Source organism: Lactuca serriola, chromosome 3, assembly GCF_051521515.1.
Source record: "Lactuca serriola cultivar US96UC23 chromosome 3, Lser_US96UC23_V15, whole genome shotgun sequence".
Taxonomy (NCBI): Eukaryota; Viridiplantae; Streptophyta; class Magnoliopsida; order Asterales; family Asteraceae; genus Lactuca; species Lactuca serriola.
This window is the reverse complement of record NC_136410.1, coordinates 218,495,654-218,784,011: the sequence shown is the minus strand read 5'-3', so window position 1 is coordinate 218,784,011 and position 288,358 is coordinate 218,495,654.

Genomic DNA, 288,358 nt, shown 5'->3' with positions numbered 1-288,358 from the left:
TGCCTTCAGTCTCCACTGGCTTATCGCCCTTCTTGTTGTTGTGGTCGTACAGTTTCTTGGCCAATCTCTTGGCACTGTCGAAGGTTTCGGGATTTGCAGCTATCACATTTCCTTGGATTGGGGAGGTTAGTCCCCAGATGACTCATTCGATTTTCTTTCCCTCGGAAGTAATCATGCCAGGGCACAACAGAGACAGTTCGCTAAACCTCGATATGTAGGCATCAATGTTGGAATTTCGGATGGTGAGATTCCACAACTCTTGTTCCATCTTCTGGATTTCGCCTCGCGGGCAGTACTCGACCATCAACATTTCTTTCATCTCTGCCCATGGCATAGAGTTGGCTACGGGAAGAGTCATGGCTTCTACGTGTCCGTTCCACCAAGTGAGAGCTTGATCAACGAAAGTACATGCGACAAACTTCACCTTCATCTCCTCAGGGCATTCACATATTTCGAACACCGATTCCACCTTCTCAATCCATCTTTTCAGGGTTAACATTCCCCCAGTGCCATTAAAGGTTCGTGGCTTGGCATTGGTGAAATCTTTGTAGGAGCATGCCTTGGTAGGTCCTTGATTCATCTCATTGTTTGAAATTCCAGCCCCTTGTCCATTGACTCCTCTATTGTTTCCTTGGTGAATTTGCGCTATGGCTGCAGTGACTGCAACATATATAGCTGCTTGGAATGCAGCTGAGTTGACTTCGGGTGGGGTTGGCCCAGGGTTTCCACGGGTTGGTCGTTGAGGCATCTTTCTGTCATGGAACGGAAAGATGTTGAGTGCCTATGGTTTTTATGAGATTGTGATCCTATAAACTAGGTATGTGGCATGAACTTAAGTAATTTCATAAATTAGCATACAATCATGGATATATAACACATAGCAGATTATAACATCACAGTAGAACACATAAAGTTTTCCATTAATATTATCCGCACTTTGATACATGAAAATTTGCTCAAAAGAGCATACCTAAATGGTGCAAATTCGGCAGTGTAACGACCCTATGAGTAGTGTAATCACTTAAACATAGAGTCAATGGTACATAGCATAGATCATAGTAACATACTACTAAAGACAGATACAACTAGTCCTAGTCATGGTGGGATGCGCCAGGGGGTGGTGCTGAGGAAGTGGACGCTCCGTGAAGGCGAGCCACCTGTCGTTCCACATAGCGGAGTCAAGCCTCCCACCTCGCTTGCCTCATGTGGAACTATCGGATAACCTCTCGCGTTTCCTGCTCTGCACGCTCGACCCTAGTCTGCATCTGGTGCATCTGATCGGCAGTGCTCTGAGCTAAGTCGCCAGTGTTCCTCAATCGTCTCCCCATGACCAGGAGTGCGCGATCAGCCGATCCTCCTTCCCTTAAGTCATAGAACTCGCATGACATGCCGAACAGGGGTCGCTGTCCCTACTGCCTGCTCCACCTCCAAAGGTCGATACCCCAGGGAGGTGTAGGACCAGTGGGGCCCACCTGATAAGCAGGCACCCTAACCGGATAGAGGGGGGTTTATGACTTCGGACTCTGCGTTTGAATCACCATCTTCATCATCGTTGGGTTCCTCCTCGAGACCTCCTTCGTCTTCCTCTTCTTCCCGGTCCACCACTGGCTCGGCAGGTCCACCCTCGGCTTCCGCCTCAGGTTCCCCTTCGGATTCCTCCTCGGGGTTTTCCTCGGGTTCCTCTTCAGAATCCTCCTCGGGGTCCTCTTCAGGTTCCTCTTCCAACCATCTGTTATTCCCCTGATTAGGGAAATAAGGATCTCTGGGGTGATGGAAACCGGCCATGCTGTCTACGAGAGTGTATAAATATGCTAATATTATTCCTAAGACGGTTTAATTATTGTATAAATTGAGTTGACGTTCTCTTCTTGGTGATAAAGTGGTATGTTTTTAGGTTTACCTACCATCGCCTTTTCCTCGGGGCGTGTGATAGTTGTACCTCAGAGGAAATGTAGTTGATTAGGCTACATTCACTCCATAGTACGACTACGAATAGTCCCGGCTTAACCGAGATGCTAGCATTATCTTATTTGATTTGGTACTATGTTATTTTTCCTATGTCTTACGAGTAGGGGTGTTTTATCGTTGTGTTTTATTTGTTTTGATTTGTCCAGTGTTGTTTTGTCCCTTTTTGGTTTATAGTTGCATATCAATGTGTGGTTAGATATACTAGTTCACTATAAACAGAGCTCTGATACCAACCTGTCACACCCCCGAACCAGACGGCGGAAACGTCCGAGGGCTCATGTGACTTAAATTGAATACCATCACAATGAATATACATGAATCATAACATAAACATCACCATGCATCAATATGTTACAACTGACATTGTTCACATCAAGTACATTGTTTTAACGTTACAAATCCATACATAAATTGTTTGATAGTTTTCAAAATCAAAACACACTAACATACTTGGTACCTATTCCTCAGCTTACCTGTTACCTGAGAATAGAAGTTATTTTGAAAACGGGTCAACATATGGAATGTTGGTGAGTTCATAAGCATGTTTGGTATGAAAATGTTTTGTGTAGTTTGAATGAAAACAACCCAGAAAATCCGATATTTTCTGAAAAGGCCATTGTTTATAAAAAGGTGTGAAGATCCATAAATATATATGCATGATGATTTCAAAACATGTATAACTGAAAAAAAAAACTTTGTAATAACGTACAAGTGAAAATGTTGAACTTTCCTGGAAAACCCGATGTTTTCCAAAATAAAACATATCATATAACGGTTTGAATGGTTACTCATCACGTGGATGACTTTCAATTACATTGTTTACTTGGATTACATTGGATTATTTATGTGAGTCGTTATAACCATGCATGATAATGACTAGTTTGTCTATCTTGGCACTCTGGTGAATGCCGGAATTGATCTTAAGATTTTGTCACCCTAGACTGACCGAGTCTAACTGTAGCGAACAACTGAGGTGTGGGGGAGTCACCTTCGTATAGATCAATACACAAACTCTCGCTCTCCCTCCATGAGACTTTGATTTTAACTACAGACTATGATCGGGACACGTTGGTGCCACCCGTTATTACTCACTAAATCTCAATTGACTTTGATTACTATTGATTATCGACCTGTATTTGTTTACTTTGATTACGCATAGGCCAAACAAACGAGGAGAAGAGGAATACAAAGCCCTGCTACTTTTGTGAGTTATTTTAGGCTGTTGGGTATACGAAGGACACGTTGGTCCATTTCGTATTTGATTACTTGGACCTTACTAGCAATGCTAATGGGCCACTAAGGCTCAATGGCACTTAAAAGCTATTGAGTGTCCCTTAAATATGAAATTGGGTCATAGACGGCCCAATAACGTTCATAATTATCCCTTGGGCCCAAAAATCATGTTAGTGGGTCACAAAGGCCCAATAAGCATGTTTGGAAACTTTCAAGCCCAATGAGTTTAATGTTTACTTGTTTTTGGTATAGTATATTTTTCGGAATGCTTAATTGATCAATTGTTAAATTTGTATCGTTACGAGACCGGTTGGTCATTTATAACGATATTAGGAAATTTATGTGTATTTGTCTTGTCATTTGTCATAAATTGTAATTTTTTATTTTTGACCCAAATATCTTAATAATAAAATAATTGACTCAAAATATTGGTTTGACCATTTCAGCCCTTCTTTAATAAAAATGACAATTTTAGCCCCTTATATATAAAAAGACATTTTAGGACCTAAAAACCATTTTCTGGTCATTTTTGACCCATAGACTTTGTTTAAGTGATGGTTTTAGCTCTAAATTTACTTTTATCAGTTTCAGCCCTTCCAAAAAAGTATTTTTCGGCTGAAGTCCAAACATTCTGCAACTTTTACAATTTTGACCCAAAATCCAAAAACTTTACATTTTTTTTAATCCTTTTTGGTAAAGAAAAGCATTTTAACCCCTGAAATGATTTTTTTTACCCTTTTTATCCCCTGTTTTGAGAAAATTTTCAGTTTAGCCCTTTGAAATCAGATTTTTCGCAACCTTGGGCTTATTGGGCCGAAAAGCCCAAAAATTGGCCCATTGAGCTATCATTTACATTTCAAGTCCTTTGAAAAGCATTATTGTCACAAAAACATTTATTTTAACTGTTTTGACTCTTTTGACCCTCAAGAAAATCGTGAATAGCAACTTTTCACCCAACTTTTGTTTATTTGACAACTTAAGCCCAAAAATGAGTTTTATGTTGCAATGTTTTTATAATAATCTTAGAAATTATTATTTTGACTTGTTTAGTGTAATATAACTTGGATTATGTTTGATTTCCTTCTTATAGCATAGATCTCGAGATTTCTCCCCATTTTGGTTACATATTTTCCACAAAAACACATAAAATCACACATACATGCATAAAATCATACATAACATACACATACACATAGATCTACACATTTTACTTGTATTCCCCCCCATAAAACTTGTAAAAACAGAAAAAGAGGGGTATGAACTCACCTTAGGTTTGTGAATCCGGTTTAGAAGTAAAATGGAAGAAGTTTGACGCAAATCTCGGCCTAGTAAGCTTCTTGGAGGATCTTTGGCTTAGAAGTGTTCTAAGATGCAAGATCACGAGTTTGAATAGATTAGGAGGAGGTTTTTGATGAAATGAAGTAGTTAGATCATTGATTTAAGCATTAACTTACCTTTGATGATAATTTTTGGGGAATAATCTCATTGTTGTTGTTACAAGGTGTAAAAATTCCTAGCTGTGACAATAATTCTCATTAAAAGTATAATGCTATTAAAAAATACTAGCAATTTTTTTTATTAAAATCCCAAATCTAGTTACTTTAGGAAAAATTTGAATTAGTATGCTAACCCATGAAATTTCACATTACACTTTACAAGTCGTTAGTGGAGCGTGTGTAGTTAACCAGCACACTAAAAAGGACTAATAAGGAGTTGTAATGGGTATCTCATAAATTATCATTGTTGATGGAGCGTGTGTGGCTTACCAGCACATCAATTAGGATGATAAATGACTAGGAGGTTACCAAGCACATTTGTGTGGTTATTCACATCTTGTTTGTGATCATCGATATCCCAGTCAAAAATAAAAGAGCATAGTCTGAGATTAATCATGTCATTGAATAGTTTCAATGAATCTCAAAAGACTTAGGAATTTCACTCAATTTCATTTCTTTTTTGGTGAATTTGGTAAATCGTTATTTGCCTACCTTTATAAAATTTACAATTAGATTACGGATTCCGTTTTCTATGTTTTGAATTATATAGTTGGGTCCTAGCCTTAATATTTTATTTTGTGTTACTATATTAATTATTGTTCTTATTTAACTAAAACCACCTTCATTTTATAGATGTCTACTCCAACTGATGCTTCTGTTTCCTTCTCCTCCAACCATCACAACTTCTCCTTGCTATCTATCTACTCCAAAGTCATATTTGAAGGGTTTTGAGCATTCTAACACTCCTATGGTGTACATGCAACCCTATAAACCTTGGATCTACGTTTTCTCTATTATACATGGAAATATTCAATATTCCAAAGTTTCATCCTAACTAGCATAATATGAAGCAACTATACTACAAGAAACTAGTTAGATCACATACCTTTTGATGTGGCTTGAAGTCTTGAACATTAAGAGCTTAGCCCTAATAGTGTGGAAGCCTCAAATAGAATCACAAATCACCAAAACACCTTGGAAATCTTGAGAGAATAGAAGGCACACTAGAAACCGGCCCACTCTTGTGTCCTCACACACTAGTGTCATTTCATGTCCCAAAGACCTCTTTATATAGTATGGAGGATTAGGGTTTCATCCATGTAAACCCTAATACCCATGACCTTTCATTTCCATAGGATCCATGGGTTAAAACTCCATGGACTATCCATGCAAGCTTAGCCCAACTTAAATGAACTTGGCCCATGCTATATATATATATATATATATATATATATATATATATATATATATATAAAAGAGTCTATATTTAATTAGTTCCTTTTGTTCACTAAATTAATTCTTGATCAATACTAATTAAACAATATGATTCCATGTTAGTATATTAGAACTTATAATATATTAATATAAATCATAAACATACTATTCTCAACAGACTATCCATATAAATTATTCCGGTGAAGTGCAACCCAAATCAACCATGCTACTCTCAGGTCGAATACATACCAATAATAGTTATGGGCTTAGACATCCAATCCAACAGTCTCCCACTTGGATAAGTCTAAAACTATTATTGCGTATGACTCCAAAACCCAACTAACAATCGTAGCTCTTAAAGCCGCTATCGAACTCTAATCTAGTCAATCACTTGTCAATTAGATAAGGGATCATATATTCCTCCATTCTAGATATCATATGGACTGAGACATGGATTATAATCATTCTCTCTATCCATTTGTTGTTTCCCGATTTCCGATTTATGACGATCGACTAATTGAACAAATCACATTCGTCCAGGCTTGGCCAAGCACTTCGGGGTGTCATCACTAAATCATTGAGGGGCCCACATATATCTCTTTTATCCTTTCAAGGGTAAAATGAATGGATAAACTTCGACTCATATGCTTGTTCTACTACTTTTTGAATCATACACAAAGGCATGTTTTATAACATCGAGTTACCGATGCGTTTTCGTGCAATCAACGTATGACCAACTCATAGTCAACAACTCATATCTCTAGGTTTAAAGAATATAATATATTATCGTCTCATGATCACTCGTGATAAAATGCATGAAGTGAGTCAAATAAGAGTGGGTTTAATCTAATACTCAGAACTTATGAGCAATAATGAATGTTGTAGCAACTCTTGCTATGTCCAATACCTTAAACATCTACAAACCGACTTCATGACAGTCTTGCCTTAATACCTACTTCCAACATATTATCGACTATGGATGGTTTGAATAACTTAGTCATTCAGGAAGAATGACCTAGTTATTCTGGAAGTCAAAACATGAAAAGTGAAACAAAAGAATAATCGAATCCAATATGGTCTCAAAACTTATGAATATAAATAGAACACCTTTTATTTATCACCATATTGATTACACATCATTCATTGCATACTGTTTCAAATTAGCAACTTTATACTTGAATTAAAACAATAGTTATCCCATGCTCCAAGCATGTACACAATGTTTTCTAAACACTAGTCATGCCATACACCAAGTACGCACACTATGTTTTTCCAAACATTAGTTATGCCATACACCAAGTATGCACACTAAGTTTGTCTATGATCTTTACTTTGTGAAATAGATCGATTGAACATAATTCCAATGATTCTCATTTCACAATCCCAAATCCTTACCGCAAATTCAAGAATTCCAAGTTCCTACCATTTACTGAAATCTGTTAGATTTTAAACTTATATGCACTGATCCTTTATAGTGATTATGCACAAAGTCACAAAGACTTGTCAACAGACATTACATAGTATTTCAATGGAGATCAACTCCATGGAAACGAAGTCTCATATTCAAAGTACGTTGCTTTGAACATCCTTCTTGCATTAAGTTTCCTAATCATACACAAATTTAATGAATAACTTCCACCTATGAGAACATTTCCATATTCCCATTTTGACTATCACTCCTGAACAAGAGTTGCGTATTTTCAGAATATGTCAATATGGTCCTTCCAAAATTAACACTATACCTCCAACTGTCCCTGAGCAACCAATCTTTGGTAAACGTTACATTGTTCCTTGACAATTGCTTAATCATTTTAGTCATATCCAATTCTAGACCTTTTCCCCTCTTAATGCCCCCAAGCATTTGGAAAATTTAGAAAGGATAAATATTATAGCACATGCGATCGATCCTATACCCGAAGCATACGGGACACGATTCATGATGTCTCACATAAAGACATGATTCTAGACCAGTTTTTTGACACAATATTTAGTTTGCCATGTTTTCATAATTCGACTAAGAAGAGGGATGCTATAATCATAATCGAATTTTGAGAACGCAATATATATAGAATTTCCTTAAGTTGAGCCATTCCAACATAAAATTCATATATATATATATATATATATATATATATATATATATATATATCCTTGACTAAAGACGATTAAAATCTCAATCTAAGCTTTTAGAATTGAAATGAAGTACAATTTCCTCTCCCTTAATTATAGCAAAACAACTTTTCCGAATTGAAACTTTTTGTTTTCTATTATAATTAACATTGCTAACTTGCAACACTTATCATAATTATCATGCTCCCACTAACATGATGATTATTAACATAACACTTATGCTCCCACTAGGTTTGACATGTACTCAGAAATCAATTGGACTTCTAGAAATCAATACTTTATTGACTTTCTTACCAAAGTTCAGACTTTTGATATGAAATGCTTTGATAAAACTTTATCAAAATCATACACCTTTCCTTAGATAGCACACATGTATGTCTAAAATGTTTTAGAACTATGAAAATGGATGTTGTAATCATAGTCTCAATTGTTTAGACCTTTGCCATTCGTCACAAGTCCATGGTAGTGTGTCGGTTAACCACACACGCTCCACTAATGACTTTGAGAATGCAAATATCACAATTGGTATCTACTTAAAATCACTTAGTGAAAGTGCTTCCTCACCATCATTTTCATGAATCGGAGAGAAACCTTATGACACTTAGATTTTATAGTGTATGTGTTCCTATCCATGTGAATTTGTCAGAACCATAATCTCAAGACAAGGTTAGTGACAAATCCAAACGGATATGGATTGAACTTGTGCAGTCTTTGATGGGTTTTAGCCATAAGAACTTTCCTATGTGCGCATACAAAACCCTAATGCTTGGATCTAGGCTTTCTAATTAAACATGCTTTGAATCCAAGACTTCTAATAACTAATTAGGTATAAGAACAATACAAAATCAGATCTAGAAGTTTACCTTTGAATCTCTTGTTTGATCTTGTTGTCTTGGAGCTCTAGAGTCACAATTGTCACTCCTCTAATGGCTTACAAACACCAAGTAGCAAGGAGGATGATTTGAGAGAGAGGTTAGGAGGAAATCGGCCAGGGGTTCTCTACTTTTTATGAGATGCCGATTTCCCTTGCTCATGGGGTCTATTTATACTTGTAGACTCCTTAAGGTTTCACCTTAAACCCTAGTTGGATAATATTTCCTTAAAACAATCCAAATCCTTACCATGGATAACCCTTGGACGATTTGAGGCTATCCTAAGCCCTAGAATCCGTCCATTCCTTATCCCTTAAGGATTTACAGTCTAAAGTGTAACTATCAAACAATTGACAGTTTATACCCTCTTATTTAATTAATCTCTTTAAGTCACCAAATTAATTCTAATTAATTCTATAACTTATATTAATCAAATAACAATATTATTATTCCTTATATTATTCTCATAATATATTAATAATATTTATTCTCTCATAATAAATCATCCTATCAAGTTGCTATGGTGAAGGCAACCCAAAAGGACCATGCACAATCGGGTCAAATACTTGCCTAATATAGTTGCAGCCTTAGACAGTATTCCAACAGTCTTAACTTCTTGACACCTAGCAGCACAAGGGCCTACCATTGCTTCCAAGTTGTTATGCAACCAATTGAGAACTCTCAGAACTCATATGCAAAGCCAACTTTAACTGGAATGGGCACAGAAATAGGAATATTTCAAAAACCTCACGTCATGTGCTAGTGATAAACTACATGTTTTTATTCTTGATTAGATCTTCAAGCTTTTTCAAGATCTTTAAGACTTCCACTGTCCTCTTGACATATAAGACTCTCTAGCCAAATATTCAAGAGATAGTGCAGATTCTTTATCAAGACCAAAACATCACACAATTGGCCTTAGTTGGTCTTTGTTATATCTAAAACATCACAACTTACCAATTTCATAAAACATGATACTAAAGTACTCTCCCATCTTTTCAGATTTGAGAAACTTTTATCTTTATGCCAAATTTGATTCTTCTCATTCGTTCTACCATACATCGAAACTTTTCCAATGCTTTAGAATTATACTTAAACTTGTAAGTATAACCATATTTACAAAACTTTAGTAATTTATGACGAATAGTCTTATCGATCTTTTGTGGTGAACCTGACCAGCGCACAACCAAGTGTACCCGATCCCTTTGTCCTTCACTTGACTCACATATACATGTGAGCAAGGAATTAGTCTTAATTTTACAAAGATGAAAATTCTCATTGATCATACGACTTGCACGATTCCAAGTTTCTGTCCAATTGAAACTTGGGTGATGAGAATCTTCCCTTATTTGGTAAATTTAGACACTACCACAAATGAAAAAATCAAATTCATATTTCCATTATTGCTAGAAACATACAAGCATCAATTTTTCACAAATGCCATTGCAAGGAGATATAATAAAATAAAACAAACTTTTATTTATTTATAAAATGCCAAATTTTTTTTCCCTTACAATGCAACTTTAAATGAAAACTATGCTACTACATATTTTTCTAGCAATATATCATAACTCTTAAGTAGTAGCTCAAGAATCTGATCTTTGAACCATGCGATTTAAATCCATCTTCGCGATCGGATTCAACATGCTCTTCCTTTAAGTTTCCTTCCCTTTGCTTGATACTGCCAAACATCAAAATGGAATCCCATCACATTTTGTATTAAGAATCATCAATTAGGAACTTAACAAAGTTAGATAGTGGACTTACCTGAAGCAGAGTCAAACTTTTTGATTCTTCCTTCTTTAAGATCCTTTAGGTAGATAGGGGAGCTTCGCTATCAATGCCCCTTCTCTCGACAATAAAGACATATAGACTTATCCTTTTTCTTTACCTTCTACTCAACTGGGTTGACGAAGGCCGATCCCTTCCCATTGGGAAGAGAAAGCTTTTCTTGACTTCCAATGTTACCATTGTCAATGTCCATGGAAGTTTGAGAAATAGACCTTCCACCAATATTTGCTTGACCATTGCGCCAAATCATTGTTGATTCAGCATCAACAAGCAAATAAGAAAGTTCTATTAGGGTCATGTCGTGATCTGTCACATAGTAGTCTTTAACAAACTCACTAAATGACTCAGGAAGTGACTAAAGAACCCAGTCAATAGCCAACTTCCTTGGAACAACGACACCCAACATTCTCAACCTGTCAATGTGTGTCTTCATTCCTAAGACATGAGTGCGCACAGTTCTTCCATCTATATGTTTCATTTCAAGCAGGGCTTGAGTGATCTTGAACTTTTCAAGTCTTTGATCTTGTGGGTCAGGGAAAATAATTGGACGAGGCGGAGGAAGATAAATATGATTTCCATGAGATTTGGGAAAATCATAGTTGTCTAAACCAAACGTCTACAATGGGAGAAATTCAAGTTAGTTGATTTAAGTCCTTAATATAACACCCAATATGAAATATTAAGACTAGGACCCAACACAATATTTTATAACTTGGAAGAGGGATGACGTAATCCAAGCTATAGAATATTTGAAGGTAGGCGAATGACGATTCACCAATTTCCACCATGAAAAATGAAAAAATTTATTAGGTTTTAATTGGATTTGAAACTGCTAGATCTTTTGAGATTCATTGAACTTTTCAATGGCATGTTTCAATCTCGATTGTACCTTATCAATTTTTGTGATTGGGATACCGAGGATAACAAAACAAGGTGTGAATAACCATGCAAATATACTTGGTACCCGTAATATCTATCACTTAATCGATGTGCCAGTTAACCACACGTGCTCCACCGATCCTATGATAAACACTAAGTTACCCTTTGCCTACCTTGTTAAATCCAAGTTAGTGTGCCGGTTAACCACACACGCTCCATTAACGACTTAAGTAAAGTGCAAAGTGTAATTTCATGGGTTAGGACCAAATTCATGTTTTCCAAAAGTAACTAAGATTGGGAATTTATAAAAGGTTTAGTTACTTTATATTTATGATCATACTTATAATGAGAATTATATTCCTTGTCCCACCCATTCGTCTAACGACCCTTCACCAGTCAAGAAAGCGGTAGGTGAGAGTAGACACCCATTAAGCTGCCATTTTATAGGCAACAACCTTATACCCCCTATAGACCGACTTTGTGAATGAGGCCTACTAACGGTAAGACTGACTTTGTTCTTATATATATATATATATGTATGTATGTATGTATGTATATATATTAATAACTTATAATACTATAAAGTATAAGGGCTGAATTTTAACTTTTATAACTCTAGGGTTTAGAATTATAGTGTATGTGAGACTTTACAAATTCCAAAACTTGAGGGCAAGTTTTCAACCATTCAAAAGCTTTTGGATTTTCATAACTTATGATTTTAATTAAGGTTTTAGAAACTTTAATGAAGAGACACTTGAACATCCATAACTTGAGGACAAGTTATGGAGTTCATAAATCAAAAAGACTCTTCAATTGTGTAACCTATGAATTTTAATGGATCTTTAAAAGAAATGACTTTTGGTAATCCATAACTTGATGCAATATTATGGACTCCATTAAAATACATTTAGATCAAGAATTAACTAACAAAAATTTTGCAAATAATTCCTATGATCTACCAAAACTCATAAGTGTATAAACAATCATATCAACAATTTCAAGAATTACATAAACACATATAAAACATGAAGTTTTGATAATAACCATGAAATTGGTTTACCATAATCATTACCACATCAAAAACAAGTTTTATAAGTCCAAAACAGTTTAAGGTAATGATTCTAGACCAATTCCAGCCTTCAAGCACGATAATCTGCCAACTAGAAGACAAACTCGCTAAGTTCTATAAGGAACTCGTCGATTTCATGCCTTAACTCATGAACTCGTCGAGTTTTTGGCCAGAACTCGTTGAGTTTTCAGTCTGGACAGTTTCTTGGTTTTAAAAAATAAGTTGCATCAAGTAGATTTGAAAACAAGTCTAGGCTCTAATACCACTGATGGGTTTTGAGCATTCCAACACTCCTATGGTGTACATGCTATCCTATAAACCTTGGATCTATGTTTTCTCTATTATACATTCAAATATTCAATATTCCAAGGTTTCATCCTAACTAGCATAATATGAAGCAACTATACTACAAGAAACTAGTTAGATACCATACCTTTTGATGTGGCTTGAAGTCTTGAACTTTAAGAGCTTAGCCCCAATAGTGTGGAAGCCTCAAGTGGAATCACAAATCACTAAAACACCTTGGAAATCATAAAAGAATAGAAGGCACACTAGAAATCAGCCCACTATTGTATACTCACACACTAGTGTCATTTCATGTGCCAAAGACCTCTTTATATAGTATGGAGGATTAGGGTTTTTGTTGGATTAGATATCTAAGCCAATAACTATTATTGCTATGTACTTGACCCGAGAGTAGCATGGTCTATTTGGGTTGCATATCATCAGGGCAATTTGTTAGTATGGAATTTTGAGAGAAGATGTTTTATATGATTTATTAATATATTATAAGTTATAATATATTAATATGAAATCATATGTTTTAATTAGTATTGATCAAGAATTAATTTGGAATTAATTTAGTACTAATTAAATCTATGGGGACTAATTATGTTAATTAGTTATATTTATATGTGTTGGCCTTATGATCCATGTTGGACCAAGTTTATGTATGGATACATAAAGAGTTGGGCCACATGAACCATGGATCATTAAACCCATGGGTATGGATTTGGGTTATGGGTTATACCCATGACTCTTGGATTCCTCACACATATAAATAGATGCTTCTAGCAAAAAAATCATGACTTACTCTAGTCTTAGAGTTCATGGAGTTTTTGGTGCATGGAGATTCTCTCTCAAGTTCATTCTTTGTCCATGATGTGTTATGATTCCACTTGAGGCTTCCACATTATTGGGGCTAAGCTCTTTAGGCTAGATACATCAAGACTTCAAGCTCCACAATAAGGTATCTTATCCTAACTTGATTCTTGTGTTGTATATGATAATTGTATGCTAGTTATAGGTAATACCTTGGAAAGTTCATATTTCCATGTATAATAGAGAAAACATAGATCCAAGGTATTTAGGGTTGCATGAACACCTTAGGAGTGTTAGAATGCTCAAAACCCAACAGTTTCATCCATGTAAACCCTAATACGCATGACCTTTCATTTCCATAAGATCAATGGGTTAAAACCGATGGGTTTTGAGCATTCTAATACTTCCTAAGTGTACATGAAACCCTAATAACCTTGGATCTATGTTTGTCTAAATACATGCAAAATTTGGTTTCCAAGGTTCATAATCCTATCTAGCATACATGGGGAACTTTAATCCTAAAAGGATGGCTATAATTAGATACCTTGTATGTGATTTTGATTCCTTGAAACCTTGTAAGCCTAGCACCCCTAGTGTGATGCCTCAAATGCTTCACACAACACCAAATGCAAAGAATAAACTTGAAAGAATACTCTAACACATGCAAAATCGGCTAAGCCCTCTTGTTTCTTAGTGTAACCGATTTTGGGGAGAGTTGCATTGCTTATATAGTGTGTTGCATTAGGTAAACCCTAATGCTCCATGACTCTTCATTTCTTGATCCATGGGTTAACTCCATGGAGCATCCATGGAGCATCCTATGGGTTTAACCCAACTTGATAATCCATATAGCTTCTTAGCCCACTATACAAGTTATGGATGATTTACATAATCAACCCATGTATTTAATTAGTTATCTTTTGATCACTTAATTAATTCCAAATTAATTCTTGATCAAACTAATTAAATAATATTATTAATATATTAGAACTTATAATATATTAATAAACCACAAGTGTTATTTCTCTCATTTAGTCTATCCAAATGCATGATGCCATGCAACCCAAATGAACCATGCCGGGTCGGGTCAAGTACATACCTAAACTCCTTAGTGTACAAGTCCAAACTAGTTTCATGGCTTAAGGAAGGACTAGGCACCATTTGGCCCTTATAAAAGAGTTTACTCTCCAAGTGTTCTTGGGCGGTAAACTCTTAAATCTTGGGGTTTTGATCTGATTTTGATGTTATTAGGCACAATCTAAGCTATATAATACAACTAGATAGAAGTACTCATGATTTGGGATGAAAACCCGAAGATCCATGAGAGAGAATTTGGCTTTTCTCTAGTTGGAAATGTAACTAATGAATGAATATTGTTCAGATTTCTATATATAGTCCTGGGATTTTTGGCAAAAAATATTTTATTCCTGAAATGAACTCTAATATCATAGAGTTTTGGAATAACAGTGTTGCACAAAACCCTAGTGCATCAACTCTCCTGATATCTCCTTAAGTGTAATTCCTGAAATATTCAAACTTATACCCAAAATTCTGGAATTTCACTGTAACTGTTCTAACTTCTATTGACTTGATATGGTTTGTTCAGAATGAAATTTTCGGATTGTCACACGTGAAGCTTAAGAAAAGAAACAAACAAGATTAGAAATAGAAAAGAAAAAATATTTTTGAAGTTTTGGAATTTTCTGAAAAGAATAAACAGAAAATAAACTATTTTTGGAGTTTATGAATAATAAGAAAATAAATAAGAAAAGAATAAAATAAATAAAGTGTACAAAGGGTACAACCAAAAAGTCACCATTATATATGAGGCGAAAAGGACCGAGCGTTTAGTTCATTTCAGTTCCCAAAAAATTAGGACCCGAAATAGACCGAGCGTTCGCTCTATTTCGCTTCCAACTTCTAATGAGGTGAAAGTGATTTCGGTAGAGATTTAACTTGCATCATTCTTAAGCTTTGTAAGATTTTATTAAAACTTGCTTCAGGCAAGGCTTTTGTAAAGATGTCAGCTAATTGATCAGTGGTTGTTACAAAATGTATTTCGACATTACCGTCTTCCACGTGATCCTTAATAAAATGATACCTCAGTGCTATGTGTTTCGTTTTGGAGTGTTGCACTGGGTTGTGAAATATCCTTATTGCAATTTCAGAGTCACAATATAATTGAATTTTCTTCATGTTCAGGCCATAGTCTTGAAGTTGACTTTGTATCCAAATGACCTGTGATGTACATGATGCTGCAACTATATACTCTGCTTCGGCTGTAGAAAGAGACACATATGTTTGTTTCTTCGATTGCCAGCTGACAAGTTTGCCGTCAAGGAACTGGCATCCTCCAGTAGTGCTCTTTTGGTCCAGTCCACATCCTCCTAGATCAGTATCAGAGAATGCCTAAACAAAGAAACATGATTTTGCTGGGTACCATAGACTGAAAGAAGAGGTTCGCTTTAAATAACAAAGGATATTCTTCACGGCTAACAGGTGAGGTTCTCGAGGATTAGCTTGAAACCTGGAACAATAACAAACATAAAACATTATGTATGGTCGACTTGTTGTTAGATACATCAAGGGCCCTATCATTTGACGACAGAGGGTCATGTCAGTAGCCGGTTTGTCCAGAGAAGGTGTTAACTTCGTGCCAAACGCCATAGGAACCTTCACTTTTGAGTCTCCCATCATTCCAAACATAACAAGCAAGGTCTTTGTGTAAGCCTCTTAATTAATAAAAATGCCTTCGGGTCCCTGTCTAATATTTAAGCCAAGTAAGAAGTCAATTGGACCCATTGAGCTCATTTCAAATTTAGTCTCCATCAACTTTCTGAATTTTGCTGTTAAGCCAGGATTCGTGGAACAGAAGATGATATCATCGACATAAATTAGAACAATCATAAGGTGGTCACCCTCTTTCTTATGAAAGAAGGTTGGGTCAACCGAGCCTTGTTTAAACTTTGACATTTTTAGACATCGAGTTAGTGTTTCATACCATGCTCTTGGTGCTTGCTTTAGACCATAAACCGCCATGTCCAGAATGTAGCAATGATTTGGATATTTCTCGTTCACAAAACCTGGAGGTTGCTCTACATACACCGTTTCTTCTAATTCTACATTTAGAAATGCACACTTGATGTCCATTTGATATACTTCGTAGTGATTCTCACTGATTGTAACCTGGCTACTGGAGCGAAGGTCTCTTCGTAGTCTATTCTTTCTTCTTGATAGTATCCCTTCACAACCATCCTTGCTTTGTTACGAATTACATTCCCTTTTTTGTCCATTTTGTTTCGAAATACCCATTTCATACCAACTATAGATGCATCCTTTGGTGTAGGAATCTATCTCCATACCTTGTCTCGCTCAAACTTGTTCAGTCCTTCTTGCATTGCCTGTACCCAATCAGAATGATCGAGTGCAGTGTTGACAATCTGCGGTTCAATTTTGGACACAAACAAATTAAACATGAAAAATTCAATTTGAGAGAATAATGCAGTTTGCTTCGCTTTTAGTTGAGGTAGAGTAAGAACTCTTTCTGATGAATCACCAATGATTTGGGTTTTTGGATGATCTTTTGTCCATTTGGTGAGAGGAGGGTAATTTGGATCATAGGAGGGATCCAACTCATCATTTACTTCTTCTTTGAAATTTGAATGATTATCATCATCATTTGTATTTGCATTCTCCCCCTCAAATGATGAGACAGTTTTTGCTTCAGGCTTTGAATTCTCCACCTAAATTGGACGTTCGGTTGATATGTTGGTTGATGGGTTCTCCGCCTAGAATGGTAAGGGTCATCTAATGAAGATGAACCCTTCCCCTAAAATGTAGAAATTTCTTTTGGAGATTCGCTTTGACTAGGTTTTTCGGTAGACCCCGGTTGTTCTTTTTCCATATCCTTTGTTGCGTGATCAATGATTCGCTTCAAGGTATCAATCTTATTGTCAGCTACCTTTGCTTCAGAGTGAATGGTCTTCTCTGGTTCATCAAATAATGACATGTATTGCTCAAATAGATTTGAAATGGAAAGAGTGACTTGACTAGATGTTGGAAAGATTTCCTCCATTGAACCTTCGGTTGTTTGAAGCTTCTTGACGTAGTTGTCATCGAAGGTTACATAATAGGTTTCTTCAACTTTCTTGGAACACTTGTTCAGAACCCTATATGCCTTGGAGTTTAATGAGTAGCCAAGAAAAATTTCGTCATCAGCTTCGACATCAAACTTGTTTCGGTGCTCCTTTAAATTGAAAATAAAGCATCTAGAACCGAACACATGGAAGAACTTGACATTTGGTTTACGATGGTTTGGGCTGCTTCACACAACGAGCAGTTTCACCTTTCAAAGACACCATTTTATTGTGGAGTGTAGGGAGCATAAAATTTGTGTGATAGTCCTTTTTCAGCAAGAAAGTCTTCAAATTCATTATTCTTAAACTCTAGCCCATTGTCACTTCGAATATTTCGAACCAGCTTACACAGTTGAAGCTCTATTTGCTTGACAAAAACCTTAAGCTTTGGTGTAGCCTCTAATTTCTGTTTAAGAAAGAACACCTAGGTGAAACGAGAAAAATCATCTATAACTCCTAGTATATATTTGTTACCACCAATGCTTTCAATAGCCGAAGGTCCACATAAAGCTTTCCCATTTCACATGCAGCACACATATGTTCTTTATCAAACTTGAGTATTGGAAATCCTAGTACATGATCACCAATAACTAGCTTGTTGATGTCTTTGAAGTTGAGGTGCAAGAGCCTTCGGTGCCATAACCAATTTTTGTCAGAGTGTGCTTTTGTTAGCAGACACACATCTGGCTTTCCTCGTATTGGATTCAGGTTTAGTGGGTACATTTCGATTTTTCTTTTGGATTTTAACATAACTGTTCAGGATTTCTTCTCTACTATTTCAGATCCTTCATCATCGAACAAAAGCTTCAGCCATGTTCCCACTACCAGTTGTGAAACACTGATGAGATTGTATTGTAAGCCCTCTATGTATACTACTTTTCTGATCGAGAATTCACCATTTGTGATAATTCCATAGCCTTTTATTATGACAAATGAGTTATTTCCGTACTTAACACATCCACCATCCTTAAGATCTCGAAACTCCCGAAGCTCTTCCTTTCTCCCTGTCATGTGATGGGATTTGAGCATTCTAACACTCCTATGGTGTACATGCAACCCTAGAAACCTTGGATCTATGTTTGACTAAGATACATGCAAATAATTATTTTCCAAGGTTCTTATCCTATCTAGCATGGCGTGGGGAACTTGAATCAAATAAAGCTAGTAGAATTACTTACCTTTTAGTTGTAGTTGATTGCTTGGAGTTTTAGAGCCTAGCACCAATAGTGTGGATGCCTCAAATGGAAATCATAAATCGCCAAAAACTTTGGAACCTTGAGAGAATAGTCACAACTATCTTGAAATCGGCCCTCTTACTTTACTCACCACAACTAGTGTCATTTCAAGAACCAAGGCCTCCTTTCTATAGTGTGGTGGATTAGGGTTACATCTATGTAAACCCTAATACCCATCTCTCTTCATTTCCATGAGATCCATGGGTTAAAGCTCCATGGAGTATCCATGGACTTTCCATGCAAGCGTAGCCCATTCCAAATAAGCATTAGCCCACACTATATAAATATAAGAGCCCATATTTAATAGGTAATACTTTTGATCTCTAAATTAATCCTAGATTAATTATAGATCAATACTAATTAAATAATATGATCTTATATTAATATATTAGAACTTATAATGTATTAATAAATCATAACTTATACTATTCTCAAAAGATTATCCATAAATTGTTCGGGTGAAGTGCAACCCAAATGGACCATGCCGGGTCGGGTCAAGTACATACCAAATATAGTTATGGACTTAGACACTATATCCAACAGTCTCCCACTTGGATAAGTCTAATAACTATAGTTGCAAGTATGACTTTAGGAACCGATCAGCAATCGTAGCTCTTTAAACTTTGTTGAACCAGAACGCGCCATTTTATATAAGTGATCATATAATCCTTAGTTCTAGATATCAGCCAGACAAACACATGGAACATGGTCTTACTTATTGTCCAACATTTGTTTCCCGATTTCCGATTTGTTTGACATAGAACTTAATTGAACACATCAATTTAGTTCTGATCGGGCCCGGTACATAGGTCAAAACAAAATCATCGAGGGACCCAGATATCGCCTCCAATCCTAGAAGGAACAGATAAACTTCGACTCATATGTTTTCTCTACTACTTGTTGAATTACACACAAAGGTACGTATTATAACATCGAGTTACCAATGCATTTTCGTACAATCAATGCATAACCAACTCATAGGTAACAAATCATATCTCTAGGTTTGAAGACTTATATGATATTACCGTCTCACGATCACTCGAGATAAATTCCACGAAGTGATTCCAGTGAGCGTGGGTTGAGTCCAATGCTCAGAACTTCTGAGCACTCATGATTGTTGTACCCATGTCCAACATCTTAGACCTCTACAACCAATCATGACAGTCTTGATTCATACCTACTTCCAACATATGACCGACTGTGGAGGTTCGAATAATATGATATACCAAATATAATTATTCTGGAAGTCAAAACATGCAAAAGATACATAGTAAACGATTGACAAGTGATAGAAATACTTTACTCGTAAATAGCAACTTTTATTTATCATCAAATGTCTATTATATTTTACAAATTTCAAGATTATCTAACTACTAAAACTAATATCATCCTTCAGCCCTATGCTCCGGGCATGTTGGAGATGCTTAGCCCGAGTCAGTCCCTTCGTGAGGGGATCTGCTGGGTTCTCATCCGATGATACCCTCTTTGCCACGATGATTCCTTCTTCTATTCGATGTCAGATGAAGTGATATTTTATGTCAATATGTCTGGATCTCCCTTGATCTCTTGGTTCCTTGGCTAAGGCAACCGCACTATTGCTTGATGGGTTTTAGGCATAAAAAACATTCCTATGTGCTCATGCAAACCCTAATGCTTGGATCTAGGTTTTACTATTGAACATGCTTTGATTCCAAGACTTACAAACCCTAAACTAGCATATAAACAACTAAATTAACATATAGAATCAGATCTAGATGTTTACCTCTTCAATTGTTGCCTTAGATATTCTCTTTCTTCCTTTCTTGAGCTTAGAGTCACAAATGCAACTCCTCTAATGGTTCACAAACCCCACAAGCAAGAAGGAAATATAAGAGAGGGAGAGAGAGAGGCTAGAAGTCGGCCTAGGGATCTCTTAGAAGCAAGTGGTAGCCGAATTGAATGCCCTAGGGGTCATATTTATAGTTACAGGTTACTAGGGTTTCAGTCTAAACCCTAATGGACAGCTTAGCCACCAAGCAGCCCATGGAACCTTCTGGAATAAGGCCTTGGACGAAAATATGATGGTTACCCATCATAATTTCGTTCCCCCTTAAGCCCAGTAGGTTTCCTTAACCTAAAACTCAACTATCATACATTTGACAATTTATACCTCTTTATTCAATTAATCTCTTTTGATCACCAAATTAATTCCTAATTAATTTATGACCAACACTAATTAAATAAATATGATTTCTCCTTTAATATATTATTCTTATAATATATTAATAAATCATAATACTCTCTCTTTCTCCTTAAATTACCTTGTCAAGTTGCTTTGGAGAAGGTAACCCAAAAGGACCATGCACAACCGGGTCAAGTACATACCAAATATAGTTACGGGCTTAGACACTATTCCAACAGTCTCCCACTTGGATAAGTCTAGTAACTATATCTCACATATGACTTTAGAATCCGATTAGCAATCGTAGCTCTTATACTTCACTGTCAACTCTGATCAACTTGTCCTTTGAATAAGGGATCGTATAATCCTCTGTTCTGGATATCATGCTGACAATGCTTATTGTCCAGCAGTAGTTCCTTGATTTCCGATTTGTTCGACATAGAATTTAGTTGAACACATCAACCTCATTCTAACCGGGCCCGGCACATAAGTCAAACCAAATCATCAAGTGGCCAATATATCACTTTTATTCTCATAGAATAAAAGGAACAGATCAACTTCGACTCATATGCATCTATTATTTACTAATGGATTATACACAATAATGTGTTTTATAACATCAAGTTACTGATGCATTTACACATTATCAATGTATAACCAACCAGAAAACAACAACCATATCTCTAAGTTTTAAGACTATATGATGTTATCGCTTTGCGATCACTCAAGATAAAACACCACTAAGTGATACATCAAACTCGGGTTTAATACAATGCTCAACTCATATTCATAAGCACTCATGAACTTTGCAGCAAACCTTTGCTATATCTAAAACCTTTTAGACAATCTAGAAACAATTCATGACAGTCTTCATTCATATCTACTTCCAAAATATGACCGACTGTGGACCTTTTGAATAATCATATCATTCAGGAAGTCAAAACATGCAAAATGGAAACAATAGATAAATAACCAACACAAGATAGTAGCTTTACTCATAAATAACACATTTTATTTATTCATCGAATGTCAAGTGCAAACTATCTATTACACATTTCCTATCTAATCCAAACTTATATCATCCTTCAGCCCAATGCTCCTAGCGTGCTGCAAGTGTTTGACCCTACTCAGTCCCTTTGTAAGGGGATCAGCTGGGTTTTCTTCTGATGATACCCTCTTCACAACAAGGAGTCCCTCTTCTACCCAATGTTTGATGAAATGGTATTTTCTGTCAATATGTCGAGATCTGCCATGATCTCTCGGTTCCTTGGTCAAGGCAACCGTTCCTTCATTATCACAGAAAATTTCCATCGGCTCTTTTATGGATCGCACAACTCCAAGGTCTCCAATGAAGTTCTTCAACCATATAGCCTCCTTTGACGCTTCGCTCGCCGCAATATACTCTGATTCGCACGTTGAATCAGCTACGGTCTCTTGCTTGGAACTTTTCCAAGTCACTGCTCCTCCATTTAGGGTAAAGACCCAGCCCGACTGCGATCGGAAGTTATCCCGATCCGTCTGAAAACTAGCGTCATTGTACCCTCGTACCCTTAAGTCATCACTCCCACCGAGGACTAGAAACCATTCCTTGGTCCTCCGAAGGTACTTAAGAATATTCTTAACTGCAATCCAATGAGTTCTACCAGGATTCCCTTGATATCTGCTGACCATGCTCAAAGCGAAGGCCACATCAGGGCGAGTACAAGTCATAGCGTACATGATAGAGCCTACTGCGGAAGCGTAAGGTACTCGACCCATATCAGCTATCTCTGCCTCTATACTCGGGCTCTGAGTCTTACTCAACTTGGTATTGCTTTGGATTGGCAACTCCCCTTTCTTGGAATTTTCCATACTAAAACGCTTTAGTACCTTTTCCAAGTATGTATCCTGACAGAGTCCTATCAGTCTCTTTTCCCTGTTTCTTACTATTCTTATTCCCAGAATATAAGCAGCCTCTCCGAGGTCCTTCATAGCGAAACAATTCCCAAGCCAGGAATTGACCTCCTACAAGGTTGGGACATCGTTTCCTATGAGTAGTATGTCGTCGACATACAATACGAGGAAGCTTACTATACTCCCACTGGGTTTGACATACACACAAGATTCATCTTTGCTACGCAGAAAGCCAAACTCTTTAACCTTCTCGTCAAAACAAAGATTCCATCTGCGAGACGCTTGTTTCAATCCATAAATGGATTTCTCAAGCTTGCATATTCTATTTGGATACTTCGCATCGACAAAACCCTCTGGCTGATTCATATAGACATCCTCAACCAACTTTCCATTAAGGAAGGCGGTTTTCATGTCCATCTGCCATATTTCATAATCATGAAATGCAGCTATGGCAAGCATCACCCTAATAGACTTTATCTTCGCAACCGTTGAGAAGGTCTCATCATAGTCAACTCCGGGAGTTTGAGTAAAGCCCTTCGCAACCAATCACGCTTTATAAGTATGCACTTTCCCATCCATGTTCGTCTTCTTCTTGAAGATCCACTTGCACCCGACTGTCTTACGACCCGGTACATTATCAACCAAATTCCAAACTTGGTTGTCGTACATGGACTGAATCTCGCTGTCCATCGCTTCTTTCCATTTTGCAGACTCTGGGCCTGCCATGGCTTCCTTAAAGCTGCTAGGTTCATCCAAATTTACTAGTGTACTATCACTAATAAATGTATCCCCTTCAGTAGTAATATGAAAACCATAAAACTGGGGTGGAACACTAGCCCTAGTGGAACGTCGAAGAGGTAAGGACTTGTCAACAGTTTCAGCAGGAGTTTCCTCCTCAAGTTGAGTGCCAGTGTCAGAGGTTCCTTCATCGCTTTGATCTTGAATTTCTTCAAGTTCAATTTGCCTCCCACTGTCTTCTTGGCCTATCAATTCCCTTTCTCGGAAAACTCCTCTTCTAGCAACAAAGACAACATTGTCACTCGGTCTATAGAAAAGGTAGCCAAAAGACTTCTGCGGATAGCCGATGAAATAACACTTCTCACTATGAGGTTCTAGTTTGTCGTGAGTCTCTCTTCTTACGGAAGCCTCGCAACCCCAAACCTTGATATGTGCCAACGAGGGAGCCTTCCCTGTCCACATCTCGTGAGGAGTCTTGGAAACCTTCCTGGTGGGAACTAAGTTAAGTATGTGGGCGGCAGTCTCTAAGGCATACCCCCAGAAATCTATTGGTAATGAAGTCCAACTCATCATAGAACGAACCATGTCCAACAAGGTCCGATTACATCTCTCAGCCACACCATTCAATTGTGGTGTCCTCGGAGGCGTCAATTGCGAAACGATTCCACATTCTTTTAGATAATCGTGAAACTCAAGACTTAGGTACTCTCCTCCTCGGTCAGACCGAAGCATCTTGATTTTCCTGCCCAACTGATTCTCCACTTCATTCTTAAACTCTTTGAACTTTTCAAAGGTTTCCGACTTTTTCTTGATTAAGTAGATATATCCATATCTGCTATAATCATCTGTAAAAGTTACGTAGAAGCGGAAAGCATCCCTTGTGGTGGATCTAAAGGGCCCGCATACATCGGTGTGTATGAGATCCAATAAACCCTCACCCCTTTCACAAGTGCCAGTAAAGGGTGGCTTGGTCATCTTCCCAAGTAAACAAGATTCATACGTGTCATCGTCCCTAAGGTCAAACGACTCCAACACTCCATCCTTTTGGAGTTGGGCTATGCGTTTCTTGTTGACATGGCCAAGGCGACAATGCCACAAGCATGCTTTGTCTAGACTAGTAGACAAATCAATATTCAAAACATTATTTCCTAAATTATCAACAATCATCACAGATTCATAAATCCCATTACAAGGTAATGCATTGAAATAAAAGACACCATTCAAATAAACGTTAATAGAACCATTACTATTATCAAAAGAATATCTGAAACCTTGTCTAAACAACCCGTGAAAAGAAATAATGTTTCTTGCCATATCTGGCGCATAACAGCAATTCTCTAAATCTATCCCTAACCCATTATTTAACATTAAAGAATAAACACCGACTCTGGTCACAGGCGACGATCTTCTGTTTCCCATAATCAGGTTCATCTTCCCATGTTCCATCTCCCTACTTCTTTTTAGGCCCTGCATATCAGAACAAATGTGGTAACCACACCCTGTATCAAGAACCCATGAAGTAGCAAATGATGAGTTATTAGATTTAATAGAATACATACCTGCAAAAGTGGGCTTGATCTTTCCATATCTTATGTCCTGCAGATATTGTGGACAGCTTCGCTTCCAATGGCCCTTTTGGTGGCAATAGAAGCACTCTGCTTCTTTGGGATCGGAAGAGGGTTTAACGGGGCCTGCTTTGGTCCCACTTGAGGATGAACCATCACGGGGTTTCGCCTTATGGTGGCTCTTACATGGAGCCTTCCTCTTTTTGCCCTTTCCTTGACCTATTTCCATCACAGGAGCGGCCACAGCAGGGGATGGTGCAACGGATTTGTCTTTGAGGTTGTTCTCAACAGTCCTCAAGAGTCCTTGGAGCTTGCTCAAGGAGACCTCCTCTTTGTTCATATGGTAGGTCATCCTAAACTGATTGTAGCAGGAGGGCAAGGAGTGGAGGATTATGTCGATAGCCAAATCCTCATCAAACATAACGTTAAGTTTGAGAAGACGATCAACATACCTCTGCATTTTCTGCAAATGAGAGGTTAAGGATTCTCCAATCCCCATATTAGCGGTGATCATGTTAGTAATGATCTCATAGCGCTCTTGCCTCGCGCTCTGGTGATACCTGTCCAGCAAATCGTGATGCATTTCATATGGGTACATGTCCTCATAGGACTTTTGGAGTTCGAGGTTCATGGTGGCCAGCATGATGCAGTGAACTTTCGTGGCATCACGCTCATGGGCCTCAAAGGCGGCCAATTCTTCAGGAGTAGCAACATCTGGGATGATCTTCTCAAGCTTTTCATCGAGGACATATTCTTTGTCCTCGTAGCGTGTGATCATGCGGATATACCTCATCCACTCGTTGAAGTTTGAACCATCAAATGTCACTTTCTGACACAAGTTCATCAACGAGAATGACCCAGAAGCGTTGTTGTTGTTGTTGTTGTTTGCAGACATCTGAAAAAGAAGGGAACAAAGTTTGATTAGAAATGAATCCCTAATTAAACACCCAAATGAGAAATTAGGGCTAGGATCCAACAACATTATTTACAACTTAGAAAGGGATGCCGTACTCTAAAAGTAAATAATTTGAAGGTAAGTGAATGACGATTCACTAATTCTCACCATGAAAAACGAAAAAAACAATTTAGGTTTTAAATGTATTGAAAACTCCTAGATCTTTGAGATTCATTGAACTTTTCAATGGCATGTTTAAATCTCGATATGCATTTCAAATTTGCGACTAGGATGCCGAGGATCGCAAACAAATTTGTGAATAACCATGCGAATCAACGTAGTGCACTCAATGTCTTTATCACCTAATCAATGTGCCGGTAAACCACACACGCTCCATTGATCTATGACAAACATCGAGTCACCCTTCGCTACTAATGTCATCCCCAAATTGATGTGCCGGTTAACCACACGCGCTCCATCAACGTTTGACAAGGGTACGAAGTGTAATTCCATGGATTAGCATCATTTTCACATTTTACCCTAAAGTAACAAGGAATGGGAATTTGTAAAACATGTAGTTACTTTATAATCAACGTTATACTTTTAATGAGGAGAGGGTTTCCCTATCCTACCCATTCGGCTAACGACCCTCCACTAGTCAAGCAAGCGGTAGGTGTGAGTGTACACCCATTAAGCGCCATTTTATAGGCAACAACCATATACCCACCTTATAGACCGGCTTCGTGAATGAGGCCTACTAACGGTAAGACTAACATTTTAAGTTATACATACATACATATATATATATATATATATATATATATATATATAATAGTATAGGGTTGAATTTTAAACTTGTAAAATTCTAAGGGTTTGAAATTAAGATTACTCAAAATTAAACTTTTAATCATGAATTCAAATTTCAAAACTTGAGGGCAAGAATTGAATTTTTCAAAACACAAGGGATCAAATAACAAATAATTCAAATTACCCAATTAATTTCATAATTATCTATATTTGACCTAATCTTAATTTTAGTCATTAGATAATTACCAAATAATTTTAAATAATCCATATTGTGACAACCCGAAATTTCCATTGTACGAACATCATCTATTCAATAGAAGCTAGTTCAGTTTCTGTGATTTTCAAGCTTTTCCGAACAAGTTTGTGTACATTAGGGTTTATGTTTTAGATGATATCAGGAGAGTGGATACCCCTGGCATTGTGAAACTTGGGCATTTCAAGTTTCATAATATTTCAGTCCAACATCAGGAATAAAAACATGTTCTGTCAAAATATTCCAGGACTATAAATAGTTTTCTGAATTAAAATAATTCATTATTCACAATTCCAAATAGAGAAAAGCCATATTCTCTCTGACGGATCTTCGGGTTTTCATCCCAGATTGTGAGTCTACTTTTCTATATGTGATTCAATACTTGTTAAGTGTTTATTAACATCAATTGCATGCTTAGATTACAAGATCCGGGAGTTTACCTGTAACAGCCCGAAATTCCAAATATTGATATAATTATGATTTTGGGGGTGTTTTAAGAGGGGACTCGGCGAGTTGGAGCCTAGACTCGCCGAGTAGGATCGCAGACCGGGTCGCGGGTTCGCAACTGGACTCGACGAGTCCAGATATGGACTCGGCGAGTCTGCGCTATTTGGTGAAAACCCTAAACGTTCAGGTTTGGGACTTATAAGAGGCACTCATTGGCCGTCATTGTTCAGTTTAGCCTTCCGAGAAGAACCCTAAATCGAGTGGGTGCATCTGGAGCAAAGTCTAAGGGCCATTGTTGATCTTGGAAGAGTTGTTGTGCAAGGAAGAGAAGGGATTGGCTAAAGGAGCAGCAAGGGGGTCACGTTCTGAGGATTTGGGGACACAGAGGGCACATTATTCAGGTAAGAATTCGAATTATGCTCTGCTATGTTGATGTGTCATGGAATTAGGGTTTATGGAACCCCTTTGTGATTAGATTAAGTGTTACCCTAGTCCCCCAAACGAATATAACCCTGTATTAGGACCTTAGAGGTCCAGAAGGTCCCATGCTTGTGTATTTCGGGACAATACTTATCTCAGGAAGCAGTTTGATCGACTGCATGGCATGGACTCGACGAGTCTGATGAACAGACTTGGCGAGTAGCTTGAAGAATAACTAGGACTCGTCGAGTTGTTCTTCAGACTCGGCGAGTTGAGTCGGGGTGGCCCCGCGATTCTTCCAGGAGGAGCTCGTCGAGTAAAGAGGGGATACTCGACGTGTAGAAAAGGGAATCTTAAGGAATCGGTGAGTCAAGGGCGAGTGGACTCAGAGTCGTTGAACTCGGCGAGTCTTGGGGTGACTCGGCGAGTTAGGTCGCGGGTTAAGTGAAGTTCTGAGTATGGGGACTCGGCGAGTCATAGGGTTGACTCGGCGAGTAGGGTCAGTCATGGGTTGACTTTGACCTTGTCTTTGACCAAGGATTGACCAGTGGTTCCAGGGGTATTTTGGTAATTGTTGTTTATCGTTTGAGTTCAGTGCATTGGTGGCTATCCAGAGGTGGAGATCGTATCAGTGATCGGAGCAGCTTGAGCTATCTGTTCAGTCGGCAGTTTCGAGGTGAGTTATCCTCACTATATCGCTAGGGTTTATGGCACCAATGCCAACCCTTTTATCGGATGGAAATCCAGGTAGTTGTCAGTTGTTATATGTTATGGGCCGGAAGGCAATACATGTCATGGGCCGGAAGGCATTACTATGTGGACCGGAAGGTCATGGCCTGGAAAGGCGTATGTATGCATTTAGTATGTTGACTGATTTATAGGGTAATGTTATGCTAGTGACCGGCCAGACCGGTACCTTGTTTAGAGTTATGTTAGGATATGTGATCTGTTGATTGATTGTTGTCTATGAACTGCTATATGATTATTCGTTATGTTATATATGCATCTTATGCTTATGGGCCGGAAGGCGATATGTTATGGACCGGAAGGCGATTATGTTGTGTGATGGACCGGGAGGTCAGGGCCTGGAAAGGCGTATATGTGTTTGGTATTCTGGGGGTATCTCACTAAGCTTTTGGGCTTACAGTTGTGGTTTTATATTTCAGGTTCTCAAGAGTCTGTGGCAAGGCAAAGGCGTGATCGTACCGTTCCTCGCGTTGGTGTTTTATGATATGAACCTGGGAAATTACTCTGTTTAATAATGTATTGAAAACCTTTTTGCAACAATATTAATAAAATGGGTGATTTTGAAAAGTTTTAATTGTTTTGAAATTTTGGATGTTACAAGTTGGTATCAGAGCCTTGGTTTGAGTGAATTGGGGAAACATTCGTGTGACTCTAGTCTCAAATCGAGGAGGATTTTAAAAAGAGAAATTAAAATGGTTTTCAAATTTTGTAAAAGGAGGACGCGGAGGTACGATCAGCCGGAGCCAGTAAGTAACCCCAAGATACCATACGTGATATTTGTTTTATTGAGCTTGATAGAACAGCATGCTAGAGTTAGGCTAGGGATCTTCAGGAATTCATGATAATGTTGCCTGATATGTGATGCCTGTAGCCTAGGGTCCCTTATGGGATGTTCTTAGTGTTCCTCTAGTGGTAAGGGTTGATAGTTGTTATGCATGTTCCCTAGGGTATTGTGGTAGTACTTCATACAAATATGGGTAGGTGTGGAAGGTAGTATGGGCCCGTACTACTGAAAGCACAGGACCCATACGCGTATCAGGGAAACCATGGTCTCTAGGGTAGGGTTGCGAGAATTGGATCCCAGGATTTTGGGAAGTATCTGAGATTGGTAGGGTGTCTTCATTATGGAGATCTCGAGGCATGATGATAGCGGATCCGGATCAGGATCGGGAGCTGGAGAGCGAGTTCCGGGTGGATCGGTGTCGTCGGAGGTTATCGATCGGACGAGCACGAGCGAGCGGGATGCGAGGATTCGAGAGATCCTGCGTGATGAGGTTGCTGCATTGTTGCGGGCTGAGTCGCCAGAATTGTTTGGGTCGATCAGGACCACTATGATTGAGTAGTTTGATGAGCGATATGCGGCTCTCGCAGAGACGGCTGCCGCGGCGGTTACAGCGGCTGTAGCAACGGTAAAGAGAGGACCTAGTCGGGGTTTTCAGTATCGGGACTTCTATTATGCGAAGCCTCCCACATTCGATGGAGTTCAGGACCCGATTGCTGCTATGAGATGGTTATCAGACGTGGAGGGGTGTTTCTCCATGAGTTTATGCCCTGCTGATCAGAGGGCGAGGTGTGCTCTGGACCTATTAGTGGAGATTGACCATGGGGTCATATTCCGACGCGCAGAGGGCTGCGGTTTCAGGGAGATCAGTTAGAGAGATGTTCAGTACTCGCTATGTTCCGCGAGATGAGAGGGAGAGATTTGCTCGGGAGTTCCTTGAGCTGAAACAGGATTCGGAGTCAGTGACTGAGATCACCAGGATGTTTATTGAGAGGGCGATGTTTTGCCCTGCGTTCGCTCCGGAGCGGGCTCTGATCTGAGTATGCTCAAGAGGGATATCAGACAGTTCGTGTCTGCGCAGAAGTGTGAGACCTTGTTGGAGTTACAGGAGGCCGCCATGTGGCGTGAGTTAGAGGTTGAGTTGCAGTTGCGTGAGCTGAGGCAGGCCCCGATGCAGTCGCAGTCGGCGCCGAAACGGTCCAGGATCGTAGACGTTAGAATGGGGGGATCGGAGCGGTCACACTTGTGGGAAGTGTGGGAGGGATGGCACCGGAGCTTGTTGGTCCGGTGGTGCACACCGTAAGTACGGAAAGGAGGGGGCACGGTGCACGGGATTGTCGGTAGTCAGTGCCAATTCGGGATTTGGGGATTTGTTATCAGTGTCGGCAGGTTGAACATTTGAGGGTCAACTGTCCACAGCTTTCTGCAGGACCGGTGCAGGCTCTAGCACCGGCCACCTCGAGGAGTTCAGGAGGAGGACAGGACGGAGCGGAGCCCTAAGGGCTCAGGGTCGTACTTATCGGCTTGCGGCAGAGGGAGACGGAGCAGTGCCGGAGGCAGCTGCGGGTATGAGGCTTTCTTGATGTCTTGATTGCCTTGCGTTGATTGTGGTGTATTGTTCGTGCTGGTATCTTGTGTGGATTTCGATGTGGTATTCGTTGTTTCGTGGGTTGGGCATGGTTATGGATTGGTGCTTCAGGTTTTCCCTTTGGCATTCGTTGTTCCCTGATGGTTTGGTGTGGTTATAGTTTGGTGTTTTGGTACCGGTAGCCTTGTGCGGTTTTCGATGCGGTATTCATCCTTTGGCAGGTTGTGGGTTTGGTTACGGGTTATTGTTTGGGAATTCCGTTGGTTATCGTTCGTGAGAGTTGATAGTGGTAATGCGGCACTGGGTTGAATGTCGGGTAGCATCTGCAGTCGTGGAGTGGATAATTGAAAGACCAGATCCTTTTGAGCGGATTGATCAGGGAGGAGATGTGCTTTGTTGAGGGTTGCTTATGCTTGTGGGAAGCAGTCAGTGGCTAAATGTTCTCTTGTGCAGGATTGTTCGGAAAGGTCGTTAATGACGATCGGTGGCAGTTAGTCAGTGCTTTAGTGGGGGAGAATTGGAGAATTCTCCGGGAGATCGAAGAGTATGTGAGGGTGCTTAGCTGTTGGGATTCAGCGGTGTTTGTCAGCTAAGAGTATAGGCCGACGAGAGCGAGTGTCGGGTATGCGGGGCGGGATACAGACCTAGGGCATTTGATTGTGGAGGCCTGAGAGAAGGCTGGAATCAAGCTTGAGTAAGTAACCGGGGTTATGCGATCAGGGTATTTGTATTCTTGATGTACGTGATGGGTTGTACTGCATTAATCCCACGGGATTTATGTTGTGCATGTTTCTAGAGTTGGAACCGGAAGGTTCCCAGAGTTAGAACCTGAGGGTTCGCAGAGTTTGGGTGTACGGACCCACAGAGAAATAGCCTCGAGTGGCTAGTATGTGTTATGAGAGTCGGTCTAGTCATGCTGGAGACTCTGTTGGTATTGCTGGATCAGTTTGAGATTGCGGATCGTGTATGTTGCAGTATGATTGCATTGGAAGGTCTGGTCCGGGGTTAGTGATCTTGTGTAGCTGAGGCAGTGATTTGATGAGTGGAGAGAGTACATGGAATTGAGAGCCCCTGCAATGAGAACCAGAGTATGTGAATAGCGGTTACGCAAAAAGGGTGGTGTCGCTTGGGGCAAGCACCGTGGCACCGATTGGAGTGGCATTATGGCCAAGAGGGTCCCTCGGAAGGAAAAGAGAAAGGTGTGTAACTCCGAAGGGGAGTGCAAGTTCGCGAGAATGAAAGCTGCAGAGCAGAGTTATGATTAGAGTATTTCGAGTATGGCTTCGAGAATCGTGTTCGCGGCAGCGAAGTAGGAACCCATCCGGTTTGGGGATGTCTGTTGAGGCTCAGAAGGGATGCAGGGGGAGAGAGAATTTTAAATTCTCAGTGTGATTCTGATCAGAGTGTAGGATAGATGTAGTGGTTCATCTTGGGAGATGTTCGAGGATATCATCAGTGTATCGGGTCTTCCAACCTGCGGGTGTTGGGGCTAGTTCAGCATGTGTATGTGATGGCAAGAGGAGAACTTGTGAGAGTTGCTCTGAGAGTGAGAATGGATCTCTCAGTCGGTCCGGAATGGACAAAGTGGGCTTTGGATCGGGGATCCGGTGGTTCATGGTTCCTAACCCTTGTGGGTCGAGTGATCGTTGAGATTTAGAGCAGAGTTGCATCTTGGGTAATTTTCGGTTACAGAGAGCGATGGACAGTACAGAGATCGGGCTTCAGTCGACAGAGCAGATTCAGCAGATGAGACAGAGGTTATTGACCGCCCAGAGTCGACAGGAAAAGTTATGCAGACAGACGCTGGTCCGAGCTTGAGTTTCAGGTCGGTGACTTCGTACTCCTGAAGGCCTCTCCTTGGAGAGGAGTGATTCGATTCAAGAAGAGGGGCAAGTTGGGGCCCCGGTATATTGGGCCTTTTCATGTGATTGCGGGGGTAGGCCTGGGGTTCTACCGGTTGGAGTTGCCCACGGATTTGAGACAAATCCACGATATTTTCACGTGTCGCAATTGAGGGAGTATATAGCCGATGAGTCGGCAGTGGTTCCATTAGAAGACGTTCAGGTGGATGCAAGCCTGAATTATGCCGAGAAGCCAGTGGTCATCAGAGGACGGAAGATCGAGGTTCTGAGGAATAAGGAGATACCTCTGGTGTTAGTTCAGTGGCAGCACCGGAGGGGATCAGAAATGAACTGTGACCTGGAACGTGATATGTGGGAGCAGCATCCGGGGCTATTTTCAGAGTGAGACTTTGAGGGCGAAGTCTAGTTCTAGTGGGGGAGAGTTGTAACAGCCCGGAATTCCAAATATTGATATAATTATGATTTTGGGGGTGTTTTAAGAGGGGACTCGGCGAGTTGGAGCCTAGACTCGCTGAGTAGGATCGCAGACCGGGTCGCGGGTTCGCAACTGGACTCGACGAGTCCAGATATGGACTCGGCGAGTCTGCGCTGTTTGGCGAAAACCCTAAACGTTCAGGTTTGGGACGTATAAGAGGCACTCATTGGCCGTCATTGTTTAGTTTAGCCTTCCGAGAAGAACCCTAAATCGAGTGGGTGCATCTGGAGCAAAGTCTAAGGGCCATTGTTGATCTTGGAAGAGTTGTTGTGCAAGGAAGAGAAGGGATTGGCTAAAGGAGCAGCAAGGGGGTCACGTTCTGAGGATTTGGGGACACAGAGGGCACATTATTCAGGTAAGAATTCGAATTATGCTCTGCTATGTTGATGTGTCATGGAATTAGGGTTTATGGGACCCCTTTGTGATTAGATTAAGTGTTACCCTAGTCCCCCAAACGAATATAACCCTGTATTAGGACCTTAGAGGTCCAGAAGGTCCCATGCTTGTGTATTTCGGGACAATACTTATCTCAGGAAGCAGTTTGATCGACTGCATGGCATGGACTCGACGAGTCTGATGAACAGACTCGGCGAGTAGCTTGAAGAATAACTGGGACTCGTCGAGTTGTTCTTCAGACTCGGCGAGTTGAGTCGGGGTGGCGCCGCGATTCTTCCAGGAGGAACTCGTCGAGTAAAGAGGGGATACTCGACGTGTAGAAAAGGGAATCTTAAGGAATCGGTGAGTCACGGGCGAGTGGACTCAGAGTCGTTGAACTCGGCGAGTCTTGGGGTGACTCGGCGAGTTAGGTCGCGGGTTTAGTGAAGTTCTGAGTATGGGGACTCGGCGAGTCATAGGGTTGACTCGGCGAGTAGGGTCAGTCAGGGGTTGACTTTGACCTTGTCTTTGACCAAGGATTGACCAGTGGTTCCAGGGGTATTTTGGTAATTGTTGTTTATTGTTTGAGTTCAGTGCATTGGTGGCTATCCAGAGGTGGAGATCGTATCAGTGATCGGAGCAGCTTGAGCTATCTGTTCAGTCGGCAGTTTCGAGGTGAGTTATCCTCACTATATCGCTAGGGTTTATGGCACCAATGCCAACCCTTTTATCGGATGGAAATCCGGGTAGTTGTCAGTTGTTATATGTTATGGGCCGGAAAGCAATACATGTCATGGGCCGGAAGGCATTACTATGTGGACCGGAAGGTCATGGCCTGGAAAGGCGTATGTATGCATTTAGTATGTTGACTGATTTATAGGGTAATGTTATGCTAGTGACCGGCCAGACCGGTACCTTGTTTAGAGTTATGTTAGGATATGTGATCTGTTGATTGATTGTTGTCTATGAACTGTGATGGGATTAAAACAACTTTTAATCTAAGAAGATCGATTAGATCTTGAACAAGTATATGAATATAAAACAATTAACAACGCAATAATAAGAACAAACAGCTTGAATCAAACGTGTTGAATGATTAAATAAAATCCTTAGAAGAGCTCGATTAAGAACATCAACTGTAAAGGATTAGAAGATTACAAGAACGATAACAGAAAAATATAATACTCTTGATCAATCGCTGTATCGATAATCTCTAGAATCTTAACCTAATATGCATGCAAGCATTTAACTTATATACAATACATAAAAGGCTCTCGGTTGGACAGGCCCAAACCGGAGAATAAAAGGCTAATCTAACGAGCCCAAAAGACGCAACATCAAAGCTCTTTTCAGCCCAACAATCTCCCCCTTTGCGTCAATTTGGAGCGAGACTTTCACTTCCTACTTGGGCCGGCAGCTGAAGCTGGTACCTTCTTCTTCACGATACTAAACAGACACTTGGTTATGGAAAGGATGGTCTGTCTAAACCGGATGTACCAATTGATCATATCATTGAAGTATTTGATATCATCAGTCGAATTGTCTTTACACTTCTTGATGATGAATAAGATGTGCTCCAAGCAAGTTGTAGTGTAAAGATGTTTGTCAGCTAAAGCGAAGAGACATTTCTGTCCTTCGGCTCTAGTGAACATCACAGAGTTTTGCCTCGAATCTATCTTGCCCATTAGCATTTGATTCAGATCACTGGCCGATCCCACAGGCTTGACTTTCGGTTTCTTCTTAAAAACTGTGGCAACCTCCTGATCCATTAGGGCCACCTCCATGATGTAGCATGCCAGCATCCTTTTGACATGGTCTAAGATGGGACCATATTCGGCTTCGTTTGTCAGCAGGATGTTGTACAAGACTATCCAATCATGAGGGTTCAGATTGGGCAGATCCGCCAGAGAGATCATGTGAGCAGTTCTTGCAGATCCTCGGATAAGCTTGAACTTGACGTTTGTGAATCTCCCCACGACAAAAGGCTTCATCACCCGAACATTGACAATCTTCTGGGCGCTCCATGTAAGGAATTGAGGGCGAGCGGCCTCCAGGTAGAAGTCAATGAGCTCCCTGTCAAGCTCATCGTTCGGATGCGGGACTTCAGAAATGTTAGAGAAGGCGTGGAAGATGAACGCCTTTCGAGTCAGTGGCATATCGAACTGCGAATCAATGGTGTTGTTGCAGTCGAACGATATCACCGGCTCGAGCCATAGTATGCTTGGAGTCTCTATGGCCTCTTTTATCAACCGATCCCTGGTCCAGGCAGGGAAGAGCAACTTTCGGCTCTCAAGGAGATCGTTGGCTTCTTTTTGTTTACGTTCGGCTTCTTCAGCTTCACGTGCCACACGACTGACATCGTCATCAGTATTGCGACTGTTCTTTCTCTTTAACATGTCAGCAATAGTCTCCTTGTCTTCATCTTCATCTTCATCTTCATCCTCTGCTATGTGTTTGCCCTTGTTCTTCACACCCGAACCCGAGGCATGACCAGTTTGGGGTGGTTCGGTTGTGTGAGTAGCGTTGGAGGACGGAGGTGGTTTCGATCCTTTCTTCTCTTCTCCCCCTTGTTTCGGAATGGACACGAAACTCGGAAGGCCTTCAATTTTGCTTAAGAGGGCCATGGCCGGGGAGAGCTTTTCAGCGAGGGTGCGCCTCACCGAATGATTAAGGATGGGGTCGTGTGCTTCCAGGATGTTGGATAGAGCCGCGTGGACATCCGAAACACACGTCTTGATGACTTCCCTCTCGGATCGAAGAGCTTCCAATTGTTGTTCAGAGTTGGAAAGCTGCGTGCTCTTGACCTTTAGGGCAGTTGTTTTACTTGCCAGAACGTCCATCAGAGAGTTCTCTGCCGCAAGATCCTCTTGGAGTTTTGCCAGACGGGCATCGATGGAGGCACGGAGTGCCGAGTTGTCGTCGCTGAGGTTTTGGCGGAGGGTAGCAAACGAAGTCAACTCCGTCGAGACGAACTTGGCCAATTGTTGAACAATTGGTTCAAGAGTCGTCTTTGTGGCATTGGCGCTTTCCTGCAGAGACTTTAGCAGTTCCGAAGCGTCGGAGAATAGTTTATCGACTTTTTCGGTCGCAGCCTCACAGGCTCAGGTGGAGGCGTCTATCGCAGCAGTTGCTGAGGCTACTGAGTCATGTTGAGCCCTGGAGAAGGCATCAACGATCCTCTGAAGGGCAGCTTCAGATAAGGTGGACTGCTGGTTTGAAGAGGAGGCGAGAAGTTGATCAACCTTCTCGTTAAGATCGCGGAGATGCTTCTTTGTCACTGGAGCATCATCCTCCTCATCACTCTGAACTTGAAACGGACTATAGTAGACCGAATCAAAGTTCATGTGATCACCACCAAGCAATTGATCATCGCCATCGGAGGCGTCTTCTGGAGATTGAGGTGGTGGTGAAGCTGGGGGTGTTATGGGTTTAGTTGGTTCAGGTTGAGTAGGTGGGGGGTTAGTTTCGGGTGGTGGTTGTGTATGGGTTTCGGTTTGTGGAGGTTCGGTTATGGGAGGGGTTTCGGTTACAGGTGGTGTTTCGGTTGAGGTGGTGAATATGGGTGGAGGTATAGGGAATGAGGTTGGTGGTATAGTAGGGGTTATGGTGGGAATGGAAATAGGGATTGTGGGTGGAGGGGAAAGAACTGGGGATTGGTGAAGTTCCATCTCCGGGGTTGGGGACCGAGGGGGTGTGTTGCCTCGTAGAGGAGAGACATCGCCTTGGGATCCCTCAGCGTCCGAACTCTCAACTTCGGATTCACTTGATGAGGAGGAAAGGATTAGCTTTCGCTTTTGTTGGGTCTTCCTCCTTTTCGGTTGTGGTGACGAAGCAGCCTTCGGTTGTTTGCGCTTCTTGGGAGTAGGTTTTGGGGCTTTGGATGGTTTCTTCCCCTTGTCTGCCTTCTTACCCCTGGCCACCGGTTTGTCGGCATCATGGATCGATCTCAACATGTCCGGTGTCAGTTCCCTCGGACCAGATGGCCCTAACTCCTTGATCGCCTTGATCATACTGCTGTCTGATGGCACACTACCATACATCGACTCCGGGATAGAGCCAATGAAGGAGAATTTCGATGCAGCGGATACGATGATCTTCGTGGTGTGGAACGTACCAATCGAAGACATCGGTGCACCGTCAGCAGTTTGGACATCGAACTTGTCCATAGCCCATCTTGTGATCAAGATCCAGAACCGGGCTAGTGACACCTCGGAGTGTCGGGAAGTGGAAGAAAGGCTCTGAATCAGTTGTTGCCAAAGGACAAACCCATAATCGAGGTTGATCCCGTTGTACACCCCGTACATGATTGACAGGAAAAGACGACTGGCTCCGTCCGATCCTGAGCTCCTCTCAGACAGTCCCTTGAAGAGAACTGTAAATAGCCCATTCCATTGGGGCGGTAGGCATGACTTCTTGAATCTGGCGACGGAGGTGAGAACTTCCGTGTAGCCCATGTTGTAGAACATGCTGTAGAGCATACCAACCGGAATTGTCTCCGGGTGAACACGCGATGGGTCAGCAGCAAACCCAAGCATAGAGCAGAAGCGGGAACGAGAAATCGACGTCTTGTGTTCCGCCACTTCGAAAAAGACTCTGTCAACGGCCTTGTCGTAATAAGTCGTTGCGTAGACCTGAGATAGGACCACCATTGGCACCGTTTCAATCCGTGACAGTGCCGGAGCAAGCTGGGAGTATTTGAGACACTCGATGACCGGCGACATGTAGGGATCATAGGCCAGTGGGTTCAGATCAATCACGAGGCATTGCTGAGGACGGATTGGAAGAATTTGAGAAGTAGCATGGACGGAACAGGATTCAGCCATTGTTGCAGGTTGGAGAAGATGATAACTGGGAGAGAGTTTGGAAGTATGTTTGCTCTTGAAATTATGGGGCAGTAAAGAGGTAAAAGGTGGTCTGGATGGGTTTTTATAGTAGGTGATAGGAGAGAGAAAGATCGATTCAAATCTCTTATGGAAATATGGAAGGGTTTTTGAGTGACTGATTGGTGACAGTTGGGACGTGCGATGATCACGTAGGAGAGAGAGTGTCAGATTCCTAGGATCACGCCGCCCAATAAGCGCCGGTTCAGAGAGAGGAACCGTTTCCATTTCCACACGCGCCATTAATTCCAGATGGATGACGCTTCAATACTGCACACGCGTCCAAATGTGTCAGAAAAAGCGCGGCCGTTTCAAATTCACGCGCCCTCCTTTTTACCGTCGTTTGAATATCTATCCTTTGAACTTCCGCCGCGTCAGCAACTTTTTGTCTTTTTCCCCTTTTTAATCAGCTGTATTCAATTGAGGACCCACGTGGCTAATTTTTGGCCACAACTTCATTAGTAATCCCTCAGTAATAAACCAGCCTGTAAAATAATTAGTAACGGAATTTTGAAAATCTAGGATTTTCGTGCAAAGAGTGTAAAAGATAAGGAAATAAAGCAACTCTTTTTGGGATTATCTGTGATGTCAATTATGACACGAAACTAATGATCCCGGGCACGAATCTCTTCCTTCAAGATCAAGAGAGACCTCAAAGTGTTAGTGTGGAATCCCGTTGAATTACGATCAAACATTTATTAATAAATGTTGAAAGACTTCTTTTAATAAGGCTAATTAAGGGTGGTTTCGCTTTGATTCAACAATTCAATTCTTGATATAAGAACGAAAGTGAACAAAGTACTTGTGAGACCGGTGTAGTCTGTTGAACAAGTAGGTTGGAGTTGATTTTTAAGTGACTTGGATAAGTATAAAATCTCAGATAAAAATTATAACTGGATCCCATGGGAAGAAATGTTATGGTGTGTAACAATTTCATTGGAATCGAGAAAAAAAAAATTGAGATTTCATGAAGGTACATTCGTCAATTCATTGGTGAAAACTTGATCAAATTAATTTGTCACCGTCAATTTGTTGGTGTTGAATTTTGGGTTTCCCTCAGCTCGTAGTGGCACGAAACTAAGATCATAAACACAGATGTTGTGTAACCATAAACCTCAGTGGTAGTTTCTGAGAGTCTCAAGGGTTACAGTGATGAAACGAATGTTATGGAGAAGAGTAATGGGGATGGTGAAAGAAGACATAGTACCTCTGCTGCGAAAGAAAGGACCAAGCAGGAGACTCTTAACTCATGTGAGAAGAGTGTGAGGTAGCTCACGATTAGAATAAATAAGTTAGCCTGATTGGGAAGACAAGGTTTGTGTATACCAAGTCGTGAAGGCAATTATTCAAAATCTTATGAGGCTTGGGACACATACAGCAGCATGCTTCTAGGGACACTTAAGTAATTCAGCAAATATATCCCCATAAGTAAACGAACATAAAAAAAAAAATAAAAACATATTTTTGGAGTGTTTGAAATTTATATAAAAAAAATAAAAATAAAAAATAGAAAAGATAAAAAAAATAAGACAAAGAAAAAAAACTTTTGATTCAAAAAGAATGGAAAACCGAACCCGAACGTTCGGTTGGTTTCGGTTGGAAAAAGTTGAAAAACCGAACCCGAACCTTCGGTTGGTTTCGGTTCAGGAAAATTTTGAAAAACCGAACCCGAACCTTCGGTTGGTTTCGGTTCTTGAAAATTTTGAAAAACCGAACCCGAACCTTCGGTTGGTTTCGGTTCTTGAAAATTTTGAAAAACCGAACCCGAACCTTCGGTTGGTTTCGGTTCTTGAAAATTTTTAAGAAACCAAGAAGTTTAGAGATAAAAAAAACTTGTTACGTAAAGAAAAATAAATTTTGCACAAGAAATATACAACACAGAAAAACTACCTTTGAAGTAATGAGCGAGTCAGATGGTTGAACCGAACCCGAACGTTCGGTTGGTTTCGCTTCTTACGGTTGAGATTGAGTGGTAGTGTGAGGAACTGATTCTGATTCCATCATACCGAGCCCTTGCAATATTTTATTGAATGATGCTTCAGGAAGAGCTTTGGTAAAGACATCAGCCAGTTGATCAGTGGTTCTTACGAAGTGAACTTCGACATTTCCATCTTCCACATGATCTTTGATGAAGTGATACCTCAGTGCTATGTGTTTGGTTTTAGAGTGTTGCACTGGGTTATGACAGATCCTAATTGCACTTTCAGAGTCACAATATAGTGGGATCTTCTTCATATTGAGTCCATAGTCTCGAAGTTGACTCTGGATCCAAATCACTTGTGATGTGCAGGATGCAGCGGCAATGTATTCCGCTTCAGCAGTAGACAGCGACACACATGTTTGTTTCTTGGATTGCCAGCTAACCAACTTCCCATCAAGAAATTGACAGCCACCAGTTGTGCTTTTGCGGTCGAGTCCACATCCTCCAAGGTCAGCATCAGAATAGGCTTGAACGAAAAAGCCTGAATTGGATGGATACCAAAGACCTAAGGAGGCGGTTCGCTTGAGATAGCGTAGGATGTTCTTCACTGCCATCATGTGAGGTTCGCGTGGGTTAGCCTGAAAACGAGCACAGTAACACACAGAAAACATGATATCAGGCCTGCTAGCAGTTAGATACATCAATGAGCCTATCATTTGACGATAGAGCGTGATGTCAATAGCTGGTTTATCTAGTGAAGGGGTCAGCTTGGTGCCGAATGCCATTGGGACTTTGACTTTTGAGTCTCCCATCATTCCAAACTTCGCTAGGAGAGTCTTAGTGTAAGCTTCCTGATTGATAAAGATGCCTTCGGGTCCCTGTCTTATGTTTAAACCAAGGAAAAAGTTAATAGGACCCATTGAGCTCATTTCAAACTTAGTCTCCATCAACTTTCTGAATTCAGCTGTTAAGCTGGGATTCGTGGAGCCAAAGATGATGTCATCGACATAAATTTGAACTATCATAAGGTGGTTACCTTCCTTTTTACGAAAGAAGGTTGGGTCAACCGAACCTTGTTTGAATTTGGACATCTTCAAAAATTTTGTAAGCGTTTCATACCAGGCTCTCGGAGCTTGTTTGAGGCCGTACACAGCTTTATCCAGAATGTAGCAATGATTTGGATACTTTTCGTTCACAAACCCAGGAGGTTGCTCCACATACACAGTTTCTTCAAGTTCTCCATTGAGAAATGCACACTTGACGTCCATTTGGAAAACCTCAAAGTTTTTGTGAGCAGCATAGGCCAGAAATATTCTAACCGATTCTAGCCTAGCTACTGGAGCGAACGTTTCTTCGTAATCTATCCCTTCCTCCTGACAGTATCCCTTGACAACCAGACGAGCCTTGTTCCTTATGACATTACCTTCCTTGTCCATTTTGTTTCTAAAAACCCATTTAAGACCAACAACCGAAGCATCTGGAGGAGTTGGAATGAGGCGCCAGACCTTGTTCCTTTCAAACTCATTCAGTTCGTCTTGCATCGCTTGAACCCAATCAGAGTGATCGAGGGCAGTGTTCACTATCTTCGGTTCAACTTTTGATACGAATGAGTTAAACATACAAAACTCAACCTTTGAGAATAAGGATGTCTGTTTTGCCTTCAGTTGAGATCGGGTCAGAACCTTTTCGGATACATCGCCAACTACTTGGGAGATAGGATGATCTCTGGTCCATTTTGTGAGAGGAGGGTAATTCGGATCGAAGGTTGGATCTAGTTCAGCATTGATCATCTCTTCGGGCTCAGATTGGCTATCGTCATCATTCGTCATATCATCATGCTCCCCCTCAATTGATGAGTCTTGAGAAACATGAGTTTCAGGGGTTTCTTGTGGTGCTGGAGTTTCAGGCATTGAAGCACCTTCGTTTGGAGGGGCACCTTCGGTTGGAGAAGTACCTTCGGGTGAGGTTGTAGAGCTTTGCTCCCCCTCGATATGAGAACTTGGCTCCCCCTCGACTGAAGCATTGTTGGTTGGAGAGTCATCAGTGGGCGATTCTCCTTCATGCATTCTTCTTGCAGCATCTTCGACAATCTTCTTCATATGATCTATCTTGTTGTCAGCTGCACCTGCTTCGGAGAGAGAAGCTTTTTCCGGTTCGTCAAAGAGATCCAGAAAGTTCTCGTACATATTGGCGATTGAGACTGTGACTTGACCAGTTTGAGGAAAGATTTCCCTGGCAGTGTCATCTATGGCCTGTAGCTTCTTGACATAGCTATCGTCGAAGGTCACATAGTATGTCTCTTCAATCCTTCTTGATCGTTTGTTTAGGACCCTGTACGCCTTTGAAGTGAGTGAGTAACCCAGAAAGATTCCCTCGTCAGCCTTGACATCAAACTTGTTGCGGTGTTCTTTAGAGTTAAAGATGAAACACCTTGAGCCAAACACGTGGAAAAATTTCACGTTGGGTTTTCTGTTATTTATTATCTCATATGGTGTGAGCGTGAATCGCTTGTTGAGATAGGACCTGTTTTGTGTATAACAAGCAGCAGAAATAGCGTCGGCCCAAAAATAAAGAGGTAAGGAAGCGAAACTTAGCATAGTTCGGGCAGCTTCACACAACGATCGGTTTCGTCTTTCGACGATTCCGTTCTGCTGTGGTGTGTAGGGAGCTGAGAAATTATGACTGATTCCCTTTTCTGCAAGAAACTCTTCAAACTCTTTGTTCTTGAATTCGAGACCATTGTCGCTCCTTATGTTGCGAACGACCTTCTTGAGCTGGACTTCAATTTGTTTGATAAACGCTTTCAGCTTTTGAGTCGCTTCAGATTTGAGCTTTAGAAAGAACACCCATGTAAATCGAGAGAAGTCATCAACAATAACAAGAATGTACTTGCTACCACCGATGCTTTCAATAGATGAAGGACCACACAAATCGATATGAAGCAATTCGAGTGGTTCAACAACTTTTGTGTTAATTATGGATGGGTGACTTTGACGACTCTGCTTTCCCATTTCGCATGCAGCACACAAATGCTCTCTGTCAAACTTGAGCAATGGAAGACCCCTAACATGACCTCCAGTGACAAGTCGGTTGATATCCTTGAAATTGAGATGAGAGAGTCTTCGGTGCCACAACCAGCTTTCGTCGGATTGAGCCTTTGATAGCAGACATATGGCTGGGTTTCCTTTGATGGGTTTCATGTTCAGAGGAAACATTTCACCCTTTCGCTCTGACTTCAGAATCACTTTCTTTGTCTTTTTCTCTATGATTTCCGAACCTTCATCATCGAATGAAACTTTGAGACCAGTACCTCCAACAAGCTAAGATACACTGATGAGGTTGTGTTGAAGTCCTTCCACATAGGCCACCTTTCTTATGGTAAAATCACCATTCGTTATCATCCCATATCCCTTTATGGTCCCGAAAGAGTTATTTCCAAACTTAACGTTGCCACCATTTGCAAGGGATCTGTATTCCCTAAGCTCCTCTTTCCTCCCTGTCATGTGACGCGAGCAGCCACTGTCGATGTACCATTCTTCGTCAAACTGCTCGTCACTTATAACCTGCAAAAAATTAAGCAGATTTAGGAACCCAAAGTTTCTTGGGTCCATGTGAGCTTTTCATGGGAACAGGAATAGTGAGAGAGATGTCAACTAGATATGTTCGTTTTATTAGAGTTGTTTCATCTTTCTTTTTAATGGTAAAGACTTTTATTTTATGAACATTAGGGATGTTCGTTTTGGACTCAGTTTTGGATTCATCGACCTTTTGCTTTCCCTTCTGTTCAGCTGAAGAATGAGGTTTTCGAGGGCAAGCGGGATTAGTTTTGGAACTAGATGGAGATGAATGAGTGGAAGTAAAAGAACGAGAAGAATTAGGAAGAGAGGATTTGGATTTGGATGGAGATGTCTTCCTTGCTGATGACTCCAGGTGACCCTTTTGCTTTTGATCGTTGGTGGGGTTAACCTTTGTGTCTTGTTCCTTTTTCATTTTGGAGCCGAACCTCTGCGTTCGGTTGGTGTTGTTCTTGGAACCGAACCTTTGGTTTCGGTCGAAGTCCTTTTCAGAACCGAACCTTGGCTTTCGGTTTGTATCTTCTTGCGAACCGAACCTTGGCTTTCGGTTGGTATCTTCTTGCGAACCGAACCTTGGCTTTCGGTTAGTGGAACTTTCAGGCTTTCGTACAGGATTGTTTTCATACTTCAGATTCTTGTCCTTGTGTGTATAGTATGCGTTCTGGGAGTGCCAGAATTGTTTCCTTTCAGAAAGATTTTTCCTGTATCTTTGGTTCCTCTCTATCTTCTTATCCCTCATCTGCTTAGGTTGATGATGAACGTTCGCTTTTGTTTTTGCTGTAACTTTGACTGATTCCTTTTGAACTTCAGGAGTTTTTCTTTGTGCAGAATGAACAGATGGAATATCTGAAGAAGATTCAGTTTGCACTGAGGAAGCGGAAGGAGTATCTGATGAAGTTTCGCTTCGAGCTGTAGGTGTTGAAGGAATGTCTTCTTTTGCTAAACAATCATCCTCTTGAGGAATTTCTTTGGTACCACTTGTACTTGGTTCACTGAAATTATCAGGCTTGTTCAAGGGTTCAGGTATGTACCTCCCTTTCTTCATCCAGGAGGTTCTTTCAGAAAGACCAACGGTTTCGTTTCCATTATCAATAGGAGCTTCCCAGAAATACTCATCACAACCATCAGCATTGTCTTCGTTAACAATAGCTGTGAGTTCAGCTGTTTGATGTTCGGTTACTCCAGTCACCTTGTATACTTGATTTGGAGTGGTCCTGACCTTTTGATACACGACAGCTTTTTCTACTAATTTCGGGGACTTTTGTTGGGACAATCTAGCGAATTCCACAGAATTTTCAGAAATAAGGTTTTTGTGGTTTTCAGTTTCGCTTTTAACAAATTCTGAGCAGTCAACCGTATCCTCCACAAAAATTTCACTCATGTTTTCGTCCTCGTTAAGCTCAGATGAATTTTCAACATCGATTTTGTTTTCTGAGCTTACGTTGGCATTAAGAGAGTTAAATTTTTGCATGGTTTCGGTTCTCAGTTTAAGTCGGTCATTTTCGTCCAAAAGGTTTTTGAGCATGTCCTTGTGGTCTTTGGACTTAATGAAGGACTCAATTTTGTCCAGTCCATACATATAGGTTGGATTGACATCATCAGACGATATCACACTTTCACAATTGTAGGCTTCGGCATCGATTTCATCCTCCTTAAATTCTAGAAAGGGCAAAATCATGCGATGGATCTTTTGACCTATCTCACAGTCCAAGTGAAGTTGAGTAATATTGGAATACAAACGTTTAGCTATTAAACAAAAAACATTTCGTTGTTTTAACAATTTCAAATTGTCTCTCTGCAAATAAATGTTTTCGTCTTTAACTTTAATTAATTCCGACTCTTTTAACTCAATCCACATTCGCCGCTCCTCACTCTTCGACGCCGCCCTGCTTAATTGATCAGTCAGGTTAGAATTGGTGACTCGAGTTTGAGTTAGGCTACTATCTAAATGAGAAATTCTTGTATTGATATTTTTTAGTTCTTTCTCGTAAGAAGATGGTGGTACTTTAAATGAAATAAAAGCAGATTGTACCTTCTTTATCAGTTCATCGAGTTCATTGAACTGCTGGCTGAGTGGTTTAGCCGTAAAGCACATATCCTCCTGCACCTTCGGTCCATTGCTTCCTCCATCGGTGTTGTATCCCCTCATTTGAGACACCTCAGTCACCATGAAGCATTTTCCACCACTGCTTTCCTCCTTAGCCACATATGCCTTTCCATGAGTAGGCTTTCTCACTTCTTCGTCTTCTGAGTCAGTAGACCAAACTTCAGTGCTACCGAACTCATCGTCATTGACCGAACCCTGCACAATAAGAGCATTAATAGAAGGGTTAACAGTAGACTTCTTCTTTCTTAACTCATCCAATCTCTTCTGCAGCACAGCTTCCTCATCATTTCCATTGTCCTTTTCAGCCATCTTCTTAAGAACACAGTCCTTAGCGTAGTGGTTCTTGCCACCACAATAGAAACAGCTTACTCCGGAATCGCCATCTGCTTTCGGTTCCTTTTTGGGCTCCTCAGCTTTCGGTTCATTGTTTGCTTTTTCTGAGCTGTAACTCCCCTGCCAGTTTCGGTTTTTGTTGCTGGGGAATCTCTTCTTTATGAACCTCTTAGGATTGGATACCATCATGGCATAATCCTCAGTTGAGAGGTCATATTCATCCAAGTTGAGCTCTTCATCCTCCACCACAACTTTACTTTTAGATAGGAGGGCCAACAAACCAAGACTAGAGACAACATTCTTCTCTTGAACCACATTCTTCTCTTGGGACTTTAGAATACCCACCAGTTTTGCCAAAGAATATGATTTAAACTGTTCATGGGCTTTGACTGTGGAAACAACTGCTCTCCATTCAGATCGCAGTCCATTCAAAAAAGTAACCTTTTGTTCGATAAGCTTCCTTTCAATGTCGTGTTTGATCATCTTGCTGAGAAGATGATTGAAGCGATCAAACGTCTGGGTCACAGTTTCTTCGGCCCCTTGCCTGAATTCACCAAATTCAGATAGAAGTAAGGTCTGGATGGAATGTTCAAGATCTTCGTCTGTGGAATACAGTTCGCGAAGTCTATCCCACACTTCCTTTGCCGTAGTGCATGAGCTGACCAGCCTGAATGTGTCGGACTGAAGGGCGAATCTGATCAACCTAAGTGCCTTAATATTGCACTGGAGTTTGTCTTTTTCATCTTGCGCGATATTCGTCACGTCCTTGAGCAGATCATTGTACTCTTTTTGCGTCTTAATGATTCTGGACGACGTAGAATGAGAAAACGGTCCACTGATGATGGCTTCCCATATGAGATAACCATTGTCCTCCGATCCAATCACATAATCTTCGAAATGATGCGCCCACACTTCATAGTCATGGGTGTACAAGATTGGAATCTTTGTCGTCGAACCGATGCTGTTGGAAATATTAATAGGGTTTGATTGTGTTGCGTCCATAATGATCGTAAACACCTGTTCAAAGATCAGACTTGTAATAAAGCAGATTAGGGCAAAACAATAAATACTAAGATACGTCAATTAAGATGACGGCTCAATAAATATCGATGATTGCGGAAAACCCTGATGGAAATCTTTTTCACAGAAAAGATGTGTATCGATTACACAGCCTCCGGCTCTGATACCAATTGATGGGATTAAAACAACTTTTAATCTAAGAAGATCGATTAGATCTTGAACAAGTATATGAATATAAAACAGTTAACAACGCAATAATAAGAACAAACAGCTTGAATCAAACGTGTTGAATGATTAAATAAAATCCTTAGAAGAGCTCGATTAAGAACATCAACTGTAAAGGATTAGAAGATTACAAGAACGATAACAGAAAAATATAATACTCTTGATCAATCACTGTATCGATAATCTCTAGAATCTTAACCTAATATGCATGCGAGCATTTAACTTATATACAATACATAAAAGGCTCTCGGTTGGACAGGCCCAAACCGGAGAATAAAAGGCTAATCTAACGAGCCCAAAAGACGCAACATCAAAGCTCTTTTCAGCCCAACAAACTGCTATATGATTATTCGTTATGTTATATATGCATCTTATGCTTATGGGCTGGAAGGCGATATGTTATGGACCGGAAGGCGATTATGTTGTGTGATGGACCGGGAGGTCAGGGCCTGGAAAGGCGTATATGTGTTTGGTATTCTGGGGGTATCTCACTAAGCTTTCGGGCTTACAGTTGTGGTTTTATGTTTCAGGTTCTCAAGAGTCTGTGGCAAGGCAAAGGCGTGATCGTACCGTTCCTCGCGTTGGTGTTTTATGATATGAACCTGGGAAATTACTCTGTTTAATAATGTATTGAAAACCTTTTTGCAACAATATTAATAAAATGGGTGATTTTGAAAAGTTTTAATTGTTTTGAAATTTTGGATGTTACATTACCGCCCAAGAACGTTCTTGGGGAGTAAACTCCAAAATGGAACTTTAATGCTTTCTAGACCCATCCACATGTTAGAGGACTTATCAAGGACATTGTGTATGATCTTTATAGCCTAGAAATCATCCAAGAAACACAAGTTCTAGGAGTTTACGGCCAAGGAACTCCCTTGGGCCGTAAACCCCTTTTTAAGGGCAATTAGTGCCCTAAACTCCCCTCTAATGCTTAAAGACCTTTACCCTAAATTGCTTGTGCTTATTTTAGGCATCAAAAGACATCAAATACATAAGTTTCTAGGAGTTTACGGCCAAGGAACTCCCTTGGGCCGTAAACCCCTTTTCAAGGGCTTAAATGCCCTAAAACTTTCCCCAAATGCTTAAGGACTTTAACTACTAGTACTTGTGCTTGATTAGAACACCAAAAGCTCCTCAAAATCACAAGTTAGTAGGAGTTTACGGCCAAGAACTCCTCTTGGGCCGTAAACCCCTTTTTGTGGGACAAAAATCATTCCAAGCTACCCTTAAGCCTTTAGACAAATTACCTTGCACCTTTGGGACTAGAATGGAGAGTAGAACACATAGAAATCACTCCTTGAAAGGAGTTTACGGCCAAGGAACATGACTTGGGCCGTAAACTCCAAGTGAAGGCACCAAAGTGTGCCTCTTGTCCCCATTAGCCTTAGATAAATTCATGGATGCCATTCTTGATGTTTAAGTGCCTCAAATCAATTAAATTCCTAGAGTTTACGGCCGTAAACTCTAAGGTGAAGGACCTTAGGCCGTAAACTCCCATATGGAGTGTTCTAAAGCCTTAAACTACTTCATGTATTATTCCAACAAAGCTAGGAGTGTTCTAGATGCAAGATAACACCACAAAACACCCAAAAACACCATTTGAGGAGTTCACGGCCATAAACCTATGAGTTTACGGCCGTAAACTCCAAGGTGTGGGGTTTGTTGGATGGTGAACTCCTATACAAGGCCCTTTGATGTTTCAAACCCTTTTGCCTTGTCCCGTAGCAACTTAGATGCAACCATTTGAACCTTAAACACTCATAAAAGTGTTTAAATGTTTTCTAAGTGTCTTAACTTATTTATTTAAGTTATTATATGTCTAATTAGTTATATATATATGTTTATTATATGATAACTAGGCTCGTGCGTGTAAACCAGTCTCCGTTTGTCACCTAGCACGGTAGCCGACACTGCAATTCAAACGACTCACCACAAGTGAGTTCATACCCCCTTGAATCAACCTTTGAAATGATTTTAAGTGTTTTAAATACTTTATGGGGGGGGGAATACAAGTCAAATACATATAGTTATTGATTCAATCACATATGATTGCATTTAATCACATGTGATTAATAACTAGGAAAACAACAATTTTTACCACTGTTCAAACTGTTTTTCAAACTGCTTTACTATTGAAATGTTTTACAAACTGTTTTACTATCCGAACTTATTTATAGACTGTGATTCAACAAATGCTTCTTATACTTAAACTGTTTTATCAACTTATGCCTTCAAAATGTATTATAGATCGACATCAAGTCGATCCTCTCTTGAAATTATATTACTGCTTCAAATGTTTTATGAAAACTTATTTATGCTTTTATATATCCAATTGCATGCCCATATATGTATAGATATATAAATAATGTTTAAAGGGCTTAGGAAGGCCATCCGCCCTATTTCCTTTTCCTCGATTTGGATGTGGTCTGGTGGGATTTCGGGTGACCATCCGAAGGTCGTTTCCATATTACTTATATATCATATATACATGTATAGACATAAAGGTACTTCCATATTCATATTCATCAGTACATCATTAGTTGGTTACCATCGGGGTAACGCAGGATCAATACATATACAGAAATACTAGAAACAATACATATACAGAAATACTAGAAACAATACATATACAGATATACTAGAAACAATACATATACAGAAATACTAGAAACAATACATATATAGAAATACGAGAAACAATACATATACAGATATACGAGAAACAATACATATACACGAATACTTAACAATTGTGATCCACTGTATCGGGCATGCCTTAAATGTCATGGCCCGAGTTGTAGCCAAAATTCTCTTGGAGGGAGAGCGTGAGTTTGCGTATAGATCTATACTGGATTGACTATCCTACACCTTGCTGCTAGCTACAGCCGGACCTGCAGGTCTGCGGGTGCCAAACGTCATTTCTTATTACGACCGTTCATTATGTCGTTGATTATCAGTCGATAGCATGGTGCAATTCATCACAATAAGCCTTAATATAAATCCGGTTTAAGGTATTAGTATTTAGTACAGCAGTAGTCTTATTATACAAAGCTACAGTACTACAATGATTTACCCATTACATATTTTAGTGATAATCTCACTTAAGCATTAATGTACAAACTATATTTTTAACAAATGATAGTTATATTTGGGTAATCACACACTTTACAACAGAAAAGTTTACAAAACAGCCTAGCCTTGGTAGAAGGTTACTTTTATAGAAAATATAGGATTTTCTGAGTGATTCAAACTTTTACAAACACTTTCAAACATTTACTTACATTTTTACAACTTATACATTGAGACAGGTACAAAAGTTTTTACAAGAAACATTGACACTAAAATACTTATGAACTCACCAGCTTAATGCTGATAAACTCTTTCAAAATAACTTGTATTCTCAGGTCATCAGTAGACAGGTACCAAGGCCAACTTTTGAGAAGATGGAGTGCATTCAAGACTCATCTCATATTATTTTGTGTTTCATTATTTTTGGTGTCTATAACTGTACAAAACACACTTGTATTAAAATTATATATTTAATGCAATGGATGATGTTGTTTGCTTATTTACATTTACTATGTTGTGATACTGTACATGACGTCCTCCGCCCCGGAACGTTTCCGCCGTTCTTGGTTTTGGGGTGTGACACATATTTATCACATAAACAACTAATATTTAAAAGATTTGAAATTTTCTATTCTTTTGGCAAGGATAAACACTTAATTAAGATAAAATTCGGATTTTAACTTCATAAAATAAATTAAGCATCAAGTCGAAGTCAAAACAGCAGCCAATACCCGAAAATCCCTCTACCTGACGAACTGACTCGCCGAGTCAGACCTGGACTCGCTGAGTAGGAGTCAACTCGCCGAGTCCAGATACTGACTTGCCGAGTTGAGTCGGGCAGGGGCCAAAAACTCGATTTTCAGCAAATAAGGCAGTTAAGCATCACATACATCTGAAACCAATCATGGCTCTGATACCACTGATGGGTTTTAGGCATAAGAAACATTCCTATGTGCTCATGCAAACCCTAATGCTTGGATCTAGGTTTTACTATTGAACATGCTTTGATTCCAAGACTTACAAACCCTAAACTAGAATATAAACAACTAAATTAACATATAGAATCAGATCTAGATGTTTACCTCTTCAATTGTTGCCTTAGATCTTCTCTTTCTTCCTTTCTTGAGCTTAGAGTCACAAATACAACTCCTCTAATGGTTCACAAACCCCACAAGCAAGAAGGCAATATAAGAGAGGGAGAGAGAGGCTAGAAGTCGGCCTAGGGATCTCTTAGAATCAAGTGGTAGCCGAATTCAATGCCCTAGGGGTCATATTTATAGTTACAGGTTACTAGGGTTTCAGTCTAAACCCTAATGGACAGCTTAGCCACCAAGCAGCCCATGGAACCTTCTGGAATAAGGCCTTGGACGAAAATATGATGGTTACCCATCATAATTTCGTTCCCCCTTAAGCCCATTAGGTTTCCTTAACCTAAAACTCAACTATCATACATTTGACAGTTTATACCCCTTTATTCAATTAATCTCTTTTGATCACCAAATTAATTCCTAATTAATTTATAACCAACACTAATTAAATAAATATGATTTCTCTTTTAATATATTATTCTTATAATATATTAATAAATCATAATACTCTCTCTTTCTCCTTAAATTACCTTGTCAAGTTGCTTTGGAGAAGGCAACCCAAAAGGACCATGCACAACCGGGTCAAGTACATATCAAATATAGTTACGGGCTTAGACACTATTCCAACATTGCTGTCACATAAAATCTCCATTGGCTCCTTTATAGCTGGTACAACTCCAAGGTCTCCGATGAAGTTCTTTACCTATATAGCCTCCTTTGCTGCGTCGCTTGTTGCTATATACTCTGATTCACAAGTGGAATCAACCACTGTCTCATGCTTGCAACTTTTCCAAGTAATTGCCCCTCCGTTTAGGGTAAAGACCCAGCCCGACTGAGAGCGGAAATTATCCCTGTCAATCTGAAAGCTAGCATCACTGTACCCTACAACTCTCAAGTCATCACTCCCACCAAGGGTAAGGAACCGGTCCTTAGTCCTTCGCAAGTACTTGAGGATATTCTTTACCGCAGTCCAATGTGCCATGCCAGGGTTTCCCCGGTACCTGCTAACCATGCTCAAAGAAAAAGCTACATCAGGTCGAGAACACGTCATAGCATACATGATCGATCCTACAGCTGAAGCATAAGGTATTCGACACATTTATGCTGTCTCAGCCTCTGTACTACAGTTTTGTGTCTTACTCAATCTGGCGTTACTCTGGATGGGTAACTCACCTTTCTTGGAGTTATGCATGTTGAATCTTTTCAACACTTTGTCCACATAGGTGCTTTGACTAAGTCCAATTAGTCTTTTACTCATGTTTCTCAAAATCCTTATCCCTAGGATATAGGCAGCTTCACCAAGGTCCTTCATAGCGAAACACTTCCCAAGCAAGGACTTTACTTCCTGCAGGGTTGGGATGTCATTTCCTATGAGTAGTATGTCATCCACATACAGTACCAAAAAGTTGACTATGCTCCCACTAGCCTTGATATAGACACAAGATTCATCTTCACTCCTTGATAAGCCAAATTCTTTGACTTTCTCATCAAGGCAAAGATTCCATCTGCGAGTGCCTGTTTCAATCCATAAATGGATTTCTCAAGTTTACACACTCTATTGGGGTACTCTGTACTGGCAAAACCCTCTAGCTAAACCATGTAAACATCTTCAGCCAACTTTCCATTAAGGAAAGCGGTTTTGACATCCATTTGCCATATTTCATAGTCATGAAATGTTGCAACGACTAACAGAACCCGAATAGACTTAATCTTGGCCACTGGGGAAAAGTTCTCATCATAATCAACTCTCGGAGTATGAGAATAACCCTTTGCAACCAGTCGTGCTTTATAAGTGTGTACATTACCATCCATGTCAGTTTTCTTCTTAAAGATCCATTTGCACCCAACTATCTTACGATCAGGTACATTGTCAACCAAGTTCCAAACTAGTTTGTCATACATGGACTGTATCTCGCTATCCAAAGCCTCTTTCCATTCAGTAGCCTCAGGGCATGCCATGGCTTCCGTGTAACTGTTAGGCTCATCCAGATTTACCAGTGTGTTATAACTGATAAGTGTCTCACTTTCTGTAGTAATATGGAAACCATAATAATGCTCAGGTGTATTCCTAACTCTGATGGAATGCCTCAGAGGTATAGACTCTTTAGTCGGCTCAACAGGAGTTTCCTCCTCAGGTTGAGGGCTAGGGTTTGAGGTTCCTTCATCACTTGACTCTTGAATTTCCTCAAGGTCAATTTGCCTCCCACTGTCTCCTTGACTCACGAATTTTCTCTCTCTCTCGAAAGAATCCTCTTCTTGCTACAAATACCACATTATCACTGGGTCTGTAGAAGATGTAGCCAAAGGATTTCTGTGGACAGTCTATGAAAATTGTGACATCCCCATTTTCACAGCGAGAAAAGACTAATTTTGTTTATGCTTTATAAAAATCAGAGTACTTTTAATAAAAATGTTGTGAAATTTGTTCCCAAAAAAACACGATAAATACGTTATTAAAACATTTTCGAAGAAACGTATTTTATTCATTTGAAAACATTTGGGATGTCATTGTGAATACAGAAATATAAGCATAAACAGAACTTACATTTATTTACACTAGTGATCTACATCTCTTTAATCTCTCAGTGTAACGTGACTTCATATCAACACCTGTGATATAAATAAACTGAGTAGGTCAGGTTGGGAAACCTGGTGAGTATATAGGCTTTTCAACCCACAATAATATAATTATTATGTTTAAACAATCAAGAAATTAAACCCAATCACCCATCCCCATTATCTTCTTTACTCTTAATGATCTACCCTAAGAATCAGCTATTTCTCGTTCATTCATTCCTAAGGATTATCCTAAGGAATCGGCACGAAGTCCATCGTTACCAAAGCTTATAGATAACAACTGGTGAACACGTAGTCCAAAACATCTGGTAAACACTTAGTTCAAAAGTAACTAGTGAACACAGTTATTTCAAAATACCTAGTGAACAACTCAGCTCAAAGATACGTAGTGAACACACTCAGTTCAAGGATACCTAGTGAACACACTCAGTTCAAAGATACGTAGTGAACAAACTCAGTTCAAAGATACGTATTGAACACACTCAGTTCAAAGATACGTAGTGAACACACTCAGTTCAAAGATACCTAGTGAACACAATCAGTTCAAAAATACCTAATGAGCACCTAGTTCAAAAACACCTATTGGTTACGAGCCTGCTAGCGTTCCACCAGACTGTCTAGTATCGTCCATGGTCATCATCTATTCTCCACTAGATGACTGGATCACTGACAACATTGATGTCTTCCATCGTGTTATCACAAAACAACTATTTCATCTACCCATGTTTTACCCAACACATTTTGTAGATATAAAATACATATACAGTTTAAATCATTTAAAACATGTATAAAACGTTCATCCAACATAGACAACAAGTATTCAGATAATATGCACACATAGCAAGTAGTTTATATAAAATACTTCATATCTATGTGTAAGATGAAAGTAACTATGCACTCACTTGATAAGGTGGTGACTCGTCACTCGGACAGCACTTCGATACTCTCAAAACAATTATCCCTTGACGAAACCTAGTATCAATACCACTAGGGTTTAGTCTAACGATATCCGCGACAAGTTAATAGTCTAGCTATTATTATTATTATATAAGCATTAAATAACACTCAATATAACTCATAATAATAGCCCAAATACTCATTATTAGTTCTTAATAACGTTACTATATTAAAACATAAGCTATACTAAAGATAAAGTAGGCATAGCTCACTTACAGCGGGTTTTCTCGAAAACCGGGCTTCGCTGGAGCAGCGTTCCCGAGCTGAAAGGCTCTTTTCTCGAGGCTCCAGGAGCCTCGGGGCTTCCTTCGGGTGCTAGGGGGTTTACCCTAGGCTTTAGGGGTTAGGGAGGCTTAGAGAGAGAGTTTAGAGAGAGAAAGAAGAGGGTTGAGGGGTGAGGAAATGAGGGAACCCGACACCTCTATTTATAGGGGTGCTGACTGACCTACTCGCCAAGTAGGAGGACCTAATTGCCGAGTTGGTGCATGTGGTAGCTTTCTGGTGGTGCCACGTGTACGATTCTGGTGGTGCCACATCACCCCCTATCGCGTATCAGTCTTCAAACATAGAAAAATCATAACTCTCGCATACGAGCTCTGGTTTTCACGTTCTTTTTTTCAACGTGTAGGTAAAATTCAGATCTACAACTTTCATTTAGACTCCGTTGGCTAATTCTCGACCGATCTCAAATTTAACAGTAGGAGGCGTTTAGACTGCTAAATGACCGCGAAGAATTCGTAACTCCTTCATACGGAATCCGTTTTCGTCCATATTTTTATCGTTGAGTTCCTATTAATGAGATCTTCAACTCTCATTTAGGCCGCATAAGCTAAAAACCGCTCGAACTAAAATTCGAGTTTCGGGTCGTGCACTGCTAAGCCGAATCTTAGAAAAATCATAACTTCCTCATACGAAGTCAGATTTGGGCGTTCTTTTTATCGACGCTCTTAGTTTAACATATTCTACGAGTTTCCTTTAGATTGATAAGGCTAAATCTCTCTCTATCATAAATTCATTATTTACGCTTCCCGATGTCGTGCCGGGTTTGCCGTAAAACTTCGATGGGCCATAACTTCTTCGTTATAACTCGGATTTCGGCGTTCTTTATATGTACGAAAACCTTGAGACCTATTCTACAACTTGGTTAAGACTATTTATTATAAATAATATTTTGCCAAAAAGTCATTTTCGACACTTATTGTCTCTAAATTGACTAGCCCGGATCTGCGGGCGTTACAATTATCTCCCCCTTAAGATGATTACATCCTGGAATCATCAACAAAACAGGATAGTATAATGACTCCATACATTATCTATTCATCCTAGGTAGTAATCGTAACTTCCTCATTTCTTCGTATGAGTATTTATCTCTTGGACTCCTTAACTGCAGGCGGTGCTCGATCTTGCACTTGCTCGTTAGACTTTCAATCATGACCTTCGTGTCACAACCTCATTCTTTATCAGAGACTCCTTCTTCTTATTAGCAAACTTAGGATAACTTAATTTGATTTCTACAATTGACCGATGTGTCATATTCTAATGACCTATCACCGTATATAGCAACGCTTAGACTCAGGTCTCTTAGAGTCAAATTCCGGAATAGAATATGCCTTCCTTCATGGTCTAATGTGATGTAATCACATGTAGCATTTCTAGCTACCAACTTCTTTAACAACGAGCGCGATACTTCTATTGATCGCTTTGATTTCAATCGTTTGGGTTAAGTCGGACGCTACATCAAACTTGGTTCTCTGAACCACGTAACCTACTCATCGTAGTCGGACTCAATGTGATATGACCACTAGGGTCAGGATAACAACAATCTTCTTAGTCATTACCAAAACTGTAACACCTTACCAAAACTGTAACACCCCAAAGTTCGGAAAGCCAAGAAAAGAAAGAAAACCTCAAGTTTAGGGGAGACTCGGCGAGTCCATGGAGGGACTCGGCGAGTCCGAGCGGGATCCGGGTTGTGGTGAAAGCGACCGACTCGGCGAGTCGGCCAAGGAGACTCGACGAGTTGGGTCTGATCGAGGAAAACCCTAAATCCGGGACTTGGAGCCTATTTAAGCGTCTCATTCTCTTTCCTAGGGTTCCTTTATTGCCTTTCTACCTCAGAACACCAAACCCTAGCCGCCATATCCGTTTTTGAGCTAGATCTTGCCTTGAAGAGTGCACTAAAGCTTGGAGGAGGAAGAAAGACCTTGGAGGTGCAAGAAGGGACTGTAGATCTGGGATTGAGGAGTCATTTCAGACCAATTGGAGGTAATAAGCTGTTGCTTGGACTCCCTTTGCATCTAGATCTATTCTTATGTGTGAGTTTTGGTCATTATTGGTATGATATGTAACCAATTCGAGTTGGAGGTTCAGATCTAAGGTTGCTACCTTAGATCCATGTTGGTTTTGGTCTTGAACCCCCTAAAGTATCAACCCTTGGTATGTTGAAGAGGCATGTTTGCCATAAACCCTAGTTTAGTGTGTTTTGAGCATAGATCTCTCAATCTACACATAAAGTTTGCCACTTTACGTGGGGAATGGGCCCTAGAAGTATAGATCTATGAGTTGGAAGCTCTGTTTGGCTCGAAAAGCCACTGCATGGATTGAGGACTGGATAGACTCGGCGAGTCCTTCGAGTGGACTCGGCGAGTAGCTTGAAGATGAGGAGGAACTCGACGAGTAGGATGAACAGCTCGTCGAGTCGGATGAAGTTAGGCATGGACTCGGCGAGTTGGATGAACAACTCGACGAGTTGGTTGAAGATTGTCTAGGACTCGGCGAGTCTGTTCTTGGACTCGGCGAGTCAGATCGCGAAACCCTAAACCCTTTGAGTTGAGACTCGAATCAGTGAGTCGGGTGGTGACTCAGCGAGTTGGACAGGTCAGGACTTGGAACTAGTTGGACTCGGCGAGTCATGGACTGAGTCGGGGAGTCAGGTCGCGAATAAGAAAGACCCTGAGCTTATGAACTCGGCGAGTCTTTAGGAAGACTCGGCGAGTAAGGTTGACCTGGAAGGTTGACTTTAACCAGAGTTGACTTAGTTGACTGTCAGATTAAGTGTTATATGTATATTGATAGCTCGGAGAGCTAGAGGAGCAGCGGTTCAGGGGATTGTCGAGTAGCAGCCAGAGGTTTATCAGCAGGGCTCAGCAGTTCAGGTGAGTCTCCTTCCAGTAGGAATGGGTCTAAGGCCACAATGCCGGCCCGTTTAGCTAGCAGTAGTTTTCGGATGTTGATCTGATATAGTAGTTAGTATGTTTGATGCCTTCGTGGCTCAGACAGGATTTATGTGTTATGTGTTCCGGGCTACGGCCCGAAGTAGTATGCAGTATACGTGTGTTCATGCTAGTTGATATGTTTATGTTATGTTCTGTTCAGTTAGCCCGGACTTCGGTCCGATGCAGGGGACAAGGTCCCAGTTAGTCCGGACTTCGGTCCGATGCAGGGGGCAAGGCCCCAGTTAGCCCGGACTTCGGCCCGATGCAGGGGACAAGGTCCCAGTTAGTCCGGACTTCGGTCCGATGCAGGGGACAAGGTCCCAGTCAGTTTCCGGACTTCGGTCCGATGCAGGGGGCAAGGCCCCAGTTAGTACGGAGTTCGGTCTGATGCAGTGGGCAAGGCCCAATATGTGCTTTATATGTTTTTGTGTGGTATGTCGTAGATTGGGGGAGCTCACTAAGCTTCGTGCTTACGGTTTTCAGTTTTGGTTTCAGGTACTCGGTTTTCAAAAGAGGAGCTCGGGAAGATTGCAGAGCACACACCATAGTCAGTTAGCCTGGGAATGTTTGACTCTGATAATGATATTATGTTTTGAATTTAATACTCAAAAGTTATGTTTGACTTATGATACGTTGTTATAAATCTATTGTTAGTAATGTTTAAAAGAAATTTTTAGTCATGATTTTTGGGTCGTTACAAGTTGGTATCAGAGCCCAGGTTTGAGGGATTCGGGCGCACTCCTGAGTGTGTTTGAACTCAAACTAAGGAAGTGGTATATAGTTTTCAAAAGAAAAATCGTAGTTACAAAAGAATTTTGAGAAAAGAAAACAATTTTTAGAAAAAGCAAAAAGAGTTTTGAAAAGAGAAAAGGGTGTGGTGCATGCAATCAGCCGAGCTCAAGTAAGTACTCCCAATTTACCCATACAAGTTATATTATGATTATCAGTATCGGTTTCAGTTTCAGTTTGAGTTCCAGCTTCAGTAGAACAGCATGCTAGAATAGGACTAAGGATCTAGGATGATGCCTTATGTGCCTGCTTTATGTGTTCAGCTTTATGAGACTTGCATGCTAGTATTGAGTAAACAGCAGTACGATAGCCTGTTTAGGTTATGCCTGGTAGCACGAGCTTAGCATTGTATGCTAGTGTAGTTTCTCGTTATGAGAATAGTTTTGCCTGAGTATGTCTCCTTTATCCGAATGCTGCTTGCTTTGTGCTTTGTGGGACTCCGAGTGGTGGGATTTAGCCATTAGGTGAATACGTCACATCACATGTGAGCAGGGTTGAATAATCTCAGAGTGCTGGATTTGGCCCTACTGCGCAGCTCTCGTTTGAGTCCAACCGTTGTAGGGACGAGACTTTTACTCGAAGGATTATCCGAGCCTCATTACATGTGATGGTATTCAGGTGGTGGCTAATTGGCATAAGAAGGAGGCCTTCAGCAGCTGAGGACTGGTTTGAGTAGAGTCGGAGATTCCCTAGGGCAAGCCTAGGATGAGAGTAGCAGAGATCAGTTGAAGAGTAAAGGGGACTTGGTGGAGTTGAGGTAACTCTTGAGGAAAGTACGGATAGATGTGGAAGGTAGTAGGGGCCCATACTACTGAAAGCAGAGGATCCGTATTCGATTCAAGAGGGGCCGAGGCAAAATCAAGGAACTAGTAGAGTATGTGAGAAATTCCTCAGCAGTAGTATGTAAATTGATCAGGATTTTGTTATATTTTCAGCATGGTGACGTTGCGCGAGATACCAGTTAGCAGTTCAGGTGTCGAGGAGGGGTCTGGCTCGGGCTTCAGAGCCGGGCAGCTTGATGATCAGATGAGGGATTTCATTTCCGCAGAGATTGAGCGCAACATCATTGATCAGACTCCAGTGATTTTCGGTTCGGTTAGAGAGGCCATTGTGGAGCTCATGGACAGTCATCTTGAGGCCTTTAAGGCCGGGTTAGTTTCAGGACAGATTGGGGCTCGTCTAGGTCCCGAATCTTATGGAGTTCAGGGATCCATCAGGGAGGGAGATCCCATTTCTAGTTCCTGCCATCAGGGGGCAGGGGTGAGTGGGGAATTCTGTCTCCAAGAGAGACCATTGCATGATTGGATAGTTGAGGAAGTTTCGCGAGCCATTCGCGAGGATCTGCCCGACATGGTCGTGAGGATCACTGATAGATTGATAGCGAGGCTTCAGGATCAGACATCTGTTGTTCAGTTAGCAGGCGTTGCCGTTGGGGTAACGCAGGAGCGAGAGTCGGGCAGGGAGTCAGAAGGGAAAAGGAAAATTGATGAGACTCAGGTAGCCACAGGTTCGGGTAAGAGGCCCAAGGGTCTAGATTTGAGGACGAGGAACTATCAGAGCCGCAGTCGATGCGGGAAGTGCGGAAGGACGCACATGGGTGTGTGTAGGCGTAGAAGTGGTGGCGATGCTGGGTGTTTCAAGTGCGGCCAGATTGGTCATTTTAGCAGAGACTGTGTTGTTATTATCGCCCAGGGGCTTGATCCGTTATGTTTCCATTGCAGTCAGAGGGGCCACAAGAAGGCCCACTGTCCGAGTTTGTATCCAGCAGGGCAGGTGCCAGCTCCTGCCCTTGGGACTTCGAGTACCGCCAGCAGTTGTCGAGGCCGGGCAAGGGTGCCTACGGCTCAGAGCCGAGTTTTCCGGTAGATTTCAGCAGGGATTCGAGCAGCACTGAGTAATGAAGGTACGTAACTTTTGTTTTTCTGTCAGCTTATGTCATAATTATATTGTTATGGTTCTGCATCAAATTGTGGTATAAGTGTTGTGTTATAGTGTGGCTTGCTTGTGATTATGTTATATGCCATTTGCATACCTCGGATAATTGGTTGGTAGTTAGGGGATGTGCTCTTATGGAGAAGGTTTCGGAGGATGCAGTAACTGTAGCATGGTTGAGAGAGATTTGGTTCGTTTCACTAGTTCGGAGTGGTTAGTGATTGGGATGGATTGGTTAAATTCCTACCTGGCAGGCTTGGGTTCCCTAGTAGATGTTCCGGAATGGAAGTGAAGATCAGGATCTCTTTTGAGTGTGAAGCAGCAAGGGGTAAGCAGGATCGAAGTGGGGGAGAACCCTCCGAGTATTCATGGATAAGAGACACGTAGACCCAGAATGAGTGCGCAGCCTCCGAGAAGAAATGGTAGTAGCACAGTGATGGATGGATTGAGAAGTTCAGAATTGGGATTTCGAGAACTTTTCCCAGCAGCTAGTTCATGTAATCGAGATGGTTAGAAGCTGGTTGGGAATCCAGGAATGGAGGACCACCTGTCGGACGCATGAGAGTCGGAATGAGGATCCTGAGAACGGGTATCAAGAGATGTTTTCGTATTAGTAGCCAGTGTCTGAGGCGGCATGCAGGTTGCGTAGATTCGGGAGTTGGGAGGTTGGAAACTTCCCAACAATAACTTCTTGTATCTGTACTAATAGACGGTTGGTTTGGGAACCAAGCCGAAGAATTCCTCGACGAAGCGCTAAGTATATCAAGGATATAAGATGTCGAGGATGATGCAGAATTCAAAGACTGAGGGCTGGTTTGAGAAATCGGGATGAGGAATCACTAGCGGAACTAGGGATAGTCAGGATGTCCTCGGGATAGAGTAGTAGTAGTGGTGTTGTAAGTCTGCGGGGGTAGCCGTAGCATTCACTAGTAGCCATATAGTACTAGAGAGTTGTAAGTTCGCGAGCGTAGTCGCAGCCTTTATCAGATTGGTAGGTGGGATGAGCGCGTGTTGGACGCAGAAAAGTAGTAGTACCCACCAGTTCTAGTGCAGCAGTGAGGATATGGGAATCCACGGGTTAGATTTCGGATTTCCCAAATGGTTCAGTGATGGCTAAGTCAGCAATTTTGGCTATAGAACGTTGCATCAGTTATGAGATCAGAGTAGTAGTGGACCGTTGGGGTTCGGGTATGTTAAGGGCTACCGTCAGTCTGGGAGCCATCATGATGTTAGTCGTGGAATTGATGATGTCAGGATGTGACGTATGGACCCGATCGGTTGGATCGGAAGATTGTTAGAGCCGCAGTGACAGGATAACTAGTGAAAACTAGCTCCAGAGAAAGATTTTGTTCAGAAGTCGTAGAAGCGACTAAGTGAGGAGTCCCTTGACTCCACAGTTGGGTTGGAGTTCAATGTTTCAGGCAGCTCAGTGTTTCAGCCAGTTCAGTGTTTCAGGCAGCTCAGCGTTTCAAGCAGTTTAGTGTTTCAGGCATGTTCATTATTGCAGGCAATTCAGTGCTTGGAAGGTTCAGGGTTTTGGGTCAGTAGTGTATTTGTGTTGGAATGCAAGTGCTGACGGTATAGTTGGTTGATTTGGAAATGGCAAGTACCTCTCAGCAGGATCAGTTGAGCCTTTTGCCGAGTATAAGTGATCTGTAAGGATAGCTAGGCAGGTAGCTTTTCATTCAGGAGGGAAGGCTCGAGTTAGTAGGAGATGAGTAATCAGGTGGGATAAAAGCAAGTTGGTTCCAGCAGCATCGTTTCTGTATGAGCGGCAGAATGGATAGAACAATTATAGATAGTCGAAGTATCTTCAGGAGTCGCTGGAAGAGACTAGGAGTTTGCGATGGAGTGTAGTGACCGGTGGGAGTCCGGTAACTCAGATATCGGGAGATTGGTTAGACCAGAATAGTCTCAGTGCATCCGGTAGGCGGATGGGAGGCAGCAGGATTTTCAGTCGGAGGATGTAACGTTGAGGAAATTATGGAAAAGAGAAGGATCCAGTATGTTCCATCGGTAATGATCGGCATGGTGAGTGGCTGGAGTGTCGGACAAAAGGGTGTTAGATTTTCCAGACAGAGAGTTGAAGGCAGTTCGCAGGCAGTTGATCATAGGAAACTTCGAGGACGAAGTTTAGTTTAAGTGGGGGAGAGTTGTAACACCCCAAAGTTTGGAAAGCCCAGAAAAGAAAGAAAACCTCAAGTTTAGGGGAGACTCGGCGAGTCCATGGAGGGACTCGGCGAGTCCGAGCGGGATCCGGGTTGTGGTGAAAGCGACCGACTCGGCGAGTCGGCCAAGGAGACTCGACGAGTTGGGTCTGATCGAGGAAAACCCTAAATCCGGGACTTGGAGCCTATTTAAGCGTCTCATTCTCTTTCCTAGGGTTCCTTTACTGCCTTTCTACCTCAGAACACCAAACCCTAGCCGCCATATCCGTTTTTGAGCTAGATCTTGCCTTGAATAGTGCACTAAAGCTTGGAGGAGGAAGAAAGACCTTGGAGGTGCAAGAAGGGACTGTAGATCTGGGATTGAGGAGTCATTTCAGACCAATTGGAGGTAATAAGCTGTTGCTTGGACTCCCTTTGCATCTAGATCTATTCTTATGTGTGAGTTTTGGTCATTATTGGTATGATATGTAACCAATTCGAGTTGGAGGTTCAGATCTGAGGTTGCTACCTCAGATCCATGTTGGTTTTGGTCTTGAACCCCCTAAAGTATCAGCCCTTGGTATGTTGAAGAGGCATGTTTGCCATAAACCCTAGTTTAGTGTGTTTTGAGCATAGATCTCTCAATCTACACGTAAAGTTTGCCACTTTACGTGGGGAATGGGCCCTAGAAGTATAGATCTATGAGTTGGAAGCTCTGTTTGGCTCGAAAAGCCACTGCATGGATTGAGGACTGGATAGACTCGGCGAGTCCTTCGAGTGGACTCGGCGAGTAGCTTGAAGATGAGGAGGAACTCGACGAGTAGGATGAACAGCTCGTCGAGTCGGATGAAGTTAGGCATGGACTCGGCGAGTTGGATGAACAACTCGACGAGTTGGTTGAAGATTGTCTAGGACTCGGCGAGTCTGTTCTTGGACTCGGCGAGTCAGATCGCGAAACCCTAAACCCTTTGAGTTGACACTCGAATCAGTGAGTCGGGTGGTGACTCAGCGAGTTGGACAGGTCAGGACTTGGAACTAGTTGGACTCGGCGAGTCATGGACTGAGTCGGCGAGTCAGGTCGCGAATAAGAAAGACCCTGAGCTTATGAACTCGGCGAGTCTTTAGGAAGACTCGGCGAGTAAGGTTGACCTGGAAGGTTGACTTTAACCAGAGTTGACTTAGTTGACTGTCAGATTAAGTGTTATATGTATATTGATAGCTCGGAGAGCTAGAGGAGCAGCGGTTCAGGGGATTGTCGAGTAGCAGCCAGAGGTTTATCAGCAGGGCTCACCAGTTCAGGTGAGTCTCCTTCCAGTAGGAATGGGTCTAAGGCCACAATGCCGGCCCGTTTAGCTAGCAGTAGTTTTCGAATGTTGATCTGATATAGTAGTTAGTATGTTTGATGCCTTCGTGGCTCAGACAGGATTTATGCGTTATGTGTTCCGGGCTACGGCCCGAAGTAGTATGCAGTATACGTGTGTTCAGCTCAAAGATACGTAGTGAACACACTCAGTTCAAGGATACCTAGTGAACACACTCAGTTCAAAGATACATAGTGAACACACTCAGTTCAAAGATACCTAGTGAACAAACTCAGTTCAAAGATACATAGTGAACACACTCAGTTCAAAGATAACTAGTGAACACACTCTGTTCAAAAATACCTAATAAGCACCTAGTTCAAAAACACCTACTGGTTACGAGCCTGCTAGCGTTCTACCGGACTGTCTAGTATCGTCCATGTTCATGATCTATACTCCACTAGATGACTGGATCACTGAAAACATTGATGTCTTCGATCGTGTTATCACAAAAAAAACTATTTCATCTACCCATGTTTTACCCAACACATTTTGTAGATATAAAATACATATACAGTTTAAATTATTTAAAACATGTATAAAACGTTCATCCAGCATAGACAACAAGTATTAAGATAATATGCACACATAGCAAGTAGTTTATATAAAATACTTCATATCTATGTGTAAGATGAAAGTAACTATGCACTCACTTGATAAGGTGGTGACTTGTCACTCGGACAACACTTCGATACTCACAAAACAATTATCCCTTGATGAAACCTAGTATCAATACCACTAGGGTTTAGTCTAACGATAACCATGACAAATTAATAGTCTAGCTATTATTATTATTATATAAGCATTAAATAACACTCAATATAACTCATAATAATAGCCCAAATACTCATTATAAGTTCTTAATAACGTTACTATATTAAAACATATGCTATACTAAAGATAGGGTAGGCATAGCTCACTTACAGCGAGTTTTCTAGAAAACCGGGCATCGCTAGAGTAGCATTCCCGAGCCAAAAGGCTCTTTTCTCAAGGCTTTGGGAGCCTCGGGGCTTCCTTCGGGTGCTAGGGGGTTTACCCTAGGCTTTAGGGGGTTAGGGAGGCTTAGAGAGATAGTTTAGAGAGAGAAAGAAGAGGGTTGAGGGGTGAGGAAATGAGGGAACCCGACACCTCTATTTATAGGGGTGCTGACTGACCTACTCGCCGAGTAGGAGGACCTACTTGCTGAGTTGGTGCATGTGGCAGCCTTCTGGTGGTGCCACATGTCCAATTCTGGTGGTGCAACGTCACCCCTATCGTGTATCAGTCTTCAAACTTAGAAAAATCATAACTCTCGCATACGAGCTCCGGTTTTCACGTTCTTTTTTTCAACGTGTAGGTAAAATTCAGATCTACAACTTTCATTTAGACTCCGTTGGCTAATTCTCGACCAATCTCAAATTTAACAGTAGGAGGCGTTCAGACTGCTAAATGACCGCGAAGAATTCGTAACTCCTTCATACGGAATCCGTTTTCGTCCATATTTTTATCGTTGAGTTCCTATTAATGAGATCTTCAACTCTCATTTAGGCCGCGTAAGCTAAAAACCGCTCGAACTAAAATTCGAGTTTCGGGTCGTGCACTGCTAAGCCGAATCTTAGAAAAATCATAACTTCCTCATACGAAGTCAGATTTGGGCGTTCTTTTTATCGACACTCTTAGTTTAACATATTCTACGAATTTCGTTTAGATTGCTAAGGCTAAATCTCACTCTATCTTAAATTCACTATTTACGCTTCCCGGTGTCGTGCCGGTTTTGCCGTAAAACTTCGACGGGACATAACTTATTCGTTATAACTCGGATTTCGGCGTTCTTTATATGTACAGAAACCTTGAGACCTATTATACAACTTGGTTAAGACTATTTATTATAAATAATCTTTTGCCAAAAAGTCATTTTCGACACTTATTGTCTCTAAATTGACTAGCCCAGATCTGTTGGCGTTACAAAAATACACCTTTCGCTTCGGGGTTCGAGCTTATCATGAGTCTCACGTCTCACGAAATCCTCACAACCCCAAATCTTGATGTGGTCTAGATTGGGAACTTTTCCAGTCCACATCTCATGAGTTGTTTTGGCAACCTTTTTTGTAGGGACTAGATTAAGGATATGGGCGGCAGTCTCTAAGGCATACCCCCAAAATGAGATTGGTAGCGAAGCTCGAGTCATCATGGAATGAACCATGTCTAACAAGATCCGATTGTGCCTCTCAGCTACACCATTCAACTGTGGTGTCCTAGGAGGTGTCAATTGTGAGATAATTGCACATTCCTTAAGATAGTCTAGGAACTCAGTACTAAGATACTCACTACCACGATCGGATCAAAGCATCTTAATGTTCCTGCCCAACTGATTCTCCACTTCTTGCTTAAACTCTTTGAATTTCTCAAAGGTTTCTGACTTATGCTTGATTAAGTAGACATATCCATATCTACTAAAATCATCAGTGAAAGTCACATAGAACCGATTAGCATCTCTTGTGGTGGTTCTGAAGGGTCCACACACATCCGTGTGTATGAGGTCCAACAAACCTTCACCGCTAGCACAAGTGCCAGCAAAAGGTGACTTTATCATTTTACCAAGCAAACAAGATTCACAACTATCATATGACTTTAGGTCAAATGACTCCAAGACTCCATCCTTTTGGAGTTGGCCTATGCGTTTCTTGCTTACATGTCAAAGACGACAATGCCATAAAGATGCTTTATCGAAGCTAGTGGAAGAGTCAATATACAATACATTATTTCCTAGATTATCTACAACAGATACAGTTTCATACACGCCATCACAAGGTAATGCTTTAAAATAAAGAACACTATTAAAGAAAGCATCAATACTACCATTATTATTATAAAAATATAAGGTAAAACCTTGTTTATACAATGCATGAAAGGAAATAACATTTCTTGCCATTTCTGGCGAATAATAACACTTATTCAAATCTAATGTAAACCCACTATTTACCATTAAGGAATAAACTCCTATCTTGGTGACAGGTGAAGCCTTCCTGTTTCCCATGATCAAGTTTATCTTTCCCTGCTGCACATTCTCACTTCTTCTTAGTCCCTGTAAATCACAACATATGTGAATACCACAACCTGTGTCAAGGACCCAAGACTTAAAATGAGGTGAGTTATTAGAAAATATAGTGTATATACCTGCATGGTTTGGTTTTACTTTCCCATCCTTCACATCTTGCTGGTACTTTGGGCAGTTTCGCTTCCGGTGCGACTTTTCATGACAATAAAAGCATTCAGCCTCGTTAGGGTTAGCAGAAGGAGTGACAAAATCTTTCTTGGTTTTGCTTGAAGAGGATCCTTCAAGGGTCTTACCATTGGTACCCTTAGAAGGGTTCTTTCTCTTCTTCCCTTGGCCATGCCCGATTGCCAAGACATTGGCCGCAGTTGGAGTAGGAGTAGGAGTAGTAACAACCAACTTACCCTTTAGATCACTTTCGGTGGTCTTCAAGAGTCCTTGAAGTTTGCTGAGGGTGACTTCTTCCTTCTTCATGTGATATGTCATGCATAATTGATCATAACACGATGGTAAGGAGTGCAAAATGATGTTTATTGCTAACTCCTCGGGGAAGTTCACATTCAGCTTCAGTAAACGGTCCACATACCATTGCATTTTCTGCATGTGGCTTGTGATGGGTTCACCATCCTTCATTTGGGTTGTTATCATGGAGGAGATTATTTCATATCGCTCTTGACCAGCACTTTTATGGTAACGGTCCATCAAGTTCTGGTGCATCTCAAAAGGATAATAGTCCTCATAGTACTTTTGGAGCTCGACTCTCATGGTGGCCATCATGATGCATGCTACTTTTGTAGCATCTCTTTCATGCACCTCAAATTCAACAAGCTCTTCAGGAGTAGCAGTTGGCTCAGGTACCTTTAGCTCCTTGTCGAGAACATATTCTTTGTTCTCATACCGAGTGACCATCCTGATGTTTCTGATCCAATCAGTAAAGTTGGATCCATCGAAGATGACTCTCCCACAAAGATTCATGAGAGAGAAAGAGCTAGTAGGGTTAGAGCCAGAAGAATTGTTATTGGAAGACATTTGAAAAGATAAGGTGTCACACACCAAAACCGGAACGGCGGAAACGTTCTGGGGTGGATGACGTCATGTCAAGTATCACAACACATGCATTAATAGTAATAGTTTTACATAGTTTACATAACAGTACAACAACGTAATACAGGTAATAATATAAGTACAGTTTGGTACTAAGCTATCTTCAACAACAGCTCCGGGAATGTACCTGTCTAATGCTGACCTGAGAATACAAGTTATTTGAAAAGCAAGTATCAGCATTTTTACAAATGCTGGTGAGTTCATAAGCATTTAGTGACATTTTAATCAAATAACTTTATATATGTCATAGTTTTCAAGTATACAGTGAAATAAGGTCCTTTCCAGAAAATCCTATATTTTCTAATTAAAAAGCAGTCTTCTACCAAGACTGGTCAGAGTTATGTGGTAAAAAGTAGTTTTCCCTTAAACACTTTCATTTTCAAAATACGGGATTTAATTTTTAAGAAAGTAGGAGAATATCAGGGAAAATAACATATGCCTCGGCAGTGAGGATTGCTGACTAAGGTGGAAGGAATCATAGACTCCAGGAGCGTATCGAATGAACGACATGCCTGGCTCAGTCTAACAGAAAGAGACATAGACCCCAGACGGTACCAAATGAAAGGTACAGCTAGTAAGGTCTAAAACAATGAACATAGACCTCAGACAGTATCAACTGAATGATACGTCTAGCAAGGTCTAAAACAGTGAATACAGTGAAAACAGTGAATACAGACCCCAGACAGAATCAAATGACTGATATGTCTAGCAAGGTCTAAAACAGTGTGACTCCGAGAGTGGGTTCCAGCATACAGTGTAAATTGCTGGTGAAAAACCATTACCTTAAGGACATGAATTATAAGGTAACCTGGGATACTCGTAACCATACTAATCGACACTAGAGTACCTGCCGCCCTACAAGCGTCTAGAGAATATCACATTTGTCACCCCTTGGCTTGGTAGGCCGTGGACTGTAGCTAGCAGTCAGGGTGTGGGGGTGTCAATCTCGTATAGATCTATACACACAATGTCCGCTCTCCCTACAGGAGACTCTGGTTACCAACTAGACGACGGAGAAGGCTGTGTCCCGAAGATGCATCCCAAATAGTGGGTAGAGGGTTTCCAATGTAAGTGCTGAACTGGTGGTAGAGACTCTTAACTGAACTGACTAATGTAAACCTATATGTCTATGCTTGTGTACATAATATATAACTAATGAATCAAACGACCTTCGGATGGACATCCGATCCCACCAGACCACATCTCAACGAAGAAAAGGAAATAGGGCGGACAAGCCATCCTAAGTCCTTCAATCATTATTTATATGCATCTATACAAGCACAGACATACATCTAACTACGCTTGAGTTTGTAACAAGTGGAATCATATCGTGAAGTATAACCGAATCGTGATGTATAACCGAATCGTGTGGAATAACCGAATCGTGAAGTATAAGCGTATAGTTTGGAATAACCGAATCGTGATGTATAAACGTACAATGTGGAATAACCAAGTAGAAGTGACGACAGGTGAAGTAAGAGCGTCTAACAGGCATAAGCGACTATAAGTATAAACGCAATAGAGGCGATAACAGGTATAAACGCATCACGAAGTGAAAGCGTTAACAAGTAGGAGTTTAAACTAAGAGGGAGTATCAAAACGTGGAAGAAAAACCTTTATTCTTGAGAAAATCACTTCAGGGTATACTTTTGTAAAATAAGTTTGAAAACCTTTAGAAATCCTTTGGAAACTTTTCATAAACCAGTTTAAAATGAACTTTGATAAAACAGTATAAGTAAGAGTTTTGAATAAGCGAAAATCTTTTGGAAAACCTTTTATAGTATCCTACTTGGTAAAACAATATACAGTGTGGTAAATCCTTGTGCATGCGCGTTATCAATCACATGTGATTGATATGATAACTGGCATGTTTAACTTGTATCCCCCCTATAAAACATGTAAAAGTATTTAAAAGGTTCATTCAGGGGTATGAACTCACCTGGTGTAAGTGGATCCGACGCAGGTGCCGGTTGGGTGCTCGGTGTCAAGTAAAGACTTGGACACACTTAGTGACCTATTTAACATATGATAACATATGTTCACATACAATTAGTACATTAATACTAATTAAACATGTATACGCACTCTAAGGAGCGGAAAACACTTTGGTTAAGTGTTTGGGGTGTCCCGGGTAACATTTAAGGGCTTGAATGACTTTGGAATGGAGTTTACTCTCCAAGAGTAAACTCTATACATTTAGTTTACGGCCCTAGGACAACTCCCATGAGTTTACGGCCGTAAACTCATGGTGAGAGTGTTCTAGGATGTGTATTGGCTTAACATCGATCGTGGAATTTTGCTAGGTCCAAATCTAACTTGTATGAATGGATTTAAGGCTTCACATGGACCATTGAGGAGTTTACGGCCCTAAGCAAGGGAGCTTACAGCCGTAAGCTCCTATAGACTCATTCTTTTGGTGTTTTCAAGTCTTAAATGGTAGAGGGTAAATTCCTAAGCATTTTTCCAAGTCAAATGGGGAGTTTAGGGCACCATTTGGGCATAAATTGGGAGTTTACGGCCCATGAACCACCCCTATGGGAGTTCACGGCCATGAACTCCTACTCCCCTAATTTTATTGAAGTTTAAGGCTTCTACAATGTTGGTATTGCTTCAAGGTATTTTTCCAAGGCCATAGGGAGGTGTTTGGGGCATTTCTTAGCACAAAATCTTGAGTTTACTCCGCATGAAGAGGTGTTTACGGCCCAAGCATGTTCTTGGGCAGTAAACTCATGTTTACTCTTCAAAAAATCGTTTCAAGGTGTTCTAAGTCCGAATATGTAAGCCTAAAAGTTATATCTAAGCCTTAGGGGCAATTTGGAGGGGTTTTGGGGCTTAAAAACCCCATTAAATGGTGTTCACGGCCCAAGAGTGTTCTTGGGACGTAAACTCATGATTTTGTCCCTATTTTATGTTTTAAACTCGAATTTGCAGGCTAGATAAGCTATATAACAAGTAGGATAGTTTACCTACTCGTTTGGGGCTCGAAACGGACGATTTTTGGCTCAGGAAAAAGTTGTAGAGAGAGAGTTTAGAGAGAGAGAGAGTAAAAAGGGTGAAATGAAGTTTACTCTCCCTTATATAGGGGTTAGAGTTAAAGCTCAGTGGGAATCTACCCGATACTGCCGTTAAACGGGGCTTTTGGTCGCACCCGATTTAGTGGTCGTAATAATAAAAACTAACATTTTCCAAATTACTATGGAAATGTAATTTAAGTGTTTTTATTTACTTTATTACGACTATAACAACATAAAACATAAATAAATAGAACATTTATTTATTTGACGACCTCTTATTAACGGAACTTTTATACAGTGGAATATTCCGTTAACGGTAACGGGGTAATGTAACGGAATAACTTTGGGTTGTCACATCATCGCCCCGTTAGAGGGAATTTCGTCCCGAAATTCAGGTCTAGGCAAGGAAGTAGGTATGAATGGTCGAGTAGAGGCAGGAGGGTACTTCCTATTATGATTGTCCTCGTATTCCCAAGTGAACTCTGGTCTGTGTTTGTCATTCCAACAAACCTTCACCTACGGGATGCGGATTCCGTCTCGTGTAGTTAGTGGGTTCCGACTGGTTTATCTACTAGGTTAGGGTTCTCAATGGTTTCTATCAACATGAGTGGGATACGAAAAGTGACATCAGGCAACCCTGATCAAGTCTAAGGAGTGGATCGGTCTAGGATGAAGCTTGTGGAATATCCGAAAGTAGTAGTGGTCTGGCGAGGGTTAGACTAATCTCCGTAAAGGATCTCGGGTGGTCCTAAGCTCACAGAAGGGTAGAGTTTTTCAGTACTTAGAACATAGTGTACTTCTACGGCAAGATCAACACTGGCATGATCGCCATTCCGAAGTTCCTAACGTTCTCTCCCATACTGGTAGTGTAGTCCTTCAGGTTGGTTCTTAGGAAGCTCAAGTTGTCCTTGGTTTCGCGTTTTCCTGTCAATTGGCTTTTAGAGGCTTTCTAGGTCATCGAATGGGTTGTGTGACTACGGTTTTCTGTTTTCTGTAGAGTTTCTATCTCAAGCTAGTGCAAAATGAACCTGCATTTCTGATGCTCGAGATATTTCTAACGGAACCTTCAGGGTCAGGGAGACAGGGTTTCACCAGACGAGTATTGGACTACCTCGAGAGGTGGTTCTACTATTTCTATGCGAGATAGTATTCGTGGAACACCCAATAGTCTAATGAATCTCTAAGTCTTTGGTTTATTCTAGTGCGGAATGCGCATGCTCCTGCATAACCCCTCGACTAACACCAAGGCTGGTGTCAAGTCTATAATCTCTTCGGGATCTGGGTCATGAGGCTTAACGCAACTACTTTCGCACTTTGATCAAGTATTCCTGGCTACGGAGGTTATCCTGTGGTTCTCGGTATTCTAGTGTTTACTTCGGGGAATGAAGTCTATCATCTATGGGGCGAAGATGATTTCCTCCATATGAGGGGGTGGAGGGTTATAGGCACTACTTGTCTGTAACAGGGTGGACGAAGTGCCTGAGTAGTGCATGCATCTACTGCAACTACTCTTCCGAAGGTTCTGAGTTTTCTCGGTCTAGGTCAACTCTAGTGAGTATAGGTTCCATTACTCGAAACTGCAATCCCTTTACTAACTGCGGGTGTTAGCTACTATGTGGGCTTAACCGGTATGACCACAAATTTCGGATTTGTGGTCATTATAGTAGCTCAACCCGCAGTGGTTCTCTTGACTCCAGCTCCTATTCTATGGAACAGGATGAAAGGCTTTACTATGAGGTTCGTGGTAGAGCTCATACTTGGCTTAACCACTAATACTTGGTGTATGCAGACCGTATATAATTGGAGTCGGCAGTATGTTCAGTTGTGCGGCTCCACCCCAGACCCACAACCCAACGAGGAACAGGGAGTAGGGAGGAAGCACACATCTTAAATATTTTTGATCTCAACTATATGCCACCTTTATGCATATACCTGGTTATAGTGGTTAGTACCATGAGTTCTATCCTCTGGGTTCACGAACCTGATGTGCGAGGTGCGAAGGGCCTTTCTGGGGAATCTACGAAGTATGCTTCGGATGGTCATTGTCTTCTGGAGTATCTTGCAGTGTCTTTCGCTTCGGTTTCTGTATGACTACGAGAGGTCGGTCAACAGCGCGCGGTACCCTTCTCTTGGGTACTTCGGAAGGTTTGAGATAAGAGGGAAGACTGACAGATCGTATTAGGTTTGATTCTTTGCATTATGTTTAGGTTCGGAAAAAACCTTTATTTGCCGACATGGCTATGGAGAAAGTTCTTTTTACACAGCACTAAGGATGTACACATGGTTGCACTGCGTCAAACCATGATCGATAGAGTCGTCGAACTTGGCATACCTCGACATAATATAAAATGAGGATCGATAGAGTCATGCACCGAACAAGCACATAAGTTCTAGGCGTCTCGGGTTTCGTCCTATGTACCACTGCCATGGATACTTGGACCGATAGAGTCGACGCGGAACTATAAAGTGTTCTAAGTGTTTTCGAGTAGAGTACTTTTCTCATGAATGGATTCTCACGAGGCATTTCTATAATTGCCTAACATATACTAGTCATGTATAGTTAAGGTGGGGAGGACTGTTGACTGAGCGACTCCACCCTAAATCCACAACCAAACGAGGAACAGGAAATGAGGCGGCATTCACTCACTCTAGGTCTATCGATCTTAACTATACATGACCGTAACGTATATGTTTAGCCATTACAGTTTTACCTAGTGAATTTTTTTTAAATTTATTACAGTGCTGTGACTTTCGCCTTATTGGGGAAGTATTTACATCTTGAATTAGTCTTTTAAATGTTTTCAATTTAGTTATCTGAGATTGAAAGACGTACCAAAAATCTACCGAGTTTCTTGATGCTTCTCCCTAAGCAGTAGAGTCAGACTCCTCCTGTGTCCTTGTCTTTTCCTTCGTTTGGGCAGTCCCTTTTAAGGTGTCCCTTTTCACCACATAGGTGACAAACTATATTGGTCGCCGCATTAGTGGTTGATGTAATAAACTCAACCGGGGTTCTGCAGACGCGAGCAGTATGCCCCAACATGTGGCACCTAGCACAATAGAGCTCCCGGCAGACACCATGATGATGGTAGCTGCACTTGCTACAATGGGGAAGGTTTCCTAAGTATGGTCTCCTAGGTGTAGGGATGGGAGGGTTGGCAGGGATACTGACTGTCTCAGCTCGTTGCCCTTTGGAAGGTCCTTGAGCCGAGGTACTTCCCTCCTCGATCTTGATCTTTCTCTTCAGTGGGTTTGAGTGAGGTTCTTGGGCGGCTGGGTATGCAGAGGTTGGTTGCTGCTGTCCACTACTAGGATCGGAATTTCCGATAGGGCTCTTACTAACATTGGCGTTGTTAGCATTCAGTTGAGCCATGACAGCTGCTATGGCTGCTGAGACTGCAGCTTGGAACGTAGCTTCATCGAATAAGAGAGTAGGTTTCTTGCTTGTGGACAGGTTACGCTTCTTCGGTGGCATGGTTTTTCCTACACGGAAAGGAATACAAGATAATGAGAGACGATGGCTAACGCTGGACATATATGTCCCGAATGTATTAGGCATAAATTTTTCCCGTGCCTCGGGTACTGGTTGTCTGAGTGTCGACCTACATCCCTATGATGTAGTCGTGGTAAGCAAGATAGGTGTATGAGTATCGGAAAAAGGCCATAAGATGCGAGTCGTTCCTACTACGTTACCTTTATACTGGGAAGGTTTCACTCTCCGGCCTGAAAAGATTTGAGAACAGTTCGGAACGAACACCGCGGGAAGAGAGGCTTATAATGACTTATGGCTAAATACCCTCAATAGAGGTGTGGGGATCCGTTCTAATCGTGTAACTGGCAACGGGAAACGACGATTTACCTAACACATAGCATGAGTAGTGTAATCACTAACTCACTAAATGGTATTATTTTAAGGGTGTATTAGTGTGACGAACACGAGGAAAAGACAATTCTTGGGTTCCATGTACTGGCTCCCTCTGTCTACCTTGTAGCTTTGACTGGAATCGGCGTTGGTTTCCTTCGGATAGTTACCTAGGGTTCTCTCCTCGTATGGACATATTGAATTTCTACTCCGCCTTCCTTCTGATTCCGACTCCGGGTGTCATCACTTCATGATGGATGGCTGGGAATCTCGGAAGCTTAGGCGAATTTCTCACCGATGTCCCTAAAAAAGATATAGGCACTTGGTGAATTCAATAGTCTCGACCCAGTTCATTTATTTCCGAACAGGAAATCTTCTCAATGAACCTCCTCTGGGTCTGAATCAACTCTGCTGTTAAGCACTGAAGTGGATAGGGTTTTCTATGGGGTTCGTGCGAGAATGGAAATGTCTAAAGAATCCTAAGAGATTATTAACATTTCACTAGATGATCCATATCGAGTCCTGCTACGATTACACAGGGTATACAAATCATATATAGCTTAGATCCGATAGGCCTTCGAATATGTGATACTACTCTATATCCACATCCCAACGAGGAAAAGGAAGTAGAGCGAAACCACACATTCTTAGCCTATGGGATCCGTATTATATATAACCTTGGGAGTATACCCTCTGTAGTTGTAGGTATATCAATAAGGATCTTTTTAGTTCTTCACACAAGGTTAGTTATGGATCCTAAAATACCCCTATGGTATTTTAATTCTTGTTTGTTTCTTATCTTCTGATTATGATTCTGGGATTAATGTGAGATTTTAGTATTCCAAAATACTCCTATAGTAATTTAAACTTTATGTTTGGCTCTAGCATTCCTAGTTGGTAAGCTTTAGACCTGTTGCAACCCCACTATCACTCCCAAGCACACGTTCATCGCATCTCGAATAAATGTAGTTGATCAGGTTACATTTATTCCAACTTACGTTTACATAACTGCCTAGTTTTGACGGTAATGCTCAACATCCGAAGACTTTAATTATTGTTCTTCTTGTGATACTTGTGTTCGAGTGTATATGTTCTGGATGTTCTTATACTTTGGTAAAATATGGTTATATTTTAAAGTATAATTCTAGGTCAGAGTGTTTTATCCCTTTGTATTTATAGGCTGTATATCTTTTATGAATTGATATACTTAGCTCACTATAAACAATGCTCTGATACCAATCTGTCACACCCCAAAACCGGAATGGCAGAAACGTTCTGGGGTGGATGACGTCATGTCAAGTATCACAACACATGCATTAATAGTAATAGTTTTACATAGTTTACATAACAATACAACAAAGTAATACAGGTAATAATATAAGTACAGTTTGGTACTAAGTTATCTTCAGCAACAGCTCCGGGAATGTACCTGTCTAATGCTGACCTGAGAATACAAGTTATTTGAAAAGCGAGTATCAACATTTTTACGAATGCCGGTGAGTTCATAAGCATTTAGTGACATTTTAATCAAATAAATTTATATATGTGGTAGTTTTCAAGTATACAATGAAATAGAGTCCTTTCCAGAAAATCCTATATTTTCTAATTAAAAAGCAGTCTTCTACCAAGACTGGTCAGAGTTATGTGGTAAAAAGTAGTTTTCCCTTAAACACTTTCATTTTCAAAATACGAGACTTGCTTTTTAAGAAAGTCGGAGAATATCAGGGAAAATAACATATGCCTCAGCAGTGAGGATTGCTGACTAAGGCGAAAGGAATCATAGACTCTAGGAGTGTATCGAATGAACGACACGCCTGGCTCAGTCTAACAGAAAGAGACACAGACCCCAGACGGTACCAAATGAAAGGTACAACTAGTAAGGTCTAAAACAGTGAACACAGACCTCAGACAGTATCAACTGAATGATACGTCTATCAAGGTCTAAAACAGTGAATACAGTAAATACAGTGAAAACAGTGAATACAGTGAAAAAAGTGAATACAGTGAATACAGTGAAAACAGTGAATACAGACCCCAGACAGAATCAACTGACTGATATGTCTAGCAAGGTCTAAAACAGTGTGACTCCGAGAGTGGGTTCCAGCATACAGTGTAAATTGCTGGTGAAAAACCATTACCTTAAGGACATGAATTATAAGGTAACCTGGGATACTCGTAACCATACTAATCGACACTAGAGTACCTGCCGCCCTACAAGCGTCTAGAGAATATGACATTTGTCACCCCTTGGCTTGGTAGGCCGTGGACTATAGCTAGCAGTCAGGGTGTGGGGGTGTCAATCTCGTATAGATCTATACACACAATGTCCGCTCTCCCTACAGGAGACTCTGGTTACCAACTAGACGACGGAGAAGGCTGTGTCCCGAAGATGCATCCCAAATAGTGGGTAGAGGGTTTCCAATGTAAGTGCTGAACTGGTGGTAGAGACTCTTAACTGAACTGACTAATGTAAACCTATATGTCTATGCTTGTGTACATAATATATAACTAATGAATCAAACGACCTTCAGATGGACATCCGATCCCACCAGACCACATCTCAACGAAGAAAAGGAAATAGGGCGGACAAGCCTTCCTAAGTCCTTCAATCATTATTTATATGCATCTATACAAGCACAGGCATACATCTAACTACGCTTGAGTTTGTAACAAGTGGAATCATATCGTGAAGTATAACCGAATCGTGATGTATAACCGAATCGTGTGGAATAACTGAATCGTGAAGTACAAGCGTATAGTTTGGAATAACCGAATCGTGTTGTATAAACGTACAGTGTGGAATAACCAAGTAGAAGTGACGACAGGTGAAGTAAGAGCGTCTAACAGGCATAAGCGACTACAAGTATAAACGCAATAGAGGCGATAACAGGTATAAACGCATCACGAAGTGAAAGCGTTAACAAGTTGGAGTTTAAACTAAGAGGGAGTATCAAAACATGGAAGAAAAACCTTTATTCTTGAGAAAATCACTTCAGGGTATACTTTTGTAAAATAAGTTTGAAAACCTTTAGAAATCCTTTGGAAACTTTTCATAAACCAGTTTAAAATGAACTTTGATAAAACAGTATAAGTAAGAGTTTTGAATAAGTGAAACTCTTTTGGAAAACCTTTTATAGTATCCTACTTGGTAAAACAATATACAGTGTGGTAAATCCTTGTGCATGCGCGTTATCAATCACATGTGATTGATATGATAACTGGCATGTTTAACTTGTATTCCCCCCTATAAAACATGTAAAAGTATTTAAAAGGTTCATTCAGGGGTATGAACTCACCTGGTGTAAGTGGATCCGACGCAGGTGCCGGTTGGGTGCTCGGTGTCAAGTAAAGACTTGGACACACTTAGTGACCTATTTAACATATGATTACATATGTTCACATACAATTAGTACATTAATACTAATTAAACATGTATACGCACTCTAAGGAGCGGAAAACACTTTGGTTAAGTGTTTGGGGTGTCCCGGGTAACATTTAAGGGCTTGAATGACTTTGGAATGGAGTTTACTCTCCAAGAGTAAACTCTATACATTTAGTTTACGGCCCTAGGACAACTCCCATGAGTTTACGGCCGTAAACTCATGGTGAGAGTGTTCTAGGATGTGTATTGGCTTAACATCGATCGTGGAATTTTGCTAGGTCCAAATCTAACTTGTATGAATGGATTTAAGGCTTCACATGGACCATTGAGGAGTTTACGGTCCTAAGCAAGGGAGCTTACGGCCGTAAGCTCCTATAGACTCATTCTTTTGGTGTTTTCAAGTCTTAAATGGTAGAGGGTAAATTCCTAAGCATTTTTCCAAGTCAAATGGGGAGTTTAGGGCACCGTATGGGCATAAATTGGGAGTTTACGGCCCATGAACCACCCCTATGGGAGTTCACGGCTGTGAACTCCTACTCCCCTAATTTTATTGAAGTTTAAGGCTTCTACAATGTTGGTATTGCTTCAAGGTATTTTTTTCGAAGGCCATAGGGGGGTGTTTGGGGCATTTCTTAGCACAAAATCTTGAGTTTACTCCCGATGAAGAGGAGTTTACGGCCCAAGCATGTTCTTGGGCAGTAAACTCATGTTTACTCTTCAAAAACTCATTTCAAGGTGTTCGAAGTCCGAATATGTAAGCAGGGGCGGCTCAACCGGTTTTGGGGCTCTAAGCAAACCAAAAATTTGGGGCCCTTTGACATTTACTATACTTAATGTTATAAACACTCAACTTTTATCTGACTACTGCCTTGAGATTTGAGAATAGAACTAGAAGATAAATGGAAAGCTCAAATCTGAAAAACTAAAAACTCAAATGTTGAAATTCGTTTAAACCTGATTCACTCAGCGATTATATATTTTGTAAATGTAATATGTTGTAATCAATCATAAATGTCGGTTGAATCAAAAATCAGATAACTAAAAAAATAAAAATTGAAAAGTTATAAGCATTAACCCTAATCAAGTAATCAAATGACTTTAGATAATGGAAAAATAAAAACTGAAAAAATTTCACATATCAATTCAGTGAAACCCTTGAATCATCAGAATTTAGAAAATTTTGAACAATCGATTTATAAAAACTTGTGGAGAAGCAAAGAATGCAGAAGTAAGAGTGTGTCAGTGGTTCAGATGTTCAAGAATTGAAAAGAAGAAGAGCAGAACTGCTACTCAAGTTCCGATTATTTTGAGCAGCCGCTGAGAAGAAGAGAATTGTAAGGCGTGTGCAGCGAGTAACGATTCAACAAATAGATTGGACTGCATTGGATATTTGGGTTAAGTAGGGCCCTCTGGGAGTGGGGGCCCTAATCCCTACCTTTGTTTATAAACACATAAAGCCGACCCTGTATGTAAGCCTAAAAGTCATATCTAAGCCTTAGGGGCAATTTGGAGGGGTTTTGGGGCTTAAAAACCCCATTAAATGGTGTTCACGGCCCAAGAGTATTCTTGGGCCGTAAACTCATGATTTTGTCCCTATTTTATGTTTTAAACTCGAATTTGCAGGCTAGATAAGCTATATAACAAGTTAGGATAGTTTACCTACTCGTTTGGGGCTCAAAACGGACGATTTTTGGCTCGGGAAAAAGTTGTAGAGAGAGAGTTTAGAGAGAGAGTAAAAAGGGTGAAATGAAGTTTGCTCTCCCTTATATAGGGGTTAGAGTTAAAGCTCAGTGGGAATCTACCCGATACTGCCGTCAAACGGGGCTTTTGGTCGCACCCGATTTAGTGGTCGTAATAATAAAAACTAACATTTTCCAAATTACTATGGAAATGTAATTTAAGTGTTTTTATTTACTTTATTACGACTATAACGACATAAAACATAAATAAATAGAACATTTATTTATTTGACGACCTCTTATTAACGGAACTTTTATACAGTGGAATATCCGTTAACGGTAACGGGGTAATGTAACGGAATAACTTTGGGTTGTCACATAAGGGAATATATTAGATTAGATTTAGGGATAGTCCTTAATAAAACACCCAAATGTAGTATTAAGGGTAGGATCCAACACAATATTTTATAACTTAGAAGAGGGATGCCGTAATCTAAGCTATACGATATTTGAAGGTAGGTCAATGACGATTCACCAATTTCCACCAGAAAAACAAAATTTTTAATTAGGTTTTAATTGGTTTAGAAACTCCTAGATTCTTTGAGATTCATTGAACTTTCTTCAACGGCATGTTTCAATCTCGAGTGTGCCCTTCAAGTTTTGTGACTGGGATGCCGAGGATCACAAAACAAGGTGTGAAGTAACCACGCAAATTACTTGGTACCCTTAATGTATTACCCCTCAATCGATGTGCCGGTTAACCACACACGCTCCATTGATACTATGATAAACATTAAGTCACCCTTTACCTACCTTGTTAAATTCATGTTAGTGTGTCGGTTAGCCACACACGTTCCACTAATGACTTAAACAAAGTGTAAAGTGTAATTTCATGGATTAGCATCTTATTCACATTTTCCTAAAATAACTAAGATTGGGAATTCAATAAAGTTTAGTTACTTTAGGATTATCATTATACTTTTAATGAGAATTTATAAGTCCTTGTCCTACCCATTCGGCTAACGATCCTCCACCGATCAAGGAAGCGGTGGGTGAGATTGGACACCCATTAAGTTGCCATTTTATAGGCAACAACCTTATACCCCCCTTATAGACCGGCTTCGTGAATGAGGCGTACTAGCGGTAAGACGACTTTGATCTTATACATATATATATTATTATTAACTTATAATATTATAAGTATAAGGGTTGAATTTTAACTTTTAAAATTCTAAGGGTTGGAACTATAGTCTTAATATGACTTTACTTGTTCCAAAACTTGAGGACAAGTTTTGTAAACTTTCAAAACTTTTCATTTCTTGTAACTTATGAGTTAAATAGAGTATTAAAAATGAAGACTCTTCATTTTTCTAACTCTTGTGTTCTTTTAATGGTTTTAATTCAAGTGTGACTCTTGGTTTTCCATAACTTGAGGACAAGTTATGGACTCCATTAAAACACATTATGATCAAGAATTAAAGTACCAAGTAGATTACAAACAATTCCTATGATCATCTAATCTTCATAAGTTCAAGAACATGAATATGAACATTTCAAGAATCATAAATTACTCATAAAACTTGTAATTTTTTATTATAGCCATTGTAAATGGATTAGCATAAACATTACACCATCTAAAACAAGTTTTATAACACCAAAACAGTTTAGGGTAATGTTTCTAGTCCATTTCTAGTAGCAAAAGTCGAAAATCTTCATTCTGATGCTCCTACTCGTCGAGTGCACGAACTTACTCGGCGAGTAGGATGAAGATACACATGAACTCGGCGAGTCCCTCCATAGACTCGGTGAGTTTAGCAGGTAGACAACAAGATTTCGACTTTTTTCCAATATTTTGTGTTAATTCTAGTGGATTTCATCATGGGCTCGGTCCATTGACTAGTTTAAACACCGGTATTGGGCCTGTCCAGCCGTGCATTATTTTGTATTAGGGTTTAGTATATAAGCTGCATGCATGCAGACTTAGAAGATATCGCTTTTATTGTTTTCGTTTTCATTGCTTGTAAACCCTAGCTCGCCTCTACAGCGGAAGTTCTTCATCGAGCTCTGCTGAGGCGTGACTCAGTGTTGAATCATAAGCTCACATTTGATTCTGTTTTGTGTTCTTTCTTATTTTGTTCTTAAACTGTTAGATTTCATTTGTCGTACTTGTGAAAGAGCTAAATGATCTAAGAGTTTTGAACTCATCAATTGGTATCAGAGCAGGAGACTGTGTAATCTATACACACCTCTTATGTCGAAGAAGTTTATATGGTTTTTATTCCGCATTGATTGATATTTATTGAGCCATCATTCTTTATTGGCGTATCTCATTAATTGTTAATCTAACCGTAATCGAAAAATTACAAGTCTGATCTTTTACATGTTTTCGATCAAAAGTATTCACAATGTCTATGGACGATTCTCAAACCAATCCGATAAATATCTCCAACAGCATAGGGTCTACAACAATAATACGGATCTTGTATACGCAAGATTATGAAGTCTGGACGCATCACTTTGAAGATTACGTGATTGGATCGGAGGACAATGGGTATCTAATCTGGGAAGCAATCACTTCAGGCCCATTCGCTCATTCTAGCACATAAAAGATTGTTAAAAAGCAAAAAGAATACAATCAGCTTGTCAATGACGTCAAAGACATTCCTCAGGATGAAAAAGAGACGTTTCAGTGCAGCATCAAAGCTCTAAGGATGATAAGGTTTGCACTGCAATCGGATACGTTTCGTTTGGTAAGTTCCTGTGCTACAGCTAAGGAGATCTGGGATAGATTGAAGGAATTATATTCCACAGATGAAGATCTGGAACACTCTATTCAAACCCTCATGTTATCAGAGTTTGGTGATTTTAAAAAAAAGCCTGAAGAAAAACTTATCCAAACCTTCGATCGTTTCAATCATCTTTTGAGTAAGATGATAAAGCATGGGATTGAAAGAAAGGTGATTGAACAAAAGGTCACTTTCATGAATGGTCTCTGACCTGAATGGATGGCCGTTGTGTCAACTGTCAAAGCTCATGAACAGTTCAAGTCATACTCTCTAGCAAAACTTGTGGGTATTTTAAAATCCCATGAGAATGCCTTATCGAAGGAAACAAATGTAGTTTCGGGTATGGGTTCCTTAGCTCTTGTCTCCAAAGGAAAGAGTTCGGTTGAAGAAGAAGAGGAATTAGATCTTGCAGATTTTGATCTAACCGGGGAAGAATATGCAATGATGGTGTCAAACCCCAGAAAATTCATCAAGAAGAAATTCCCAGCCAACAAGAACCGAAACTGGCAGGGAAGTTATAGCGTCGAACGGATCAAGGAGGAACCGAAGATGGGATCAAAATCCGAAGAGTCAAAGAAGGAAGCTAAAATTGGAGGCGACTCAGGATTTGACTGTTATTACTGTGGAGGCAAAAATCATTTTGCTAAAGACTGCATGCTGAGAAAGAAAGAAGAGAAGACAAGTGAAGATGATGAGGAAGCGAGCCTCCTGATAAGATTGGAGGAGATAAAGAAAAGACTGCATGTTTAATAACTCTACTATGAATGCTTTAATTGTGCAGGGTTCAAACAACAGTGACGAGTTTGTAGGTGTGGAGGTCTGGTCCACAGATTCGGAGGATGATGAAGTTAGGAAGCCTACTCACGGAAAAGCTATGATGGCAAAAGCAGAGCAGTCAATGGGAAGATGCTTTGTAGTGACCGAGGGTGTGTCCCAAATGAGAGGATACACAACTGATGGGGGAGTTGAAAAAGAAAGAGAGCGAGAGGACAGATGTTTTGCTGCCAAGCCTCTCAATGCTCAGATCAACGAATGTGATGAGTTGATTAGAAAGGTACAAGATATTCTTGCTTCTCTAAAATTACCTGCTAATAATTATGAAAAGGAATTAAATAATTTAAAGTCAAAATTCTCTAGCATAAGTAGCAACCTCACCCAAACCCGTGTCACGAATTCTAACCTAACTGATCAAATCAGCAGGATTTCATCAAAGAGTGAGGAACGAAGAATGTGGATTGAGCAAAAAGAAAAGGAATTAATTAGATCTAAATATGATTCTATTTATTTGCAAAGAGACAATCTTAAACTTCTCAAGCAGAGAAATGTTATTTGTTTAATTGCTAAGAGACATTATTTTAACATCATTCAGTTGCATCTCAATTGTGAAATAGGGAAGAAAATTCATCGTATGATTTTACCTTTCCTTGAATTAAAGGAGGATGAAATTGATGCAGAAGCATACAACTGTGAAAGCATTGTATCTTCTGATGAAGTGTCTCCAGCATATAAGATATGTCTGGACAAAATTGAATCTTACATAAAGTCCAAGGACCACAAGGACATGCTCAAAAATCTACTATATGAAAATGATAGATTGAAATTGAGAGCCGAAACTATACAAAAATTTGACTCATTGAATGCCAACTTATGTTCAGAAAACAAAATTGATGTTGAAAATACATCTGAAATTAATGAGGATGATGATATGAGTCAAATTTCTGTAGAAGATTTGGTAGACTGTTCTGAATTAGCCAAAAATGAACCAAAGTCCAATAAGAACCTTATTTCTGAAAACTCTGTTGAGTTTGCTCGCTCCTCTACCGACAAGTCCAAAAATCTCAAAGCTAAAGCTGTTGTGTACCAAAAGGTTCAAACTACCCCAAATCAAGTTTACACTGTGTCGGGAGTCACTCCACAACAAACTGCAGAGTTAACCGCGATGGTAGAAGAAGACAATGTTGGTGGATGTGATGAATTCTTTTGGTAAGCCCCAATCGACAACGCAGACGAGACGAAGGGTCTTTATCAGAAAACCTCATGGAGAGTGAAAGGTAGATACATACCTGAACCACTAAATGAGCCTACAAAGTACGATGTGCCAAGCACAAGTGGAACTAAACCATATGTGGATGAACCGATGCAAACTACGATTGATACTTCTTCAACAAAGAGTGAATGTTGTGCTCATGCTTCTAGAAGAAAGGCCAACATTCATAGAAATCCAAAATAGGTTGCTGATCGAAAGCATCAACGAAACGTAAGATACAAGAAGAATCTCTCTGAAAGAAAATGATTTTGGAACTCTCAGAATCTTGATTTTGTAAGGATTGAAAGGAAGTCTAAATTGGAGGAAAACTCAAGGAACCAGAAGCAAAGTTATGATAGGAACCGAAAAGAAGGTTTCGGTCCTTCAACAGATTGGAACCGAAAGGGTAGTTTCGGTCCCTCAAATGAATACAACCGAAAGAGCGGTTTCGGTCCATCACCCATCAACAACCGAAAGGGTGGTTTCTCCGAAAGGAGAGTTTCAGTCCCTCATCCTTGAACAACTGAAAGGGCAGTTTCGGTCCCTCATCCTTGAACAACCGAAAGGGCAGTTTCGGTCCCTCATCCAACTCCAACCAAAAGAGCAGTTTCGGTCCTTCATCCTACAACAACCAGAAAAAGAGTTTCGGTCCCTCATTCCATGACAAACAAAATAACAATTTCGGTCCTCAAACCTACAAGTCTGATCACAAAAACCAAGAACCTAATGTCTCTCCTAATTCTAAATCTCTAAATTCCAGTCCTTCTGTGAAAAACCCTAGTCCTCCTAAGTCAACAAAAATTAAAGTTTTCACCATTAAAAGAAAAGATGAAACAACTTTAATTAAACGCACATATATGGTTGATATTTCTCTTACTATACCATGTCTTGTAAAAGGCTCACAAGGACCCAAGAAACTTTGGGTTCCTAAATCTGCTTAATCTTTTGCAGGTTATACGTGACAAGCAGTTTGATGAAGAATGGTATATTGATAGTGGCTGCTCGCGTCACATGACAGGAAGGAAGGAAGAACTAAGGGAGTTTCGCTATCTCAAAGATGGTGGTATTGTAAATTTTGGCAACAACTCTTTTGGAACTATTAAAGGCTACGGAATGATCACTAATGGCGAATTCTCTATACGGAAGGTTGCATACGTTGAAGGGATCCAACACAATCTCATTCGTGTATCACAGCTGGTGGTTTGTACCGGGTTGAAAGTATCATTCGATGATGAAGGCTCAGAAATTGTCGAGAAGAAGTCAAGCAAAGTTCTATTAAAATCCAAGCGAAAAGGAGAAATGTATACACTGAACCTCAATTCGATAAGAGGTAAACCAACAATCTGTTTACTCACAAAGGCTCACTCCGATGAAAGCTCGTTGTGGCACATAAGACTCTCTCACCTGAACTTCAAGGAAATCAACAAATTAGTTTTAGGTGATCATGTTCGAGGGCTGCCAGTTCTGAAATTCGATAAAGAACATCTCTGTGCAGCGTGTGAAATGGGAAAGCAGAGTCGGCATAGCCATCCTTCAATAATCAACACTAAGGTAATAGAACCATTGGAGTTATTGCATATTGATCTATGTGGTCCATCGTCCATCGAAAGCATTGGAGGAAACAAATATATTCTGGTTATAGTAGACGATTTCTCAAGGTTCACATGGACCTTCTTTCTCAAGCAAAAGTCTGAAGTTGCACCAAAGCTCAAGCTGTTCATTAAACAAATAGAAAGGCAACTCAGAAAGGTTGTTCGTAATATAAGGAGCAATAATGGCCTGGAATTCAAAAAACAAAGAGTTTGAATGTTTTCTTGCTAAAAAGGGGACGACTCACAATTTCTTAGCCCCCTATACTCCACAACAAAATGGCATTAGTGAAAGGAGAAATCGATCCCTGTGTGAAGCTGCTCGCACCATGTTATGCTTCGTATCCTTGCCTTTATACTTCTGAGCTGATGCAATTGCGGTTGCATGTTATACTCAGAATCGATCTTACTTGAATAAAAGGTTCTCCATTACTCCTTACGAGATCCTGAATAGTCAAACACCAAACGTGACATTCTTTCACGTGTTCGGTTCTAGATGCTTCATTTTCAACTCCAAAGAGAATCGAAACAAGTTCGATGCTAAGGCAGACGAAGGAATTTTCTTAGGCTACTCCCTGAACTCCAAGGCATATAGAGTTCTCAATAAACGCTCGAAGAAAATTGAAGAAACATACTATGTCACTTTTGACGATAGTTATGTTAAGAAGTTAAGAGCAACCGAAGATACATCACAAGACATATGTCCAAAGAATGGTCAGGTTACTATCTCCATCTCGAATCTTTTCGACCAATTCATGCTCTTGTTTGATGAGCCTCAGAAAGCAATTGACTCAGAATCCACTGCAAAAGACAACAAAGTTGACAATATGAAACAAGTTATAGATGATGCTGCTAGAAAAATTGTTGATGATCAATCCAAAGGACCCGAAAGTGCAGACGGAAGCGAACCTTTTGGTGACCATCCTACTGTCGAGGGGGAGGGTTCTTCTCCTCAACATGATCAAGGTTCTTCTTTCAAGGGGAGAACTCATCGCCAAATACAACAGCCTCCACTGAAATTCCAACCAATGAAGGAGGTACAAATGCTGGTCCTGAATAGGACTCATTCTTCGAGGGGGAGAAAACAATTAGTGAAGATGACAATTTGTCTGAACTTGAAGAAGAAATCAATGCTGAATTGGATCCCATCTATGATCCAAAGTTTCCTCCACTTGTGAAACGGACCAAAGATCATCTCCATACTCAAATCATTGGGGAATCCTCTAAAAAGGTGTTGACTCGCTCTCAAATCAAAGTGAAACAGGCTGCTCTATTTTCAAAAGTCGAGTTTTGTATGTTCAATTCATTCGTGTCCAAAATTGAGCCAAAGACTGTTAATTCAGCTCTTGATCATTCAGACTGGGTTCAAGCCATGCAGGATGAGCTAAATGAGTTTGAACGAAACAAGGTATGGCGTCTTATTCCAACACCAAAGGATGCTTCGGTTGTTGGTCTCAAATGGGTGTTCAGAAACAAGATGGACAAAGAAGGAAATGTCATTCATAATAAAGCAAGGCTGGTGGTCGAAGGGTATTGTTAGGAATAGGGAATTGATTATGAAGAAACCTTCGCTCTAGTGGCTAGATTGGAATCTGTTCGTATCTTTCTAGCGTACGCTGCTCACAAGAACTTTGAAGTCTATCAGATGGACGTCAAATGTGCCTTCCTCAACGGTGAACTCGAAGAAACCGTATATGTTGAGCAACCGCCAGGATTTGTGAACGAGAAGTATCTTGATCATTGCTATATCCTCGACAAAGTTGTCTATGGCCTGAAACAAGCTCCCAGAGCATGGTATGAAACTCTCACTCATTTCTTAAAAATGTCTAAATTCAAACGAGGTTCGGTTGACCCAACCTTCTTTCGTAAGCGAGAAGGTAACCACCTTATGATAGTCCAAATTTACGTTGATGACATCATCTTTGGCTCCACGAATCCTAGCTTAACAACTGAATTCCGAAAGTTGATGGAAACTAAGTTTGAGATGAGCTCAATGGGTCCAATTAATTTCTTTCTTGGATTGAACATTAGACAGGGACCCGAAGGCATTTTTATTAATCAGGAAGCATATACCAAGACTTTGCTCACCAAGTTTGGAATGACGGGAGACTCCAAAGTAAAAGTGCCGATGACTTTTGGAACGAAACTCACACCATCATTGGAGAAACCAGTTGCAGATACAGCGCTTTATCAACAGATGATCGGGTCTCTGATGTACCTTACAGCTAGTAGACCTGATATCATGTTCTCTGTCTGTTATTGTGCTCGATTTCAAGCCAACCCATGAGAACCTGATCTTCAAGCAGTGAAGAACATCTTTTGCTATCTGAAGCGAACTTCCTCTCTCAGGCTATGGTATCAAGCTAACTCCGGATTCTTCGTGCAAGCATTTTCAGATGCCGATCTAGGTGGCTGTGGATTGGATCGTAAAAGCACGAAAGGAGGATGTCAATTTCTGGATGGAAAATTAGTCTATTGGCAATCAAAGAAACAAACTTATGTTTTGTTATCCACTGCAGAAGCCGAATACATTGTTGCAGCATCCTGTACATCTCAAGTCGTGTGGATACAGAGTCAACTCTGGGATTATGGCTTAAACATGAAGAAAATCCCATTATACTGTGACTCTGAAAGCGCAATCAGAATTTGTCACAACCCAATGCAACACTCAAAGACTAAGCATATCGCACTGAGGTACCATTTCATCAAGGATTACGTCGAAGATGGCAACGTCAAAATTCACTTCGTCAGAACGACTGATCAACTGGCAGACATATTCACAAATGCCTTACGTGAAGCAAGCTTCAATAAGATTTTACAAGGCCTAGGAATGATGCAAGCCGAGTCAGTACCGAAATCGCCTTCGCTCCCATAAAGGTGACAAGCGAAATAGAGCGAACCTATATGAACCGAAATGAACCGAATGTTCGGTCTATTTTGGGTGAAGTTGGTCCATGAACCGAAATGAACCGAGCGTTCGGTCTATTTTGGGTTCGGTCCTTCTGAACTTGCTTATGTTTTTTAAGGCATTTCAAATGTATTCTTTTGTATATTTTTTTAATTCTTTTCAACTAATAAAATTCCAAAAATATTTTTTTTTCGTTCAATTGGTCAATTCTCGCAAACATCCATATATATATATATATATATATATATATATATATATATATATATATATATATATATATATATATATATATTAAATATTTCCATATTTCTAACGTTTTTATGTTTGTCTAAGTGTGATTCTCGATGGCTCATAACTATTTCTGGAATGTACTTGACCTGATTAGCATGGTCCATTTGGGTTGCATGGCATTGCAACACTTGGATAGACTAAATGAGAGAAAGGACACTTAAGGATTATTAGTATATTATAAGTTCTAATATATTAATAATATTATTTAATTAGTATTCATCAAATAATTAATTTGGAATTAATTAAGTGATAAAAAAGAAACTAATTAAATATATGAGGTTGATTGTGAAAATCATCTAGTCTTGTATTGTGGGCTAATGATCCATGGTTTTATAGATCGAGACAAAACCCATAAGGTGCTCCATGGATATTCCATGGAGGTTACAAACCCATGGATCATGGAATATGGAAAGCCAGGGCAATTAGGGTTTACATGGTGTAACCCTACTTGTGCCAAAAGTATACAAAGACCCTTATGAAAGCAAAATCGGCAATACTTGTACAAGAAAAAGAGGGATTTGAGTTGTTAGTGAACTTCTCTCAAGGTTATTCCAAGTGTTCTAGTGTTGTGTGAGACATTTGAGGCATCACACTTAAGGTGCCAGACTCACAAGGTTCTCAAGGAATCCAAACAACAAAAGGTATGTTCTTCTTCTAGCATTTATGTTTAAAAGTTCCCCATGCTATGCTAGATAGGTTAAGAACCTTGGAAAAATAAATTTGCATGTATCTTAGTAAAACATAGATCCAAGGTTTCTAGGGTTGCATGTACACCATAGGAGTGATAGAATGCTCAAAACCCTTCAGTGGTATTAGAGCCTAGGCTTGTTTATTTGAAACTTGATGTAAACTTGTTGAAAAAACTCAGTTTTCTGCATTCTGCAGCATGAAATCGCCGGGTCCAAGGGGGTCTCGACGAGTCAATGAGGTAATTCATCCTACTCGTCGAGTAGGTTCGTGTACTTGACGAGTAGGAGCCCCAGAATGCATATTTTCGAGTTTTGCTGCTGGAAATGGACTAGAAACATATTGTTTTGGTCTTATAGAACTTGTTTTAGATGGTGTAATGGTTATGTTAATCCGTTTTCAATGGATATTATCAAAATTTCAAGTTTTATATGGTTTATTTATGATTCTTGAAATTGTTGATATGCATGTTCATGAACTTATAAGTTTAGAAGATCAAAGGAATTATTTGTAACTTGCTTGTTAGTTTAATTCTTGATCATTATGTGTTTTAATGGAATCCATAATTTGTCCTCAAGTTATGGATTACCAAAAGTCATTCTTTTAAAGTTCTTTAAAGAAACACATAGGTTACATAAAATGAAAAGTCTTTCGTTTTAATAAACCATTAACTTATAAGTTATGAAAGATGAAAAGTTTTGAAAGTTACAAAAGTGTACCTCAAGTTTTGGAACATGTAAAGTCACTTTAAAAACTTTAGTTCCAACCCCTAGAATTTTAAAAGTTAAAATGCAACCCTTATACTTTATAATATTATAAGTTTAATAATAATAATTATATATAAGAACAAGTCGTTTTACCGTTAGTAGGCCTCATTCACGAAGCCGATCTATAAGGGGGGTATAAGGTTGTTGCCTATAAAATGGCAGCTTAATGGGTTCCCACTCTCACCCACTGCTTCCTTGATCGGTGGAGGGTTGTTAGCCAAATGGTTAAGACAAGGACTTTAAATCTTCATTAAAAGTATGATGAATATAAAGTAACTAAATGTTTTTATAAATTCCCAATCTTAGTTACTTTAGGAAAATGTGAATAAGGTGCTAACCCATGAAATTACACTTTGCACTTTGATTAAGTCGTTAGTGGAGCATGTGTGGTTAACCGACACACTAACATGGACTTAAAAAGGTAGGAAAAGGGTGACTTAAGGTTTATCATAGGTTGGTGGAGCGTGTGTGGTTAACCGACACATCGATTGAGTGATAAACATTAAGGGTACCAAGTAATTTGCATGGTTACTTCACACTTTGTTTTGTGATCCTCGGCATCCCAATCACAAAATCTGAAGGGCACACTTGAGATTGAATCATGTCATTGAAAAGTTCAATGAATCTCAAAGAATCAAGAAGTATCAAAACCAATTAAAACCTAATAATTTATTTCATTTTACATGGTGGAAATTGGTGAATCGTCATTCACCTACCTTCAAATATTTTATAGCTTGGATTACGGCATCCATATTCTAAGTTATAAAATATTGTGTTGGGTCCTAGCCTTAATATTATATTTGGGTGTCTTATTAAGGATTATCTATATATCTAATCTAAACTTGCCTTTCTTCTTTTCAGATGTCTTCCAACAATGCTACTTCTGGCTCAAACCCTACCGGCTCGTTCTCTCTCTTGAACCTTTATGAGAGAGTCATCTTTGATGGATCCAACTTTATGGATTGGATCAGGAACATCATGATGGTCACTCGGTATGAGGACAAGGAATATGTCCTCAACAAGGAGCTTAAGGAACTTGAGTCGACTGCTACTCTTGAGGAGATCGCTGAATATCAGGCACATCAGAGAGATGCTACGAAAGTGGCATGTATTTTGTTGGCCACAATGACAGCCGAGCTCAAAAAGTCCTATGAGGACTACTACCCTTTTGAGATGCACCAACATTTGATGGACCACTACCATCAAAGTGCTAGTCAAGAGCGGTATCAAATTATCTCCTCCATGATAACAACCCGGATGAAGGATGGTGAACCCATCACGATCCACATGTACAAAATGCAAAGGTAGGTGGACCGTTTGCTGAAACTGAATGTGAACTTCCCCGAGGAGTTGGAAATTGACATCATTTTTCACTTCTTATGTTCATGTTATGATCAATACCGTATGACATACCACAGGAAAAGGGAGAAATTTACAGTTAGAAAACTTCAAGGACTCTTGAAGACCACAAAAAGTGGTCTTAAGAGTAAATCGGTTGTTACCACTCCTACTCCTACCGCGACCCCTGTCTTGGCAATCGGGAAAGGTAGAGGAAAGAAGAGGAAGATCCATTTGAAGGGTACCAAGGGTAAGACCCTTGATGGCTCCTCTTCAGGTGGAACCAAGAAAGGTTTCATCACTCCTTCTACTAACCCTAAAGAGACTGAATGCTTCTATTGCCATGAAAATTCGCACTGGAAGCCAAACTGCCCAAAGTACCAGCAAGATGTGATGGATGGGAAGGTAAAACCCAACCATGCAGGTATATACACTATATTGTCTAATAATTCACCCCATTCTAATTCTTGGTTCCTTGATACAGGTTGTGGTATTCACATATGTACTGATTTGCAGGGACTAAGAAGAAGTAGAAATCACACACTTGTTTTGGAATGAAGGGTGCAGGAACACTACTGAGTGCATAAAGGAAGGAAAACTCTTAAAGAATTTGAGGAAATCTTCGATGCCTAAATCTTGATGTTGTGGAGGAATAGCATTAGAATATGAGATATTGTTTTCTAGAATAACGATAGGAGGCTCAGGAGTGTTGGGTGCATTAACAACATTTGCAGTCAAAGTGAATGTGAATGAAACTCGAGTCATGTTCATTTCAAAAAGACGCATAAACCAGGTTGCAAAAAATGACGAGGATGATCAGGGGAGTTCTTGAGAGGATTGCTTATGGGAAAAAGAGAAATGGTCTCGAAGATATAATCTCTTTATTGGAAAAATCACCCCACCTTTTCACAAAATCATTCTCAGCAGAAGGAGTGCTGTAAAAGCCTCAAATTTCGAAGTGACGGTTGAATTTTTGTCCACTAATAAAAGTAACCATTAGAAAGTTACCTTTAAAATTAGTGAGACAAAAGTTATTAGATAGACATAAGTGGCAGTTAATAGAGTCGGTGAATCAAGCTGCATCGGAATGACAACAGAGACTGTGATGTCTCTTGATAGCATGGGATTATACTATAGGTCATTGACATAGTATTGCAAAGTCTTATCAGCAAAAGATTTGTTACGTTGCATCATAAACTTCTTCTATTAGAAGAACAACGACAAGAAATGAGAGATGCATGTAATAAACCTTGGTCTTTTAGTGCACCCATCAGGATAGAGTGTCGAAGTTTTATCAGTGTATGTCAAATACTATGAATCATTAACTTCTTTCATAGAAGATTTTTAGGCTGAGTATGGGTAGGTGCGTGTAATACATCACAGTACATGATATACCCATTAACACATAGTTTTCAAGTTCTCATCAACATCTATATCATATATTGAATCATAAAACTTTAAAGAAGAAAATAAGGGAATAATAGGTTGGTGCGTGTGATAAACTATCGTATATAGTCTGTAAAATTCCAAAAATACTAAATAAATTTTTTAATTTTTAAATCAGCCAAAACTATCCATTGTTCATCTTAAATTCTCAATGTATGTCAACATAGGAAATAGATATCAGAGTACAATCCGAAATCATAAAATATTGGACATGGGTGGATGTGTTGTGATGAGGCTAGGTCCTACCCTTTTTAACCAGAAGTACCTGAAAACATTTAAACTCAAATCATAAGCACAAAGCTTAGTGAGTTCCCCAAAATACCACATACCAAACAAGCAACGTGCCCTATCCAATGAGTATAACGGACCACGCCCTAACTTGCATAACGGCACCTGCCCAATAAGTGCAACGGGCCTCTCATTAAGTCTCTTAATGACCCCACCCAATGAGTATAATGAGCCTCACCCTAACTCGCATAACGGGCCCCACCCAACATGCAAAACAGGCAAGTATCACACAGACAACTAGCATCCTACAAACATAATCCAGTGGTCCGGTATTGATTCCTTTGACCCTTAGGTACAATGAAGTGAGTCACCTCAATCTGATGATAAATAATCACACATGAAATTTGCTGCTACAACGAATCCTCACACTGAACTCAAACAAATCAACCCTAATGAATATTTAGAGTAATAACCCATAAATAAAGGTCCAATTCATAATGTTTTTTACAAAGGGTAAAATACACTTTTACCCTTCCTAATTTGGACCCAACTAACCACGAACATGGCTGAAAACGGCCCAAATAGGATTCACGTAAATAAGCTATGCGTACACATGCGTATGCCCACCATACTAGAGGGTACATCCAGCATACTCACCAACTTCCCAAAAATTACTAATAAGCTCTTAATGCTTAAATAAATTTCATCCAACTTAGAGATCTTAATCTTAGGAAGTTCTCAATTGAGAAGGTCACCTACTTGATGCCTACGCAAGGCTCCAAGAAGCCCAAAATCAAATTCTAACATCATAACTTTATATTATGAACAACAACTCATGCATGGTTGAACCAAAGCCATCAAGATATGGTTTTTTATATGCTAGGGGCCTCAAAAATATCAATAAAGGCTAACTTAAGCTTTTGGTGTAGCTTTTACTCACAAGAATCAACCCATGGGACCAAAACATGCCAAAATCCTAAGTAAAACTAGATCTAAGAACTGAATCCTAAATTTTGACACTTTAGACCTCCAGAAGGATGACCAAGATGAACATAGTCTGGATCTACAAGCTATGGACTCCAAGCACTCCTTCTAAGATCTCCTTCTTCACTAGAACAAAATAAAAAACACAAAAGCCTGAGATTCACACAAATGAAGCTAGAGTTTCATGGTGGTTGAGAGAGAGGGTGGTGGCTAATGATTAGAAGGGTTTCCAAGGGTTAAGGTCTTTAAATAGGGTCCAAGACCAAAAAACTAGGGTTTTCCATTGCCAAATGTACGCCCGACGTACTCTTGGTATGCCCAGTATACTCAAGAAAAACTCACAACCAAGTTTAATGTGTTACGCCCTACATACCTCGCAATTACACTCAAAACAATGGCCTTTCATGCAAAATAATTAAATTTTCAAAATTTAAATAATTTTTCTAAGAACCGGGCGTTATAATTCTCCTCCACTTGAATCAGACTTGGTCCACGAAGTCCGCCACTGAAAATAACTCTGGGTGGTGCTCCCTCATCTCCTCCTCAGACTCCCATGTCCACTCTGAACCCTTCCGATCTGGCCATTACGCCTTCACTAGATCCACAACCTTGTTCTGCAAGGTCTTCGTCTTTTTGTCTAGAATCAAGATCGGTTTCTCCATGTAATTCATGCGATGATCCACTTGGATGTCCTCTAATGGCACCATTGTGGATTCATCAACCAAACACTTTCGCAAGTAAGAGATGTGAAAAGTGTTGTGAACTTGATTGAGCTCCTCGGGTAGCTCCAAACGAAATACTACCTTGCACACCCGGGTAATAGCCTTGAAAGGACATATGTATCTGGGGCCTACCTTGCCCCTCTTCCTGAACCGGATAACATCTTTCTAGGGTGAGACCTTCAAGAGTACTATGCCTTCGACATGAACCTCCAAATTCAATCGGCGCCTATCAACATAACTCTTTTTTCGTCTCCGCACGATTTTTAGCCTCCCAGGCACGTGTCGGATTAACTCGACCTCATCCTCCCAAATCGAGGTATGACACTTTCGCCCATAGAGAACCTCAAAAGGAGGTCGATCAATACTAGTATGGTAGTTGTTGATGTAGGAAAACTCAGCTAGTGGGAGATACATATCAAAGATACCGCCAAAATCCAACACACATATCCAAAGCATATCCTCCATGGTCTAGATAGTTACTTCACTCTAACCATCAGTCTACGGATGAAAAGTCATTTTGAAGTGCAGTTGCATACCTAACTCCGAAATAAATGTCTTCCACAACCTGAAAAACAACCAAACATCGTGATAAAAAACCAATGAAACTAGGATCCCATCCGAAGCCACAACTTACCCATTATAGACATCTTCTAACTTCTCAACAATGGTGCTCTCCTGATTAGGAATGAAATACACACTGTTATCCAATCAGTCCACGATGACCAAAATCGAATCTAACTCTCGTGCAGTCCGCAATAGCTTTGTGATAAAATCTATCTAAATCTCTTCCCATTACCAAATGAAAAAACTCCACGGCTCCATCTTCTCGTGAGATCGCTAATGATTGGTCTTAACTTTCCTGCAAGTAAAGCACCTCTCCACATATGAGGCCACACCCCACTTCATGTAGGGCCACCAATAATCAAGCTGGAGGTCTTTATACATCTTTGTCGCTTCCGGGTGAATAAAAAACCTGGAATTATGCACCTCCTTCATCAAAATATATTGTGTACAACCAAAATATGGAACCTAAACTCTCTGATGATGGGTTAAGGATCCCCATCTATCATAATCAATAAGGACACCATACCTACTATACGCTCACTCTTCTAGTGCTCCTATTTTGTAGCCTCCACTAAAGCCTTGCAGATCTGCTCCAAGAGTGGTGTAATCACTTTCACCCTCTGACATACATACCTGATCGGAGTACCATCCACCTTGTGAATAAGAGTATCATCCACCACTATGGCTTTCCCACGGTGATAAAGGATCTCACAATTATAATCTTTCACCAAATCGAGCCACATGTGCAACCTTGTGTTCGGATTTGGCTGAGGCATGAAATTCCTCAAACTCTTATGGTCCATGTAGATAATACACCAAAATCCATACAAGTAATGATGCCAAATATTGAGGGCGAAAACCATTTCCCCCAACTCCAAATCATTAATGGGAAAATTTGCCTCATAAGGCTTCAAGTGCCTCAAAGTATAAGCTATCACACGACCCCTCTACATAAAAACTACACCCAATCCCGAGATCGATGCGTCACAGTACACTAGAGATCATCCACACCCTCTGGCATGGTCAAGATCGGAGCTTCAAACAACTTTTGCCTCAAAGTCTCAAACGCTACCTACTGCTCAAGCCCCCAACGGAAAGTAGAAAACATCTTCGTTAACCTGGTCAATGGAACTATGATCCTGGAGAAGTTCTCGATAAACCTTAAATAATAGCCAACTAATCCAAGGAAACTTGGAATCTCATATGGATACTTCAAAACCTCCCTTTGTATCATAGCCTCAATCTTAACTAGATCGACCAATATACTTTTCTGGTTGATAAGGTTCCTCAGAAACTATGCCTCACGCAACTAGAACTCGCACTTGGAGAATTTTGCATAAATCCTCTCCCTCCTCATAATCTCCAGAACATCTAACAGATGATCCTTATGATGCTCCTTGGTCTTCGAATAAACCAAGATATAATGAATAAAAACAATGGATGACCAATACAACATTAGTTTAGAAACCCAGTTCATGAGATCCATGAACACTGATGGTGCATTGGTGAGACCAAAAGGTATCACTACGAACTCGTAAAGACCATACCAAGTTCTGAGGTTGTCTTATGAACATCCTTTTCTCAAACCCTCATCTAATGATATCCTGAATGCAGATCAATCTTGGAGAACCAAGACGCAGCCTGAAACTGGTCGAACAAATCATCAATCCTCGGAAGTGGATAATGGTTCTTAACCGACACCTTTTTTAGCTCTCGATAATTGATGCACGTCATGTGGGAGCCATTTTTCTTCTTCATGAACAGATGCAGCGCTCCCAGGGTGAAAAACTCGGTCTAATAAACATTTTGTCTAACAGCTCCTACCGTTGTGTAGCCAACTCCTGCATCTCCGACGGTGCTAACCGATAAGTTGCATTGGCTATCAGAGCCACACTTTGAACCATACCAATTTGAAAATCCACCTGTCTCTTTGGAGGCACTCTAGGCAAGTCCATCGGGAATAGATCTGAATACTCTTGAACAACCGGCACATCATCAAGCGTCCTTTTTTCACATAATTGGTACCCAATACATAAGCCACGGAACCAGAACAACCCAGATGTAGGTATCTCTTAGATCTCACAATTGAGCAGATAGTTGGTCCATACTAAGCTCCTTCGTCATGAATAACTAGTTATCCCCCAATTCGGGTTTGAACCCGAACTAATTAGTGCCTACAATCAATCATTGCCCCATTAGGTCTCAACTAATCTACTCCTACGATCACCTTGCTCTCGTGCAAAGGAATAGGAACCAAATCAATCTAATATTGCTTGCTTAATAGCTCCAGTACACAACCCGATGAACCCTTGGTACCTGGACTCGACGATCATCGACAACCTGTACTTCTACTTCTACTGGATAATCATGCTCCTCCTGGAGCGTCAATGAATCACTTGGTAAGTGCAAGAGACACAAATGATTGGGTGACGCCCGAATCAAACAGAACTAAAACTGGAATATTCTTCACTAGAAACATCCGTGTATAACATCAAATATATAATAAGCATACTCTTCAAATCAATAAATGAAATAAGTAGTAAATACATATCCATAACCACATCAGGTGTTGTGGAGCCTCCTCAGCTGAGAACTGATGGGTTTTGAACATTCTAACACTTCCTAAGTGTAAATGCAACCCTAATAACCTTGGATCTATGTTTGTCTAAATACATGCAAAATTTGGTTTCCAAGTTTGGTAATCCTATCTAGCATACATGTGATAATCCTATCTAGCATACATGGGGAACGTTAATCCTAAAAGGATAGCTAGAAATACATACCTTGTAGTTGATTTTAATTCCTTGAAACCTTGTGAGCCTAGCACCCCAAGTGTGATGCCTCAAATGATTCACACAACACCAAATGCTTTTGGAGTGACTTTAGAGAGAATGCACACACTCTAAAAATCCGCCTAGCCCTCACTTCTCTTTGTGTAGCCGATTTTGGTTGAGGAGATGATCCTTATATAGTGCGACACATCTAGGGTTACACCAAGTAAACCCTAATGTGTCATGGTTGTTCATTTCCATGGAGCATCCTATGGGTTTAACCAACTTGATAATCCATGGAGCCTCTTAGCCCACTATACAAGTTATGGATGATTTACATAATCAACCCATATATTTAATTAGTTATCTTTTGATCACTTAATTAATCCCAAATTAATTCTTGATCAATACTAATTAAATAATACTATTAATATATTAGAACTTATAATATATAAATAAACCACAAGTGTTATTTCTCTCATTTAGTCTATCAAAATGCACGGTGCCATGCAATTCAAATGGACCATGCCGGGTCGGGTCAAGTACATACCAAAAATAGTTATGGACATAGACACCTTATCCAACAGTCTCCCACTTGGATAAGTCTAATAACTATAATTGCAAGTTTGTGAGAAACCCTTTGCAACCAGTCGTGCCTTATAAGTGTGTACATTACCATCCATATTGGTCTTCTTCTTAAAGATCCATTTGCACCCTACAGTCTTACGACTTGGTACATTCTCAACCAAGTTCCAAACTTGATTGTCATACATGGACTGTATCTCGCTATGCATTGCCTCTTTCCACTTGGCTGACTCAGGGCCTACCATGGCTTCCGTGTAACTATTAGGTTCATCCAGACCTATCAGTGTCTCATCACTGATAAGTGTATCACCTTCCGCAGTAATATAAAAACCATAATAATGCTTAGGTGCATTCCTAATCCTTGTGGAACGCCTCAGAGGTACAGACTTGTCAATTGGCTCAACAGGAGTTTCCTCCTCAAGTTGAGTGCTAGGGTTTGAAGTTCCTTCACCACTTGAATCTTGAATTTCTTCAAGGTCAACTTGCCTCCCACTGTTTCTTTGGCTTATGAACTCTGTCTCTCTCTGGAAAGACAACCCTACTAGCTACGAAGACCATATTTTCACTAGGTCTGTAGAAGAGGTTACCAAAGGATTGTTGTGGGTAGCCGATGAAAATACACCTCTCACTTCGAGGTTCGAGATTATCATGAGTCTCGCGTCTCACGAAAGCCTTGCAACCCCAAATCATGATGTGGTCAAGTTTGGTACTTTACCGGTCCACATCTCATGAGGAGTTTTGACAACTTTCTTTGTAGGGACTAGATTAAGGATATGGGTGGCAGTCTCTAAAGCATACCCCCTAAATGAGATTGGTAGCGAAGCTCGACTCATCATGGAACGAACCATATCCAACAAGGTTCGATTACGCCTCTCATCCACACCATTCAGCTGCGGTGTCCTGGGAGGTGTCAATTGCGAGATAATCCCACATTCCTTAAGATAGTCAAGGAACTCCGAACTAAGATACTCACCACCTCGATTGGATCGAAGCATCTTAATGTTCCTGCCCAATTGATTCTCAACTTCTTTTTTAAATTCTTTAACCTTTTAAAAGTCTATGACTTATGCTTGATTAAGTAGACATATCCATATCTACTGTCATCATCAGTAAAAGTCAAATAATAACGATTAGCATCCATTGTGGCATGTTAGAAGGGTCCACACACATCCGTGTGTACAAGATCCAGAAAACGTTCACCCCTATCACAAGAACCTATGAAGGGTGACTTTATCATTTTTCCAAGTAAGCATCATTCGCATCTATCATCTGACTTTAGGTCAAATGACTCCAAGACTCCATCCTTTTGGAGTTAGCCTATGCGTTTCTTGCTTATATGTCCAAGACGACAATGCCATAATGATGCTTTATCCAAGTTATTATCATTAACAGAATCAATACACAATACATTATTTCCTAAGTTATCAACCACATATACATTTTCATACACACCATCACAAGGAAATGCTTTAAAATAAAGAACCTTATTAAAGAAAGCATTAATCGAACCAACTTCATTATCAAATGAAAAGGTGAAACCTTGTTTATACAATGCATGAAAGGAAATAATATTTCTTGCCATTTCTAGTGAATAACAACATTTATTCAAATCCAAACTAAACCCTCTACTTAGCGATAAAGTATAAACTCTAATCTTGGTGAAAGGTAAAGCTTTCCTATTCCCCATGATTAAGTTTATTCTTCCATACTCCACATTCTCACATCTTCTTAGTCCCTGCAAATCAGAACATATATGAATACCACAACCGGTATTAAGGACCCAAGAGTTAGAATGGGGTGAGTTATTAGAAAAGATAGTGTAAATACCTGCATGGTTGGGTTTAACTTTCCCATCCTTCACATCTTGCTGGTACTTTGGGCAGTTCCACTTCCAATGTGACTTTTCTTTGTTCCACTTGAAGAAGAGCTATCAAGGGTCCTAGCCTTGGTACCCTTCGAAGAGCTCTTCCTCTTCTTCCCTTAACCTTTCCCGATTGCCAAAACAGGGGCGGAGTTTGGAGTAGGAGTGTTAACAACCGACTTACCTTTAAGACCTGTTTCTACGGTCTTGAGGAGTCCTTGAAGTTTGCTGAGTGTGACCTATTCCTTATTCATGTGATATATCATGCGGAATTGATCATAGCACAATGGTAAGGAGTGCATAATGATATCTATTGCAAACTCCTAAGGGAAGTTCACATTAAGATTCAGCAACCGATCCACATACCTTTGCATTTCCTGCATGTGGCTCGTGACAGATTCCCCGTCCTTCATCATGGTTGTTATGATGGAGCAGATGATTTCATACCTCTCTTGTCGTGCACTTTAATGGTATCTTTCCATCAGATCTTGGTGCATTTCAAAAGGGTAGAAGTCCTCATAGGACTTTTGGAGTTCTGCTGTCATGGTGGCCAACATGATGGATGCCAGTATGCCACTTTGGTAGCATCCCTTTCACGTGCCCGGAAGTCAGCGATCTCCTGGGGAGTTGCAGTGGTCTCATCAATCTCCTTAACCTCCTTGTCAAGGACATATTCTTTGTCCTCGTAGCGGGTAATCATCCTGATGTTTCTGATCCGTTAATTGAAGTTGGATCCATCAAAAGTGACTTTCCCACACAAGTTCATAAGGGTAAAGGAGCCATTAGGATTAGAGCCAGAAGCAGCATTGTTTGAAGACATCTGAAAGAAGAGAACAACATTAGTTTAGATATTAAGAGAGTCCTTAATAAAACACCCAAATGTAATATTAAGGCTAGGATCCAATCACAATATATTATAATTTAGAAGAGGTATGTCGTAATCCAAGCTATAACATATTTGTAAGGTAGGTGAATGACGATTCACCAATTTCCACCATGAAAGATGAAATATAATTATTAGGTTTTTTAATTGGTTCTTAGAAATTCCTAGATTCTTTTGAGATTCAATTAACTTTTCAAAGGCATGTTTCAATCTCGAGTGTGCCCTCCAAGTTTTGTGATTGGGTGAAACACCACGAGTTTAGAAGTGCAAGTTTAGGGTGCTCGGTGTAATTAAGGACGATAGACTCGGCGAGTCCATGGATGGACTCGGCGAGTCGAGTCGCGATTTTGTCACGAGTGTAGTGACCAACTCGGCGAGTCGGCGGCTGGACTCAGCGAGTTGGTGCTGGAATGAGAAACCCTATTTTTCAGGGTTTGCACCCTATATAAGGAACCTTATGTTTTCCCCTCGGTCTCTTTGCTGCTCATTGAGATCCAGAAAACCCTAATTCGTGAAGAGACCCCATTGTTGAGTGAATTAGAGCTTGGAGGAGGATCTTTGGTGCTTGAAGCTTGAAGGTTGGAGGCTTGTATCAGAAAGCTTGCGAAGATCAGAAATCTACAGTTGGTTGGGCTCATTTCAGGGGTAAGGAACCATTTCCTTAAGCTATTCCTTCATGGATTCATGTATGGTGATTGATATGAGATCTAATTCAAGATAGAAGCTTGGATCTGAGGATGCTACTTCAGATCTAAGCTTGTGATGGTCCTTTATGTAATAAAGTTCATGTATATGAGTTGTTGGTGAAGTTCTTTTGTCCCAAACCTTAGCCCAAGAGTGTTTTATGCTTAGATCTCTTTGGATTCATGTAAAGTTTTCCACTTTACATGATGGAGGGGTTGTAGGGGAGTGGATCTATGGTTTGGAACCCTGCATGGCTTGGAAAGCCTCTAAATGTAATAAGAACTGAAGAGACTCGGCGTGTTCCATGGGTGAACTCGACGAGTTGGATGATGATAGGCAGAAACTCGACGAGTTGGAAGAACAACTCGACGAGTCCGTTGAAGGTTGCCTAGGACTCGGCGAGTCTGGTCATGGAACCCCAATCTCTTCTGGTTAAGTCGAGAACGGTGAGTCGAGGGACGACTCAGTGTGTTGATCAGGAAAGGACTCGAAGATCCTTCAACTCGGTGAGTCTTGGGGCGACTCGGCGAGTCGAGTCGTGGAATGGGGATTCTCAAAGCATAGAGACTCGACAAGTCAGCGGGTTGACTCGGCGAGTAGAGTCAGTCAGGAAGTTTGACTTTGAGTGAGGACTTTGACTTTGACCAAGAGCTGACCAGTTGACTTCCAGGGTATTTGTGGTTATTGTTGGCATTTATTTTGAGTTCAATGATTTGGTGTTGGCTAGTGGTGGAGATCGTGTCAGTGATCAGAGCAACTTGGTTTTATCTTTTCAGTCGGCAGTTGCAGGTGAGTTATCCTCACTATATTGACAAGGTCTACGACACCAAGGTTGGCCCTTTATCGGATTGTAATTCGGGTATCGTTGTTATGTTATTGATTTGCTATGTTTGCATCCTGGTAGTTAGGATGGTATGTGTTATAGACCTGGTTAAGGTCGGTATCCTGGTATATAGGATGATGCTATGCTAGTGACCGGTTAGGTCGTTATCTTGGATAGGATGATGTTATGCTATGTGATCTGCTAGATTGGTTTGATTGGATGTGAATTGTTATATGATTGAATGTTTATGTGCACATGGTTGTTGGACTGGGGTTGGGTTGAGGCGGGTCCTGCTTTGTGCTGTAGGCCAACATACTCGGGGCGGACTGGTTATGCCGAAGGCCCAACGAGCAGTCCGGATAGACTATAGGCCCCAAGAGGGCGGACCAGACGTGCCGAGGCTCGGAGAGTGGACCAGGCCGACTGAAGGCCCGATGCGGGCGGACCAATCATACTGTAGACTCAGAGAGTGGACTAGGTGGATTGAAGGCCCGGTGCGGGCAGACCAATCACACTATAGACTCGATGTATATGGCTAGACTCGGAGAGTGGACCAGGTGGACTGAAGGCCCGGTACGGCAGACCAGTCACACAGTAGACCCGAAGTGCATGGCTGTTCTGTGTTCGGTTACGCTATGACATGTTATGTGTATGGTTTATGTGGTTGGTATTTTGGGGGTATCTCACTAAGCTTTCGGGCTTACAGTTGTGGCTTAAATGTTTCTGGTACTTCAGGGGACCGTGGCAAGGCAAAGGCGTGATCGTACCGCTCCTCATGTTTATGTTTTATGATATGGTTCTGGGAAGACTCTGATAATAATTGTATTGAAAACATTTTTGTAATAACTTAACGAAAATGGGTTGTTTTTGAAAAGTTTAAATTGGTTGGAAAATTTTGAGAGCATTACAAGTTGGTATCAGAGCCTTGGTTTGAGTGAATTGGAGGAACATTCTGTTGCATTTTGATCATTCTAACACACCTAAGTGTACATGCAACCCTAAATACCTTGGATCTATGTTTTCTCTATTATACATGAAAATATGAACTTTCCAAGGTATTAACCTAATCTAGCATACAAAACAACGAATATAACAAGATAGAATACATACCTCTTTGATGTAGAAAGTCTTCATGAAGCTTGAGTGCCTAGTGCCCCAAGTGTGACACCTCAAATGGTTCACACAACACCAAATACACTTGGAATAACTTGAGAGAAACTTGAACACCCCTAAAATCGGCTAGCCCTTTCTTATTATTCATAGTGGCCGATTTTCCCAAGAATATGATCTTTATATAGTGTTACAATTAGGGTAAACCCTTAATTGACATGGCTTTCCATTTCCTTGGATCCATGGGTTCAAATACACCATGGAGCATCCATGGAACATCCTATGGGTTTTAGCCCAACTTGATAATCCATGGAGCATTAACCCACTATACAAGTATGGATGATTTACACAATCAACCCATATATTTAATTAGTCTTCTTTTGATCACTTAATTAATTTTAAATTAATTCTTGATCAATACTAATTAAATAATCCTATTAATATATTAATAATCCTTAAGTGTTATTTCTCTCGTTATAGTTTATCCAAATGCATGATGCCATGCAACCCAAATCGACCATGCCGGGTCGGGTCAAGTCTTACTAATTATAGTTATGGACTTAGACATTAATCCAACAGTCTCCCACTTGGATAAGTCTAAAACTATTCTTGCATATGACTTGAAGAACCGACTAGCAATCATAGCTCACAAAAGCTTCTGTCGAACTCTGACCTTGTAGATGAACTCTGACCTTTGTGAATGACATGTCCATTAGATAAGGGATCACATATTCCTCCATTCTAGATATCATATGGACTGAGACATGGATTATAATCATTCTCTCCGTCCATTTGTTGTTTCCCGATTTCCGATTTATGACGACTGGCTAATTGAACAAATCAAATCAGTCCTGGCCCGGCCGAGCACTTCCATTTTTCATCATCAAATCATCGAGGGGCCCACAGATATAACTTTTATCCTGAAGGTAAAAGTAAAGGATAAACTTCGACTCATATGGCTTGTTCTACTACTTGTTGAATCATACACATAGGCACGTTTTATAACACCGAGTTACCGAATGCATCTTCGTGCAATCAATGTACAACCAACTCATAGTAACAACTCATATCTCCATCTTTGAATTATATAAGATATTATCGTCTCATGATCACTCGTGATAAATTCCATGCAGTGATTCCAATGAGCGCGGGTTGAATCCAATACCCAGAACTTATGAGCACTCATGAGTGTTGTAGCCCTTTGTCAAACATCTTAGACTTCTACAAGCCAACCCATGACAGTCTTAATTCATATCTACTTCCAACATATGACCGACTATGGATAGTTTGAATAACTTAGTCAATCAGGACGAACGACCTAGTTATTCTAGAAGTCAAAACATGCAAAATGAAACACAATAATAATAGAATCTAATATGGTCTCAGAACTTATGAATATAAATAAAACACCTTTTATTTATCACCGTATGATTACACATTATTAATTGTATACTGTTTCAGCTATCAACTTTATTCTTGAATTTAAAACAATAGTTGTCCCATGCTCCAAGCATGTACACTATGTTTTCTAAACACTAGTCATGCTATACACCAAGTAAGCATACTATGTTTGTATTTGATCTTCACTTTGTGAATTAGATCAATTGAACACAACTCCAATGATCCTATTTCACAGTCCCAAATCCTTACTGCAAATGCAAGAATTCCAAATTCATGCCATTTACTGAAATCTGTTAGATTCTAAACTTATATGCATTGATCCTCTTGTAATGATTATGCACAAAGCAGAAAGACTTGACAACAACCATTACAGAGCATTCCAAAGGAGATCAGCTCCTTGGAAACATCCTTCTTGCATTAAGTTTACTAATCTTACATAGATTGAATAATTTCTAACTTTGAAACATTTTAGATTCCATTTTGACTATCACTTCTGAACTAGAGTTGCCTCCTTACAGATTATGTCAATATGGTCCTTCCAGAATTATCACTATACTTCCAACTGTCCTTGAGCAACCAATCTTTGGTAAACTTTAGATTGTCCTCGACAATTGTTTACTCCTTTTAGTCATATCCAATTCTAGACCTTTTCCCTTCTTAATGCCCCAGGCATTTTTGAAAATTTTAGAAAGGATGAATATAGCACATGTAATCGATCCTATATCCGAAGCATATGGGACACGATTCATGATGTCTCACATAAAGACTAAACCAATCTTTTGCTATAACATTTCCATTTCTATTTGCCAAGTTCTCATAATTCAGATTATGAAAAAGGATGCCGTAATCATAATCGAATTTTAGAACCCAAATAATGGACCCATATACAAAATTTCCTTATGTTAAGCCATTCGAACATGAAATTCATATATATATCCTTGACGAAATGATTAAAACCTCACGATCTAAGCTTATAGATTTGAGATGAAGCATAATTTCCTCTCCCTTAATTATAGCAAAACAATTTTTTTCCTAATTGAAACTTTTTGTTTTTCTATAATTAACATTGGTAACTTGCAACCTTTATCATAATTATCATGCTCCCACTAACATGATGATTATTAGCATAACACTTATGCTCCCACTAGCTTTGACATGTACTCAGAAATCAGCTGGACTTCTAGAAATCAATACTTTATTGACTTTCTTACCAAAGTTCAGATTTCTGATACTAGATTGCTTTGATAAAACTTTATCAAAATCATAAACCTTGCCTTAGATAGCACACTTGTGTGTCTAAGCAATTTTAAGAACTATGAAAAGGGATGATGTAATCATATTCTAAATTGTTTTGACCTTTGCCACTAGTCACAAGTCCATGTTAGTGTGCCGGTTAACCACACAACTCCACTAATGACTTTGAGAATGCGAATATCACAATTGCTATCTACTTCAAATCTACTTGGTGGAAGTGTTTCCTCACTATCGTTTTCATGAATCGGAGATAAACCTTATGACCCTTAGATTTAATGGTGTATGTGTTCTTATCCATGTGAATTTTCAAAACCATAGTCACAAGACAAGGATAATGACAAATCCAAACTCAATATGGACTGAACTCAATCTTAATTTCTTGCCACCTGGCAGCTCAAGGGCCTGCCATTGCTTCCAAGTTGTTGTACAACCAATTGAGAACTCTAAGAACTCATATGCAAAGCCAACTTTTAATTGGAAAGGCACATAATATGTCAACATGATAGGTTATGAACCTCAAGTCATGTGCTAGTGAAGAACTTCAGGTTTTATTCTTGAATAGTTCTTGAGACTTTCAAGACCTTTAAGACTCCCACTGTCCTCTTGACATATAAGACTTTCTTGTCAGATATTCAAGAGATAGTGTAGATTATAATGAAGACAAACACTTCACACAATTGGCCTTAGTTGGTCTTTGTTTTATCCAAAACATCACAACTTACCAATTTCAAATGTACAAGAGTAGAAAACTTTTACTCTTACATTTGATAAGTGTTTTAAACCTTCTTTAAGACATGTCACTCAAGTTACAATCTTGGAGTATGACTCTAAGACTTGTATTGGAACGAAGTATGACTCATCTTCTTGATTTAACCATTCCAACAATTCAAGATTCCTCTTCTTAGTCATAAGAATGCACTGAGATTTCCTTAGAGAACTAATTGTTATATGGTTTCTTAATCATTAAGATGATCACAAAAACTGATACTAAAGTACTCTCCCATCTTTTCAGATTTGAGAAACTTTTATCTTTCTGCCTAATTTAATTTTTCTTATTCGCTCTGCCATACATTGGATTTTTATTCCAATGTTTCAGAGATTATACTTAATCTTGTAAGTATAACCATATTTACTTAAACTTAGTAAATATTGATGAATAGTCTTATCGATCTTTTATGGTGGACTTGATCAGTGCACAAGAATGTGTACTCGATCCCTTAGTCCCTTACTTTACTCACACATCCATGTAAACAAGTAGTTAGTCCTAATTTTTCTGATGCTTGAAAGTTCTCATTCATCATGCCATACAACTTGCATGATTCCAAGTTTCTATTCAACTGAAACTTGGGTGACGAGAATCTTTCCTTATTTGGTAAATTTAGACACTACCACAACTAAAATAATCAAATTCATATTTCAACTCTTGCACTTAATGGAATCTTATAAGCAACACAGATTTCCACAAATGCCATTGTAAGGATACATAAAATAAACAAAATAAAAAATTTCCTTTTATTTTTTTAGAAACTTTGCGGAAAAACTTATCCTTACAATCCATATGAAAACTTGTTGTTATCTATTCCTAAGCAATAGCTCATAACTACTAAGAAGTAGCTCAAGAATCCGATCTTCAAACTATGCGATAGAAATCCATCTACGCGATCAGTTCAACATATTCTTTCTTTAAGTTTCTTCACTTTTCTTTGATTTTTAAAACATCAACATGTGACCCAGTCACATCATGTATCAAGAATCTCAGAATAGAGACTTAGCAGAGTTAGATAATGGACTTTACCTGAAGTAGAGTCAAACTTATTGACTTTAACACCCTTAGGTAAATTGGCAGCTTCGCAACCAATGCCCCTTCCTTTGGCAATTTAACATATATATGCTTTGGTCATGGAATATGGGACTATCACAGACTTAGCCATTCTCTTTACCATTTGGTCAACCGAGTTGACTATGGTCGATCTCTTTCCATTAGGAAGAGAGAGCTTTACTGGATATCTAATGTCATTATTGTCAATGTCCACAAGTTTTAGGAAGTTGATCTTAGCAAATAGATAAGATCATTAAGGGTCTTGTCATAGTCTATTTCATAGGAATCCCAAAGGAACTTACTACGTGACTTAGAAAGTGATTAAACCACCAACTTTCTTAAGACATTGACACCCAACTCTCCCGGCTTGTCAATATGTGACTACATCTCCAAAATGTGACCACACATAGACCTTTTCTTGCCAATAGGGCTTGAGTGACCTTAAAATTTTCAAGAACTTATGGGTTACGGAGAATAATTGGAGGAGGTGAAAGAAGAATGATTTCCATGGGACATCATCTTCATTTCGGAAAGCTTGTTTCAAGAGATTTGGGAAGATCATAAATGTCTAAACCAGACATCCTTTTGGGAGATATTCAAGATAGTTGATTTAAAGTCCTTAATATGACACCCAATATGAAATATTAAGGCTAGGACCCAACAAACTATTTTATAACTTAGAAGAGGGATGTCGTAATCCAAGCTATAAAATATTTGAAGGTAGGTGAATGACAATTCACCAATTTCCACCAAGATAAACGAAATGTATTATTAGGTTTCAATTGGATTTGAAACTCCTAGATCTTTTGAGATTAATTGAACTGATCAATGTCATGTTTCAATCTCGAGTGTGCCATTCAGGTTTTGTGACTGGGATGCCGAGGGTCACAAAACAAGGTGTGAAGTAACCATACAAATTACTTGGTACCCTTAAGTGTTTACCCCTCAATCGATGTGCCGGTTAACCACACAAGCTCCATCGATACTATGATAAACATTAAGTTACCCTTTTCCTACCTTGTTAAATACGAGTTAGTGTGTCGGTTAACCACACACGCTCCACTAACCGAATTAAACAAAGTGCAAAGTGTAATTTCATGAAGGGAGAATTCTAGTCCTTGTCCTACCCGTTCGGCTAACGACCCTCCACCGGTTAAGGAAGCGGTGGGTGAGAGTGGACACCCATTAAACTGCCATTTTATAGGCAGTAGCCTTATACCCCCTCCCCCCCTTATAGACCGGCTTCGTGAATGAGGCCTACTAACGGTAAGACTGACTTTACTCTTATACAGGTCTTTCCGCACTCTTAGCAGCTAGAACCACCCACCCTACAAGCTCCCTCGAGCGCCTAACCGCACTTGCCGCATCGAAATTGACCCTGATGGCCCCTCGAATTAGAAGTTTGGAAGACATGGTTCTCCCATTTTTGGCAGCACCAGCTTGAGAGGTGAATCACCAACATCTCCAGTTTTATCCATAGTGATTATGATGTTTTCCACATCAATTTCAGTCTTACAAAGACGTTACCCCAGGGACTATGTTAAGGTCATTAATAGTGTAAGATGAGAAAGAATTGTAGCTTCGAAGTTCGAAGAACTTGACTCCCCTTGAAACATAGCAGCTCTTAAGGAGAGGAGATCTGAAGAGTAGAAGCAGTAGCTTCTTCAGTTAGAGATGATAGCGGAACATTAGTAGTAGCTTCAACTGGAGATGATTCCAGAGGTGTAGTTTTACCTTTTGGTGAAGAGTGCCCATGTTTTGAAACCTTAGGAAGAGGTGGTGATATAGAAGAAGAGGAAGGAAAATATATGTGTTTGTTTATTCTAGAAGGAGGAGCACTAGAATAATGGGAGAATTAGATTAACGTTGTTCAAACTCAGTCTTAGCTTCTCAAAATTTATATTGAGTCGGAGAGGATTGAATGTTTACTAGTGTCTTAGCTTCTTTTTGTAAGAAGATTTAGTACTAGATCCTTCTTTTTTCATCATCTTCACCAGTGTTACTGGAAGAAATGTTGGACTCTTCATCATCTTTTTCATCTTTAACATTAATTTCAAGCTCTTGGGCCTTGAGCATGCCATCGACATCGATACCAGAGACAGTATTTCGACCCCCAACATCAGCCTGAAGCTGTACAAAAGAACTGAGCTTCCTGTTGAGAATTTTAAATTGCTTACCAGACATCAGCATATGGTCTGGGATGTTCTCCTCCCCTTGATCAAATTGGATTTCGGAAAAAGATCCCATAAAATCACCATATTCTATAGTATCATCCTATGGAACAAATTTGTGACCTTCCATGGATTGTGATGGAAATAAGGAAGTGATGGGTTGATCTATGATGTTTTCAAAAGTTGGGGAATGTGTGGATTTTGGCAATGTGGTAGAAATGGTGGTAGAGAAGTAGTGGTATTAATGATAGATGTTTCGAAGGAAGATGAAATGATAATAGTTGAAGTACATTGTGCTTAATTGGTCGACACTCCATCACGCATCTTAACATTTGCGTCCATATTAGATATATTCGCAATAATGCCTGATGTCAGAACGTCCTCAGAAGCTGATTCGATATGCGAAACTTAGAGTGGTATGATTGTAGTCTACTTATGAGTGGATACTTGCGAATGATCACCTTCATTGATGGTTGTGTCTACATTAGAGGTTTCCACATTGACAACAGGACCCCCAAGTCTCCTTGAAACTTGACTTGAGTGGAGAGCCCCTCGAAGGTGATGGAAAGCCCAAATTATCATCATGTCGTGGAGATGGAGACTTATCAAAATCATACTCAGGAACTACCTCATCCAAAGGACCAATAACCTTCTTCTTCTTCTTATGAATCTGCTTCACCATATCCTAAGCTCTTTACTTCTTTGATGTTGGAGAAACAGGAGTTGGAGTCTCATTAAATGCTACACCCTTACAATTGTGTTGAGGCTTACATATCCTCTTTGAGCTGGAATCAGGGTGTTCTGGTGAATGACGAGGTATGTGGGCCATTTTCATTAGACGCTTGAGAACACCAGATTTCGAAGACATAACCTCCTTTAGTGATTGAGAAGTCTGTTGTTGAACAGGCTGAATAGCTTCCTGTTGAATAGGAATTGGATTTGGTTTTGAAACACCATCCTTTTTACCCTTCGCTGGTGTAGACTCAGTAGTTGGCTTCGATGGACTAGCCTGAGTTGCTTTTGTTGTACTTTTTCTTTCCTTGGATGGACTTCCAACATACTTTGGTAAATAACATGTTTCAATCGAAGGATTGATGGTCTGAAGATAAGCAACAAGGATTGGGTCAGCAGGATCAACTTTTCGAAGCATTGCATCAGGTATCCTTGCAATATTGGGAAAAATTTCTGAATCGTCATCCATAGTCTTGGGATGTTGATAAACAACAAACTCATGCTTAAGATCATTAGCAGGTACAAAGATCCCTTCCTTTTCGTACACAAATTGCAAAATTAGACTCTACTATCGAGCACAAGTAATTCCATTCACCACACTGATGTTGGCAATACCGTTTCCAAATTTTTTCCACAACTAGGTTTCATAATCCACCTGTAAATCATAGTACAACCCAACAACCATAGCATAAACTTCCAGTTTGGCTTTATCCAAATCAACAGTTCATCCTGCCAAGCAACAAAGAAAAATACCGAAAAGAAACTTCTAGATGCAAGGAAATGATGACTTCTTCATATCACTCATTCATGTAAGTGGTGGTAGGTAACCCATCTCGTTGAACATATGAACCACCTGTTCATTCGTAACCTCATAAAAAGGCTCGACATTAAGAATGTTCAAGATTTCGGCAAAATGCTTCTTGGTTAATTTGTACATCTTCTCATTGATCAATTGAAAAGTGACCACCTTAGACGTCTTGTTAAACACATCAGCAAAAGCAACGAGTGATAACCATGTCATTGGAATGGAAAATGATGTTGTCAGTACAGTAGACACCATATAATTCTTCAAGGCAACGATGAGCATCTACAGTTCGTCAGGATAAACATCAACATTCGGTTGAACCCTGTAATTCATGCTTTGAATCTTCAAGAGTCGCTATGATGTTACATCATCGGTAGTTTGAGATAGATCAACATTAACATTGGTATCTGCCATTGTTAGGGTTTGAGAGTTTTTGAGAAAACAGAGTGTATAGGGCAAGAAAATTTTGGGGAAATCTTGATCGTGTGAAGTTGGAAAGAGATGACCTAAAACCCTTTTATACGTAAACCCCAATTTAAATTTGAAGCGGTTAAGCATTTAATGCATGCCACGTGTTGCCTTGAAAACAGGACGACTAGTTGTAAAAGTAGCCACGTCTTAACAGTGATTATCACTTTTTCGTTGAAAACCACATGAGAACCATAATGTCACATCAATCAATCTGTTCACTTGCTCGAATAGGATAAGAACCTTCAAGAACCATTCAGCATGGAGGTTGGGCTCTTTCGCTTTGGGGATGAAAAACGAAGTCATACACCAGAATTGCAAAATCATCAACCTGAGATGGTATTACTCAGAACCTCAAGGATTTTGTGAGTGCATATGTGTTCCAAATAATAAGATAAGAAACAAGCAAAATAAAATTTGGCTCGGTGATGTCAATGATAAATCGACATAAAAGCAGTTCAATCCCGAGCATAGATCACTTCGGTCATATGAACAGAGATGTGGAACAGCTAAGGTGGTTTCCTTTGAATAACAATTGAATACTCACAGAGGAGTATCGAAGGGAATCTTTTACTAGGCTTTATGGGTAGGCACAAATTTTGTAACATATCATAACTTATCATACGTTTGAGACATTATGAAAACAAAATTAATTGTATGACCAGTGTAGTCAGTGACAATTATGCTTTGGAAAACATATCAAGTAACAAAGGATCAAATTGATATTCAAACGAAAATCATGGATCCTAAGAAATGTGGAAATTCAAGCACATTGGGGTTTGCATGGTGTAATCCTAGTTGTGCCACACTATATAAGTAACCCCTTGGTTGGTGAAATTGGTGCTAGAGAGACTAGAGTGTTCTTGGAGAACATTAGCCGATTTGTGTACACCATACTCTCTCAAAAGTCGTCTTTTGTACAAAGGTGTGTTCTGATTTCATTTGAGCATTCACAATATGGATGCTAAGTTCTTAAAGGACAAAACTACAAGCTACAACAAAGAGGTAATTATATAACTCATTTCTATGATGTTTATGTAAATTGTTTACTAGTTGTAGGCTTAATTCTTTGAAAACAATATTCCATGTATAATTAGAGAAAACATAGATTAAAAGCATTTAGGGTTATATGTGCACCATAAAATGTTATATTATACCAAAACCCATCAGCGATATCTGTCACACCCCAAAACCGGAACGGCGGAAACGTTCGGGGGTGGAGGACGTCATCTCAAGTACACGAGATATGTATATGGTAAGCAAGTAATGAACAACCATTTCATTTCAAAAGAAAGTGTTTACAAAGGGTGTTCACAAAACATAGAATTCATACACAAATAACAAAATAAGACTTGAAGTTGAAATGCTTCATCTTCTAAATCCCCAGCACGAGCACCTGTCTAATACTCTCCTGAGAATACAAGTTATTTGAAAGAGTTGATCAGCAATTAAGCTGGTGAGTTCATAAGATTTTAGTGATGTGAGTAAGTTGTAAAAATGTGGTTGAAAATGTATATGTAGAGTACTATAAGCTGTAAGGTGTTGTTTTGTAAAGTTTTCCTGTTCCTCTAGAAAATCATATATTTCCTACTTAAAATGGGAGTTGAGTAAAATGACACTACAAGCCTTTCTATGCATAATAAGTGGGTACAAGTTATATATACTTGGAGTAAACAAAAAATTGATTATGCGCATCTGCCCTCAACCTACAACCCGACAGGGTACAGTAAGTAAGGCGGATAGCACATATTCCATTGGTTGTTAGATCGTTGTCATATATAACCTTGGTGTATTCACTTGTTACTCATTGAGTTATTTGTAATCGTTCCTTTATATCTAATGGAGAGTTCCTTTTAAGAAAACCGATATTTCTTATAATAAAATATGGACTATGGTGATTACTTTTATAATAGCTTTCTTTATACTGCTATATATAATTTGGTGTTGGGTAGATAATAGATTGGGTGACCTCGGTGTAAACCCACATCCAACGGGAACAGGACGTACAGCGAAGAAAACACATCCTATTAGCTGTCGGATATTAGTTTTATATATGAACATGGTTTATAAACTAAGGTGTTATAGAGTTAACTCACTTAAATTCTTTAAAACTGTACTTGCTTAATAAAATGGATTAAAACCTTAACTGGGAAATCGCTAGTTTTGTATATCAAAAGTACTGACTTTGAAACGAAAGTTTTGTACTAGAAAAACTGTGCATTGACTCTAGTGTCCTATGACCTGATCCATACTTGGTACCCTTATGATGACTTAATGTATGCTAAGCATAAATATATATAGATTCGGCGACCTCGGTGTAAACCCACATCCAACGGGAACAGGACGTTCAGCGAAGAACACAGATCATGTTAGTTGTCGGAAGCTACTTAGCATATATGTATCCTATAGTGTATACATTACGGAATCATAAGGTTAGCATCATGGTTCTAACTTTTTAAAAGTAGCCTTCTACCAAGACTCAATTGTTTTGAAAGCAGTCTTCTACCAAGACCCTACTATTTTGAAAGCAGTCTTCTACCAAGACTCTACTGTTATGAAAGCAGTCTTCTACCAAGACTCTACTGTTATGAAAGCAGTCTTCTACCAAGACTCTACTGTTCCTTTGTCAACTGTAAAGTACATTCTCCCTAGTTTATAACCTATCTCGATTAGAGAATACATCAACCTTCAAGTGTTACTGACACTTTATGAAAGTAATGGGAGAAATGAGTATCCTGATGTCGTTTATAATGACATATGGAGGTACTAACAACCTAAAAATATATGTGTTTTATTAACTTCATAATGTGATAAGAAATTCCCATACTAAACGTTCTCCCTACGAGAGATTCTGGGAATCAAGGTTGACTTTCGCAACGAGTTGCTAGGCCATGTTATCAACATTAAAGTTATGTGATCACGTATACCCAATATAACTACCACGATGCGTTGTGATTTATTGGTATAGTTAGATCCTGAAATTGTTCCATGCTATAGCACCTTATTATGTTCTATTCTATTCTGTTCTATTCTGTCCTATTCTGTTCTGTTCTGTGTGTGCTTCATTGTAGTAGAAGTAATGAATGGCATTCTCTTAGACTATACCTATAATAGCTTACTAATGCTTTAGCTGGACTGATACTGAAAAGACTCATTTATCTACAAAGTTATGCGTATACTTTAAAAATGGAGTTTTGTAAAATTATAAAGTAACATAACCTTTAGAAGAGTTTTGAAATGTTTTAACAACTTATAAATAACATAAGTAACATTTTGAAAGATGTTTATAACAAAAATTTACACAATTATCATTGTGTTCAACTTGTATTCCCCCCTTAAAACAATTAAAATAGTTAAAAGATTCATTACGGGGTATGAACTCACCTGGTGTGGGTGATTTAAACGAATATGCGCGTAAGGATGAGAAGTTCCACGAATGAAGTCTCGAGACACAATAAGTCCTAAATGACATATAAGGACACATATTGACATGAATATAGTGTTTATAACAACTATATGAAAGGAAACACCTTCCGGGACTAGGAAACACCTTAACCAAGTGTGGGAATCACATGTGATTCAACATAGGAAGGTATAAAGGCACTTATATGAGTTTACTACCATGAGTTCACGGCCCAAGGGAGTTTACGGCCGTAAAATCATGGTTACTCATGTGTTAGTGCAAGTTTGAAAGCTAGGGAATGTTTTAAGGACATTAGCTCTACCCTAGGATGAGAAAGACCACTTCTTTTGGCACTTTTGGGGTGTTCACGGCCCAAATGAGTTTACTACCGTAAAATCATGGCCAAATATACTTATGAGGGTCCTAAAGGTCATAAAGAAGCATTTTAAATTCATGCCTAAGCCCTTGGAAGTGTTTGTTGCATCAAAACACCTCTAACATGAGTTTACGGCTCATGGGCCATTTGGTCATGTGTTTGCGACCGTAAACACTTATGGGTGATGATATTTTGGTTGTTTTGGGTCCTAAACACATCTAGGTAAAGTTCTATGCTTGTCTCTTGGGTTATGGAAGGCATTTAGGGCATTTTGGCACCCTAAAATGGAGTTCACGGCCCAAGAACTTCCTTGGCCGTGAACTCACTTCTAGCCTTGTTTATTAATTTTTTGGGGGTCTAAAGCAAGTAATGGTAGTCCCTAGGTTTAGTCCCAAGGCTTGGAGGGACATTGGGCACACTTTGTCCCTTATAAAGGAGTTTACTCTCCAAGATGTTCTTGGGCAGTAAACTCCCAAATCTTGTTGTTTTGACTTGATTTTCATGTTATTATGGCATATAACACACTTATATACACTCTAGGTTGAAGTACTCACAGTTGGGGAGTGATCGGGTGAAGATCCTTGAGAGAGAAAAGCGACTTTTCTCTAGCTAGAAATGTAACAAATGAATCCAAAATGCCTAAATTTTGTTTATATAGCCTTGAGGGTTTTTGGTCCGAATACCATTTTTGGACTGTAATATTCCAAACTCTTGAAGGTTTGGGCACCTATTGCAACATATTAAACCCTAGTGTATCCTCTCTACTGATATCCTCTGGAGCACTAACCTTAAAACACTCAAACTTATCCCAAAAGTTTGATAGTTAGTTGATACACATTTTAATTTAATTGTAGTGGATGGTTTTATCGAATGGAAATTTTTGGGTTGTCATATCATCCCCCCGTTAAAATGAATTTCGTCCCGAAATTCGCTCTCTTAATGTTACTATTGGGGTTTAGCTCTTCTGCTTTGTAGAATACTCACTCGTAGACCTGGCAACTTTGCCCTGGTGTTCTTGATAGGATTCATACTTGGTCCATCTATCATTACCTCGCGTATACAAGCCGTATATGATTAAGATTAGTAGGACTTTCGGATGCGCGAATCTGCCCCAGGTCCACAACCCACTGGGAAAACAGGAGATAGGGTGGAAACACACATACTAGGTCTGCGTAATCACACTCATATACCACCCTTGTGTATACATTCGAAAATAATAGGCGGGCTGTATTTGTCCATAGCCTCTATGCTCGAACATTGGTCTGCTGGACGAGTGGTATTTCGTGATGGTCTGCGGACGTCTGACAATAAGGCTTCGGAGGACAAAGTACTCTTCGCACGATTACTTCAGGGGTTTAGAATGCGAAAGATAAAGTTTAGGTTTAGGTCGAACCTTCAATACGAATGACGAAAGTTTTGAGAACTTGTCGATCGAGGCGATAAGAACATATGAACTCAGTATGGTGAGGACCACGCCAACTCATGATGAAAGAAAAACAACAGACTCTATACTGAACAAAGTTTTGGTCAAATGAAAGAAACGTCTGATGAATGACGATGTATCCCTAGTATGCTTAGTACTGTACTCCTAGTATGTTCAACAATGTACTCCTTGTAACTGATCTCGAGTTTCCTGTTTTCTATTTTGAAATTAACAATCCTATGTATCATACCGCTATGTGCACATACATACAAATAAAAGTGCTTTACTAACTGAAAGGATACTTTTATACTATGATCCCCCATGGTACCACTACCCTCGCCCGTCATATACAAGTTGTGAATACTTAAGATGATTCAGGAAGTTGACTGAGCATCTCTGCCTCAAATCCTCAACCAATTAAGGAAAGGGGACCTAAGCGGAGTCGCTTACTCTAGGTCTGCAACATCTCAGTTGAGCACAACCCTGATGTATATGGTGAGTCATAATAGCTTCTCTAAGGGATCTTTTAATTCTCTTGAATATTACGACCTATTTCAACATGTGAGTTGTTATAGTTACTTTTAAGTGTCATCCCCAAATTTTAATCTTTTATGAATATAAATTAATTTTTAAAAGTAAGTACTATTTTGAAAACGTACCACTACTTGACGAAGACTCCGAGGTAGATTCTCCTGCGTTGATCATCAGAATACGTCCATCCGCGCCCGAGTTCTTGATTATTGGGTAGTCCCTCTTAATGTGTCCATTCTCACCATAACTATAACAAGCTCGGTTTTCTTCAGCTCCGAGGACTTGGGAGATCGGTTGAGCCGGTGCCCTGTAGTAACGGACTGTGTGTCCTTTTCTATGGCAGTTCAGACACTGCATTTCTTGGCACACTCCAGTGTGGTGAAAGTTGCACTTTCCACACTTTGGAAGGTTTCCAGCATAACGACTGGCAGATGCTGAAGCAGTAGGCGTCGTAGCGGCATACATAGTACTCGCTTGTTGTTCTTGTGTGATGTCTTGTGTTGTTCGCTTCTTCTTTCTCTTGTTCTTCGACTCTTGATTATAGTCCTCTTCCCTTGATGACTCGGGAATAGGGACTTTTACACTGTGGCGGACTCCATGATCAATGAGTCACTAAGCCAAGCGTTTAGCACTATCGAACGTGGCTGGGTTAGAAGACAGCACATTTCCTTGGGTCGGAGCAGTCAGACCCCAAATGTATCTCTCTATCTTCTTCTTTTCCGAGGTAATCATCCCGGGGCATAGGGCTGCTAGTTCGCTGAACCGGTCCGTGTAGGTCACTATGTCTGAGCCGACCATAGTGAGATCCCACAGCTCTTGTGTTGGATTAATGTCTAAGTCCATAACTATATTTGGTAAGACTTGACCCGACCCGGCATGGTCCATTTGGGTTGCATACCATCATGCACTTGGATGAGAGAAATAAGACACTTATGGTTATTAATATATTATAAGTTCTAGTATATTAATAATAAGAATAATGAGATTATTTAATTAGTATTGATCAAGAATTAATCTAGGATTAATTAAGTGATCAAAAGAAGACTAATTAATTATATGGGTTGATTGTGTAAATCATCCATACTTGTATAGTGGGCTAATGCTCCATGGATAATCAAGTTGGGCTAAAACCCATAGGATGGTCCATGGATGCTCCATGGTGTATTTGAACCCATGGATCCAAGGAAATGGAAAGTCATGACAATTAGGGTTTGCCCTAATTGTAACACTATATAAAGATATTATTCTTGGCAAAATTGGAACTAGTATTATTCTAGAGAGGGCTAGCCGATTTTGATGAGTGTAGAATTCTCTCAAGTCATTCCAAGTGTTTTGATGATTGTCATTCCATTTGAGGTGTCACACTTGGGGCACTAGGCACTCTAGCTTCATGAAGACTTTCTACATCAAAGAGGTATGTATTCTATCTTGCTATAGTTATTGTTTTGTATGCTAGATTAGGATAATACCTTGGAAGTTTTATTTGCATGTATAATAGAGAAAACATAGATCCAAGGTATTTAGGGTTGCATGTACACTTAGGAGTGTTAGAATGCTCAAAACCCAACAGTGGTATCAGAGCCTAGGCTTGCTTTCTCTTATACTTGATGCAAATTGCTGAAAAATGCTGAAAAACTCGATTTTCTGGCTTTCTGGGCACTGTACTCGCCGAGTCCACTGATGAACTTGCCGAGTACATGAGTAAAATCATCCTACTCGCCGAGTAGGTTGATGCCACTCGCCGAGTAGGGGCCCCAGACAGCATATATTCGAGGTTTTTGGCTAGAAATGGACTAGGAACATTACCCTAAGTTGTTTTTGAACTTATAAACTTGTTTTTGTGTGGTAATGTTCATGCTAATCCATTTTCAAAGATAATTGTCAATAGATTCATGTTTTGTATTAGTTTAAGGTTTAGACTAATTACATGAAAAAGTTTGATTTGATTATCTTGTTCTTATGAGTTGCTTAGGTTAATAGAAATGTTGAGTGAAATAGTTGTTTTCAATCCATTTTAATCTAAGAGTTGAGTATAAAATGTGTTTGTGTAACTTGTCCTCAAGTTACATGAAGAGTCACATTAAAGACTCATAAAAATTCATAAGAGTTGGCAATGGTTACAAAAAAATGAAGAGTCTTGTGTCATTGAATAATTTTTATGACTCCATAACTTGTCCTCAAGTTATGGAAGTTCAAGAGTCACTTCATTAAGAGAAAAATATGTAACCATAATTAAATCCATAAGTTATAAAATAAAGAAAAAGTTAGTTCTTTTATTAGTTTAAAGTCTTCCATAACTTGTCCTCAAGTTATGGAACTTGAAGAGTTTTTGGATTAAAACTACTTTAAACACATAAGTTATGGAATTAATTAGTTTTGAATAGTTTCAAAACTTGCCCTCAAGTTTTGGAATTTGAAAAGTTTTCAAGTATGAATACTTTAATTCCAAGTTAGCCCTTAGAATTTTTAAAGTTAAAATTCAACCCTTATACTTTATAATATTATAAGTTAATAATATATATATGTATAAGAGTAAAGTCAGTCTTACCGCTAGTACGCCTCATTCACGAAGCCGGTCTATAAGGTGGGTATAAGGTTGTTGCCTATAAAATGGCAACTTAATGGGTGTCCACTCTCACCCACCGCTTGCTTGACTGGTGGAGGGTCGTTAGCCGAACGGGTTTGACAGGACTAGAATTCTCCCTTCATTAAAAGTATTAATGATAATACTAAGTAACTAAACTCTTAATAATACCCAATCTTAGTTACTTAGGAAAAATGTGAATAAGGTGCTAATCCATGAAATTACACTTTGCACTTTGTTTAAGTCGTTAGTGGAGCGTGTGTGGTTAACCGGCACACTAACTTGGACTTAACAAGGTAGGTAAAGGGTGACTTAATATTTATCATAGTATCGATGGAGCGTGTGTGGTTAACCGGCACATCGATTGAGGGGTAATTTATTAAGGGTACCAAGTGATTTGCATGGTTACTTCACACCTTGTTTTGTGATCCTCGGCATCCCAGTCACAAAACCTGAAGGGCACACTCGAGATTGAAACATGCCTTTGAAAAGTTCAATGAATCTCAAAGATCTAGGAGTTTCAAAACCAATTAAAACCTAATAACACATTTCGTTTATCTTGGTGGAAATTGGTGAATCGTCATTCACCTACCTTCAAATATTTTATAGCTTGGATTACGGCATACCTCTTCTAAGTTATAAAATAGTTTGTTGGGTCCTAGCCTTAATATTTCATATTGGGTGTCATATTAAGGACTTTAAATCAACTATCTTGAATATCTCCCAAAAGATGTCTGGTTTAGACATTTATGATCTTCCCAAATCTCTTGAAACAAGGTTTCCTAATGAAGATGGTGTCCCATGGATATCATACTTCTTTCTCCTCCTCCAATTATTTCCCCTAACCCCCAAGTTCTTGAAAAAGTTTAAGGTCACTCAGGCCCTATTGGCAAGGCAAGGTCTAGGTGTGATCACATCTTGGAGATGTAGTCACATGTTGACAAGCCGGGAGAGTTGGGTGTCAAAGTCTTGAGAAAGTTGGTGGTTCAATCACTTTCTAAGTCACATAGTGAGTTCTTTTGGAACACCTATGAAACTGACTATGACAAGACCCTTAATGATCTTATCTATTTGCTAAGATCAACTTCCTAAAAACTTTATGGACATTGACAATGATGACATTGGATATCTAGTAAAGCTCTCTCTTCCCGATGGAAAGGGATCGGCCATAGTCAACTCGGTTGACCAAATGGTAAAGAGAAAAGCTAAGTCTGTGATAGTCTCGTGTACCATTATCAAAAGGGTCCATATGTTTATATTGCCAAAGGAAGGGGCATTGGTTGCGAAGCTGCCAGATTTACCTAAGGATGTTAAAGTCAATAAGTTTGACTCTACTTCAGGTAAAGTCCACTATCTAACTCTGTTAAGTTTCTATACTGAGATTCTTGATACATGATGTGACTGGGTCACATGGTGATGTTTTAAGAATCAAAGAAAAGTGAAGAAACTTAAAGAAAGAATATGCTGAATCTGATCGCGTAGATGGATTTCTATCGCATAGTTGAAGATCGGATTCTTGAGCTACTTCTTAGGAGTTATGATATATTGCTTAGGAATAGATAACAACAAGTTTTCATATGGATTGTAAGGATAAGTTTTCTGCAAAGTGTTAAATAAAAGAAAATTTTTGAAATATCCTTACAATGGCATTTGAGGAAAAATTGTTGCTTATATGATTCCATTAATAGCAAGTTTGGAAGTATGAAATTGATTCTTTCATTTGTGGTAATGTCTAGATTTACCAAATAAAGAAAGATTCTCATCACCCAAGTTTCAATTGGACCAGAACTTGGAATCATGCAAGTTGTATAGCATGATGAATGAGAACTTTCAAGTTTTGGAAAAATTAAGACTAATTACTTGTTCACATGGATGTGTGAGTCAAGTAAAGGACTAAAGGATCGAGTACATAGTTTTGTGCACTGATTTAGTCCACCACAAAAGATTGGTAAGACTATTCGTCATAGTTTACTAAAGCTCAGTAAATATGATTATACTTACAAGCTTAAGTGTAACTCTGAGACATTGGAAAAAGGTTCCAATGTATGGCAGAGCGAATAAAGAAGAATCAATTTAGGCAGAAGGATAAAAGTTTCTCAAATCTGAAAAGATGGGAGAGTACTTTAGTATCCGTTTTGTGATCATCTTAATGATTAAGAAACCATAGCACAATTAGTTCTCTAAGGAAATCTTAGTGCATTCTTATGACTAAGAAGAGGGATCTTGAATTATTGAAATGGTTAAATCAAGAAGATGAGTCATACTTCGTTCCAATACAAGTCTTAGAGTCATACTCCAAGATTGTAACTTGAGTGACATGTCTCAAAAGAAGGTTTGAAACACTTGTCAAATGTAAGAGTAAAAGTTTTCTACTCTTGTACATTTGAAATTGGTAAGTTGTGATGTTTTGGATAAAACAAAGACCAACTTAGGCCAATTGTGTGAAGTGTTTGTCTTGATTAAAATCCACACTATATCTTGGATATTTGAAAAGGGAGTCTTATATGTCAAGAGGACAGTGGGAGTCTTAAAGGTCTTGAAAGTCTCAAGAACTAATCAAGAAGAAAACCTAAAGTTCTTCTCTAGCACACAATTTGAGGTTTATAATCTATTGTGTTGACATATACTGTGCCCATTCCAGTTGCAGTTGGCTTTGCATATGAGTTCTTAGAGTTCTCAATGTGTTGCCCAACAACTTGGAAGCAATGGCAGGCCCTTGCGCTGCCAGGTGGCAAGAAATTAAGATTGAGTTCAGTCCATATGAGTTTGGATTTGTCATTATCCTTGCCTTGTGACTATGATTTTGACAATTCACATGGATAAGAACTCATACACCATTAAATCTAAGTGTCATAAGGTTTCTCTCCGATTCATGAAAATGATGGTGAGGAAACACTTTCACTAAGTAGATTTTAGCTAGATAGCAATTGTGATATTTGCATTCTCAAAGTCGTTAGTGGAGCGCGTGTGGTTAACCGGCACACTAATATGGACTTGTGAGAAGTGGCAAAAAGGTCTAACCATTATGATTACGGCATACCTCTTCATAATTGTTTAGACTCACAAGTGTGCTAACTAAGGGAAGGTGTATGATTTTGATACAGTTTTATCAAAACAATCTAGCATCAGAAATCTGAACTTTGGTAAGAAAGTCAATGAAGTATTGATTTCTAGAAGTCCAGCTGATTTCTGAGTACATGTCAAAGCTAGTGGGAGCATAAGTGATATGCTAATAATCATCATGTTAGTGGGAGCATGATAATTGTGATAAGTATTGCAAGTTAGCAATGTTAATTATAGAAAACAAAAGTTTCAATTGGGAAAGAGTTGTTTTGCTATAATTAAGGGAGAGGAAATTATACTTCATCTCAAATCTATAAGCATAGATCATGAGGTTTTAATCATTTAGTCAAGGATATATATATGAATTTCATGTTGGAATGGCTCAACATAAGGAAATTCTGTATATGGGTCCATTATTTGCATTCTAAAATTCGATTATGATTACGGCATCCCTTTTCATAATCTGAATTATGAGAACTTGGCAAATTGAAATGGACATATTATAGCAAAAGACTGGTTTAGTATTTATGTGAGACATCATGAATCGTGTCCCATATGCTTCAGATATAGGATCGATTACATGTGCTATAATCATCCATTCTAAAGTTTTCCAAATGCCTAGGGCATTAAGAAGGGAAAAGGTTTAGAACTGGATATGACTGAAAGGATTAAACAATTGTCGGGGACAATCTAAGGTTTACCAAAGATTGCTTGCTCAAGGACAGTTGGAAGTATAGTGATAATTCTGGAAGGACCATATTGACATAATCTGTAAGGAGGCAACTCTTGTTCAGAAGTGATAGTCAAAATGGAATCTGGAAATGTTTCAAAGTTAGAATTTTCAATCTGTGTAAGATTAAGGAAACTTAATGCAAGAAGGATGTTTTCAAGGAGCTGATCTCCTTTGGAATACTCTGTAATGATTGTTGTCAAGTCTTTCTGAGTTTGTGCATAATCGTTACAAGAGTATCAATGCATATAAGTTTAGAATCTAACAGATTTCAGTAAATGGCATGAATTTGGAATTCTTGCATTTGCAGTAAGGATTCGGGAGTGTGAAAAGAGAATCATTGAAGTTATGTTCAAATGATCTAGTTCACAAAGTAAAGTTCATAGACAAACATAGTATGTATACTTGGTGTATGGCATGACTAGTGTTTAGAAAACGTAGTGTACATGCTTGGAGCATGGGACAACTATTGTTTTAAATTCAAGAATAAAGTTGATAGCTGAAACAGTATACAATGAATAATGTGTAATCATATGGTGATAAATAAAAGGTGTTTTATTTATGTTCAAAGAGTTGATACCATATTGGATTCAATAATTATTGTGTTTCACTTTGCATGTTTTGACTTCCCGAATTAACTGGGTTATTCTTCCGGAATGACTAAGTTATTCAAACCATCCACAGTCGGTCATATGTTGGAAGTAGATATGAATTAAGACTGTCATGGGTTGTCTTGTAGAGGTCTAAGGTGTTGGACAAGGCTACAGCAATCATGAGTGCTCATAAGTTCTGAGTATTGGATTCAACCCGCGCTCATTGGAATCTCTTCATGGATTTTATCACGAGTGATCATGAGACGATAATATCTTATATTCTTCAAACCTAGAGATATGAGTTGTTACTATGAGTTGATAGTACATTGATTGCACGAAACCGCATTTGGTAACTCGGTGCTATAAAACGTGCTTTTGTGTATGATTCAACAAGTAGTAGAACAAGCCATATGAGTCGAAGTTTATCCGTTCCTTTTACCTTCGGGATAAAAGTGATATCTGTGGGCCCCTCGATGATTTGATGATGACAAATGGAAGTGCTCGGCCGGGCCAGGACTGATTTGATTTGTTCAATTAGTCAGTCGTCATAAATCGGAAATCGGGAAACAACAAATGGACAGAGAGAATGATTATAATCCATGTCTCAGTCCATATGATATCTAGAATGGAGGAATATATGATCCCTTATCTAATGGACAAGTCACCGACAAAGGTCAGAGTTCATCTACAAGGTCAGAGTTCGACAGAAGCTTTTGAGAGCTACGATTGCCAGTTGGTTCCTGAAGTCATACGCAATAATAGTTTTAGACTTATCCAAGTGGGAGACTGTTGGATTAATGTCTAAGTCCATAACTATATTTGGTAAGACTTGACCCGACCCGGCATGGTCCATTTGGGTTGCATACCATCATGCACTTGGATGAGAGAAATAAGACACTTATGGTTATTAATATATTATAAGTTCTAGTATATTAATAATAAGAATAATGAGATTATTTAATTAGTATTGATCAAGAATTAATCTAGGATTAATTAAGTGATCAAAAGAAGACTAATTAAATATATGGGTTGATTGTGTAAATCATCCATACTTGTATAGTGGGCTAATGCTCCATGGATAATCAAGTTGGGCTAAAACCCATAGGATGGTCCATGGATGCTCCATGGTGTATTTGAACCCATGGATCCAAGGAAATGGAAAGTCATGACAATTAGGGTTTGCCCTAATTGTAACACTATATAAAGATATTATTCTTGGCAAAATTGGAACTAGTATTATTCTAGAGAGGGCTAGCCGATTTTGATGAGTGTAGAATTCTCTCAAGTCATTCCAAGTGTTTTGATGATTGTCATTCCATTTGAGGTGTCACACTTGGGGCACTAGGCACTCTAGCTTCATGAAGACTTTCTACATCAAAGAGGTATGTATTCTATCTTGCTATAGTTATTGTTTTGTATGCTAGATTAGGATAATACCTTGGAAGTTTTATTTGCATGTATAATAGAGAAAACATAGATCCAAGGTATTTAGGGTTGCATGTACACTTAGGAGTGTTAGAATGCTCAAAACCCAACATCTTGTTCCAATTTTTAAATCTCACCTAACGGGCAATATTCTTCCCGCATTAACTCCTTTAGGTTTTCCCAACCTATGGAGTTTGCCACTGGTAGGGTCAGTGACTAAACATGGCTATTCCACCATGTTAGGGCCTTGCCATCGAAGGTGCAGACAGCAAACTTCACTTTGCTTCCTTCGGGGCATAAACAGATCTCAAAGACCGACTCTGTTTTCTCGAACCATTGCAGGAGGGCAATGACTCCTTTAGTCCCTTTAAAGGACAGGAGTTGACATCTGGTGAAGTCCTTGTAGGAGAACTCTCCCTGGCACACAGGGACCTCACCTTGAGTAGAATCGGTAGGCTCTTCGCCTCCACCTGTACTGGAAGAGTGATAACGTGCCATGGCTGTTGCCATAGCCTCGGCCACTGCAGCGTTCAAAGTTGCTGCATCGATTTGTGGAGAAGGTATTGGAGTTATCGGAGTAGCGTGTCTGGGTGATCTGCAAGGAGGCATCCTTGCTAAAAGAAAACAAGGATGAGACAGAATAAGTCTATAGCAACGGACACAAGCTGAAAGCTGAAAAGACAAGGTTATCCTAGGTCTGGATGTATCGGGTCCTGACTTCCATAGGGTTCTAGAAATAATTCATAAATGATTCTATACCACATAAACTCTATGAATTTGAAATAACTATCCTCGAATGAATATTTGTTTCCTGAATAATTGTTACCAGCTACATGTATGAAAATAATTCTAACACATGTAATGTGAGCAGTGTTTCCACTCGCTCGATAAATTAACCTAGTTAATATTTATTAGTGTGACGCGTAAGAAGTTTTGGTTACTTTGGCTGATCTTTCCTTGACAAACTTCTCATGAATTTGTCCCCGTTCCTCCTGAACTCTTCTGTTGTCTACTATGAGGAAGTGGTTACGTTTATATGGGCTTGTCTTGCGAGAATGAAAGTGACTAAAGAACCTATGAGCTTTAAGGTAACTTTATGGGGTGATCCTTACGGAATCTTCCTATAATTATACTAGGTATACCAATTGGTACTGTATATAATTGAAGATTAAATAGACCTTCGAACAATTGATCCCACCTCAACACTACTTCCTTAAAAGGAATGGATAGCGAAGCGTCGGTCACAGATTCTATGTCTATAAGGTCTTGATTATATAAAACTTTATGAATATACCCTGTAAAATTATAGACCTATCCGCAAGGGTCTTTTAAGTTATCACATAAGTTATGTATCTGGACTAAAATACTCCTATAGTATCCTAACGTAATATACTTGTTATGTTCTAAACTTGTTATCGTGCTATCGTATCATAGAATACTCCCATAGTACTCTAACTCTAACTGTACTTGTTCTGGCATTCTCTTGACTGGTGTTCTGGTAAGTTTTAACCCTGTTGCAACACCACATCATTCCCAAACACATGTTGGTCACATCTCGAATGAATATAGTTGATCAGGCTATATTGATCCTAGCTATGATTACATAACTGTTCGGGTTGACGACAGTGTCCAACATTTAAATACTTTTAGTTCTGTTCTCCTCGTGACACTAGTTCTACTATGTACATGTATAAGCAAGTAGGTATATTTTTATAACTTGAAGTTATATTCTAAAATATATCATTATCCAGAGCACTTAGGCCCCATTGTATTTATAGTTGTATATCTTTTATCAGTTGATATATTTAGTTCACTATAAACAATGCTCTGATACCAATCTGTCACACCCCAAAACCGAAACGGCGGAAACGTTCGGGGGTGGAGGACATCATGCCAAGTATCATGAGATATGTATATGGTAAGAAAGTAATGAACAACCATTTCATTTTAAAAGAAAGTGTTTACAAAGGGTGTTCACAAAACATAGAATTCATACACAAATAACAAAATAAGACTTGAAGCTGAAATGCTTCATCTTCTAAATCCCCAGCACGAGCACCTGTCTAATAGTCTCCTGAGAATACAAGTTATTTGAAAGAGTTGATCAGCAATTAAGATGGTGAGTTCATAAGATTTTAGTGATGTGAGTAAGCTGTAAAAATGTGGTTGAAAATGTATATGTAAAGTATTGTAAGCTGTAAGGTGTTGTTTTGTAAAGTTTGTCTGTTCCTCTAGAAAATCATATATTTCCTACTTAAAATGGGAGTTGAGTAAAATGACACTACAAGCCTTTCTATGCGTAATAAGTGGGTACAAGTTATATATACTTGGAGTAAATAAACAATCGATTATGCGTATCTGCCCTCAACCTAAACCCAACAGGGTATAGTAAGTAAGGCGGATAGCACATATTCCATTGGTTGTTAGATCGTTGTCATATATAACCTTGGTGTATTCACTTGTTACTCATGGAGTTATTTGTAATGGTTCCTTTATATCTAATGGAGAGTTCCTTTTAAGAAAACCGATATTTCTTATTATAAAATATTGACTATGGTGATTACTTTTATAATAGCTTTGTTTATACTGCTATATATAATTTGGTATCGGGTAGATAATAGATTGGGTGACCTTGGTGTAAACCCACATCCAACGGGAATAGGACGTACAACGAAGAACACAATCCTATTAGCTGTCATATATTAGTTTTATATACAAACATGGTGTATAAACTAAGGTGTTGTAGAGTTAACTCACTTAAAGTCTTTAAAACTGTACTTTTTTAATAAAATGGATTAAGCCCTTAACTGGGAAATCGCTAGTTTTGTATATCAAAAGTACTGACTTTGAAACGAAAGTTTTGTACTAGAAAAACTGTGCATTGACTCTAGTGTCCTATGACCTGATCCATACTTGGTACCCTTATGATGAATTAATGTATACTAAGCATAAATATATATATAGATTCGGGTAGATAATAGATTGGGTGACCTCGGTGTAAGCCCACATCCAACGGGAACAGGACGTACAACGAAGAACACACATCCTATTAGCTGTCGGAATCTACTTAGCATATATGTATCCTATAGTGTATACGTTACGGAATCATAAGGTTAGCATCATGGTTCTAACTTTTTAAAAGTAGCCTTCTACCAAGACTCAATTGTTTTGCAAGCAGTCTTCTACCAAGACCCTATAGTTTTGAAAGTAGTCTTCTACCAGGACTCTACTGTTATGAAAGCAGTCTTCTACCAAGACTCTACTGTTATGAAAGCAATCTTCTACCAAGACTCTACTATTCCTTTGTCAACTATAAAGTACATTCTCCTTAGTTTATAACTATCTTGATTAGAGAATAGATCAACCTTCAAGTGTTACTGAAACTTTATGAAAGTAATGGGAGAAATGAGTACCCTGATGTCGTTTATAATGACATACGGAGGTACTAACAACTTAAAAACATATGTGTTTTATTAAGGTCAAAATGTGATAATAAATTCCCATACTAAACGTTCTCCCTACGAGAGATTCTGGGAATCAAGGTTGACTTTCACAACGAGTTCCTAGGCCATGTTATCCACATTAAAGTTATGTGATCACGTATACCCAATATAACTACCATGATGCGTTGTGATTCATTGGTATAGTTAGATCCTGAAATTGTTCCACGCTATAGCACCTTATTATGTTCTATTATGTTCTGTTCTATTCTGTTCTGTTCTGTTTTGTGTGTGCTTCATTGTACTAGAAGTAATGAATGGCATTCTCTTAAACTATACCTATAATAGCTTACTAATGCTCTAATTGGACTGATACTAAAAAGACTCATTTATCTACAAAGTTATGTGTATACTTTAAAAATGGAGTTTTGTATAACTATAAAGTAACATAACCTTTAGAAGAGTTTTGAAATGTTTTAACAACTTATAAATAACATAAGTAACATTTTGAAAGATGTTTATAACAAACATTTACACAATTATCATTGTGTTCTGTGACATCCCCATATTTCTCGGCCAGAAAAGACCGATTTAATTTATGCTTTTTAAAATAAAATCAGAGAAATCTTTTTATAACATATTGCGGAATTGGTCCCCAAACAATATATGATAAAAGTTTATCAAAATCCTTCATTAAGAAGGTATATATTTTCCATATATATATCAAAACCTCAGGATGTCATGTTCCGATACAGATCAAAAGCATAAACAAGACATTATAAGCCTTTCAATAGTTATTTACAACTACTGGCATATAATCCAAATCAACAATCAATAATAACCCTGATTACCCATTCTCGTTGTCCTCACTTTATGTCCCTAAACACCTATCACAAGGGACCTAGCCTAAGGATTATCATCGGGATGGACACTACTGCTAAGGGGTTTCCTCAGCCATACATGTCCTTAAGGCAACCATGAGGGGGATGAAGTATGCCAATGAACATTTAATTCATCAACACCTACAAGTTGCGAACCTGCTAATGTTCCAGAGGACTATCTAGAAAGCCCGTGGTCGTCATCTATACTTCGCTAGATGACTACAACAACAACAACAACATCGACATCGACATCGAGGCCTCTCACCATTTTAACACACATCAACTATTTCATCTACCCATGTTCTACCCAACATATTTTGTAGATAAAAAGCATATACAGTTTAAAACTTGTATAAAACATCAATTCAACAGTCACCTCGAATAAACAATTAGCATATTTACACATAACACGTATTTCAAGGTAAATACTTCATATCTATGTGTAAATTGAAAGTAACTACACACTCACGTATTTTGGTGAAAATCGGGCAGCAATTCGTTTCCTAAAACGATCGTTTCTAATAAAACCGGGAGTTTTATTGAGAAACCGGGCTCTGCAAAAGTCGGGCTTCGAAACCGAAAAGATAAATTTTCCGGGCTTCTCGGGCACTTCGTGGGGTATTCCGGGCTTTACAATTGATACCGGGGCTTTGCGGGATGTTAAGATGAAGAAAATATGGAGAGAGGGGCTAAAAATGGCTAAATTCCAAAAGTAACCGGAAACCCTCGCAGGTACCCTTCTATTTATAGGGTCCGAAGTTTGATCCAACGGCTGAGAAGTCTCCGGATCCGACGGCTAAGAGGCTTCGCAGAGGGGGTCTCGCACATGCCTCGCATGGCTCGCACCTGGCTCGCACATGCGAGGGCTCGCTGTCGGCTTCTAAGTGGACCACGGCTTGCTGGCGCACCTACGAGGCTCGGAGCTAGGCTATGCGAGGCTCGGACACACGCGGCAGCTGGGCGAAGCTTCGGCTGGGGAGCTGGCTGCTTCAGATTGGGCCTCCTCCTCGGTCGAATCAGAAGAGGGCACGTGGCTCGCATGACTCAGCAGCCTCGGTGACTCAGCAGCCTAATGACTCAGCAGCCAGGTGACTCAGCAGGACACGTGTCACTTTCTAAGCGAGGGTGACGTGGCAATTGTGACTATGCCAAATTTCTCGGTTTTCGTGCCAAAACTTCTAAAATCCATAACTTTCGCATACGAACTCCGTTTTTGACGTTCTTTATATGCACGCGTAGCTAAAATTATGATCTACAACTTCCGTTTAGACTTCGTCGGCTAATTTTGAATTTAAATTTTATATTATTATTTTTAACAGACCGGGACAGGAAATCCGTTAAAAATTCATAACTTCTTCATCCGACGTCCATTTTCGTCAGACTTTTTACCGTTATGCTCCTAATGACGAGACCTTCAATTCTCGTTTAGGTTGTGTTGGCTAAAAATCACTCGATCTAAAATTCGAGTTTTTAGCTGTCTACTACTACGCTGAAACTTCGAAAAGTCATAACTTCCTCATACGAAGTCAGATTTGGGCGTTCTTTTTATCGAACTTCTCGGTTTAACGAATACTACGACTTTCGTTTAGATTACTAAGGCTAAAAAGTAGTTTATCAAAAACTCACTTTTTACGACATTCAGCACCGTGCCGGTTTTGTCGCGAAACTTCAACAGGTCATAACTTCTTCGTTATAACTCGGATTTTGGTATTCTTTATATCCCCGAAATCCTTATTTCGACCACTACAACTTTATGTATAGATATCGGGCTTATCTCACACTTTAATTTTGACGCTTATTTTTATTCTTAATTAATTAAGCCCTAATAATTAAGCATAAAACACATAATTCACATAATATTCACATAATTCCTTTTCATTTCTTCAAAATGAGTTACAAAGGTTAACCTAGACTATCAACTTAATATAAATGCCTAGGCTAGAAACACGAGTGTTACAATTCTCTCCCCCTTAGGATGATTCCGTCCCCGGAATCACATATCACCAAACAACTGCGGGTAGCGACTCATCATGTCACTCTCCGTTTCCCAAGTGAGATTTGGTCCATTCGTATGTTTCCAGCGCACAAGCACTAAATCGACCATCTTGCGTCGTAACTTCATAGTCTTACGGTCAATGATTGCCTCAGGTTCTTCGGTCAACCTCTTGTTTTCATCCAACCTTAACTCAGAAATCTGAATTATGTCGGGCACATCTCCTGTGAACTTTCTCAAGTAACACACATGAAAGGTGTTATGAATACCTTCCAGTTCTTCCGGTAACTCTAGCTTGTAAGCTTGATTCCCGATCCTCTGAAGAACTTTAAATGGTCCAATAAACCTTGGACTCAACTTCCCTCGTTTCCCAAATCTTATAAGTCCCTTCCACAGCGAGACTTTAAGTAAAACCGAATCTCCAACATCGAAGGATATCGGTTGTCTTTTCTTGTCAGCATAACTCTTTTGTCGATCTTGAGCAGCTAACATCCTTTCCCTTATCACTTTCAACTTTTCAGCAGTCTCATGGACTATTTCAGGTCCCATAAACTGCTTTTCTCCAGCTTCCAGCCAACATGATGGCGTTCGACACTTCTCCCCATACAAAGCGTGATAAGGTGCCATCTTAATGCTTGAGTGGAAACTATTATTATAGTAGAATTCTACTAAAGGTAAGTGTTCATCCCAGTTACCTTGGAATTCTAGGGTACATGCTCTCAGCATATCCTCCAATGTTTGAATCGTTCGCTCGCTCTGACCATCGGTTTGCGGATGGTAAGCTGTACTCAAACACAACTTGGTACCCAATTCCTCTTGTAGACTCCTCCAAAACCTTGAGGTAAAACGGTTGTCACGATCGGACACAATCGTTAACGGAACACCGTGAAGCCTCACAATTTCCTTCACGTAAGAATTCGCAAGTTTATCCATAGACCATTTCTCTTTGGCCGCTATGAAATGCGCACTCTTAGTGAAGCGATCAACAACCACCCAAATCATGTCGTGACCGTTCCTTGTTCTGGGCAGTTTAGTCACAAAATGCATGGTGACGTCTTCCCATTTACCCATGGGTACGGGTAAAGGTTCTAAACTCCCATACGGTTTCTGATGTTGTGCCTTAACCCTAGCACAAGTTACACACTCGGCCACATACTTAGCAACATCGAGCTTCATCGTCGGCCACCAATAATAGGGTTTTAGATCCCTATACATTTTCGTACTGCTGGGATGAATTGAGTACATGGTCTTGTGAGCTTCTTCCATCAGAAGATCTCTTATTCCGCCCGTCTTAGGTACCCAAATTCTATCTTGAAATACCTTCAACCCTTGGTTGTTTGTACCGAACACTAACGTTTTTCCCAAACGTTCTTCCTTTCGGTCATTTTTCTCTAAAGCTTCCTCTTGAGCTTTCTTTATACTTTCCACAATTGTCAAGACAACTTCAATTCTCAATGCTCTTGGCCTTTTCTTTTCAAGGTTTACCTTCCGACTGAGAGTATCTCGCAGTCGTAGTCCTTGAGTAACTCTAGCCAGCGTCGTTGCCTCATGTTCAATTCCTTCTGATTAAAGAGATATTGGAGACTCTTATGATCAGTGAAAAGTTTACACTTGGTGCCATAAAGATAATGCCTCCATATCTTCAAGGCAAATACTACCGCTGCCAACTCCAAATCATGAGTGGGGTAGTTCTTTTCATGCTCCTTCAATTGCCTCGATGCATACGCGATCACTTTATCCCTTTGGGTCAGAACACAACCTAACCCAACTCCGGATGCATCGCTATAAACTGCAAAGTCATCAATTCCTTCGGGAAATGAAAGAATCGGTGCTTCACACAATCTCTTCTTCAACTTCTCAAAGGCTTCCTTATGCTTCTAATTCCAAGCATAAGTGGCTCCTTTGTGGGTCAAAGCTGTTAATGGAGTAGCAATCGAAGAAAAGCCTTGGATAAACCTTCGGTAATATCCAGCTAATCCTAAAAAGCTTCGAATCTCCGTAGGACTTTTTGGTTGTTCCCACTTCATTACAGCTTCAATCTTTGCTGGGTCGACCATTATCCCTTCTTGGTTAACCACATGACCTAAAAATTGGACTTCTTGAATCCAAAATTCACACTTGGAGAACTTTGCATACAGCTTCTCCTTTTTCAGGACTTCTAGCACTTCACGCAGATGTTGTTCATGCTCCTGCTTGCTTTTCGAATAAATCAAGATATCATCTATGAATACTATCACGGATTTATCTAGGAATGGTTTACAAACCCTATTCATCAGATCCATGAAAGCTGCTGGGGCATTGGTTAGTCTGAATGACATAACCAAAAATTCATAGTGTCCATATCTCGTTCTAAAAGCAGTCTTTTCGATGTCCTGCTCTCTCACCTTTAGTTGATGGTATCCCGACCTAAGATCGATCTTCGAGAAATAGCTCGAACCCTGCAACTGGTCGAACAAGTCATCGATCCTTGGCAACGGGTACTTGTTCTTTATCGTCACTTTGTTCAGCTCTCTGTAATCGATGCACATTCTCATGCTTCCGTCTTTCTTCTTTACAAATAACACAGGGGCTCCCCAGGGTGATGAACTAGGTCGAATGAAACCTTTGTCCAATAACTCCTGAAGTTGTGTCATAAGTTCTTTCATTTCGGTTGGCGCTAATCGATAAGGTGCTTTCGCTATCGGCATCGTTCCTGGTAACAAGTCGATACGAAATTCTACTTGTCGATCAGGGGGCAATCCGGGAAGATCTTCGGGAAAGACTTCCGGATAATCACACACCACCGGAATATTCTGCACCTCCTTCTTTTCCATCTTGGCATCGATCACGAATGCTAGATATGATGTACATCCCTTGGCCAAACACTTTCTAGCTTTCATTAGGGAAATGATTCCGAAGTTTACTCTGCGTTTGTCTCCGTACACCATAAACGACTCTTTCCCTGGCGGGTTTACTTTTACTATCTTCTTTCTACATAGTATTTCTGCGTCGTTGGCGCTAAGCCAATCCATTCCTAAAACTATGTCGAATCCATTTAACTCGATAGGCAATAATTCCTCTTGGAACTTATTCCCATCCAAGTCAATGAGGATGTTTTTCATACGATGGCTAACAGGTACAAACTTGCCACTAGCAATCTCGACTATTATAGCATTAACTAGCATATCTACAGGCAAAGCTAGCTTTCTACCAAATTCATGCGATATAAAGGAGTAATTGGCTCCAGAATCAAACAAAATTTGGGCAGGCAATTCGTTTACGAGAAAGGTACCTGAAGCAACATCGGCTTCTTCTTTCGCAGCTTCGAGGGTCATCTGAAAGGCTCTCGCCTTCGGCTTTGGTGGTATATTGGGTTTTGCTGCGTCCTTCTTCTTCGGGCAGTCCCTCAAAATATGCCCTTCTTCATTGCACCCAAAACATACGTTCTTATTGAAGGTGCATTCATTGGCATAATGCCCTGGCTTTCCACATTTGTAACAAGTGACTTCCACGCTGCACTTCCCAGCATGTTTCTTCCTACACTTGTTACACCACTTGGCTTCGCTTCCTCCTCCAAACTTTCTCGAACCAGTCTTCGAGAATTTGTTCTTTTTATTGGAACCTGAAGTTCCTTCAAACTTTCTCTTTTCGCCAACTTCAACCTTGCTGGTGGCTCTCCCTTTTATCATATCTTCAACAGACTTGGCAGCCCAGATAGCTGCCTCCAAAGTAAGTGCCTGACGTACTGGCACCGCATACTCCCATGGAAGTCCCTTTGCGTACCTGTCTATTTTTGCCAACTCATCTGGGACAATACGCAAAGCAAACTCCATTTTCTCTGTGAAGTTATTTGTATATTCGTCAACGGTCATACTTCCCTTCTGCAACGTTAGAAATTGGTTTTCTAACTCAAGTACGTTTTGGGCCGAGCAGTACTTGCGCTTGAAGTGCACTAAGAACTCTGCCCAAGTTAATTGCAGTGGCTCATTAGGGCTTAGGGTTTTCCCCAAAGTGCTCCACCAACGAACAGCACTACCCCTGAACTGACGTACTGCAAACGTAGTTTGTAACTTGCCTTGGCAATCACAAGTCATGAAAGCCAACTCCATTTCCGAGATCCAGTCCATTACTCCGATAGGATCTTCTTTTCCATTGAAGGTCGATGGCTTGCAAGTCATAAAGTCCTTATACTTGCACCCATTTCTCTCCACTCTACCCTCGTGGTTATTCCTCCCAACCACAAGCGGTTCACCATGACCAACCGATCTGCTAGTGTTCCCTTCTTCAGATCGATCGTCATTTAGTTCATGTTGTTCAACAGGAACTGAAGGTTCATCCCTGTCGTTCAGCAACATTTGCCTCAATTCCTCCCTCTGTTCAGCCAACATGGCCTGAATCATAGTTCATACTCCAGCCATGGTGATGGGTTCAGGTGCAGCTCCTACTATAGGCACCTGTTCCGCCACTGGAGGTTGAGGTTGTTGGTTTCTGTTTGCATTTCCAGCTCCACTCCGCGTTCTTGCCATTACAATCTATATACCGAATAAGGCGAAATTTAGGTCTTTATCCTTGTTAGACATGTCAATTCCCTTATCACTCCGAAACGTTTACATGTTAGTTCTAATCTCGTATTCATACACTTAGAATCCTACACACATAAGGTTTCCAGATCCGGTCGGCAACAGACCATAGATCCGAACAAATAATGGGACACATGGAAAACACATAGCATTTAGCACATAAGGGCATTTTAGGCATCTTCCCTAAAATAAACTAGTGCTCGTGTCTAAAATATGGTAGACACTCATCTCACAATCATCACTTAGAATTCTAAGTTCAAGTCTAGAAATTCTACAATTTCTTAGTTCGCTTAAACTAATGCTCTGATACCAACTGTGACATCCCCATATTTCTCGGCCAGAAAAGACCGATTTAATTTATGCTTTTTAAAATAAAATCAGAGAAATCTTTTTATAAGATATTGCGGAATTGGTCCCCAAACAATATATGATAAAAGTTTATCAAAATCCTTCATTAAGAAGGTATATATTTTCCATATATATATATCAAAACCTTGGGATGTCATGTTCCGATACAGATCAGAAGCATAAACAAGACATTATAAGCCTTTCAACAGTTATTTACAACTACTGGCATATAATCCAAATCTCTCGTCATCCTCCGACTATGCTCGGGGTCCACTACCTGTAATCATAAAACTGAGTGGGTCAGGCTTGGGAGCCTGGTGAGCATATAGGGTTTTCAACCCACAGTAATAATATACTTATTAAGTTCACCAATCAACAATAACCCTGATTACCCATTCCCGTTGTCCTCACTTTACGTCCCTAAACACCTATCACAAGGGACCTAGCCTAAGGATTATCATCGGGATGGACACTACTGCTAAGGGGTTTCCTCAGCCATACATGTCCTTAAGGCAACCATGAGGGGGATGAAGTACGCCAATGAACATTTAATTCATCAACACCTACAAGTTGCGAACCTGCTAGTGTTCCACTGGACTATCTAGAAAGTCCGTGGTCGTCATCTATACTTCGCTAGATGACTACAACAACAACAACAACATCGACATCGACATCGAGGCCTCTCACCATTTTAACACACATCAACTATTTCATCTACCCATGTTCTACCCAACATATTTTGTAGATAAAAAGCATATACAGTTTAAAACTTGTATAAAACATCAATTCAACAGTCACCTCGAATAAACAATTAGCATATTTACACATAACACGTATTTCAAGGTCAATACTTCATATCTATGTGTAAATTGAAAGTAACTACACACTCACGTATTTTGGTGAAAATCGGGCAGCAATTCGTTTCCTAAAACGATCGTTTCTAATAAAACCGGGAGTTTTATTGAGAAACCGGGCTCTGCAAAAGTCGGGCTTCGAAACCGAAAAGATAAATTTTCCGGGCTTCTCGGGCACTTCGTGGGGTATTCCGGGCTTTACAATTGATACCGGGGCTTTGCGGGATGTTAAGATGAAGAAAATATGGAGAGAGGGGCTAAAAATGGCTAAATTCCAAAAGTAACCGGAAACCCTCGCAGGTACCCTTCTATTTATAGGGTCCGAAGTTTGATCCAACGGCTGAGAAGTCTCCGGATCCGACGGCTAAGAGGCTTCGCAGAGGGGGTCTCGCACATGCCTCGCATGGCTCGCACCTGGCTCGCACATGCGAGGGCTCGCTGTCGGCTTCTAAGTGGACCGCGGCTTGCTGGCGCACCTGCGAGGCTCGGAGCTAGGCTATGCGAGGCTCGGACACACGCGGCAGCTGGGTGAAGCTTCGGCTGGGGAGCTGGCTGCTTCAGATTGGGCATCCTCCTCGGTTGAATCAGAAGTCGGCACGTGGCTCGCATGACTCAGCAGCCTCGGTGACTCAGCAGCCTAATGACTCAGCAGCCAGGTGACTCAGCAGGACACATGTCACTTTCTAAGCGAGGGTGACGTGGCAATTGTGACTATGCGAAATTTCTCGGTTTTCGTGCCAAAACTTCTAAAATCCATAACTTTCGCATACGAACTCCGTTTTTGACGTTCTTTATATGCACGCGTAGCTAAAATTACGATCTACAACTTCCGTTTAGACTTCGTCGGCTAATTTTGACTTTAAATTTTATATTATTATTTTTAACAGACCGGGACAGGAAATCCGTTAAAAATTCATAACTTCTTCATCCGACGTCCGTTTTCGTCAGACTTTTTACCGTTGTGCTCCTAATGAAGAGACCTTCAATTCTCGTTTAGGTTGTGTCGGCTAAAAATCACTCGATCTAAAATTCGAGTTTTTAGCTGTCTACTGCTACGCTGAAACTTCGAAAAATCATAACTTCCTCATACGAAGTCAGATTTGGGCGTTCTTTTTATCGAACTTCTCGGTTTAACGAATACTACGACTTTCGTTTAGATTACTAAGGCTAAAAAGTAGTTTATCAAAAACTCACTTTTTACGACATTCAGCACCGTGCCGGTTTTGTCGCGAAACTTCGACAGGTCATAACTTCTTCGTTATAACTCGGATTTTGGTATTCTTTATATCCCCGAAATCCTTATTTCGACCACTACAACTTTATGTAAAGATATCGGGCTTATCTCACACTTTAATTTTGACGCTTATTTTTATTCTTAATTAATTAAGCCCTAATAATTAAGCATAAAACACATAATTCACATAATATTCACATAATTCCTTTTCATTTCTTCAAAATGAGTTACAAAGGTTAACCTAGACTATCAACTTAATATAAATGCCTAGGCTAGAAACACGAGTGTTACATGTTCAACTTGTATTCCCCCCTTAAAACAATTAAAATAGTTAAAAGATTCATTACGGGGTATGAACTCACCTGATGTGGGTGATTCAAACGGGTATGCGCGTAAGGATGAGAAGTTCCACGAATGAAGTCCCGAGACACAATAAGTCCTAAATGACATATAAGTACACATATTGACATGAATATAGTGTTTATAACAACTATATGAAAGGAAACACCTTCCGGGACAAGGAAACACCTTAACCAAGTGTTGGAATCACATGTGATTCAACATAGGAAGGTATAAAGGCACTTATATGAGTTTACTACCGTGAGTTCACAGCCCAAGGGAGTTTACGGCCGTAAAATCATGGTTACTCATGTGTTAGTGCAAGTTTGAAAGCTAGGGAATATTTTAGAGACATTAGCTCTACCCTATGATGAGAAAGACCACTTCTTTTGGCACTTTTGGGGTGTTCACGGCCCAAATGAGTTTACTACCGTAAACTCATGGCCAAATATACTTATGAGGGTCCTAAAGGTCATAAAGAAGCATTCTAAATTCATGCCTAAGCCCTTGGAAGTGTTTGTGGCAGCAAAACACCTCTAACTTGAGTTTACGGCCCATGGGCCATTTGGTTATGTGTTTGCGACCGTAAACACTTATGGTTGATGATATTTTGGTTTTTTTGGGTCCTAAACACATCTAGGTAAAGTTCTATGCTTCTCTCTTGGGTTATGGAAGGCATTTAGGGCATTTTGGCACCCTAAAATGGAGTTCACGGCCCAAGAACTTCCTTGGCCGTGAACTCACTTCTAGCCTTGTTTCTTAATGTTTTGGGGGTCTAAAGCAAGTAATGGTAGTCCCTAGGTTTAGTCCCAAGGCTTGGAGGGACATTGGGCACACTTTTTCCCTTATAAAGGAGTTTACTCTCCAAGATGTTCTTGGGCGGTAAACTCCCAAATCTTGTTGTTTTGACTTGATTTTCATGTTATTATGGCATATAACACACTTATACACTCTAGGTTGAAGTAATCACAGTTGGGGGGTGATCGGGTGAAGATCCTTGAGAGAGAAAATCGACTTTTCTCTAGCTAGAAATGTAATAAATGAATCCAAAATGGCAAAATTTTCTTTATATAGCCTTGAGGGTTGTTGGTCCGAATACCATTTTTGGACTGTAATATTCCAAACTCTTGAAGGTTTGGGCAATTATTACAACATACTAAACCCTAGTGTATCCTCTCTCCTGATATCCTCTGGAGCTCTAACCTTAAAACACTCAAACTTATCCCAAAAGTTTGATAGTTAGTTGATACAGATTTGACTTCAATTCTAGTGGATGGTTTTACCGAATGGAAATTTTTGGGTTGTCACAGTATCAGAGCCTAGGGTTGGTTTCTATTATACTTGATGCTTATTGTTTTTTAATGTAAGAAAATCATTTTTTTTTTGGAATATGCCTGTTCAGCACGAGGTGGTAAAATTTACCACGAGGTGGTGACTATTCAGTGAAAAAAATTTCAATTTTTTGGCATGTTTTGGATTAGGATCATTACCAGAAAATGTTTTTGTTGCTATGGTAATGATTGTCCTCATCCAAATAAAAGATAATTTTCAAAGTTTCATGTTATGTATTAGTTTATATGGTTAGGCTAATTACATGAAATTTGTTTTATATGAATTGTCTTGTTCTTATGAGTTTAACTTAGATCATAGACAAATTGTTTGATTTTCTTGTTAGAATTTTTGATCTAAATGGTTTTGATGAATTTCATAACTTGTCCTCAAGTTATGGAAAATGAAAAGTTTTCATTTAAAGAGATCATTGAAATCATAGGGTATGAACTTGAAGAGTCTTTTTTCCCATAGATGGTTTTATGATCTCCATAACTTGTCCTCAAGTTATGGATTTTGAAGAGTCTCTTCATTAAAACATATATTAAACTCATAAGTTATGGATTCCAAAGGTTTTTTAATAGTTCAAAACTTGCCCTCAAGTTTTGAAATTTGTAAAGTTTCACTTTTGAATACTTTAGTTCCAATCCCTAGAGTTTTAAAAGTTTAAAACTCAACATTTATACTTTATTATATTATTAGAGGTTTAGTTATATATATATATATATATATATATATATATATATATATATATATATATATATGTATAGGTTTAGGTTCTATGGAAAACAAAAAACCCTAAAAATCATAAAAATGCATAAAAAAAAATACTTAGAGATCACAATACTTTTTTTGAATTTTTTTTATAAAAAAATCGCAACTTTTAGGTCAAAACCGCTGAAAAAAAATTTCAAAAAAAAATTATTTTTATTTTTATTCAGCGAAATTGTAAAAAATGCTGCGATTTTGTGATAAAAAAAATTCAAAAAAAAAAAAGTTTTGTGATGTCTTTGTATTTTTTATGCATTTTTATGACTTTTAGGGTTTTTTTGTTTTCCAAAAAAGCCTTCCATATATATATATATATATATATATATATATATATATATATATATATATATAGTTAGGTTTAAATGTTTTCACTATCTATTGTGTGCATGTATGATTAATTCTGGACCAATATCATTTTAGTTATTTTAAGAAAGTAATTAATGCATATTAAATGTTGAAGATGTAATTAATACCCATTATATCTTCGACATGTAATATGCATTAATTACTTTCTTAATATATATATATATATATATATATATATATATATATATATATATATATATATATATATATATATATATATATATATATATGGGAAAAGTGAATATACCTTTAAGGGTATATAAGCTTAGGTACCCAAACTCACAATACTACGTCGTTATGTATCATATATATACATTGTAATTGTCCAATGTTCTTATAATTCAACTTCTAACATGATTTACTTCCAAGATTTTTATACATTTCACATTTATCTTCCTCAAAAATAATTTTCATTTTTAACTATAATATATATAGTCTGGTAGGTGTTAGCCAAAAAATGTGATATAAGATGAAGATAATAGTGAAATTTTGAAAAATCTTGAATGTAAATCAAGTTACAGTTGAAGTTTAAGAACATATGATTATAATCAAACAAAACGGCGTATTATGGTGGGTTTGGGTACCTAAGGTTATATACCCTTAGGGTATATTCACTTTTCCCTATATATATATATATATATATATATATATATATATATATATATATATATATATATATATATATATATATATATATATACACCCTTGGTGTTATCCTATGAAATTGCACTTTGCACCTTGTTAAGTCGTTAGTGGAGCGTGTGTGATTAACCGACACACTAATCTGGGAGTGAAAGTGCATGGAAAAGGGTATCTTGATGTTAATCATAGATTAGTGGAGCATGTGTGGTTAATCGGCACGTTGATTAGGTGGTGGTAACATTGGGTGTACCAAGCTAATTTGCATGGTTATTCACACCTTGTTTGTGATCCTCGGCATCCCAGTCACAAACTTGAAGGGAACAATCGAGATTTAAATATGCCATTGAATTGTTCAATAAATATCAAAGGATCTAGGAATTTCAATCTATTAAAACCTAATGATCAATTTGGTTTTTCATGGTGAAATTGGTAAATCTTCATTTACCTACCTTCAAATATTTTACAATTTGGATTACGGCATCCCTATTACGAAATGTAAATTATTGTGTTGGGTCATAGCCTTAATATTTCATGTTGGGTGTTATATTAAGGAATTAAATCAACTAAACTTGAATTTCTTCCGTTCATAGATATCTACTTTAGACAACTTTGGTCTTCCCAAATCTTTTGGAAAAAGCTTTCTTCAAAAATATGATTTTCCACAAGGCGATCAAGGTGAAAGATTAAACCCTTCTTCATATTGTAGTGGATCTTCACTTCCTCCGCTTCCTCCAATAATTCTCCCTAACCCACAAGTTCTATGTCACTCAAAGCCCTATTGTTAGGAAGGAAAGTCAGTATGTGCTCACGTCTTAGAGATGAAGTTACATATTGACAAGCTGGGAAAGTTGGGTTTCGAAGTCTCAAGGAAGTTCGCTGTTCATTGGGTTCTTCAATCACTTCCTAAGCCATATAGTGGGTTCCTTAAAGACTACTATATGGGAGATCACAACATGACCCTTATTGATCTGACATATTGCATTTTGCTACTAAATCAATAATGATTTAGTGTACTGGTAAAGCAAATTTTATTGGAAGATCTACTCCCCACACTTCCATGGACATTGACAATTGGAACATTGGAAGTCCAAAAAAGCTTTCTCTTCCTAATGGAAAGGTATCAACCGTAATCAAGTCATCTGATCAAATGAAAAGAGAAGGGGCACTGGTTGCGAAGCTGCTTTATTTACCTGAAGGATCGTAAGGATGGTAAAGTCCAAACTTTTGACTCTACTTCAGGTAAAATCCACTATCTAACTCTATTAAGTTCCTATTTGGAGATTCTTAATACATGATGTATTGTAATTACATTTTGATGTTTTGTAGAATCAAAGGAAGCTTAAAGGAAGAGTAGGTTGAGCCTGATCGCAAAGAAATGGATTTCGATCGCATGGTTCGATGATCAAATTCTTGAGCTGCTGCTTGAGTGTGATGATAGATTGCTTAGAAATATTTAGAAACATATTTTTCACTTGTAATTGCATTGTAAGTTAAAAAATTCGCGTTTTATAATGGCTTTTGTGAAAATTGATGTTTATGTATATTCTAGTAATGATCAATATGGATTTGATTCTTTTGTTGGTGGTAGTGTCAAAATTTACCAAATAAGGAAAGATTCTCATCACCCAAGTTTCAGTTGGATAGAAACTTGGAATCATGCAACTTGCATTGTATGGTGAATAAGAACCTTCATCTTTGGGAAATTAAGACTAATTCCTTGTTCACATGAATATGTGAGTCAAGTGAAGGACTAGGGGATCGGGTATACTGGGTGTGCGTTGGTTGAGGTCCACCATAAAGATCAATAAAACTATTAGTCATGATTTACTAAAGTTTTGTAAATATGGTTATACTTACAAGATTAAGTATAATTCTGGAACATTAGAAAAGTTTCGATGTATGGCAGAACGAATGACAAGAATCAAATTAGGCAGAAAGATAAAAGTTTCTCCAATCTGAAAAGATGGGAGAGTACTTGAGTATCATGTTTTATGATTATCTTAATGATTATTAAAAAATCATATAACATTTGATCCTCTAAGGTCATCTTAGTGCATTTCTATGGCTAAGCAGAGGAATCGTGAATTGTTGGAATTGTTAGATCAAAAAGGTCAATCATACTTTGTTCCAAATCGAGTCTTAGAGTCATACTCCAAGATTTTAGGAAAGGTTTATAACATTTATCAAACTTAGAGTAAAATGTTTTCTACTGTTGTGAGGTTTTGGATAAAACAAAGGCCAACTAAGACCAATTATGTGATGTGTTTTGTCTTGATAAGAATCTGCACTAACTCTTGAATATTTGTTTGTCAAGGAATGGTTCATGACTAGAGAATCTTATATGTCAAGAGGTCAATGGGAGTCTTAAGGATCTTCACAAGTTTCAAGAACTAATCAAGAGTAAACCTATTGTTAAACACTAGCACACGACTTGAGGTTTGTAACCTATCGTGTTGACATATTCTTGTTTATGTGCCCATTCTAGTAAAGTTTACTATGGATGTGATTTCTATGAGTTCTCAGTTGTTTGTATAACAACTTGGAAGCAATGGCAGACCCTTGTGCTGCCAAGTGGCAAGAAATTAAGATTGACCAAGTTGAGTCCATATGAGTTTGGATTTTTCACTAACCTTGTCTTGTGATTATGGTTATGATAAATTCACATGGATAGGAACACATACACCATAAAATCTAAGTGTCATAAGGTTTCTCTCCAATTCATGAAAATGATTGTGAGGAAATGCTTTCACTAAGTAGATTTTAAATAGTTAGGAATTGTAATATTTGCATTCTCAAACTCGACTATGATCACGGTATCCGTCTTCATAATTTGAATTGTGAGAAATGTCAAAAGGTCTAAACATTTCAGACTTATGGCTGTAAGTTCCAAAATGGTTTGGATACACGTGTGAGCTATCTAACGAAAGGTGTATGAGTTTGAGAAGCCTAGATCAAGTCTTATCGAAGCATCTCGCATCAGAAATCTGAACTTTGGTAATGATAGTCAATAAGTATTGATTTCTAGAAGTCCAACTAATTTCAGGGTACATGTCAAAGCTAGTGGGAGCATAAGTGTTATGCTAGTAATATAATTATTGTTATGCTAGTGGGAGCGTAATTATTACGGTAAGTGTTGCAAGTTAGCAATGTTCATTATAGAAAACAAAAGTTTCAATTCGCACACTCGTGGATTTGAAAAGTTGTTGTGCGATAATTAAAGGAGAGGATATTATACTTCATTTCAATTCTAAAAGCTTAGATTGAGGTTTTAATCAAATTTAGTCAAATATATATATATATATATATATATATATATATATATATATATATATATATGAATGTTATCTTGGAATGGTTCAACATAATAAAATTCTATATATGGAAATGTTAATTGCGTTCTCAAAATTTGATTATGCTTATGTCATCCCTCTTCATAATCAAAATTATGACTACATGGAAAATAGAAATATTATAGTAGAAGACTGATCAAGTATCATGTCTTTATGTTAGACATTATGAATTGTGTCCCATATGCTTCAGGTATAGGATCGATTGCATATGCTATAATATTATCATGTTCTAATTTTCCAAATGCCTAGGGAATTAAGAGGGAAAAGGACTTGAAAGGGATATGACTAAAATGACTAAGCAATTGTCGAGGAAAATCTAAGGTTTACAAAAGATTGATTGCTCATGGACAGTTGGAAGTATAGTTTAAATTTTGCAAGGACCATATTGATAGATTCTGACAAGAGGCAACTCTTGTTCAGAAATGATAGTTAAAATGGGAATATGGAAATGTTTCCATAAGTGGAAGTTATTCTTTGAATCTTTGTAATATTAGGAAACTTAATGCAAGAAGGATGTTCAAAGGAATGTACATTGAATTTGAGAATTTGCTTCCTTGGAATTGCTTTGTTATCAATCTCTAGTGGAAAGTTTTGTAATATCGTTGGTCAAGTCTCTGCGACTTTACAGAGGCTACATTACATGAAAGTTTAGCAGTGACAAGAATTTGAAATTCTTACACTTGCGATAAAGATTTGTAATTGTGAAATAAGTATCATTGAAATGTTTTTCAATTGATATATTTCACAAAGAAATGACCATAGAAAACATAGTGTGCATGCTTCGAGCATGGCATAACTATTGTTATAATTCAAGTATTAAGTTGATTATTTGAAACATTCTACAATGAATAATGAGTAATCAATATGGGACTCAAAAGTTTTTGGGCCATATAGGATGAGTATTATTTTTGTGCTTCACTTTGCATGTTTTGAATTCCCAAATTACTAGGTTATTCAAACCATCCACAGTCGATCATACTTTGGAAGTAAGTATTGAGGCAAGACTGTCATGAATGGGTCTGTAGTTTGTCTAGGTGTTTTAGAGATAGTTACAGTGCTCATGAGTGCTCCTGGAATTAGATTCGAGTATTGGATTCAACCCACGCTCATCTAAATCGCTACATGGATTTTATCATGAGTGATTGTGAGATGATATATCTTATATTCTTGAAACCAAGACATGTGAGTTGTAGTTTACAAGTCGGTTACACATTGACGTATGTAAATGCACCAGTAACTTGGTGTTATAAATCATATTGTTGTGTGTGATTTTATGAGTAAGTACAAGCAAGAATTTGGGTTAATGTTTATCCATTCCTTTTACCCCATGTACATAAAAGCGATATATGTGGGCCCCTCGATGATTTAGTGATGACACCCCTAAGAGATTGGCCAAGCCTGAACTAATTTGATTTGTTCAATTAGTTGGTCATCATAAATCTGAAAACCAGGAAAAGAAAAATGGACATAGAGAATGATTATAATCCATGTCTCATGTCCATTTGATATCTAGAATGGAGGAATATAAGATCCCTTATCTAATGGACGCACCATTGACAAGGTCAGAGTTCGACAATGGCTTCTAAGAGCTATAATTGCTAGTCGGTTTTCAAGTCGTACTTGAAATAATAGTTATTAGACTTATCCAAGTGGGACACTATTGGATTAGTGTTTAAGTCCATAACTATAATTAGTATTTACTTTACCCGAGAGTAGCATGGTCCATTTAGGATGCATATCACTAGGACAATTTGATAGGATGGACTTTTGAGAAGAGGTTATTTGTGATTTATTAATATATTATAATTATAGTATATTAATATGAAGTCTTATTATTTAATTATTACTGCTCAACAATTAATTTGGAACTAATTTTGTGACCATAAGAGAGTAATTAAATATATGGGCATTGATTGTGTAAATCATTCGTTCTTATAAAGTTGGTTTATGATCCATAGTTCTTTATGTTGGGCTAAACCCATGCGGTGACCCATGGATACTCCATGGAGGTTAAAACACATGGATCCTAAGCAATGTGGAAACTCATGCACATTAGGGTTTGCATGGTGTAACCCTAGTTGTGCCACACTATATAAGAAACCCCTTGGTTGGTGAAATTGGTGCTAGAGAGACTAGAGTGTTCTTGGAGAGCCATAGCCGATTTTTGTAAACCATACTCTCTCAAAAGTCGTCTTTTGTCCAAAGGTGTGTTGTGATTCCATTTGAGGCATTCACACTATTGGTGCTAAGTTCTTAAAGGCCAAAACAACATGCTATAACAAATAGGTAATTCTATAACTCATTTCTATGATGTTTATGTAAATTGTATGCTAGTTCTTGGCTTAATGCTTTGGAAACTATATTGCATGTATAGTTAAAGAAAACATAGATCCAAAGAATTTAGGGTTGTATGTGCACATAGGATGTTGTATTATACCAAAACCCATCAACTAAAACCAGTGTTTCATTAAAAGGTTGAACTAAAATTTCACCATCAACTCCTTATAGGTTTCGAAATGATGGTTTGCACCTTCATCACAGTCTCATGAATCTAAATCCTAAACACATATTGTTTACATACGTATAACCTGGTTGGTTTAGACCATAAATGTCTTGGGTATGTGTCATTGTGTGTGATCGTGAAAGAACTTTAGGGTCAAAAAGACTAGTTTGAGAATTGAAATGTATCTCTTCTATAAGTGGACCAAGCTGAAAGCTCTTAACTTAATTGATAAGAGTAAGATAGCTCAGTGACTAATATGAATATTGTCTGATTGGGAAGGAGTCCTCATGATGATAAATCCTTAAGACTTCGAAACACATTGAGTCGTGGAGGCTTGGGTCAACATGTTGCAAAATGCTTCTAGGGACACCTAACTAGTGCAAAGTATCGAAATTATACCTTTCCCTAAAGCTGCAAAGCATGTGCTACAAGAGTTCTTTGCTAGCAAGCTACACAAAACAAGATAACAAATAAAAACAAGAAAAATATTTTTGGTTTTTGTTTTTGAAAGAAAATAACAAAAATAAGATTTTTTTTTATATTTTGGATTTTTGAATTGAATTAACAAAAATGAAGAAAATCTTTTTGTTGTTTTTGATTTTCGAATGAAAATAACAAAATTAAGAAAATCTTTTTGATATTTTTGATTTTTGAATTGAAAATTTTAAGAAAAAGAAAGAAAAACATACCAGACATGCGAAGTGAAAATTTTCATATACAACAAAATGAAGATACCATCACAACAATTGGTTTAGAGTTGCGAAGTGTATACTCAATCTTTCAGAGGAATTTCGAAAGGGAAGCATGTCAAACACTGAATGGTGAAAAGTAACCTCTGAATGGATCAGCGAGATGTTCACATCGCTTAGTTTTATAACGAATTCAGTCAAGGAACAACATTTGCATCCAGCATGTATAAGTCCGACAAAATTATTAGAGAAGTTTTCCCATCCCAAGGTTTGGTGAATATATCAGCAAGTTGATATGTGGTATTAAAAAAGTGAACTTCCTGTTGGGTTTTGAGCATTCTAACACTCCTAAGTGTACATGCAACCCTAAATACCTTGGATCTATGTTTTCTCTATTATACATGCAGATATGAACTTTCCAAGGTATTCATCCTCGCTAGCATAATAACATTGATTCATATGAATATTGTTAGGGTGCAAAGTGATGCTTGGATGTAGTGTTTTAAGCTTTCCTCTTTGTATGTGTAAATGGGTTGAGTCTTTTCTATAAATAGGAAGTGAGTGACTCCCATTATGTAAGTGAACCATTTGGAGTGTTAGACTAGAGAGAGAAATTGTATACAAACCCATTTTGTATAATCTTTCTAGATCTAATAAGAGCTTACAAAGACTTATTTACTCCTTGTGTTCTTGATTTCTATGATGAATCACTAGATCTTTCCTAATTCCGCACATGTCATCATAATCAACTTCACTACAATTGGTATCAGAGCGGGTCTTCAAGATCAAGGTGATTTTTGAAAAACGATTCTCAGTTTGGCAATTTTTGTTGCAACTTGAACAATTTTGGTGAGTCTCTCTCTATGATCTCTCTTAATTTCATTGAATTCGTGCTTTGCGTTTTTGATTTGTGATCATTTGACTCGTTGGATCAAATTTTCCTTGAAAACCCAGTTTGTTATGATCCAATAAATTTTTGTTGATCAATGCCCGATCCGATTCCAAATTCGTATGTTTGATGTGATTCTAAACTTTTTTTAATCAATTTGTTTGTTCGAAGCTCAATTTGTATTCATTGATTGTCACAAACGAAACATAAGCCCAGATTCGAATTATCTTGTTCATATAGCCCAATTGTGTGAAAAAGTTCGATCCATTACTGTTCACAATTTATGGAGCTCAATACATCTATTTTGATTCGATCTCATTAAATGAGTCCAATAATTCGATAAATGCTTTCAGTATATCTCACAGTTGTTTTTCTTCACCTTACGCTTAATATCTTGTACGATCGACTGTTCTTGAATTGCTTTTCTTCAACTTGTTCTTACATACTTATTTTTCATCTCTTCATTCTTAACAATCGTTTGGTATTGATTGTTAATTCGAACCTAGAAATCAATTTCAGATGATTTGTGTTTGATGAAATCGGGTTTGTTTGTACCTAGACTTTGAAATCGGAATTTGATTTTAAGATCTTAGAACTATTGGTCAAGAACACTTGAATAAAGTGAAGAACAAGATGAAGTTTCTTTGTTTGATCTAAAAATCAATGTTAGAATCATCAATTTCAAGTTTGCTGACTGTTAATTTTCGAAAAGTCAAACACAACAAAAAGTCAAACTCGATTTTTAGATGATGATTCATTAAATTGGAGGCTGAAATCGTTGGTTTTGAATTGAGAACAAGGTATAGATGTCGAAATCATGATTGATTGGAGGATCCATTTCGAAAATTAGTGGATTTATGGTCTTGATAATGAATAGTGATTAAAAGAAAGAGCGAACTGGAAAGGCTAATTTATTTTTGATGAGTCGAGTCTATTGATTTCATTTGTAATTGTTTGGAATCGATGGCTTGGGTAGACGACTTATTTGGAGTCGATTATTGGGTTTACTTGATTTCCATAGTCGAAGTCATTACTTGGAATCGATATTGAGTTTGGCGTATTTGGAGTCGCGATTTCGATTTTGGTGTCATTCGATCGAAATCTTTGATGTGATGATCTATGACTTATGATAACATCCATTCGCATCTGGTTCCTAAATTTGGGTTCGCATATCAATCTTGGTTATGAAGTTGAAGGTTTGAACGATTGATGACCAATAGTTCGCATCTGTGGATCGATTATGTTGTTCACTTGGATTCGCATTTGAAATTTTGTGGTTTCCAACTTCACTTCGAATTTGAGAGTATAAAAAACGGTTTCGCATTTGGGTCTTAATATTTCGCATTTGGTTAAATTGGGTTAAGATGCGAAGTATTTTCATCCATGGTTCGCATCAGTGATGTGCGAAGAATTTGTTTGACTGGAACTTGCGAAGCGTGTCACTGTGAAATATATGAATTGAAAAAGAAGAAGTCGAATTTACGAAACTGGCCCTTAAAGTTTTGTTTGTTTGACAAGAGATTTCGTAAGAAAAGGGTCTACTCTTCGCATGTTTGGAGAACAAAAGGGAAGAAGTTTCGAAAACGGCCCCTGAACCTTTGAATATTTTACACTTCGCAAATTAACTCAAATTTCGCATGTTTGACACTTTTCACCCAAATTCAAAAAAAGGACTGTTTTTGCTGAAAATTGAAGATTGTGCATTTCAGGCCCCTGCAGTTTGTGCGAATTTACACATTCTACCCAGTTTCGCAAATGGGGGTATGTTTCGCATATTTGACTGTTTATACGCAACGGGTCACTGCAGAATTTTGAAATTGACAATTTCTACCCATTTTTGAGAAATTTTGTCAAAGGCAATCCGTGAACGACAATAAAAATTGATTATTTTTTGGGTTTTCCAGATTGAAGCACAAAGTTTATGCCACATGTTAAGGGGGAGTTTTAACATGAAAAATTCCGAATAGAGCACGTTCTTTTTCCTTGGAGTTTTATAATCAAATTTCGATTATAAAAAGGGGGAGAAGTTTTATATGGAAATTCGAACTTGAATTTTTCATATTACGCGGATTTGAAGACCGAAGTGATCTTGAAGTTTTGAAACCACGAGATGATGCAATTGGAAGTTCGGAAGTGATGTATTCGAAATGGGTTTTGTTTATTGAAGATTTTTGAGGTGTGTTTTTATGCGCAACTTTGGGGTGATTATTTGAAGTTAATCATTCGTTGCTGCTCGAATTGTATGGTCTCACATCCTAGAGCCCAAATTGAAGAATCGTGGAAGAATTGAAGATTGAAGTTCGTTTTGACATGTGTCACCTTTGAGGCTCGAACCGCGTAGTGCTTGACTTTGGAAGATTTGAAGTGGGTCATTCATTCCTAACTTTGAGGGGGAGAATGTCAGGGTACAAAGTTTTCCATGAATGACTTTGTAATGTTTGACTTTTTGTAAAACCCACTTGCGTGTGGAGTATTATCCTTGTGACACATGAGAGATAGAGAGTGAGAGAGAGACATGTAAACACCTCTATAAATAGTGGGTTCATACCACTTCTAGAGGTGTGCTTGAGAGATGTAAAAGTGAGTCTGCAAGTGTGTGTTATTTATGTAGTCTAGATCTAGATCCTTTTTGTAACACCATATACAATCAATACATCTCTTGATCACCCAAATCACCATGTTCAATTGTGCAAGCTTTAATTCCGCATGCCAAACCATGTTCTTTTTCACTACAATTGGTATCAGAGCGGGTGTTCTTGATTTCATCAAGAATTGATCCATGTTGGCTTTCTTGATTTGGTGATTCTTATTGTTCATTGATCTTCGTGTTTAGAGAGTGTTTTTGTGTTCTAGAAGTCAAATTTTTCCTTGATTTGATCCATAATTCGACTTTCTTTCTCTAGAATACTTGTTTGTATCACTTTCTCTTTCTAGAAAAACCATTTGAAATCACTTTCTCTCTCTAGAAATCTTCAAGTTTTTGTAATCATGGTGAATTTGCCATACAATTCTTGGATTGTGATCGTTAAAGATGTGAAATACAAAGTAAATGAAGATCAATTTTATGGGTTGGTGTAGTTTGGAAAAGGGGGAGAGTTTTGCACATCTGCCTGTTTTTGGAGCAACGGGTCCCTACAAGTTACAAAAAGTGACAACTTCTACCCAGTTTTTGAAAAATCTTGCAACTTTCACTCAAAAAGTCAAAAAATTTCATAAATTGGAAATTTTTTGTGGCTTTTTCGTGATTGTTTTTTCATGCAAGATTTTTGGTGATTCATTTTTGGTACACATCAAGGGGGAGTATCGTGAAGACTATTCCTCGGGCATTTCTCACCCTTAGTGGGTTTTATAATCATTTTTTGATTATAAAAAGGGGGATAATGGTGGGTATTCGAAGCTTCTCGGGTTTATCGAATATTCATTTGCGGATTTGAAGACCGATGATGAAACTGAAACTCCATCCTCTATAAAATCCATTTTTGACCATCCTCTACAAAATCCATTCACAACCTTATTTCCATCACAATCACCCGAAACTCCTCAACCTTCGCAACCCATGTCCGATGATGAAACCGAAGGAGGAGGTTTTGGAGGAATATTTGAGGATTTACATTTTGATTCAGAGGAGGAGGAGATACCTGATCATATGCTTATGACAGGAAAGCAATTCAAAATCCTGAATCAAAAGTTGAATGCCATTATTCAGTCACAAGCTGATTCTGGTAGAATGTTATCTATATCAGGATTGGAGGTTGATGTTATGATCAAAGCTGCTGAAAAGAGAATACTTGATAAAGTTGATCAGTCAGACAAGAACAATGAGCTTCACATTAAAGCTCAAGGGAGTTCGTTCAATGGAGTTGTCAAGGAATTACAAACTGTTGCAAAAGAACGTCATGTTCTGTTTGTGCAGGATGTAAAGAAGGTTAGGGAGGATGTGAACTTCAAGGTTGAAGAATTAAAGACTGAACTTGCGAAGGAGCTTCAAGATATTACTTCTCAACATATTGAAGTACAGAAGAGGGTTGATGTGGTTGCCACAGACATGAACAAAGTTATTGCTGCTCATATCCTTGAAGCAAACCACAAAGAAAACAAGGAGAAGCTTGATCAGTTGATTCAGCTGGTGACTGAGTTGAAAACCTTGGTTTCACAATCTTCATCTCAGTCCATTCTCACTCCTGAATTCTTGTCTCTCAAAGTCAATACTTTGGAACAAGCAATTTAGAAGGCATTTGCTCGTATTGCGAACTTTACCTCTTTACTATCGAAGAATGCCCCACCTGCTTTCACAGGGGTGCAAGGGGGAGAGAAGAATACAAGTAAAGTGGATGATGCAAATACTATGGGGAAAGTGATATCCACTCAGCTCAAAACTACTCTTCCAATCAAAACTATGCCGATTTCCCCAACAATAATAACCACAAGACCAATAGCCAAAGGAATATCTATTGGATCAAAAGAAGGAGGAAGTTCTAGTGCGAAACCTCCAACGGATGATGTCAGAAAAAGGAAAGGGATTATGTACGAAAAGTCAACGGAAGAGAAAAAAGCTGAAGCAGAGGCTGAAATGGAAAGCCTGAGGCAAGTTCAGAGCATAATGAGGCAAAGGGCAAGTGATCCTCCCATAATGAATAAAGGAGATCCTGCGAAGCTTTATTCTTATGAAACTATAGAGTCGAAAGTGGTGGGGAGAGAGATGTACGAATTTGAGAAAAAGCCAAAGAGGAGCTACGAAATTGCGAATTCGGACAAATGCCAGTTGGATTTTCCGATTAATGAAATGCTTTTCATAATGGCTCAGTACAAGATTAGCGAGAAGTTTGATAATGCTGATGACTACATACACAAGAAAATCAGATTTCATGCTGTATTGGGAAAGAATCCAGATGAAGCATGGTCCTTAATGAAGATTAAAAAGGTGTTGACGATTAAGAAGGATACGATGTTTGAAGACATGCTTCAGAACTTTCGCTATTTTGTGGTTCGAGCTGATAACAAACAATATGACTTCACCATAGCTGACTTCCCTCTGATGAACTGCAATGATCTTATCCAAGTAGCTTTTTGTCACACCCCCAAACCAAGGATGGCGGAAACGTCCGAGGGTGGAGGACTTCATGTGTAGTATCATAACAACAATGACAATAGTGATGTAAGTAAACACAACCAACATATATATAATTGAAAGAGTTACATCATTGTATGAATTACATGTTTCAAAATCAATTACAATATGTTGACAAAATATGATAAGTTTGACGCCTCAACGTCCCATCCTCAAAAGTACTTTGTTACCTGTTTAGCGATTTCCTGAGAATACAAATAGTTTGAAAAAGTGTCAACACAATGGTTGGTGAGTTCATAAGTTTTTGTATATAATTATGAAATAGCTTGTCTCGTAATTGCATAGCTGTTCTAGAAAAATCCGATATTTTCCTTAAAATGAATGCTGTAGTCTTGTACCCAAAGACTGAAACGTATGAGTAATCTTCCTTATTTACAGAAAATAACGTGAGTTTATTTCGATATAAACGCGTATGATATTAGTGAAATTCTCGTAAATTCTTAAGTTTGTTAATACTTTCCGTGAGTTATTATAACCATACTTGACATAGACGGCCTCGTAATGCGACGTTCTTCAGGCGTCGCCGTTAAATGACACTTGTCACCACAGACCTGCCGGTCTAGCTGTTGCAAGCAGCTCTGGTGTGGGTTTGTCAAACCCAATATAGATCAATACACAACTATCACGTTCTCCCTACAAGAGACTCTGGTTACAATTTACAAGACTTTTCGACTTTGTTACTTTGGAAGTAACCCGAAGGGAATGACTCACAAATTTATTCATTAACAGATTTACGTGAACTAAACTGAAAACCTTTGGTAAATAAGTTTGAGAAGTAAATGATACATAAACCATACCGATTATAGTTTATCCAAAACGTTTGTAATGTATAAGAATTCTTTTATGAATGCTTTAATGCTATGAATCCATAAACTATGCTCATTATAGTTTAATATACGTGTTCTAGATAAATGAATAATCTTATCATGAATGACTATATTTCAGTTTGTGATGATAAACTAACAAGGTAACACATTCAATATTTAGAACTTATCGTTATACACTTTGCTCAACATAATACAAAGTGTTATGAAGGTTATAAGCTGTTAACAAATTTTCAACCTTTCTACACTGTTTTTGAAAAGTCATAGAAAAATCATACGAAGTTGAAAACTAAATCTGTAAATTCTGAGAGTTCCCAAAATGTGTCTACTTTACGCATAATTTTTATCATGATTTTTAATGACCTCCAACTTGGGTGAAAAAGTCCATAATCACAGACTGGTCCGGATTGGTGTTTGAAATGATAGGCAGTTTAGTAAAAATCACCATAAATTGTAGAAAAATCGTATGGAGATGTGCAAGTAGTCATTTTAAAGCTAAAAACTGGAACTACTTACACCTAAAATAGGTTTTCAAACAAAAATGTTTAAGTTGTCCAAAACAGTCCGTGAATGGAGTCCAACTTTTCTGATGAAAGCTATTAGAAACATTTAGTTATGTTCTTGGTGTTTTAACTTGTATTCCCCCCCTAAAAACTTAAGAAAACATAAAAATGTAGGGGTATGAACTCACCTTAAGTGATTTCAGTAGATGATTGTTGAAGAATGGAAGTTTTTCAGTCAAGAACACTTGGAGATGCCTTGAAGATTTTCGAGAATCTAGCATCATAGTTATGGAGTTTGTGTAAGCAATCAATGATTTGAGTAGAATGAAGTGCAATAATCACAAGGAGGATGAATTATACTTACCAAGAGTGGAATAACACTTGATGATCAGCCTTGGGATCTTGAATTAGAGAGAAAAGTTGGAGAGAAAAGTTGGAGTTGGATCTTTGGTGAAATGAGAGTAATTTGAAAGAAAATGAGAAGAGAGGTTGAGTGACCAGCCCTAAAAACGTGGGGATGGCTTGTGAGAGGGGTAAAAGGTACAAGGAAGAGACAAGGTATGGTGGAGAGGAGTGTGGGTTAAGCATGGAGTGGGTATGGGGTTGCTTGTGTCATAAAATAAGGTAAAGTCAACACTCTACCTTTGCACTTTACCTACTCTCTTTTGGATAAGGTTTTATCCTTATAACGTGATTATTCATTACTTGAGGTGTCTTATATGTTAAAATAAAGTTTTGGGTGAAAATCCCATGTTAAAACAATTAAAAACGGGCCTAAAATGCGAATTTAGTCGAAAACCGGGAGAAAAAGCGTTCCCAGCGAGACCTCTCGGTCCTAGGCCGAGGTTCGGTCCCTAGGCCGAGGTTCGGTCCTTGCTGGTGCTGAGTCGGAAGCGAAAGGCGCGAGCCAGAAGCGAGAAGCGAAGGGCGAGGGTCCGTTCGAAGGTTCGGTTCGGTTCTTCTTCATCAGGAGGGTTCGGTTCGGTTCTTCTTCATCAGGAGGGTTCGGTTCGGTTCTTCTTCATCAGGATGATTCGGTTCGGTTCTTCTTCATCAGGAGGGTTCGGTTCGGTTCTTCTTCATCAGGAGGGTTCGGTTCGGCAGCCTTCTTCATCAGGAGGGTTCGGTTCCTAAGGGGACTTTCGGTTCCTAAGAGGGGTTTCGGTTCCTTAGGTCCGTTTTTCGCTTAGACTTCCGTTTTTGGGCTGTTTTCGCGAAATTCGAGGGTCGGGATGCCCCGAGTGATTATAGAAAGTTGGGAGAGATTTCGAGAGAGATTTGAGAGAGATTCCACATACTCAGAGAGATTTGGGAGAGATTTGACATTCTTGGAGAGATTTCACATACAAAGAGATATTTGGGAGAGATTTCATATTCTTAGAGAGATTTGACATTCTTGGAGAGATTTCACATACAAAGAGATATTTGGGAGAGATTTCATATTCTTAGAGAGATTTGGGAGAGATTTGACATACTTGGAGAGATTTCTCGATAAGAAGAGATAGAGTGAAAACGATTGAGAGCGGTTTCGTGTGTGACGAATGTGAGTGTCCGGCTTCGCAATGCAAGGTCCGTAAACCCCGTTATGCCATGTTTTAGGATCTTACACACTCCCTATGAGTATGCAACATTGTTTTATTGTTCTTGTTCATTGTTTAGCACTAAGGTTAAAGAAATTTAAACACACGAACTTTCCAAGTGATGTTTTCTCATTAAGATAGTGAGTTATACAGAAACTACATAATACAAACCCTATTATACAAGGTTTAATTGAGTTGACCGGTTTGACTCGTTGACCTTGTCCGGCTTAGACTTGACCCGAATTTGACTATTGTCACATCATCCCCCCGTTAGAGGGAATTTCGTCCCGAAATTTACGCTTTGGCCAGGACTTTAAGAGTTTAGGAAAAGATGCGGGTACTTTTGTTTCATTTGGTCTTCGCGCTCCCAGGTGAACTCAGGTCCTCGTTTAGCGTTCCATCGAACCTTCACGATGGGAATACGACTTTGTTTCGTTCTTTTGACCTCCCGATCCATAATCTCAACTGGCTCCTCTACGAAGTGGAGATTTTCGTTAACTTCGATCTCGTCGAGAGGTATTACAAGTGTCTCGTCGGACAGACACTTCTTCAGGTTCGATACGTGAAAGGTGGGATGTACCTTATCGAGTTCTTGAGGTAATTGAAGTTTGTATGCCACTGGTCCCATCTTGGCAAGGATTTCAAATGGACCAATATACCTTGGATTCAGTTTCCCACGCTTGCCAAAACGCACCATTCCTTTCCAAGGGGAAACTTTTAGTAGCACTCGATCACCAACCTGGAATTCCAAAGGTTTGCGTCGCTTATCCGCGTAACTCTTTTGCCGATCTCGGGAGGCCTTCAGCCTTTCTCGGATTTGAACAATCTTTTCTGTGGTCTCCCTTATGATTTCAGGACCAGTGAGGGTGCTATTAGGGACTTGCCCCCTAGCTATCTGAGTATCCCCCACTTCAACCCAACATATGGGTGATCTGCACTTGCGACCGTAAAGAGCCTCGAATGGAGCAACCTTAATGCTAGTGTGATAGCTGTTATTGTAGGAGAATTCAATCAACGGCAAATGGGTATCCCATGCTTTACCAAAGTCTATCACACAGGCTCTCAACATGTCTTCTAATGTTTGTATAGTGCGCTCGCTTTGCCCGTCGGTTTGTTGATGGTAGGTTGTACTCATGTCTAGCCTAGTTCCCAAGGATTTCTGCAGGGACTGCCAAAATCGCGAAGTGAATCTACTATCCCGGTCGGAGATAATAGATATTGGTACACCATGCAGTCGCACAACCTCCTTGATGTATATCCTGGTTAACTTCTCCATCTTGTCGGTTTCCTTTATTGGCAGGAAGTGCGCAGACTTGGTCAATCTGTCTATGATTACCCATATAGTGTCAAACCCGCCTGAAGTCTTAGGAAACTTGGTTATGAAGTCCATGGTTATCCGTTCCCACTTCCATTCCGGTATATCAGGCTGTTGTAGTAGTCCTGAGGGTTTCTGGTATTCCACCTTGACCTTGGCGCAAGTCAGACACTTTCCCACATAAGTAGCAATCTCGGCTTTCATATTTGGTCACCAGTATAAATTTTTGAGGTCTAGATACATCTTGTCTGACCCTGGATGGATGGAGTATCGAGTCTTGTGTGCTTCATTCATGACCACATCTCGGATCCCACCGAACTTCGGTGTCCAGATTCGGTTACTGAGATAACGAGTTCCGTCATCCTTGACTTCTAAGTTCTTATTGTTGGGTTTTGAGCATTCTAACACTCCTAAGTGTACATGCAACCCTAAATACCTTGGATCTATGTTTTCTCTATTATACATGCAAATAAAACTTCCAAGGTATTATCCTAATCTAGCATACAAAACAATAACTATAGCAAGATAGAATACATACCTCTTTGATGTAGAAAGTCTTCATGAAGCTAGAGTGCCTAGTGCCCCAAGTGTGACACCTCAAATGGAATCACAATCATCAAAAGACTTGGAATGACTTGAGAGAATTCTACACTCATCAAAATCGGCTAGCCCTCTCTAGAATAATACTAGTTGCCAATTTTGTCAAGAATAAGATCTTTATATAGTGTTACAATTAGGGTAAACCCTAATTGTCATGACTTTCCATTTCCTTGGATCCATGGGTACAAATACACCATGGAGTATCCATGGACCATCCTATGGGTTTTAGCCCAACTTGATTATCCATGGAGCATTAGCCCACTATACAAGTATGGATGATTTACACAATCAACCCATATATTTAATTAGTCTTCTTTTGATCACTTAATTAATCCTAGATTAATTCTTGATCAATACTATTTAAATAATCTTATTATTCTTATTATTAATATACTAGAACTTATAATATATTAATAACCATAAGTGTCTTATTTCTCTCATCCAAGTGCATGATGGTATGCAACCCAAATGGACCATGCCGGGTCGGGTCAAGTCTTACCAAATATAGTTATGGACTTAGACATTAATCCAACAGTCTCCCACTTGGATAAGTCTAAATCTATTATTGCGTATGACTTCAGGAACCAACTGGCAATCGTAGCTCTCAAAAGCTTCTGTCGAACTCTGACCTTGTAGATGAACTCTGACCTTTGTCAGTGACTTGTCCATTAGATAAGGGATCATATATTCCTCCATTCTAGATATCATATGGACTGAGACATGGATTATAATCATTCTCTCTGTCCATTTGTTGTTTCCCGATTTCTGATTTATGACGACTGACTAATTGAACAAATCAAATCAGTCCTGGCCCGGCCGAGCACTTCCATTTGTCATCATCAAATCATCGAGGGGCCCACAGATATCACTTTTATCCCGAAGGTAAAAGGAACGGATAAACTTCGACTCATATGGCTTGTTCTACTACTTGTTGAATCATACACAAAAGCACGTTTTATAGCACCGAGTTACCAAATGCGGTTTCGTGCAATCAATGTACTATCAACTCATAGTAACAACTCATATCTCTAGGTTTGAAGAATATAAGATATTATCGTCTCATGATCACTCGTGATAAAATCCATGAAGTGATTCCAATGAGCGCGGGTTGAATCCAATACTCAGAACTTATGAGCACTCATGAGTGTTGTAGCCTTAGACCTCTACAAGCCAACCCATGACAGTCTTAATTCATATCTACTTCCAACATATGACCGACTGTGGATGGTTTGAATAACTTAGTCATTCCGGAAGAATAACCCAGTTTATTCGGGAAGTCAAAACATGCAAAGTGAAACACAATAATAATTGAATCCAATATGGTATCAACTCTTTGAACATAAATAAAACACCTTTTATTTATCACCATATGATTACACATTATTCATTGTATACTGTTTCAGCTATCAATTTTATTCTTGAATTTAAAACAATAGTTGTCCCATGCTCCAAGCATGTACACTATGTTTTCTAAACACTAGTCATGCCACACACCAAGTATGCATACTATGTTTGTCTATGATCTTTACTTTGTGAACTAGATCAATTGAACATTACTTCAATGATTCTCTTTTCACACTCCTAAATCCTTATTGCAAATGCAAGAATTCCAAATTCATGCCATTTACTGAAATCTGTTAGATTCTAAACTTATATGCATTGATACTCTTGTAACGATTATGCACAAAGTCATAAAGACTTGACAACAAAGATTACAGAGCATTCCAAAGGAGATCCACTCCTTGGAAATATCCTTCTTGCATTAAGTTTCCTTAATCTTACACAGATTGAAAATTCTATCTTTGAAACATTTCCAGATTCCATTTTGACTATCACTTCTGAACAAGAGTTGCCTCCTTACAAATTATGTCCATATGGTCCTTCCAGAATTATCACTATACTTCCAACTGTCCTTGAGCAAGCAATCTTTGGTAAACCTTAGATTGTCCCCGACAATTGTTTAATCCTTTCAGTCATATCCAGTTCTAAACCTTTTCCCTTCTTAATGCCCTAGGCATTTGGAAAATTTTAGAACGGATGATTATAGCACATGTAATCGATCCTATATCCGAAGCATATGGGACACGATTCATGATGTCTCACATAAAGACTAAACCAGTCTTTTGCTATAATATGTCCATTTCAATTTTCCAAGTTCTCATAATTCAGATTATGAAAAGGGATGCCGTAATCATAATCGAATTTTAGAACGCAAATAATGGACCCATATACAGAATTTCCTTATGTTGAGCCATTCCAACATGAAATTCATATGTATATCCTTGACTAAATGATTAAAACCTCATGATCTAAGCTTATAGATTTGAGATGAAGTATAATTTCCTCTCCCTTAATTATAGCAAAACAACTCTTTCCCAATTGAAACTTTTGTTTTCTATAATTAACATTGCTAACTTGCAATACTTATCATAATTATCATGCTCCCACTAACATGATGATTATTAGCATAACACTTATGTTCCCACTAGCTTTGACATGTACTCAGAAAACAGCTTGACTTCTAGAAATCAATACTTCATTGACTTTCTTACCAAAGTTCAGATTTCTGATGCTAGATTGTTTTGATAAAACTTTATCAAAATCATACACCTTCCCTTAGATAGCACACTTGTGTGTCTAAACAATTATGAAGAGGGATGTCGTAATCATAATGTTTAGACCTTTTTGCCACTTCTCACAAGTCCATATTAGAGTGCCGGTTAACCACACGCGCTCCATTAACGACTTTGAGAATGCAAATATCACAATTGCTATCTAGCTAAAATCTACTTAGTGAAAGTGTTTCCTCACCATCATTTTCATGAATCGGAGAGAAACCTTATGACACTTAGATTTACTGGTGTATGTGTTCTTATCCATGTGAATTGTCAAAATCATAGTCACAAGACAAGGATAATGACAAATCCAAACTCATATGGACTGAACTCAATCTTAATTTCTTGCCACCTGGCAGCTCAAGGGCCTACCATTGCTTCCAAGTTGTTGTGCAACAAACTGAGAACTCTAAGAACTCATATGCAAAACCAACTTTAACTGGAATGGGCACAGAATATGTCAACACGATAGGTTATAAACCTCAAGTCGTGTGCTAGTGAAGAACTTCAGGTTCTATTCTTGATTAGTTCTTGAGACTTTCAAGACCTTTAAGACTCCCACTGTCCTCTTGACCTATAAGACTCCCTTGTCAAACATCCAAGAGATAGTGCGGATTCTAATCAAGAAAAACACTTCACACAATTGGCCTAAGTTGGTCTTAGTTTTATCCAAAACATCACAACTTACCAATTTCAAATGTACAAGAGTAGAAAACTTTTACTCTTACATTTGACAAGTGTTTTAAACCTTCTTTAAGACATGTCACTCAAATTACAATCTTGGAGTATGACTCTAAGACTTGTATTGGAATGAAGTATGACTCATCTTCTTGATTTAACCATTTCAACAATTCAAGATCCCTCTTCTTAGTCATAAGAATGCACTAAGATTTCCTTAGAGAACTAATTGTGCTATGGTTTCTTGATCATTAAGATGATCACAAAACGGATACTAAAGTACTCTCCCATCTTTTCAGATTTGAGAAACTTTTATCCTTCTGCCTAAATTGATTCTTCTTATTCGCTCTGCCATACATTGGAACCTTTTTCCAATGTCTCAGAGTTACACTTAAGCTTGTAAGTATAATCATATTTACTGAGCTTTAGTAAACTATGACGAATAGTCTTACCAATCTTTTGTGGTGGACTAAATCAGTGCACAAAACTATGTACTCGATCCTTTAGTCCTTTACTTGACTCACACATCCATGTGAACAAGTAATTAGTTTTAAGTTTTCCAAAACTTGAAAGTTCTCATTCATCATGCTATACAACTTGCATGATTCCAAGTTCCGGTCCAATTGAAACTTGGGTGATGAGAATCTTTCCTTATTTGGTAAATTTAGACATTACCACAAATGAAAGAATCAATTTCATATTTCCACTCTTGCTGTTAATGGAATCATATAAGCAACAATTTTCCCTCAAATGCAATTGTAAGGATATTTTAAAATAAATAAAATCAAAAATTTTTCTTTTATTTTAAAACTTTGCGGAAAAAAAACTTATCCTTACAATCCATAAGCACATGAAAACTTGTTGTTATCTATTCCTAAGCAATATATCATAACTCCTAGGAAGTAGCTCAAGAATCCGATTTTTCAAACTATGCGATAGAAATCCATCTATGCGATTAGATTCAGCATATTCTTTCTTTAAGTTTCTTCACTTTTCTTTGATTCTTAAAACATCACCATGTGACCCAGTCACATCATGTATCAAGAATCTCAGAATAGAAACTTAACAGAGTTAGATAGTGGAATTTACCTGAAGTAGAGTCAAACTTATTGACTTTAACATCCTTAGGTAAATTTGGCAGCTTCGCAACCAATGCCCCTTTCTTTGGCAATACAAACATATGGACCCTTTGATAATGGTACACGAGACTATCACAGACTTAGCTTTGTCTCTTTACCATTTGGTCAACCGAGTTGACTATGGCCGATCCCTTTCCATTCGGAAGAGAGAGCTTTTCTGGATTTCCTGTGTCACTCTTGTCAATGTCCATAAAGTTTTAAGAAAGTTGATCTTAGATAAGATCATTAAGGGTCTTGTCATAGTCTATTTCATAGGTGTCCCAAAGGAACTCACTAAGTGACTTAGAAAGTGATTGAACCACCAACTTTCTCAAGACTTTGACACCCAACTCTCCCGGCTTGTCAATATGTGACTACATCTCCAAGATGTGACCACACCTAGACCTTGCCTTGCCAATAGGGCTTGAGTGACCTTAAACTTTTCAAGAACTTGTGGGTTAGGGAGAATAATTGGAAGAGGTGAAGAAGTATGATATCCATGGGACATCATCTTCATTAGGAAAGCTTGTTTCAAGAGATTTGGGAAGATCATAAATGTCTAAACCAGACATCTTTTGGGAGATATTCAAGATAGTTGATCTTAAGTCCTTAATATGACACCCAATATGAAATATTAAGGCTAGGACCCAACAAACTATTTTATAACTTGGAAGAGGTATGCCGTAATCCAAGCTATAAAATATTTGAAGGTAGGTGAATGACGATTCACCAATTTCCACCAAGATAAACGAAATGTATTATTAGGTTTTAATTGGTTTTGAAACTCCTAGATCTTTGAGATTCATTGAACTGTTCAATGGCATGTTTCAATCTCGAGTGTGCCCTCCAAGTTTTGTGACTGGGATGCCAAGGATCACAAAACGAGGTGTGAAGTAACCATGCAAATCACTTGGTACCCTTAATAAATTACCCCTCAATCGATGTGCCGGTTAACCACACACGCTCCATCGATACTATGATAAATATTAAGTCACCCTTTACCTACCTTGTTAAGTCCAAGTTAGTGTGCCGGTTAACCACACACGCTCCACTAACGACTTAGACAAAGTGCAAAGTGTAATTTCATGGATTAGCACCTTATTCACATTTTTCCTAAGTAACTAAGATTGGGTATTATTAAGAGTTTAGTTACTTAGTATTATCATTAATACTTTTAATGAAGGGAGAATTCTAGTCCTGTCAAACCCGTTCGGCTAACGACCCTCCACTAGTCAAGCAAGCGGTGGGTGAGAGTGGACACCCATTAAGTTGCCATTTTATAGGCAACAACCTTATACCCACCTTATAGACCGGCTTCGTGAATGAGGCGTACTAGCGGTAAGACTGACTTTACTCTTATATATATATATATATATATATATATATATATATATATATATATATATTATTAACTTATAATATTATAAAGTATAAGGGTTGAATTTTAACTTTTAAAATTCTAAGGGCTAACTTGGAATTAAAGTATTCATACTTGAAAACTTTTCAAATTCCAAAACTTGAGGGCAAGTTTTGAAACTATTCAAAACTAATTAATTCCATAACTTATGTGTTTAAAGTAGTTTTAATCCAAAAACTCTTCAAGTTCCATAACTTGAGGACAAGTTATGGAAGACTTTAAACTAATAAAAGAAGTAACTTTTTCCTTTATTTTATAACTTATGGATTTAATTATGGTTACATATTTTTTTCTTTAATGAAGTGACTCTTGAACTTCCATAACTTGAGGACAAGTTATGGAGTCATAAAAATTATTCAATGACACAAGACTCTTCATTTTGTAACCATTGCCAACTCTTATGAATTTTATGAGTCTTTAATGTGACTCTTCATGTAACTTGAGGACAAGTTACACAAACACATTTTATACTCAACTCTTAGATTAAAATGGATTGAAAACAACTATTTCACTCAACATTTCTATTAATCTAAGCAACTCATAAGAACAAGATAATTCAAATCAAACCTTTTCATGTAATTAGTCTAAACCTTAAACTAATACAAAACATGAATCTATTGACAATTATCTTTGAAAATGGATTAGCATGAACATTACCACACCAAAAACAAGCTTATAAGTTCAAAAACAACTTAGGGTAATGTTCCTAGTCCATTTCTAGCCAAAAACCTCGAATATATGCTGTCTGGGGCTCCTACTCGGCGAGTGGCATCAATCAACTCGGCGAGTTGGATGCATGTTGCCTTGGACTCGGCGAGTCCATTCATGGACTCGGCGAGTCTGCTGGGCAGACAGCATCAAAACTCGATTTTCCAGCTTCTTTTGCAAGTATAACAAGAAAACAAGCCTAGGCTCTGATACCACTGTTGGGTTTTGAGCATTCTAACACTCCTAAGTGTACATGCAACCCTAAATACCTTGGATCTATGTTTTCTCTATTATACATGCAAATAAAACTTCCAAGGTATTATCCTAATCTAGCATACAAAACAATAACTATAGCAAGATAGAATACATACCTCTTTGATGTAGAAAGTCTTCATGAAGCTAGAGTGCCTAGTGCCCCAAGTGTGACACCTCAAATGGAATCACAATCATCAAAACACTTGGAATGACTTGAGAGAATTCTACACTCATCAAAATCGGCTAGCCCTCTCTAGAATAATACTAGTTGCCAATTTTGTCAAGAATAAGATCTTTATATAGTGTTACAATTAGGGTAAACCCTAATTGTCATGACTTTCCATTTCCTTGGATCCATGGGTACAAATACACCATGGAGTATCCATGGACCATCCTATGGGTTTTAGCCCAACTTGATTATCCATGGAGCATTAGCCCACTATACAAGTATGGATGATTTACACAATCAACCCATATATTTAATTAGTCTTCTTTTGATCACTTAATTAATCCTAGATTAATTCTTGATCAATACTAATTAAATAATCTTATTATTCTTATTATTAATATACTAGAACTTATAATATATTAATAACCATAAGTGTCTTATTTCTCTCATCCAAGTGCATGATGGTATGCAACCCAAATGGACCATGCCGGGTCGGGTCAAGTCTTACCAAATATAGTTATGGACTTAGACATTAATCCAACACTTATCCATTCCCCTTAATGCCTCACCTGCCACATTCTCTGGTTTCAAGGCTTCTAGTTGGGCTTCCCTGATTTGCGTGGTCAGGTGGGAATGGATGGTCATGGTTAAGGATCTTACTCGGCGGCCCGAGTATTCCTTCCTGCTTAGGGCATCAGCCACTCCATTGGCTTTACCCGGGTGGTAGTGAATTTCGCACTCATAGTCATTTAGCAGTTCAACCCATCTCCGTTGCCGCATGTTGAGCTCTTTTTGACTGAGGATATGCTGAAGACTTTTGTGATCGGTGAAGATGGTGCATTTTGTGCCGTAGAGGTAATGTCTCCAGATCATTAAGGCGAACACTACCGCCCCCAGTTCAAGGTCATGGGTAGTGTAATTAACTTCGTGTGTTTTACGTTGTCTTGACGCGTAGGCGATGACTTTCCCTCTCTGCATGAGCACGCATCCGAGGCCTTGCTTTGAAGCATCGCAATATACCACGAAGTCATCAGTTCCTTCTGGAAGAGACAAAACTGGTGCGCTGCATAGGGCTTGTTTTAATTTCTGGAAAGCGGCTTCTTGTTTATCTCCCCACTTAAATAGCACACCTTTTTGAGTCAGGGTGGTGAGTGGTTTGGCGATCTTGGAGAAGTTTTGTATGAATATTCGGTAGTAGCCGGCGAGCCCTACAAATTGTCGAATTTCCATCGGCGTTGTAGGTGCTGACCAGTTTTTGATAGCTTTGATTTTAGCGGGATCCACGTGTATCCCCTTCTCGCTAACCACATGGCCAAGAAAATTCACTTCTCTAATCCAGAATTCGCATTTAGAGAATTTGGCGTAAAGCTTCTCAGCCCTCAGTGTTTCCAAAATTAGCCGGAGATGTTGAAGGTGCTCTTCCTCGCTTCAGGAGTAGATTAAAATATCGTCGATGAATACAATCACGAATTTGTCTAAGTAGGGTCGACACACTCGATTCATCAGGTCCATAAATACTGCCGGTGCGTTCGTTAATCTGAAGGGCATTACCACAAACTCATAGTGCCCGTAGCGAGTTCTGAACGCTGTCTTGGGAATATCCTCTTCTTGAACTTGTAGTTGATGATAACCCGACCTCAGGTCGATTTTTGAAAAGTAGCTTGCTCCTTGGAGTTGGTCGAAGAGGTCATCAATTCGGGGTAGGGGATATCGGTTCTTGATAGTGAGTTAGTTTAGCTCCCGGTAGTCTATGCACATGCGAAAAGATCCGTCCTTCTTCTTTACAAACAGGACCGGTGCTCCCCAGGGTGAGAAGCTTGGCCTGATGAATGCTTTGCTCAACAGTTCATTTAACTGGCTAGAAATTTCTTGCATTTCTGCCGGTGCTAAGCGGTATGGAGCCTTGGCGACGGGGGTAGCTCCTGGGATTAAGTCGATCCGGAACTCGACTTGTCGTGCAAGGGGTACACCTGGAAGATCTTCGGGGAATACATCGGGATAGTTGCACACCTCAGGAATGTCGTTGATATCCTTCACCTCTTGTTTCGTATCTACTACGTGGGCTAGAAATGCGTGGTATTCCTTTCGGAGATACTTTTGGGCCTTGACGCAAGAGATGACTTGCAAATTTGAACTGGGTTTGTCGCCATAGATGAAGAGGGTTTCGCCATTTGGCAGATTAAGGCGAACGGCCCTTTCGTAACATAGAATGTCGGCACGATGGGAACTTAACCAATCCATACCGATGATTATGTCAAAGCATTTTATTGTGACCGGCATCAGGTCTACTTTAAACGAATGGTTGTTTAGAGTGAGGGTACACCCTGAGTATATATCATTAGTGTGCTCTTCTTTCCCATTAGCCATTTCTACTACGTATGTGTCTTTTAACGAATGAGGGGTTTGTTTTAGTAATTGTTTGAATTCATGGCTCACAAAACTCCTCTCTGCTCCACTATCAAATAGTACGCATGCATATGTGTTATTGTGGAGAAACGTACCAGAAACCACCGAGGGGTCCTTGACTGCTTCTCCGTGTCCCATTGTCAGGACTCTCCCTACACCTCCAGCATTGGTGTTTTGTGCTTTTGGGCAGTTTCTTTTGAAGTGCCCTGCCTCTCCACATCCGTAACAGGTTTGACTTGCTCCGGTGTTGGCGGCTGGGGCGACTTGAGGGGCGGATTGGGCTGGCACTTTACAGAATCGAGTAGTGTGCCCCTTCCGGTTCCAATTTCTGCAGTGCATTTCCCGACAAGCACCGGTATGGTGGAAGTTGCACTTGTTACACTTGGGAAGAGTTCCTGCGTATTGCTTTGGTGGCGCTGAAGTGGTAGCAGTAGTGGCTGCACGGATAGCAACAGTCTGTTGCTTCTTTGTGGGGTCCTGCGTCGGTTGTTTCTTTTTACTGTTCCAGAACTTCCTCTTGTTGTTCCCTCCTTTTGTTTGGTCGGTGGTGGCGACCATGATGCCACGGCTGGCCCTATGATCGATAAGTTGTTGTGCCAATTCCTTTGCACTTTCAAAGGTAGTAGGTTTCGAGGCCAAAACACTATCATGAATCTGGGATGATAGCCCCCATAGGTATCGTTCTACCTTTTTATCCTCCGGAGTGACCATTGCAGGACAGAGGAGTGCTAGGTCATTGAATCGGGCGGTATAAGCTTCGAGATCCGTCCCAGACATCTTGATATTCTAGAGTTCCTCTTCGAGTTTTTGTATTTCTCCCCTCGGGCAATACTCCTTTAACATCAACGCTTTTAAGTTTTCCCAGCCTATGGAGTTAGCCACTGTAGGAGTAAGTGACTTAACTCGGCCATTCCACCAAGTAAGAGCTTTTCTTGTGAAAGTGAATGCCGCATACTTGACTTTGCTCGCTTCGGGACAAGCACAGATTTCGAAGACTGCTTCGGTCCTTTCAAACCATTGCATCAGCGCTATGACGCCCCCGCTTCCGTCGAAAGGATCGGGTTTGCCATTAGTCAAGTCTTTGTACGAACACTCCTTAGTACGCCCCATGCTGTCCCCCTGATTCGAGTTAGTATTCCCGGATCCGGAACCGCCGGAACCATTTGTACCCATTTGCGACATTGCTGCCGCCACGGCTGCTGTTACTGCAGCCTGAAACATCACAGGATCAAACTCCGGAGGTGGTGGCGGAGGGGGTGGTGCTGAGTTTCCGGAAGGTCTTGGTCTTTTCCTTGGTGGCATGGTTCTGACATAAGAAAATAAAAAGAAAGACTTGTCGGTAAGACTTCAATGGTGATAACGAGTCGAGCGTTACTTGTTTCATCTCAATTGTATTTTATCCGAGTTTACTAATTTAGAAGGTAATTCGTCGAAAAGTTTATGCAATTAAACTTATGAATTAAATAGTGTTGACTCGAGCAGAGTCATGTGTTTGGTTCGTGTCAGCATCTTAGGAAGTAAAATACATGCCACATTCATTGATAATGTGTTAGTACATATTGTTTTAAGAAATTTTGCCTCATAAGGGCCTACATTACATCATAATAAAAGATAAAGTTTTGGCAGTACAAAAGCCCCTTTGACTAGTGTGATCACTTAGTCGCGAGGTCAACCTATTCGCAATAAGGAGTAGCACCAACGCATACTCGAAATCCTAGATTTATAACAAAATATAAGTAGCGTGAACACTACTCGTGGCGGGTAGCATCTGGTCCATGGTGGCCCTGGGATGAGGTCGAGGCTCCCTGAAGCTCCACAATCCGGCGTTCGGCCGCGATCACTCTCTCCTCGAGAGCTGCGTGCCTCTCCTGGTACTCCCTTACCTCCGCTCGAGCAACGGTAAGGTCCTCAATGATTTGGTCCAATGGATAGAAGTCCCTCTCCAAATCCCGGGTGCGTGCATCGGTGGCTGCTGTAATAGCGCTGAGACTTCGAACCTGGTGTGCCATTTCCCTACTCTGGTTCCCCAAGTTCGTGATGTGCTGGGTCATAGCGGGGAGAGCTCTGTCAGCCGGTCCCCCGTGACTGAGGTCATAGTAACCTCGTTGGTCGCCATAGGGTGACCTCTGGCGTTGTTGCCGGCTCCACCTCTCGATCATGGTTGCCCAACGGGGCTCAGGCCCGTTGTGCCCCCATCGGTTTGCAGGTACCCTTGCAATGTAAGGAGGGTTGAAGACTTCCTCCTCTGGCTCTTCTTCACCTTCATCCTCATCCATGTCCACCTCGTCGTCTTCCTCTTCTTCTTCTTCTTCTTCGTCTACCTCTTCTTCTTCTTCTTCTTCTTCGGGTTCTTCTTCGGGATCCTCTTCAATCAGCTCTTCGGGCTCTTCCTCAATCCAGCCGGTATTTCCCTGGTTGGGAAAGTATGGGTCTCCTGGTAGGTGAAATCCTGCCATGTCGTCTGCGCGAGAATAGAGGGGTAAGAAGCAGATAGCGGTAGATATGAATAATATTGCGATATAGCAACATACAGATACTCCTATAGTATTTTAAATGTTTAGATTTGGTTCTTATAACATTCTTTGTAGGGTGAAGTTAGGTTATTAGATTTGTTGTCATCCTACGACTATCTCCCGATATGAGTAAGTCACTTCCCGGACTAATATAGTTGATCAGGCTATATCCTTCCCAAAACTGATTACTCATACCAAGGCATACTCTTAGCGTTCAACTCCTCTTCTTTTAGTTTATGTTCTTCTAGTTATGACACTACGCGAGTATGCAATGCATGTAGGTATATTTTTAAACAAGAATCCATTCATTTTCTAAAAGTATAACCCGTTAGAATGTTTTAAAATCAGAGACTCTTAGTCCCAAATGTGTTTATACTTTGTATATCCTATGTTGTTTGATATACTTAATTCACTATAAACCGTGCTCTGATACCAATCTGTCACACCCCCAAACCAAGGATGGCGGAAACGTCCGAGGGTGGAGGACTTCATGTGTAGTATCATAACAACAATGACAATAGTGATGTAAGTAAACACAACCAACATATATATAATTGAAAGAGTTACATCATTGTATGAATTACATGTTTCAAAATCAATTACAATATGTTGACAAAATATGATAAGTTTGACGCCTCAACGTCTCATCCTCAAAAGTACTTTGTTACCTGTTTAGCGATTTCCTGAGAATACAAATAGTTTGAAAAAGTGTCAACACAATGGTTGGTGAGTTCATAAGTTTTTGTATATAATTATGAAATATCTTGTCTCCTAATTGCATAGCTGTTCTAGAAAAATCCGATATTTTCCTTAAAATGAATGTTGTAGTCTTGTACCCAAAGACTGAAACGTATGAGTAATCTTCCTTATTTACAGAAAATAACGTGAGTTTATTTCGATATAAACGCGTATGATATTAGTGAAATTCTCGTAAATTCTTAAGTTTGTTAATACTTTCCGTGAGTTATTATAACCATACTTGACATAGACGGCCTCGTAATGCGACGTTCTTCAGGCGTCGCCGTTAAATGACACTTGTCACCACAGACCTGCCGGTCTAGCTGTTGCAAGCAGCTCTGGTGTGGGTTTGTCAAACCCAATATAGATCAATACACAACTATCACGTTCTCCCTACAAGAGACTCTGGTTACAATTTACAAGACTTTTCGACTTTGTTACTTTGGAAGTAACTCGAAGGGAATGACTCACAAATTTATTCATTAACAGATTTACGTGAACTAAACTGAAAACCTTTGGTAAATAAGTTTGAGAAGTAAATGATACATAAACCATACCTATTATAGTTTATCCAAAACGTTTGTAATGTATAAGAATTCTTTTATGAATGCTTTAATGCTATGAATCCATAAACTATGCTCATTATAGTTTAATATACGTGTTCTAAATAAATGAATAATCTTATCATGAATGACTATATTTCAGTTTATGATGATAAACTAACAAGGTAACACATTCAATATTTAGAACTTATCGTTACACACTTTGCTCAACATAATACAAAGTGTTATGAAGGTTATAAGCTGTTAACAAATTTTCAACCTTTCTACACTGTTTTTGAAAAGTCATAGAAAAATCATACGAAGTTGAAAACTAAATCCGTAAATTCTGAGAGTTACCAAAATGTGTCTAGTTTACTCATAATTTTTATCATGATTTTTAATGACCTCCAACTTGGGTGAAAAAAGTCCATAATCACAGACTGGTCTGGATTGGTGTTTGAAATGATAGGCAGTTTTGTAAAAATCACCATAAATTGTAGAAAAATGGTATGGAGATGTGCAAGTAGTCATTTTAAAGCTAAGAACTGGAGCTACTTACACCTAAAACAGGTTTTCAAACAAAAATGTTTAAGTTGTCCAAAACAGTCCGTGAATGGAGTCCAACTTTTCTGATGAAAGCTGTTAGAAAAATTTAGTTATGTTCTTGGTGTTTTAACTTGTATTCCCCCCCTAAAAACTTAAGAAAACATAAAAATGTAGGGGTATGAACTCACCTTAAGTGATTTCAGTAGATGATTGTTGAAGAATGGAAGTTTTTCAGTCAAGAACACTTGGAGATGCCTTGAAGATTTTCGAGAATCTAGCATCATAGTTATGGAGTTTGTGTAAGCAATCAATGATTTGAGTAGAATGAAGTGCAATAATCACAAGGAGGATGAATTATACTTACCAAGAGTGGAATAACACTTGATGATCAGCCTTGGGATCTTGAATTAGAGAGAAAAGTTGGAGAGAAAAGTTGGAGTTGGATCTTTGGTGAAATGAGAGTAATTTGAAAGAAAATGAGAAGAGAGGTTGAGTGACCAGCCCTAAAAACGTGGGGATGGCTTGTGAGAGGGGTAAAAGGTACAAGGAAGTGACAAGGTATGGTGGAGAGGAGTGTGGGTTAAGCGTGGAGTGGGTATGGGGTTGCTTGTGTCATAAAATAAGGTAAAGTCAACACTCTACCTTTGCACTTTACCTACTCTCTTTTGGATAAGGTTTTATCCTTATAATGTGATTATTCATTACTTAAGGTGTCTTATATGTTAAAATAAAGTTTTGGGTGAAAATCCCATGTTAAAACAATTAAAAACGGGCCTAAAATGCGAATTTAGTCGAAAACCGGGAGAAAAAGCGTTCGCAGCGAGACCTCTCGGTCCTAGGCCGAGGTTCGGTCCTTGCTGGTGCTGAGTCAGAAGCGAAAGGCGCGAGCCAGAAGCGAGAAGTGAAGGGCGAGGGTCCGTTCGAAGGTTCGGTTCGGTTCTTCTTCATCAGGAGGGTTCGGTTCGGTTCTTCTTCATCAGGAGGGTTCGGTTCGGCAGCCTTCTTCATCAGGAGGGTTCGGTTCCTAAGGGGACTTTCGGTTCCTAAGAGGGGTTTCGGTTCCTTAGGTCCGTTTTTCGCTTAGACTTCCGTTTTTGGGCTGTTTTCGCGAAATTCGAGGGTCGGGATGCCCCGAGTGATTATAGAAAGTTGGGAGAGATTTCGAGAGAGATTTGAGAGAGATTCCACATACTCAGAGAGATTTGGGAGAGATTTGACATTCTTGGAGAGATTTCACATACAAAGAGATATTTGGGAGAGATTTCATATTCTTAGAGAGATTTGGGAGAGATTTTACATTCTTGGAGAGATTTCACATACAAAGAGATATTTGGGAGAGATTTCATATTCTTAGAGAGATTTGGGAGAGATTTGACATACTTGGAGAGATTTCTCGATAAGAAGAGATAGAGTGAAAACGATTGAGAGCGGTTTCGTGTGTGACGAATGTGAGTGTCCGGCTTCGCAATGCAAGGTCCGTAAACCCCGTTATGCCATGTTTTAGGATCTTACACACTCCCTATGAGTATGCAACATTTTTTTATTGTTCTTGTTCATTGTTTAGCACTAAGGTTAAAGAAATTTAAACACACGAACTTTCCAAGAGATGTTTTCTCATTAAGATAGTGAGTTATACAGAAACTACATAATACAAACCCTATTATACAAGGTTTAATTGAGTTGACCGGTTTGACTCGTTGACCTTGTCCGGCTTAGACTTGAACCGAATTTGACTATTGTCACACTTTTATTTTGAAACACATGCAAGATCAAAAGCTCAAAGGATCTGAAAATGAAGTGTTTAGAATCGGTTTCACACATGTCAAGACCTTTATTGATAATCACTTTGACTGTTTGGCATTAACCGATGAAGAACTCACAACGACCTTGGGAAGGGAAGTGAATGTCCCCTGGGAAGATACCTTGACCTAGTCAGCATTATCTAAGTATGTTGTTGGTGAAATATGCCTGAAACCTTTTGCCATGGTATTTTTTGGGAAAGATATGAAGGGGAAGCCCAAGAAATTGTTGTTCAAGGTCTCTGAAGTTGAAATATATACTGCAAGAAGAATAACGAAGGAGACAAGAGGGAGCTAAAGAAGGTGATTTCTTGGTATGGTGAAGTGCGAAAGACAATTCAATCATCTATTCAGAAGGTTATGGACTGAATAGCTTCGACTGTTTACAAAGGGGGAGATTGTAGAGTATGTGTATTGTAAAAGTCGAAGTGTTTGTTTCTTTTGTAGTTTCGCATATTAGTTATTTTACTAAGTCACAGTTTTATGTGAAGTGTATTGTATTAGACTTATTATATTTTTTGTACACTAAGGTGTCCTATAAATAGGGACTGAGGTTAGAAGTAGAAAGAACTTTTGAACTCGACTATTCTTTCTGCTTAAAGCATTGTAATTAGTCTTCATCAATATAAGATCTGATTAATATTTACTCGATGTGTTCTTACTTTTCAATCATTCAATCATAATTGTTTTCATAATCTCGATAACAATTCTCTTCAAATATATCAAGTTAGAATTACATACCTCTTTGATGTAGAATGTCTTCATGAAGCTTGAGTGCCTAGTGCCCCAAATGTGACACCTCAAATGGTACACACAACACCAAATACACTTGGAATAACTTGAGAGAATATACACACTTCATGAAAATCGGCTAGCCCTTTCACATATACTCTAGTGCCGATTTTGTCAACTATAAGATGCTTATATAGTTAGTGACAATTAGGGTAAACCCTAATTGTCCTGGCTTTCCATTTCCTCGGATCCATGGGTTCAAATATACCATGGAGCATCCTATGGGTTTTAGCCCAACTTGATAATCCATGGAGTCTTAGCCCACCATACAAGTATGGATGATTTACACAATTAATTAGTCTTCTTTTGATCACTTAATTAATTCTAGATTAGTTATTGATCAATACTAATTAAATAATCTTATTAATATATTAGAACTTATAATATATTAATAAACCTTAAATGTTATTTCTCACATTTTAGTCTATCCAAATTCATAATGCCATGCAACCCAAATTGACCATGCCAGGTCGGGTCAAGTCTTACCAATTATAGTTATGGACTTAGACATTAATCCAACACTTCCATGTTGCCATCTTCAACATGAGCTTTGATAAAGTGATCACAAAGTGCAATGTGTTTTGTTTTCGAGTGTTGCACAGGGTTATGGCATATACGAATAGCACTTTGTGAGTCTTAATACAATGGTATTTTCTTCAAGTTCATTTCATATTCACGCTGTTGACTTTGAATCCATATGATTTGAGAAATGCAAGCTGCAGCAGCAACATATTCTGCTTCTGCTGTGGACTTCAAAACATAGGTTTGTTTCTTCGATCCAGTTGACAACTACCCAAGTATGCATCTGAAAATTCTTGAACGAAAAACGTTGTTTTCGAAGGATACCATAATCCTAATGAAACTGTGCTTTTGAGATAACAAAAAATGTTCTTTATAGCTGTTAAATGAGGTTCCCTGGGATTCGATTGGTACCTAGCACAATTCCACACAACAAACATAATATCAGGTCGATTAGCTGTGAGATATAGAACGAACCAATCATGCTCCTGTATAATGTTAGATCAACATCTGGTTTATCTAACGAAGGACCAAGTCTTATCCCTGTTGGATTAATGTCTAAGTCCATAACTATAATTGGTAAGACTTGACCCGACCCGGCATGGTCCATTTGGGTTGCATACCACCATGCACTTGGATAGACTATAATGAGAGAAATAAGACACTTATGGTTATTAATATATTATAAGTTCTAGTATATTAATAATAAGAATAATAAGATTATTTAATTAGTATTGATCAAGAATTAATCTAGGATTAATTAAGTGATCAAAAGAAGACTAATTAAATATATGGGTTGATTGTGTAAATCATCCATACTTGTATAGTGGGCTAATGCTCCATGGATAATCAAGTTGGGCTAAAACCCATAGGATGGTCCATGGATGCTCCATGGTGTATTTGTACCCATGGATCATGGAAATGAAAGGCCATGTCAATTAGGGTTTACATGGTGTAACCCTAACTATATAAGCATATTATTCTTGACCAAAATCTGCTACTAGAGGGTGAAGTGAAAGGGCTAGCCGATTTCATGAGTTGTAGAATTCTCTCAAGTTATTCTAAGTGTTTTGGTGATTGTGATTCCATTTGAGGCTTCCACACTATTGGGGCTAGGCACTCAAGCTTCATGAAGACTTTCTACATCAAAGAGGTATGTATTCTATCTTGTTACACTCATTGTTTTGTATGCTAGATTAGGATAATACCTTGGAAGTTCTTATTTGCATGTATAATAGAGAAAACATAGATCCAAGGTATTTAGGGTTGCATGTACACTTAGGAGTGTTAGAATGCTCAAAACCCAACAGTGGTGTCAGAGCCTAGGCTTGTTTTCTATTATACTTGATGCAAATTGCTGAAAAATGCTGAAAAACTCGATTTTCTGGCTTTCTGGGCACTGGACTCGCCGAGTCCACTGATGAACTCGCCGAGTCCATGAGTAAAATCATCCTACTCACCGAGTAGGTTCATGCACTCGCCGAGTAGGAGCCCCAGACAGCATATATTCGACTTTTTTGGCTAGAAATGGACTAGGAACATTACCCTAAGTTGTTTTTGAACTTATAAACTTGTTTTTGATGTGGTAATGTTCATGCTAATCCAATTTCAAAGATAATTGTCAATAGATTCATGTTTTGTATTAGTTTAAGGTTTAGACTAATTACATGAAAAAGTTTGATTTGAATTATCTTGTTCTTATGAGTTGCTTAGATTAATAGAAAGTTAAGTGAAATAGTTGTTTTCAATCCAAATTAATCTAAGAGTTGATTCTAAAATGTGTTTTTGTAACTTGTCCTCAAGTTATATGAAAAGTCACATTTAAGTTTCATAAAACTCATAAAAGTTGGCAATGGTTACAAAAGATGAAGAGTCTTGTCCTTAAGTTATGGAGGTTCAAGAGTCACTTCATTAATAAATAAATAAATAAAGTGTAACCTTAATTAATTTCATAAGTTATAAAATAAAGAAAAGTTAATTCTTTTATTAGTTTAAAGTCTTCCATAACTTGTCCTCAAGTTATGGAACTTGAAGAGTTTTTTGGATTAAAACTACTTTAAACACATAATATATGGAATTAATTAGTTTTGAATAGTTTCAAAACTTGCCCTCAAGTTTTGGAATTTGTAAAGTTTTCACTTATGAATACTTTAATTCCAAGTTAGCCCTTAGAATTTTAAAGAGTTAAAATTCAACCCTTATACTTTATAATATTATAAGTTAATAATATATATATATATATATATATATATATATATATATATATATATATATATGTATAAGAGTAAAGTCAGTCTTACCGCTAGTACGCCTCATTCACGAAGTCGGTCTAGAAGGTGGGTATAAGGTTGTTGCCTATAAAATGGCAACTTAATGGGTGTCCACTCTCACCCACCGCTTGCTTGACCGGTGGAGGGTCGTTAGCCGAACGGGTTTGACAAGACTATAATTCTCCCTTCATTAAAAGTATTAATGATAAATACTAAGTAACTAAACTCTTAATAATACCCAATCTTAGTTACTTAGGAAAAATGTGAATAAGGTGCTAATCCATGAAATTACACTTTGCACTTTGTTTAAGTCGGTTAGTGGAGCGTGTGTGGTTAACCGGCACACTAACGCGTATTTAACAAGGTAAGAAAAGGGTAACTTAATGTTTATCATAGTATCGATGGAGCGTGTGTGGTTAACCGGCACATCGATTAAGGGGTAAACACTTAAGGGTACCAAGTAATTTGCATGGTTACTTCACACCTTGTTTTGTGATCCTCGGCATCCCAGTCACAAAACCTGAAGGGCACACTCGAGATTGAAACATGCCTTTGAACAGTTCAATGAATCTCAAAGATCTAGGAGTTTCAAAACCAATTAAAACCTAATAATACATTTCGTTTATCTTGGTGGAAATTGGTGAATCGTCATTCACCTACCTTCAAATATTTTATAGCTTGGATTACGGCATACCTCTTCTAAGTTATAAAATAGTTTGTTGGGTCCTAGCCTTAATATTTCATATTGGGTGTCGTATTAAGGACTTTAAAATTCAACTATCTTGAATGTCTCCCAAAAGATGTCTGGTTTAGACATTTATGATCTTACCAAATCTCTTGAAACAAGCTTTCCTAAATGAAGATGATGTCCCTTGGAAATCATACTTCATTCACCTCCTCCAATTATTCTCCCTAACCCACAAGTTCTTGAAAAAGTTTAAGGTCACTCAGGCCCTATTGGCAAGGCAAGGTCTAGCTGTGGTCACGTCTTGGAGATGTAGTCACATATTGACAAGCCGGGAGAGTTGGGTGTCAAAGTCTTGAGAAAGTTGGTGGTTCAATCACTTTCTAAGTCACATAGTGAGTTCCTTTGGGACACCTATGAAACTGACTATGACAAGACCCTTAATGATCTTATCTATTTGTTAAGATCAACTTCCTTAAAACTTGATGGACATTGACAATAATGACATTGGGTATCTAGTAAAGCATTCTCTTCCCAATGGAAAGGGATCGACCATAGTCAACTCGGTTGACCAAATGGTAAAGAGAAAAGCTAAGTCTGTGATAGTCCCGTGTACTATTATCAAAGGGTCCATATGTTTATATTGCCAAAGGAAGGGAAATTTGTTACGAATCTGCCAAATTACCTAAGGATATTAAAGTCAATAAGTTTGACTCTACTTCAGTTAAAGTCCACTATCTAACTCTGCTAAGTTTCTATTCTAAGATTCTTACTACATGATGTGACTGGGTCACATGATGATGTTTTAAGAATCAAAGAAAAGTAAAGGAACTTAAAGAAAGAATATGATGAATCTGATCGCGTAGATGGATTTCTATCGCATAGTTTGAAGATCGGATTCTTGAGCTACTTCTTAGGAGTTATGAGATATTGCTTAGGAATAGATAACAACAAGTTTTCATATGGATCGTAAGGATAAGTTTTTCCGCAAAGTTTTAAAATAAAAGAAAATTTTTGATTTTATTTATTTTAAAATATCCTTACAATGGCATTTGTGGAAAAATTGTTGCTTATAAGATTCCATTCATAGCAAGACTAGAAATATGAAATTGATTCTTTCATTTGTGGTAATGTCTAAATTTACCAAATAAGGAAAGATTCTCATCAACCAAGTTTCAATTGGACCGGAACTTGGAATCATGCAAGTTGTATAGCATGATGAATGTGAACTTTCAAGTATTGGAAAAATTAAGACTAATTACTCGGTCACATGGATGTGTGAGTCATGTAAAGGACTAAGGGGTCGAGTACACATTCTTGTGCACTGATTAAGTCCACCACAAAAGATTGATAAGACTATTCGTCATAGTTTACTAAAGCTCAGTAAATATGGTTATACTTACAAGATTAAGTGTAATTCTGAGACATTGGAAAAGGTTTCAATGTAAGGCAGAGCGAATAAGAAGAATCAACTTAGGCAGAAGGATAAAAGTTTCTCAAATCTGAAAAGATGGGAGAGTACTTTAGTATCAGTTTTGTGATCATCTTAATGATTAAGAAACCATATCAAAATTAGTTCTCTAAGGAGAAACTTAGTGCATTTTTATGACTAAGAAAAGGAACTTGAATTGTTGAAATGGTTAAATCAAGAAGATGAGTCATACTTCGTACCAATACAAGTCTTAGAGTCATACTCCAAGATTGTAACTTGAGTGACATGTCTCAAAGAAGGTTTAAAACACTTGTTAAATGTAAGAGTAAAAGTTTTCTACTCTTGTACATTTGAAATTGGTAAGTTGTGATGTTTTGGATAAAACAAAGACCAACTTAGGCCAATTGTGTGAAGTGTTTGTCTTGGTTAGAATCCACACTATCTCTTGGTTGTTTAACAAGAGAGTCGTATAGGTCAAGAGGACAGTGGGAGTCTTAAAGGTCTTGAAAGTCTCAAGAACTAATCAAGAATAAAACCTAAAGTTCTTCACTAGCACACGACTTGAGGTTTGTAACCTATCGTGTTGACATATTTTGTGCCCATTCCATTTAAAGTTGGCTTTGCATATGAGTTCTTAGAGTTCTCAATTGGTTGCATAACAACTTGGAAGCAATGGCAGGCCCTTGAGCTACCAGGTGGCAAGAAGTTAAGATTGAGTTCAATCCATATGGTTTTGGATTTGTCACTATCCAAGCCTTGTGACTATTGTTTTGACAATTCACATGGTTAGGAACTCATACACCATATAAATCTATGTGTCATAAGGTTTCTCTCCGATTCATGAAAATGATGGTGAGGAAACTCTTTCACTAAGTAGATTTTATCTAGATAGCAATTGTGATATTTGCATTCTCAAAGTCGTTAGTGGAGCGTGTGTGGTTTACCGGAACACTAACATGGACTTGTGAGAAGTGGCAAAAAGGTCTAACCATTATGATTACGGCATCCCTCTTCATAATTTTTTAGACACACAAGTGTGCTATCTAAGGGAAGGTGTATGATTTTGATAAAGTCTTATCAAAACAATCTAGTATCGGGAATCTGAACTTTAGTAAGAAAGTCAGCTGATTTCTGAGTACATGTCAAAGCTAGTGAGAGCATAAGTGTTATGCTAATAATCATCATGTTAGTGGGAGCATGATAATTATGATAAGTATTGCAAGTTAGCAATGTTAACTATAGAAAACAAAAGTTTCAATTTGGAAAGAGTTGTTTTGCTATAATTAAGGGAGAGGAAATTATACTTCATCTCAAATCTATAAGCTTAGATCGTGAGGTTTTAATCATTTAGTCAAGGATATATATATATATATATATATATATATATATATATATATATATATATATATATGAATTTCATGTTGGAATGGCTCAACATAAGGAAATTCTGTATATGGGTCCATTATTTGCGTTCTAAAATTCGATTATGATTACGACATCCCTTTTCATAATCTGAATTATGAGAACTTGGCAAATAAAAATGGAAATGTTATAGAAAAAGACTGGTTTAGTCTTTATGTGAGACATCATGAATCGATTCCCATATGCTTCGGATATAGGATCGATTACATGTGCTATATTCATCATTTCTAAAATTTTCCAAATGCCTGGGGCATTAAGAAGGGAAAAGGTTTAGAACTGGATATGACTAAAAGGATTAAACAATTGTCATGGACAATCTAAGGTTTACCAAAGATTGGTTGCTCAAGGACAGTTGGAAGTATAGTGATAATTCTGGAAGGACCATATTGACATAATCTGTAAGGAGGCAACTCTTGTTCAGAAGTGATAGTCAAAATGGAATCTGGAAATGTTTCAAAGTTAGAAATTTCAATCTGTGTAAGATTAAGGAAACTTAATGCAAGAAGGATATTTCCAAGGAGTTGATCTCCTTTGGAATGCTCTGTAATGGTTGTTGTCAAGTCTTTCTGACTTTGTGCATAATCATTACAAGAGGATCAATGCATATAAGTTTAGAATCTAACAGATTTCAGTAAATGGCATGAGTTTGGAATTCTTGCATTTGCAGTAAGGATTTGGGAGTGTGAAAAAGAGAATCATTGAAGTTATGTTCAATTGATCTTGTTCACAAAGTAAACGTCATAGACAAACATAGTATGCATACTTGGTGTATGGCATGACCAGTGTTTAAAAAACATAGTGTACATGCTTGGAGCATGGGACAACTATTGTTTTAAATTCAAGAATAAAGTTGACAGCTGAAACAGTATACAATGAATAATGTGTAATCATATGGTGATAAATAAAAGGTGTTTTATTTATGTTCAAAGGGTTGATACCATATTGGATTCAATTATTATTGTGTTTCATTTTGCATGTTTTGACTTCCCGAATAAACTGGGTTATTCTTCCGGAATGACTAAGTTATTCAAATCATCCACAGTCGGTCATATGTTGGAAGTAGATATGAATTAAGACTGTCATGAGTTGGATTGTAGAGGTCTAAGGTGTTGGAAAAAGGGCTACAACACTCATGAGTGCTCATAAGTTCTGAGTATTGGATTCAACCCGCGCTCATTGGAATCACTTCATGGATTTTATCACGAGTGATCATGAGACGATAATATCTTATATTCTTCAAACCTAGAGATATGAGTTGTTACTATGAGTTGATAGTACATTGATTGCACGAAAACGCATTTGGTAACTCGGTGCTATAAAACGTGCCTTTGTGTATGATTCAACAAGTAGTAGAACAAGCCATATGAGTCGAAGTTTATCCGTTCCTTTTACCTTCGGGATAAAAGCGATATCTGTGGGCCCCTCGATGATTTGATGATGACAAATGGAAGTGCTCGGCCGGGCCAGGACTGATTTGATTTGTTCAATTAGTCAGTCGTCATAAATCGCAAATCGGGAAACAACAAATGGACAGAGAGAATGATTATAATCCATGTCTCAGTCCATATGATATCTAGAATGGAGGAATATATGATCCCTTATCTACTGGACAAGTCATTGACAAAGGTCAGAGTTCATCTACAAGGTTAGAGTTCGACAGAAGCTTTTGAGAGCTACGATTGCCAGTTGGTTCCTGAAGTCATACGCAATAATAGTTTTAGACTTATCCAAGTGGGAGACTATTGGATTAATGTCTAAGTCCATAACTATAATTGGTAAGACTTGACCCGACCCGACATGGTCCATTTAGGTTGCATACCACCATGCACTTGGATAGACTATAATGAGAGAAATAAGACACTTATGGTTATTAATATATTATAAGTTCTAGTATATTAATAATAAGAATAATAAGATTATTTAATTAGTATTGATCAAGAATTAATCTAGGATTAATTAAGTGATCAAAAGAAGACTAATTAAATATATGGGTTGATTGTGTAAATCATCCATACTTGTATAGTGGGCTAATGCTCCATGGATAATCAAGTTGGGCTAAAACCCATAGGATGGTCCATGGATGCTCCATGGTGTATTTGTACCCATGGATCATGGAAATGAAAGGCCATGTCAATTAGGGTTTACATGGTGTAACCCTAACTATATAAGCATATTATTCTTGACCAAAATCTGCTACTAGAGGGTGAAGTGAAAGGGCTAGCTGATTTCATGAGTTGTAGAATTCTCTCAAGTTATTCTAAGTGTTTTGGTGATTGTGATTCCATTTGAGGCTTCCACACTATTGGGGCTAGGCACTCAAGCTTCATGAAGACTTTCTACATCAAAGAGGTATGTATTCTATCTTGTTACACTCATTGTTTTGTATGCTAGATTAGGGTAATACCTTGGAAGTTCTTATTTGCATGTATAATAGAGAAAACATAGATCCAAGGTATTTAGGGTTGCATGTACACTTAGGAGTGTTAGAATGCTCAAAACCCAACAATCCCAACTGCCATCAAAACTCACAACTTGGAGCTATTCGTCATCCCAAACTTCTCAAGCAAATTTCAAGAGTACTTCTCTTGATTGATAAAGATACCTTCTCTGCATTGACAATGATTAGTCCCAGAAAATTGGTGATTTTTCCCATCATGCTCATTTCAAATTGGCTTTTCATCGTATTTTCAAAACTGCTTCGACATATTAGGATCAGTAAAGCAAACAATAATTTCATCAACATAAATTTGAACAAGCATAAGATAATCCCCATCTTTCTTACGAAAGAGAGTGGGATCAACAAATCCTTGTTTAAATTTTTAAGATTTTAGGAAATTAGTAAGAGTGGCATACGAGGCTCTTGGTGCTTGTTTAATTCTATACACATCCTTATCTAAAACATAACAATGTTCAGGATATTGTGAATTCACAAAACGTGGTGGTTGCTCAACATACACCGTTTCTTCTAGCACTCCATTAAGAGAGGCACACTTCACATCTATTTGATATACGTCGAAATCCTTGTGTGCTGCATACGCTAAAAATATTCGAACAGTCTCGAGTCTTGTAACAGGGGCAAAGGTTTCTTCATAATCAATACGTTCTGGTTGCGAATATCCTTTTACTATCAGCCCAGCCTTATTTCGAATAATGTTTCCTTCTTTATCAGTTTTATTTTTGAAAATCCGTTTTAAACCTATTAATGATACATCTTTAGGTTTCGGAACAAGTCTCCAAACTTTATTTCATTCAAACTCAGCCAATTCAGATTGTGTGGATACAATCCAATCAGTATCATCCATAGCAATCTTTAATAACTTTGGTTCAATTTTCGAGATAAACACATTGAGCATACAAAACTCTTGATTAGCATTTAGTACCTTATTCTTCGCACACAGTTGAGCTCTCGTCAAAACTCCATCTTGAGGAGCACCAATAATTTGTTCTTGTGGATGACTTCGTCTCCATCTATCCATTGGTGGATATGCAAGATCAAAATCTAACGATGCATCTTCGAATGTTACATCCATTCCTGATCCACCACGGCATTCGACATATTATCAGGTATGTCATGAAAGACACCATTTTTAACATTCAAACTATTTGGTAAAGATCCATTTTGCTCCCCCTCAACAATTGGATCATTAGTATGATGCTCCCCCTCGAAATTAACATTCACATGATGTAGCTCCCCTTCGAAAGTGTGCTCCTCCTCCACTTGATCATTGGGTAAATATAGCATACTTTCGTTATTCATTAGAGAATTTGTTGAACAGTGCATATCAACAGCATCTTGTGTGATAGTCGAATCACCATAGTGTTTTGATGCTTTAGGTATTTGATTATCATCAGCATGAACTTTTGCATCGATACCCTGTCAGGAACACCAAAAATTAAATCTTAATTAAAATATAAAGAATTCAAACTTTGAGATTCATCATTCGATTCATTAATGATTAGATTTTGTTCAAAGCAATTTTCGACTCTTTTGACGTAATAATCATCAAACGTGAGATTAAAAGTTTCTTCATTTTTCCTGGTTCGTTTTTAACACGCTGTATGCAACCAAATTATGAGAATATCCCAGGAATATCCCTTCATCAACTTATGACTGATATTTCGAAAGGTTATCCTTAAGATTCATAATGAAGAACCTACAACCAAAAAATTGAAATATTTAACATTTGGATTCCTATTGTTAATGATTCCATAGGGGTGATATTAAATCGACGATGAATGAAAGATCGATTTTAAGTAAAACAAGCTGTTAAAACTGCTTCAGCCCAAAGATACTGTGGAAGATTCTCATAAGTAAGCATTGTCCTTACTGCTTCACAGAGAGACTGATTCCTCCTTTCAACACACCATTTTGTTGAGGTGTGTAAGGTGAGTAAAAATTATGCAAATTCCTTTGTCAGTTAAGAAAAAATCAAGAACCTTTTTCTTGAACTCTGAGCTATTATGACTCTTGATCTTACGAACCATTTTCTTCAAACTCACTTCTATGTGCTCTATAATGTCAATCATTACTTGGGATGTTTCAGACGTCATTCAAAGAAAATACACCCAAGTAAACCTGAAAAAATTATCAACAATGACCAATATGTACCTTTTCTTGTTAATAGTCTCAATAGTCGAAGGACCATATAGATCAATGTAAAGAATCTCCAAAGCTTTAATGATCTTCGAATCAATGACAATTGGATGGCCTTGTCTACGTTACTTCCCTTTTCCACAAGCTGCACATAAAGTATCATTAATAAATTTTAAGACTGGTAAACCAAGAACAAGATCATTTACCAAAAATTTGTTCAAATTCTTGAAATTTAAGTGAGAAATCATCGTTGCCATAGCCAACTAATATTTGATGAGGCCGTCGAATTGAGACAAACCGAGGGAGCTCCAACGATTAGTTTGATGTCAAGGGTAACCATATCGCCTTTTGTTTTGGATTTGAGCAGAATTTCTTTTGTTTCTATGTTTGAAATCACACTTCCTTCTTCATTAAAAACAACCTCATTTCTAGTGCCTACAACAAGTTGCGAAACACTTATCCAGTTATGTTGAAGACATTCAACATATGCTACCCTATAAACAACGAACTTACCATTCTTAACTTTTCCATATCCTTGGACTTTGCATTTGTTATTATTACCAAACTTCACCACTCCAGCATTTTCCAGACTTCAAAAATATGTCAAGTTTTCCTTCTGTCCAGTCATGTAACGAGAGCATCCACTATCAATGTACCACTTGTCATCATATTGCTCGTCACAAAAAAACCTGCAATCCATCAAAGAATTTAGGTCCCCACGGTTGTTTGGGTCCTTGGTTATTAGAACAAAATGCATGATGAAATGTAGATCCTAAAACCCAATTATGAACTTTTGATTTCAAACTATCAATAAAGTCCAATTCCTTAGTTAAAGGCTCAGAAATGTAATTATTCGTTGATTTAGTATGAATGTTGACTTTCCCTTTGACCTTCTCAATTTGGTTCTCATCAACTTTCGATTTTGGAAAAACTTTCCACTGTTGAACATAAGGATTCAACTCCATGGATGAAGACCTTCCATTTGAAGACTCATTTAACTAACTTTCATACGCAACCTTGATCTCTTCTTGCGAAAACTTCCCAGTTTGATAAAGTTTGCCTTTTCCTTCCAACCAGTGAATGATGTTTTTGACATTTGTTGTTCGTTTCGAAAACGAAGCGTTGCTTGGCTTCTTCAAAGGTGGATTGGGAAAATGAGGTTGTGTGGGTTTGAATGTGGCGTTTTCTTTGCATTGACATTTAGGTTTTCAAAATGTTGTTTTGAAAAACCAGGTTTAACTTGTGATTGAAAACGATTTTGAAAATATTTTTGATAACCAACAATTGATTAATGAAAAACTTGCGGACTATTCGAAAATCTTCGTTGACTTGGGAAATGAGTAAAATTCCTTGGTTCATTGAGATGAAATTCTTTTTTTTAGGATGATTTTGACAAAACATTGCATGTTGATTAGGAACATAATTTCTTGATGATTGAGATTGTACAAAATTCTCATTGTTTGATTTTTGAAAATTCGGTTTAGAATTAGACTTCGAATTCTGTGGTTTACTTTTGGCATTTTCTTTTTGTAGTAGAGTTTTTGACAAATCTTTTGATTATTAAGTGGGTGTTTTCTTATTAAAAGTCTTGTTTTGAGAAGATGTCTGAATAGATTTAGATTTAATCGTTTTAGATGATTTTGTTAACAAAACATTTTGTTTCTTTCGAGGCTCAATATTTTGCCAGTAAACCTTCTTTCTCGCTATTGTGATTGAAATCCCATTTTCTTTAGAAATCTTTTTAATTTGTTATTTGAAACTTTAGGCATTATATTTTGATTTTTTAAGAACATCAACATTTGCTTGTTGTTCAAATTTTGGCATTTCAGTTTTAACTACACAATTTCTTTGTGGTTTTTGTCTTTGAAAAGTGAACGAGTTCTTGTTGAGATAATTTTCGACAGTGCTTTGGTTTTCTCTTTTGAAGCTTCCTTTTTATCCTCTTCAACAATTAATTAATTTTAGGTTTAAATTTATCACCATTTCCTAAGGTAACAAACACCTGATTTGGGAAGATAACTTCATCTGTGCATTTGAAGTTTGGATACACAACCAAATTTAGTTCAAGATAATGAGGACCCTTTTCTTTCATGATTTTGTCAAACTTCTCAATTTCCTATTAAACTAGATAAACTACAACTCAGGGTATGGTTGTTTCTTTCTAAGCATCATCATTATCATCATCACTGTCTGTTTGACTATCTTCGACAATCATATGGTCTGGGTCATGAACTTTCAAAGTCGAGGGTTAGTCATTATCAACTTTAACCGAAGAATTATTACAGATTTCTTTACCCTTAGCTTTAGAAGTGCCATTAATGATATTCATGTTGGAATAGTGTCTAAGGCTGCAACTATATTAGGCAAGTATTTGACCCGGTTGTGCATGGTCCTTTTGGGTTGCCTTCACCATAGCAACTTGATAAGATGATTTATTACGAGAGAGTAAATATTATTAATATATTATGAGAATAATATAATAATATATTTGTTATTTGATTAATATAAGTCATAGAATTAATTAGAATTAATTTGGTGACTTAAAGAGATTAATTAAATAAAGGGGTATAAACTGTCAATTGTTTGATAGTTAAACTTTAGACTGTAAATCCATATGGATATGGTATGGACGAATTCTAAGAGTTTTAGGATAGCTAAAATCGTCCATATAGATATCTAAGGAATGGATTTAGATAGCCTTAAGAGAAGATTATCCAATTAGGGTTTAGGTTGTAACCCTTAAGGAGTCTACAAGTATAAATAGACCCCATGGCATAAGGAAATCGGAACCTCTCCAAAAGCAAGAGAACCCTGGCCGATTTCCTCCCCTCTCCTCTCTCCTAAATCATCTTCCTTGCTATTGGTGTTTGTAAGCCATTAGAGGAGTGACATTTATGACTCTAGAAGCTCCAAGACCTCAAGATCAACAAGGAACACAAAGGTATGATTCTAGATCTATTTCAATGATGTTATTTAACCTAATTAGTCATTAGAAGTCTTGGATTCAAAGCATGTTTAATTAGAAAGCCTAGATCCAAGCATTAGGGTTTTGCATGCGCACATAGGAAAGTTCTTATGGCTAAAACCCATCAGTGGTATCAGAGCCTAGCTTGGTTTTCTTTAAATTGTTGCTTGATTAACTGAAACAAACCTGCAAAATTCGATTTTTAGGTTTCTGAGTCATGGACTCGGCGAGTTCCAAGGTGGACTCGGCGAGTAGGCCTGACTCGGCAAGTCCCCTTGTGCACTCGGCGAGTCCAGGCGTCAGGAATGGCCAAATTCGGGATTTTTTTCATAATTATCTTATGGAAACATACCTTAATCATAATAGATCAATCTAAATCTGATTTTTTGATATATATGACTATTATCTTGATCTAGTTAAAGGTATTTATCGACTAATAAAATATTGAATTTCCTTATATGATAATTGATTAATTATTTTAATTATTTTGGTAATTATCTTGAATAAAATCAAATATAGATAATTAGGATATTAATTGTTAATTGGAATTATTTGTTATTTGATCCTCCATGTTTTAAATGCTTAAAACTTGCCCTCAAGTTTTGAAATTTATATTTGTGATTAAAAGTTTTAATTTAGACAACTTAAATTTCAAACCCTAGATTTTAAAAGTTTTAAAATACAACCCTATACTAATATGATATTACTAGAATAATATATATATATATATATATATATATATATATATGTATAACTAAATGCTAGTCTTACCGTTAGTAGGCCTCATTCTCGAAGCCAATCTATAAGGTGGGTATAAGGTTGCGGCCTATAAAATGGCGCTTAATGGGTGTACACTCACACCCACCGCTTGCTTGATTGGTGGAGGGTCGTTAGCCGAACGGGTAGGATAGGGAAACCTCATCCTCTCATTAAAAGTATCATAAGAAATATAAAGTAACTACACATATTTTAAAATTTCCCAATCTCAGTTACTTTAGGAAAAGTGAATTGATGCAATCCCATGAAATTACACTTTGCACCTTGCTAAGAAGTTAGTGGAGCGTGTGTGGTTTACCGGCACACTAATTGGTTCTAAGCGAAGGTGGCAAAGGGTGATTCATTGTTTATCATAGTTCGATGGAGCGTGTGTGGTTTACCGGCACATCGAATAGGTGATCGTTACAATGAAGGCACCATGTGAATTTGCATGGTAATTCACACCCGCTTTGTGATCCTCGGTATCCCAGTCACAAACAAGAGGGGCATATTGAGATTTAAACATGCCATTGAATAGTTTCAATGAGTCTCATCCGAAACTAGGAATTCTCAAAAACACTTAGGACTAATAGTTTAAGTTTTGTGATGGAGAATTAGTGAATCGTCATTCACTTACCTTCAATTTATTTGCATGTTAGATTACGGCATCCCTTTTCTAGTATGTAAATGTTATTGTTGGATCCTAGCCCTAATTTTTCTTATTGGGTGATAATTAGGGATTCTTATTCTAATCTATCTTTGTCCTTTCTAATTGTAGATGTCGAACGCAAACAACGCTGCTGCTAGTTCTTTCACGTTGATGAGCCTTTGCCAAAAGGTCACCTTCGATGGAACGAACTTTAGCGAATGGATAAGATACATTCGCACCATTGCTCGCTATCAGGATAAGGAGTATGTCCTCGATGAGAAGCTCGAGAAAATCAACCCCGAAATTGCTACTCCCGCTGAAATTACCGCTTTTGAGACTCATGAGCGAGATGCAACGAAGGTACATTGCATCATGATCGCTACCATGAACTCTGAATTCCAAAAGTCCTACGAGGACATGTACCCGTACGAGATGCACCAAGACTTATTGGAGAGATACCACCAAAACGCGAGACAAGAGCGTTACGAGATTTTCACCAACATGATTTCCGCTAAGATGGGTCATGGAGAATCTCTTACCGTGCACCTGCAAAAGATGCAAAGCTATGTCGACTGCCTTCGCAAGTTAAATGTTGACTTCGGTGAAGACTTGGCGATCGATATGGTGCTTCACTCTTTGCCTCCGATGTACAACCAATTTAGGATGACCTACCACATGAACAAAGAAGAGGTCACCCTAAGCAAACTCCAAGGTCTCTTAAGGGTCAGTGAGAGCAACTTCAAGGACAAGTCTGTTGCACCTACTCCCAATCCGCCCGCTGCTCCTGTCTTGGCTATTGGTCAAGGAAAGGGAAAGAAGAGGAAAGCTTCATCGAAGAACTATCGCAAGGTGAAAGCCTGAGATGGTGCCTCTTCTAATGGGACCAAAGTTGATCCCGCTAAACCCTGCTCTAACCCAAAGGAGGCAGAGTGCCACCACTGCCACAAGATAGGACATTGGAAGAGAAGCTGCCCGGATTACCTGCAAGCAATCAAAGAAGGAAAGATCAAGCCATCTTTCGCAGGTATATACACAATCAAATCTAACGATTCTAATCATGCTATTTCTTGGGTTCTTGATACCGGTTGTGGTTATCACATTTGTTCTAATGTGCAGGGACTAAGAAGAAGTAGGGATGTGGAGCAAGGAAGGATCAATCTAATCATGGGGAACAGAAGATCGTCACCTGTGACCAAGATTGGAGTGTATTCTTTAGTGCTTAGGAATAGTTTGGTTTTAGATTTGAACAATTGTTGCTATTCGCCATAAATGGCTAGAAACATCATTTCATTTCATGGTTTATATAGACAAGGATTTAGATTTTCTTTTAATAATGAGAATGGTTCTATTTTGGCTTATCTAAATGGTGTCTTTTACTTTGAAGCTATACCATGTAATGGAATATATGAAACCGTTATGATTGTTGATAACTTAGGAAATGATGTTTTAAATATTGATTCTTCCACTAGTATGGATAAAGCATCCTTGTGGCATTGTCATCTTGGACATGTCAACAAGAAACGCATAGCCCAACTCCAAAAGGATGGAGTGTTGGAGTCATTCGACCTTAGGGAAGATGACACATGCGAGTCTTGTTTGCTTGGAAAGATGACTAAGTCACCCTTCACGAGTACATGTGAAAGGGGCGAGGGTCTATTGGACCTAATACATACCGATGTATGTGGACCGTTTAGATCAACCACGAAGGATGGGAACCGCTTCTATGTGACTTTTACCGATGACTATAGTAGATATGGGTATATCTACTTAATCAAGCAAAAGTCAGACACCTTTGAAAAGTTCAAAGAGTTCAAGAATGAAGTGGAGAATCAATTGGGCAAGAAAATCAATATGCTTCGATCTGATCGAGGAGGAGAGTACCTAAGTCTTGAATTCCACGATTATCTCAAGGAGTGTGAAATAGTTTCACAATTGACGCCTCCTAGGACACCGCAGTTAAATGGTGTGGCAGAAAGGCGTAATCGAACCTTATTGGATATGGTTCGCTCTATGATGATTCGTGCTTCACTACCTATCTCTTTTTGGGGGTATGCCTTAGAGACTGCCGCCCATATCCTTAACCGAGTCCCTACTAAGAAGGTTGCCAAAACACCTCACGAGATGTGGACAGGGAAAGCTCCCTCGTTGGCACATATCAAGGTTTGGGGTTGCGAGGCTTTCGTAAGACGAGATACTCATGACAAGCTTGAACCTCGAAGTGAGCAATGTATTTTCATTGGCTACCCGCATACATCCTTTGGATATCTCTTCTATAGACCGAAGGACAATGTTGTTTTCGTTGCGAGGAGAGGAGTTTTCCGAGAGCGAGAACTCATGAGCCAAGGAGACAGTGGGAGGCAAATCAAACTTGAAGAGATTCAAGAGTCAATAGATGAAGGAACCTCTGCTGCTGGCATTCAACCAGAGGAGGAAACTCCGGTTGAACCGATTGACGAATCCTTACCTCTTAGACGTTCCGATAGAGTTAGAGTTCATCCCCAGTTTTATGGCTTTCATATTACTACCGAAGGGGACACGTATATTAGTGATGGTATACTAGTAAATCTTGATGAACCTAATAGCTATAAGGAAGCCATGGCAGGCCCAGAGTCTGCAAAGTGGAAAGAGGCAATGGATAGCGAGATCCAATCCTTGTATGATAACCAAGTTTGGAATTTGGTTGATTACGTGCCCGGACGTAAGACCGTTGGGTGCAAATGGATCTTCAAGAAGAAGACCGACGTTGATGGAAACGTACACACATATAAAGCGCGATTGGTCGTGAAGGGCTTTACTCAAACTCCCGGAGTTGACTATGATGAGACCTTCTCACCAGTTGCGAAGATTAAATCTATTAGAGTGATGCTAGCAATTGCCGCATTTCATGATTATGAAATTTGGCAAATGGATGTCAAGACCGCCTTCCTTAACGGAAAGTTGGCTGAGGATGTTTACATGGCTCAGCCAGAGGAGTTTGTGGATCCGAAGCATCCGAATAGAGTGTGTAAGCTTGAAAAGTCCATTTATGGACTTAAGCAAGCGTCTCGCAGATGGAATCTTTGCTTCAATGAGAAAGTCAAAGAGTTTGGATTTGTACGAAGCGAAGACGAATCTTGTGTATATGTCAAAGCCAGTGGGAGTATAGTAAGCTTCCTCGTTCTATATGTCGATGACATATTACTCATAGGAAACGACATCCCGACTTTGTAGGAGGTTAAGTCCTGGCTCGGGAAGTGCTTCGCTATGAAGGACCTCGGAGAGGCTTATTACATTTTGGGAATAAGGATAGTAAGAGAAAGAAGTAAGAGACAAATTGGACTTAGTCAGAATATTTACTTAGAGAAGGTACTAAAACATTTTAGTATGGAAAACTCAAAGAAGGGAGAACTACCTGTTGGATTAATGTCTAAGTCCATAACTATAATTGGTAAGACTTGACCCGACCCGGCATGGTCCATTTGGGTTGCATACCATCATGCACTTGGATAGACTATAATGAGAGAAATAAGACACTTATGGTTATTAATATATTATAAGTTCTAGTATATTAATAATAAGAATAATAAGATTATTTAATTAGTATTGATCAAGAATTAATCTTGGATTAATTAAGTGATCAAAAGAAGACTAATTAAATATATGGGTTGATTGTGTAAATCATCCATACTTGTATAGTGGGCTAATGCTCCATGGATAATCAAGTTGGGCTAAAACCCATAGGATGGTCCATGGATGCTCCATGGTGTATTTGTACCCATGGATCATGGAAATGAAAGGCCATTAGGGTTTACATGGTGTAACCCTAACTATATAAGCATCTTATTCTTGACCAAAAATCGGCCACTAGAGTGTGAAGTGAAAGGGCTAGCCGTTTTCATGAGTTGTAGAATTCTCTCAAGCTATTCTAAGTGTTTTGGTGATTGTGATTCCACTTGAGGCTTCCACACTATTGGGGCTAAGCTCTTAAAGCTTGAAGACATCAAGCTACATCAAAAGGTATGTATTCTATCTTGTTACATTCATTGATTTGTATGCTAGATTAGGATAATACCTTGGAAGTTCTTATTTGCATGTTTAATAGAGAAAACATAGATCCAAGGTATTTAGGGTTTCATGTACACTTAGGAGTGTTAGAATGCTCAAAATCCAACACTACCGATACAAAGTAATGCCAAATTGAGTAAGACTCAAAGTCCGAGTACCGAAGCTGAGATAGCATAAATGAGTCGAGTACCATACGCTTCCGCAGTTGGCTCAATCATGTACGCTATGACTTGTACTCGCCCTGATGTAGCCTTCGCTTTGAGCATGGTTAGCAGATATCAAGGGAATCCTGGCAAAGCACATTGGATTGCGGTGAAAAACATCCTTAAGTACCTTCGGAGGACGAAGGAATGGTTCTTAGTCCTCGGAGGGAGTGATGACTTGAAGGTGCGAGGGTATAGTGACGCCAGTTTTCAGACCGACAGGGACAACTACCGTTCGCAGTCGGGCTGGGTCTTTACCCTAAATGGAGGAGCAGTGACATGGAAGAGTTCCAAGCAGGAAACCGTAGCTGATTCAACGTGCGAATCAGATTACATTGTAGCGAGCGAAGCGTCGAAGGAGGTAATATGGCTAAAGAACTTCATCGGTGATCTTGGAGTTGTACCTGCCATAAAGGAGCCAATGGAGATTTTCTGTGATAATGAAGGCGCGGTTGCCTTGACCAAGGAACCGAGGGATCATGGTAGATCAAGACATATCGACAGAAAGTATCACTTCATTAGACATCGTGTAGAAGAAGGACAACTCGTAGTGAAGAGGATATCATCAGAAGATAACCCAGCAGATCTGCTTACGAAGGGACTGAGTAGGGTTAAGCACTTGTAGCATGCTAGGAGTATTGGGCTGAAGGATGATATTAGCATAGATTAGATAGTATTAGAAACGTGTAATAAATAAATGTTATTGACATTTGATGATTAAATAAAGGAGTTTTATTTATGAGTAATGTTACTATCTTATGTTAATTGTTTAGCTATTGTTTCATTTTGCATGTTTTGACATCCAGAATAATTAAGATTATTAAGCATAATAGAAATTGTTCAAATGGTCCACAATCGTTCGTATGTTGGGAGTATATATGAATGAAGATTGTCATGAATTGGTGTGTAGAATGTCTAAATGGTGTTAGACATAGCAAAGGATTGCTGCAACGTTCATGAGTGCTTATGAACTAGTTTTGAGCATTGGAACAAACCCGCGCTTGCTGGAATCACCTTATCGAATACGATATAAAAGGTGATCGCAAGACGATAATATCATATGGTCTTAAAACCTAGATATATGGTTTGTTATTTGTTAATTGATTATACATTGATAATACAAAAACGCATCAGTAACTCGATGTTATAAAACGTATTGTTGTGTATAGTTGGTTAATGAATAAGTAAATGCATATAAGTCGAAGTTTATCTGTAACTTTTATCTAAGAAGGTAAAAGCGATATCTCGGCCGCTCGATGATTTGATTTGACTTATGTGTCGGGCCCGGTCTGAACTGAATTGATGTGTTCGATTAAGTTCTATGTCAAATAAATCAGAGATCGAGAAACCTAAATGCTTGACTAACCATTCCATAGGATTGTCAGCATGATATCTAACAGAGGACTGTACGTTCCCTTATCTAAAGGACAAGATTGATTAGATCAGAGTTGACAGCGTCTTTGAGAGCTACGATTGCAAACCGCATTATACTTGTGAATATAGTTACTAGACTTATCCAAGTGGGAGACTGTTGGAATAGTGTCTAAGGCTGCAACTATATTAGGCAAGTATTTGACCCGGTTGTGCATGGTCCTTTTGGGTTGCCTTCACCATAGCAACTTGATAAGATGATTTATTACGAGAGAGTAAATATTATTAATATATTATGAGAATAATATAATAATATATTTGTTATTTGATTAATATAAGTCATAGAATTAATTAGAATTAATTTGGTGACTTAAAGAGATTAATTAAATAAAGGGGTATAAACTGTCAATTGTTTGATAGTTAAACTTTAGACTGTAAATCCATATGGATATGGTATGGACGAATTCTAAGAGTTTTAGGATAGCTAAAATCGTCCATATAGATATCTAAGGAATGGATTTGGATAGCCTTAAGAGAAGATTATCCAATTAGGGTTTAGGTTGTAACCCTTAAGGAGTCTACAAGTATAAATAGACCTCATGGCATAAGGAAATCAGAACCTCTCCAAAAGCAAGAGAACCCTGGCCGATTTCCTCCCCTCTCCTCTCTCCTAAATCATCTTCCTTGCTATTGGTGTTTGTAAGCCATTAGAGGAGTGATATTTGTGACTCTAGAAGCTCCAAGACCTCAAGATCAACAAGGAACTCAAAGGTATGATTCTAGATCTGTTTCAATGATGTTATTTAACCTAATTAGTCATTAGAAGTCTTGGATTCAAAGCATGTTTAATCAGAAAGCCTAGATCCAAGCATTAGGGTTTTGCATGCGCACATAGGAAAGTTCTTATGGCTAAAACCCATCAATTCAAGATGCTCGTTGTGTGATTAGAATTTGCACGCAAGAGGCAAAAGCCTAGATAAATTTTATCTAATGTTTTTCATGTTATTTCCTCGGGTCCCATTGTAAAATGGGGGCAACATGCATGTTCGTTTCCTCATAACTTACTCTCACATCCTTATATATCGTTTCTAGATATTGTTCCTATTGCGAAACGGGCATCTTACATCCGAAGGGGTTCTAGGATGTTTCTAGGCAGATTAGTGTTCCACATGAGCTTTACTCGATGGTAGGAGACTTGGGTCTGACTACACGGGTAGAACCATATCTTACAAGGGTTTTTTATGATGAGGATGGCCTCTTGACCTTCATTACCCATGCTTGGTGACATATGCTAGGGAATTAAGAGGTTATCTACAGGGCGCTTTTCTTGGAGTTTCATTACATAGCCCTCTTTAACTGGAGGCAAAGATCTAGTATGATGACTCAATCTTTTCTTTCATACTAGGTGGTGTGGCTCATTCTTGCATTCTTATGGAGTTGGGGCAGCATCTGAGGATCTATTTTGTTGAGGATATTGACCACCCCTTCTCTGAGTCCTATTTTGATAGTTGTATCCTCTAAGAGTGGAGGGGGTACAACCATTTGGAGGTTTGGGCTTTATACAATTGGGAGTTTATGTCTTGTTTGACCAAGGAGAGTAGTTTCAGATCACCAGTTCACAGACTGATTCATCGCCTAGTCGCTTCTACTATTCATCATCGTGAGGAGCATGATAAGGTTTCGTCAGACGATTTATGTCCTATATGGTGCCTGCTTTGTTCTGATGTCCACCTCCACATTTCTATACAATTGCGTCCTTCCTATCATCTAGTTTAGATTCGGGTGCTCAGCCGAGGACTAGGATTAATAGGGGTCACTTTATTAGTTGATTAGTTGGGTGTTACAAGGTTGATACTAAAAGGATGACTCAGTATCCTGTTAGGGACCTAGATGAGGTGGCCCTTAAGATGATATGGGTGATCATGTGTAGAGCTAACCAGATTTGGAGGATTCTTCCAAATGATGTTGTTGTGCATATACATGAGTTATATCCGGAGCATGGTGAGGAGAAACAGTTTGTGCCTGATCGTCTCCAGTAGTGAGTTCGATGTGCACCACCGGCTACTCAGAGGGGTCTAGAGCTTGATCTTTATATGCCATGTGTCTAGGTGCGTGGTTGAGTTGTGTAGAGACTTTGATGATTTTAGGTCAGAGTTTGTTGGGAGCATCATTGGCTGATGGGAGCCGTGAATGAGCTGCGTGTGGAGCAAAGCATTGTTTATCCCCTCATCCTTGCCCAAGGGACGGACCAAGCAAATATGGGATGCACCAGGGAGACAATGGTGACGATGATGATGGTGATGGTGATGATGAGAAGGAGTATGACGACATGTATCTCTAGTTATTTACTTCCTTTGTTGTTGCTATTGGACATGTTGTATCTATGTAGGTTACTTTTGCTACTCTCTCTTTTTTTATATGTCGGCCACCTTTTATGATTTATTTATGTAGTTATTTTCTTTTTATATCGTGGTTGGTTACTTGCTTCTATATTTGTTGATGCTTATTAGATTTCACAAGCGTTTAGTCTATCTACTACCATATTTATATTTAGTAGTGCGTTACATCTACCAAAAGTAAGATATAGCTATGACTTCTATGTCTAGTTTTGGTTCGACCAATGTACCATAAAACTTATTTAGGGTAAATGATCTAAAATCTTTAATCCAAGAGAAACCTGATTTGTAATTTTTTAATTTTCGGTTTAGTACTTCAAGACTATCATGTAAGGATTGGTCTGGTGAGAAGTGTTGGAGGAAGTATCATTTTGGCATATAGTCATTTTGAAATCCAGCAACCAAAGCGACAATTCAAAGTAGACACCAATCATGTATGTAGTTTATCAATAGCGAAACTAATAATAATAATTTTAGTTTTTTGGCTTAAGTGTTAAACCTAACTTAGATTGTGTTACTTAGGTTATAGATGTAGTTCCTAAAGGCTTACTTGTTCGCTATAACCTTTAGCTCTGATAGCAATCTGTCACACCCCTGGGCAGCAACGGAAACGTCAGGTTGTGCGACATTACGATGTTGGATCACAAATAAAGATTTCACATACTTTTTGTAACATAAATATCACTTCCATTTATCAATTGTTAAAGTACATAGGGACTCCAAATTTATTACATTGTGTTTTATCTTAGTAATTATACTTCTCAGTACACTACTAATCACTTCTTCAACCATTGATGTAAGATCCTATGTTTTCATTGGCGACCTAGGAATACATTTGGTTGGAAAGGTCGACAAAATGTTGGTGAATTCACAGGTTTTATATACTATAAAAATATTGTGTAGTTTTTTTTGTTATATCAGTGTTTGTTGTATTTTTAGACTTGTGTTGGTGGGCATGGGAATATCTAACTATTTCCTCTTAGGGTTATCCTATAAATGGTTTAGATGGTTTATCACCTATATTTGAGATTTGGCTCATTGTTTATGAATAGGAAAATGTATATCATGATTTCCCTACTCTTGATAGATTTTCTAGAATCTTATATGGTTTGCATTCTTATAGTTGCCAGGAAAATACTAACCTAGTATGCTTTTACAGTTTTATTTTACAAGTGCTACTACTCCTTTTGAGGTGTCCCTTAAGTAATAGTAGTTTGATTTTAACAATGTTACGATAAGTTACTATAATCAAGCAAATACTATAGTTGTCGTCCGCCCAATATATCGACGCTTCATGAGGCTTTGTCGGTGTTTAGAAAGTAATGCCTGATTTGACTTGTCATCGGGTTCTAGCTAGCAAACTGGTGGAGGTGTCAAATCCATATAGATCTATACATATCTTTCCCGATGACTTAATCTTTAACGTTATAGGTCTGTTGTTTTACATCTAAAGTTCATTTATCATGGTGATGAACCGGGTGTCATTTGAAACTTGTTCATGGGGCCCTCCCCTGGTCGATCGCGTTGTTGTTATTTGTTGTATTTATATGAGATACTTATATATATATATATATATAACACTAAGTTAAAGCATTTTACATAGCTGATTATTTGGGCAGAGTAACCAATAAGTATTAAGCTTATCCAAAGGTTGGTTGTAGTAATGACTAAAGAAATAGTGTTTCCTGGCAAATGGCGAGCATAACAACTAGGTATGATGTATTCTATCAGTATGATTCAATATAACAACTAGGCATAATATTATCCTTAAAATTTGGCCAGAGTATCTACCTGCATAATATCATCCTAATGTTCTAAGCATAATCATATTTCTAAGATTATACAGTTAGCAATATTTGTGAAAACGATAGTTTATAACATGTATCCCCCCACCCCGAAAAGGTTGTAGAATTCAGTAGTCTGGAACCCAGTTGTTGCTTGGGAATCAGTGACATCGTAATCGAGAGAGAGAGAGAGAGAGAGAGAGAGAGAGAGAGAAAGAAAGGAAGAAGTGTGTTTTGACTCTTGAGGGATTGGAATGCTGAAACCAGCTATTTAAAGGGAATTTTGAGTTCCATGTCATGTAAGTTGTGCATCAACCACCCTGGGGTTGACACGTCACCCCTTCTATTGGTGTCATGTCATCTATATCCTGAAAAATCAAGGTATCATAATGCACATTGCGCATGGGCGATTTTTCATCTTTGAAAAATCGTATCCATTTTGGCCTTGATGTATACTACAACTTTCGTTTTGGTCGTTTTGGCTAACTCTAACATTTGTTTTTGTCTAGTATTTTACAACTGTTATGATTTGAAAAAAATCACAACTCTTTAATGTGGGTTCTGATTTAGGCGTTCTTTTTGTCTAAATTCTTACTTTAAGTAGTACTACGTTTCTCCTTTAGGTGACTTTTGCTAAAAGTCAACCGCTTTCTTAGTAGTTTTTGATGTTGTAACTTTTAGTATGTGGTAGTCTTTTATTTCCTATAAAAATCATATTTCTTCCATATTAAGTTGGATTTTTACGAAGTATATATTTTTGGGCTTGCGGTAACGTGTATACTCTTAAAATGTTAACATGCTTGTAAGATGACACGATTTTCATGCACTAAATTTTTTAGCCTAAATGTTGACGTGATTAAGGATGAAAATCGAATATATTTATTCATATACCAAATGGTTATAGAGTGGTTTTAATTACATGTTGTTTATAGTGTTACATCCTAACGGTGGTTGACGATTTATTTTCTAGGTTGTCACATGTCACATCCGGACAACCTTCTATTGCACAATGAAAAAAAATATGTAACGAACTAGACCCTTTACTCGAAAACACTAAAACTAACATGGAAGATACCTTTCATCTTATGTTAACAACCTAATTCTTTGAACATGATAGGTCGACATAAACCCACATTACATCTGGTAGAAGCACTAGCTATTGGCTGCTCAGTCCCAACAAAGGTTGTAGTTCTTGTATCGATCACCTTGATCACCTCTTTCTTAAATCTACCAACTAAAATCAGTTAGTACCTTGGAAAAGGTTCTCAAAATCAGTCAACTCACTTATGTAGATCTACATTATTCGGACTCGATCTTTCATGGAAACTCAGGCCCAAAACAAAACAACTCTCCTACACATGAACTTATTGCAGGTAATTACTGAAACATGCAAAATGAATTTGTAGTGTTATCTATACTATCTACTTTACTACCAGTGTCTTAGTAACCTTGCGAGTCCTCCTGATACAAGTAGGTATCATTTGCATTCAGTAGTACACACTGATACTATCATTCACACTTGTTCATACTCGTTCCAAGAATTGCCACGTAGTTCCCATGTCACTACCCATGATATCTAGAAAACAATTTAACATATACGTATGTTTCTAAATGAGCACATACAACAAATTTTCCTAGACACCACTAGGATTTTCACATCTCTACCAAGCGCCCTAACAAATAACTACTGCTTTACCATGCACATACTAAATTTCCTAGCCTCCTTTCTATGATCCCTTCCACGCATAAGCCCGATCTAAGATATTCTAACACTTTTCCTAAGCCACTAGGAACTTCATTTCCAAATTCTTTGTATAAGTTCCTTCTCGTATAGTGCCTAGTATGCAAGGCATTCTACATCTAAATTTTCTCTGGTGGTGTAAATAATATCAAGGAAAATGCTTCTCAAACTACTTGCATCACCTGTTGACACACACCAGTAACATGCTTATCATTCCATCTTTCCATAACATCATCATTCCTTTACATGAGTCAATCTTAGGGAATCCACATCATAGCTGCATATCTTCCTGTTTACATCCATCTCGTAGGAATAACTTTGCGGAAGTTTTCTTATCGGCCGCATGTCCTTTTATATCCACTCCATAGGAGTCGATCCTATGAAGTATTTATTTCTACTATAACTTAGCATGTTCCACTACTCTCAACTTGGATCGTTGTCATTCCCGGCATTCGCATCTCTCCTCGTGCAACACTATAAATTGTTCGCCACTTTAGCTAAGTACTTTAATTTACTAAACCAGTGACTTAGCATTTCACAAATCCATGACTATTTTGACCATTGTAGTCAATTATCACTCAATTATAAATAAATACTAGGTCAGAGCACCGTGTATATGGTACATATCAGCTCTTAACACACCACTTGAACTTCATACTACTTAGTATTGATAGGAAAGGACTCGGTTTATTGAGTCTACAAACTCTGTCAATTTTGTTCCTTTTTGTCTTGGCATTTTATTTAACTCCAATTTCAATATCGTGGGGTTATTTATCACTATCTTCAATATCAGCTATTGATAGGAAAGGACTCGGTTTATTGAGTCTACAAACGCAGTCACTGCTTCAATCTGCCCGAATCTACCAATCATGGACTTCTATGGGTCTCAGTTGTATACGATCATGCCAAAAGTCTATTATCTCACCATGCGCAAATGTACCTCAGTTATACATTATTACTCCCTAGGTAGTATATTACTCCAAAACTTACTTGTATCGTTTTCTTCTTTAAAAGTTATCGATGTTAACTATTGTAAGTCTCATTATCATCCGGAAAAATTACATGCAATTTCTAATACAATATTTATACATTTAGAATCATGTACAAATAAGATTTCTTTTTCCAAATCAAGGTTGAAATAGGCGTTAAATCCTTTCTAGTATTATCAATCTAGGTAAGAAACCCAAGGCATGCTATAATATATATCAATTATCAAATATAAATATAAAAGGCATCTCTCCTAAACTACGCTAGTTCATCTAGTAGCAAGTAAGTTGCACCACCTAATGCATGATATAAAATAAATATATTAGCATATAATAGAAAATAAGGCTTATACCTTCATGCAAAGGTTGTCAAAATCGAGATCCTACTGAATTTTTTTTAAGTTTTGCAAAATCGTGATCATAAGCTCAGATCGGGATCGTAAGATTGTACTAAATTAAGCTCATATATAAATTTACATGTAATATATTGTAATTAACTTTAGCTTCTAAAGTCTCACCCATAATTTTTGTTGTTGAAAACTGCAAACATTAAGAATGAAACTTCTTAATAAGAATTAAGATTATGTTGATCATGTATACGTAAGACATAATATCACAAAGGGATTATTATGGGTGTGTCATGCCTAACTTTATGTGAGTTGATAAAGTAGTGATGCTTTAGAAGACTTTTTGCAACTTATGATGCTCGATGTTAAATATAAATAGACGAATTATTGATACTCGGCTATATAATACAACTAAAGAGGTGGGATCGGGATCGTAGTGTGATTGGGATCATTTTTCACTTGTAGCATCTTTAGCTTGTAAGATCGTGAGATCAAAATCGAGATTTTAACAACCTCTCCTTAAAGTATTCTAGCGCTTATGTCTATATAATATCCATTTAGGTATACAACCTAAAACATACTTGACACACAACTTACCATCTTCATTTAGCACTCTAAGTTTAATTCAAGAAATTATCCTTATTCTTAATTCACTAAAACTAATGCTCTGATACCAACTATGACATCCCTTATTTTCAAGAATAAAAAAAAGAACTTTTCTGTATGCTTTCAAAAGCATGTTATCCTTATTTGCAAAAAAAATCCCAGTTTAGTTTAAGACATAACAGTCCTGGATAACTATTAAGGTTGTCTCTTAATCAATCGCCATCCTAATCAAGTTACAACATCTTTAGTGATGCTACGTATGATGCATATAGTTTGAATGGGTTAGGTTTGTGAAAACCAAGTGGGACGTGTAGGGTTTTTAATCCCACAATATTATTTTGATAATAATACATAATTAATAATCCTGTAAATCCAACCCATAGATTCTCGTTAGTTACCCAACCCATAGATTCTCACATACTGATCCTATAGCAATGATCCCCTGAGATCTAGCCTAATGGATCATTGTAAGCAACGAGTAGACTATTCTACTTTAGAGATTCTTCGGCAGTGGAAGTCCATAACGAAACCAAGTGGGTGGGGGATAGATTACCCAAATAAACACACAATCCTTTCCCATGGATATGTATAGTGTTCATTAACACTTACAGACTATAAATTTGCTAGTGGACCACAAGAAGATTTGTATGTGATTGTTAGCTTACTCCAGCAGATGACCAGGCATACCCTCCAAAAGCCTGATATAAACACACCATTTCTACTTGTCTAAAAACAAGAAGAATACTAGTACAATACTTTGGTATGTAACTCGTACGCCCGACATGCAACAGTGTCATAAACCAAAGCTCTACCCTCCCTACCAATCTCACTTACACCCTAGTGTAAAACTACCTATTTATTCAACTTAAATTGAACTACATATCCTTCACAAGACTTAGTCTATAACTATACCATATTACACTACTTATATATCGCTTTAAACATTGTCTTCATGTTCATGCACTACTATCACAATACAGGGTATGGCTACACATTTATTGAACTTACTTGGAATTAAGCATCATTTATACATCTTAGTTTAAAACTAGACAAGAGTACAATTCCAAAAATTGATTTTTTTTTATTTCCCTACTTTCGTATCAACGAGTAGTACAACTTTTATTTAGATCTTAACAACTAGTTCACATTCTATTTTTATTTTTAAAGTCTGTAAAGATTACACTGTAAAAGTCTGCGAAATTCGTATCTTCTTCATAAGAAATCCTTTCTCAACATTCTTTATATAGACTAATTCGGATTTACCACAATAAAAACTCTTGTTTAGATTGCTTTGTATAAAAATCAATCTGTTATCGTTTCATATTCTATGACACAAATTGGTGTACTCTATCGAACGCAAAACTAAGAAAAATCATAACTTCCTCATAAGAAGTCAGATTTTGACGTTCTTTATACCCACGAGTTTGTAATCACGACTACTACAACTTTCGTTAAGATTATTTTCTTCTAAATAATCTTCTATTTAAAATTTTATTTTATTGTTCTTCGATAAATTTATAAAGAGGTTTTTATACCAATATTATATACCTAAAATATTTTGTCCATATTGTTAATGATAAATATGATCTTCATATCATATTTATTTAGTTAGACCCATTAATTAAGTCTTTCCTTTATGCTAATTATGAATGGTTACACTTCAGCTATAATACTTTGTAATTCTAGAAAGGGTATTTGATTTGGATGTAGTATTTGGATGTTGGAACATTGTGACACCGACTATTATATTATTTTGATATGTTAGGATATGATCTTCATATCAATACTTGTTGTGTTGTATATTAATAGGTTTAATCCACAGACAATCTTATTATTTTAAAAGTTCATAGTCAATTATTATATACCAAACATATTTCTCCACATAACACGTATACAATAAAAAAATATTTATATAACACGTAACACGTTTGAAGTATAATTATCCTACTCGACAATTTTATTTATTTAATATAATTATAATATACAAAACCTCTAACCCGGATTCACGGGCATTACACAATAATATCCTCAAGATCCACACACCTCTTGGACACCTCGTCATGCTTAAAAAGTAAGATCTTGAACCATAAGCCCAAGATCTTTCTCCTTCTTCTTCCACTCTTTCTCTTACTTGATCATCTTGAGGTCCAACTGATGATCTCGAGGCCCTAAGATCCCCATTGATCTCCTTGGTTCCCTTCAATATTAGAGTAGTAGCCTGGAAAAGAAATCCATATCATAAATAAAAAACCTCAAAAAATACGTAATATAATAAAAGAAAACTATCACTCTGAGTTAGGGTGATGAAGTTTTCCTTGATTTTAAAAGGACCTAGACCCTTTGAAAACTTTACGACCAAGATCCAAAGTAAGCCTCCACCTATTGTGATCAAGGCTTGAAGGCTTACTGTGACAACCCGATATTTCAAGTCAATGTAATGACCTAAAAGTCAATTATTGTAACCTATTTTTGAAATAATACGAATTGCGTCAAAATATGAAGTGTTCGAAAATATCAATTGGGATATATAAAGTTCTACATAACGTAATATAAAGAACACTAAAACCCGAGTTATAACGAAGAAGTTATGACAAATCGAAGATCCGCAACAAAACCGGTAAAACATTGTTAAACATAAAACATGAAATTTCAATAAAATACTCTTTAGCCTTAGGTATCTATATGAAAGTTGTAGATATCATTAAACCATAAATGTATATAAAAAGAACGACCAAATTTAACTTCGTATGAGGAAGTTATGATTTTTCTAAGTTTCAGATATAGTAATAAACAACTAAAAACTCGAAATAGAGATCGAGCGACTTTTAGCCGGCACAACCTAAACGAGAATCGAAAATCTCGAAAATAGTAGTACAATGGTAAAAAGACAGATGAAAATGGACATCGGATGAAGAAGTTATGGATTTTTAACGGACTTTTCCAGTCCCGACCTATTAATAACTGTAATATTAAAAATAAATTCAAACTTAGCCGACGAAGTCTAAACGAGAGTTGTAGAGCATAATATCACATATGCGTGGACATAAAGAATGCCAAAAACGGTACTCATATGCGAGAGTTATGAATTTATGAAGTTCTGGGCACAAAATTCGACATGTGTCAGAGTTCACGTCATGAGTACAATGTTCACGACGTGAACAGTATGATTGACCTTTCTAGAGCAAGTAGAGGGATGACGCATGCCATGAGCTCTTCAAGACCAGACTCACGACATGAGTCATGCATACTCACGACATGAGCGTCTAAAATTCACCCTATATATAGAAATTGAGGCCTTCCGCTTTAGTTGCACTTTTCTATCCTCTCTCCAATAGTTTCTCACTTTTAAGCACCTCTAAACCACCCCAAAGCCCTGATAACACCTCTAACACACGACGCAAGTCCCGATGCCCCGAAGTTCCTAAGAAAACCTTCTTTCCAGTCGAAGTGATGTCCGCACGAAGCCAGGTTCTTCACTAGAAACTCGGGTCACAACAAAGAAAGCACATTCCTAGAAACGAAACACTGTCCAAATCAATAGTTATCAAGTGAGTTCATACCCCTAAATTTATCTTTTAATGATTTTAAATGGTTTTACGGGGGAAGGGGGATACAAGTAGAAAACATTATAGTTATATAATCAATCACATGTGATTTATAACTATCAAACCAAGGATGTTATTTTTATACTTCATGCTGTGTTGTCAAACAAACTGTCTTAAATCACTTTGTAAACTAACATCAGGTCATCAGAATTTAGTCAAACAGTTAAACTCTTTAAATGTTATAATAAACTCTTTTAACCTTATAATTGCCAAATCATGCATATATACCTATAAATATATATATATATATATATATATATATATATATATATATATATATATATATATAAGATTTGAAGGGCTAAGGACTAATGAATTACCTTAATTCCTTTTTCTTGTTTGGATGTGTGATTAAGGTGGTGTTATTTGCACAAAGGTCGTTTCCTTTATATATATATATATATATATATATATATATATATATATATATTATACCTATATGAACATAAAATGTTACTTAATTCGGTATAATTACCTTTGTATCACGTTGAACAAAGGTGTTCACCCATGATAAATAATACTAATCAGATAGAACATATAAATTATATTAAGTATAATTTATGAGTCAACCCATGCTTTTATCGTAAATAGATAGAAATAAAGACTTGTATTTTTATTTACTAAAAGGTTTTTCACCCTATTACTCGTGAATTCGTTCTTAGCATTACATTTTGTGAGATAATGGCTTTGCATAGTACCCAACGAAAGTCCCCACTTATAACCAGAGTTTCTTCGAGGGTGAGCGTGATACTTCTATATAGATCTATACGGGATTGACGATTTCACACCCTAACTGTTAGCTAGAGTCCCCGCGGTGACAAATGTTAACATTGGTAATGACGTCTAGTATGGTTATAAGAACTTGCACGCTGAGACAATGACTCATGCACGTAGTAATACGCTTCTCAAATGAACTTAAGAAGTAGAATCTTTATGGTTATTTTTTGTTATATTTTATATAACTCGTTTGTATTAAGTGATCCTAATAAGGTATTATTAACACGTTCAGAATCTAGAGTGAGCACATGTTCAACTAGTTTTATTTGATATAAAACTATAAGTTGTTCAAGCTAAGTGTGACATATTTACTTACACTTTTCAGTCTCGGTTCATATTAGACTACAACTCAACTCACGGAAAATATAGGATTTTCCACGACAAACATCATCATTTTACTAGTGAGCGATTTACAAATTAACTTTTTGGAAATAAATAAGGTTATCTATTCAAAGCATCATTCTTTAAGTAAAAGAACTTATATAATTTTGGTCTTAAGGTTCTAAGACTTCATTCCATTCAACTAATAAGAAAATATAGGATTTTCTGGAGAAACACAGTAACACTTTCAAAGAATAAAAGAATGTACCCTTTTCAACACAAAAATGCTTTTGAACTCACCAACTTAAATGTTGATACACTTTCAAAATATCTTGTATTCTCAGGATAAACAATAGACAGGTACATGCACAGATTCTGTGAAGACGAAGCATAGTAGCATTAAGTCTTTTTTTTGTTATTTACTTTTCGAGACTATCATATGTAATTTGAGTACAATGTAAACACTTTAATATTGATACAATGGATGTTGTTGCTTGTTTTACTATTTTACATTTTTTGTGATACTGTATATGACGTCCTCCGCCCCCGAACATTTCCGTCGTTCTGGTTTGGGGGTGTGACAAATTGGTATCAGGGCTTTGTTTGTAGTGAATTGAGTATATCAACCCATAAAAGATATGCATCTATAAACACATCAGGATTAAAATACTATGACCAAGAGTTTATACTTTTAAATAATAAAATATTTAACTAAAGTATGCATAAAAGCATTCATACCGGGATAAGTGTCATACTAGAACAGAACAAAAGTATTGTGATTGTTGGACAGCATAAGCAGACTTGGGTACATATAATCATGTCTAGGAGTGATATAGCTTGATCAACTATATTTCTCCGAGAAGTGATTAGCATGTGCCTAGGATTGGTTGTGGTGTTGCAGCAAGTCTAAAAACATACCAACACTACTATAATGAAAACTTTAGAACAAAACATAAACCTAAAATACTATAGGAGTATTTTGTGTTACTAGAATTACTTATTAGAGAACTAAAGTTTTTTACTAGTAGGTCAATAATTGCTGAGTGGATACACTAAGGTTATATGTGACTAAGGTGTCATAGACTCAGAATGTTTGATCCTTGAATTATTTCTTGTTCCTTGTTTGGTTGTGGATTTGGAGTTAGGCTCACTTATTCGAAGGTCTATCCTGCTTTTATTACGTATGACTTGTATGCACTATGCAAGTATTGAAGTAAGTGGTAAGGATCATCCTATAATTACCTTCAGTAGTATGTCTATTAATTATTTCTTTTACCCCTATTTTCGCATAGATAACATGACTGAATTCCATCTCCCTAGCGACCCGTACTTTCCCGATCAAGGAGTCGGAGAATGGCTCAAAGTTGAACCCGAGGACGAGAAATTGGTGGTCCTAGCAGAAGAAGACCACGAAGAGAGTACTGATGATGAGGACGAGGAGGAAGTCCAGGAAAACTCGGACTCAGAACCGGAGGTCTACAATCCACCCCAAGTTGCTGAAAATCCTAACCCTTGTCCAACTTTTCAAGGCTCGACAACTCTTTGGGCGGTGAACTTGGGCAGGTGGAACCACGAGCAGGGACAAGAACCTCCTTACAACGGAGACTAGAGTTACTATAAATTAAATGAGAGTGGCTCAGCAGACAGAGTCCTTCCTATCTTGGTGCGATGTATTTCTCGCAATGATGAGTAGAGAAGAGCTGTCACACCCCAAAACCGAGAACGGCGGAAATGTTTTGGGGCGGAGGACGTCATGTAAAGTATCACAAAAATGCAAAGTAGTAAACAAGAAACAACATCATCCATTGCATTAATAGTATAATTTTAATTACAAGCGTGTTCTTTCATAGAATAAAAAAATGTAATGAATAATCAAAATAAAAGACGAGTCTTGACTGCTTTGTCTTCACAAAACCTGGTCGTCGTACCTGTCTATTGGTGACCCGAGAATACAAGTTATTTTGAAAGCGAGTATCAGCAATAAAGCTAATGAATTCATAAGTATTTTAATGTCATTAATTTGTAAATGAAACTTGTAATAAAAGACATGTAATTGTTTTGAGGAAAAGTTTGTATAAGTATGAAAATGTTTGTAAGTAATTGTAAATGTTTGAAAACCCTAGAAAATCCCATATTACCTACTAGTATAAAAATTAGTCTTCTACCAAGACCTGGCTGTTTTGAAAGAAGCCTTCTACCAAGACTTGACTGTTTTGAAAGTAGCCTTCTACCAAGACCCGACTATTTTGAAACTAGCCTTTTTCCAAGACCCGACTGATTTGAAAGTATGCATCACTGTAAATCTGACGGTTTTCCCTTGTACAACTATTATTATTATAAAACTATCGTCTACCTCGTCGTTTATGTGTATGTGTCACAATATAAAGGTAATAAGGAAAATAGTCTAACTATATCAAATATATTCCACCTTGTCGTTTATGTGAATGTGTCACAAAGTAAAGCTAAGAAGGAAAATATTATAATAACTAAAATTGTATCCTTTTTTACTAGGATATTCATGGCGTGGTAACTCGCCGAACAGCATAACCGTAGACACCCGTCAATGTACATTTTCCCTACTGTAGCTACCAGCCTTGGGGGTGGTATGGTAATTCCCGAAACGTATGTAATAGAATCTATGTATTAGTATCTATGTAAATGTATCTATGTAATTGCATCTATGTAATTGTATGTCTTGTAATTGTCTGTCCTGTAATTGTATGTAATGTATTAGTATAGACTCATGAATGAACTGACTCTTGTGTGATTCCTTGTACTTGGAATAGTAAGTAGTATCTCCTAACTATACCTATTGTAACTACTAGTAATGTACGTGTATAACCGAAGTATGCCTTTGCTACCCAAAGGTACTGAACTGACTAATGGAACTTTTATGTCTATACATGTGTACATGATATATAACTAATATTTAGACGACATTCAGAGGAATAACCAATGCCCTAAGGCCGCATCCCAACGAGGAAAAGGAAATAAAGCGAGTTAGCCGTCCTAAGTCCTTTAAACATTACTTCTATAACTATACATATACAGGCATGCATTTGACAATATAAAAGTATAAAATTAGCTTGTAAAACCTTTGAAAAGTTTAATAACTAAGAAATGATGACTTGATGTCAGTTTATAAAATGATTTGAAAACAATTTGTTTGTTAAGAATAGTTTTATGTATAAGAAAACCTTTGTTTGAAACACAATTCTAACAGAGTTTGAAAGGAAAGATACAGTATATAAGACAGTTTGATAAAGAGCTTTAACATGTAAAAACATTTTAGTAAGTCATTTGGAAGTAGTATCCTGAGTAAACAGCTAAAAGTGTAGTAAATCCATTTGTATGCTAGTTATTAATCACATGTGATTGATGTACTAACTAGCATGATTCAACTTGTATTCCCCCCATAAAAGCATTTATAAACATTTAAAAACATTTAAAAGGGTTATTTAAGGGGTATGAACTCACCTGCAGTGAGTGGATAGTATGGAAGTGTCGGACAAGTGCTTGGTGTCAAGTGAAGACTTAAGCACTCACAATGATTCTTATAACATATAAAGACATATGTATATGTATATACAATTAGTGATTTTAACACTAATTAGACAAGTATAAACATCCTAATGCATGGAAAACACTTTGGTCAAAGTGTTAGGGGCTATTGCGTTGCAACAAAGGTGTATAAGGCTTTGTATTTAAGTTTATGGTCCGTAGACCATACTTATTGGAGTTTATGACCCATGGGAGTTTACTCCTAGCCGTAAACTCTCTAATGGGTTTCCATTTGAGGGTTAAAGGGAAGGTGTCTTAAGTGGTTAAGTGCTTCAAGGCTAAAACAAGAGGCTAGGTGAGTTTAAGGTCCTTGAATGACCCTATCTTGTGTTTACGGCCTGGGGACCACTTCCCCATGAGTTTACGGCCGTAAATTCATGGTAGAAAGTACCATTTCATTGCTTGAAGTCCCTAGTTGAATGGTGGTTGATTCTATGCTAAGTTCTAGTCAATTGGAAGGAGGAAAGGGCATCATTGCACCCTTATAGGGAGTTTACGGCATTAGGAGATCCTTGGCCGTAGACTCTCATTCAACCATTGATTCCTGATGATTCTAAGTTCTAAACATGTTAAACCTAGTGTACAACGCGTTAGATCAAGAGTACTTAAGATCTAGGAGCTTGAATGGTTGTTTTTGGCCAAGAACACTAGTGTGTATTCTTGGTGTTCTTGATGTTCTTGGTGAAACTTGAAGATATACAAAATGGAATGATTTCACGGATGAAATCATGTAAGATCACTAGATCATGTACAATATAAACTAGTTAGGATAATAAACTTACGAGTTTTGAAGATCGGGGACGAAGATCGGGATGATACTTGAGAGGATTCGAGAGGAAATCAACCAAGGGAAATGAAAGAATGAACTAATGGCCAACATATCATCATATGGGGTGGATTTTAAGGCCCACATGGAGTTTATGGCCATAAAATCCCATGTGGTGGACATGAACTCCAGGTCAAGGTGTTTCATGCTCGATCTTTGTGCTATAGCATCAGCAGATAAACCTCGACACTTATCCCTTAAGTGTATAAGGCTCAGGACACTCAAATCGACTCCAAATTGTGCTAAATGATAGCAGGAATGAGTTTGACATCCAATGAAGTGTTAGACTGAACAAGATGGAAAATTTCGGGTTGTCACATCATCCCCCTGTTAGAGGGAATTTCATCTCGAAATTAGAATTTAGGTAAGGAAGTAGGTATGAATAATCGAGCAATGAGTTGGGGATACTTCCTGCTCGATTGATTCCCGTGCTCCCAAGTGAATTCAGGTCCTCGGTTGGCATTCTAGCGAACATTCACTAATGGGATGCGGCGTTTCTTCGTCCGCTTGACCTCTCGGTCCATGGTCACTAAGGTTCTTCCACGAAGGTGAGGTTCTTGTTGATCTCGATCTCATCGAGTGGGATTACAATAGTCCTGGCGGAAAAGGTACTTTTTCAAGTTCGAGACATGAGGGTAAAATGTACGTTACTGAGTTCGCGAGTAAGTTGAATTTGTGAGTTACAGGGCCGATTCTGGCAAGAATCTCGGAGGTCGTATCAAGCCTTCCCAGTGTCAGACTTACAAAAGAATTTGGTCTCTCACATGGAATTCCAAAGGTTTCTTCCTCTTGTTTCCCTTCCTAGTCAAGGGCCGCTCCCTTCGGGGTCGAAGCCGTAAGAGGTTTCTGAAATTCGCGAGGAGTTATGAATGAACTACGACAGTAGGTCAGTGAGACCTAGGATTTGGCGAATTCCCGTCGGCGTCTTCGGTGATGACAACTTCTCAATGGTTTTGATTATTGGAAGGGTCCTCAAGAATTCCCACATCACTAATAGCGTGTCTTAGGAATTCGACTCTTCTTTTCCAAAACTCGTATTTAGAGAACTTCGCGTAAAGCTTCTCTGATCGTATTGTTTGCATGGTTTGTTGTAGATGCTCTTTATGATTTCCTTCTTATTATGAGAGTAGATAAGTAAGTCATTTACAAGGATAATGACGAACTGATCCAAGTAAGAATGGCGTACCCTATTCATTAAGTTCATGAATACTACGGGCGCATTGGTCTTATCCGAGGGGTGTCACTACAGACTCACAACGTCCGTATCGAGTTTGGAAGATTGTCCTCAGAACATGCTTCTCTAAAACTCGCAATTGGTGATATTCGGATCTCAGGTCCATTTCTTAAAGGTAAATCGTTCCTTGCAGTTGGTCAACCAATTCTTCTATGCGATGCAGAAGGTAATGATTTCTAATGGAAATCTTGTCAAGGTCTTCGATAGTCGATGATCCTACGAAACACTCTGTCTATCTTCTTGAAGAATAAGACTGGAGTTCTCTAGGGTGACAAGCTTGGTCTTTCCTTTCCATTGCTGAGTAGTCGTTAAGCTGTCCTGACGGTTCTTGTATCTCTGTGGGTGTTAGACTATAGGGTGATCTAGTTACAGGTGTCGTATTTGGTTCTAATTTTGTTTGCATGACGATGCGATTACTCGTAGTCTTGGGCAATCTTCGTCCTGAAGTTCATATTAGAAGTCATACGTACTTCATCAATCACAGTCTCGTGTAGACGAGTCGTATATAATTAAGATTGAAAAGGTAGTCGAATAAATGATTCTTCTTTAAGCTCACATCCCAACGAGGAAAAGTAGTTAAAGTGGAATCATCAATTCTAAACCTGTAGAAACTTGATTATATACCACCGCTGTGTATACATTCTTCAACGATAGATCAACCGTAAGGGTTCTTGGTTTGAACTTGTCGTACTGTACGAGTGGTACTTCGGGGAGTTTTGCTGCAGTTTCTTCGGAAAGGATAAGAAACATGAGGTACTCTACGCATGAGTACTTCGAAGTTCTGAAATGATGACTTCTCTAGAAAGACGTTTATGGAGAAAGAGATGTACGCACGAACTGGTGTTGTGTGGATCGAATGGACTCAAGTTGAATGATAATATCGGAATCACTGGGAAAATAAAGGCACTAGATTTGATCATAAAGGCTTTATAGACAAAACACAACAATGCCACTTTTAACAGAGTTACAATACTTTAGAATTACTATAATAATACTACTACGAATAAGGTATACTATAAAAGACAAGTATACGTAGCACGTGGGTCCCTTAACTGACGGGATCTCGTAAAAGATAAGACTCGAGGTGCACTAGTTTTTAAACATGTTTAAAAGCATACATAATACTGACGATTGGAAGTGAACCCATATTATAGTAGGGTCCTTCGTTGCCTTTTTCCATTCTGAGGTCAAACTCCTCCTGTTCCACCGTCATTCTTCTCTATTGGGCAGTCCCTCTTGAAGTGTCCCATTACACCACATAGATGGCATATCCGAGAAACTTCGACAGTGGTGGTTGAAGTAATGTGTTGGATATGAGTCCTACAGTAGCGGGTAGTATGTCCGTTCTTGTTGCAGTTATAGCATTGCAACAGACGACAACTACCTAGATGATGGAAACTGCACTTATTGCACTTTGGTAGATTTCAGGCATACTGTCTAGTTGGGTTAGGGATAACTGGGATACTAGCAGGGATGGTGGTAGGAGTTGCAGATGTTGTGGTCGCGAAGGCTGTCACTAATGATTGTTTCTTGTTCGTCCCTCGAGGTGATTTGCCTTTAACTCTATCCCAAAATTTTCATTTATTGATCTTTGGTTTGAGGTTCGGAGTGTCGTGGTAGTTTGTTACTCGTGGGTGTACTTGGTTGTTACTTAGATTGGAATTATTGAAAACCATCCTGCTAACATTTGCGTTGTTAGCGTTAAGGTAAGTCAGAATAGCTGTCACGGCAGCTGAGACTGCAGCTTGAAAGGTAGCTGCATCAATCTGAAGAGTTGGTGTTTGGCTGATGGGTTGATTACTTTTCTTCGGCGACATGATTCTGTAACACAAAAGAAAAGGCGTTCGTGAGCTATTATGGTTGAACCTAGATGTATTTCGATCATTCATGTAAAGAGTAGAAGTATGTTCTCGGGGGTTTGACCTACATCCCTATGATGCAGTCCTAGTACAGAGTAGAAGTAAGTTCGTAGAATGGTCACAAGACGTTTGTCGTTCAAAACGGGGTTCCATTGGTTGGTGAATAACATGATCCAACCTTTAAAAGAGAATTGGGAATGATCCCTGAGCTAAATTACCCTAGTCCAATAACTTGACTAGAGTGGGTTTCAGATAGACTCCAACGATAGTATGATGAAAGTATTTGAACGAAGTGTGACACATAAATTAGCCGACTGTCAATATCATTGATATTCATGACGTAGTAAGTTTGGGAAAATTTACCTTGTAGAAGGTCTTATATCATATCCATAGTAGAAAGATTTTGGCCGCATAAAGGCCTAACTAAAAGTACTTACAGTACAAGATAGTTACATAGAAAAATGCCACATAGGACATAGACAGGAAAACGATTCCTTTATAACAAGGAAGGAAAATAAAGCATTTCCTACTGGTGACGGTCATCCCTCTGGTGAACTCTCATTTCAGCCAGTTGGCGTTCCATATCAAGCAGGTGTCTTTCGTACACCCTCTGGCGTACTCGGAGCTCTATGACTTCGGCTCGTGTTTCAGCTAATGCTTGTTGTAGGGTCTCATGGTCTCTCTCAGATCTATCATGAGTGTGTTCAAGGCGATTGGTGCAGATGGTATGCATTCCTGCATTAGCATCAACCTTTGCTATACGATGGAGAGTTGTCCTGCCCTGAATCTCATTTCGGGCAACCCTATGGACCAGAATTGGAAGAATTCTGTCTGCTGAGCTTCCTTCGCTTATGTTGTAGAAGCTTCGGTCTCCATTAAACGACATAGGTTGATCTTGCTTTTCGCTCCATGACTCCAAATATTCTACCCAAGGGGGTGTCGGGCCATGAAAAGTCGGACGAGGGTTAGGAATTGGAATGCGAGTTACCGGGGTAAGTTCTCAACTTCGGGCTCGGAATTAGCATCATCCAAAAGGTCTTCAACATGGTGATCATTCAAAGGGATTGGATGATCATCCTCTGGTTCTTCTCCAAACCATCTAGCAATGACTTCGTTCGGAAGGTACGGGTTGCCGTGGGGATGGAGTCCGGCCATGTTATCGACGCTAGAATTGGGGTAAAGAAATAATTATTAGATGAACTAACTAGATAATTATAAATAATCTTCATTAGTTACATCACTATTTTTAAAGTGCATACCAATTATATGTAATACCAACAGGATAGGCCTTCGAATAAGTCTATATCAACCTAGTTACATTTAACCTTAATGTATCCATTTAGCAACTATTGACCTAGTAATGAAGATCTTTTTAGTTCTCAAGTAAGAAATTATAGTAACACAAAATACTCATATAGTATTTTAGACTTATGTTCTATTCTAGAGTTCTCATTGTGGTAGTGTTGGTAAGTTTTTAGACTTGTTGCCACATCACAACCATTCTTAGGCATATGCTAATCACTCTTCGGACTAACATAGTTGATCAGGCTATGCCCCTCCCAAGACTGACCATACATCCCCGAGCTTACTTGTGATATTCAACAATCGTAATACTTTTGTTCTTGTCATTGTGACATGGATTTTAGTATGAATACAGGTATGTATACTTAGTTAAATATTTTATTATTTAAAAGTATAAACTCTTGGTCAGAGTATTTTTATCCCAATGTACTTATAGTTAGTATATCTTTTATGGGTTGATATACTTAATTCACTATAAACAATGCTCTGATACCAATCTGTCACACCCCAAAACCGAGAACAGCGGAAACGTTCTGGTGTGGAGGAAGTCATGTAAAGTATCACAACAATGCAAAGTAGTAAACAAGCAACAACATCATCCATTGCATTAATAGTATAATTTGAATTACAAGCGTGTTCTTTCATAGAATAAACATCATAATGAATAATCAAAATAAAAGACGAGTCTTGACTACTCCGTCTTCACAAAACCTGGTCGTCGTACCTGTCTATTGGTGACCTCAGAATACAAGTTATTTTGAAAGCGAGTATCAGCAATAAAGCTAGTGAATTCATAACTATTTTAATGTCATTGATTTGTAAATGAAACTTGTAATAAAAGACATGTAATTATTTTGAGAAAAAGTTTGTATAAGTATGAAAATGTTTGTAAGTAATTGTAAACGTTTGAAAACCCTAGAAAATCCCATATTTCCTACTAGTATAAAAAGTAGTCTTCTACCAAGACCTGGCTGTTTTGAAAGAAGCCTTCTACCAAGACCTGACTGTTTTGAAAGTAGCCTTCTACCAAGACCCGACTATTTTAAAAGTAGCCTTTTACCAAGACCCGACTGATTTGAAAGTATACATCACTGTAAATGTGACCGTTTTCCCTTGTATAACTATTATTATTATAAAACTATCGTCTACCTCGTCGTTTATGTGTATGTGTCACAATATAAAGGTAATAAGAAAAATAGTGTAACTATACCAAATATATTTCACCTCGTCGTTTATGTGAATGTGTCACAAAGTAAAGGCAAGAAGGAAAATAATATAATAACTAAAATTGTATCCTTTTGTACTAGGATATTCATGGCGTGGTAACTCGCCGAACAATACATCCGTAGACATCCATCGATGTACATTTTCCCTACTGTAGCTAACAGCCTTGTGGGTGGAATGGTAAGTCCCGAAATGTATGTAATATAATCTATGTAATAGTATCTATGTAAACGTCTCTATGTAATCGTATCTATGTAATTGTATGTCTTGTAAATACATGTCCTGTAATTGTATGTCTTGTAATTGTATGTCCTGTAACTGTATGTCTTGAAATTGTATGTAATGTATTAGGATAGACTCATGAATGAACTGACTCTTGTGTGATTCCTTATACTTGGAATAGTAGGTAGTATCTCCTAACAATACCTATTATAGCTACTAGTAATGTACGTGTATAACCGAAGTATGCCTTTGCTACCCAAAGGTACTGAACTGACTAATGGAACTTTTATGTCTATATATGTATACTGTAACACCCATAATCAGAAAGACCAAGAAAGGAAAGGAAAACCCTAAGTTAAAGGGTCAACTCGTCGATTCCATGGAGGAACTCAGCGAGTCGAAGCGGGATCCGGGGGATCGATTAAGTAACCGATTCGGCGAGTCGGAAAAAGGGACTCGACGAGTCTGGTCTGTATTAGGAAACCCTAAATCTGGGACTTTGTGCACTATTTAAACATCTGATTCTCCTTCTATCAGCCTCATTTGTAGCCCCCATTGTCAAGAAGTTATCCCACGAAACCCTAGTTCTCTCTTTGAGTGTCTGAGCCAATATTGAAGGATTTAAGTGGTCTTGAAGCCTAGAAGGAGAAGAGGGAGTTGAGGGTTCAAGAGGATGGTTGTGGATCCAGAAGGTTCATCTCTTTTGCTGCTCATTTTGGTAACCGAGTTCCTTCCTTGTCTTGTTATTTGTTAGATCTCTTCATGTCCCTCTTTATGAGATTTTGGTCCAAGTATGATGCATTTCGGGATTTGGACATCCTCAAGATGGATCCCTTCAGCCCTAGGTGTGTTTTAGCCTAGAGACCCATAACGTATCAGTTTTTGGTGTGTTGGTAAAGCATCTTTGCCCCAAGCCCTAGCCCTAAAGTGTTTTAAGCTCATATCTCTTTGGTTTCACGTAAAGTTTGCAACTTTACGTGAGGAATAGACTTGGGAAGAGTGGATCTACAGTTTGGAGCCCCAACATGGCTCGAAAAGCCACTGTATGGATTAAGAACTGGAGCGACTCGGCGAGTCACATGGGTGGACTCGACGAGTTGGATGAAGTTGGGCAGGAACTCGTCGTGTTGGAAGAACAACTCGGCGAGTTTGTTAAAGATTGCCTGGGACTCGGCGAGTCTGTTCTTGGACTCGATGAGTCAAGTTGCGAAACTCCAAACCCCCTCGAGTTAAGACTCGGATCAGTGAGTTGAATGGGGACTCAGTGAGTTGGTCAGGTCAGAACTCGGAAATCAGTAGACTCGGCAAGTCAGGGGCTAACTCAGTGAGTCGAGTCACGAATGAAAGGATTATGAGCCTAGGAACTTGGCGAGTCAGTAAGCAGACTCGGCGAGTAGGGTTGACCTGGAAGGTTGACTTTGACCAGGACTTGGACTTTGACCAAGGTTGACTTAGCTGACTTTTGGAGGCCAGTTAGGCTAAGTGTTGTATTCATATTGGTAGCTCGAGGAGCTAGTGGAGCAGCGGTTCAGAGAATTGTCGGTCAGCATCCAGAGGGGTTACCAACAAGTTCAGCAGTAGCAGGTGAGTTTCCTTTTGTGTGAATAGGTCTACGGCCACAATGCCGGTGCATGTAGTTATGAGTAGGAAGACCTGGGGGTTAGCCCTAGGCGTAGTATGCTAGAATGATATTCAGGACCAAGGTCCAATGATAGCGGGTGGGTGCCCAAGGAATGGTTTATATTATAGTTTATACTTGTTGTCTGTGTGATACATGTATGTGCCTGATAGGGAGGTGAGTGTGGGCGAGGTCCCATATCTCACCAACAGCAGAGTGTGGACGGTGTTCCACATCTTATTAGCAGCAGAACAGGGGCAAGGCCCAAGTTAGGGAAAGAGTGAGTGTGGGCTAGGCCCGTATCTCAATATCAGTAGGAGCGTGGACGGGGTTCCATGACTCATCAGTAGCAGGACAAGGGCGAGGCCCAAGATAGGCGAGGCCTCAGGACAGGATTTATTAGTATATGTTAGCTTATGTGTTGTGATATGCCTATGTGTTAGTATATGTTCTCGGGTGAGGCCCAGTGACAGGCGAGGCCTAAGTGAAACATATTTGTATCCGAGCAGGGCTCGAAGCCAGGCGGGGCCTGGAGCGGCGGGGCCCGAAGTAGCGGGCGAGGCCCGAAGTAGTGGGCATGGCCCAGTTTATGCTGTATGGGTTTATGCGGGGTATGTGGTAGGTTGTGGAACTCACGAAGCTTTGTGCTTACGGTTTTCAGTTTTGGTTTCAGGTACTTCCAGTGGCGGAGGGAAGAGCTCGGAATGATCGCATGGCACACACCGTAGTTTAGATAGTCTGGGATGTTTTACTCTGATAATGAAAATATGTTTTGGAAATGATACTCTGAATTCATGTTATGACTTATGATATGTTTTATGAACATGGTTTTGGTAATGATTTAAAGAAAATTTTTGGTACGAATTTTGGGACGTTACAAGTTGGTATCAGAGCCTTGGTTTGAGGGATTCGAACATACTCTCAAGTGTGTCTGAACTCAAACTAAGGGATTGGTCTAAAAGTTTTCAAAATGAAAAGACAGTTTTGTAAAAAGAGTTTTTAGAAACAAAACAGTTTTTGAAAAGCGAAAAGAATTCAGAAAAAAAAAGAATTTTGATAAGAGAAAAGGTGTGGTGCATGCAATCAGCTGAGCTCAAGTAAGTACCCCAAAATACCCATACAAGTTTATGTAATGATTATCAGTTAGTAAAACTGCATGCTAGATTAGGAATAAGGATCTAGGGAGGATGCCTTATGTGCCTGTAATATGTGTTTTGAGCTACATGATAGTGCTGATTAGACAGTAGTAGGATAGTCTGTTAAGGTTATGCCTAAGTTTTTGAGCTTATGTCGCATGCTAGTGCAGATTCTTGATATGAGATTATGATTGCTTGAGTATGTTATGGTTAGATTTTTTCCCTTGTCTGAATGTTGCTTGCTTTGTGCATTGTGGGATTCTGAGTGATGGGAGTTAGCCATTAGGTGAATACGTCACGTCACGTGTGATCAGGGTTGAATAATCTTAGAGTACTGGATTTGGCCCTATTGTGCAGCTCTTGTCTGAGTCCAACCGTTGTAGGGACGAGTCTTCTACTTGAGGGATTATCTAAGCCTCATCACATGTGATGGTATTCAGGCGATGGCTAATTGGCATCACAAGGAGGTATTCAGCAGCTGAGGGCTGGTTTGGGTAGAGTAAGAGGTTTCCCTAGGGTAAGCCTATGATGAGATAGTGTTGGGAGTAGTAGTAGTAGGAAAAGGGACCTGGTGGAGTCGAAGGAGTTCTTGAGGAAAGTATGGATGGATGTGGAAGGTAGTACGGGCCCATACTACTGAAAGCAGAGGATCCGTACTCGATTCGAGAAAGGCCGAGATGAGACCGGGAAACTTATAGTGTGTGTGTATGATCCCTCAGCAGTGATGAGTATTCTGATATTATTGCGATATGTTTTCAGCATGGTGACATTGCGAGAGAGACCAGTGGGCGGACCAGGCGCCGGAGAGGGCTCAGGCTCGGGTTCAAGGGTCTTGCAGCTCGAGGAGCGGATGAGGGAGTTGATATCAGCTGAGGTTACACGCAGTATCCTAGATCAGACTCCTGTGATCTTTGGCACGGTTAAGGAGGGTATACTGGAGATCTTGAATGAGAGGTTGGGAGCCTTTCGTACCGAGATAATGGCTTTGATGGGAGTGCATACTTTGACATTCCGGGAGTTTAGAGCTTGCGGAGCGCTAGATTATCATGGGGCTAGGGACCATATTGCTAGCAGCAGGTGGTTGGCCGATGTTGCCAACACGTTCCGTATTAGCCGGTGTCCTGAGGGGGACAAGGTTAGACTCGCCTCCTGCCTTCTGAAGGACAGAGCGAGGGATTGGTGGGAGGAGGTTGGTCATGCCATTGGTGACGATGTCGCGTTAGACGCGATGACATAGAGCGATTTCTCGGCCAGGTTCAGGGCTGAGTTTTCGCCGATTATTGAGGTGCAGCAGCTGGCACGGGAGTTTCTGGATTTGACGCATACTACTGAGACTGTGGCGGAGATCACCACCAAGTTCAGGGAGAGGGCCCTCCTTGTTCCACAATATGTTGCGGACGAGGAGATGAAGCAGGCCCGATATCACGAGATGTTGAGGGATGACATCAGGCAGATTGTGAGCAGGTCCAGCTGCAAAACGTTAGAGGATATGATCGCACGAGCTAGAGAGAAGGAGATTGATTTGGAGTAGATCCAGAAGAGGAAGTCGGATGAGGATCAGTCAGTCACAGATTCGGGAAAAGGGCCCAAGGGGTCGGATTAGAGATCGAGGGATTACCAGAGCCGCAGCCGATGTGGGAGGTGCGGCAGGACGCACGAGGGTGCGTGCAGGAGTGGTAGTGATGGGGATTTGGGCTGCTTCAAGTGCGGCCGGACTAGTCATCTTAGCAGGGATTGTACTGCTACCACCACACAGGGATCAGACTTCATATGTTTCCAGTGCAGTCACCAGGGCTACAAGAAGGCCCAGTGCCCCAGTTTGTTTACAGCAGGACGGGTGATAGCACCTGCTCCATCAACTTTGAGGATCACAGATGGCCGTCAGGGCCGAGCAGTGGCACGTGCGGTAGGAGGCAGGGCTTTTCAGATGACTACCTTGGAGACACGAGCAGCTCCGGATGTTGTAGGTATGTGCCTTCTGTTTTCTGCTATCTCTGTTCATGATTACATTGTTATGGTTTAGCATCGTTATGGATACATGTATTTCAAAATTGTGTGACTTGCTTGTGATTTAGTTATATGCCATCTGCATGCCTTGGATAATAAAGTGGTATTTAGGGGGTGGTGCCTTATGGAAGCAGGTTACTTAGGATGAAGTAACTATAGCATGCTTGTGTAGAACTCAGTAGTGACCCGCTGGATTCGGAAAGGTATTATTGAGTGATGGATCGGTTAGGTCCCTAGCTATGGCAAGCTTGGTTCATCAGTAGATTGTTTGCGGTATAGCAGAGAAGATTGGGAATTCTTCTCAAGCATCGAGCAGTGAAGTATAATCAGGATCAAAGTGGGGGAGAACCCTTCGAGTGTAAAATTGTGAGAGCGCGCAGATCCAGGATGAGTAAACGACCTCAGAGAAGGAAAGGAAGTATAACAGCGATGGATGGGTTGATGAGTTCAGGGTTGGGAGTTTGAGTAAACTTCCCAACAGTTAGATCATGTAATCAAGATGGTTGGTATGTGGTTGGGAATTCAGGTTGGAGGATCGCTTGTAGGACTCGAGTGAGTCGGAATGAGGATCTTGAGAACTGATAGCACGGGATGCTTTCGTATTAGCAGTCAATAGTGGAAGTGTTGTAAGACTACGGGGCAGCCGTAGCATTCACTAGCAGTCGGTGGTGGAAGTGTTGTAAGACTACGGGTAAGCCGTAGCGTTCCCTAGTAGCTTCGTTAGTGGAGTTAGGGCGAGGCCCTTATCTCCTAGTGATCAGATGGGGATCAGGAATGGGTAGTGGATGAGAATAGTATGGAGCTGCCTGCATAGCCCTAGAGAGGTGAGACCTTGGGAGAGGCACTCCAGGATGTAGTTGGGTGAGACCCGTGGGCGAGGCCCGTATGAGAGTAGCAGTATAGGTGAGACTTGAGAGCAAGGTTGCTCAGTAGTATCGTCGGGTGAGACCCGTGGGCGAGGCCCATGAGTTTTAGTAACACAAGTGGGACCTGGTAAGGACCTTAGGGTCAAGTTAGGGGATCGAGGATCCCAGGACGTGTAGCGCCAGAATGGCAAAGTAGAGGGGCCGGTATTAGGTAGCCTATGTTTCCTCGGAAGTCCCTGGGAGCGACAAGAAGTTTGTATTGGGGCTAGCGACCGGTGGGAGCCGGTAATCCAGATATTGATAGATCAGTAGGGACCAGGGTGGTCTCGGTTCATCCAGAAGGTGGATAAGGGACAACAGAAAATTTTCAGTCAATGGCAATGATGGTAAGTAGCTATGGTAAAAGGTAGCTTGTTGATCGGGGGTGCTATGCATCTCACAGCAGGATTGGGTAATCTCATAGGGAAGGGTTTGACCCTGTTGCGCAACTCTCGTTTGAGTCTAACCGTTGCAAGGATGAATCCTTTCCTCAAAGGATTATCTGAACCATTCGCTGCGATGGATACTCAGCACTAAGTTATAGTAGTAGGAAGTATCCTTTGGGTACTGGCAGTATGACCCGCACTGAATGTAGCGGGAGTAATGGAATCGGTGAAGGTTAGGACCTTCACATTGGCAGAGGGAGGTAGTTGGAACATTGCCTTGGGAAGGCCAGAAAACATACAAGGAAAGAGGGGGTGAACCCATATGGGTTTAGTTTCAGTACTCGGGGAGTACTAGAAGGATTGTCAGTTGAGAAAGTTGTGTTTCCAGAATGTTCAGGGTCAGGGTTGACCCGTGATTATTATCCGCAAGGATTAATGTTAGTCAGAATGACCCGGCGGAAGGCCAGCGAAGGTAGTCAGTGGATGTTAGGTCTACCAAGCAGAGTGTCGAAAGTAAATTGCAGGGCGATTGGCCGTCGAGAAACTTCGAGGACGAAGTTTAGTTTAAGTGGGGGAGAGTTGTAACACCCATAATCAGAAAGACCAAGAAAGGAAAGGAAAACCCTAAGTTAAAGGGTCAACTCGTCGAGTCCAAGGAGGAACTCGGCGAGTCGGAGCGGGATCCGGGAGATCGATTAAGTAACCGACTCGGCGAGTCAGAAAAGGGGACTCGGCGAGTCCGGTCTATATTGGGAAACCCTAAATTCGGGACTTTGTGCATAATTTAAACATCTCATTCTCCTTCCATCAGCCTCATTTGTAGCCTCCATTGTTCAGAAGTTATCCCACGAAACCCTAGTGCTCTCTTTGAGTGTATGAGCCAATATTGAAGGATTTAAGTGTTCTTGAAGCCTAGAAGGATAAGAGGGAGTTGAGGGTTCAAGAGGAAGGTTGTGGATCCAGAAGGTTCATCTCTTTTGCTGCTCATTTTGGTAACCATGTTCCTTCCTTGTCTTGTTATGTGTTAGATCTCTTCATGTCCCTCTTTATGAGATTTTGGACCAAGTATGATGCATTTCGGGATTTGGACGTCCTCAAGATGGATCCCTTCAGCCCTAGGTGTGTTTTGCCCTTGAGACCCATAAAGTATCAGTTTTTGGTGTGTTGGTAAAGCATCTTTGCCCCAAGCCATAGCCCTAAAGTGTTTTAAGATCATATCTCTTTGGTTTCACGTAAAGCTTGCAACTTTACGTGAGGAATAGACTTGGGAACAGTGGATCTATAGTTTGGAGCCCCAGCATGGCTCGAAAAGCCATTATATGGATTAAGAACTGGAGCGACTCGACGAGTCACATGGGTGGACTCGGCGAGTTGGATGAAGTTGAACAGGAACTCGGCGAGTTGGAAGAACAACTCGATGAGTCTGTTAAAGATTGCCTGGGACTTGGCGAGGCTGTTCTTGGACTCGGTGAGTCATGTCATGAAACCCCAAACCCCCTCGAGTTAAGACTCGGATCAGTGAGTTGAGTGGGGACTCAGTGAGTTGGTCATGTCAGAACATGGAAATCAGTAGACTCGGCGAGTCAGGGGCTGACTCGACGAGTCGAGTCGCGAATGAAAGGATTATGAGCCTAGGAACTCGGCGAGTCAGTAAGCAGACTCGGAAAGTAGGGTTGACCTGGAAGGTTGACTTTGACTAGGACTTGGACTTTGACCAGGGTTAACTTAGCTGACTTTTGGAGGGTAGTTAGACTAAGTGTTGTATTGATATTGGTAGCTCGGGGAGCTAGTGGAGCAGCGGTTTAGAGAATTGTCGGTCAGCATCCAAAGGGGTTACCAGCAAGTTCAGCAGTACCAGGTGAGTTTCCCTTTGTGTGAATGAGTCTACGGCCACAATGTCGGCCCATGTAGTTATGAGTAGGAATACCCGGGGTTAGCCCTAGGCGTAATATGCTAGAATGATATTCAGGACCAAGGTCCAATGATAGCGGGCGGGTGCCCAAGGAATGGTTTATATTATAGTTTATACTTGTTGTCTGTGTGATACATGTATGTGCCTGGTAGGGAGGTGAGTGTGGGTGAGGTCCCGTATCTCACCAATAGCAGAGTGTGGACGGTGTTCCACATCTTATTAGTAGCAGAACAGGGGCGAGGCCCAAGTTAGGGAAAGAGTGAGTGTGGGCTAGGCCCGTATTTCATTATCAGTAGGAGCGTGGACGGGGTTCCATGACTCATTAGTAGCAGGACAAGGGCGAGGCCTCAGGACAGGATTTATTAGTATATGTTAGCTTATGTGTTGTGATATGCCTATGTGTTAGTATATGTTAGTGGGCGAGGCCCAGTGATGGGCGAGGCCTAAGTGAAACAGATATGTATCCGAGCGGGGCTCGAAGCCAGGTGGGGCCTGGAGCGGCGGGGCCGTTGTAGCGGTCGAGGCTCGAAGTAGCGGGCCTGGCCCAGTATATGTTGTATGTGTTTATGCAGGGTATGTGGTAGGTTGGGGAACTCACTAAGCTTTGTGCTTACGGTTTTCAGTTTTGGTTTCAGGTACTTCCTATGGCAGAGGGAAGAGCTCGGAGTGATTGCAGGGCACACACCATAGTTGAGACAGCTTGGGATGTTTTACTCTGGTAATGAAAATATGTTTTGGAAATGATACTATGAATTCATTTTATGACTTATGATATGTTTTATGAACATGGTTTTGGTACTGATTTAAAGAAAATATTTGGTATGAATTTTGGGTCGTTACATATACATGATATATAACTAATATTTAGACCACATTCGGACGAATAACCGATGCCCTAAAGCCACATCCCAACGAGGAAAAGGAAATAAAGCGAGCTAGTCGTCCTAAGTCCTTTAAACATTACTTCTATAACTATACATATATAGGCATGAATTTGACAATATAAAAGTATAAAAGAAGTTTTTTAAAACCTTTGAAAACTTTAATAACTAAGAAATGATGACTTGATGTCAGTTTATAATATGATTTGAAAATAATTTGTTTGTTAAGAACAATTTTAAGTATAAGAAAACTTTTAGTTGAAACACAATTCTAACAGAGTTTGAAAGGAAACATATAGTATATAAAACAGTTTGATAAAGAGCTTTAACATGTAAAACATTTTAGTAAGTCATTTGGAAGTAGTATCCTGAGTAAAAAGCTAAAAGTGTAGTAAATCCAATTGTATGCTAGTTATTAATCACATGTGATACATGTACTAACTAGCATGATTCAACTTGTATTCCCCCCTCCCCCCCCCCCCCCCCGCATAAAAGCATTTATAAACATTTTAAAAGGGTTATTTAAAGGGTATGAACTCACCTGCAGTGGGTGGATCGTATGGAAGTGTCGGACAAGTGCTTGGTGTCAAGTGAAGACTTAAACACACACAATGATCCTAATAACATATAAAGACATATGTATATATACAATTAGTGATTTTCACACTAATTAGACAAGTATAAACATCCTAATGCGTGGAAACCACTTTTGTCAAAGTGTTAGGGGCCCATTGGGTTGCAACAAAGAAGTATAAGGCTTTGTATTTGAGTTTATGGTCCATAGACCATAATTACTGGAGTTTACGGCCCAGTGGAGTTTACTGCTAGCCGTAAACTCTCTAATGGGTCTCCATTTGAGGCTTAAAGGCAAGGTGTCTTAAGTGGTTAAGTGCTTCAAGGCTAAAACAAGAGGCTAGGTGAGTTTAACGTCCAAGAATGACCCTATCTTGTGTTTACGGCATGGGGACCACTTCCCCATGAGTTTACGGCCGTAAACTCATGGTATGAAGTACCATTTCGTTGCTTGATGTCCCTAGTTCAATGGTGGTTGGTTCTATGCTAAGTTCTAGTCAATTGGAAGGAGGAAAGAGCATCATTGCACCCTTATAGGGAGTTTACGGCCTGGGGAGATCCTTGGTCGTAAACTCTCATTCAACCATTGATTCCTGATGATTCTAAGCTCTAAACATGTTAAACCTAGTGTATAACGAGTTAGAACAAGAGTATATACGATCTAGGAGCTTGAATGGTTGTTTTTTGGCCAAGAACACTTGGTGTTCTTGGTGAAACTCGAAGCTCTACAAAATGGAATGATTTCACGGATGAAATCATGTAAGATCACTAGATCATGTAAGATATCAACTAGTTAGGACAATAAACTTTCGAGTTTTGAAGATCAGGGACAAAGATCGGGAAGATACTTGAGAGGATTCGTGAGGAAATCAGCCCAGGGAAATGAAAGAATGAACTAATGGACAACATATCATCATATGGGGTGGAGTTTACGGCCCATATGGAGTTTACGGCCATAAACTCCCATGTGGTGGCCGTGAAATCCAGGTCAAGGTGTATGAGGCTCGATCTTTGTGCTATAGCTTTAGCAGATAAACCCCAACACTTATCCCTTAAGTGTATAAGGCTCAGGACACTCAAACCGTCTCCAAATTGTGCTAAATGATAGCAGGAATGAGTTTGACTTCCAATGAAGTGTTAGACTGAACAGGATGGAAAATTTTGGGTTTTCACAAGAGCGAACTTCGACCAAGTCATGGAGACTCGTGCTAACTACGGAGTCAACATAGTTCATTTTTTTCATCTGACCGATGACCAGGACTTTGGAAGGTCTCGCATTAACGCCCTATAGGTAGAGCCGAATGACTGTCGTTTTGAATCAAAGGATCTTCGTCAGAACCCAGCGGCACTATAGAGATGAGTTTGAGAAATGGAACAACAGCTGGCTGAAGCTAGGGTTAAATCAAGTACCAACCCGAACCACTCCCCTCGCGAGTAGAGTCTACTATACTCTGCTCTTTTGGATATAGTTAGGTCTATGTATAAACTCTAGTACTAACTTCCTACTTAAGTTAAGACCTTGTAGTTTCGGTCTATTAGGTCTTGGCACTGTCGAAATTTTCTTATTCTAGTTTGATGTAAGACCTTCTCCTAGGTTATTTTTCTGAACTTATTACATCTTTAATACCATTAATTTTGTCTACAATCAATAAATCGAATCGCAAAATCTCAATCGAGAGTGATTATTTCTCAAAATTCATAAGCAATTTTATGTAGACTATATTATGTATCACTATCAAATCTTTTCGAAAGTAGGAAGCATAATACCTCCAACCAAAGATGACATAGTCGGATGGCACTCGTCTCGTAACTATTCTAGAAACTTACTCTTACTCTTTACTAGGATTACATCATAGGGATGTAGGTCGAATCATCGAGAACAATATAACAGACCAAAGAACTTACATTCGCATGAATGATTAGAATACATCTAGAGCCAACCTTAATCACTTACAAACTCATTTCTTATCTTATAACAAAATCATGCCTCCGAAGAAATGTAACCATAATACCTCCAACCAAAGATGACATAGTCGGATGCCACTCGTCTCGTAACTATTCTAGAAACTTACTCTTACTCTTTACCAGGACTACATCATAGGGATGTAGGTCGAATCATCGAGAACAATATAATAGACCAAAGAACTTACATTCGCATGAATGATTAGAATACATCTAGAGCCAACCTTAATCACTTACAAACTCATTTCTTATCTTATAACAAAATCATGCCTCCGAAGAAATGTAACCAAACCGTCGACAAAACACCAATCCTTCAGCTAGATTCAACTACGTTTCAAGCTTTAGTCATAGTAGTCGTAGCAGCAATATGGTTCACCTTAATGTTAACAACACAAAGATTAGTGGAAATGTTATCGGCAACCCCAATCACGGTGATAAGCCAGTACGACAACAAGTGTCTGTTTGTAATGACAATCCATACCTCATACCTAATATACTGAAACGAAAGTTCAAGAGTGAGAGAGGGAACAGTTCAACTCAAGGACCTTCGGAAGGGCATCAAGTTAGGGCAGTCAATATCCCTATCAGCCCTGCTATCCCAACACCGACCGCACCATACCTAGGAAACCTCCCACACCGCGGTAAGTGAAGCTACCATCATTATGGAGTTTGTCGAGAACCGTATTGCAATAGATGCAACAGGAAGGGGGACATTGCCCACATTTGTAGAACTCCGGTCGGGTTCATTACTTCAACCACCAATGTTGGGATCAGTATAATATCTCATCTTTGTGGTGAAATAGGACATTTCAAGAGGGACTGTCCAACCGAGAAGAAGGACAGGGGAAGAGGAAGAGTCTGACCCTATGGCATATCAAAGTACCCTACTATAATTTTGGTATGCTTCCCAACCCTAATAAATAATCATAATTGTACTTACTCTCTCGTTTGAAATAAATCATAGTATTCATATAAAAAAAATTGGTAACCCTAACATGTAAGCTATAATGCCTTCATGTTTGCATTAGGGCCATTCATAATTAAGATTGTATACATGACTTGTATACATCAAGCGGTTATAGAGAGAGACCCAGTTGGGATCATTTCATGAAAAATCATTTTTTTTCAAATTATCAGAAAACTCATTTAGTTGTACTTGTAATTTGTGGTACAATAGAGTTCGTAGTAATAATACCAAGGTTAGTTATTCGTCCTAGTAATCAATTCTTCTTCCAGATCAACATAATATCTAATTCATCAAGAGTTTTCGACATCATCGTCCGACATGGTTTGGTTTGGTCCTAACCATGCGAACTTTCTATTTATGTGTAAAAATAACTCTTCCCTTAAATCAACCGTCAGATGAAATTCTTCCAATTCATAACACCAACCCTAATATCACTTCTCACTTCAGAACTTCAGAAGTACCCATGTGAGGGGTACCACGCCCTTCTAACCTACTAAATAACTAATAACCTTGAAGCGTAAAACACCAAAGAAGTCTCAAAAGTCGGTAACCACCTAAAGTATAACCAGTAAATCTATGAGAAAGACAACTTGTACCGCAGGTCAAGTTTAAGAATAGAGAGTAAGGACTCATTAGGTTAAGTCTATCGCTGCTAAGTGTATACGAAAGAGTGGTATATAATTTAGACTCAACAAGATTTAGGATGTGTGATTCCGCCCTATCTCCTGTTCCTTGTCTGGTTGTGGACTTGGGGCAAAGCCACCCATCCAAATGTTTTGTCAATCTAAATTATATGCGACTTGTATACACGACGTAATAGTGGATGACCTAGGTATAAGTCTTATCATGAACTTTAGAGCAAAAGCCTGCATGCTTACTACAACAATCGGAAATACCTGAATGGAAGTGGGAGCGGATCACAATGGACTTCCTAAGCAAGTTGCCCAAGACAATGAGTGGTCTCGATACCATTTGGGTGATCGTAGACAGGTTAACAAAGTCAGCACACTTCCTGCCTATCAATGAAACAGACAAGATGGAGAAACTAACTAGAGCCTACATTAGGGAGATCGTACGACTGCATGGTGTTCCCAAATCTATTATCTATGACAATGATAGTAGATTCACTTCAAGGTTCTGGCAGTCACTACAAAGTTCACTAGGAACTAGGCTGGACATGAGTACAGCCTACCATCTGCAAACCGACGGACAAAGTGAGAAGACTATTGAAACTTTTGAAGATATGTTGCAAGCCCGTGTGATTGACTTTGGAAAGGCATGGGACACTCATTTACCCCTTTTCAAGTTTTTCCTAAAACAAAAGTTATCACACGAGCCTAAAGGCTTCTCTATTTGAAGCCCTCTATGGCCGTATGTGCAGCTCCCCTATGTGTTGGGCTAAGGTAGGCGAAACACAGTTAGCTAAAGTACGCATTCCTGACAGCACTCTCACCGGTCCAGAGATCACACGGGAAACGACAGAGAAGATTCATTCAGATTCATGAATGATTGAAAGCCTATAGGGACCGACAGAAAAACCACGCAGACAAGAGAAGGAAACCTTTGGAATCCCAGGTTGGTGACTGAGTTCTTTTGAAGGTCTCACCCTGGAAAGGCGTAATATGCTTCGGAAAGCGTGGGAAGTTAAATCCAAGATACGTAGGACCTTTCGAGATTATCGCTAGAATCAGCCCTGTAGCTTATAAACTTAAACTACCTCACGAACTTAGTAACGTACACCCTACTTTCCACGTATCTAACTTGAAAAAGTGTATGTCCGACGAAACTCTCGTAATCCAACTCGACAATATCGAGATCGAAGAGAGCCTCAACTTTGTGGAAGATACCATTGAAATCATGGATGGCGAAATAAATCGAGCAAAGCAAAGTCGCATACCCATGGTGAAGGTCCGCTGGAATGGCAAGCAAGGACCTGATTACACATAGGAGTGCGGAGATCAGATTAAACAAAACACCACATCTTTTTCCCTGGTCCATAAATACTTATCTTAGAATTAATTTCAGGACGAAATTCCCTCTAATGGGGGGATGATGTGACAACCCGATATTTCAAGTCAATGTACTGACCTAAAAGTCAAGTATTGTAACCTATTTTTGAAATAATAAGAATAGTGTCAAAAATATAAATTTTCAAAAATCTCAATTGGGATATGTAAAGTTATAGATAACGTAAAAACGTTTTCAGAAATATAAAGAACGCTAAAATCCGAGCTATAACGAAGAAGTTATGACCAATCGAAGATCTGCAACAAAACCGGTAAAACACTGTTCAACATAAAATGTGAAATTTCAATAAAATACTCGTTAGCCTTAAGTGTCTAAATGAAAGTCGTAGATGTCATTAAACTGTAAATGTACATAAAAATAACGTCGAAATCTAACTTCGTATGAGAAAGTTATGATTTTTCTAAGTTTCATATATAGCAGTAGACAGCTAAAAAGTCGAAATAGAGATCGAGCGACTTTTAGCCGGCACAACCTAAACGAGAATCGAATATCTTGACAATAGTAGTACAATGGTAAAAAGACAGATGAAAATGGACATCGGATGAAGAAGTTATGGATTTTTAACGGACTTTTCTTGTCCCGGTCTGTTAAAAATTATAATATTAAAAATAAAGTCAAAATTAGCCGACAGAGTCTAAATGAGAGTTGTAGAGCATAATCTCACATACGCTTGGATATAAAGAACGTCGTATGCCAGAGTTATGAATTTATGAAGTTTGGGGCTCAAAATTCGAAATATATCAGAGTTCACGTCGTGAGTACGGTGTTCATGACGTGAACAGTATGATTGACCCTTCCAGAGCAAGTACACAGATGACGCAGGCCATGAGCTCTTCAGGACCAGACTCACGAAGTGAGGGTCCAAAATTCACCCTATATATAGAAATTGAGGCCTTCGGCTTTGGTTGCTCTTTTCCATCCTCTCTTATACTTTCTCACTTTTAAGCACCTCTAAACCACCCTGAAGCCTCGGTAACACCTCTAACTCATGACACAAGTCCGGATGCCGCAAAGTTCCTGAGAAAACCTTCTTTCCAGTCGAAGTGTTGTCCGCACGAAGCCCGGTTCTTCACCAAAAACTCGGGGTGACATCAAGGAAGCACGTCCCTAGAACCGAAACACTATCCAAATTACCAGTTATCAAGTGAGTTCATACCCCTAAACCTATCTTGAATTGATTTTAAATGCTTTTACCGGGGGGGGGGGGGGGGGGGGGGATGCAAGTAGAAAACATTATAGTTATATAATCAATCACATGTGATTTATAGATATCAAAGCAAGGATATTATTTTTATAACTATCAAGCCAAGGATGTTACTTTTATACTTCATGTTGTGTTGTCAAACAAACTATCTTAAATCACTTTGTAAACTAACATCAGGTCATCAAAATTTAGTCAAATAGTTAAACTCTTTAAATTTTATAATAAACTCTTTTAACCTTATAATTGCCAAATCATGCTTATATACGTATAAATATATAAATAAGATTTGAAGAGCTAAGAACTAATGAATTACCTTAATTCCTTTTTCGTGTTTGGATGTGGGATTAAGGTGGTGTTATTTGTCCGTAGCCCGTTTCCTTGTTATATATATATATATATATATATATATATATATATATATATATATATATATATATATATATATATATAGGGTTAGGTTATTTTGTTTTCTTACATTTATTATGTGCAACAATGCACCAATAGGAATTTAGTAAATGAAATAATTATTTAATTAAATAAATATAGATATTAAATGATTTTTATAATTATATGTATATTAAATGATATCCATAATTATAATTCTCTTTTTATGGAAACTAATTAAATCCGTCATTAATGTCAGCAATAACATTCTTTCATAATGAATTCGTATCTAGGTTTTTATATATGAGTTAGTATTTTGTTTCAGAGCTCACTAACTTAAAATACAATAAAGTTGCATGGAATATGAAGAACGAGAGTGTATTCAACTATAATACACTCTCATTCTGCTGGAATACACTCTCAATCTTCTAGATATGAATTCATTCTGAAAAAATATTATTGTTCACATTAATGGCAAATTTAAGTAGTTTCCATAAAAATGAGTTTTAAATATGGATAGAATTTAATATACATATAATTAATACTAAATTCCTATTGGTGCATTCTAGCACCCAATAGATGTGAGAAACATTTGAACCTACATATATATATATATATATATATATACACACACACACACACACACACACATATATATATATATATATATATACTAGTTGTGAAACCCATATATTATACGGGTTGATTAAAACAAAATGTTAAATAGAAATGATTAAATGAGAAGTTTATTTAAATTCGAAATTTGAAATAAATAAAAATTATGAGAAAAAAAAAGCATGAAAAAAATAAATAAATTAAAATTATTGTTTAGTTATCAGACCCATATACTAAACATGTTAATTATAACAAAATATTAAACACAAAGGTTTAAACTGTAAATTTATTTGAAATTGAAATTGAAATTTAAAATTTAAAATTTGAAATTAACATCATTATGGTAGGTTTAATTTATGGAAACTAATTAATAATATATTAGAAATGGAAAATGAAATAAATGACAAGTGGAAAATAAATATATCTCTAAATTATGATAAAATGACATGTGGCAAATTGAATAAGAGAAGGACATGTGGCAAAATCATTCTTATTTATTAGGGTAAGATATATATATATATATACATATACTTATACATATATATATATATACATACATATATATATATACACACACACACACACACACATATATATATATATATATATTATACCTATATGAGCATGAAAGGTTACTTCATTCGGTAACATCTCCTTTGTATCACGCTGAACAAAGGTGTTCACCCATGAGAAATAATACTAATCAGATAGAACATATTAATTATATTAAGTATAATTTATGAGTCAATCCATGCTTTTATTGTAAACAAATATAAATAAAGACTTGTATTTTTATTAACTAAAAGGTTTTTCATCGTATTACTCATGAACTCGTTGTTAGCATTACATTTTGTGAGACAATGGCTTTGCGCCGTACCTTACGAAAGTCCCCACTTATAACCAGAGTCTCTTGTAGGGAGAGCGTGATACATGTGTATAGATCTACACAGGACTGGGGATTTCGCACCCTAACTGTTAGCTACTGTCCCCGGGGTGACAATGTCAACATCGGTATTGACGTCTAGTATGGTTATAAGAACTCGCACGCTGAGACAATGACTCATGCACGTAGTAATATGCTTCTCAAATGAACTTAAGAAGTTGAATCTTTATGGTTATTTTGTTTATATAACTCGTTTGTATTAAGTAATTATAATAAGGTATTATTAACACGTTCAGAATCTAGAGTGAGCACATGTTTGACTAGTTTTATTTTAATATAAAACTATAAGTTGTTCAAGCTAAGTATCACATATTTACCTAACACTTTTCGGTCTCGGTTCATATTAGACTACAACTCAACTCATGGAAAATATAGGATTTTCCGGGACAAACATCATCATTTTGCTAGTGAGCGATTTACAAATTCACTTTCTGGAAATAAATAAGGTTATCTATTCAAAGCTTCATTCTTTAAGTAAAAGAACTTATACAATTTTTGTCTTAAGGTTCTAAGATTACATTGCATTCAACTAATAAGAAAATATAGGATTTTCTGGAGAAACACCGTAACACTTTCAAAGAATAAAGAACGTACCCTTTTCAACCCAAAAATGCTTATGAACTCACCAACTTAAATATTGATACACTTTCAAAATCGCTTGTATTCTCAGGATAAATAGTAAACAGGTACATGCGCAGATTTTGTGAAGACAGAGCATAGTAGCGTTGAGTCTTTGTTTTGCTATTTACTTTTGGAGTTTTTCATGTGTAATTTGAATACAATGTAAATGCTTTAATATTAATACAATGGATGTTGTTGCTTGTTTAGTATTTTACATTTGTTGTGATACTGTACATGACGTCCTTCGCCCCCGAACGTTTCCGCCGTTCTAGTTTGGGGTGTGACACTTACCTTCAGCGTCCCTAAGACCCAGAGCATATTGTTTTTCCATTTTTATAGAAATACCACTAGCTAAACAGTCCTACATGTCCATATCGAAAAAATTTGAACTTGATTGGGTAAGACGAGACCATTATAGATAAAGATTAAGTCAAAAAAATCAAAAACCTATGAATAAAAGTCCAACCTGTAGTGAACCAATCATTCGATAAGGAATCTCCCTGCTCAAGAGAGTTTTTGTTGACAAAGATATATTTCTTATTCTAACCAACATCGTTTAAAGAATTCTTAAGGATCAGATGATATTTCCCCAATTTGGTCTTGACTATTATATGATAAAAGCCAAAGGTACAAAGATCATACGCATTTTCTATATTGGATAGACGTAGATTTGGACCCTTATACTCGTTTAAATTCACGACCCAAAAAAATGCACCACGCCACTGGCATAACTAGGGCATAAGAAAACTTGGTAACCTAAGATAAAAAAATTGGAGGAAAAGGAAAAAAAATAAACTGGTGGAGAAAAGAAAATCATAAAGACCAATCCATGATGGCGAAAGGAAATCGAAACTTAGTTTGGTTCCAAGAACGCTAACGATTGTGTGAACGGGAAATATATGAGATGATCGAAGTGATTTAATCCTTGTATTTGAATAAGAACTTAGCTCACTTTTGTTTTTGGGAAAGTATTCCTAAATCAATAAAATCCTCAAACACAGAAATTTTGGCCCTAGCTTTAGAACGAGAAAAAATTCTAACCATGAAAAAAGCAGAAAAAATGATGAAACAAGAAGAAAAAGAAGAAGAGATGTTCCTGCATAAATCAAAGAGGCCCTCCTTGGCAAGTAAAGAAAGAATGAAGAGGAAATCAGGAGTTATTAAAGGGTTTCAGAAAGAAAATCTAGGCCTTACAATATTTCAATTTCCTAGGACTAGGGGCGGATAGGATCAACCTCGCATAAGTAATGCATGTCTGATCACCACGAAATTGTATCATCCAATTCTTTTCCTTTATAAGCGTTATTATAGTTAATGGAATTTTCCCTAAATCTTGACTACATTGACCACATTCATCATCATAGGAATGTTTTAACATCTTCAGTGATTTGTAATTTTCTTTCATAAAATCATCATATTAAACGTCACACCACACTTAGTAATTTGGTTACAAATTTACATATTAATTTTTTTAAACAAAACAAGCATCATCCATATATTTAGAAATTTAGTGTAACGCCCCGATTCTCAGGAATTTATTTTATATAAGAATTTTCTTGATTTCAATGTCTACTCGACGAGTTGGTTGCCCTACTCGTCGAGTAGCAGCGGGATGGTCCACATGTTTTAGTGACCTACTCGCCGAGTCTAAGAAGGGACTCGGCGAGTAGGAGCTAGTAGATGAAACCCTAAAGTGTGGGGTATTGCACCCTATTTAAAGGATCATTTGCCTCTCCCAGCCTCCCCTTTACAACTCCTTGACACTCTTAAACCCTAAATCGCGTGTGTGTGTTCGTTGGTGTGTTAAAGATTGGAAAAGGGATCTTGGTGAGGGAACACTTGGGGAAAACAAGTAAATTGAAACAAGGAACTCATGGGGAGTAAAGATATACTTCAATTGGCACTCTCTTGAAGGTATTAGTCTATTTCCTTGGCTTATTTCATCTTTAATCTCTTTTGGGTGGGTTTTAGGAAAGGTTTCTTGTGTTTGAACCAAGATTTGAAGTTTCAACTTCAGATCTGGACTCCCTTTGGCCTGTAGATCCATAAAGTTATTAGATTTGACAAGTATGAGCCTTCCCTCAAGTGTGAGACTTCTTTACAAGCTAGGTGTTGTCATTTTAAGACTTTAGAGCTTTACATGCACAAAAAGTTTGCAACATTACGTGATAAACATGCCTTGGGAAGTTGGATCTACAATTGTGAGCCTTAGCATGGCTTAAAAAGCCTCTGTATGGATGAATGACTTAAGGGACTCGACGAGTCGCATGGTCGACTCGGCAAGTCCGATGAAGATTGTCGTGGGCTAGGCGAGTCAGATGAGTGACTCGGTGAGTCGTCTAGGGTTTTCCCAACCTTTGGACACGTATGAATGCGGTGAGTTGTAAGGGGGGAAACTCGGCGAGTTGGCCAAGGAGTTATGGCCACTAACACTAGGAACTCGAGGAGTCATTCAAGTGACTCCGCGAGTTGGCGAGTCATGCCAGGAACTCGGCAAGTAGCTAAGGGTACTCGACGAGTTGAGGTCAACATGGACTGTTGACCTTGATAGTTGACTATGACTTTGACCTAGGGTTGACTATGGGACTTATGGGGTATTTTGGGAAAATATGAGCATGGTGGGGGCATTTAGTCAATAAAGTCATGGCGGGTGTTAACTTATTGTTTATGGTGTGATAGTGTGGGATTCCGGGGAGACAGCTGTCAGAGATTTGCAATACTTCAACGCTACTTGCAAGGTGAGTTATCCTTACAATATCAATAAAGGCACCAAGGTCGGCCCTTTATGGATAGTATTCGGTTACGAATTGATATGTTTATTGATTACATTCTAGTAGTTAGGGTGGTGATATGCTTATGTGTAGCGACCTAGTTAGTTCAGTGTCTTGACTATAGGATGATGCTATGTTATTGACCGGTTAGGTCTGTTGAAACATGAAAGTGACCCTCTTGAACTCGGCTACCGCAATGGTTCAGCACCCGCAATCAATTCAGCACACGGAGACAGCTCTTCATCAACAACCGCAATCAATCCGCAGTCTACTTAATTACATTTCTTATCTTTATGTAATACACTCTATTATCCAGCATGCCTTGCACGACTGCTTATAGAGTTGTAATTTAGTTCTGAGACTATAAATAGAGACTCATTCTGTTGTATTAAATATCTCTTTACTCTTGCAATTTACACTTCTCTATCATCACTGATGACTTGTGAATTATTCTAAATATATTTCTCCAAGTTATCTTCTTTATTTCTCTATCTTTCTACTCTTCTTACTCTAAACTGTTACTGAAACATATCAAACTATAACCTCTCTCCGGAGTAAGTCTTTAAGACTTAATCACTAAGTTTGATCTTCCTTGTTAACTTAGAGTGAATGCATTCCTTGTTATGAATCAGCTTAAGTGTATTCTTGATATAACAATTGTTGTCATTTATATTTCTTTACTTTCCGCAACTAACTATCTAACTATCTAACTATATTATTGTTGAGCTTTTAGATCCTTTGAGATTAACTATTCTGCAATATACTTGTTCTAACGTTTGTTCAAGTGTTTCTCCAAGTTTTTCTCTCAACAAGGTTTGTATCCTGGTTATTAGGATGTTGCAATGATTAGTGATATGTTAGATTGTTTTGACTGTTATATGATATGAGCTAGCATATGATATTTATGTGCACATGTTTTTTTGATTGGGGTTGGGTTGAGGCGGTCCTGCTTCGTGCTGAAGGCCAACATACCCAGTTAGCGTCCCGGATAGGCTGTAGGCCCTGCGAGGCGGTCCAGTCATGCCGAAGCATCGGGAGCGGTCCAGATAGGTTGTAGGCCCTACGAGGCGGTCCAGTCAGGACGAAGGCTCATTATGCATGCTGATTTGTATTTGTGGAAGTGATATGATTATGGTTATATGAGATTTGTATTTTGGAGGAACTCACTAAGCTTTCAGGCATACAGTTTTAGTTTATAGTTTCAGGTACATCAGGGGATCGCGGCAAGGCATAGGCATGATCGTATAGCTCCTCATGATTTGTTTATGTTTTTAGGAAAACTATGATATTATACATTTTGAAAACAAAGTTGTAATTATTTTAATGGTTTGAAATCTTTTAAAAGTTCAAATTGTCTTGAAATTTTTGAGTGCTACAAGTTGGTTTCAGAGCCTTCGATTGAGTGAATTAGAGGAACACTCATGTGACTCCAGTCTTAAATCGAGGGAAAGATTTTAAAATGATTTTTTTTTCAAATGGGTTTCAAAATAAGTAAAGGAGGATGTAGAGTGTACGATCAGCCGGAGCCAGTAAGTAGACCCTAAAATACCATACAGTTATTTGATATTATGATATGATAGAACATCATGCTAGTACTAGGCTAGGGATCCTCAGGAATTGCATGATAGAATTGCCTGATTACGTGATGCCGGCTTGCCTAGGGTTTCTTTACATGAGATTGACATCATTACTGTAGTTACTTGTGTATGTATCACAATTGTACATAATTAAGATCTTATAGACTGAGAATGTTTGATTTGACCATATGTTCTGTTCTTATTGATTAGGGATTAGGGTAGGCTCGGATATTCAGAAGTCTATAGGGTCCAGCTTTATGTATGATTAGCATACACTAATGCTGCAGTGTTGGTGGAAGTTTCATGAATGGGTGGGTTGTGTGAGGCCAGTATGTCATTTGCGATTATGTTTGCCTTCCTCTAGGAGTGAGGATTGAGCGCTCGCTATGACTATGTATATTGTTAGGGTGTTGTGCTGATACTTGAAAGCACAGGACCCCTACACGTATCAAGGAAGTCACAACCCCTAGGGTTTAGTTGGGAGTTGTTTCCTAGTTATTTATGTAGATTATCTGATATCTTGTGGTATATTTCAGAATGGTGATAACGAGACGCTTTGTGACTGGATCCGGTTCAGGATAAGGAGACGGAGGCCTGGAGGGGTCAACAACACCTGAGCCGGTGGTGCATATGGGTACAAAGGAGTTGGATGTCAGGATTCAGGAGATCCTGCATGATGAGGTTACTTCTGTGTTCCGGGCACAACTGCCGGAGATGTTTTTGTCTATTAAAACTGCCATGGTCGATTACTTCGACAAGCGATGCGCAACCCTTACGGAGACGGTTGCTGTTGCAGGTGCATCGACTGTAACAACGACAGGGGAGGAGGAGGAGCCATTTGTGGCTTCCAGTACAGGGACTTTGATAACACGAAGCCCCCTACTTTTGATGGGATGCAGGACCCCACCAAGGCTATGAGGTGGATCTCAGATGTGGAGGGGTGTTTCTTTACATCCTCGTGTCCTACTGACCAGAAGGTCAGGTGTGCTCTGAACCTGCTATGGTCCGGGGCCAAGGACTGGTGGAGATTAGCGACTAGGTCATACACTGATGACCAGAGATCTGATGTTACTTTGGAGCAGTTCAGGGATATGTTCCGCGCCCGATACATTCCACGGCTCGAGCGGGAACGGTTGTCACAGGAGTTTTGGTGTTTGAGACAGGAGAGGAAGTCAGGGATGGAGATCATCCGCATGTTCACAAAGAGGGCGATGTTATGCCTAGAGTTTGCTTCTGAGCAGGCTCAGATGACCCGTTATTTGAGCATGCTTAAGACTGACATTCGTCAGTTTGTGTCTACCCAGCGATGTGATACTCTTTTGGAGTTGCAGGAGGCCACTAGGCGGCATGAGTTAGAGATTGAGCTACATATGAAGGAGCAGCGGCAGGCCCCGACGCAGTCACAGTCGGCGCCTAAGCGGTCTAAGACCACTAATTCTAGGAACGTGGTTCATCAGAGCCGCACTTGTGGAAAGTGCGACAAGACTCATTGTGGAGTTTGTTGGATTGGTAGTGGATTCCACAAGTGTGGCAAGGAGGGGCACTATGATAGGGATTGTCACCAGATAGACCCTGCATCGGATATGAGGATACGTTATCACTGAAATCAGGTTGGTCACGTGAAGCCCAACTATCCACAACTTACAGCTAGGTCGACGCAGGCTCCAGTGTCGGCTACATGGAGGATATCGGATGGGAGGCCAGTCAAGACAGAGCCTCCGAAGGCTCAGTGACATGCCTTCCAAGTGACCGCAGAGGAGGCCAAGGCAGCACCGGCTGTGGTTACTGGTATGTTTCTCTCTTTTATTTCATTTATTATAATTGTTTTATTCTTATCTATTGTACCTGTGATTAGGTACTTTTTAGTGAACTCTTTGTTTGCTTTGGTTTTATTTGATTTGGGGGCAAGTCGGTCCTTTGTATCTCAGTCGTTTATTAGGGAGTTCAGTGTGCCAGTGGCGAGTTGGAGTGTTCGTTGCGAGTCTCTATCGCCAACGAACATGGGGTTTCTGCTTCTTCGGTCTTCCGAGGGTGTAGTTGGAGATTTTTGGGGTGTCCTTTCAGATAGATTTGATTCCGATCCCCATGGGGGAGGTGTGTGTGTCTGTAGGTATGGATTGGCTTAGTCGATTCGATGCTGTGATTGACTATGAGCGCCATCGAGTGGTAGTTCGAACCCCGAGTGGGGGAGAACTGGTTGTATATGGTAACGGCACCAGAGTGGGATCATGGTTTTGTTCAGCTGCCAGGGTTCGACATTATATTCAGCATGGGTGTGCAGGTTATCTATCGTATGTGGTGGATACACTGGTCAGGGATAAGATTTCAGTTTTAGAGCTTCCAGTGGTTAGGGAGTTTGTCGACGTATTCCCAAAGGAGTTGCAAGGGATACCTACAGAGAGGCAGGTCGTGTTCTGGATCGACCTGCTGCCGGGTGCGGCTCCTATCGCTAAGGCGCCCGTACCAGTTGGCGCCACCCGAGATGCAGGAGCTATCTTCACAGCTGCAGAAACTGTTGGGCAAGTAGTTCATTCGACCTAGAAGTTCTCCACGGGGAGCACCAATCCGTTTCGTCAGGAAGAAGGAGGGTTCGCAATGGATGTGCATTGATTATATGGAGCTGAACAAGTTGACGTTGTAGAACCATTATCCACTCCCTAAGATAGATGATCTCTTCGATTAGTTACAGGTTGTATCTTGGTTCTCCAAGATTGATTTGAGGTCAGGATATCATCAGGTCCGGGACAGAGAGGAGCACGTGGAGAAGACCGCGTTCCAAACTCCTTATGGTCATTACGAGTTCGTGGTGATGCCATTTGGGCTCACCAACGCGCCAGCAGTATTCATGGACATGATGAATCGGGTCTGCAGACCGATTCTTGATCGTTCAGTCATTGTGTTCATATATTATATCTTGGTGTATTCCAAGACCCGAGAGCGGCACGAGGAGCACCTTAGGGAGTTGTTAGGAGTTCTGAGATGAGAACGACTATATGCCAAGTTCTCAAAGAGTAAGTTTTGGTTGTGAGAGGTCCAGTTCCTCGACCCTCTCGTTAACCAGGAGGGGATTTTGGTCAACCCGGCCAAAATCAAGGCAGTCATGCAGTGGGAGGTGTCGAGGTCTCCTTCGGACATCAAGAGCTTTCTGGGTTTAGCAGGGTACTAGTGGAGGTTTATTCAGGATTTCTCTAAAGATTGCAGTACCCCTCACTCGTCTGACAAGAAAGGGAGTGGATTTCCGGTGGGAACCAGAGCAACGGAGGGCGTTTGAGACTCTCCGTCAGTGTTTGTGTGAGGCTCCAGTCTTGACACTCCCGAAGGGAGTGGAGGATTTTGTTGTGTTCTGTGATGCATCCATCATAGGTGTAGGGGCGTTCCTCATGCAGAGAGGACGGGTGGTAGCCAATGCGTCGTGGCAGCTGAAGCCGCATGAGATGAGATATCCTACTCATGATCTGGATCTGAGAGCGCTGGTGTTTGCTCTCAAGATATGGAGACAATACTTATATGGGGTCTGTTGTACTATATACATGGATCATAAGAGTTTGAGACACATCATGGATCAGTCGAACCTGAACATGAGGCAGCATAGGTGGATGGATGTAGTCAAGGACTACGACTGCGAGGTCCTTTACCACCCTGGTAAAGCGAACATACTGGTGGATGCTTTGAGCCATAAAACAGCTGGGTCTTCCACCCCAGTAGTGTGTATGAGGATATCGGTGGATTCTTCGCTTATGAGCTTGTTCAGGGATGCTCAGGTTGAGTGCATGCGACCGGAGAATTAGAAGTTGGAGAGGATCAAGGGTGAGAACACCCAGTTTGTGCAGGATAGCTTGGGAATATTGACTCGATGCGGTCGGGAATGGGTTCCGATGTCTAGTGGGTTAGACAGACAGTCATGGAGGAGGCTCATAAGTCTCACTTCTCTATTCACTCGGGGGCCACCAAGATGTACCGAGACATAAGTTTGAGTTATTGGTGGCCATGTATGAAGCGAGAAATCGCTTGGTATGTCGAGAGGTGTTTGACCTATAGGATGGTCAAGGTCGAGCATCAGAGGCCGCATGGTATGTTGTAGCCTCTACAGATTCCCATGTGGAAATGGGAAAAGAACACGATGGACTTCATTACCAAGTTCCTGATGACAACGAAGGGATTTGATGTTATATGGGTCATCGTAGATTGATTGACCAAGAGTTCCCATTTCTTGGCTATTCGAGAGAGTCCGTCGGCCGAGAGGTTGGCCGACATGTACGTCCGCGAGATCGTGTCTCGCCATGGGGTTCCGGTCTCCATTTTCTCCGACTGAGATGTTAGGTTTACCTCCTATTTCTAGCAGAAGTTCCACGAGGAACTGGGCACGTAGTTGCACTTTAGCACAATATTTCATCCGCAGACCGACGGTCAGAGCGAGCGGACAATTCAGACACTCGTGGATAAGTTGAGGGCCTACATCATTGACTTCGATGGGAGTTGGGATTCCCACCTACCGCTTGCAGAATTCGGCTACAACAACAGCTATCATTCCAGCATTGGCGCCACGCCTTTTGAGTTGTTGTATGGGCGGAGATGTCGCACCCCGGTTTTTTGGGGTGAGGCCAGACACAGGGTGACGGGATGGAGGGAAGTAGTTTTGCAGACTACCGAGAAGATTCGGCAAATTAGGCAGCGATTGTAGACCGCCTAGAGTTGGCACAAGGTTTACCGCCGACAGACGACGATTTTATTTAGAATTTCAGGTGGGTGATATGGTACTCCTGAAGGTCTCACCCTGGAAGGATGTGATTAGTTTCAAGAAGAGGGGGAAATTAGGTCCCCGTTACATTGGGCCGTTCAGGATCATTGCCAGGGTTGGCAAGGTGGTTTACAAGTTAGAGCTACCAGAGGAGCATAGTCGGATCCACAAAACTTTCCACGTTTCACAGTTACGGAAGTGCATTATAGATCAGGAGGCAATGGTGTCGTTGGATGATATTCAGGTCGATGAGTGTCTGAATTATGCGGAGAGGCCAGTGGCCATAGTGGAGAAGAAGATGAAAGTTCTGTAGAACAAGGAGATACCTTTGGTGAAGGTACAGTGGGAGCATCGGAGGGGGTCCGACTGGACGTGGGAGCCAGAGGCAGAGATTTGGGAGCACTATCTATAGTTGTTCGCCGTGGCAAACTTCGAGGACAAAGTCTAGCTCACGTGGGGGAGAATTGTAGCACCCTGATTCTCAGGTATCGATTTTATATAAGAATTTTCTTGATTTGAAGGTCTACTCGACGAGTTGGGTGCCCGACTCGTCAAGTACCAGCGGGTTGGTACGTGTGTTTTAGTGACCTACTTTCCAAGTCTAAGAAGGGACTCGATGAGTAGGAGCTGGCAGATGAAACCCTAAATTTCGGGGTATTGCACCCTATTTAAAGGATCATTGGCCTCCCCCAGCCTCCCCTTTATAGCTTCTTGACACTCTTAAACCCTAAATCGTGTGTGTATGCTCTTTGGTGTGTTAAAGCTTGGAAGAGGGGTCTTGCTGAGGGAACACTTGGGGAAAACAAGTAAACTGAAGCAAGGAACTCGTGGGGAGCAAAGATCTATTTCAGTTGGGACTCTCTTGAAGGTATTAGGTTGTTTCCTTGGATTATTTCATCTTTAATCTCTTTTGGGTTGGTTTTAGGAAAGGTTTCTTGTGTTTGAACCAAGATCTGAAGTTGCAACTTTAGATCTGGACTCCCTTTGGCCTCAAGATCCATAAAGGTATCAGCTTTGACAAGTATGAGCCTTCCTTAAAGTGTGAGACTTCTTTACAAGCTTGGTGTTGTCATTTTACGACTTTAGAGCTTTGCATGCATGTAAAGTTTTCAACTTTATGTGATAAACATGCCTTGGGAAGATGGATCTAGAATTTGTTAGCATGGCTTAAAAACCCTCTGTATAGATGAAGGACTGAAGGGAGTTGTCGAGTTGCATGGTTGACTCGGCTAGTCTGGTGAAGATTGTCGTGGGCTCGATGAGTCAGATGAGTGACTCGGTGAGTCGGCTATGGTTTTCCAAACCTTTGGAGACGTATGAACGCGCTAAGTTGTAAGGGGGAAAACTCGGCGAGTTGGCCAAGGAGTTACGGCCACTGACACTAGGAACTGGACGAATCACTCAAGTGACTCGGCGAGTTGGTGAGTCATGCCGGTAACTCAGCAAGTAGGTGAGGGTACTCGACGAGTGGAGGTCAACATGGACTGGTGACCTTGATAGTTGACTTTGACTTTGACCAAGGGTTGACTATGCGAATTCTGGGGTATTTTGGGAAAATATGAGCATGGTGGGGGCATTTAGTCAATAAGGTCATGATGGGTGTTAACTTAATATTTATGGTGTGATAGTGTGGGATTCCAGGGAGTCAGCAGTTACAGATTTGTAGTACTTCAGCACTACTTGCAAGGTGAGTTATCCTCACTATATCAATAGGGTCTAAGGCACCAAGGTCGGCCCTTTATGGATTGTATTCGGGTACGACATGATATGTTTATTGATTACATCTTGGTAGTTAAGGTGGTGATATGCTTCTGTGTAGCGACATGGTTAGGTCAATGTCCTGATTATAGGATGATGCTATGTTAAAGACCGGTTAGGTCTGTATCCCGGTTATTGGGATGTTGCTATGATTAGTGATCTTTTAGATTGGTTTGACTATTATATGATATGAGCTAGCGTATGATATTTATGTGCACATGTTGGTTTGATTTGTGTTGGGTTGAGGCAGTCCTACTTTGTGCTAAAGGCCAACATACCCAATGAGCGGTTCGGATAGGCTGTAGGCCCTGCGAGGCGGTCCAGTCATGCCGAAGGATCGGGAGCGGTCCAGATAGGTTATAGGCCCTGCGAGGCGGTCCAGTCAGGCTAAAGGCTCATTATGTATGCTGACTTGTATTTGTGGATGTGATATGATTATGGTTATATGAGATTGGTATTTTGGGGGAACTCACTAAGCTTTCGGGCTTACAGTTTCAGTTTATTGTTTCAGGTACATCAGGTGATCGCGGCAAGGCGAAGGCATGATCGTAAAGCTCCTCATGATTTGTTTATGTTTTTGGGAAAACTCTGATATTATACATTGTGAAAACAAATTTTTAATGATTTTAATGGGTTGAAATGTTTTAAAAGTTCAAATTGTCTTGAAATTTTTGGGTGTAACATTTAGGGGGAGTAGCACCACTCAACTATTAACATTATATCCTTTGCAAAAACCAATAGTTTGAGATCACACATACGGATAAAGCATCACCCATTCAACCAATTTATAGGTAATATGAATACAGGTATTCAAACTCGATCCATAACTAATGTTTAAACTGAATGCAACAATTTAGCATTCATATCCTTAGTTGAACCAAAGTCTATGAAATTGTCATTGGAACACTCGGATTAGATCATAGCAATACAAAATGAAAGGATGTTTAAGCAATCGTAAAATCAAATCAGAGGAAAATTTAACATTGGATGTAAAGAAGATCTCGATACAGCTCAAATTAATCCGAAGAAGTACAAGCACATTTGTTAAGAGAGAAAAGCACACTACACTAGATGCAAAAAATATATTAGGACTTCAACTTTAACAGAGGTACAATACATGTGCTTGATAAAATACATACCCTATCGAATTCATGAAGACCGTCGATATTAACAAACACTTTGCTACTAATACAACTAACCAAGAGTTTGATATATCACAACATATTTGACTCCACAATCTCCCCCTTTGTGATTAATATCAAATCTTCAGACAGAGGATAGTTGTAACATCCACAAAATTCATGAAAAATTAAACTTTGAAAAACAACCCACAAAACATCTTTGTTTACAATTTAGTTTTCGAAACATATTTAATATCAAAGTTTTCCTAAAATTATGAATCAAAACACAAGGCGGTGCACGATCACGCCTTCGCCTTCCCGAGATCATTTGAGGTACCTGAAACATAACCCAAAACTGTAAGACAATGCTTAGTAAGCTTTCCCCCATAGTATCAGCACATACAAACATATAACAAAAACATACAACATGCACACAAAGCCTTCACCATGACCGCACTGCCTCGTAGGGTCTACATCCTATCTGGACCGCTTTGCAGGACTGACAGTCTATCTGGTCCGCCCTAGGTGTCTTGGTCTACAACACAAAGCAATATCTCCTCAACCCAACCAACCATGCCTTGTCGACATACACATAACTAAAAACATTTAACCAGACATCAAACAAACTGGTAGATTCACATATCACAATCACATGCTAACAACCTATGTTCCAGTGTACAGATCTAACAATTCACGATAATACATGATCATATGATAAACCAGGATAACAATCCATAGGGCCGGCCTTGGCACCTTTGACCCGAAACTACAGTGAGCCAAACTCACCTCGTAGCTGAACAGAACTGATGAGGCCCGACTCCAAATGTCAGCTCTCTACACAATACCTATATCCACCAATGACCAATTCCATCAAAATCCCAAAATGCCCTCAAATTCAAAGTTGGTCGAACTTAATGTCAAGTGGTCAAACCCACTAAATGAGCTGATTCAACCCATCCGAGTCAAGTCAACTGAGTCAACTCAAGAAGGGCTGACTCATGCGAGTACGCAGGGCGTAACCCAGAGGTACTCTAAGTGTAGACGAAGTCTCACACTGACCAGCTTACGGGGTGGCTGGCCAGTATGTTAGGCGTACTCCCACTTACGCAGGGCGTAACCTCACAAGCACGAAAACTCTATTTAGTGCTTAATAGCTTAATCACTCAAGCCAACACTTCAGATCTACAGTCTAAATACACCCTAGAGTCATAAAGCCTTCCACTTTATGACTTTACGCGTCCATAAAGTCCTTAACATAAGGTCTGAATCCATTAAGACCTTCTACAAGATGCATGGGACAATTCTAGCCATTAGGATTTCATTTTTATGGCTTAGGACCCTTAGAGAAGGACATCTCAAAATAACAATTACCAAACATGCAAAAGATGGGACCTTTGGGACAACAAAAGTAACATAAAAGTCCTAAAAATAAGATCTAACAACTAAGACATCAAGGTGTAGACTATATACCTTATGGAGCTTCAAAAGAGGGAAAAGATCCCAGATCCACAAGCTTTCTTCCACTTCTAGGCTTCTTGATTTTACTTCTTTTTCCTTTAACAAATCTAAAACACACTCTTAAGCTCAAAATACACACTAAGCGGCTAGGGTTATGCAAAAACGTCTTAAAGGATGTGGAGACTTAAAAGGTGTAGAGAAATGACCCATAAGGATGCTTAAATACCACCCAAACCCTAAAACTTAGTGTTTTCTCCTGACAATAATATGCCCAGCGTACTAGGACGCACCCTAGTACGCTTAGCACAGCCTAATGTACGCTTAGCGTGCTCCACTTGCCCTAAATTACAATATTGCCACTAGGGCTTCAAGGCACCTTCTGTTGGACCTAGGGACCAAAATTTCATATAATGTAACTATAGGAATGAATTTAGAAGTTCCTGAACCTCGGGGGGTTACAGTAGTATCTTTACCACTTGTACCAAAATCCTTCTAATTTCCACGTTCCAGACGATAATCTTCCATATCTTCGTCTGTCTTCATTTGAGTTCTTTATACACTTGCTGATACGGAGAAGGTCACTGGAAAGATTTTGGTTTGAGTATCTTTCTTTATCATCAATATGACAGAAGTATTTCTTTTTCCCTCCCTTCATGTTCTTTCCTTGAAAGACAACACCTTGATGTTGATTGAGAAATTCACCATCTTCATAGTCATCGATATTCTTCTTCCCCTTCAATAATACTAACATATTATTTCTTTACATTACTTTTTTCTATATTGAACTACTAAACATGAGCTTCTAAATTTTTTTTATTGCTTCAATTAAAAATCTCTTTGCGCTCTAGAAATTCTTTCGAGCTTTGAAATTAGTAAACGAGTATACATTGTATATTGTATTACTAATATTTCCTATGTTTGTTCTTCATGCTCTCTCGCTAATTCTCAGGATCTTCTGCCCTCGTCTTGACATTACCTATCGTTGACCTGTCCTTTAGGAAAGGATTAGTGTGTTAATCCTTTGGGGGAGGATCTTCGGAGTAGAGATGTTTGGAGTTGGCTCTACATATTTTCTTTAGCACCAATTTCTCTCTCCCTAAAACTGAAGATCACGCTGAATGACATGAAGCATCTTACTCATGGGTTAAGACCAATGAGAACTGTGTCTGAACTTGTTTTTCTAGACACTGATTTCATCTTTCTCTTGTAGCCAATTTTGATTGCAATGGGATGAAGTGAACCTACGTAACGTCACACATCTAATTTTCATAGATGCTCTCACTGCCACACTGATTCCCATCAAAGATTGAAAGACCTCTTAAGTGAGACAGTGTTCCTCATATCTTTTATCACATATCATAAACAATGGAACCTTTGAGTTTTGTCTTAGTGACTCTCATAACTCAAAGGTTACAAAAATTGGATCCTATTAACTCGTTGGTTCCTAAGATTTATTTTTTCTCTTCCTTTTTTCTTGGTAAACATGAAGCTTGGAATCCATCTGCAATACCTCAACGATTAAGGACACCTTCTCTGTCTGTATGTTGTGAATCATGTTTTGCATTGAAGCATTCGAATCATAATACACCTAAAATTCTTCAAAAGAATAACCTGCTAAAAATATGAAACATCCTATGGTAGAGTCTGAATAATAAATAATTTGGATCTGATAAAAATCTAGTAATGCCAGAAATTTGATCTATGATGTACGTAAATAAGTGCCACGTCGCATCACTAAATAAAACATCACCTTCAGAAGTCTCGAAAATCCAAACTCAAACAATAACAAAAATATATCTGGATGATGACATAATATTCTCTCCTTATTTTTGATAACTAATGACTAGATATCAAAAGTAAACAAATCATCTGGATGGAGAGTGTCGAATACAAAGAGCTTTGCAGGCTCTCCGTAGATGTATGAAAGGTCTCGATAAAACACGAGAATGAGAGTAAAATAAATACAATCTGGTCATATGTAGCTGGTTGATTCTGTCGCCGAAAAACTGCTCAAACAAATACCAAAGTAACAAAAAAAAACTCTGCATGAAAAGTCTCTATTGTGCTGATAAATACTGATGTACCTAAACTGAGGTTCCGGAACTCCTGAAGTGGTATTCAATAAATAAATTCCCTGTGCTAAAGATACATGGTTCGTCAACTGAAGATCAAGAGCGACAAGTCGTAAAAATCCCATAGAGCGAAGGTTGCGAAACAAATTTGTTGATCAGACACCATTGTGGTACAATTGTCGTGAAGACGGATATGATGTCCAACTGCAGTATGGAGTAATCCTCATGGAAACAATAGTTTTTTTCCAATATAATCAACAAGAAGTAATCCATTATGACTATCATAGGTTGGGTTATAGCAAAAATTAGTAATAAAAAAATAATTGGTTTTAATAAAAAAATAAATAAAAGGTTGAGTTATCTTTTGGGTTTCAGTAAAAAATTAGCTAAATAAAAAAAATTGACTAAAAAAATTGGTGTTAAAAAAAATGAGTGTTAAGTAAAAAAAATAAGGCTAAGAAGGACTAATTTTCGAAAGGGGGGGGGGGGCTGAAATGAGAGGGGGAGATTAAGAAGGAGGAAGGCTGAGGTGGAAGGGGGTGAAGAGTTGCGGGTTAAGAGAGGTAAGGACAAGAGGTACCAAGGAGGGGAGGAGGTAGTATAGTTGTGGGTTGAGAGGGCTCATGGATACCGAGGAGATGTATCGAGTGTAGGGGTCTTCAGGTGAGAAGAATTGTAGGTTGGGTGGGTTGAGTCAGTCTACAGGTAAGAGAAGAGTGAGAGTGAAGAGCAAGGTTTGCGGGTTGGTTTGAGGCGAACGGTTACGGGTAGGTTTGAGGTGAAGGGTTGCAAGTACGTCTATAGTGCGAGGAGCTGAGACGAAGAGGGTAGTATGTGGGTTAGGTCTTCGGGTATGAGAGGTCTGTGGGTTATGCAAAGAAGAAGGAATCTCCGGGTATGAGAAGCTCTCCGGGTGTGAGAGGGTCTCTGGGTAGGAGAGGCTGGTCACCCGAGGTCCTCTCAACAGACTTCGAATGTGGCTTTTAGCTCCTCGGGTTGGCTTTTCATTGTCAGATTTTAGTCCTCGGTTCTGGGCACCAAGGATGAGAGGGCTGATAATAAAAAAGGCTATTTTTCATAATTTTCTTAACCCGAAGTGGCGAAATCTTCATGTTTAACAAAGGGAGTGTTTCCAAAAGCATATGGGATGATATGGAGTGTTGGAAAGGGTAAAATATTGCAGAGAGTAGGAGAGAGATAGGTAAAATTTGAGGGGACAATGCATGGGTTAAAGGAAAAAGGTTGAGTGTGCAGGCAAATTATGGGGATAAAAGGTGATTGGATGCGTGAAGTCACATGGTTTTGTTTTAGGAGGGAAAATAAAAGGTGGATCTACAAGCAACATTTAAGAACAACAGAGCTTTAACATCATACCTCTTGAGATGAACAAAAATTGTTAATAACATCTCCAAAGGAATATTCTCCACCTTCTTGAATAAAAAAACCCATGATTTAGTGTCTATTTCTAGAGCATAAATAAAATGCCTGGAGCGAATTCTTCAAATATTTTTAGACAACAAAGATCATCTTCTCCCTTTTTCTTCTTCTTCTACAACAGTAACATAAACATTTTGCAAACCCGGATTTTCATCAGAAATATTATGAATGAGAGTGCAAGAACTTTTCTATTCCAGAAAGCTTGAATCAACACTTAAAAATAAAAAAACTCATCATAAGAACATCCGGTTTTGAACCTGAAAATTCTTGCAAAAATAAAAAAAAATACCAAGATAAGAACTGATCGGAAGTCATTCCCTTGAAATAGTCGCTTAAACCTTAAAGGGACGACCCTAATACCAATTGTCCAAGCCCATTTTGACAATCAATTTGTGCGGAATAACAACATCTTCAGATTTAACGATCATAAAAATAACAAATGAATAACATAGGATGAGTAATCCAATAAATTTACTAGAAAGAGAGAAATAAAATATTACATTAAGAACATGGGTTGGGAGATATAACTCTCCCGTGGTGTGAGAAATCCCACCACACTCTCTTTCACTAGGAAGTACGTTTTGTGCACTCTTACAATAATACATGACCATCTCTCTCAATTTATAAGGAGAGAGAAACTACACAATAAAATAAAGGGAATAAATAAGCTAACTATTACTCATAATTTGTAGAGCATTTCCATGCTCCAACAATAACCATTCTCTCCCAACATGTTTTCTATTAAAGAAGTTGATGATTCATTGTACTTACCATACACTAATAAAACATCGAAATTCTTTGCCGATGGGTACATTTAAATACCAAAACATATTACACGCATCATACCTTTTTCTATTCCTTTTCTTCTAATAAAAGAACTTTATGATTCAGCATATCAAACCATATGTTGATGAGACTTGGCAATATTATGTCAATGAATGACGGTACAAACACATGCTATCAAGAGACATCACAATCTCACTCGTATAGCAGCTATAACTTTGATATGCTGATAAGGCAACTTGGATACGCTAACTACATCCACTAATAATTCATGTCGTTGATGCTATGTCACGCCGATACATAATTCTATGATCTCATTGATAGCATATGGATGACGACCAAGACATGTAACATCATCTTAAAATCTTCAGATAAAATTGGAGAATTCTCTTTCGTAGGTTACTCTTAAAACTCATCCAAGTCGTCGAAGTTTTCTCACAAAGGCTCTCTCGATCATCATCTTCTCTATCTCAAGTTCTTAAAGATTTTATCATGTCAAAGATTTTATACATTTTTGCTCATAATTCTAATATGGTGAAAGGCCCGTATGTAGCTGATACTCCTATCGTAGTCCAAGCAACTAACTTTTCCTTGTCAGATATCATCCCCAATCAATACAAGAACTCAGGTATAAAGGATTTTGTCAAATATTTCAAAATCCGTTCTCTTCGCTATGCATTATGTGTTTATCCGGAGCCATTCCACCCTAAGGAATTATGTGAGTTTTATTATTTTCGTACTAAAAATGCCAATGATCAAACCATATCTGGAACCATTAGAGATGGTCATTCTAAGATTGTTATCAGTGCAGCCTTTTTTTCGAATTTCCCTACGTCTTCCTCAATCAGAGAAGTACTTTGAAACTCCTTATGAAGAAATATGCAGGTCTCTTCGACCCAAATTAGGGTAAAATTTATTTCTTCAGGGTACTACTCGTGATCCAAAGAAATCAACCCTTAGACAATGCTATTTTGCTGGGTGGAAGTATTTGACAGGGGTGATTAGGAAGTGACCTTCACACAAAACATGTAGTTTAGATGAGTTGAACCTGTTTGAGCAACGAATTGCGTATCGCATGCCCTGCAACAAAAGATTAGACTTTGCTCAACTTTTCTTTGATTAACTAGCTAAATGCATCACTGGGAACAAAAACCCAACCTATGTTGGTTATCCTCATTGGCTTGCCTTAATTATGGCACATACTGGAGAGGGTTACAATTTCAACCATGGAGTTTCAATAAAACTTCCTATTCTGTCATCAAAGATTATCAACGGCATCCCTATTGAAGGAGATATGCATATTACTCAGTGTATAGAGGACTCGGTTTCAAATCTATATGTAGTAGAAACCTCTGACTATAATCAAGAAAATGATGAGGGAAACAATGAAGATGAAGAGGATGATGTTGATGATGAAGAAGATGAATTTAATGTTGATACTAACACATTAGACACTGATATGGGAGAGTATTCTTCTAAGGGAATGAGAATTAACTCTCCCCCAAAATTAAACAAGCACATTGGTTTTTCTTTGTCCTCTCTGTATGTCCTAAATTTTGCTTGATGTATCAATCAGATCCACTTGATGGTGTGGAATCCCAATCAAGTGGATGATGCAAGATCATTTGGAGAAGAAAGAGAAGAAGAAGAAGAAGAAGAAGAAGAAGAAGATGATGATGAATCTATGATGTATTGATGATAACATTGATGCTCCAACACAAGATTCACACACACACACTCTCTCCTCTCTAAATTTCTCACTCTACAATATGATTAAGAATGAATGCCCCCTTGACTCTTCACCTTTATATATATATATATATATATATATATATATATATATATATATATATATATATATATATATATATATGGACCACAAACTCAAGGCCCAAACCCAATGCTAGACCGAAAATACATGGGTTTTCGGTCCAAGCTACAAATAAAATAAATATTATTTTCGGCCCACGACTAAAAATAATAAATGATTACAAGATTGACAAAAAGAATGCAAGAAAATAACCTTCTACATACCTACTTTATCAGAATTCCCCAGTTGCCCCATCAGTACCAGAATTAAGGACATGGGACCATACATCAAGGAAAACTTAAGCCACAATTCTGTATACAGATTAGTTTTGTGGAGCCCGCAGATTCCCATGTATATCTCACTGCTCAATCTGGTCGAGCGTCGTATTGTCAGACCAAATGTAACTAACTAAGTCAATACTTGTCAAGACCTTTTAAATATAAATTTATGCCTAGTCTGGTCCATTTAAATCTTTCATGCCTAACCGCACATTGAACACAGAGCCTACATAGTTCAACATTGGTGCCTTAAATAAATTAAAATTGCCTGTTATCACTTGGTTAATATCACTTCCCAACTAATTACGTGCAGACAACCTCCATTAGAGCATATTATTGGATTTTTGTATTTTTGTAATTTTGTTTTGTTTTTATTTCTCCCCCTAATTTATGCATGCGAGAGAAAGGAAAATAAATGCTCAAATTTATTTCTGCTTTATTTTTTGTTCAAGAAATTCAAAAATTCAAAAGGCATATATATATATATATATATATATATATATATATATATATATATATATATATTTGTTTGTGTTTTACTTTTTTTTTTTTCAGAAAATATGAAAAATCCAAAAATATTGTGTACTAAGTTTTCTTTTAGTTTCGTTTTTATCTCAAATTTTCTTTGTCTTGAAAAGTGAATTCATATGTAGATGAGACACATGGAGACTGTATCAAAAAATTTTAAGCCAAAACTTCATTCGTGATTGTCGAAGAATTTTCATTCAAAGGAACAAGAAATGAAGATAATTCTTTCAACATACAATCTCTCAGCCGCAGAAGCAAGGTGAACCTGTACTTGAAGATTATCTGACAGATTGTGTTGAAGCCTCCTCAATCATTTTGTTGCTATCTATGTATCTGATGAAGTGATCTAGAAGATTCGTTCTCTCTGATATTCTCTCTGAAGATACTCAAGCTGAAAGCGTACATTTTCAAGAATCCATACAAGAAGGCTCCACACCCAAGATGTGTTCAAAGTCAAATTTTGAAGAAAACCACATTTGTTCAAGATGAAGTCATTCACCTTGAAGATTCAGTTATTCATCTTGAAGTTGTGAAGAAATAGAAGACAAAAGGCTGAATCCAAGCTCCAAATGAAGATTGAAAAGAAAAGCCAGCTACATTTTTAGGGGGGTTTGTTGGGTCAAAAGAAAAGAAAACTATAAACCAAAGCGGGATTGTTGGTTCAAGAAATATGGTTTATAGTTTGCTTTTCTAAGCATTTATTATTTTTAGTCTTCGGCCGAAAATAATATTTATTTTATTTGTAGCTTGGACCGAAAACCCATGTGTTCTCGGTCTATCATTGAGCTTGGGCCTTGAGTTTGTGGTCCATATATATATATATATATATATATATATATATATATATATATATAGAGAGAGAGAGAGAGGGAAGGAGAAGTAAAGGTGAGGAGTCAAGGGTGCATTCATTCATAATCATATTGTAGAGAGAGAAAGGAAAATAAATGCACAAATTTAAAGTAACCTAAAACAAAAATTAGTCTTCAAAACGTATCCTTTTGAGAAAACGCACCAGCACATCAAATCGAGCTTTGTTGAATGGTTAGGTGAACAGATCCGCCACATTATTATCAATGTGAATCTATTCCAAACGGATGAGCGAATGCTGATAACAATATCTAGTAAAATGAACTTTGATGTCGATGTTCTTGGTTTTGGAGTGTTGGACAGGAGTTTTAGCTATCTGGATTGCAGTATCATTATCACAAAAGATATGGCTTTCTAGAAAATTCAAACCATTCTCCAAAAGTTGGTGTTGAATGCACATTACTTGAAAGCAACAGGCAGAGGCAGCAACTTATTCCTCCTCGGCTGTTGAGGTTGAGACAATTTGTTGTTTCTAGCATTGCCACGACACCAAACGGTCTCCTACAAATTGACATCCCCCAGAAGTTGATTTGTTGTCAAGCGCACAACTTCTATAATTGTTGTCAACAGATGCATATAAATACAAGTCTTAATTTTTTTGGAAACCAAAGAACCAGTTTTGGACTACCGTTGATATACCTAAAAATTCTTTTTATAACAATTAAATGAGAGAGTTTAGGATTGGCCTGATAACGTGCGCATTGATAGACTGTGAACATGATGTCGGGTTTGCTCGCAGTCATATACATCCGGGATCCGATCATCGATGTATACTCTATTTCATCTATGGATTCTTCATCAAGATCTGGAGTCAACAAGGGTCGTTCAGCCATCGGCGTCAAGGCAACTTTAGAATCTTTAAACCCAAACCTGTCAAGCATGTCTTCAATATATCTTCCTTGATGCAAAAGGATTCCGGTTGAATCTTGTCTAACTTGTAGCCCTAAGAACATGGTCATTGCTCCCAAAGAACTCATCTCTAATCTCTTCATCATATCAGGCTTGAACTCTTTTCACACCTTTGAGTTGGTTGAGTCAAAAATGATGTCATCAAAATATATATGTACAAGAATTAGATCGGAATCAACATGCTTGATGAAGAGCGTATGATAAATCATGCCTCTGGTATAACCATGTTCAAGCAAATGATCTGTTAGAGTAGCATACCAAGCTCGAGGAGCCTTATGTAACCCATACAGAGCCTTTTCTAATTTGTAGACATGATTTGGAAATTTTGAGTTGGCAAAAACAGGTTGTTGAGCAACATAAATTTCCTCTTTCACAGCTCCATATAGAGAGGTGGTCTTAACATTCATCTGATAAACGGTAAACCCCATGTAGGAGGCATAAGCCAGGAAGATACGAATAGCTTCAACGCGCACTACAGGAGCATACACTTCAGTGTAGTCAATGCCTTCAATTTTCCGAAACCCACGAACAACCAGACGTGCTTTTTTCTCACAATCACCCCAAAATTGTCTTGCTTATTACAGAACACCCAACGCATGTCAAAAGGATTCTTTCCATTAGGCAACTCAACCAACTTCCATACCGCCAATTTCTCAAATTGATTAAGTTCCTCGTGTATCGCATCAACCCGACTAGGCTCATTCAGTGCCATTTCCACATTCTTTGGATCGATATAAGAAATGAAGAAATAGTAGAGACAATAGTTGACATCTCCACTCTGACTTATCGTTTGAACTCCGTCGCCCAGTTGACCATTGACGTTTTCGATCGGATGATCGCGTTGAAGTCTGGTTGGAACTTCATGGCTGATGTCATTGATTGTGATAGGAAGGTTGTTGATGTTGATGAGTCTGTCATCTGCTGAATCATCAGCCTCAGACGATCTGGAACTATGAGAGGTGCTTGCCACGTACTCATTTGCGACTGGTTCAGGAAAGAGAAGCTCCATGAATGATTGAGTAGCAGCGGAAGTATATCTAGTGATGAATTCTCTTTCAACAGGAGTAAGAGGAGTGCCTTCAGCATCAGGATTGATTCTATGACTTGGAGAACCTGAAGAAGTACTTGGAGTAGCTTCATCCACCATAGGAGTCATAGGGGCACCAAAGGTGGTCTGTACACAATATCTTCCTCTTCATCTTCAATAACAGCCTTCGTACCTGAGCAAGAACCTGACACATCATCCGAAAATACATTAAATTAATTAAATAAAGAAGCATAATCAAATAACTAGTCAGGACCGACTCGGGCATCTGTCTCATTTGTTGGATTAGGTGTCTAAGTTCATAAATATTTTTGGGATGTACTTAACCCAGTTGGCATGGTCCATTTGGGTTGCATGACATTGCAACACTTGGATAGACTAAATGAGAGAAAGGAAACTTAAGGATTATTAATATATTATAAGTTCTAATATATTAATAATATTATTTAATTAGTATTGATCAAAGACATAATTTGAAATTAATTAAGTGATCAAAAAGAGACTAATTAAATATATTGGATTGATTGTGTAAATAATCTATTCTTATACAGTGGGCTAATGATCCATGGTTCTTATGGATTAGGTTAAAACCCATAAGATGCTCCATGGATAATCCATGGAGGTTACAAACCCATGGATCATGGAATATGAAAAGCCATGACAATTAGGGTTTACATGGTGTAACCTAATTGTGCCACAACTATATAAAGAACCCCATGCAAGCAAAATCAGGACTACTACTGGTACAAGATAGAGGTCTAGCCGATTTTGAGGTGTAAGTGAACTTCTCTCAAGTCTATTCCAAGATTTGTAGTGTTGTGTGAGACATTTGAGGCATCACACTTAAGGTGCTAGGCTCACAAGGTTCTCAAGGAATCCAAACTACAAAAGGTATGTTCTTCTTCTAGCATTTATGTTTAAAAGTTCCCCATGGTACGCTAGATAGGTTAAGAACCTTGGAAAATAAATTTTGCATGTATCATAGTAAAACATAGATCCAAGATTTCTAGGGTTGAATGTACACCTTAGGAGTGTTAGAATGCTCAAAACCCAACAGTGGTATCAGAGCCAGGTTTGTTTTCTTGATATTTGATGCAAACTTGCTGAACAGCTAGAAATATTGGTTGTCCGAACAGTGGACTTGCCGAGCCCCTTTGGGGAGTGGACGAGTCCATGCCTATATTCAACCAACTCTACGAGTCAGTTCATGCACTCGGCAATTTGGCTTGTCAGACTACAGTTTTTCGACTTTTGTTGTTGGAAATGGACTAGAAACATTACCCTAAACTGTTTTGGTCTTATAAAACTTGTTTTAGATTGTGTAATGGTTATGTTAATCCATTTTCAACAGCTATTATCAAATTTTCAAGTTTTATATGGTTAATTTTATGATTCTTGAAATTGTTAATACGCATGTTCATGAACTTATGAGTTTAGAAGACCATAGGAATTATTTGTAACTTACTTGTTAGTTTAATTCTTTGTCATTATGTGTTTTAATGGAATCCATAATTTGTCCTCAACTTATGGATTACCAAAAGTAATTCTTCTAAAATCCATTATGAAACACATAGGTTACATAAAATGAAAAGTAACTCATTTTAATAAACCATTAACTCATAAGTTATGAAAGATGAAAAGTTTTGAAAGTTAAAAAACTTGCCCTCAATTTTTGGAGCATGTAAAGTCACTCTAAAACTTTAGTTCCAACCCCTAGAATTTTAATAGTTAAAATTCAACCCTTATACTTTATAATATTATAAGTTTGATAATAATTATATATGTATAAGAAAAAGTCAATTTACCGTTAGTAGGCCTCTTTCACGGAGTTGGACTATAAGGGGGGGGGGTTTATAAGGTTGCTTCCTATAAAATGGCAGCTTAATGGGTGTCCACTCTCTGTGACAACTGGAGATTTCCATTCTGTACAAACCATATCAAGTCAGTAGAAGATTAGAACAGTTACAGTGAATTTCCAGACTTTTGGATATAAGTTTGAGTGTTTCAGGTTTACACTTAAGGAGATATCAGGAGAGTGGTTGCACTAGGGTTTTGTGCAACTCTGTTATTCCAAAACTCTATGATATTAGAGTTCATTGCTTGAATAAAATATTATAAGCCAAAAATCCCAGGACTATATATAGGATTCTGAGCCATATTTATTCATTAGTTACATTTCCAACTAGAGAAAAGCTGAATTCTCTCTCAAGGATCTTCGGACTTTCGTCCCAGAACGTGAGTACTTCTATCTAGTTGTATTATATAGCTTAGATTGTCCTTAATAACATCAAAATCATATCAAAACAACAAGATTTGAGAGTTTACCGCCCAAGAACATCTTGGACTGTAAACCCTCCTTTAAGGCACAAATGGTGCCTAGTCCTTTCCGTATGCAATGAGAGTATATTAGGCTTGTATCTTAGTGTGTATAGGACTTGGAAAACATAAGAAATCAAGAGAATCAAGGAGTTTACAGGCAAGACATGTTCTTGGGCCGTAAACCCCTTTTAAGGGTGCAAATGTCACCCTAACCCTCTAGTAAGCCTTGATTTTTAGCATAGAGCATTACACCATGGACCTAAGGACCAAGATTCACGAAATGGTACTCCTTACCATGAGTTTACAGCCGTAAACTCATGGGGGAGTGGTCCCAGGGCCGTGAACATTAAACAAGGCCATTTTAGGGCCTTAAACCTACCTAAACACTTGTTTAAGCTTTGAAGCACTTAACCACTTCAGTTGTAATAGATTTGAGCATCATTTAGAGACCCAATTGATAGTTTATGGCCAGGAGTTTACTCCCCTGGGCCGTAAACTCCAACACACATGGTCTTTGGACCATAAACTCCCGTATGATGCTTTGCACTCCTTTTTTGCAACCCGATAGCCTCCTAGCACTTGACCAAAGTGTTTTCCTCTCAATAGGATGTTTATACATGTTTAATTAGTGGTAAAATCACTAATTGGTTATATACATATGTATTCATATGTATTTAGGATTATTGTGTGTGTCTAAGTCTTCACTTGACACCAAGCACTTGTCCGACACTTCCTTCCGATCCGCTCACTGCATGTGAGTTCATACCCCGTGAATTAACCTTTTAAATGTTTTCAAATGTTTATAAATGCTTTGTGGGGGGAATACAAGTTGAATCATGATTAGTTATTATATCAATCACATGTGATTAATAATTAAACATGCAAATGACTTTACTTTACGTTAACTGCTTTGCCAATCAGTTTTCATCAAATGTTTATCTTGAACGTTTTTAAGTGTTTAAAACACTTTATTAAACTATTTATTAAACACAATATGTTTCATTTCAAACCCTGTTACATTTGTGGGTCAAACAAAGGTTCCTTTATACTTAAACTGTTGTTATCAATCAAATACTTTCAAACCATTTTATAAATTGACATCAAGTCGATCTCTTCTTAGGTATTAATTTTCCTTTAAAAGGTTTTACAAAACTCCTTATATACTTTTATATTTTCAATTGCATGTCGTTATACGTATAGTTATATAATTAATGTTTAAAGGACTTAGGAAGGCAAACCCGCTTTATTTCCTTTTTCCCGTTGGGATGGGGTCTGGTAGGGTATCGGGTATCCGTCCGAAGGTCATTTAACTAGCAATTATATATCATGTATACATATAGAGACATAAGATTTGTCTTCAGTCAGTTCAGTACCGTTGGGTAGCAAAGGCATTACTTCAGGTTATACACGTACATGGTTAGTAACTATTATAGGTTTAGTTAAGAGATACCACTTACCATTCCATGTACAAGGAATCACACAAGAGTTAGTTCATTCATGAGTCTATACTAGTACATTACATGATACATGAGTACGTTTACATAGACACGCTTACATGAGTACGTTTACATAGATACGCTTACATGAGTACGTTTACATATGCCTACATGATACATGAGTACGTTTACATATGCGTACATGATACATGAGTACGTTTACATAGATACGCTTACATGAGTACATTTACATATATACATTTATTTGTATGCACTTACATGGATACTTGTACCTAAATTCAATAGGATGATTTACTAGTACATTATGTGTAAATTATCCTGCCTATCCCGGTTCAACGGGATGTCTAGACGAGACTAATCATTCCGGAACCCACCTGTTAGCAACAGTGGTAAATGAACATCTACGGATGCCTATGGTTATTACTTATATTAGGGGTACCTTTACGGGACTAACCATTCCTTTAGCCTACTATTCACTACAGAGGTAAATGAACATCTACGGATGCCTACGGTTAATACTTATATTAGGAGTACCTTTACGGGACTAACCATTCCTTAAACCTGCTGCAGCTACAGAGGAAAATTGAACAATCTACGGATGTTTAAAGGTTATATATTTCGCTAGTCGCGATGTCGTGTTAATCCTAATACAAAAGGAAAACACTTACATGATTATATTTTTCCTATTACTTTATTTCGTGATACATTTATGTAAACGGTGAGGTGTACTTTAGTTTTATACTAATAGTTAAACAGGGAAAAACCATCACATTTACAGAGATGCGTACTTTCAAAACAGTAGGGTCTTGGTAGAAGACTTCTTTCATAGGGAACATAGGGATTTCTAGGGTTAGTCAAACGCTTTCCATTAGTTACAAACATTTACATACTTATATGAGCTTTCTTTCAAAACGATGTTAAGAATTCCATTACAAGTTTTACACATCAAAGACACATTAATACTTATGAATTCACCAGCTTCTTGGCTGATACTCGCTTTCAAAATAACTTGTATTCTCAGGTCACACATAGACAGGTACGACGACCAGGTTTGTGAAGACGGAGCAGTCCAGACTCGTCTTATTCTGATTATTCATTTTATTTTTGTACATTATGAATGAACACACTTGTAATTAAAATTCATACTATTAATGAAATGGATGATGTTGTTGCTTATTTACTACTTTACATTGTTGTGATACATTACATGACGTCCTCCGCCCCTAAACGTTTCCGCTGTTCTCGGTTTTGGGGTGTGACACTCTCACCCACCGCTTCCTTGATCGGTGGAGGGTCGTTAACTGAACGGGTAAGACAAGGACTTTAAATCTTCATTAAAAGTATTAATCATAAATATAAAGTAACTAAATGTTTTATAAATTCCCAATCTTAGTTACTTTAGGAAAAAGTGAATAAGGTGCTAACCCATGAAATTACACTTTGCACTTTGCTTAAGTCGGTTAGTGGAGTGCGTGTGGTTAACCGACACACTAGTTGGACTTAACAAGGTAGGCAAAGGGTAACTTAATGTTTATCATAGTAGCGATGGAGCGCGTGTGGTTAACCGGCACATCGATTGAGGGGTAAACATTAAGGGTACCAAGTGATTTGCATGGTTACCTCACACCTTGTTTTATGATCCTCGGCATCCCAATGGCAAAACTTGAAGGTCACACTCGAGATTGAAACATGTCATTGAAAAACTTCAGTGAATCTCAAAGAATCTAGGAGTTTCAAAACCAATTAAAACCTAATAATTTATTTTATTTTTCATGGTGGAAATTGGTCAATCGTCATTCACCTACCTGCAAATATTTTATAGCTTGGATTACGGCATCCCTCTTCCAAGTTATAAAATATTGTGTTGGGTCCTAGCCTTAATATTTCATATTGGGTGTTATATTGAGGACTTTAAATCAACTATCTTGAATATCTCCCAAAAGATGTCTGGTTCAGACAATTATGATCTTCCCAAAACTCTTGGAGCAAGCTTTCCTAATGAACACGATGTCCCGTGACTGGATCATGGAAATCATACTTCAATTCCTCCACCTCCCCCAATTATTCTCCCTATCCCACAAGTTCAAGGTCACTCAAGCCCTATTGGCAAGCAAGCTCTATGTGTGATCACATCTTGTAGATGAAGTCACATATTGACAAGTCGGGAGAGTTGGGTGTTAAAGTCTTGAGAAAGTTGGTTGTTCAACCACTTTCTAACTCACATAGTGAGTTTCTTTTGGACTACTATGTAACAGACTATGACATGACCCTTAATGATCTTATTTATTTGCTTGGTGCTGCTGAATCAGCAATGATTTGGAGCTCTGGTAAAGCAAATTCAATTAGTAGATCAACTTCCCAAACTACCATGGACATTGACAATTGGTGACATTGGAAATCTGTAAAGCTTTCTCTTCCCAATGGAAAGGGATCGGCCATACTCAACTCGGTTGACAAAATGGTAAAGAGAATGACAAGTCTGTGATAGTCCTGTGTACCATTCCCAAAGGGTCCATATGGTTTTATTGCCAAAAGGGAAGGGGCATTGGTTGCAAAGCTTCCCTAACTACCTGTAAGATTTCAGAGAAGGTCTTGTCAGAAAGTTTGATTCTGCTTCGAGTAAGTCCACTATCTAAGTCAATTAAGTTCCCATTTGGAGATTCTTAATACATTTTGATGTATGGCAGGATCAAGCAAAGGGAAGGGAACTTAAAGAAAAAGTATGTTGAATCTGATCGCAAAGATGGATTTCAATCGCATGGTTCAAAGATCAGATTCTTGAGCTAATACTTAGAGAGTTATGATAGATTGCTAGGAAATATGTACTAGCATAGTTTTCATTTAAAACTGCATTCTAAGGAAAAAAAAATTTCCGCATTTTATAAATAAATAAAATTTTGATTTTATTTTAGTTTATATCTCCTTGAAATGGCTTTTATGGAAACTTGATGTTTATATGTTTCTAGCAATATTGGAAATATGAATTTGATTCTTTCATTAGTGGTAGTGTCTAAATTTACCAAATAAGGAAAGATTCTCATCACCCAAGTCTCAATTGGACCGAAACTTGGAATCATTCAAGTTGTATAGTATGATGAATGAGAACTTATAGCTTTGGAAAATTAAGACGAATTCCTTGTTCACATGTATATGTGAGTCAACTAAAGGACTAATGGATCGAGTACACATTTTTGTGCACTGGTCAAGGTCCACCACAAAAGATCGATAAGACTATTCGTCATGATTTACTAAACTTGAGTAAATATGGTTATTCTTACTAGTTTAAGTATAATTCTGAGACATTGGAAAAGTTTTGATGTATTGCAGGATGAATGAGAAGAATCAAATTAGGCAGAAAGATAAAAGTCTCTCAAATCCGAAAAGATGGGAGAGTACTTTAGTATCATGTTTTATGATCATCTTAATGATTAAGAAACCATATCACAATTGGTTCTCTAAGGACATATTAGTGCATTCTTATGGCTAAGAAGAGGAATCATGAATTGTTGAAGTGGTTAAATCAAGAAGAATGAGTCATACTTCGTTCCAAAACAAATCTTAGAGTCATACTCCAAGATTGTAACTTGATTGACATATCTTAAAGAAAGGTTTATAACACCTGTCAAATGTAGAGTAAAATGTGTCCTACTCTTGTACATTTGAAATTGTAAGTTATGATGTTTTGGATAAAACAAAGCCCAACTAAGGCCAATTGTGTGAAGTTTTTGTCTTGATAAAGAATCTGTACTATCTCTTGAATATTTGGCAAGAGAGTCTTATATATCAAGAGGACAGTGGGAGTCTTAAAGATCTTTGAAAAGCTTCCAGATCTAATCAAGAAGAAAAACCGATAGTTTATCTCTAGCACATGAGTTGAGGCTTATAACCTATCATGTTGACATATTCCTGTTTCTATGCCATTCCAATTAAAGTAGGCTTTGCATATGAGTTCTGAGAGTTCTCAATTAGTTGCATAACAACTTGGAAGCAATGGCAGGCCCTTGTGCTGCCAAGTGGCAAGAAGCTAAGACTGCACAAGTTCAATCCATAAGAATTTCGATTTGTCACTAGCCTTGTCTTGCGATTATGGTTTTGATAAATTCACATGGATAGGAACACATACACCATAAAATCTAAGTGTCATAAGGTTTCCCTCCGATTCATGAAAATGAGGGTGAGGAAACGCTTTCACTAAGTAGATTTTAAGTAGATAGCAATTGTGATATTTGCATTCTCAAAGTCCTTAGTGGAGCGTGTGTGGTTAACTGACACACTAACATGGACTTGTGAGAAATGGAAAAGGTCTAAACAATTAAGACTATGATTACGACATCCATTTTCATAGTTCTGAAATTGTTTAGACACACATGTGTGCTATCTAAGGAAAGGTGTATGATTTTGATAAAGTTTTTCAAAGCATCTCGTATCCAAAATATAAACTTTGGTAAGAAGGTCAATAAAGTATTGATTTCTAGAAGTCCAGCTGATTTCTGAGTACATGTCAAAGCTAGTGGGAGCATAAGTGTTATGCTAATAATCATCATGCAAGTGGGAGCATGATAATTATAATAAGTGTTGCAAGTTAGCAATGTTAATTTTAAAAATCAAAAGGTTTCAATTGGGATAAAAATGTTGTTTTGCTATAATTAAGGGAGAGGAAATTATACTTTATTTCAATTCTAAAAGCTTAGATTGAGGTTTTAATCATCTTTAGTCAAGGATATATATGTGAATTTTATGTTGGAATGGCTCAACATAAGGAAATTCTATATATGGGTCCAGCATTTAAATTCTAAAATTCGATTATGATTACGACACCCCTTTTCATAATCTAAATTATGACTTCATTTCAATTCTAAAAGCTTAGATTGAGGTTTTAATCATCTTTAGTCAAGGATATATATATATATATATATATATATATATATATATATATATACGAATTTTATGTTGGAATGGCTCAACATAAGGAAATCCTATATATGGGCCCATCATTTGCGTTCTAAAATTTGATTATGATTACGACATCCCTTTTCATAATCTGAATTATGAGAACTTGGCAAATAGAAATAGAAATATTATAGCAAAAGACTGGTCTAGTATCTTGTCTTTATGAATTTTGTCCCATATGATTCGGATATAGGATCGATTGCATTTGCTATAATATTCATCTGTTCTAAATTTTTCCAAATGCCCAGAGCATTAAGAGGGAAAAAGTACTAGAACTAGATATGACTAATTTGATTAAGAAATTGTTGAGGACAATCTAAGGTTTGGCAAGGATTGGTTGCTCATGCATAGTTGAAAGTATAGTGTTAATTTTGGAAGGACGATATTGACATATTCTGAAAAGAGTCAACTCTTTTTCAGGAATAATAGTTAAAAGGGGAATATGGAAATGTTCCCATAGGTGGAAGTTATTCATTAAATCTGTGTAAGATTAGGAAACTTAATGCAAGAAGAATGTTCAAAGCAATGAACTTTGAATATGAGACTTCATTTCCATGGAGTTGATCTCCATTGGAATACTCTATAATGTCTGTTGACAAGTTTTTGTGACTTTGTGCATAATCATTACAAGAGGACCAATGCATATAAGTTGAGAATCTAACAGATTGAGGTAAATGACATAAATTTGGAATTCTTGCATTTGTGGTAAGGATTTGGGATTGTGAAATGAGTATCATTAGAATTATGTTGAATCGATCTATTTCACAGAGTAAAGATCCTAGACAAACTTAGTGTGCATACTTGGTGTATGGCATAACTAATGTTTGGAAAAACATAGTGTGCATACATGGTGTATGGCATGACTAGTGTTTAGAAAACCATAGTGTACATGCTTGGAGCATGGGACAAATATTGTTTTAATTCAAGTATAAAGTTGATAGTTTCAAAATGTATGCAATGAATAATGTGTAATCAATATGGTGATAAATAGGGATGAAAACGGCGGCGGATATTGATGGGGATTGCAAACCCCGTCCCCGTAGCCGACCTCCAAACCCCATACCATCCCTGCACCCGCCCCACCAAATCCCCGACGGGTTCAGGTGAAAAAATCCCACCGGATACGGGGAACCCTATGGATACCCGTTTAGTATAAAAAAAGTCTAATTTCTTTTGTAAATCCATAAAATATGAAAAATCATAAACAATAAACATGACAACTATAAATTTCAAAAGTTCATATTTCATTCTCATACATGATAAAGTACTAAAATTCACGACATTTTCTTGTCCGTCGAGAAGCTAACATAAAACACCTATAAATTTCACTATTAAGATTTTGTTCAAAAAATCATCTTTGATCTTCATCTCCAACAAATCTTCATAATCTAAGTAACAAAATCTTGAAGGCTTGGATCCACATAGTTGTAAATGATTATGTAAATGTGTGGTTCCATTGTAGCTTTTTCCGCTTAATTGTTACTTACAATAGCTGCAAACGGACCAATCAACTTCATTAATATTTTGCTTTTTAAAATGACTCCAAACGGCATAACTCAATCTTTTTTTTGGTTCTGGTGATTGTTGATCTTGATTGTAACTACAAAAATAAAAATAAAAGTTTATAGAACTATAATTACACAAAATAGGAATTACAATGCATTAAATAGAAATTAAATCAATCAAATATTAGATGATATTCACTTATAGTGGAAGGAACAGTCAAAATCAAACCAACCAACATGCATGTAATTTTCTTATTTTAAACAATCCTTGACATTGTCAACTAGTGGACAAGAATTAAAAAAAAAGCTATGGAAGGTGGAGTCAAACTTTTATGTAGCAGTAAGGTAGTAATTTTTTTATTCTAATAAACCGTAAAACGGATCGAAGCAATATGAAAATGACAAAATTTTGTTGATTCCAGTAAACCAAAACAATGGTTATCGATCCCTCCTAAAAGAATAATGCCTTCAATGCTTCTATTTCTTTCAATTGGATCTTTTCAATCAAAGTAAGAGCAATGTCCCAAAACAAGCCAATAATTCTGTAGATTCCAGTAAACCACAACAATGGATGGATTATTACAAAGAACAATTTAAGTTAAGAAAATCAAATCGGTTATTGTAAAAGAGACTAGTTAAAACGTATTTTAAAAAATAGATTACTTAAAATCGGTTTCTTTTGAGTAGAAATAGAAAAAAAAATCCAAATCAACCATTAAACGTGTTAAATCGATCTCAAATCAAAGAACAATAAAATCAAATTACTAATAAATGTACCCAATGGCATTTTGTGATCGAACCTCCATAAGAATCGATATCAAATCCAAATGCCCACAATGACACCACTTGAAGTTCTATGATTTAGGGTTTTTGAATGAAAGGTTTTAAAGATGGTCACACCACCGGTCTTGCAGTTTTGCTATGTGAAGGTCTGCGTTTTTGTTGCAGATTGCAACTTAATCGAGGAGTCACACACCAAAACCATGCATGCTAATTGCTAAACTATACAATACCCTAAACTGTTCAATACCCCATGCAGCCATGCCTCGGTAACTTAAGGAACCATTTACTAAAATTAAATTTTGATAAGTTATATATATATATATATATATATATATATGTATATATATATATATATATATATATATATTGATGGGTTTTGAGCATTCTAACACTTCCTAAGTGTACATGCAACCCTAATAACCTTGAATCTATGTTTTCTCTACATACACGCAAATTTCTTTTTCAAGGTGATTTCCTAACTAGCATGGCATGGGGATTACAAAAAACATAAAAACTAGTAGAAATACATACCTTGTTGTTGGTTGGATTCCTTCTATACTTTGTGAGCCTAGCACCGCAAATGTTGTGCCTCAAATGCTTCACACAACACTACGAAACTTGGAATAACTTGAGAGAATACTTCTTACACTTGAAAATCGGTTATGCCCTCTCTAGAAACACTCTAGTCCTGATTTTTCAAGCTATAGGGTTTCTTTTATAGTGTGTCATATTTAGGAGTTACAAATATAAACCCTAATTTTCATGACTCCTCATTTCTCATGACCCATGGGTTTGTAACTCCCATGGACTATCCATGGAGCTCCATATGGTTATAACCAAACCCATAAACCATGGATCATTAATCCACCATAAAAGAATTGATGATTGTCATAATCAACCCTGTATATTTAATTAGTCTCACTTTGATCACCAAATTAATACTAGATTAATACTTGATCAATACTAATTAAATAATACTATTATTAATATGTTAGAACTTATAATATATTAATAATCGCAAGTGTACTTTCTCTCATTTTGTCTATGCAAGTATTGCAATGCCATGCAACCCAAATGGACCATGCCGGGTCGGGTCAAGTACATACCAAATAAAGTTATGGACTTAGACACTATATCCAACAGTCTCCCACTTCGATAAGTCTAATAACTATATTTGCAAATACGACTTCAAAATCCGACAAGCAATCGTAGCTCTTTCAAAGTCTCTCAGAACTGAGATGATGATGATATGCCATTAAAGATAAGTGATCATATAATCCTCTGTTCTCATGATATCAGCCGGACAAACACATGGAACATGGTCTTACTTATTGTCCAACATTTGTTTCTCGATCTCTGATTTGTTTCGACATAGAACTAAATTGAACACATCCATTAGGTTCTGACCGGGCCCGGTACATAGGTCAAAACCAAATGATCGAGGGGCCCATATATCGCTTCTATTTCTAGAAGGAACATATAAACTTCGACTGATATGCTTATACAAACTACTTGTTGAATTATTCACAAAGGCACATTTTATAACATCGAGTTACCAATGCGTTTTCGTACAATCAACGAATAACCAACTCATAGTCAATAACTCATATCTCAAGGTTTGAAGATTTATATGATATTACTGTCTCATAATCACTCGAGATAAATTCCATGAAGTGATGCAAGTGAGCGTGGGTTGAATCTAATACTCAACCCTTATGAGTACTCATGAATGTTGTAGCAACCATTTCATTGTCTAAAGCACTTTAGACAAATCATACAAGCCAAATTCATCACAGTCTTGAATCATATCTACTTCCAAAATATGACTGACTGTGGATGGTTTGATTAATATGGTATATACCATAACATAATTATTCTGGAAGTCAAAACATGCAAAGTGAAACACAAGAATCATACTAATCTTATATGGCCCCAACACTTTGAGTGTAAATAAAAAACCTTTTATTTAGGCACCATATTGATTACTCATTATTTATGTTTCAATTAATCAACTTTATGCTTGAATTAAAACATTAGTTGTCCCATGCTCCAAGCATGTACACTATGTTTTTCCAAAAAAACAATTATGCCATACTTCAAGTATGCATATTATGTTTACATATGGTCCCCTCTTTGTGAAATAGATCAATTAACAATATTCCACTGATGCTCATTTCACAATTCCAATCGTTGTTGTAAATGCAAGAATACCAAACTCTTGCCACTTACTGTAGTTTGTTAGATTCTAAACTTATATGCAATGATCCCCTTGTAATGACTATGCACAGAAGTCACAAAGACTTGGCAACAGACATTTCAAAGTATTCCAATGGAAAACAATTCCATGGAAATGAAGTCTCAAATTGCAAAACAACTTTTTCAAGGCGAATTGAAACTTTTGTTTTCTATAATTAATATTGCTGGCTTGCAACACTTAACATAATAATCATGCTCCCACTAGCATAATGATTATTATGTTACTAGCATAACACTTATGCTCCCACTAGCTTTGACATGTATCCAGAGATCAGCTGGACTTTTAGAAACCAACACTTTATTGACTTTTCTACCAAAGTTCAGATTTCTGATACGCAATTTCTTTGATAAGACTTTATCAAAACCATACACCTTTCCTTAGATAGTTCACTTGTGTGTCTAAACAATTAAGAAGAGGGATGCCGTAATCAAAATGTTTAGACCTTTTTTCATTCTCACAATTGCTATCTACTCAAAATCTACTTAGTGAAAGAGTTTCCTTACCATCATTTTCATGAATCAAAGAGAAACCTTATGACACTTAGATTTTTATGGTGTATGTGTTCCTATCCATGTGGATTTGTGATAACCATAATCACAAGACAAGGTTAGTGACAAATCCAAACTCATATAGACTGAACTTTTTCAATTTTAATTTCTTGCCACCAGGTAGCATAATGCCCATCATTGCTTCCGGGTTGTTATGCAAACAATTGAGAACTCATAGAACTCACAAGCATAATCAACTTTTAACTAGAATAGACATAGAAATAAGAATATGTCAACACGATAGGTTACAAACCTCAAGTTGTGGGCTAGTGATTAACAAAACTATTTATTAGTTCTTGAAACTATTTCAGAATCTTTTAGACTCCTACTGTCCTCTTGACATATAAGACTTCTCTTTGTCAAGAGCCATTCCTTGACAATACAAATATTCAAGAGCTCGTGTGGATTCTTATCAAGTTAAACACTTCTCACTATTTGTCTTAGCTAGTCTTTGTTTTATCCAAAACATCACAAGTTACCAATTTTAAATGTACAAGAATAGGAAACATCTTACTCTACATTTGACAAGTGTTATGAACTTTCTAAAGACTATGTCACTCAAGTTACAACCTTGGAGTATAATTCTAGGATTTGTTTTTGGAACGAAGTATGAATTATCTTTTGATTTAACCATTTCAATATTTCACGATTCCTCTCCTCAGGCAACAAACACACTAAGGTGTCCTTAGAGGATCAATTGTGATATGGTTCCATAATCACTAAGATAATCATAAAACAAAATACACAAGTACTCTCCCATCTTTTCAGACTGGAGAAACTTTTATCTTTCTGCCTTATTTGATTCTTCTTATTCATTCTGCCATACATTGAAATTTTTCCAATGTTTCAGAATTACACTTAAACTCGTAAGCATAACCATATTTACTAAACTTTAGTAAATCATAAGGAATAATCTTATTTACCTTTTTGGTGGACCTAACTAGTGCACAACTTAATGTACCCGATCCTGTAGTCCTTCGCTTGACTCACATGCAAATGTGAACAAGGAATTAGTCTTAATTTACCAAAGATGAAAATTCTCATTCATCACACAATACAACTTGCATGATTCCAAGTTTCTATCCAACTGAAACTTGGGTGATGAGAATCTTTCCTTATTTGGTAAATTATGACACTACCACTAATGAAAGAATCAAATTCATTTACCCATATTGCTTATCAATGGAAACATATAAGCAACAACCTTTTTCACAAATACCATTGTAAGGATACTTAAAATAAACAAAAATCAAAAAAAAAATTCTTTTATTTTAAAAATTTGCGGAAAACTTATCCTTACAATCCATATGGAAAACTTGTTGTTATCTATTCCTAAGAAATATATCATCACTCTTAAGTAACAACTCAAAATTCTGATCACCGAACCATGCGATCGAAATCCATCTTCACGATTAGAATTAGCATATACATCCTTTAAGTTTCTTCACTCTTCTTTGATTCTTAAAACATCAATATGTGACCCATTCACATCATGCAATAAGAATCTCAGAATAGAAACTTCATAAAGTTAGATAATGGACTTTACATAAAGCAGAGTCAAACATTTGACTTTACTATCCTTATGGACTTTTAGGTAAATTTGGCAGCTTCGCAACCAATGCCCTTCCTTTGGCAACAGAAACATATGGACTCTTTGGAAACGGTACACCAACTATCACAGAATTAGCCTTTCTCTTTACCATTTGGTCAACTGAGTTGACTATGGCCAATCCCTTTCAATTAGGAAGAGAGTTTTTCTGGACTTCCAATTTTACCATTGTCAATGTCCATGGAAGTTTGGGAAGTTGATATTCTAATCAAATTTTGCTTTACCAATGCTCCAAATCATTGTTGATTCAGCATCATCAAGCAAATAGGTAAGATCATTAAGGGTCATGTCGTGATCTGTCATCAGGGAGTGACCAAGTCAACAGCCAGCTACCTTGAGACTTCGACACCTGACTCTCCCGACTTGTCAATATGTGACTTAATCTCCAAGACCTAAGCACATATAGACTTTGTTTGCCAATAGGGATTGAGTGAATTAGAACTTATTAGATCTTGAAACTTGTGGGATAGGGAGATTTATTGGAGGAGGTGGAGGAAGTGAAGTATGATTTCCAGTCCCACTAATGCACAACAAAGGGATTGATCTTTCACCTTGGTTGCCATTTGGGATATCATCTTCATTAGGAAGCTTGTTCCTAAAGATTTGGGAAGACCATAGCTGTCTAAACTAGACATCTATAATGGGAGAAATTCAAGTTAGTTGATTTAAAGTCCTTAATATAACACCCAATATGAAATATTAAGGCTAGGATCCAACAACCTATTTATAACTGGAAGAGGGATGTCGTAATCCAAGTTATAAAATAGTTGAAGGTAGGTAAATGACAATTTACCAATTTCCACCATGAAAAACGAAATATAATTAAGTTTTAATTGGATTTGAAACTCCTAGATCTTTTGAGATACATTGAATTTTCAATGGCATGTTTGAATCTCGATTGTGCCCTCTCAAGTTTGTGACTGGGATGTCGAGGATCACAAACAAGGTGTGAATAACCATACAAATTGACTTGGTACGCTCAACAATATTACCTAATCGATGTGCCAGTTAACCATACACGCTCCACCGATCTATAATAAAGGCAAGTTACCCTTTGCCACTCTTACTAGTCCATGTTAGTGTGCTTGTTAACCACACACGCTCCACTAACGAATTGTTAAGGTACAAAGTGTAATTTATGGGCTAGCACCAAATTCACATTCTCCTAAAGTAACTAAGATTGGGAATTATTAAGGTATAGTTACTTTATAATTTCATTATACTTTTAATGAGGATTAAGGTCCTATCATACCTTTTTCGGCTAACGACCCTCCACCAGTCAAGGAAGCGGTGGGTGAGAGTGGACACCCATTAAACGCCATTTTATAGGCAGTAACCTTATACCCCCTTATAGACCGGCTTCGTGAATGACGCCTACTAATGGTAAGATTGACTTATTCTTATATATATCTATATAATTAAAATCATAATAATAGTATAAGGGTGTATTTTAAACATTTAAAATACTTGGTGGTTTAATCTATTAATTAAACTATACTGTTAATTTAATTAAACTTAAACCATGTCATTATGGAATTATTAACTCTTTTAATTAAACACTTTAATTATTTTAATGAAGTCCATAAAGTTCCAATTTTTTTTAACTTTAAAAAAAAGATTTAATTTGGAATTAAAGTGTAAGACTTTACAAATTCCAAAACTTGAGGGCAAGTTTTGAAACTATTCCAAGTCTCTTCAATTTGTAACTCATGAGTTTTAAAGGTTCATAAAAATGAAGACTCTTCATTTTGTGAAACCTCTTTAGATCTTTAATCACAATTTAAAGAAGTGACCTTTGGTTATCCAGAACTTGAGGACAAGTTATGGACACCATCATTGCCATTAAGATAATGAATTAATCAATCATGCAAGTTACAAACAATTCCTATGATCTTCTAAAACTCATAAGAACAAATATTCATATCAACAATTTCAAGAATCATAAATAAACCATATAAAACTTGAAAATTTGATAATAACCATTTATTTGGATGAGAATAAACATTACCATAACATCAAAATCAAGTTTTACGAACAAAAACACTTTGTGGTAATGATTCTAATCCAAAACAAGCCAAAAACAAAAAAAATTCACTGAACAGTCACCACCTCGTGGTAAACTGGCAAATTCCAAAAAACGATTTTTCTTGCAAATTGCATCAAGTATACAGAAAACAATCCTAGTCTCTGATACCACTGATGGGTTTTAAGCATTCTAACACTTCCTAAGTGTACATGCAAGCCTAATAACCTTGAATCTATGTTTTCTCTATATACATGCAAATTTCTTTTTTAAGGTTATTTCCTAACTAGCATGGCATGGGGATTACAAAAAACATAAAAATTAGTAGAAATACATACCTTGTTGTTGCTTGAATTCCTTCAAGACTTTGTGAGCCTAGCACCCCAAATGTTGTGCCTCTAATGCTTCACAGAACACTACAAAACTTGGAATAACTTGAGAGAATACTTCTTACACATGAAAATCAGTTATGCCCTCTCTAGAAACACTCTAGTCCCGATTTTGCATGCTATAGGGTTTCTTTTATAGTGTGTCATAATTAGGAGTTACAAATGTAAACCCTAATTGTCATGACTCTTTATTTCTCATGACCCATGGGTTTGTAACTCCCATGGACTATCCATGGAGCTCCATATGGTTATAACCAAACCCATAAACCATGGATCATTAATCCACCATAAAAGAATTGATGATTGTCATAATCAACCCTATATATTTAATTAGTCTCACTTTGATCACCAAATTAATACTAGATTAATACTTGATCAATACTAATTAAATAATACTATTATTAATATATTAGAACTTATAATATACTAATAATCACAAGTATACTTTCTCTCGTTTTATCTATCCAAGTATTGAAATGCCAAGCAACCCAAATGGACCATGTCAGGTCAGGTCAAGTACATACCAAATAAAGTTATGGACTTAGACACTATATCCAACACACACACACAGATATATATATATATATATATATATATATATATATATATATATATATATATATCGAGTCTTAAATGGAGTGGATAATAGTATACCCGTACCCACCCCGTCCCCGCTTCGGATAAGAAATCAAATCTCCATCGCCGATCCGTTACCCACAAATGCGGGGAATCCCCGATCTGCTTGCATCCCTAGTGATAAATAAAAGATGTTCTGTTTATATTCAGAAGTTCTGAGACCATATTTGATTCGATTATTCTTGTTTTCAGTTTGCATGTTTTGACTTCCAGAATAACTAGGTCGTTCTTCTCGAATGACTAAGTTATTCAAACCATCCACAGTCGGTTATATGTTGGAAGTAGATATGGATCAAGATTGTTATGAAGTTGGATTGCAGATGTCCAAGGTATCAGAAATAGCACGAGTTGTTGTAACATTCATGAATGCTTATAAGTTCTAAGTATTGGATTCAACCCACGCTCACTGGTATCACTTCATGGAATTTATCTCGAGTGATCGTGAGACAGTAATATCATATAAGTCTTCAAACCTAGAGATATGACTTGTTTCCTATGAGTTGGTTATATATTGATTGTACGAAAACGCATTGGTAACTCGATCTTATAAAACGTGCCTTTATGTATGATTCAACAAGTAGTAGAACAATCATATGAGTCGAAGTTTATATGTTCCTTCTTGGATTAGATGTGATATCTGGGCCCCTCGATGATTTTGTGTTGACCCATATACCGGGGCGGGTCAGAACTAAGTTGATGTGTTCAAATAAGTTCTATGTCAAACAAATCGGAAATCAGGAAACAAACTGCTGGACAATAAGTAAGAAATTGTTCAATGTATTTGCCCGGCTGATTTATCGAATAGAGGATTATATGATCACTTATCTTAAATGGCGTATCATCATCATCTCAGTTCCGCGACACCTTGAAAGAGCTACGATTGCTGATCGGTTCCTGAAGTTATTCTCTCACATATAGTTATTAGACTTATCTAAGAGGGAGACTGTTGGATTAGGTGTCTAAGTTCCTAACTATTTATGGGATGTACTTGACCCGGTTGGCATGGTCCATTTGGGTTGCATGACATTGCAACACTTGGATAGACTAAATGAAAGAAAGGACAATTAAGGATTATTAAAATATTATAAGTTCTAATATATTAATAATATTATTTAATTAGTATTGATCAAAGAATTAATTTGAAGTTAATTAAGTGATCGAAAAGAGGCTAATTAAATATATCGGGTTGACTGTGTAAATAATCTATTCTTATATAGTGGGCTAATGATCCATGGTTTGTATGGATTGGGTTAAAACAGATAAGGTGCTCCATGGATAATCCAGGGAGGTTACAAACCCATGGATCATAGAATATGAAAAGCCATGAAAATTAGGCTTTACATGGTGTAACCCTAATTGTGCCACAACTATATAAAGAACCCCATGCAAGCAAAATTGGGACTACTACTAGTACAAGATAGAGGGCTAACCAATTTTGAGGTGTAAGTGAACTTCTCTCAAGTCTATTCCAAAAGTTGTAGTGTTGTGTGAGACATTCGAGGCATCACACTTGAGGTGCTAGGCTCACAAGGTTCTCAAGGAAACCAAACTACAAAAAGGTATGTTCTTCTTCTAGCATTTATGTTTAAAACCCCATGGTATGCTGGATAGGTTAAGAACCTTGGAAAATCGTTTTTGCATGTATCATAGTAAAACATAGATCCAAGGTTTCTAGGGTTGCATGTACACCTTAGGAGTTTTAGAATGCTCAAAATCCAACATCATTCTCTTCCAGCCAGCACACATCAAAAGATTCCATAATCTACTTGTTGGTCTTGTTATATATACAATAAGCAGTGTGCACGGCGTATCCCACAATGTAGCATTCATCAGCCTTAAAGTTGAACTTGGGGTTGGATTCTAGGTGAAGAAGGGTGCAAGGACATCCAAATATTTTGAAATGTTCAACCGATGGCTTGTGATTGTACAATATCTCGTATGGGGTCTTTATTTGGGCTTTATTGATCAGTACTCGATTCTGAACGTAACAAGCAGTATTGATCACCTCGGCCCAGAAGAAGACTGATAATTTGGAATCACAGAGCGTCCATCAAAGTATGGTTTTGCCGTTTCGCAACACCATTTTTCTGAGGAGTTCGAACAACACTATATTGACGCAATATCCCCTTTTCGGCATAGAAATGATCCAGAACTGTGTTCTTGAATTCTATGCCATTATCCGTTCTAAGTGCCTTCACCTTCTCATTTGTTTGATTCTCAATCATCACAATGAACCTCTTGATCAGTTCAGCGATCCCACTCTTGTTGGGTAACAAGAAAACCCATGTGAACCGCAAGTAGTCATCTATCACAACCAGGCAATAAGAGGTCTTGTTGATGTTGAGAACATTGACCGGACCAAATAAATCCAGGTGCAACAATTGAAGAACTTTTTTGATTGAGTTGACAGTCTTTGGCAAATCAAAACCTGGGATGATGTTTCCCTTGGGCACACGCCACGCATTTTTCAAAAGTAATAAAGTCTTTGACAAGAAGGCCACGCATTAACTCGTTTTTAGCATGACTATTCAGGTTCTTGGCATTCGCATGGCCGAGACGACGATGCCAAAGCATGGCATTGTGTTCAGAGACTTTAGAGAAGTGACATGTGACTTTTTCTAGAATATTATGATTCATTTCGATGATGTATGCATTTCCATCCGTCTTCAATTTCACCAAGATCCATTCTTCAGGGATAATAATTCCAGGCTTCAAGATCATACACTCTTTGTCAGTGAAGTGTGTTGAATAGCCTTTATCACAGATCTGTGAGACACTTAAGAGACTGTGCTTCAGCTCGGGATCATAGTTGACATTCTCAAAGCTAAGCACTCCGTTTGTGACAGTTCCTTTCTGAGTGATCTTCCTACCATCTCCTCCAGCGAAGGAAACATAGCCCCCATTAAAATTCTGAATGTCATGTAGTTGGGAGATGCATCCTATCATGTGCCTGGAACAACCACTGTCAACATACCAGGGTCAGAAGACATTCCTCCGTAGTTGTTCCTACACGATGTGAAACATTAATTAGATTTTGGAACCCTTGTCATTGAAACACTAGGTTTTCCCTTTTTAGCAACAAAAATTTCTTTTTCACTTTTTAAATTTGATTGATTACCAGACGCACATACAGAAGACTGACATGACTGGACATTTAAATTCTTGGGCACCCATTGGTATTTTGGTTTAGAAACATTTACAGGTGTTTTGGAAACATTTTTCTTTGGATTAGGCAAAGACCCAAACGAGGACTTTGATGAACCCGATCTTGGCTTAGCCACATTTAGTTTCGTTTAAGTACCTGTTGTATTTTCATGTAAAACCTGTTTATTCTTTTAAAGCCCAGCCCGTTTTCTTTCTTTATTGACATTCCATCATTTTTACGAAACGATATCTTGAGAATTTTCTAATGAGAGATCTTCCTTGTGACTCGTTCTCTCTTCTTTGTGCATAAAAAGGAACAAAAGCCCGATTTGGACAATTGCGTGCAATATGACCGGCAGTTCCACAGTTAAAACATGTATGTTTCTTAGCATAAAAACTAGTACTGCTCTTTTCTGGTCTAGTGTTCTTATTGACTCCCTTACTCTTCCCACAAGTGCATGTGCAAGATTTAGGTTGTGTGACAGGTGTAGATGGAGTGTATGTGCTAGTAACAGGAAGATCAGATTTATCAAACACATCACCACACTTATCAAAAATATTTGAATGATCAGGCATTGACACATAATCATCACAAAGCAAAACATCAGTTTTTGAGTTAAAAACAAAAGCATCATTGTTTAATACAGACACATCAGATTTTGAAACAAGATTATTATTAGAAACACTCTCTTCAGAAGCTTGCTTGCCTTGACTTAATGGTGAATCTGCATAGGAAGTAGAAATGTTAGTATCCTTTTCCCTAACACTATTATCTGGCATAGGTACAACAGGTTTGCCATACACAAGATGTTCCTCTCTGTCCATCTCTTCCTGGGTCATAGGGATAGAAGTGTAATTGTGATTAAAAGGAGAAGGGACACTCTCATACCCTAGACCTACCTGCTTCTTGTCTTTCCATCTCATTTGTTTCTCTATTATGGTTGTAACTCTCTCACTTGACACATCAAACTTTTTGAAATTAAAATCAGCATTTTCAAATCGAAATTTTAATGTGTCAAGCTCGTCAATCATAGTGGAAAGTTGTTTCTTGATAAAATTGTAGTTCTCACACTTGTTGCTATACTCTTCCTATAGTTTCCTAAAATCCTAAGTTTTGGCCTCAAATTGTTCTTTTAGTGGTCTTTGGCCTTTCCTAAGGTTATAACCTTCGTACTTAAGGTCCTCATTTTCTATACGCAATAATTTGATTTATTCACGAAAAAATTTAACAGTATCAATGCATGTTTGAGAACAAGAAAATTGTCTGACATCTTTCTTCTCAGGCTCACGGGTAGTGGATACCATGAAGGCAAACTGCAACTTCATCATATCTTCTTCAGGATCCTCTCCAACATTCTCCAGTGACTTCACTTATCTGGGCCAAATGTGCATTTTCAGGTCCTAAAATGTTCATGGCCTTAATTTGGTCTTCCCAATCAAATGAATGAGATACCACCGCTAGATTTGCAGTCTCGTTGTCAGCAGCAGCTCCCCTATTATTTCCAACCGACACCATTGTCCTTTCATAATTTACTCTTCTATCAGGCTTCAGACAATCACGAGCAAAGGGACTAGGCTCGTGACAATTGAAGCACCTGAACTTTCCTTTGTTGAATCACAACTTCTTCTCTGCATTCATCCCCCAATTATTCTTTCCCATTTTCTTTGCAAATTGCTTGCTCCTAAACACCACCATTGCAATTTGCCATGTAATGTCTATTTATTCTACATCCTCTGGGTGAATCTGAACAAGATCAGCAAATGAAATCTGAGGAGGCAATTCTCCAGCCACAAAGGCATTGTAGCAATTCACCAGGCCAGAGGCTAGGGCCATGTTCTCATCGGCTTCTTTGGGAGCAGAGGTGGTAATAGGAGCTTTTGAGGAGGAGGCAGCATGTGGATAAGGCATGGATGGTGGAACAACATGGGATGGTTGTTGGGAGACAGGAAAAGCTTGATTTTGTGGATCAGTAAAGGATGAAAAGTCATTGTTTGATGATATTCCCAGATTAGCAGTCAAATAGGAGTTCACATGGTTAAATTCCCTTTGCTTGTCATCAAGATCATAGGATTTAA